A 288358-nucleotide genomic window follows, 5' to 3' on the forward strand; every position below is an offset into this window, starting at 1 on the left:
GGGCTTAATTTATTTTAAATACTTTAATGCTCATTAAGGTTAATGGAAAAGGTTAGCTGTGGAGTTGTAAAATAATACATTTTAGATACATTAAATATATTTAGATTTTTTTTTTTATTACATTGTTCATACCTTTCGTCATTTACGATTCAGAAATATTAATCGATTACCCACTGAAATATGACTTCTACATGTTTTCCTATCAGTGCTTATTATATGATACCCACACTGATTAATACATAGATACAGAATATGAGCATTTAAATTCTAATGCAGATACTATTTAGCTGTGCGGTATTGGTGTTTTATTAACAAGAATGCCATGTCTGTTTATTTGGATATATCTATTTAGCTATATCTAATTCACAAGAAAGTTTTCTGCTACTTTTTCACAAAAACTGCTATGCAGGAGATATTGTAATAGAATTTTAGTTATTTGAATAAAATGATTCAAATAAAATACGTTTGATGCAAAACCCTTCAGCATCAAAGTTGTTCTCATAGTCATTTTTATAGAATCTACGCAATTCGCACACACAAATCCATAGTATATATTTGTTGTGTCATTCTCAATGAATCTCTTTGAAATGCTGCAGTCTTGCAGAGACCTATTTTCAATTTTCATGCTGAAAACAGCATTTTCTTGTACAATAATTATAATTTTATGGCAAGACAGGAGGCTTCATATTTGCTTATCTTTCTTTACTGAAACTCCCAGCAGCAAAGAAACAGTTAACAGCAGTGTAAAAAAAGTTTAACCAATCAGAGTGCATCACAGCAATATAAACTGTCATCAGGCTCCTCCCAATTCCTCTTTCTTTGCTGCTTAGCCTCCCAGGTGAGTCTATTCTAATTATACTCCTATTTATGCTCGATCTTTATATATATATATATATATATATATATATATATATATATATATGAGTATATTGCTTTAATATTATATATATTTATTCATTTACTTATTCTAGTATTTTTTCTCAGCCTTTCTGTGCTTTTACACACTGCTTAGGTGACATGGGCTGACTCCCCAGTCAACCTATAAACACAATTGCCTCTCTTATTTTTTTCTACCATACTTGTAATTCTTATACTGTCTGTTTAACTGACACACTTTTCCCCGCAGCGCCCGGCATTTTGCCGGTCCGCTCCGCTCTGTTTTTTCCCTCACACACTTCGTGTGTTGCATTGCGTCTCCATAGAGACGTTTCCCGCCCTTTTCTTTCCGCGGCCATTTCTATTTACCTTTTCCCGGGCTTCCTCTCAGCGCCATCTTGCGGAAATTTTATGCGCGGCGGTTCACTCGCATTTCAGCTCCCACTGCAGAACGCGACCCAGCTGTTCGGTAAGTACTTTTATCCCTTAAAGCCCCAGACCTTTTTATTTTAAATCATTAAAGATACATACTCAAAATTTCCCTTTTTTCTTGACAGGTTTTTTCAACTTAAAAAATCCTTGCTTGATACTGAGGGTGACCCCCTCAAGCCTTTATTCAGAGGGTGACCCCCTCTAGCCTTCCTTCAAGGGTGACCCCCCTTTTTTTCTGCCTCTATACAGGGTAATCCCTATTTGATAACACAGGCACATACCTGTTATTTGATTTTGGACATTTCATTGTTCTTCTCTCTCTGGGTGAACCCCATTGATATATTGTGGATGAACCCCACTGTTACAAAAATTACTTTCTGTATAAGTCCACCGCCTCATTGTAATTAGTTTGTCTGCATACCAAAATTAAAAATAATAAAAATTTTAAAAATGTAAAAAAAAAATTTAAACTATATATATATATTGTATATAATATTATTTTCTTTTGTGGTGACCCCACTGTTATTGACATTATGTCTGATGTGCCAGAACCAGCAGTTTCTGCCAAACTTAAGGCTTGGCTATTCAATGCCATCACTGAATCTATTCCTAAAGCTTTAGCGGCTTTCAGCGAGCAGACAATACCAGCCCCTACGGCGACCATTACCCAACTCTCAGATTCCGAAGATTCTCACACTTCGGAACATGAAGGAGCCCCTCGCAAACGCCCTTGGAAGGGCGATAGCGCCACCGCCGGTAAAGGCAAAGCGCCCGCTAAACACCCTAAAGTACCCTATTCAAAACCCAAACATGATTTTGACGCATTTGAGGGTTCTACCTCTGACTTTAACCTCCAAGTATTAGACGAATACTACGCAGAACACTCTGATACTGAGGCTCCGCCTCATAAGACATTCCGAGACCTTTATCCATCCGATTCTGCAACTAATGAACCCCTCATACCTCTAGAGGAACTCCAATCGGAGTCTGACCCCATGGATACCTTATTTGACACCTCTGGACGCCCTCTATTTGACCCCAGGTGCATTAAGCACCCTAGATCGGCCGAATGGACACCCCCAGACCACATTGCCAAATATTGTAGAATGTGGCTCCGTCGGCCTTTAGAAAAAGAGGTGAGAGCCAAATTAAGGGCTGAATGCCCACGCCCCACCATCCCAGACAAGGTGGCCAATACACCAGAATTCGACCCCTTCCTTGTGACCTTTCTAACCAAGTCAGGGAAAGACCCCCGTAAAGGTCTAGAACAGGGTCTTAAAACTGCTCAAGACAAGTTGATGGATGTGGCGGGCCCGCGCATACAAATCTTCATTATTGCAGACGAGGCTTTATCAGGTGGCACATTTGACGCACATATGGTGCGAGAGTGGGCACAAAGGGCCTTATGCCTTTTAGGCAATGCCAATGTGGCAATATCAACAGAGCGGCGGAAAGCCGTCCTTTATAAAATTGATGCTAAACTTGCCGAACTAGGCACCAAAGAACTTGGTCCAGAGGCTCAAGGCATGTTATTTGGAGACAAGTTCATAAAAGAACTAAGTAAACACGTCTCTGTTTTTACAACACTGACAAAGGCACAATCCTCTATTCGCAAGGTATTTCGCTCTCAGCGTTTTTCCGGAAGAGCTGGTCGCTATAGAGGCCGAGCGACTGGCAGAGCCGCCTTCACAGGCTACAGGCCTCGACCTTCAGACACCTGGAACTCGGGCAATACCCGATTCCAACACAGACAATTTTTTCCCTCTCGCGGAGCAATCCGAGGACGTGGATCCGCTTCCCTACGCGGTCGCTCTGCTACAAGTAATGGACCTTCCTTATTCTCTTATTCCTATTGCAGGCCGGTTAACCCTTTTTTCCCAACAGTGGTCTCAACTAACTCAGGATCCTTGGATCCTTCAAACGGTGTCCGGGTTCCACCTGGATTTTTCAGTCGAACCAATTCAAAATTCCCTTCCTACCCCAATAAAAATGTCTTTGCTAGACGAGTCGACTCTACGGAGCGAACTCAACGATCTATGCACCAAAGGTGCGATCGAACGAGTTGTGGGCCCACAGGTCTTCGTAAGCAACATGTTTCTGGTAAAGAAAAAATCAGGGGGTCTACGACCAGTCATCAACCTGAAAGATCTGAACAATTTCATCGTATACCGTCACTTCAAAATGGAAGGGATCCATTTATTGAGAGACCTACTCTCCGAGGGAGATTGGTTCTCTCGCTTCGACCTAAAGGATGCATACCTCACGGTGCCGGTAACACCAGCACACCGCTGCCTCCTTCAGTTTCGTTGGGAACAGACACTATGGCAGTTCACCTGCCTCCCCTTCGGCCTATCTTCCGCACCCTGGTGCTTTACCAAACTAATGAAACCAGTGATGGCCTTACTGCGGTCCCAAGGAATCCGCTCCATAATCTATCTGGACGATATCCTTCTCATGGCACAGGACCAGGAAACCCTCCTCCATCATACAAACATGACCTCCGCCCTATTGCAGAATCTTGGCTTCATGATCAATCACCAGAAATCATCTCTAACACCGTCCCAGACGATACAATTCCTGGGATTCCAGATAGACTCCGTTCAAGCAGTCCTTCAACTTCCGGCACCCAGAATAAAATCCATAAAAAGAGACATTCGGAAGTTACTGATATCACCACACCTTCGCCTACGGGATCTAGCCCGCACCATCGGCTTGCTCTCCGCCTCAATACAGGCTATATTCCCTGCCCCACTGCACTACCGGGCACTGCAACGATTAAAGACCCAATACCTACACCAGTCGACGTCTTACGACCAACAGATCACACTCACAGACGAGGTCCGGCTCGAGCTCCATTGGTGGCTACAACATATGGATGCCTGGAATGGAAGAGCCATTTTCGGATCCCAACCAGACTTCATCCTGGAATCAGATGCAAGTTTGCTCGGATGGGGCGCAACCTGCTCGGAAACCTCTACAGGAGGACTCTGGTCCCACTCAGAACGCGCACTTCACATCAACTGCCTCGAACTGATTGCAGGCTCATTTGCAATCCGCAGCTTCGCCAAAGATGTCTACAACTGTTCAGTTGTGCTGAAGATGGACAACGTGTCCGCAGTCCGCTACGTGAATCATCTAGGAGGGTCCAAATCAAAGATGCTCTCAGATCTGACCAAGGAATTATATCAGTTCTGCCTAGACAGGAATATCTCCCTGCGAGCGGAATATCTCCCGGGAACAGACAACCTCGTCGCAGACTGGTTCTCCCGCCACTGGAGGGACTCCAGCGATTGGCAACTGAATCCACAAATATTTCAACATCTCCAGATTTGCCGGGGACCATTCAACCTGGACCTCTTTGCATCTCGCCTCAACAGGCAGACGGACGCTTTTTACAGCTGGTTACCGGACCCAGCGTGCCTTGCAGTCGATGCCTTCCTACAGAAGTGGCCGATGTCAGGGGCATATGCGTTCCCTCCATTCTCCATGATTCCACGCACGCTACAACTTCTCAGAACTCAAGGTGTCAAGATAACTCTAGTGACCCCGCTATGGCGGGCCCAACCATGGTACCCTTACCTACTGGAAATGTCAGTGGACTTTCCCCTGCTGCTACCCTGCACCCACGACCTCCTCAGAGACTCGATAGGCAACTTTCACCCATTGGCGATCCAAGACCATCTCCAACTAGTGGCTTGGACCATTTCAGGGGATCGTGGAATGTCTCAGGCCTTTCGACAACTGCTCAGGGACTCCTTTGGGACTCATGGGCCCCAGGAACCAGACGCTCTTACATCTCTGCATGGCGCCTATGGAGTTGCTGGTGCTTGGAAAGGAACCTTGATCCCTTTTCAACACCTATAATTAATATTATTAACTTCCTGTCGTCTCTATTCGACCAGGGTAAATCCTACCGGACCATTAACGTGTTTCGGTCTGCTATTTCTGCAGCGCACGTTCCTATAGAAGGCTCTTCGGTGGGCAAACACCCGTCTGTCTGCAGACTCTTGCGGGGCATCCGCATCGCTAGACCCCCGAATCCCAAATATAATCAATTCTGGGACGTTGCCGTCATGCTCACGTTCTTGGAAGCTTGGCCGGACAACGAAGCGCTTTCCCTACGCCAATTATCAGCCAAATTAGCTCTCCTCCTCTGCTTGGTCTCCTTCCGAAGAGTTTCCGACATCAGGGCTTTCGACTTTCACGCCCTCGATTTCACACCAGAGGGGGTACACTTTCACATCACTAGACGCACTAAGACCAACTCATCTACCGTGAGCTACCCTTACTTCTCGGAGAGACCACTCCTATGCGTAGCCCGGTGCATAAGACACTATATTGCTCGCACTACCCTTCTCAGAGCACCTACCGGGCCCCTCCTGGTATCCTATGTACGGCCTCACAAACCAGTTTCGTGCCCTACCATTGCACGCTGGATTAAATGGCTCCTAGCCCTGGCTGGCATTGATGCATCTTTCGGGGCTCACTCGGTTAGAGGCGCAGCCGCCTCTTCAGCACTCTTAGCTGGAGGTTCCTTAGCGGAAATTCTATCCTCCGCTGATTGGTCTAGAGAATCCACCTTCCGTGCCTTTTATTTTAGACACTCTCCTCACGTTTCTCTGTCCTTGCTATCTGTGCGTTAAAATAGCAAATATGAAGCCTCCTGTCTTGCCATAAAATTCGGGATTATTCTAGCTCCTAGTGACCGAATAATCTAAATTTTATTAAAGACAGGAGGCGAATATTTTCCCACCCTAGATTTCTTTTCCCACCCTTCTAGGTAAGTATCCTGTACTATCTCCAATTTCTAACTATGACTTACATCCTCTCTTTCGCTAACCTAGACCCATTAGGTCGTTATTATTATAACCCGTTTTTTCTATTATATTTAGTTCATTAAATTCTAGATGGTCATTTACTGTTATACCACTCAGTTATTACCATAGTTAGAGCTTGCACTAAATTGGAAGTCAGTTCACTGCATTTATTTGGTTTTTCTTTTGCCAAAGAGACCATACTTTCACGATGTTTCTCCTTCCTCCTAGTGTGAAGATCGCTTGCCTTCTGCCTTGACTCTACCTGCGGGTTGATCACTACCTTCATCCTTAAAGATACCTTCACCGTTACCTGTTCATCGTTTTAATGACTACTTTTACATGGTTGACTCTACGACTGATCGGCTACATCAAGAAAGAGGAATTGGGAGGAGCCTGATGACAGTTTATATTGCTGTGATGCACTCTGATTGGTTAAACTTTTTTTACACTGCTGTTAACTGTTTCTTTGCTGCTGGGAGTTTCAGTAAAGAAAGATAAGCAAATATTCGCCTCCTGTCTTTAATAAAATTTAGATTATTCGGTCACTAGGAGCTAGAATAATCCCGAATTCAAAAACACCTTTACACAAAAAATATGTATGCCAATAAGCAATGTGCCAGACTATAGATACCTCGTACCTTTTTCACTGTTTTCTTTTTTTCCCTTCGGTTTGTCAGCTTTGGGTACGATGATCATCTCTTTTCCTGTGTAAATCCTACAATGTCACTCCAAGCATGATATCCACCGGAGCTTAGTGTAGTTGTTAGAGAGTCTTTCCTTCAAAATATAACATATACAGTGGCATGGCCTGAGCTTCGATGTGATCAGACGTGCAGAGTAATAGCTCCCAGGCAACATGAGTGCTAACAGCATGTCCCACAGTGAATTTTACCAAAAGACAGCAAATTATCACACCGCGTGTACCGAGATGACATCAAAATCGGGGAAGAAATTGGAACCAAAAGCACCGGGACTTTGAGATTCATCTATCTCACCAACTGTGAGTAAGGCCCAAAATCTCATCCACGGACCTGCATCCCAGCCGCAAACTCAGAAATGAGATATGTTACATCCGTTTCTATGCTACACCCTGTACCAGTTACAGAACACTCTATTCGCAAAATGCTGGGAGAATTGCATTCTTTCTTAAGCCGGATTTTGATCAAATTGCTAAGGATATAAGGACTGATATTCAATAATTTGAACGAATGAAGTGAACGCACTTTTCACATAGAGGATAAAGCCAAAGAGCTTATTTAGGCGCACAACACATTAGCGGACACATATACCGCTATGGAACAATAATTACAGGCCTACGAGGAGAAGGTAGTGGACTACGAGGACTGGAATAGGAGGAACAATGTTTGGATCAGGGGGATCCCAAAGGAGATTAGTTCCACCGACTTACCTGCCTATGTCACACAACTCTTCCAGACCCTAATCCCAGAGGCTTCTGATGGAGATATACGGTTAGACCATGCACACAGTCTTCCAAAGCCAAGACTCTCCCCAGAGACGTGATAACGAAGGTGCGCTACTATACCACCAAAGACAACATTATGAAAAGATCTAGAATCTATGGATTACTAAGGGGATGCTATGCTAAAGCTTATCACTGACCTCTCCACTCACACGATGTTAAAACACAAAGCCTTAGATCTGATAACATTCTCAGAACAGAATGTGTCCCATATAAATGGGGCTTTCCCAGTACAACTACTCATGAAAAGAAATGGGTTTATAAGACCATCACCATACCTGAAGATGGGCACAAGCTTCTTCAGCTATGGAACATGAACAGAGACACATCCTGAACAGTCTCCAGGGCTCACCTCGCAAGATTTGGACAGACTGGCAGAAGGTTCTGGCCTCTAAGTGACTGTCCCTGGACTCTTACTACTCACTCTTGCTACATCATTTTGGCATTTCTGTATGTGATCAGGTACCTACCTTATGGCAGCTCACTTACTCTACTGTCTTACAATTTAACGAAGTTGTTGAATGAAAAAAAAAATAACTAATTCTTACAAAGCATAACTGGCTCTTAGTATTGTCTGGCAGGCAATTATGTTTAATCTCTGGATCACGGGAGGAAACATTTTTTTTCTGAGAGCTCCTCCTTTTCTGCATACGCCTATAATGTTTCTTCCATTGCTACATAGGCTTGGGATAATGGCCACATTGAATGGAAACTGTATATAGTTATTTTCTTTTTTGTTTATTATTTTTTTTTATTTCTCATGGTGCATAAAAAAGATACACAGAGGGACATGAAGAGGGAGAAAGACACACAGATGGGCCTGGGGGTGGAAATACAAAGGGGCTGGGGGTGAAAGAGACACATAGGGTCTGGAGAAGAGGAAAAAGAGACACAGAGGGGTTGAGGGGAGATAGGCACGCTGGTGATAAAAGAGAAACACACAAAGGAGCTGGTAAGAGTAAAATACGCAAAGGGGCAGGGAGAGAAGGAGACACACAAAGGGGCTGGGGGGAATAAGACACACAAAGGGGGTTGTAAGCGATACATAGGGGAGGTTTAAGACACAATGGAGAAAAATAGGGGATAAGATACACTAAAGGGGGTAAGACAATTAAAAAAAAAGGGATAAGAAACAAAAGGCAGGTTAAGAGGTACACAGGTGAAGATGCTTTTGGGTGGGGGGTAGGTCTTGAGTGAGTTCCCAAACTTTTTTCCCCAGGACTTGACCCCTGATTAAATATATGTATGCTCGCAAATGGGAAATGTTATTAAGATTTAATATATGAACAAGGCACAGAAATTACAATAAAAAAATAATAATTTTATGTAGCAATCAAGATACAGCTTGTTTAAAACAAATAATTCAAACAGAAAATACACTTAAGAGAAGCCTTCAACATTATCCAGTACAAAGAATGTGCTCATCCATTGCAAATCAGAAATAAGTACTGTTTACAAGAGAGAACTAGCAATTGCTTCCAAGATTCAAATAACCAAATTAAATTGGTTTGGCATTTTAAAACCCAATACGTGTTCCCATTTAGCATTCAAATAAAGCAGTCCTCCCACTCACTGTGATTTGTAATGCGTTTGCAGCCAGCCAGTTCTGATAAGTACTCTAAAGTAAAAAAAAAAAAAAAAAAAATAAGCATTACACTAACATGGTGTCAAAAAACATAACACACCAGATGACAGGATATTCCATTTAGCATTAAATGTAAGTCAACGAACTTTCATCCTGGCAGTGTAGCTGTTACATTACATTATTTTGAAGAAATAATTTCTTTCAGGCTCAAACTATGGCCCAACTATTTGATTTTTAATATTTTTTGATATTTAATTTTTAAAGTCTGACATTTTCTTTTAAAAATTAATAATATATCATATGTCATTACTAACTGATCGCTAACTGATCAGTGTTGGAACTTTATTCTAAACATGTTTGACTGTTTTTTTTTTTTTTTAAAGCTGAATGCAGATCTGGGAACTACTATATTAATAGCAAATCTACGGACAACAAAGAATACATACTAAACTTGTGCATGGCAAAAAAAATGTGATTCTTCCGAAAAAAAAAGAGTTTGGTTGATTGATTTTGTTCATATGTTGTGTTGGTTCAGACAAAATTGGTTCATGCAGATGATACGGGAAAACCTATAAGGATGAACCAAAAAGGCCCAACAATTGGTTAATCAATGTACTGCAAAATATAAATATGTAAAACTATGTTTATATTTATTTTCAATCCAAGGTCCTGCACACACTTCTCAGAAGTACTTGCCAAGGAGCAATCTCCAGCCTCGGGTACACAATGATCACAAAGGAGATCAAAAACAAATATTTATTGTGAGTACATTTACATTATATCAATGTTTCAGTCTATAAAAGACTTTCAACAGGATAACTGTTACTAACTACAAACCCCCTTAAATACCCAAAATATAAAAATCAGAGAAACACGATATTACCTGCCATTGTAAAAAAATCCCTCTCCCCCCCCCCCCCCCCTAACAGTTATCGTGGGGTACAAGCTTGAGGAATATATTCATGCACATTGATCAGAATACTCGGTTCTTGAACTATGGTTGGTACAGGTGCCTTGAATGCACTATGTGTAACCAAATGATGCCTAATAAATGTTTTTATCATATAGGCAGAGAATACAGAATACGACAATGGATCACCTGCACCACTGAGTACATTGTTTACAACATTGTGTGCCCATGTGGCTTACCAAACATCGGCAAGACTAAAAATAGCCTGAGGGAACGTTATATTAGATCTGACACAACGGACCTACAAGAGGCATATCCTCTTGCAATAAATTTCTATGAGAAGGGATATCAGCTGTCTACTCTGTAAATGTATTGACAATGAACATATCTTCAAATCCAGTAGGGAATTGGGACTAACTACAACATTTTGCATATTTACATTGGACACTGTGGCCTTAGAGGGCCTAAATGAATGTATTTATTAATTTTTGGCCTAAAAGATAATGTTTCTTCCTGGGACTGATACTTCAGCTATGCTTTGCTATGTATTTTGATTTTTTTTTTTTCATTTAGTATTTTTGTTGTACTGTTTGGATTAACATTATATATATACATTTTTTCGTGGTATAATTTCAGACCTGAACTGCTCAATATTGTGTGAACACCTCCCAGTTAGAGGATTTGCGTGTTTGCATCCACCGGGATTGGATTTATTAATCTATACCAAAGTCGTATACTTAATAGTTGTATTTCTACAGCATACTGATTTTTGTCACTTTTTATTATACACAAAACGGAAAAATAAGGTTTGATTGATGCTAATAGAGAGATGCACAAATTCCCAATGCAACTGATCACCTAATGTGGTATTACAATAAAATAATATAAAATATATGAAACAGAGTGGGAAGTGCTAAAGCGCAATAAACAATAAAATACTTAGATCTGAGATTCCAATGGGATACAAGAATAGCAGGTCTATATTGGAGACAAAAACAAGGATGCTCACATAGTGAAATATAGTTATGAGGTATATATTTGTAGCAAGCTCCTCTCAGAACTACTCACATTTACCAGAGCCACTTATAGCAGGCTCCGGCTGTGTAGACATATAAATGAAATGTATCCAGCTTGTACAGCTACCACACAGACCAAGTAAGGAATTTCCAGGATGCAGTGGATGGGAAGACAGAATACTTTATTTCTCAGAATAATTAAAAACACAACACGTTAGACTAAAACATTGCCATATTTCTAATTCGTGGTTATTCCACTTAACTTGTGCTCATAACAATTATTACATGCAATAAATCCATATTTTTAATTTAAAATACATTATATTTATCCATACAAATCATCCTCATTCACTTATATATATATAGCACCACTTCTTAACTATTTAACTTCTTACATCTTGATTACTGTGATAGACTTAACACACATTACAAAAACTAAATTCTGGGCATTTCTAAATACAACTTTCAGTTTTACACCAACATACTTTTTTAGATCATTATCCTGCTGTAAAATATTCCAGTTTTTTCAAGAATTTTTCTTAAATCGCCTGCATTGGTATTAAAATCAAAAATTATCAGAACTTCCTCATTTATTATTGGTTCTAATTTGGTCTTATAATTAAGAAGATCAGGTCTATCACAATTCCTGATTTTAGTGATGTCATTCATCAAAGCCTTTTAGTTTTATCCCTTATTGAAAAATTGATTACTTAACCCCTTAAGGACACATGACATGTGTGACATGTCATGATTCCCTTTTATTCCAGAAGTTTGGTCCTTAAGGGGTTAAAACTCTGGCTTGTTCATCAAAGTCTTTTATATCGGTACAATTTCTCCTAAGTCTTAAAAATTGTCCCTTAGGGATATTATCCAACCAAGGCTTAAAAGGGCAGCTGCTTTTATGGTTGTAGCTATTCACATCAACTTGTTTTAAAAAAAAAAAATGTTTTGATTTGCCCCTCTGATATAAAAATATTCCAAAAAAAATATTAAAATCCCAAAAAATTAATACTGGTCTCTTTTTATTATATTTATTTTTTAAGTACAGGCAAGTGCATGCCAAGCTATGGATTTCATGTGTCCACTATGTGGATTGCTTTTTCCTGAATGTACTTTGTTCCTTTTGAGAATCAGTATGCTACATTTTAGGTGTTATAACACATAGGTTGATAATAGCTGTTCAATGCTGATTAAATACGGCGTATACAATATATCTACACTTGGGTAAGGTATCCTATATTGTACTTAATTTTATGTTCACATGCCACTTCTCATTTGGTTGTAAAATATTTTTTATATGTTATATGGTGCACTACTTATATGGTGGTATACTCCCTTTGCCTGGTTCCTTGTGTATTCCAGGTATCCTTTAGTTTTCTCTAGTGAACCTTTTGCTACTTGGCATCAAAACTGTGGCCCGACAACTAATGATACAAACAAGCAATCTTGCAATTTTAGTAATATTGACAGTGGGAGACTCTCTCGGAAAATGGTATATCACTGCTCCTGGGTGATTGCTTTGGGCTGTACCTGGCTGATTACTTTGGGCTGATTGGTTGGAAACCGGTAATGTGATTTTTGTATCTTTGGTTTTTAAGGGTGTTTGTATTCACAATAAATATTTGAATATGGTTGAAAAGTCCAGTGAAAGCTGTCCTTCATGATCATTAGGGATGCCAATCCTCTGTCCATTACCGTTACTGGTCTGGCAATGTGCCCCTCCCATCACTCCCTCTTTTTACATCATCATCTAAGGTGGGCCCCTCTTTTATTATAGGCCTACCACATTGTCGGTTCCGGCACCCCACTACACGGCTTTATGCCCTGAACACAAAAAAAAAATTATATATATTACTGCTTTTTCTTTTATTCCCCTCTTCATTTCAATACTTGTGTGTCATTGTATTATGGATTTTTTTTTTACACTTTCTCGGGGCATTTACAAGAAAATAGACTTTTTTTTTGCAGATATTAGTTTAATGGCCCCCTTTATATTATTAGGGTGAGCAAGGGTAGGTAGAGTTAATGTATTTTAATGGGGTTAGATAGGGGATTGGAGACCCCCTTAGTCACCTAGGTAATCAATGGCAAAATGTGGGAGAGTGGACAATGAGATGTCCACCCCCTGGTCTATTGTAATTAGAGTGTAATTAGAGCCCAAAGGCAGAGATTGGGGAGCACAATCAGGCCAGCCCTTCAATATTATAGTTAGAGACCACACCTTTGGGTAGGGATTGGGGCAAGGACTTTTGGTCCCTCCAGTTGTATTATAATAGCGGTGTCATTGGGTGGGCTCTGAAGGGGACATTAGGTTACTTCGGTTTAGTAAGTAGCCACCATCCACTGACTGGTGGGTGGGGCAGGGTGGGATGTGAATATCTCCCCTGTTTTTAATAGTAGGGCACTCTTTTTCGTCCATCCGGATATAATCTGGTGTTTAGTGAAAAACCCTGTTTGATTTTGGACACCGCACTGTTGCTCGCCACGTTTTCAAGTCCCCCTCACCTCCAGCCTTCTTTTAGCATTGTTTCTCATATAGATGTGCACTTTACTGTCTGTCTACCAGCTTACATTACAGCCAACACATCCAAGTCTGCCATGTAGAAAAACAGAAAACTGAGAGAGAAACGTATTGCCATGGTTTTAATAGTGTCATGCTTATGAATACAAATTAACAGACTTCGCGGGTGAAGCCATTAATCATAATCAAATTTACAATTCATATTTAAATTATACAACATGTTTCATTTGAATATAAAATTAATTTCAATTACCACCTTAATTTAACTTGAACTGAAAAGACAAAGTAAATTAAAAGGCAAAACAAATTGCTTATATGAAAATGTATTTTCAAAATGTTCACAAAACCTTAACTATCTTCAGCTGGTGCAATTGTGTTATTTTAATGAAAATGAAATCATGGCCCAAACATGACCGATACGAGATGGACTCGCATTAAAGGTTCTACAATCTGAAGTAGTTTGAGCGCAGTTTTGCATGTCCTTTTAGTTTTTAGAAGCTGCAATGTCTGCATTGCATGGTTAAGTCCACCTCCGGTGGCTGTCAGTATGACAAGGACTAGAGACTCTTCCACAGCACTGACTCAATGCTTTCCTATGGGGAAGCTAGAATGTGCACACGGAACCCACTGTGCATGTGCATTAGGTCACCAGTGCTACTCTAGGAGCATTGGATTGGACTATCACAGAGGAGATCATGTCTTCTCCGTGAATTTGTGGGAGGTGGAAAGGTGAGTTGCTCTGATGGAGTCTCGAAGCTTTAAAAAGGTAAGTTAAGCTTTCATTTTTAAATGTGGTATTTAATGGGAAATGGGGGGAGCTATTTCTGACTAGGGACAGGGGCATTATAGCGTTAGGAATACAGATTTGCATTCCTAATGCTATAGTGTTCCTTTAACCCCTTAAGGACACATGACGTGTGTGACACGTCATGATTCCCTTTTATTCCAGAAGTTTGGTCCTTAAGGGGTTAAAGGTGACTTTTCTTGAGTGACCCAGAGACTAGAAAAATATAAGTTATGTTTAGATTTGAAAGCATTACTTTTTTTTTAAATAGCTCGTTATTTTAGAGTTTAAAAGCACAACTTGAAAATGCTGTATGTATTTTGCATAACAGTCACTTCAAATATGCTCTGTGTGGCTTTGAACTCTGCATTTTGGAAGTATAATCTCTTGATTGAGGCACTTTAAATGAGTTTTATCAAAACAATAGGTGCTACTCTGAGGCATAAAGCTAAATCACCATGGAAACCAATATAAGATCTTTCATCATTTAGATCCTGTACCCAGAGTGACACGTGTGTGTGTGCGTGCAGTGCGTGCGTGCGTGTGTGTGCTGTGCCTATTGCTGCTCTTGAAAATGTACGTGTTGTGAAGAGAAAAAAAATCTGACACTCGTAAAGTTATGACAAACTGCAACTATCATATATATTACTGTTTTAATTAATATCACTAAGATTCATGACACATATACCAGTTAAACATATGATAGCATTAGCTTGTAATTTCTCTCACTTTGTTGCTTTACTCTTAGAGATCTTATTCATTTTCTTGAATCAAAATAATATGGCAGTTACGCTCACACACCTTGCGAGTAGATTTCAATCTCTGAATAAGCCACGGGAGATCATTTCAACTTGCTGGGATATCAATCGATTTAATAGAGAAGTGCTTTCCATAGAGCCCAATTTTCTCATATTGTCAAAACACAGTACGCATTTACCTTTCACAGTCACACAGTTAAACGAGGTTAACAAAGATACAAGTTCATCAAGTTCAATCTGTGTGAGCAGTTCCATGCCCAATAATTGTCTAAGGAGATTGAATGGATGTGTGCTTGATTTTATATGGTTGTCAGAATGTTCAGAACCTAAAGAAATCACCAGAGTAAACCGTCAGGTAAACCCTCTAAAGAGACATCACTCTAATTTCTTCTCCACAAAAGGTAAATACTTAAGAGTGATGTTCAGCAGCAAATTCTCACTTAATCTGCACAGAGTAGTGTTCAACCTAAAAATACCAAGTAAACTATATCTCATACCTAAAAGTCATACAAAATATAGCAGCATTTTTCATTCCAGGCAAGAAGGCATACGAAAATATTTTGGCAAACTCAAGAAAGTTAAAGTATTCGGTAATCGAATCAAGTGACCTGCAAAATATGTACATAACTTAAGGTATACTGCAAAATATGTACATAACTTAAATTTATATATATATATATATATATATATATATATATATATATATATATATATATATATATACATATAGTAGTTTTGAAAAGCACTCCAAGGACTTCATATAGGTGAAAATAAACTTAGCTTTATTCAGCAACAACCACAGGTGATCGACGTTTCAGTCCTACAGCAGGACTTTCATCAGGATCCTGATGGAAGTCCTGCTGTAGGACTGAAACGTCGATCACCTGTGGTTGTTGCTGAATAAAGCTAAGTTTATTTTCACCTATATGAAGTCCTTGGAGTGCTTTTCAAAACTACTATATGTATTATTGATGCCGACAAGCACCGGGCCACATAACTGATTACACTGGAGTGCAAGCATTTGGACATTATATATATATATATATATATATATATATATATATATATATATATATATATATATATATATATATATATATAGATATGTATATATATATATATATATACATATATATATATATATATATATATATATTTATACTTCTACTCTAATTTTCTCTCTAGTAGTCACTTCTCATTTGATCAGTGAATAAAATCAACATTGAGTGACTGTCCCCTAGCTATCAATCATTTTTTCCCCATCACTTTTTCTCATTTTTTGCCTCCATGGGTGGAATCAGAATCACAAATCGAAACGGGCATGTTCCACATTGTACAGTTTCACTGTTTTATGATTTGGGTACATTGCTTACAGGAGTTTGGGAATTCGATCAGTCACCTGAATGGCCCAAATTCGGACAAGTTGCAGTTCGTACTGAAAGAAATCTGAGTACAAAATATGGATGTTACATATGTGGCATGTGTTCAATAGTTAAAGGGACACTATAGACACCCAGACCACTTCAGCTCATGGAACCCTGCAAAGCCAATTATTGCAGTTTTTAAGAAACTGCAATAATTGCCTTTCAGGGTTAATTCCACTTCTAGTGGCTATCTAACAGACAGCCACTAGAGGGAGTTCCAGGCTGTTAAACGACTATGCATAAGGGCATCCATGCGTCACCCAAAACCCTATAGGAAAGAATTGTATAATGCTTTAATATCATGAAGTCTTAATGCAAGAGCATTTGGTCTCACCCGCCGGCTGACGTCAGCAAAGGAGGAGCAAAGGCAGACCTAAGCTAGCACCAAGTGACTTTGATGCTGGACCCAGGAAAGTGACAGAAGGGTTTTTTAACCCCTTCAACACCACGGGGGAGGGGGCGCAAGATGGGGGGAGCTATAGTGTGCCAGGAAAGCAACTATAGTTTTCCTGGCACTATTGTTTCATATGAAACAAGTTCTAAGTAAATAGAAAAAAAGTATATGGGCTCTTTCATCGATTTAGCCCCTTAGTGACCAGACCATATTTCAATTTTCTTACCGTTAAGGACCAGGGCACTTTTTACATTTCTGTGGTGTTTGTGTTTAGCTGTAATTTTCCTCTTACTCATTTACTGTAACCACACAAATTATATACTGTTTTTCTCGCCATTAAATGGTCTTTCTAAAGATACCATTGTTTTTATCATATCATATAATTTACTATAAACAAAATTATAAAATATGCTGAAAAAAACAAAAACAAACAATTTCTAAGTTTGACCCCCAAAATCTGTTACGCATCTACAACTGCAAAAAAACACTCATGCTTAATAGTTTCTAAATTTTGTCCTGAGTTTAGCAATGCCCAAAGTTAACATGTTCTTAGCTTTTTCTTGCAAATTATAGGGCTATAAATACAAGTAGGACATTGCTGTTTCAAAATATATATATTTTTAAATGTATCAATAGTGACATTGTTGTAACACTGGTATCTGTCAGAAATCTCTGAATCACACCTCACATGTACTTATTTTTTTTAAAGTAGACAACCCAGGGTATTCAATATGGGGTATGTCCAGTCTTTTTTAGTAGTCACACACACTGGTCAAAGTTAGCATTTATATTTGTTTGTGTGTTAAAAATGCAAAAAACAATTATGAATGCTAACTTTGACCAGTGTTTGTGACTAAATGGCTACTAAAAAAGACTGAACATATTTTCAATACCTTGGGTTTTTTTCTTTTGCAAAAGGTATGCCATCATAATTCTCATTCCTGGGCTACCAAACGCTCTCAAAGGCAACATAACCGATCTGGCAAATTTCAATGTGAAAAAACGGAAAATCAAGCCTTATATTTGACCCTGTAACTTTCAAAAACACTATAAAACCTTTACATGTGGGGTACTGTTATAATCAGGAGACTTCGCTGAACACAAATACTAGTGTTTCTAAGTGTATTTTGATATACAGGTTTTTTAGTTACGTCCAATGGCCATGAGAGGATGAGCCCACCTGCCAACGTCAATATATATAGGGGTGTATATAAAAAATACCCTTTTCTGTCTCAGTAGAGATTTTTGCCAGAGGCTCAAGGAAGCAAGGTGAATGGTTAGAGTTAGGACCCACCTAGGGGGGTCTTCCTTGATGTTGGCAGGTGGGCTCATCCTCTCATGGCCATTGGAGGTAACTAAAAAAACTCTATTTGTTTAAAAATACATAGGGATTAAGGAGAGAGCGCAGGTAACGTGTTTTTCTTTGGTTTTTACTATATATTGGGGCTGATGTGTACTGTAGTAATTGCTGCCGCCCAGTGATGGGAGTGAGTGCAGGACTTATCTTTCTGTATTTTGAGATATATATATATATATATATATATATATATATATATATATATATATATCTCAAAATACAGTTAGAATAAAATTACATACATATATATAACATTTTTCTTTTTAATTATTTTTCTATTTTTTCTTTATTTTAAATTAATTATTGTTTATTTTTATAATAATATACATATATGCAATATATATAATTATATATATTACATATATATGTGTGTAATTTTACTCTAAGTGTATTTTTATATTAATATATGCAATAAACGTTTAACTCGCAAGTTGTAGTAAACTTGGAATTAATTATAACATCAATAACTTAAAATAATAACTTAAAAACTGAGTGTAAAGTCAGAGTCCACACTCCTTGCTTTCGGCAATTCAATAATATTTATTAACCCCTTAAGACCGGAGGGCGTACAATTACATCTTTTTTTAAGCGGCTCTAAACGCCGCCGGGCGTAATTGTACGCCCTCCGTTTTTTTTTTTACTTACCCGGTCGCCGGCGATCCCACGCCGGCAATCCCACGCCGACGATCGCGGTTGGGGGGACTCCCAGGGAGCCCCCCACGGCACCTCCGTCCTCTTCAGCCCACCCAGGCCATGTGAGAGTGAGGTCCTTGCGAGAACCTCACAATCACATGGCCGGGATAGCTGCCTGGTGCATTGCCAGCAGGGGGCCTGCCTGTAATGACAGGTAGTCCCTCTGCTGGCTGAAATCAAATAAAAATAAATTAAATAAGTGTAAAAAAAATATATATATACTTAGATCATATATATATGATCTAAGTATATATATATACACATATACATACACACACATACACTGTCTAGGTGTATTTTAATATTAATATATATATAATTACACGTAGACTGATACTGATTAAATATATATATAATTATTGTTATATATATATATTTATATATAATATAAAAAAAATATGTAAATACGTAAAAAAATAAAATAAAAAAATAATTAAAAATAAATTATTAAAAATATATAGATGTGTTTTATTTCGTTCTAACTGTATTGTGATATTAATATATATATATATTTATATCAAAATACACGTAGAACAAAATAGACATAAATATATACACATATCACTATATATATACCTATATATAAATAAAAATATTTTAAAAAAGATTATATATATATATATACGTATATATACACATATGTATATATATATATATATACAAAGTAGAATTGACAGCACTCCAAGGACTTCTTCTTAAAAAGTAACTTTTATTCTTCCAAGTAAAATATCAACGTTTCAGTCTAGCGATTCTAGACTTTCATCAGGACATATTCCACATTCACATAACTCTCTCTTATATACCCACTCTAAACAATCAATACACTCACCCCTCCTGTGTCTGGACCTCCCCTCCAAGCTTCTCGGTTCATTTTCGCGCCGAAAATGCCGGTCGCTTCCTGATGACGTCATCGTGCGTCATTACGCATGCGTCATGACGTCCGCGTTACTGCGCGTGTGTCATAGCTGGGGCCCTTCGTTTACACTTGGTTACCATGGGGACCAATCGCCAAAACGGCTGGAACTGTACTTTCCAACCCAAATTCAAAATACTGCCTTACTTTTAACACACCAATTTACAGTACTAACTGCATGCATATTAAAAACAACAATGCTACATTGCACTCATGACCGGAGGTTAAACAGTCCAAGACTACCGAGCTGATAACGGATTTACTTAAAGGGACAGTAACGGAGTACCCTGGGATACAAACAAGGAACCAACACAGGAACCAGGCGTCAGAAAGAGGTTTACCACGAGACGGGGCCAGAAGGGGAGAACCTTTTGGGGCAAGAGGGAAACCTCCACGGTCCCAACAATAAGACCAGTATTTAACATATCATCTAGACAACTTTTCCCGGATGAATTTAAGTTGCTGAGTATGGGATTGTCTTTTGTTCCAACTTCGGGTCCTAATCAGCTACAGTGGGAAACTGAACTTTTTAAATTTGGACGCACAATGCGGCTGAAGGACTTTTTCAAAAACCATCCGGCGATAGAAGCAGACAAAAATATGAAATTTAAACCTCCTAGTTCGTTTGATCCACTACCGAATCAGGCCACAATTAAAACATTCCTCCGATCAGTAGAAAAGGAAACTAAGATGATCTTCAAGACACAACGGAAGACACACTCCAACTGCACGACGAGAGACAGAGAGATAATCAGATCACTATCTAATGATGACAAAATAGTGATAAGGCCTGCTGATAAGGGTGGAGGCATAGTGGTGATGGACTATGTACAATACAGAGAGGAGATATTGCACCAACTATCAGATCAGCATACTTATGTACAAATTCCTAAAGACCCGACGGCACAACTGCAGAACCATCTTGAAAAAATACTGAAAAGAGGCTTGGAAGCCAACTTTTTGTCCAACGAACTCTATGAGTTTATGATACAACGGAATCCGAGAACCCCCGTTTTATACACCTTACCCAAGGTACATAAAAACATCGAGAAACCACCGGGAAGACCCATAGTGTCGGCGAAAAAAGGAATACTTGAACCGATCGCTCAATGGCTGGATTTCCAGATGAAAGAGACAGTTGTCAATTTACCTACATGCCTGAAGGACACGCCTACATTCTTAAAACGTATCTCGAGCATTGAGCTTCCTCTTGAACCCATCATGTTACTTACTTGTGACGTTAAAAGTCTATATACCGTTATTCCACATCAGGAAGGTATAACGGCAACAAGACTGGTACTGGCAGAATCAACATACTATCAAGGACCTCCTATTGAGTTTACAATAGAACTTCTTGAAGCAGTGTTAACTTGTAACTACTTCCGCTTCGAGCAAAATTGGTACCGCCAGCTTGCAGGGACATCGATGGGGGCGGCGATGGCCCCCATGTACGCAAATTGTTACATGTATAGGTTCGAAATGGAACATATAATGACACCATTCAAGTCCAAGATACTGATGTATGGGAGATACATCGATGACCTGTTTTTCATCATCAAGGGTGACCTAGAGACAGCTACAGAGATGGTGGCAACGATTAACAGGGCGAGTCCTAACATTGAGCTGACTATGACAGCTAGTCCCACGTCTGTGGACTTCCTTGATGTAAGAGTGAGTATTGGAGAGAACAACAAAATAGCATACACCTTATTCACCAAATCTACAGATCGGAATACACTCCTCCATGCCAGGAGTTTTCACCCTAACCCGCTAAAGGCATCATTGCCATATTCGCAATTTCTGAGGGTATATAGAAATAACTCTGATACAAATAGAGCTCAAGAGCAGATTAAGACGATGTGGAATAAGTTCCTGGAACGTGGTTATAAAGTGACGACCTTAAACAGTGCTCTGCAGAGATGCAACCAGACGGAGACCATACCTGATACTAAAAGCCAACGCTTGGTTTTTCCAACTGTTTACAATACAGCATCCCCGGCACTGAGGAGATCAGTGAATGCCAACTGGCGGGCAGTTAGAAATGATACCACACTTCCGAATATCTTCTCAGCCCCACCGATGATGAGCTATAGGAGGAATAAGAGCCTTAGGGATCTACTGGTTAGAACGGATCCCCGCCACTGCTATGAGACTAAAACAATGATCAGCAATGCGGGTTGTTATCGCTGCTTGGGATGTGTCACTTGCGGACACATGGTCCCCGGTCGATCGTTTTCACACCCTTTAACGGGGAGACAATACACCATCAGACATCGCCTTACATGTACCAGCGACTACGTTATCTACAAATTGACATGCCCATGTGGATTGGCCTATGTGGGCAAGACGGATCTGCCTTTGAGGGAACGTATCAGAAACCACCGCTCAAGTATCAGGGTAGCTTATCGGGACAATGGTTCCGAACTGCCCGTGGCTAAACATTTCTTGGAAGCTGGACATGCCCTCACGACATTGAAACTGATGGCAATTGACCAAATACCACCACCAATACGAGGAGGCGACAGGAAGAAAATGCTCCTGCAAAGAGAAATTTATTGGATCAGGACATTGGAAACAACCGCACCTAAAGGTCTTAATGAGAAATACTCACTAGCGGTCTTTCTCTAACTACCTTAGCGGTGTCCATACGCCTCTGGATTTTGATGGTTTTGCATTGACTCCTGATAGGGGGTTATCACACCCGTAGGCCCACCCTTGGGGACAGGCCGACGGACTGAATACCCTAATGATGGATGAGTAAAACATTTGCCGGGTAATTAATGTGGAGTGTCCCACTAGCTATCGATGAAGGACCCATGGACCATGCATGGTAAAGGTTGATGGTCTGGTTGGGGGATCTGAGAATGACACACAGGGGACCCACATAAGTATGTACTCTCAAATATGAATAGTTTCCCTCACGGGGATATGACATGTAGTAGGTATATGTCCGTGTAACGAAATTGAATTTGGAACACAAGGATTGATACTGGGTTAGAGAGAGAGGTTCTAGGAATCCCCGTCTAGACAGAAAGGCGCGTTGGGCCTATGGTTTCTGGTCATAGGACGATTCTAAGCAAATTTTATCTATTGAGTATTACTCTGGGGTCCGGATCCTTACCAAATGAGTAGCCTCATAGAGGCTGGTCCATAGGCTCCGTCTGACATATCCACGAGGATTGATGTTCAGGATATGGAAGGGAGATCCCTGTAGATTAATATAAGAAGCAACACTAGCTGGGTAATTGGGGGTAATTCTGAGTGTGACACCTGTAAATATGTAAATATATGTTATTCTTTGGCTGGAAAGGGGAACAGGACTTGCAACATAGATAGGTTGTTTTGATGGACCCCACAAAGGAGCAGGTTGGCCTGGAGCAACTGACTATGACAGCTCTGTTCATATGTGCTGTTTGCTTATGCTACGCTCAAATGCTGTTCAATATATGCTGTTCAAGAGATTCTGGTGAATAGACATAGGTTGTTACTGTCCCTTTAAGTAAATCCGTTATCAGCTCGGTAGTCTTGGACTGTTTAACCTCCGGTCATGAGTGCAATGTAGCATTGTTGTTTTTAATATGCATGCAGTTAGTACTGTAAATTTGGTGTGTTAAAAGTAAAGCAGTATTTTGAATTTGGGTTGGAAAGTACAGTTCCAGCCGTTTTGGCGATTGGTCCCCATGGTAACCAAGTGTAAACGAAGGGCCCCAGCTATGACACACGCGCAGTAACGCGGACGTCATGACGCATGCGTAATGACGCACGATGACGTCATCAGGAAGCGACCGGCATTTTCGGCGCGAAAATGAACCGAGAAGCTTGGAGGGGAGGTCCAGACACAGGAGGGGTGAGTGTATTGATTGTTTAGAGTGGGTATATAAGAGAGAGTTATGTGAATGTGGAATATGTCCTGATGAAAGTCTAGAATCGCTAGACTGAAACGTTGATATTTTACTTGGAAGAATAAAAGTTACTTTTTAAGAAGAAGTCCTTGGAGTGCTGTCAATTCTACTTTCTATAATTTTTGCCGATCAAGCACCGGGCATTCTATTGGAGCAAACAGTGAGTGCAGCACCTTTCGAATTTTTTTATATATATATACATATATTAATTCTACACATATATTTATGTAATATTTTTACATAATTAGGTATCCAAATTAATTACAATTAGCGGGACCTGCCTGACAACCCATGCCGAAAGTATAGAGAATTTAATTTGCTAGCACTATATTTAACCCTATAACTTTCCAAGACACCATAAACCCTGTACACGGGGGGTACTGTTTTACTCAGGAGACTTTGCTGAACACAAATATTAGTGTTTCAAAACAGTAAAATGTATTACAACGATGATATCGCCAGTAAAAGTGACGTTTTTTGCATTTTTCACGCACAAACAGCACTTACACGGACATTATTATTGCTGCAATACTTTTTACTGTTTTGAAACACAAATATTTGTGTTCAGCGAAGTCTCCCGAGTACAACAGTGCCCCTCATGTACAGGTTTTATGGTGTTTTCAAAAGTTACAGCGTCAAATATAAGGCTTATGTTTAATTTCTTCACATTAAAATTCGCCAGATTGCTTACGTTGCCTTTGTGACCCTATGGTCAGGGGCGTATTAGCCGCGAGGCAAACAAGGCATTTGCCTTGGGCGGCATTTTCCAGGGGGCGGCAAAAAACGCCGCCCCCAAATGCCCAGGGCAAATGCCTTGTTAGCCTTGCGGCTAACTGGGCTGCCGGTCGGGCTGCTGGGCTGGTTGCTGGGCGGGCGGCTGGCGAGGGAGCTCTTCCTCTGAGCTCTCTGCTCAGCTCCCTCGCGCGCCGCAGAGTGAGGCTGGGAGCCGGAAGATGACGTCATCTTCCGGCTCCCAGCCTCACTCTGCGGCGCGCGAGGGAGCTGAGCAGACAGCTCAGAGGAAGAGCTCCCTCGCCAGCCGCCCGCCCAGCAACCAGCCCAGCAGCCCGACCGGCAGCCCCACTAGACCCCAGGGAGGTAAAGAAACCCCCCCCAGCATTCCCAAAGGTAAGGAGGCTGGGGGGGGTAGATTAAATTAATTATATTATATATATATTATATATATATATATATATATATATATAATATATTATTATATATATATATTATATATATATATTATTATTATATATATATTATTATATATATTATATTATATTAATTATTTATTTATATATATTATTTATATATTATATTATATATATATTATATTATTATATATATATATATATTATATTATATATATATATATATATATTATATTATATATATATAATATTTATATTATATTATATATAATATATTATATTATATATATATATAATATTATATATATATATAATATTATATATATATATAATATTATATATTATATTATATATATATTATATTATATATATATAATATTATATATAATATTATATTATATATATATATATATATAATATTATATTATATATATATATTATATAATATATTATATATATATTTTATATATATATTATTATATATATTTTATATATATATATTTTATATATTTATTATATATATTATTATATATATATTATTTATATATTATATTATATATATTATTTATATATTATATTATATATATATTATTTATATATTATATTTTATATATTATATTATATATATATATTATATTATATATATATATTATATTAAATATATTATATTATATATATATTATATTAAATTATATATATATATTATATTAAATTATATATATATATATTATATATTATATTATATATATATATATATTATATTATATATCAGAGAGTGTATGTGTCTGACAGTGAGTGTGTGTCTGCTAGTGAGTGTGTGTCTGCTAGTGAGTGTGTGTCTGCTAGTGAGTGTGTGTGTGTGTGTGTCTGTTAGCTAGTGTATGCGTATCTGTCAGTGAATTTGTGTGTGTGTGTATTTAGAAGGCGGGACGGGGGGGGAAGGGTTGGGTGGGGGGGCGCGCGCGGGGGGGGGGGGGGCGCCTGAGTTTTGTCCTGCCTAGGGCAGCACAAAACCAGGATACACCACTGCCTATGGTAGCCCAAGAATGAAAATTACCCCTACGATGGCATACCATTTGCAATAGTAGACAACCCAAGGTATTGCAAATGGGGTATGTCCAGTCTTTTTTAGTAGCCACTTAGTCACAAACACTGGCCAAAATTGGCGTGTTTTGCATTTTTTACACACAAACAAATACTAACGCTAACTTTGGCCAGTGTTTGTAACCAAATGGCTACTAAAAAAGACTGGACATACCCCATTTGCAATACCTTGGGTTGTCTACTATTGCAAATGGTATGCCATTATGGGTGTAAATTTATTTCCTGGGCTACTATACAGTCTCAAAGGCAACGTAACCAATCTGGCGAATTTCAATTTCAAATGTAACATGCTATATTTGACCCTGTAACTTCCCAAAACACCATAAAACCTGTACATAGGAGGTACTGTTTTACACGTGAGACTTTGCTGAATACAAATATGTGTATTTTATTGCAGTAAAAGCAAACAGTATTATGACATTGACAGTTAAAATGTCATGTAGAACTAAAAAAATAAAGCAAATTCTTATTTTGTCCAATTTTTTTCATATTAAATTATGTTTCATAGCTAAATATTTTATATTAAATGAAAGCCCTGTTTCCCCTGAATAAAATTATATATAATAAGGGGGGTGCATTTAATATGAAAGATGTGAAAGATGTGAATTACGGTTGGACAGACATATAGCGCAAATGCCAGGTTTTGTTTACGTTTTGTTCTGTTCACAACTTGTACATTTGGCTCAGTCCTTAAGGGGTTAAGAGAGGCTAATCAAACAAATAAACAATACATATACATTTGTATATGTTGCTACTAAAACTAACCATTGACTGAATGGAAAGTAGGCTAAATTAACATAGTAAAACAGGCATAGACACGTGATACAGTTACCACTCCATTGATCGTCAGCTGAGAGTAAGAGAGATAGAGGGTGTGTATAGTGGGGAGAGGGGAGAGAGAGAGAGAAGGTGAAGAGAGGTAATTCAAAGAGACAGAAAATGTGCTATTCACAGGGCTTTAAACAGGTTAGCCCCTCCTTCTGCTGGACACACCTCCCTTAGTCAATCCCTTAGGATGTAACAGAACCAGAGTGCCTCCTGGGGGAAGGTGGATTGCATTGGAAGGGAATGGAGGAGGAGCTTATCAACAACCCAACTGATTTTGCCTGGTGAAAGGCCATGTGCTTCACAGAGGACTCCATTATTGCCTAAGGGTAGAATGGGGGCTTGAATCCCTGTATTAAAACACAATAACACTTCATTGGCATACAGCTTGGCTGCTAATCACATCCCCCACTCATTACAATATATGTATATATTAATAAAAAAAATACACTTAGTATGATGTTATATAGAAGATATATATATATACATATATGATATAATATATGTATATATATATATTTCATATATATAAATATAATATTATAATTTTTTTTATTTATTAACATTTTTTTTTTTTTTACAAATGCAGGGAGACTATGGACACCTATTGCAGCTATCAGAGCTATCACATGGTTCGCAGGGGTTTAATATGCTGAGGGTGGACAGTCTGGGCTGTCTGGAAACACAGATCGCCGGCGAGGGAACAGCGGTGATCGGGTAAGTAAGAAGGACTTTAAGGACGTACTAGGTACGTCCGCGGTCGCTAAGGAGCGTTTTTTTTGTCGGACGTACCTTAGTCCTCGGTGCTTAAAGGGTTAAAGCTTTACAACAGTTGCATTTAATTGTTGCCATAACTGGCTTAATGCATGACTAAAATATTGTAATAATAAAAAAAATAATATAATGATCTAGTGGTTTGTTGAGAAGTTTCATTCATGCCTATTAATGAAAGAAAATATTTTCAACTGCTTACCCCATAAATCACTACCTATTACCAGTTTATAGGATATGCATTGTAGTTCTATAAGACAAGAAATAATGATCAGGATTTAGTAAGTAATTCCAATCACATTTTAATTGCACCCTGCAAAAAACAAAGTTCAGAGGTATAGTTTTAACTTATTTAGCATTTTTCAAGTTTTATCTTCATAAAACATTAAAAACAAGGAAACAACAGTAGGCCACAGTGCCCCTTAGAGATTTACTTGCAATTTTATCCTGTTATGTTACAGCAATTCTTTGAAATGTACACATGAAAAACCATGCATCCAATAAACTAATACAAATCACTCATTACTATGAAATGTGGATTACAGCTAAAAGTCCCTTAAAATCCTTATGTAAATTTAGGTTTTATATATGAATAATAGGCAGCAATGACATTTTGAAATGCCCTGAATGTTAGCTATTATTCACTATACCTTCCAGAATTACATTATGCGGTTAAATGTTACAGATCTAGATCTATTAATATTAGGATTCGAATACCGTGAAGAATAAAAAGGATTAAGAAGGTATTAAGAATAAATGTCTGTGAAAACACTTTTTATAATGTTGAAAATCTTTATAATTCCACAAGTTTTTTTTTGACAATTTAATTTGCACTTGCCTTTAAACTGTGAATTAGCTTGCAATTTTGGTAGAAATTATTTTTAGTTGATTTATTTTTTGTAAAAAGAAAAGAGTAAAATGCAAAACATTATACTATAGCTTATAATAATTAAACTGTTATTAATTAGTTATTATTAAATTTTAATATTCTGTTATGTTGAAAGCAACTGAAAATAATTTTTCAAAGCAGGTTTTGTGAAATTGTATCGACATTATCAGAGTATTCACTAAAATGAGAATTCAAAGTGAATTTGAAGTGGATTTCATATTTAAGGTCAACATAGACAAACTGGAAGCTGAAAGCTGATGTGGAGAATTGAATGGTTTGATTATTTTACAGATCAGATTGTGCTTTTGCATGTTATATAACATGATTATTCTCTACAATTTAAATGTCAAAATTTCTAGCACTTAGTATTTTAAAAATATCTGTTTGTCTCCACCCTACCCAAAACGGGGAAGCCACCAACTACATGCCCCAATTTCCGCCCCATCTCCCTTTTGAATATTGATGTAAAACTACATGCCAAGATTCTAGCAAACAGGTTGGCGGGGAAAATCCCACGCATAATCCTTGCTGATCAATCCAGCTTTGTCCGGGGAAGACAGGGCTCGGACAACATACGTAAAGTGATGAATATTATCTCTCAAATGCAATTATCAACAATTGAGGGGCTTCTCTTAGCGCTGGATGCGGAGAATGCCTTCGACCGGCTCAATTGGCAATATATGCAACATGTTCTCAACAAATTTGATTTCCACCGGCCTTTAAAGCAGGAATCCTAGCCTAGTACAGCTCACCAACAACACAGGTGTCTAATGCAGGATTCTTGTCTAACCATTTCCATATTACCAATGGCTCATGGCAGGGATGCCCTCTCTCACCGCTATTGTACATTATATGCTTATAGCCATCCTGACATAGAAGGGGTACAATTGGGTAAGGAGGTCTTCAATCTCCCAATGTTCGCAGATGACATGCTGCTGACTATAAGTAATCCAGTTGGCTCCATACCTGCTCTCCATCAGCTGTTGAAAGAGTATGGAACAGTTTCCTACTACAAACTTATCTAGTCAAAAACACAAGCCCTACCAATCGGCCTACCGGCACAAGTGTTGCAGCAACTTGTGCACTTATACACATTCATTTGGAGGAAATCCAGCATCAATTAGCTAGGGGTCAAAATAGCTCCCTCACAAAGAGGAATCTTTAACTTGAACTACAAAACACTATCACACATGTGCTCTACCACAAGCTCAAAATGGAAAATGGTCAAGCTCTCCTCGCTCGGTAGGGTCAACACGGCAAAAATGGTACTACTGCCAAAACAACTATACACATTTAGGATGTTGCCCCTGCAGTTGCCTCCCCGCCTCAGCAAACATATTCAATGAGTTTTCAACCGGTTAATTTGGGATGCCCACTAACCCGGGTGTCACTAGCCCTTTTGCAGAATTACACATCCAAGGGTGAAGGGGGTTTTCTTGACATAATATACCACAAAGCTTCCCTAACAGAATCCGCAATTAGGATGCACACCCAGAAGGGCGAGTTGCAGTGGGTTGATATAGAAAACACCCAGGCTTTGGCACTTCACTCACTGACATCTTGTTGAGACCTAAACACCTTACACAAAAGTTGGTGTCACTGTTCCCTACTATGAATCTTTCCATACAACAATGTGACCAATTCAGGTCTAAACTAGGGAATAGTGACAAATTCCACTTAAGAGCCCCACTTACAGCTTTATCAGCACTATCTCCATGGTTCACGTCTCGCACATGGCCCCAGAAGGGTGTAAAATCAATAACAGACATGTGTAACCAGGGGAGAATAATCCCCTTCCCAGAATTACAAAGCAAATATAACTTACCAAACTCCTATATCTTCCAATATCTTCAGTTAAAAAGTGTTATTGCAACACACGTCCATTTGGGTAACAACACAAGCCCAATTCCGACTAAAACAGCCTCTAATATCCTTGATATGCGTTGGTGCACCTAGGAAACTGAAGGCCCTCTCAAAATGTTACCAGACCTTGACAGAAATGATAGCTAGTAAAGATTTTCCTTTTGCCAGTGGTCTTGGGAGCACCCTGGGTCTCAGCAATCAATGCTTTAAAATGGGTCACAAGGTGCTACTCCCATATAGAGGCAGACAGGAAAATTATATATCAGTGGTACCTCACACTGCAACGACTACACAAAATGTTTCCCCAAACCTCTGACCTATGTTGGTGATGTGGACAGAGTTACGGCATCATGACACATATATGGTAGTTGTGACCAACCATAATCCTATTATGGGAAACGGAGGCACAGATATTGACAGGTATTGGAATAACCGATTTGAGCACCACAGTATGTACTTGCCTACTATTGGGGCTATCTAAAAATGTATCCAGAGATTCCAAGCTGATAGGCTCCTAATAATCATGGCTGCCAGACACCTTATTGCTCTTCACTGGAACCAACACATTTGCCCCTTTAGACCACAGCTCATTGAAAATATACACCTGTTTTACACATATTGAATAATGGCTGCAGAGTCTTCTGTCTGATATGCCTCACTAAAGAAGGTGTGGCAACCTTGGGTTGCATACTACACCAAAGAATATACACACACTCTGCACTGATGCCGTAGATAAAGACTAGCTTTCCAATTGATTGCAAGGTATGGGGTTATGGGATCTTCTATCCGGGGATGGACCCTCCTACCACAGAATAGATACTCCCGATCAGATACAACATTTGATACCAGCAGCGCCCCCCTATCCCCCCTCACCCATTCCACCAACTATGGGCCTACCATGGTTGACTTCTCCTCCCACCCCCCTGCCCCCTCTTCCTTTCTAGATATTTTTCCTCCCACAGCAAACAAAGACAATAACCAATCACCATACAGTTTTACAGTAATACACGCCTTCCCTCTGCCTGGGAGATGTTGAGATAAGTTAAGGAATAAATCAATTATCTCCAGGCAGAGGGCACACAATTTTCCCAAAAGTTGGAACATCCCTTTCCCCACAAGGTATCCCCACAAATTACATATCCCTTGATAGCCCCTATCTGGGGGACAAACATATCCAAATTTCACCCAGATTGGTTCAGGGGTTCTTAAAAAGTATGGAAGTCATATTTTACCGACCACACACGAGGCTCCTGCCCAAAACAGTTCCATGATTTCAGCGTGTGCGGTCGGTCAATTCAGAAAAAGGTAAAAAACGAACCAACATCCGAATGGATCCTCCTGGCTCATAGGAGCGATTGCTCCCCTTGTCCGTATGTACAAAACTACCGAAAGGCGCTCTCCTGGCTGTTCGGTAACTAGAGGAAGCAGGCGTTCGGTAGTTTCAGCGGTGGTTCGTGAGGTTGAGTGTTCGATTTTAGTTCCAGACACTCGACGACCAAGTCCCGCTGACTCCCCTTGTGCGAACAAGATGGCCGACGTTTTCTATTCCACATGGCGTTCGGCTATATGAACAGCGGCTGCCCAGGGAGCACTTAATAGTCGGTTCTTTTGAAGTTAATGAGCCAGGAGGGTGGTCGGTGTTCGGTAGTTTCAAACTACCGAACCAATATTCAATATACATGCAGTAAATGGAGGAAAAAGCCCGAACAAAGAAGAAAATATTAAATAGAAGTCTATTTTCTTCACAGCATGTTTTTTGGAAATTTCAGACCCAGGAAGGAGACATAGTCGGTTCTTCAATTTAGGCTGAAGGCAGCCTGAAGGGATTGCATGGTTCGCTTGGTATGTCTATCCCCATGGCCTGTGTCTTTGTTGCATTCAATTTGTAATAAGAGACCTGGCCGTAGATAGTGAGTTCTTTGAGAAGGTTGGGCAGGGATATACGTGGTTGAGTCAATGTCAGTAGGACATTGTCCGCAAATAGATTTGTATTCGCGGTGTACATACGTTCGTTAGTGTGTGCAAGTCTCCAGACGTCACAGTAGTGATGTGTGTTGAACAATGTTTTGAGGTCTCGGTATTGTCTCTTAAATTGTTGGTAGCTGGCGCTGTGTCGTGATAGTGTAGTATCTAGCTTAGGATCTGATATCACATAAAAGTCCCCAATGATTACAGTGATACCTTGATGGATCGTGGACAGTTTGCCAACTATAGTGTGTAAAAATCTTTTTGTTTTGTGTTTGGGGCATATACATTTGCAATAGTGTACAGTACGTTATTCAGCAGTCCAGTGATTATCACATATCTGCCATTCTGGTCTGTTTCTTGGTGTTGTAAGGAGAAGGCTACATGTTTGCTAATTAAGATATAGGTTCCTTTAGACTTAGTGGGGGAGGTGGCGTGGTATTGGTAAGGATAGTCTGCTAGCCAACTGTGTACGTGGTCATTGGTCCTATAGTGTGTTTCCTGCAGACATACCACATCTGCTCCCAGGGATTTTAATTCTCTGCCCAATATGTGCCTCTTGACTGGAATATTCAGTCCTCTAACATTGTTAGCAAATTTTCATGGAGGGTCACACTGAGCATATTTATGATTGGAAGAACGCCATCGGTACTCTATGTCAATGGGGTACGCTCCTCCCACCTTTGGCAAGCAGAGCGTATGGACCCGTGTCTGTCCGGTCAGTAACCTTTGCTGGCTTTGTGTATCTGTGGTGTTGGCTGTCCAGTCACCCACATATGGTTGTATCCAATTTATTGTATCATGTGAGCCGCCCACTCGGTTCGGAACAACAGGGTAGGGAAAGGGGAGAACCTTAAAGTAGACTCCACGGCTGTCAAGGGACATTCGTCGTGGGTCCTGGGAAGGGGGAAACAGATCAAACTTGGTGAGAAAAAAGGTGAGTGTTGCCAAGTAAATGGCTAGACACTGTTATACAGCATCATAAGGGTAGAAGCGTATGGCTTCATCCTAGTTTGACCATCTTCTCTTTGACTAGCCTAATATATTAAGGTCTGGTGTCGTGGTCGGCCTTATCAAGTCGTTGAATAGACAGGGAAGTAGCGTGGGCTTAATGCACTGGGAGGTTACCCATAGCAAATTACACTGTGTGTGTCCTCTGTCTTTTAGGAAATCATATGCATCTGAACAGCGTCAAGCACTTATTTAGATGGGTACATACATGCAACAGCAGTTTACAAATACATAACTGTGTGCCTCCTGCTCCCCGGCCTGTCCCTCCCCTCGCTGTCTGCTCCCCCACTTGCCACCCAGCAGTACACTATGGGAGCAAGAGGGCAGCACCCTGTGAGACCCAGACCATTTGTGCGGATCCTGTATCTCACATGGGGAGGTGAACGTGTCAGGCTGACATTCCCGCAAGGCCTGAGGGCTGGGTTGCCATGCTTATCAATGGGAGAGGGCAGCCATTGAGACATTCGTAAACAGGAGCCACTTGCTGACCTGGGCAGTGACTCAGTGGCCAGGCATGAGGCCACAACGACTCTCCGCTCGCTCCCTGTCTGTTACCATTAAACAGTCTATATCTGTTGCATTATAACTTTTTTTAACATAAAAACTTAACTGTTAACTGATGAGAGATATGGTGAATAAACCTCCCATGCCCTTAAGGGTAAGGGGCAACTGGGGTGCCACTCTGTCTCCCGTATCAGGGTCCCTCACTGGCCAGAGTTGGTATGCCATATGCCAAGTGTGAAATTTAGGGTGACCAACGTGGCAACTGCCAGTCTGTACCAGAAAGTTTTCCTGGACTCATGTATATAGGGCTCACATGCAAGTAAGTCAATTAGTAGCTCTACAGCGTTAACTTAGCTATGATGGGGAGCCATAAGCCTAAGTGACTCATTTGTGTGTAAAGTGGGATGTGTGGTGTGAGACTTTGCACTTGCTGTTTGCAGGCATAGTGAGCACTGTAAAGTTTAGTATAGTCCATCACTGATGTATCTGAGCCTTCCTCCATTCCGGCTGGATTTTACGCAGTCCGTGCAGCTGCTCAGTAGGCTTTGGTAAGTCTATGCCCCAGTTCTTCAGTATACGGGTGCCATCTTCTGGAGACTGGATGACCATCACTTAACCTCCTCTGTTGATCAGTAGCTTGATAGGGTATCCCCATTTGTAGTTGACCTGAAGTTCCGTGATGTCCTTGAACATTCTTCTCCATTTTACTGTGGAGGCCGAGATGTCTGCAAACACAGCTATCCCCTTGTATGTTTTCCGGCAAAATATTCCGTGTCCTGCTGGCTTGCAGCACGCTCTCTTTAGCATGGTAGTAGTTCATACGTAAAAGGACATCCCGGGGGTGTCTGTTGGTAGGAACTGTGGTTTTGCCATCCTGTGGATACAGTCCAGGAGCAGTATGTTGTGGGGTAAGTCTGGAGCCAATGCTTTGAAAAGGCCATCTTGAGTGATCGACTCCGGTACTCACAGGAGGTTATTCCTTCGGGAGCGTTCCTCGAGGTCAGTGAGTTTGGCGTCTTTTGTCTCCATTCTTTCTATGATGTCCTCTACTTTGCTTGCAAGGTCGTTGTGAGCTGTGGCCATGTCGTCCATTTTGCTCTCGATGGTGGAGGTTCTTGTGCCAATTTCTTGTATTTCCTTGCAGAGGTCCCCCACCGTACTGTCAAGGTGTGCCAGTAGTTTGGCCGACATTGCATCAAGCATTTTGTGCATGACCCCCTCATGAGGCCCTGGTCCGCATGCGGAGCCCTGGAGCCTCGCTCGGTGTCGTCATCACCGCCATCTTGGCGTACCTTGTACTGTATCGGGTTTTTTGATTGCCCAGCTCTGGAGGCAAATAAATTTGTCCAGGTGTTCTGTAGCCCTCTTGCTTTTGGGCTGTGCCATAGCTGGCCGTGGAGCGTGTGATTTTGACCAAAATTACTCAGTTTAGGCCAAAGGGAAGCGGAGCAGTTAAAACATGCGACTGCTCAGGTCGGAGTCTAGGACACGCCACCTTACATATGCTTACTTTTGAATTGAAAACCAAGTAGCAACATTTAAGCCAAAAAAAAATAAAAAATCAGAAAAACAAATTTAATTGGACAATTTTTTTCAGTGCAGATAGTATGGTCTATGTTTCGTAATTCTATTTTCCATTTATTGCTAGTAAATCATCTCTCCAAATCTTCTAGTCTTACTGTGTATGATTGCCTGAGAAATTATTTTGCTTTCAGTAAATGATTCCATTTTAGTAACAGAATCTGAAGGAAGATATTTATTCTACAAGTTTAATATGCAAAATTACCTTTTTATTTTACATGCATGGGGAATGTATAGGTGCTCTGAGTGTCCCTTTCCGTGTTAACGTGATTTGAAGATGTCTAGGTCCTCAGTGTGCCCTTTAAATACCTTAGATATATTTCTATGGACCCTTCTGCATTCGTTCAATGGGTAATTGATGATTCTTGCTTTCAATATACACCTTAACATATGGAAAGAATTGCATCTCCTCAATTTTATATGCATTATTATTACACTAATGGCAGCTATGCTGTAAAAGCTTTTCATTAATAGCTGCGGACAGCAGACTAGCTCAGCTTGACATTATAAATCAGACCCTTCGAGACTAATGTTTTTGACTAAGCTAATTCTTAGACCATAGTTAATAACTATTTAGCTGAGCCTAGGAAGGATTCAGCAACTGATCTTCTATAATATTGGCAGAGTGAATACAAAAAGCTGCCAACACTTTTAAAGTTGGCAACACCCACTTGGCACCAAACTAGCTTCAGTAGGAACACTGAGAACTACAAATCATTTTTCTTTCCTGTGCAGGCTGTGATTAAATTTATTTATCTGTATCTTTAGCTCTTTGTAAATTACAGCCAACATTCCATTTAGCTGTAGATGAAAGGATAGGATTGAATTTTAAAATCCCTTGTTTTGAGTAGAGTTTTTTCATATCCCACATGAGACATCTGAGCTTGTGCGGGGTTCCTCTTCTTTACCTCTGACATATCTGGGGAAATCCAGCTTCTGAATATCTGTGGTCATCTGTGTTGTCAGTACTCTTTTTTTAACCTGTCTTAAAAGGGAGACTAACTACCCCCCTTGGTTTCTGAAAGCACTTAGTGATTATTTAATACATTCAGCAACTACATTCTACGTTGCAGTAGCTGATAGTAATTTTCAGCCATGAACATCCTGAGTTCCACCTAAGATGAGAAAAAACACATAAGATTACAATTGAGTTTTATAAAAAAATATAGAGCACATAACATTACATAACAGAATAGTGTAAACAAAACTGCATAAACCCTTCTCCTATTATTGGACTACAGTCACTTGACAAATTGTTTCATGTAGAGCAGAGAACACAAATCTTATAAGAAAATCAGTGTATCCCTAGGTATCTAAAGGTCTCAAAATGTCATACAGATAGCTCTTTACTCATGATTGGCCACCACAGAGTCCAGATCTTAACCCTATTGAGAATCTTTGGGATGTGCTGGAGAAGGCTATGCACAGTGGTCCGACTCTACCATCATCAATACAAGATCTTGGTAAAAAATGTATGCAACACTGGACGGAAATAAACCTTGTGACAATGCAGAAACTTATTGAAACAATGCCACAGCGAATGCGTGCCGTAATCAAAGCTAAAGGCATGGGGCCAAATCTTTTAAACTATGTTCTCCCTTTTTATCTTTGTACCAATCACTTTGATTGTTTTTCTTTGCTGTTTTAAACAGTAACCCTTCCTTACTCTTTGTCTGAGCTATTCAGCTGATTTTAATGAACAGCTCCTTCGTTAATGTAGCCACAGTTATTTACCTGATTGTAGTAACCAGCCCTGCTGCTAATCAGTGCAGCCTATTTAAGCAGCAAGTCCCAGTACCTCCTTGCCCTTGTGTGGTTTCCTAAAAGACTCCCTGTTTCCTGTAAATTCCTGGTTCCTGACTTCTGGCCTTGTTCCTGACTCCGCTGCTCTCTGTTCTCCTGATTCCGGTTCGTCTAACTACCCGCTTGGTGCCTTACTCCTGCTTGCCTCCTGGACTTTGGTTTATTTCATTTTTGCTATTTTTTTATAAAGGTCTTTTGCATCTACGTTCTGTCTTTGTCTGGTTTCTGGTCCCTAACAGATCGTCAGCATGTGCTCTATTTATTTTTGCAGCATGGCCCAAGGCTACAGGGCCACCCTCTATAAATTACCAACTACCCTTGGTATATTGCAGGAGCAGTGACAGGTACAGAAACTGTAAATTAGTGATGTGTTTCCCTGAGAGTCAGTCCAATTTGGGTGAGTTGCCAGTTTCCCTATATGTACTCCTATGGACAAAAGATGCAATTACTATACTAGCAAAGTGAGTGCCAACTTACCTGTAGATGCCTATTTAAAAATATGTTTAATAAGATGTTTTGATACCCTGCGTTTCTTGGTTTCTAATCTAATGTGGTTGGGGAACAAAGACACCTCATTTATAAATATCCTTACTGGTGGCAGCTTTTGATACTGGAGTTAAGTGTTTGTGATGTTGGTGGATTATTTATAATTATTTTTAGTTTAAAAGAGAAAAATAGTGATTATTTAACCATTTTTCCCTCAGAAGCAAGTCAATGACACACTTGGAGTAATGTGCTCTGTGACAGTATACTTTTTCTAATGAGGGCTCCATGTTTTATCTATATGCCTATATTCTTAGTCAAATTGTAAATTTATTTAGATTAGAAACCCCCTATCCTAATGTATCCATTATTCTATATTGCATAAATCATCAATAGCAATATGGTGTGGCACTCTAGGGATAAAAAATGGCAAAAGTCATCTGGTACACTGTGGTATGAAGGACTGCTCACTTCAAACAAATAGACAAAAGTAGAAAGTCCACATTTTGAAAAGGGTGGGAACTTCAAATTATTAATTAAGGATTTATTTAAACAATAAAACAAAAAAATTATACAATGTCTTGGCCTTAAGCAGGATACATGATACATGATTTTGGCTGGAGGCTCAAGCATTTTTTTTTGTATTCTTGTTTCCAATAAATCCTGTTTGTAGTACTCACCATGTTGAACCTTTGGACTTTCCCGTTTTTGTATAACAATTATAAATATTAGAATAATTCATTATTTTTTCGTTCTAGCTATTGAACAAATGTGTAATTTATTTTTAAGGTACTAATTACATCTTGCCTGTAACAACAGGTCCATCATGTCCTCTTCATTTTAAGATCTCCAGATAAAGCCTCCAGTTGAAGAGTCAATTGTTAGCACATGAAAATGGTCAATGGGAGATGTGAAGAGTAGGAAAAGAAGAAAATGGAGACATAGGAAAGGATCACAAATGGCAAAAAGTGGAGTTTTAAAAAGGACAAATAGCAGTGAAAAAATAAAAGAAGGGTAAAAAAACAAGGGCATGAGTTGGAAAAAACAGTGAGTGGGGGAAAAAATATTTTTTGCTGTGCATGCGGAGCCTGTGATAGGCTGAAAGTTCATAAAATCTCCTCAACACACTGCTGCTCTGGCTAATATTTCCTCAATAGCTAGAGCAGCACAGAGGGGGTGGACTGCTGGGAATCGTATTACGCATTACAACATTATAAATTGATTAACACTGAATGGAAGGATGGTTCCAGGGGACTCCAGATACTAAAACCAATTCAAAGAGATTAGGTAGTTATGGTACCTACAGTGCCCCTTAAATGTAAAACTGGAAAAAAATACCTAATACACACCACAGAGCTCCAGATCAGAACCACATTATGGCAAAGATCCCTGATTTGTTCTGTATTTAAATATCCTCAGATTTTGCATCAATGTAGCTGTACCCAAAGAACTGAAGTACACATGTAAAGCAGCACAACCACTATTGGAGTCCACTCCTATGAAACTATTTCTCATGAAGGAAATATTTTTGGAAAGGATGTCAACATAGGCTTCAAGCAGAAGGTGATGAACTGAGCACAGACTGACTTTAAACCAGTAGGAGGTAAAGATAAAGGTGGGAAATGACATTGAGGGTGAAAGAGGTAGAATCTAAACTGGTTTTAGAGTTATGATAAGAGATGTTCCGGAGCCATGGGAATAGGAATATTATATTAGTACAGATCCCGAATTTCTAATACCAGTCCTGCAGGTAACACTATTTTCTAACAAACTTTCTTACCATATTGCGCCATTACCAACTGTACCTATATTTAATAAAATTCAGCGTGACAGATCTGCAGAGGTTAATTAGTGTGTATATTTAACATGTAATATTTAGCATATTTATTTTCCAGACTTTTATTTGCCCAGACCATGTGAATGGAAGATAAAACTTATAGTATAGACGATAGTATAGCATTTGAAACCAGACAGAAAATACATTTACTCTATTAAAAAAATCATGACTATATTTTGTGATGAAAATAAAATATTTCTATTGTAACGAATTCTTCTTCTCTCGCTTTCTCTTATCAGTAGGAAGTGTACTGCTTTGTTATACAATGCTTCTGGCTAATCCTCCACACTTTAACAATCTCCTTATTCTAACCATCAGAGCATTGCTGAAGCCGGGGATTTAAGTCACTAAAAATAGACAAGGGATTACTTGAGTTGCAGGCTGCAGAAACATTTTTAAGACTTTCTTGTAAAAAAAAAATGGAATTTCAACAAATTGTTGACTTGAAACTTAGTACACTGCTACTGACATGATATCGCTGGTTTTTTTTTACTCTTTCTACAGCAAACAAATAAGACAAGTGATCCTAGAAAATCTCCCAGTAATTACAATAATAAAAGTAAAAAGAATAAATTAACATTTGTAAATATAATTTAAAATAAAGCATTTTTGTTAAATCTATTTTATCTAGATTTAGTATTCCTGACACTATAGTTCTAAAACCGCTGTTTAGGTTTTTTTCTGCGGAGCGCCGGTCTCATTGAGGCTGTCTCCACCCCGCTCCTTGGCTGAGATAATCAAATTTGATGATCTCAGACAATCTTATGCTTTCCAATAGGAAAGCATTGGGAGGCTATTGCGCATGCACGGCAAAACGCCACGCTGCGTCAATCAGCATCTCCTCATAGGGATACGTTGAAACAATGCATCTATGGGCAGCGTTCAGTGTCAGTACCACATCTAGTTGCCGTTCTAAGTTCTAATCTGCTACACACTTAAAGGGACACTATAGTCACCAAAACAAATTCAGCTTAATATAGTTGTTCTGGTGTCTATAGCATGTCCCTGCAGGCTTTTTGATGTAAACACTCTAAAAATTATACTTTATGGTATAAATCTATCCTTACTATATACTTTACTATATAATGTATATAATTTAGATTTATGCTGTTCCAGGATTGCATCTTCTATGAAAAGGCACTGGTATGTCGGATGAATGAATATTTGTATTTTTGAATTTTAAAGTACCTGTGGGAGTGAATGTGATTTTAACATAAGGCTGTCAGTTTGTCTGCTAATGCCTTCATTAGAATTACTCTTGACAAATATAACATCTTTTTATGCATCATGGGTGGGCTTTAAAAAGAGGAGAGAATTTTATGCTTTAAGAAGAGCAAGAGTTGAATGATATAATGAGATCATTATTGCCTCGCAGGACAATCCTCTCCGTACCAGACAAGTAAAGGTCAATGTCACTTTAATTTAGCTTCCTCTGTAAATCAAATGCATAAGTCATTATCAACATTTGCTGTAGGGGGAGCTCTGCTGCAACAATTACATTTACACGTACACTTAGAACAGTAAATTAGATATTATCTCTCTTGTAAAAAAAAAAATGAATTAGTTTTGCATTCTGGTGAAGCATGAACTCATGTTAAACAGTTGGTGCAATAAATGAACACTTTTTGGTTCTTTGAAATATCTATTTTATTGGGCACTATTTAAGAACTTTGAGAATGCTCTATTGGTGGAGCTTGTTGGCATAGTGTGTGTTATTATTATTTTATTGCTAAAGAGCTAACATATTCCAACTCTTAAACAATTATAATTGCAGTATTCGGACACTCGAGGTCCATGCAATAGTAAAATCATAAGACATCATAATAAACGAGGATACTGAAAATCCTAATTAGTTTATAAGTGTCTTTAGAACCCCAAGATGGCCGTAATACACACTTTGACACACACTTTTAGGAAATGATTGGCGTGTTAGGGTTGGAGTGAGGGTCAGTGTTAGGGTTAGGTTTGGTGTAAGATTAGGGTTGGTGTTAGGGTAGTGTAGGGGTAGCACTAAGACACGTATATTTTGAGACAGAGTTCCAGAAAGCAATTATTTCAGTAGCTGCTATTGATTCAACTGAGTTAAGATGGCAGCAAATGTCACTCATAGGAGGAACTCCTGCTACACTTGGGCAGACTGCAACATACGTGTCCAGTTCAGCCCAAAATTAGAACTAACTAAGGTGATACATGCAGTATTGGCCACATTCAATAAAGGGAATAATGGCCTAGCTGACATTATTAGCCATGCGGTTATTGGATTCTAAACTATAATACGCCTGTTGAACTTCTGACAGAACCTGATACAATAATGCCATTGAGGGCTTCTAGAAACATCACAATACACAACACCAAAGATCTATTTTATATTACATGATATGTTAAAGGAACACTATAGTCACCTAAATTACTTTAGCTAAATAAAGCAGTTTTAGTGTATAGATCATTCCCCTGCAATTTCACTGCTCAATTCACTGTCATTTAGGAGTTACATCACTTTGTTTTTGTTTATGCAGCCCTCCCCTGGCTATGATTGACAGAGACTGCATAAAAAAAAAAAACTGGTTTCACTTTCAAACAGATGTAATTTACCTTAAATAATTGTATCTCAATCTCTAAATTTAACATACATCACATACAGGAGGCTCTTGCAGGGTCTAGCAAGCTATTAACATAGCAGGGGATAAGAAAATCTTAATTAAACAGAACTTGCAATAAAGAAAGCCTAACTAGGGCTCTCTTTACAGGAAGTGTTTATGGAAGGCTGTGCAAGTCACATGCAGGGAGGTGTGACTAGGGTTCATAAACAAAGGGATTTAACTCCTAAATGGCAGAGGATTGACCAGTGAGGCTGCAGGGGCATGTTCTATACACCAAAACTGCTTCATTAAGCTAAAGTTGTTTAGATGACTATAGTGTCCCTTTAAGTAAATATAATGTAGTGCTAGTGAAAGGCTTAAGGTAGTGAAAGGGCTACCGGTTAGTATTAGAGTGCTGTTGGGGGTTAATGTTTACTGTAAGGGCATCACTAGGACATACATGAGATTAGTGAGAGTTACTGTCTCAGATGGCAGTTATTTCAACTGCTGTCATTAAATGGATGCAAGTACTGCTCAGGAGTATAACTCTAACTAAGCTCAGGCAGAGCAGGACATCAATGTATTTTGTTCTAATAAAAAAAAAAAACTATGTATAAAATCAACTTACTATTGCTGACTAAAACTTAATAAGTTTCCTTGTTTAAATAGTTTACTGTACAACTGAAATGTGAGTTTGCAAACAGTTAAACAAACAAACACAGAACTGAATTGTAAGGCATGTTCCCCGTGCATTAAATATACACAGCGTTATTTTCTAAAGAAATAATTCAAAGTGAATTAAAAATTCAGGGCAAAAAAAATAGAAAAATTGGAAACATTCTCTATGTCAGTTATCCTCCTTGGCTCCTTCGCTCTTAAATTTGAAATTTCCTTTGAATTTTCACCTTAGTGAATAACCTTGATAGTCTCCCCAGATGAGCATATCAGTCTGTTCAGAAATGTGTGGGCTGCACAGTGAAAAAAAGGTCTGGATTACCTGGTAAATTAAGGAAGACCCTAAGAATATGCAAATAAACCAAACAAAGGGCAAAATAATACATAGAAGGGTCAAAAGCTTAAACACTCCAATTGACTTAAAAAGCTTAACCCCTTAAGGACACATGACGTGTGTGACATGTCCGGATTCCCTTTTATTCCAGAAGTTTGGTCCTTAAGGGGTTAAACACTCCAATCGGGACACTCCAATTGACAAATAAATCAATATATCACTGTTTACTAGATATACCCCAAATCAAAACATGCTGCATGTAATTATGCATTGTTTCATTGGGATGTTATTGAAAAGCAACTTACAAAAGCTGAAAATCTCTTGTCTGCTGCCTTTGCAAGCCCTCACTATCTAACCCAGCCTTTCTGTGCCTGTCCAATCACAGACTTTCGCAGTGCAGCTCAATGAGACATCTTTGCAAGGCAGGTGATCTGGGGAATTGCTGCATCTTGAGTTTATCTCCAGTGAACTAAAGAACCAGGAAGTAACAGAATGGGTTGTGAAATGAGAAAAAGAGTGCACACTCTTCACCAGTGGCGTACACACAACCCATGGGGCAGCGGTGCGAAAACTGATCCGGGGCCCCCCCCTCCCCCCGCGCGAGCGCTTACTCTGCGCAGGCTGGGGCCGCAACACACGGCGGCGGGCACCTGGTCGCAGGGCTGCGACCCGTGCGACCGCGGTATGTATGCCAGTGCATGCATAAACACATACACTTAAAGGACCACTACAGACACCCAGATCACATCAGCTCAATGAAGTGGTCTGGGTGCCAGGTCTCTCTAGTTTTAACCCTGCAGCTGAAAACATAGCAGTTTCAGAGAAACTGCTATGTTTCACTGAGGGTTAATCCAGCCTCTAGTGGCTGTCTCGTTGACAGCCGCTAGAGGATTTTCTGCGATTCTCACTGTGAAAATCACAGTGAGAAGACGCTGAACGTCCATAGGAAAGCATTGAGTAATGCTTTCCTATGGGCGGTTTGAATGCGCGCGTGGCTCTTGCCACGCATGTGCATTCGGAGCTGAGAGGCGGATGGGGACGGAGAGATCCCCAGCGTTAAGGGAGTCCGGCGCTGGAGAAAGGTAAGTGCTTAAGGCACACACACACTCTCATGAACAGATGCACACATTTACTGACAGACACACACTCAGTGACAGACGCACACAAACATACTCAGTAACAGACACACACACTAACACACACACACTATAACACTAACACACACACTAACACACACACACACTAACACACACTCTAACACTAACACACACACACACTAACACACACTCTAACACTAACACACACACTCACTAACACACACACTCTAACACTAACACACACACTCACTAACACTAACACACTCACTAACACACACACTCTAACACTAACACACACACTAACACTAACACACACACTAACACACACACTAACACACACACTAACACACACACTCTAACACTAACACACACACTCACTAACACTAACACACACACTAACACACACACTCTAATACTAACACACACACTCACTAACACACACACTCACTAACACACACACTCACTAACACACACACTCACTAACACACACACTCACTAACACTAACACACACACTCACTAACACTAACACACTCACTAACACACACACACTCACTAACACACACACACTCACTAACACAAACACACACACACACTCATTAACACTAACACACTCACTAACACTAACACACTCACTAACACACACACTCACTAACACTAACACACTCAAACGTTTTTTTTTTTTTATTTAATCCCCCCAGCCTCCTTACCTGTGGGAGAGCTGGGGGGATTCCCTGGGGTCCAGTGTTGTTGCTCTGCTGTCACCCGGCTGGAGGGCGCGCGAGGGAGCACTGTCCCCTGGGTGCTCCCTCTTCAGCTCCCTCGCGCGCCGCATACTGATGCCGGAGCCGGAAGATGACGTCATCTTCCGGCTCCGGTTTCAGTGCGGTGCGCGAGGGAGCTGAAGAGGGAGCACCCAGGGGACAGTGCTCCCTCGCGCGCCCTCCAGCCGGGTGACAGCAGGGCCAGCCTCGGGGGGCCCGGAGGTGGCCGGCTCCTGGGCCCCCCAGCAGAAGAGGCTGGCCCTGTGGGTACATACCTGGGTCACAGGGCGGCCGGGCCCCCTGGTGGGCGGGGCCCGGTCGCAGCCGCGACCCCTGCAACCCTGGTATGTACGCCACTGCTCTTCACACAAATAAAAGTGCTTTAGTGGTCTGGAATGTCCTTTTAATTGGTTGCCCTTCTGCTACTCCTTTCTCAGGACTGCAACAATTTTTAACTCACATTACAAAAAAATTCTACTTATATAATTTTTCATATGCGGCTCATTCTGTCCACAAGGGGAGTCCAGTACTAGATGCCTGTTTGTTTTTTGTTTGTTTGCTTTATTGTTTGTTTTTTTGTAAAACTTTATCTAAGAAATTACAATACAGTGTAAAACATCCACTTCCACAATAGCCAGGATCAAGAGCATATCATTGGGTCTCCAAAATAAACTAAAAACACACTAAAAGAGTACTAAAAGCAGAACTTTAGGTGTTCTGAGTCCAGCATGAGATTCCATCTTTTAAGTGTGCGGGACAGAGTTGCCTGTTTATTGTGTGGTTTTTTTTTAGTGTTTTCTTTTTGTTGTTTTCTTTCTGTGCAATTTGTGACAATACTTTCAGAGTTTATTTTATTGTTTGCAATTTGTATTATTATTATTAGCAATATTATGTTTAAATATTATTTTAAAAACAAAGCTAGCTTAGATGTCTATTTTTTGGGTCAGAAATTGAAGCTAAGAAACTTGTCCATATATAATGATGGGCATTGGTGGGAGGTAGGGCATCATTTATATTTTTTATTTAGGGTGCAAAGCTATTAGACATAGCCTGACAGTTTAGATATTTTTAAAAAGGTGCAATCCTAAAACCAAAGCATTAGTAACTGTTAAAGGGCATTTTATCCAAGACTCCAAAACTCTGCAAAATATATCTAAATACCAGTACCATTCATTGTATAGGCCTCTGCTGATGCACACTTATTCTTATTCTTATGTCTCTGCCTGAGATGCCATGAGCAGACAAAATAATAAAAATAAAAAAATAGAATGCATGCAAAAAAAAAAATACATGCTACATTTTAATGTTTCAAAAACATGGTAACAAAACTATCTTGTGTAAGAATCCATTGTTGTTTTGTGTCACTTCAATAAAAAATTATTAGCAATTTAATAAAGTATATATGTTGTAAACTTTCTATAATTTTAACCATATTATTTTTAAAGTAAGACTGATGTTTTGTTATATGTTCTTGCATGACTAGTTATTCCGTACACGAATGTCTCCATGCTTACGAGTCCGCACATGACAGTGCAGGGTTTTGCCTTTCAAACTGTGATTCATTTCATTTTGTAGGCTTAATTGTTTCACTTCTATTTATTCTTTGAGAGAATTAACTGCTAGCAGGTGTATGCCAGTAATAGCTTAATCTAAAAAGGACAGGAAGTTTTTCCCATGCTACAGAGGGGACCACCACTTCCTACTGTAAATCCCTACAGCTGTCTTGTCCCTCTCTCTCATCACATGTTCATACTCTGTGCTTCTGTTTATTTCTTTAGTCAAATGACTCTTCTGGTAATGTGTCATAGTAGCTGATCTGTAAAGGATTGATCACCTTCAAACCATTCAACAAAACATACTTTAACGGAAGTGGTTAATCTGCTTTAATGCCAGAATTAGATATAAAATAAGGTTGCAAGTTAGCAATTCCTCCACTCCCCATTGATAACTTTGTAGTGAAACAGTTTGCCTATGACAGTATTATGCACTTAAAGAGACAGCAGGCAACTTTTTGTTTTTTTCTTTGCTGGGCTTCAATTTTTTTTTATATGTCCATGAATGTAAAGTGTTTATATCTGTATTATGTTTCAGGAATTGTTTTCTGTGTACATTATTAAAATCTATACATCTTCTCTGTAATTTTAAAATATCAAAACATTGTATTTGTTATTTACTTTGTACATAGTACATTATGATAAAATGAACACTATAGTGTCAGGAATACAAACATATTCCTGACATTGTAGTGCCTGTGTGGCTGTTTAGGTACCTGACACCCCCCATAGGTCGCTCTAATCACGGTGATTTTACGAACCTTTTTTCCCACGCCACGCCAGTCTCATTGCTGATGACCCTGCCTGGACCACCTCCGTGGCTGAGCTCATCAATTTTGATGATCTCAGCCACTGCCATGCTTTTCCTCTTAACAATGCATTGAATCAAGGCTAAGGCAAAGATTGCACACTTTCTTAGTGATACCAGTTCATACCAGCAGGGGTCAGCTGACAAACTCAGTCAACTACAGCTACCCATTTCTGCTCAGACTGATGTTTCTGCATTAGCCCAAGCAGCACAGAGTGGATGGGCTGCTAGGAACTCTTGTTTAGCATTAAACCTTGAAAATTAATGAACACTGAATGAGTGGACAGTATAGGGTGGCTTCACACACTATAACCACCTCAATTAAATACAGGTACTCCTCACTTACTATCCGGGTTCCGTTCCTATGACCCGGTCGTAGAACCAATTGGTCGGTAAGTGAGGAGTTAAGGGATTCCCTGCTCTGGTGCTCTTGTCTATGTTTGGGGGAATTTTCCCCGAACATAGATGAACACACCAGAGCAGGAAATCCCTCTATTCTATGCTCGGGCAAATTTCACCAAACATAGATTAGAGGGATTTCCTGCTCTATTGCGTTCGTCTATGTTTGGGGAAATGTCCCCGAACATAGACAAACGCAGCAGATCAGGGAATCCCTCTAATTCCTGTGATGGCTCACACTTACCACCCCGCGAGAGAGCTGGTCGTAAGTGCGAACCGTCGTAAAACAGGTAGGTCGCAAAACGAGGACCACCTGTAAAGCAATTACAGTGCCTAGAGTGTCCTTTTAACTGTTTTTATTGTATGCTGATACCCAGTTTTCCTTTTAATTTTAGTGTTTTCTCATGCTTAAACCTTTGACAAAATTATATGTGCAAACATAATATTCTTCAAAGTAAATATTGCAAAATCTCAGATAAGTAAAGCAAACAATATGACATACCTCATTGGAGTTATTTAGCAAACATTTTGAAGAACAAAGTTTTGTTAGCTGAGCCAGTAAATGAAAGATCACTGAGGCAAGAAGTAAGGGCTCATATGAATCTAGAACATCTTTATGTGCTACTCCCTAATCTGGTTAGAGCAGATTTAATCTGCTTTTGCATAATGCCAAATGCTCTAAAAGGATCACTGCATATCTCACATTTCACTTTTTTGTTATTTTTAAACCATATCATTAACACTTCCCTGTGTATTACAAGCATTTTAATTAAAATTCATAGTGGTGACCAGAATTTAAATTCCCTCACATCTCATCTTCTCTTACTCTACCTCTCACTAAAATTTCCAATCTCTCTCTCTGCCTCTCCTCTGGCATATTTCCATCGCCCTTCAAACATGCAACTGTAACCCCAATTCTAAAGAAGCCCAACCTTGACCCTAACTCCCCTTCAAACTACCGTCCTATCTCACTACTGCCTTTTGCGTCCATGATCCTTGAAAGAGTTGTGTATGCGAGATTGATAGACTTCCTCGAGTCCAACTCTCTGCTAGACCCGCTTCAGTCTGATTTCCACACTTAGCAATCTGTTGAAACGGCACTGACCAAAGTATCCAATGATCTACTCGCTGCAAAATCTCATGGTCATTACTCCATCCTAATTCTCCTTGCCCTTTCTGCGACATCAACAGCTTCTTCTCATCCTCCGCAATATCGGTCTACAAGATATTGCTCTATCCTGGTGCTTCTCCTACCTCTCCCAGTGCTCTTTCAGTATTTCTTTCTCTGGCTGTGCTTCTTCTCCCCAACTCCTCTCTGTTGGTGTTCCCCAAGGTCCAGTCATTGGTCCCCTACTGTTCTCTATCTATACTGCCTCCCTTGGTAAACTAATTCGCTCCTTTGGCTTCCAATATAATTTCTATGCAGATGAGACGCAAATCAATCTGTCCTCTCCTGATCTCTCCCGTCCCTCTTGACTAGTGTCTCTGACAGCATCTCTGCTATTTCTAACTGGATGGCTGCCCACTTCCTTAAAGGACCACTCTAGGCACCCAGACCACTTCAGCTTAATGAAGTGGTCTGGGTGCCAGGTCCAGCTAGGGTTAACCCATTTTTTTATAAACATAGCAGTTTCAGAGAAACTGCTATGTTTATAAATGGGTTAATCCAGCCCTCAAAGCCTCTAGTGGCTGTCTCATTGACAGCCGCTAGAGGCGCTTGCGTGATTCTCACTGTGAAAATCACAGTGAGAGCACGCAAGCGTCCATAGGAAAGCATTTATAATGCTTTCCTATGAGACCGGCTGAATGCGCGCGCAGCCGAATGGGAGGAGAGGAGGAGGATCGGAGGAGAAGATCTCCCCGCCCGGCGCTGGAGAAAGGTACGTTTTAACCCCTTTCCTCTCCCCAGAGCCCGGCGGGAGGGGATCCCTGAGGGTGGGGGCAGCCTCAGGGCACTCTAGTGCCAGGAAAACGAGTATGTTTTCCTGGCACTATAGTGGTCCTTTAAACTCAACTTGACCAAAACTAAAATTCTGGTATTTCCTCCCTCAAGTGTTGCTACTCCTGTGTCTGTCTCCCTCTAAGTCAATAGTGCTTCCATCAGTTCCACCACGCAGGCTCGCTGCCTAGGTGTTCTCTTTGACTCCCACCTCTCCTTCATGCCTCATGTTCAGTCTGTCGCCAAATCCTGCCACTTCCATCTCAAAAACATTGCACGGATCCGACCCTACTTAACGCCAGATGCGACTAAGGTGCTAGTCCATTTCACTGTCCTTTCTCACCTTGACTACTGTTATCTGCTTCTCAGTGGTCTTACGTGCTCCCAACTTGCGCCGTTACTGTCCATAATGAATGCGGCGGCGACTTCTTGAGGGCTGCACCGTTCCTGTGAAACTCACTTCCCTCCTCTGTTAGATGCTCACCCAGTCTCCACTCCTTCAAAAAATCATTAAAAACCCACTTCTGGGGGGCAGGGCCTGACTGCCAAGTTGGATGGCAGCACTTGGAGTGAGCTCCATAAACAACCACTAAAACACAGATCAAAACGGATATTATACTGGAATAAGCCTGAACCTACGAATGCAGAGACCAATCTGCACATCTTGGGGAGACATTTCGGTGTGTTGCAGAGACTGATTGGCGGTCTACACCCTAAAACCTCCTTGCGGCCTACCTGTGATACCGCCGGGGAAGCGGCTAATTTCCCCGCGGTCAGCACTGTTGGAGCACTTGGAGGCGGAGGGGATCTCCCCCCCCCTGACCCCTGCCAGTGAGGGATATCCCGGCACTCACTGTCTTCTACCTAGCGACAGAGGGGTAACCTGACAACGTGCGGCATACTGTGCAGCCGCAGACAAGATGGCGGACACCATGCAGGCCTCTACCACACGAGGTATACTGGAGCCACTAAAGGTCCGAATCGACAAGCTGTTTGCGGAATTCTGGAAGAGGCTTGAGAGCAGACTGAGCCTGCCTACAGAGAAACCGCGAACGGCAAACCCGCCACTCGACTCACCTCACCCTCACCTATGCTCACCAAGCCTGAACAGCCGGAAGGCCTATACTATACCCCACAAGCAGCGGAAGAGATGGGTGATACCCACGGCGCACAGGCCACTCAAGCAGAGGAGCAAAGACTACCAACATAAACGCAAGCCTGATGGAACTACCTGTCATCCCCCTAAAGGACACTACTGGGTCACAATGGGACCACGAGGTCACGGTACAGTGGAGCAAGCACTGGAACAGACCGCTGACAGGAGGAGCATCTCACCGCCACAAAGCAGCTGGACTCACAAAGGCAATACCTACCTCCTTGCGGCTCTCCTCACCGACAGCCTTGCCAGTCTTCACTCCCAGCGTACCTGTCCAGCCACCAGGGATGGCGTCGGCTGACCGATAAGGACTGTGTCGGGGACTAGTTCTGAACCAGACCACCCAAAGGCAAAAATATATACGCTTCTGTTTTATTTTCTCATGTAACCACTAGTCGTTCATCACAAATAATCAAAAGCTTTATGATAATCTAAGTTTCAACATACACGGTGCCTCTAACCTCACCTTTAAAGACAAGCAGTTTACATAGCCCACTGGGCACAATGTTTAATTTTATGTTTCATGCATCTCCTTTTTTTTTTTTTGTTTGTTTCCTTAACCCCTTAAGGACCAAACTTCTGGAATAAAAGGGAATCATGACGTGTCAGACATGTCGTGTGTCCTTAAGGGGTTAATAGATCACCATAAGCATAAACAGCTCATGTTACTCCTTGCATGGAAATAGACTGTTGACGATGTTTAGCAAGCTAGCAGCGACCCTTATATGTTTTCACCCTATGACACACTTTGTCTTAATCTTGTATTATACTTAAAAATTGTGCACAGTAATCTTTATACCATGTCACTATCTGATGTTAGAGGGTCATCTGCAGCTATTGTGGCGTAGTAGACCTGATTGTTCTTTTATCATGCACAAACAAAAATAAAGAATTAAAAAAAAACACTTCTTCATAAAAGCGTATCAATTAAACTGCTCCTGACTGATTCCTCATTTGCCACTGTCATTAGTCTAATACTATCCTTACCTGTTGTGTCATTTTACCCCACTCCCTCTAGCATGTAAGCTCATTGAGCAGGACCCTCAACCCCTCTGTTCCTGTGTGTCCAACTTGTCTGGTTACAACTACATGTTTTTTCGTCCACCCACTGTAAAGCTCTGCAGAATTTATTGGCGCTATATAAATAATAACATCATCATCATAATAATAATCTAAATGTTAAATATATGTTGTACCCTTGTGAGTTATTTTTTTTAAAAGTGTGGAATGAGGGCACATCAGCTCCTATTTTGGTGGTTTCCCACTCAACAGCAGATGTTGCATAGCTCAAACATAAGTCATAAATAGATTCAGGAGGTTGTAAAAATCTATTTGAAAATTGCTTAAACTGAAACCAACCCATACAAATGAAGAAATGTAAAAGGTTTACCAAACCCCATATCAAGTCTCAAAAACATTGTATCTAGTGATCTAGTGGGCTCTGGATCCACCCCTGCAAATTACCCCACAAATGTTTTGCCTGCTATCTGTAAAATAAACTGGGATATTTATGGAACACAGGATTTTGCAATGGCTACTCTGTCACAGGTTTAAATAGTAAGGAGAGATGCCCCCACCTGCCATATGGGGATGTTTTCAACCTCCCTCATAGTAATATGGAGTCTTATTGACTCCCATATGTTTTTTTTTTTATTTGTTTATTTATTTAGTTTTAAACTTTTTTAATAAAGGCCAGGAAGCCCTGGTCAGCCACCACATAATCCACCCTCACACTGTCCGCTGGCTGCAGGTTTGAAGCATTCGGGCCCAGATTTCAGATGTCCAGTGGCGCTTGGTCCAGCTGAAGTCCTTACCAAATTCAGGCCATTCAGTGCCTCAAATGCAGAATCCAAATATTGTCAAATGGTGTAAACACTGTCTGCATTTTGCAGCCAGATGGTTTTGTCGCATTTGGTACTGGGCCATTCGGACTTTAGTTGATAATCCTGATAGAATGTAACCGTAGGACATCAATAGCTATTGTGAAGTTAAAGGGCAACCTTTATTATACAAAATACATCCCAGAGGAACTTACAGTACTTCAGTTAAATCCAACATATGATTTCATATAGAAATATTATATATATTTAATTATTAATTATAATATTATTAAATTCCAGGTACTGTGCACAAGTTAATATATCATAAGAAACATTATTACTAATCATCCAAAAGTGATAGAGTATAATAAGTGTAACAAAATAGCATAATCACACATACACATAGTAAAACAAAAAAGATAATGAATGATAATGAAAACAGTAGCTTTGTATACTATACAAAACAATTATTGCAATATAGTTTTTATTTTGTATGGTGAAGATAGTTTTGAACTGCTATTTGCGTTCACACAGGGCCAGTACAACACTACATAGTTAATTATTCTTCTTACTTTATGATTTCATTTTAGCATAATGGATAATACCTAAACATAGATTAAAACATTTTATTTTTATAAATCATCAGGGGTCAAAATTTCCCCTCTCTTAGAGGATGAGGGTTAACTGAGCCAGTGTGTGAGCAGCTGTGTTGTAAAACACCCACGTCTGCACACAACTGGAGTCTGCACACAACTGGAAGCTGTCGGGTGTCAGGAAGCTAGCAGGAGCTTTGGAAGCTCTGGAACCAGAGTGGTTGGAAGAACTTTTTTAAACAGTGTAGCTGAGAGCAGTTGCGCTTGGTTGCACTGCATTAATGCACAATATCACTACACAGTGAGCCTTGAGGGAGCTGTGTTTAAAACTAGCCAAATACAGCTCCTTAAGACTCACATCAGCGTACACCAGGGATGAGGTTCCTCCACTCCACCAAACAATAAGTGGGAGACCTCATGAAACATTGAAGATTATAGATTGCATGGGTTCCAGTATGGGAGAGAGATGCACCCCTACAGTCCGTAATGAACACTGCTGCTAGACTAATTTTCCTCTCTAGTCGTTTCTCTCACACCTCACTCCTCTGCCAGTCCTTACATTGGCTTCCTGTATGCTATAGGAGTCAATTCAAGGTACTAACTCACATCTATAAAGCACTGAACAACTCTAGCCCCTCTTATATCTCCTCACAGATCCATAGGTATGTCCCTTCTCGGTCTCTCCGCTCTGCCCGTGACCACCTCCTGTTCGTTGTCCGCACCCGTATGGCCAACTCGCGCTTGCAGGACTTCTCGCGGGCGGCTCCCTTCCTATGGAATAGCCTGCCTAAAACCATCAGACTCTCCCCTAGTCTTGCATATTTTAAGATGTGCCTTAAAACCCATCTCTTTAGGAAAGCTTATGGCCTCCAAGACTAACCAATACCTCACATACCTGTCTCTTGCCCTCTCCTAAAGGGCAGATCACGTTATTTGATTGCAAATTCCTGTCCTAATGTGTTTTACACCCCACCTCCTATAGAATGTAAGCTCGATCGAGCAGGGTCCTCTTCAACCTATTGTTCCTGTAAGTTTATTTGTAATTGTCCTATTTATAGTTAAATCCCCTCTCATAATATTGTAAAGCAATAATAATAATAATGTTCAATAATAAATGGAAAGAAGGGGGCATGCCATGGAAGAAAAATAGAGGGTCATAGAGAAAAGAGGCATGGGTGAATAGACTAAAGGGTATAGGAAAGGGGGGGAACGGGGCAGATTAAGGGGCATCTCTACAAGAAGCATGGATAGGTAGACAAAATATAAAAAAGTGCTTCCCCTTATAACAGAACATATATAAAGTAGTAAGTAGAGAAAAGAGTATTTTTAAAAGGGAAACAGCTGGCATGGGAAGGGCGATGATGTGCATTTACACATTTGCATACATACCCCTACATTCACACATACCACGCATCTTACATTAACACACACATTCCACACAAACATACCCCTGCATTCACACATACATATAACCTTGCAACCACACCCACTGACACTGCACACAAATACACTTTTGCATTCTCACACACTCCACAAAACATACCTGTGTATTCACACACAGATACTCCACACATACACCCGTGTATTCACACACAGATACAACTCATATAAAACCTACAGATATAAACACACTTACACTTGTCACAAATATACCTGCATTCACAAATACGAAGATACTTCATAGTTTGCACATGCTAGATAGAAAATGCTGCCCGTGTGCATTTTGAGGTGAAAGAAAATTTTGGGCCTGGCTAGTATCTCATCATCTGAAATTTGAGACCTAGCATTATAATTTAAAAGCAACAGCAAATACACAGGTTTCTGTCACTAAATCTGTTTCTAAAATGCCTTAAAAAGGCCAAAACAGAAATGTCTTGGTACCCAGTCATGCATGGAATGAGATTAAAGTTAAGTTTACATTTAACAAGATAATCCTAGATGCTATTTAGATCCCACGGTAAATAAGCAGTCAGTATGTGACTTGGCACCATTGTCAGTGGTTGAGATTTTTATTCTTTAGAGTCACTGACACCAATATGTTAACCCACATTTCATTGTATGTAGCTAACACTAATTATAATAAATTCAGTAAATATATGCCGATCCTTTTGTTTCCTGTTGTTCTGACACAGCTTAGTGTCTTATCTGCACTCTCATTCAATCAGTAGTCAATGGAATAATCTCTCATCCCAAAGTTTGGTTCCCGAAGAGCAAAATGCCCTGTAGACTCAATCATGAAATTACTTTGTTACCAGCAAAGCTAACCCATGCAAGTTGAAGGCAAGGGAATGTATCCAGTGATGGATCAGGAGATGACCTTTTGGGTGGGGCAGTCGGACGTGTACATAAATGCTCTCATGAGTCTAGAGTAAACAAAAAAAAGGACATTTGCTGCACATATGTCATTAACCTAACTAGCTGTTTTAGTAATACTCTACCTTTGTGTGAGTTCTATAATTTCTATTAATCTCCTAATTGTTTTTCTCTTCCATTTTATTGTAAGCCCAGGTTTCCTTACGTGTTAATTAATGCTTAGCAATTAGTCATAGGCACAATGGGATTTGTGAAAGGCTGGACATTTAAATGAACTAGGTAATTACAATGTCCAATGTATTGACAAATCTTCAACCATATTGACAATTTTTATTACAGATTTCAAACTGGTAAAGGTAACTTTGTCAGAATTGATCACTAAATGCTAATTAAACTCACTACTAGATGTCTATGTCAATAGGATTTATTTCCTTTTCAAAGTGATACAGAAAGCAAAGTATTACTTACCATTATTTGTTTGCTATATTTTGTGCTAAATGTAAAATAATTAATGTTCTACTTTTAAGAAACTATGTTTTAATTACGCAGAGAACTGGGTTAGAAAACAATTATTGTTTTCAATAACCTGCTGTGACCCTGCCGTTGTTGTGTGTATATATAGGAATGTATATAGAAATATCCAAGATGTATGTTTATATATGTTAGAAAATACTTGTAGGTAACTGTGGGACAGAGAGGTCATTAGAGGCAATATGCCTTGTAAAGAAAAACTCAAAACAGAAACAAAATTGAATCTCTTAATAAGCCCTCCCTTGTCCCTCTCATGTCTATATAATAAATTAGAAACATTACACCTTTTATTTATTCCCCTTGGCTATGTTGTGTCTCAAGTAAAAATCCAATTGATTCCTTGCTTGTATACTTGCCTTTATGTATCACCTCTTTCACCATCTATTTATATATGTTGTGTTCTACACACTAAAAAATAATGGGACATCTTGCCATAACTTTCCTTATTACATTTAACTTTCAACCCATTTTTCCAATACTATATATACTATACTATATGTACTATAGACACTTCTAAAATACTATATGCAGTGTTTATATATAAATTATGAGGCAAAAAATTTGGTTCTTTGTTGAGCTCCTTTGCATACGCCTACCCAGAATCCCTTGCAGTAGTGAGAGCACTGTTAAAGTGAGATTTCTGTGGAAAAAGCAAGTCTTATGGCTTGACTGGTGTGTGTATTTGCGCTCAGCAATGTAATATATATATATATATATATATATATATATATATATTTTTTTTATTTTTTTTTTTTTTTTATTTTTTTTTTTTAGACATTCTGTTGGGTAATCTATGTTTTTTGGGTAATAATTTAATTTATTACAGCTCACTTCTCTTTTCAGTTACATTTGTTACATTTATAATAATAACAAAGTGTTTAACCAGGAAAAATACATTCAGATATTTTCTGGTTTCCAAGTATGTCCTGGGGGTGTTACTGTTGCCCATCATCCAGGGGATGTTACTATCCTGTGTGTCTTTTTATATATACCGTTTCAATATTCAAAAGTCCAAATTGCTATTTTATTATTCCCTATTTCCATGGCTCGGTAAGATCGTCGCTATGTCTAACTGATCAAGGAATTGTATTCCCCGAATGCATATGTCTAGATTGCTGATGTCAAGTTTTAAAACAAATAAATATTTATTTACAATATTTTATCTTTTTAGTGGACTTTGTTGCTATTCTGTAATGAATATTACATATGTTTAAAGGTTGTTTGTTATTTTTTTGTATGTTTTTCCATTACGTATGTTGACTCCCTAAATTTAGAAGCTAACGCTATTTTGTTTGCTATTTACATCTGCATTGTACCTTTATTTATTTATATACAGACGAAACACTATAAATAGGTCAGAGGCCCACAGGGTTGAGTTAGCTAGAGATTGGGATTTAAAATTAATTTGTTGTTCAAAGAATATTACTCAAAAAATATTTTGGTCAGAATGACAGTGCTCTGTAGTGTAGTGGCAAGTGACAAGTTAGAGCTCTCTACCACACAACGTGTAAGCTGTTTGCAGGAATCATATGTTCAGCATTTCATAAAAACATGCCGGTGTCTCTGAGACCCCAACGTGTAATAAGAGGGAGAAGACTGGCTCCTTAAATCCAAGAACTGATCTGTCAAATATTCTCATACATATACATACATTCTCATATGTATTTAAAAAAAAAATCACACCTTATAGACCCCATTTTGGAGTATTGAAAATGGCATACCCTATTCCTCCAATCTGTGTAAGGGTGTCAACTGTGTGTGAGAGGTCAACTGAATAGATGCTTAGAAAATGGCCACTACCATTTCCTCTACCTCAAGTGATGTAGGATAACACAATAACCAGGTAGGGCCCCTGCCCGTTGTATTTATGTATAATGGGGTGGAATATAATAGATTAATAGGGGTTAGCGGGGACTCAAGCTGGTGGTCATCAATACAGTTGTGAAGGTTTATGTGGACTTTTCTTAGAATTATTATAGCTGAAGAGAAAAGATCTTTACAAAGGAAGTATGAAATATTATTGTTTTACAGTTTATTATTGTATTATGATGTACTACCACCCCTCAAGAAGGTGTGATACATGACATTAGAGGTAGGATTTGAGAAAGGGTTGATTTTTTTAACTATCGACTTGGGAACCTAAATGGCGGCCATGTTGGCTTTGTGATGTTTTAATACCCTTTCAGTATCACAGAAGATCATTATTCTATGCAGCACATGTATAAATGTTGTTGGAGTATTTTCATGTTTGCATATAAACTGTAGGATTTATGTAATAAAATAGAAATTTTGCAAGTGTATTCTTAATGTCATTTGTAAATCAAAATTAATTTTGCTAGTTTTTTGCATCTTTAACAGTATTTAACTTTTGCACTCAAAACTGGAAATTGGGGTAGCTTTTGAGTGACATGTTTTTCTCATGACCCCAGACTAGTAAATCAAGGATTTTAGGACAGTGCTGGCTAAGCCTAGTGTCCAGAGGTCCAGTGCCACCCCATTCTTACCCCCTACCCCACCCCTCCCGATGGAATATGTGATGTGTAATATGCAAAATATCCTGCATGCATATATTATGAGACGATGGATAAAGGATCTGTAAAACATTGTATCTTTCAGTATGTTAGCAAATTAATAAATAAAAAAAGTGCATCTACATAAATCTACTTTTATTTTAGTTGTCTCTGGCAATCAATCTATGCTGTATAATGTTGTTTAGCCTGTTTTTTTCAATATGTTAAGTATGCTTCCTATGATCAGAAATGTTAACACTTCACTTTGTCCGACACCATGCAAGAGTTTTGGTATGTTTGTTTTTCATACATTGATTTTTTTTTTCTTTAGAATAATTTAAAACTAAAATAGACTACTTTACTGAATTCCAAATGTGCAGCAATAGAATTCAACTCATTAAGAAAGACTAAAGCAGTTTGGATCCGTTGTTATCAACACTCACAGGGTTAAACAGAAGTATGACACAAAATGCTGACAAGTGCAGTATTCTTCCCAAAACATTTTCTGTAATGTGAAACTAGTTAGTAAGTTATTTGTATTTCGTGACTGTGTCATTTTTTTCCATTAGCCAGCAAAAGAAGAATGGAAAATGTTGTTTTCAAAAGAAGATTAATGTTATAAAGTTCAACTAACGAGATTTTTCCACTACCTACATAATAAATGAAATGTAAAAAATCTAGGTCTAAAGTCATCAAGCAACCAGAAATATCTGAATCAAGAAAACTCTCGAAAGGTCAATCCTGTATATAGTGAAACATTAAAGGAGCTTTAGAACCACTATAGTCCACTGAAGTGGTTATGGTGCAAGCAGTGCCACCCTACTTTAAATAATCAAACCATTTTAGTGCCTGCTGCCACAGCCCATGCATCTGGTCTTTTCTTTTAGAAATATCTGGTTAGTGCTACAGAACATCCACAACAACATTCATTGGCTGAGAGAATCAGCTGAGTCAATCAGCTGTGTGTCCCATTGAAGGTGCATTCATTGTGGACATGGGTCATCTTGGACACTCTGACCAGTCTGCAGCTACGTAGTCCCATACACATTAAACTGTGATACACTGTGTGTTCTGACACCTTTCTATCGTGGCCAGTAATAATTTTTTCAGCAATTTGAACTACAGTAGCTCTTCTGTGTGATCACACCAGATAGTCTAGCCTTCGCTCTCCACATGCATCAGTGAGCCTTGGGCACCCATGACACTGATGCAGGTTCACCGGTTGCCCTTCCTTGCATTACTTTTGGTAGGTGCAGGGACGTTTTAGCCGCGAGGCAAACAAGGCATTTGCCTTGGGCGGCATTTTCCAGGGGCCCCCAAATGCCCAGGGCAAATGCCTTGTTAGCCTCGCGGCTAGAAAGTTGAGTTAGCTGCATTTATGTGAACAATAAAACATGTTCCACAATGTTAAAGTTTAATTCGTTAATATTGCTTCTATTTTATTGAAATTACAATGTTGATGTTAGTTATGTGTTTATGGATATTGCACTTCATTTTCAAATGAATACATTTAATTCCCAAATTAAACTCTATAATGACTGGAAGTTAACGGGGGGATCAAGAAGAATGTAATATATGTGTGAAGGGTTTGAACAGCCCTGGTCAGTGCTGATTATTTTTACAGACAAATACATATATGTTTACATACATACAGTACATTCAAACAGGCAAATAAATACATGAATATGTACATACAATAACTACAGTGAGTAGAAAACTAGTTATATCCTCAAACAGAGGGCGGCGATCACATTGGCTTATTCCCAAGACTTCCACTGGCCCCATAAGCTTTTACGACTGTTTCAGTTACATCTCGGTTGACCTCAAAGCCTTCATCTTCCAAGTGGGTCGAATGTTGCAGTTAAAAAATGTTCAGCACTTGGTGAAGCCAGACCTTTTGTTTGCTGTGTTCACATGAATAACTTATAGCATGGCATCATCAACAGCAGCAGTTCCACTGTTGACATGACAACATTATAGACTGAATCCCGATCTGCCCCCCCAGGATAAGATGGAATATTTGCTCGTTTTACATTTCACCAAGTCCAGCTCTTTAATTTTTTATTAGCTGAATAGAAATTTCCACTTCTTTAGTCAACACACCTGACAGTACCTTAGCAACTAACAGAATGGAGCAAGGAAATTCGTTTGCTTTGTTAAATTCGCTTGCGGAGATGCATGCAGAGTGTGGCAGTGTGGAGCCAAGGGATTGACTTCTTTGAGGTGAAGGAGAGTTTGTCTTAGAATCTCAAAAGAGGATTTTTTTATTTTTTTCATTATATTTTAAAAGCTATTCTTGCTGTTCACTGAGAGAGAGAGAATATATATATATTTAGCAACACTGTATAATGTATTGGCAAAATGCACAAACAATTGGTGACGATACAAGTTTGGGCATATTGGGAGGTAATGATAACAAGGTCGCGCTATTATCAATTTTCAGTCTGAATCTTAATACAAGTGATTATTTATTTAAGGATGAATGGTATTGCATTCTTTGATTGATTTAGTGCTACAAATTGGATTTAGAAGAAGTGCCTCCTCCCCGCCCCCCCCAAAAAATTATTTGCATATAATTGTGCACATGGTAAAGTAATAATGGGTGTTAGATTTCATTTACATCAAATGTATTCCTGTGTAGGATTATTGCAGGGTAACTGACCTGGACTGGAGCCGCAAATGGGGTTCTGAAAAGAACTGGAACAGATTTAGGCACCTTTGCAGTATTCAGAGAGAAATCACACCTCCAACTACATAATTTGTGATAGCATTACTTTAATGCACCATATTTGGAATTAAAGGAGCACCAAAGCATTTGAAACACATGTCTGTATTCCTAACATTTAGTGTTCCCGTGCCTATTTATTTAGCCCCCACCCCCAATTAAGTATCCAATACAAATATTTCCAAAAAAGCTTTATGCTTACCTTTTTCCAGCACCAAGGCTCTCTTGGAGCATTGGAGACCTTATGTGCATGCATGCATCTAAGTTTCCCCAAAGGAAAGCAATTTGTCAATCCTTTGCTATGGGGGCTGCAACATCACATAACCGATTTTTACTCAGTTGTTGCAGTGAATGCACCACTGGAGGTGTGTTTAATTCTTCAAGGCGAAACCTTGAAGGTTAAATTGACAAGACCACTGCACACAGGCTACTTCACTGAGCTGAAAAAGACTGGGTTACCATAGTGGTTTAATCCAAGCAAAATAAACCAAAAAAGGAAAAATATTAGAGTGAAAGAAAAAAGAAAAAAAAATAGAGTGAACCATCCGTGGGATAAAAGAGTATAAAAACAAATTACTCGCTTGCAGGTGACTGTGCTACTTTGGGTTGTTTGGTGCCGTTACTAGTATTTCACAAAACACAAACGCAGGATAACTGCACTCACAATATATTTTGAGTATATTTTAAAATCATTGAAAGATTTTATATTGTAATAAGATTCTTAGAACATGATGGGGTATACCATTCCAGATAGGACAATGTAATGGGTAGTGTTTTAGGAGGAGCTTAAGGCAATATATGTGGGAGGGGACACAAAATATATTATGTAAATAAAATATAATGCTATACCAATTTGCAATAGACTGTAAAGTACAGAAGCCTGGTTTTATATATGTGGGCATTATACCCCATGCAGGCATTTGTTTTCATTGTGGTGGCATTTTAGAGAAATCTGTATTCCTAAAATGCATCCAGGTCCCTTGCAATTACCCACACGATTTGTATTTGACAACTGTGTATATTTTTTATAACACATTTATTGTATAAGAGATACTTTGAAAAAATAATGCATTTATCCCCATGATATTTCTGGTAAGTAATAGTGGATAAATTAAACATTCATACAATTGTGCAAATCTATAGTCACATGAACAACTTTAGCTTAATGGAGCAGTTTTGGTGTATAGAACATGCCCTGCAGCCTCACTGCTCAATCCTCTGCCATTTAGGAGTTAAATCCCTTTGTTTATGAACCCTAGTCACACCTCCCTGCATGTGACTTGCACAGCCTTCCATAAACACTTCCTGTAAAGAGAGCCCTAGTTAGGCTTTCTTTATTGCAAGTTCTGTTTAATTAAGATTTTCTTATCCCCTGCTATGTTAATAGCTTGCTAGACCCTGCAAGACCCTCCTGTATGTGATTAAAGTTCAATTTAGAGATTGAGATACAATTATTTAAGGTAAATTACATCTGTTTGAAAGTGAAACCAGTTTTTTTTTTCATGCAGGCTCTGTCAATCATAGCCAGGGGAGGTGTGGCTAGGGCTGCATAAACAGAAACAAAGTTATTTAACTCCTAAATGACAGTGAATTGAGCAGTGAAATTGCAGGGGAATGATCTATACACTAAAACTGTTTTATTTAGCTAAAGTAATTTAGGTGACTATAGTGTTCCTTTAAATACTTTGAATACAAAATTACTGTTTTCCTCTAGTTAGTCGTCACATGTTTCAAACAAATACATGTCACACTTTTATAATTATTAGCATGGTGTAGTGAAATGCTTTACCTCTGTGCGTTCTGATGAGTGCCTCCCTCTCAATATTCTTTTTGGTATTAAAACAGTAGAATATTTAGGAACAAGAAATATAAAATTAATTCAATGCATTTCTAATGACACATTTGCAGGAAAACATTTGTACATACCGTATGTATTTTATGCAATGTAGCATATCAATGACAACTATTCAGGAAGGAAGTTGGCCAGCTAAAGGTCACCCTATCAATAGTCTACGTAACAATGTAACACTAAACACGAACTTTAGAAAAATATTCTAGTATGGACAGCATATTGACAATCCCAGCATTGCAAAGGTTGACTGACAATACAGTGTGCATAAAGTATTAACCAGTGATATAGAAGGAGAGAAAAAACAGAGCCTATTCAAGAGTAGAACTAAGGTTGTGCAACTCATACAGTATTTAGACTTGAGGTTGCCTGCAGAAATAGATGCCTTAAATAACTGTTGAACTGAGTGACATTGTCAGGGCTATTTACTAAAGTGAGAATTCAAAGTGAATTTAAATTTAAAGGAACACTGTAGTGTCAAGAAAACAAGCATGCATTCCTAAAAAATGAAAAAGAGAGCGCATATAAAAAGTAAACTCAACTGCGTCTTAGCTAGTCAACTATCTAACCTGGTTTTGGTGTCTATGTAGAAAGTGGCTAAGTGCAGAAAATGGTACCTAAGGTACACAATGAATATGAGCAGCTGGAACAAACAAAGAATTTTCCCAAATCCTATACATACAGTGCAAAAATTGTCGGCGCTTAGTGAATATTCCCCTTTAAAATTGGATAAGGGTATACAAATACAAATAAAACAATATCAATTATTGGAAAAATTTATATTGTTTTATTTTTATTTGTATACCCTTATACAATTTTAAAGGGGAATATTCACTAATCATGTATTCCTGACACTATAGTGCTAGTGTGGCTGTTTATGCGACTGGTTCTGTTCCGATTTCCCTAAAAAAAGGGGAATTTATTTTCCTTGACATGATCACTGCGCTGGTCTCGCTGTGGCTGGGCCTGCTTCCATGGCCGAGATCATCATGCTTAGTGATCTCAGCCAATCCACTGATGGGAAATCAATACATCTCTACGGGGAACCTTCAGTACCTCCACACAGAATTAAGTCCAAATAAAAGTAGAAAATAATAAAGGTTCTGAAGAGCTGTTACACAATAACAACATCTCAAATATATTTATAAATAAAGAGAAAAAATAAATGTTGCCCTTATTGTTGAGGTTCCAGTGGGGAATGGGAGTGCAGTAAATTCATAGTTTGCTGCTAACCCCAGAGCCATCCAAGTTAAATGCTCATTGACTTAAGTTGAAGATTTAAGCTAATTGCTTTGCATTTGTGTATTTACTCATCTCCACCCATTAGTAGTATTTGGTCAATAAACAAGTCATTTCTAAAGATGAAAACAATACAAAATAATAACAAATTAGTTGATTGTCAACTTTAAGTAATTATGGATTTGTTCTATACATTGTACTTGCAAAATCACCCTTCACATATATAACTGAAAAAATAGACTTACCTGGAACTTTCTCCTACCAAAAGATTGTATCTTAGAAAGAATGGAGAGACTGGCTTTGGAGTCAACAAACCCCCAAATGACTCATGAAGTGCCCTACACCTGCACTTCAGAAGTTGTGGAATACTTTAATTCGCTAGCAGATCTTGTAGCTATATTTTTACCCATTGTTTTCCGCTATATTTAAAGTCATTCGGCAACAGATTTGCCAGCACAAACTACAGGTGAAATGTCATTCCAAAGTGAAACAATATCACATGTTATATGTCAGAATCATTGCAAGAAGGAAGCTAGGGTTGATCACATGATAGAATTTCTTGTTCAAACAGAAAAGAACCTGAATTAAAGGTACCTCTGTTGAGATTAGAATCTAATTCTAATGTCTACTTCCTCCGACTAAAATAGTATACTTCAACTTCACTTTTTAGAGAGAGATAGAGAGCATGTAAATTACGCAATTGAATTAAGCTGAGAGCTGATATCATCTCTTTCTCTTCCATCCTTAACCCCTTAAGGACCAAACTTCTTGAATAAAAAGGAATCATGACATGTCACACATGGCATGTGTCCTTAAGTGGTTAAAGACAAAATATGATATAGCCCACTCTACCTCTATCTCTATCTTTATTTATATATGTACCTTTTTAATGTTAGGACACAGAGGAGAGATTTGGAGACAGAGACGCTGCTCCATCTTATAATGAAAGAGAGGCTGACATGTTGACATGTTCAGGAGGGTATGTTATTCTATTTTAATGATGTTGCAGGCATATAGTTTAATCTTATAAACTCTGCTATACATAATTGTTATGGATTTTATATGTTTATTTGTATATTTTTTTAATAAAATATCTAAAAAGACAAAACGTTATTGCTTCCAAGAGAATCCTTATTTTATATTGTATTCTCAATTATTTATATATTTTAAACAGAGGACCTCTTACTAACTATATAATATTATAGCTAAGATGGTATGGTTAGCCCTGCTAAGTTCTATGCTTTAAGACGTTAAAGTGGTAAATAAGGGAACCGGTTGCGGTTACAATACACAAACAAACGTACATATATATTTAATTTTTTATAGAGTAGCTGTATTATTCTGGTGATGCAGATGTAAAATTTAATTAGGCTAACTGAATTTTGAAACAACAAGATGTTGGAATATCCCCCCTTTGTGAAGTTGAAAGCATTTCTGAACACACGGACACCTGCAAGACTATATAAACAGAATAATAAAATCTGAACTAAGCAAAAGTAATATTAAACTCTATATATCACAGCATAAGATATATTAATAACTCTAAAAATAGTTTTTAATACCCGTTAGTTGATTCATTGTCAAGGTAGAAGGATATAATTTATTTGATGCCTTTGGACTGAAGAATGCCCTAGAGGTTTTTCAATATGTTTTCTTCATTTTTTTTTTTTTTTAAATGGATAATGATATATTCTCTTAAAATCCCAGCTAAAGAGTTTTTAGGAAAACAGGTTGAGATTGTTTGCAACATTAATTTTATATCCGGGTGCATTCCTGACCTTTCTGCTGACATCATCAAAAGTGGTGGTCTGAGTCAATCACAATGCTTCCCCATAGGATTGGCTGAGACTGTCAAGGAGGCAGATCAGGGGCACGTCAAACACAGCCCTAGCCAATCAGCATTTCCTCAAAGAAATCTCTATGAGGAAAGTTCAGTGTCTGTATGCAGAGGGTGGAGACATAGCAGTACTGCACATTGTGCAGCACTGCCCCAGGAAGCACTTCTAGCAGCTCTCTGAGAAGTGTCCAATTGAGTTATCCCTAGGCTGTAATGTAAGCACTGCATTTTCTCTGAAAATGCAGTGTTTACTGCAAAAAGCTTGAAGGGATTGATTCTACTCATCAGAACAAATACAATAAGCTGTAGTTGTTCTGGTGACTATACTGTCCCTTTAATTATTTTAAAAGTTTATAAACAAAATACTAAATCATTTTAAAAGCTTACCTAACAATATTAAATTGAGGCCTCAATTTACAATTTTACAATAAGATTTTCATATGATTGTATATTTTTGGAAAAACTTTTAAAATCATTTTTTCAAAGAATGAAAATATCAACAATGTATCACATATAAAAAAATACAAAACATATAAAAAATATATCAATGTATTAAAGGATAAAAGATTTAAATGTTAATCAATTAGCAGAAAACATAAACAAATATACACCTAGCTAAACATTAAATTAATAGGGATCGAGAACAGAGGGATTTTATTCTAAAAAGCAAAATGGTGGAGGTTCCCTAGGTGATTAAAGACATTTTCCAACAGAAGTGTTAGTAACAGAGATGATGATGGATACATTTACTCAAGCTAGGACTGTGAATGAACCCTTAGCTCTGTGAAATTGACAGTAGAATTCTAACAAATGTGACCAGAATGAAAAGTGTCTGTACACCCAGAGGGCAAATTATATAGCTGAAACCAACCGATTTGTCATGGGGAAACAGGAAAGAAATTCAGGAAGCTTCCACTTTATAAGCAGATTAATTGTGACAAAAATTAAATGATACGCCGTGAGCTTGGATGACTAATGGCTTTAAAATATCTATCTGTATTCATATAAGCAACATAAGATTAATGTTCTTAAATAATGAAAGAAGACTGAAGGTTAGCAAGTCTATAAACTGGAAACAAAGACCAGTAATGTAAAGGAAGATACACAAACGAACTGCAGTTGCCAAAGATATGTAACATAAAACATGACATATATACATAAACACTCAGGAACCCACCTCTAATAGAGTTATAAATTAAAGTGAATTTAAAGCTGCCTCTGAATTTTTATTTTTTTTAGTTTGGCTATTTTGACGTAGATGTAGACTTGAATACAAGATTTTACTATATGTAGGGATGCAAGGGGGAGTCAGGGGGGCAAGATGGTGTTTTTTTACACTATTGGGTCAGGAATGCATGTTTGTGTTCTTGACCCTATAGTGTTACTTTAAATATTAATTTTGTAATATTGTGATACGTTTTGAATGTTTGATTTTTTTTTTATATTTTTATATTTTAAAAGCCATAATTTCAAAGTTTATGCAAAAATATTAAATCATTTGAAAAGCTTTTTCCAACCATATTACATCAAGTTCTGTTTGCAATAATGGTAGCTTCATCAAAGCCTTCTAGTTGTATTATCAGAAGGTGTATAAATACACAATTAAAAAACAAAGACAAATATGGGGAAATGTTTACTACTCTATCCCCAAAATATATGCATACGTTTACTATAAGTTGCTGTAATTCATACAACCAATTATGTTTAGATAGATATCATTATATAATCAATGGCACTTCCAAATATTACACAATCAATAATTCATAAAGAACACTATGTGTTATTTTTGCTTTCTTTTGACTTTGTCCAGATAAGGCTATAGCCAAAAAAAAACCTCTAGAATAATGTTATTAAATATAATCATATCAGAATAGGCCAGTAAAAAAAGGTTTGTAAAATAGGCGCTCCACAGAAAATCCCAAACAAGTATAAAGTGTAATACATATTTCTAATGACATATATAACATAAACAGCCCGACGCGTTTTTCTGGCCACATGAGGTTCTTACTCACAGGGTTTTATGTCTACATGCATGGATTTTTTTTTGCACAAATAAATGTTTCTTGTTATTATTATTATGTAATTTCATGTAGTGAGACGTCAGTTGCTTGCAGATTAAAAGGGGTCAGTAAAATGTATGTACATTTTATGTAATTTTGAGGTGGCTAGCCCTATCATAATTATCACTAACATTATTAAATGAACAGCGGTTCTGTCTCCTATGTCTTTGGGGTGGGAGAAAGGAGGGAGAGCTAAACCTCACACTGAGTATCTTATTAATATTTTCAATTTGTTTATTCTTAGCCTATTAACTGTACCAGCAAGTGAACATTACAAAACAGTATGAGAATCCAAAATCTGCAAAGCGTGCTTGTGGTAAATCCGTAGGGGGAGAGAAAATAAGAACTGTTTACCTAACGAAGTGAAATGTTCGTATTGAGCTAGTCTCGGAGCCCTGTAATCAAGCTCAGTGTTCACAAAGCTTGGGTTATATAGAGCGCTCAACAAAAGATGGTAATTATCAGCTGCCACGCTCTGAACTGCTACTTTCCTTCAACGCTTGCTACGTTTGTCAGCTTATAATCTAAAAAAGCAAATTAGAAACCATTTTTAGGAATATTTGGAAGAAAACAAGGTTATTTAGGAATATACATGTAGTGAGCTTTTAATATATTATTCTGCTTTGGAATGGTAGACATTTTAATTGTTAAATGTGTTTACATCAATAATCAGTTTTAGTTGAATTATACCGAAGATAGATAGACAGACAGACATATGATAGAGAGATTCATGTATACCCACTTTTGCTAATGCAAAGCAAAATACAATGAAAGTTTATGTGTATCAGTTTATTTTGCAGTGATTTCTGCCACCAAGAGTTGATGGGTGCAGTCCAAAAGTGATGATTAGCTGGCAAACGATTTCTTCAGCCAGGCAAGAAAAAGTCCCCAGTTTTCACTTTATTTTATAGAGCAGTGGTCCTTAGCCTTTTTTGACAGGGACTCACAGGGATTAGGCTGCCAACTCATTCTTCAGCTCAGTGATGATGATCCTTCTTTTATTGTAACATAATTTAAAATAAACTAAGTTTCCAAACCACCTTGAACACTTGTAGTGTGCCAATGGTGTCACTTCTGCACTGGGGGAAGCAATGTTGCTACATAGTATTATTTTTTATTAGTTGTATGCAATATTATATGGTCTGATAAATCTACCAAAACTGATCCAAATATGGGTCCAGTATACTTGAAATCAGAATTCACTTCTAACTGTGGGGTTATGTGTGCTTCAAAAAAGCTTGCTCTATCAAACATATTATCATCTCTCTCTGTCACTCTCTCTCTGTGTCTCTCTTTCTCTCTCTCTCTCTGTCTCTCCCTCTCATCTTAACATAATGTGTTTTAATGCACAATTGTACTCCAGCTGACAGTTTTCATAGGTAAAGAAATAGCGACTAAACAGAACCCCTGCTCAGAGCATAACTCAACCAGCGTACATAGAACGTTAAAGTCTTCTAGCCAGCCGTCATCGATACACTTTAAACTTTAAATTGCATTGCTAGTTTTAACATATTCAAATGTTTACAATCCATAGAACAGAATGATAGGCTCTTGTTTGGTCACGTTCATGGCTGATGAAGTAATGTCTGTGGATTCACACAAAAGCAAGAAACTATAAATGTGAGTTTAGTTTATTATCTTTTATTATCTTATTATTTTTTTATATTGAAGTGCTCCCCCCCCCCTCCCCCCCTTAGAGTGCCACTTTAAGATAAAATGGTCAAATTATCAGAAAAGCAGACCGGAAAATGTTTCCAAATCAACTATTTTGATCTTAATTTCCAAATTGTGTATTGATTGAATACATAACAATCTGACGATCTTGTTTATAAATGCTTAAAGTTTCTAGCAGTCAACAATCATCAAAGGTCACGTGAGTGGCGCTCCAAATACTATCGTAAAATAATACTTTTTAGGAATCATCACAATGGTGAGAAATAATAAGAAGCAGGACGATAAATAACCTCTAAAGTGACCGTACCGGAAGGCATTCAGAAAACAACAAACAGTTTCACCTTCCCCCTAGGCTCAGCCGTGTTCTATGTCACGCTTAATTTTAGTCTTCTAATAATACAAAAGAGTTGTACTTTATCAAAACTTCACAGAAGGTAATATATGGCAGTAACTAATAAAGATAAAATTGCTTAGTTACTATTTAATTTAAACTTGTCAACAATGATCTGTAAAGTGATACAGAACATTTTTTTCTGATTCTGTAATGACACGATATAAAGACACTTGTATTTTTATTAATAATATCTTACACATACACAATGACGAATATATATTCAAATGGACAATATAGCAGGCATCTACAACAATACGGACATTAATAATGCATGCAAAGTTAGCGCAAGGAAACATGCCTGACAGGTTTTCTTTATATATATGATTATATTTGTTTCATTAAAAATTTAAATCCTTAAACACATGCAGTGGGTAGCCTAATGAAATAACAATGCTAGCAAAATACTACTTCATGTGCTTTGTAACTCCTTTGGTGCATTGTGCAGCTTACCTACCTAAACCTCTCTATAGAGGTGGAGGAGATGTTTTATATCAATTAATGATATCCCCTGTGACAGTTATAAGCTGAACGATCTAGGTTTACCCATTAGTCCCATACATGACAGATGGAGGAAAGCTTGAAAACAATTGAGAGGCTGATACACTTACTGTCATATGTAGAGGAAGTGTTGTATTGGGAGGAACAATGCTTCTCTTATTTTTCAAAATAGGGAGAAAATAAATTGGTATTCCAATAAGCATTCTGTGATGGTTTGATATAAAGCGACCCTATTCTATATTGGTGAGTATCTTGAGAAGAAAAACTGCCATGGAGGGTTTTTAGGTTGAAAACTTGCTAATTTGAATGATTTGGTGCAATAATGCACAATGTCACACTTATATAATTATTTTTATTTTTTATTTTTTTATTATTCATCTCAGAATGTTAGATAATTAACAAGGAAGTATACATTGCTCTGCCGATCAGCTGGTTAAAGGGACACTAAAGGCACTCAGACCACTTCATCTTATTGAAGTGGTCTGGGCGCAGTATCCCTATTGCACTTAGTGCTGCAATGTTAAACATTGCGGTTCCAGAAAAACTACAATGTTTACATTTTAGCAGTAAGTCTGCCTCCAGTGGCTGTCTCCTAGGAAGCCACAGGAGGTGTTTACTGCATCCAAACGGACCTTTGGTCCGGTATCTGATGCTGGACGTCCTCACGCTCTGCATGAGGTCATCCGGCGTCAGACTTTTCCCCATAGGAAAGCATTGATTCAATGCTTTACTATGGGAAGGTCTAATGCGCATGCGGCATTTGACAGTCACGGGACGGAGAAGGAGGCGGAGTCGTGACCCACCACAGAAAGACATCAACCCTGTGACCAGGTAAGTAAATAAAGGGAAGGGCCCAGGGGAGGGGGATGCACAGGGTGCTTTAGTGCCAGGAATACATCTTAAAATACATCTTATGCTGGGAGTTATCACAATTAGTTAAAATAAAAACATTAAATAATGTCTTTCATTCAGTATTGACAATTCTACAGCTTATTTTTCATTTTTCTGAACGCTCTAAAAATTAAAACGATTTTAGGTCCTTGAGACAAGAATAAATTGCGTATCGACTATATGTACAAATATAGTTCTACAGCATGACAATCTATTAAATGTAATCTCCAATTAATTACGAGGCAATGACCAGGGAATTGGAGCTATAGAGTAGCCTATCAGAATTCATATCTCTGATCTGTAGATGCAAACAATGCAGAAAATATTAGAGGCTTTACAATATCGCTACATACAATTTTTTACATGACAAACTCTTTATACTTCATGTATCATGTATATGCTTTTATATATATATATATATATATATACAGGGAGTGCAGAATTATTAGGCAAGTTGTATTTTTGAGGATTAATTTTATTATTGAACAACAACCATGTTCTCAATGAACCCAAAAAACTCATTAATATCAAAGCTGAATATTTTTGGAAGTAGTTTTTAGTTTGTTTTTAGTTATAGCTATTTTAGGGGGATATCTGTATGTGCAGGTGACTATTACTGTGCATAATTATTAGGCAACTTAACAAAAAACAAATATATACCCATTTCAATTATTTATTTTTACCAGTGAAACCAATATAACATCTCAACATTCACAAATATACATTTCTGACATTCAAAAACATAACAAAAACAAATCAGTGACCAATATAGCCACCTTTCTTTGCAAGGACACTCAAAAGCCTGCCATCCATGGATTCTGTCAGTGTTTTGATCTGTTCACCATCAACATTGCGTGCAGCAGCAACCACAGCCTCCCAGACACTGTTCAGAGAGGTGTACTGTTTTCCCTCCTTGTAAATCTCACATTTGATGATGGACCACAGGTTCTCAATGGGGTTCAGATCAGGTGAACAAGGAGGCCATGTCATTAGATTTTCTTCTTTTATACCCTTTCTTGCCAGCCACGCTGTGGAATACTTGGACGCATGTGATGGAGCATTGTCCTGCATGAAAATCATGTTTTTCTTGAAGGATGCAGACTTCTTCCTGTACCACTGCTTGAAGAAGGTGTCTTCCAGAAACTGGGAGTTGAGCTTGACTCCATCCTCAACCCGAAAAGGCCCCACAAGCTCATCTTTGATACCAGCCCAAACCAGTACTCCACCTCCACCTTGCTGGCGCCTGAGTCGGACTTGAGCTCTCTGCCCTTTACCAATCCATCCATCTGGCCCATCAAGACTCACTCTCATTTCATCAGTCCATAAAACCTTAGAAAAATCAGTCTTGAGATATTTCTTGGCCCAGTCTTGACGTTTCAGCTTGTGTGTCTTGTTCAGTGGTGGTCGTCTTTCAGCCTTTCTTACCTTGGCCATGTCTCTGAGTATTGCACACCTTGTGCTTTCGGGCACTCCAGTGATGTTGCAGCTCTGAAATATGGCCAAACTGGTGGCAAGTGGCATCTTGGCAGCTGCACGCTTGACTTTTCTCAGTTCATGGGCAGTTATTTTGCGCCTTGGTTTCTCCACACGCTCTTGCGACCCTGTTGACTATTTAAAATGAAACGCTTGATTGTTCGATGATCACGCTTCAGAAGCTTTGCAATTTTAAGAGTGCTGCATCCCTCTGCAAGATATCTCACTATTTTTAACTTTTCTGAGCCTGTCAAGTCCTTCTTTTGACCCATTTTGCCAAAGGAAAGGAGGTTGCCTAATAATTATGCACACCTGATATAGGGTGTTGATGTCATTAGACCACACCCCTTCTCATTACAGAGATGCACATCACCTAATATGCTTAATTGGTAGTAGGCTTTCGAGCCTATACAGCTTGGAGTAAGACAACATGCATAAAGAGGATGATGTGGTCAAAATACTAATTTGCCTAATAATTCTGCACGCAGTGTATATATATATATATTCAATATATATTAAAGCAGACAGATATCTTCTATAATACATAGTTTTTCTACATATACATATGTTTTGTAGCTATGAAAGATCTGCTTTTTCACATGTAAATGACAAATATGAGCAAAAATAATCACAAAGTACATCAGCAATCATCAGACTCAAATGAGAAGGACTCGGCCAGAAGAAAATGTAAGTAGGCATGTGTAAAATCTTATATCCTTTAGTAATATGAGGATATGTTTCACTTCCACCTACTCTAAAAAAAACTTGAAACGTATTAAACACTAAAACAATCAACAGGTCCATTATGTAATATATGCACTGTGTAACCATGCATTTTTTATTTTTCAGAAAAGTTCTCTTTTAATGATAGGGTGTACAGAGGCACAACTAACAGCATATTTTAACCACAGCAGTGAGCTACAAGGGTTATAGTGTGAGCATTGCATTGCAAAGGTAAATAGTCAAATCGCAAGTAAACGTTGTACTGAATTCAAGACAATGAGCATTTACAATCGTTTAAACGTGGAACCATTATTTATGTTTTGATATTTTTATTTTGAACTTGATAAAAAATCTACTGAGTTGAATGACTGCATGTAATTATTTTACATCAAATCAACAGTTTTGCAGGTATTTACCAGTCATTCAAGAAATATATGGTGCTAAAGGGACATTATAGGCACCACAAACACAGCAGCTTAATTACAATTCATGGGGGGAATTACACTTTTGCCTGTCAAGGGGGAACCCAGGCCAGTCACTGACCCCCGCCCCGTTGCAAAATCGCTATTTAGATTGTAAGCTCACGGGCCATCTAGCTAAGCTATTTGTATAAAAAAGCTTCAATGGCTAGATATTAGCTGACGGGCAGGGCCCTCTCTACCTATTGTATTTGTCTGTATATATTGTATGTTTTCCACTAATTGTACAGCGCTGCGGAATATGTTTGCACGTTATAAATACCAGTAATAAATAAATAAATGCATTGCCTTTCTGGGAATATATTAAATAACAGCTAAAGTTCTGTCCTGGTATGCAGAGAATGAGTCAAGGTGCTTCCGCCAGGTTACCATGACAAGGCTTTGACTCAACCAATGAGTGGTGGGACAGATGAGCGTCTGAGAACACACTCTGCCAAGGATGAGGCCAACAGCACCACGAGACCACCAGGGATCATATGCCCACTGCCCCCCCTTCCTCTTTTAATTTATGTTGTCCTACTGCACAACCACATACACAAAATCACACTCACATAACCTCACACAACTTAACAATTAATAACACTCATCCAATCCTCCCACACACAATAACACTCAGACAAGCCCACACACAATCACAATCTGCCAAACCACACACAAATTGCTCTCATCCAGCCACACAAATGCACTCAGTTAATACTACCCTCAAGCACACTCAACCAATGCCACCATCAGCCAACTCTACACTAATCACACTTACGCCACACACAGTCACACTCAGCCAACTCCATGCACAATCACACTCAGTCAACTCAAAACGTACACCTTTCCAATCAAACAACTTTAGACATACTACGCACACACAGCAATGCCCCACACATTCATACACAGCCACCACACACATCCCATTCAGGTGTATTGCTAGGAGGGCAGAAAACAGTGATGACAAGAGGGGCCTTTCTATGGGGTCCAGTGGTTATCAGATGCTTACACCCCTGGTCCTCATAGAATTTGTAAATTAGGCTAGGTCCACTTTTCAAGATAAGTGTGACGAACTGAAGAGAGTCTCTGTTGGCTCTCCAGTCATCTGATTCGAGAGGGGAGGAGAGCTCCACCATTCCAAGCAACCCTGGATCTCCTTATTACAGATGTCTTACATTTATACATTATATATATACATTTTATTTGTCCAATTTCTAGCAAGGGTATAGCTTAAAATATAATCATATATTTGCTTTTACGCCGAAAGGAGTATATAACTGGTAATAGAAAAGGGAACTATCAATTTTCCTATCCAACTATAAAAACTAAACTTTATAAAGATTTAGGTTCCATGAAGGTTTTCTATAATTCTGATCTGTAGAACAAGTAAATGAAAAATATATATATCCTGTTGAATCCCTGTAAAGGAAAAGTTCACATGCAGAATGTTCACCAAACATAAAGAGAATGCTAGGCATTGCCTTGTACATGGGGATTTAAATATACTCATTTTCACCTTGGCCAAATTAATTTTCCACACATAATATATTACACTTACGGCTGTATTATGAGACAAATCCACATGGTGATGCTGTTCATCCAATCCCTGGGACATAAACAACTCACCCAAGGAAACACCTGTAAAATTCAGGAAAGCAATTCAACATCTTTAAAAAAAAATTACCTTGGATACTACAGATTCTGTGAAATAGGACCTGGGGATCACCATGTATTTTAGAACAGCGTTAGCACTTATTAGTAGAAGATTGTACATTACATATATTATATATATAGTTACATATTATATGTAGTATCTATATATATTGGATGTTTAACAAAATATTTGTCTAGATTTTTGTGAGTTCTTACTCCTGCACAAAATCTGAAACTAAGGTCCAATTTTTAATCTGGGTTGAACATCATTCTGCTTGCAAGGCAACTTATTTGAAACAATTATCTCAAATTTTATTTTAAAAAAAAGTAACATGAAAGATGTGATATGCTTTTATATTGTTTTCAATTAAATAGCTTGTGCGCTGTAATAGTATTTAGTAATCTTTCTGCTCCATTCTAAGATTAGATTAAAGTATATATTGGGATGTTGTAGCTCCTCAATTAATGTATAACAGTTTTACATATAAGGAAGAGTGAAATTTTCTTACATGAAAAACTACCTAATACCTAAAATCCCTGTTTTTTTCTGAGGGGTTTGGTTTGGAAACATGCTGTAAGTTTTATTGCAAAACATACAAAAACGCCTAATTATTCCCAAAATAAAATATATACATTTCTATTTTTCAGTCACTTAGGGAGTCACTACATCCAACATTTTGTGGCGCGATTATAGATTAAAAAAAAATGGAAAATACAAATCAACCCACAACTAGAAACTAAGGTTGACTTTCAGTCTGTGCTGGGAAATACACCAATCACAAGGATTTTTATTGAGCAGTCTTTTCCTGGAGTCGCAAGCGTGCACGCACACCCATGCACTCAATCGCGAAGCATGACAGCCTATTGAGAATGTGCTTGTTAACAGACTGTGCCTGGCCACTTCCGCTAGCAAATTGCCTCAATTATAAAAGTGCTGATTTATAATGAAAATGGCACTTTTACACATTTTATATGTGTAAAGTTTAGGTAATATTATATATTATTCAATAACTCTAAGTCAAGAACAGAGGACATAGAGGGAAAAAAACGTATCCATATTGTGGGCATTGTTTAAAGATGTGATTATTGATTTAGATTTCAAAGTGTCTTAGATCATGGATAACAGAGCGTTTTGAAGAATTCCATTTCTCAATAAACTATTGGGAGAAGTGATGTACTTTGACACATAAATGTGCTCTCTCGTTTTAATGATATTGTCTGTATCGTTTGGCGTGTGTTGATCTAATTATTATACAGGACGGAAAATAATGAATTATTGATTGAAATGTACTTGCATGTCTAATCACATAACTGTACTACTTAATTCCAAAGGAAATAACATACAGACTTGGAATTATTTAAAGTCCTAGACTACTAAAATACACAACTATAAAAAATGAATAGTATTAGGACTACTCAAAGCAAATTTAGATATTTGCATGACCTACTTTTTTAGAGTCCTTACATTTAGATAATTTTTTTTTATATACAATAGTTTTATTGTTTTAATGGAAAGTTTGATGCTAAGCATTTAACAATGAACACAGATTATTTTATTCACTCTTTGGGAGTCTTAATTAAACAAATATAGTCATATTCCCCACAAAGCAAGGGTAGTAATGTTAGTGGGTCACTCCAAGATCACAAGAGGACAGTTCATAGAAAAATGGCTAAATACAGTTCTGAGCAAAAAGCTTCCGAGATCATCAAACTGTACGGTTACCTGCTACAGGTTTCTCAGTTTCTAATCTGTTCCTGGTCCGAAGTGACACCATCTTCTTCATTCCGAAGGCAGTGTTTCTGATGCACCCTTCTCTAAAATTGGTTTATTTTTATACTTGTAAGTATTGACATCAATATATGTCCACATAGAGCTGTTCGTCATTCTTGCGTTAATGTGCAGATACCTTTCAGTGACAAAAATATCGAGGCATGCTCCATTTACTGTTTCAGTCCAGAATGGTCTCTGATTGTCTGATTTAATTGGTGGTTTCTGCTTTCAGATACTCTTTGACCTTTGATAGTCTTCTTTTCATATTCTACCTTATATTGTGATTCTTTGTGCTTCTCTCAGACTACTTTTGAGTTTGTCTCTTTGCAATTTGCCTCTCTAGAGGTATCTATGTTAATCCCAACCACTCTAAGGATTGATGATATATATTGGTAATTGGTAATATATGTCTTTCCTGCATTACCTGACATGTTCTCTTACCTTTGGGGGTTTAATTATTTTGATTGCAACTCTGTGTGTGTGTTTGTGTGTGTGTATAATATTAATTTAATATTGGTTTCATATATATGTGTGTGTGTGTGTGTGTGTGTGTGTGTGTGTAAAAAACAGATACAATCTCTACTAATTTAACATTATATATATACATTGTCTGGCCAAAAAAAAGTTGCCACCTGGATTTAACTAAGCAAATAGGTAAGAGTCTCCAATTGCATAGTTACTGCTTGGGCGATTATCTTTCAGCTGGAACAAGCTATTTAACCCCAACTGATGCAATGAGTAGCTTCTCATTTCTTAAACAACCACGTCGAAAGACACATCCCGTGGTCGTGGAAAAGATGTTAGTCTGTTTAGAAGGGTCAAATCACTGGCATGCATCAAGCAGAGAAAACATCTAAGGAGATTGTAGAAACTACTAAAATTGGGTTAAGAACTTTCCAACGCATTATTAAAAACTGATGTCACAGGCATATTCCAAGATGACAATGCCAGGATTCATCGTGCTCAAATTGTGAAAGAGTGGTTCAGGGAGCATGAGACATCCTTTTCACACATGGATTGATCACCACAGAGTCCAGACCTTAACCCCATTGAAAGTCTTTGGGATGTGCTGGAGAAGGCTATGTGCCATGGTCCGACTCTCCCATCATCAATACAAGATCTTGGTGAGAAATTAATGCAACACTGGACGGAAATAAATCGTGTGACATTGCAGAAGCTTATCAAAACAATGCCACAACAAATGTGCACCGTAATCAAAGCTAAAGGTGGTCCAACAAAATATTAGAATGTGTGATCTTTTTTTTTTTTGGGTGGCGGCATTATTTTTGGGCCAGGCAGTGTATATATATATATAGAGAGAGAATGAGTGAGATGTAAAATAAAAGATGACATTGGTATTTTGTTAAACTTTTTTTTTATTGGACTAAAGAATTTTGGAATTAAAGCTTTCTCAAGTTTTAAATCTCCATTTCACTGGACTAATAAGTTACAATATATATATATATATATAAAGGGATGCCACATGGGACTTTTCCTTGTTAGCCACCATTGTTCTGGAGTTGATCTTTTGATTTGCTAGGACTTTGGAGACTGTTAAAATACCTGCAGCACAGAAAGACAGGAGCAGAAAGTAGACTATCTTTGGTTTGATGAAAGAAATAGAACTTGCAAAGACTGCTAGATAACACAATTAGTAATTACTAGACAGAATCGAATGATTAGGCATTAATGAAAAATTGGCAAATGTGGTAGGACTACAGTAATAATGTGGAAAGGGCATGACAGGACCAGGAATACAAGAGGAGCCGTGCCAAAAAGCAAAGCGATGATTCAGAAGCACTGGACCACAGTTAACAAGACGTCTACATGGTCAGCAGATTGCAATACATTCCAATACATCATACAATAGGAATAGATTATTCTTGACAGTTACAGAGCTTCTGATGCTAACAATATCTTACAGCACCAGGACAGAGTCTTAGCTGAAATGCATTTAGACAGAATTAAAAAAGTGATGTGTGATGCAAAAGTAACTTTTTTAAAGAAGTTACTTTGTTTATTTATAGCAGTAGCATCTGATATATACCACTGTATCTTTAAATGTTTTTCAACTTACCGTGTATATGCATGGTGCAAGGCAGGTATACACTGTGAATGTTAAAATAGAGGTCATTTTGAAGACACAAAGTATGCTGAGACTGTCACACAGTCACACAACTGGCACAACTGTAATACAAGGGATCCTATCCTCAAATGTACAGAGGGGGATTAGGAGGACCTATTAAGTCACAATGGGCCTCATCAACAGTTCTGCGTGTAGAGTTTTGTTTTTTTATTTTGATTTATTTTTCAACCTTGATGCTTAATGCTTTAGCATTTGACTAATACATTTAAAGTATCACATCTAAGGGATGAAGTCAAGCCAAAGAGCAAAGCAGACATGTGGTGCCTGGGCTCCTGAAATCTGGGCTGATTTTGGGCCATTTGCTATTGAGCGACTTTACCCAACATTAACTGTCTCAAAAGTTGGGGGAAAAGTCCTGTACACATCGACACCATATTCAAGGCAGCATGATGTTGGAGACCCGAGGTGCCCTGCTGCGGCCTATAAAGGAGGGAACAGGGGAGATGCGGACGATCTTGTTGTCACCCTTCATCCTGCATTCCATTCCAGCACACCGGAGGGACCTGCACCAAAGATGGTGGCATCCCTTTCACCGGCCGGACAAGGCGTCAGCTCACCTCAGGGGTCTCTCCCTAGCCCTACAGCAAGCATCCTGCTCAGACTTGATGCACTATTCCAGTCCTTCTGGGTGCGGATTCAAGCACATCACCGAGCCGATTTGCCACGGCACCTGGAGGTTCACAAGGCAGGTGTGCTGATGCGGAATAACAAGCTCCCGCAAAGGGATCCTGCCACTACCACGCCTCTCAACACTGCCGCTCACCTTCCTAGGCCGAGAGCCACACGAGGCACAGCCTTACAGCATCACCCACGTGTGCGTAGGATCACACTCTGCAGGTGGCCTACAACACGCAGAACTCCCGCATATCCTGGTCAAGGAAAGGTAAAGGTCCCCGAGAGGACCAAAGTTCGTGGAATCCAGATGCAGGCCCTCACAAAGGCCTGGGCCGGCAGAGCGCTGTGCTCTGATGTGAATGTGCCTACCACCACCAGAACCTACTTGACTGCATGGAATCCCTACAGGTCTCTCCCGTGGCTACTGCGAGCCTCCAGTCCCTACGCTTGCCTGCCCTATGCTTCTTGGTTTTGGGTATAAGTTGACTGTCTGCTCGTCTTCCAGGGCTGTTCCACCACACTCAATCTGGGACTTACCCGCATGCTGTTCTGGTTACTTGGTTCCACATAGCCCCTGTGGCCACTATAGGCTTGTCTAGCAGCGACTCTTCTATACCTGCTTTCTATGTTTGCTGTGCCTACAAGTTTTCATTTGTTTGCTACACATTTGTTTGGGGTGCAGCCACTATACACAGATGCATAGTCCAGTGGTTTTTAACTTAACTGTATAATTTACACATGTCCAGTTAACACTTGCTTAATCTTCTATGAGGTCTATTGTAGACATGGACATGCCTGACAGCGTGTATTCTATAATCATTGAGAAATGAATAAGGATGAATAAGGATTAACTAATTTTTGTCTTAGTTACTGCATCTGGCGGTTAGCATTTTACCTATTAGCATATCGTATACATATGTCCAGTCCAAGTAGCATTGTTGATCCTATTTGCTTAATCTACATAACTAAAAAATTAGACTGACACATACAGGGGTTTATTACTCTGTGCATTTATCTGTAAATTTGATCTACAATTAGTTGTCTTAACGCCGTTTATTTTTTCCGTATGTTATAACTTGCAGTATCAATAAAAAGCAGATGGACAACTGGAAGTCTCCCAAGGTGGATAACAGGTCCAAGATTCATTTTCAAATGATCATGCAATGTAGAATGGAAAGGGATATTACTAACTTTGCTCCAAAGAAAGGATACCACTATACCTATTGGGATAGATGGATAAAAAAAAAAAAGATTGACAAAAAAAAAATAAAGTATCACATCTAAAGCATTTGGAAATTCTTAACACCAGTAGAATGTTTTAAAGACTGAAATCGGTGCACTTGTCACTGTTTGCTGAAGAATGCATATATATCATTGATCAGAATCGTGTTTGGAAACAAATTATGCACAGTTTTAGTAACAAAAATAGTGCAAACAATTTTGATCAACTAATGTGTCAAGCATTAGTATGAGTTTCTTAGAATGATTATACAATGTAATGTCCGCAATACTTACTACCTTGCTATTATACTCCAACACGTGATTAGCACTGATGGCTGGGGACTCCATATGGGTTTGGTAATGCATTGAGCATAAAATACATCCAGACACCTCTATAATAATAACAATATCAATGTCTGCTTTTTTATTCTGTGTTATCATTTCATATATTTCATACGTGGAGGTGGGCCTTTTTATCATTAATGTATCACTGACTGGTTACAGTCTTATTTAGATGGTCACTCTAGACCCCTAAACAACTTTAGCTTGCTGAAAAGCTTTATGTGTGAAGAGTGTGTCCTTTTTTCAATTGCAAAAAGTGCAGATTTCAATACAAATTGACACTTTTATAAATCAATCTTGTTACACCCCCTTGACTTTTAAGCAGACAACAGATAATGTTACTTCCTGGTTTCGTTAGCTCAATGCAGCTGACCTCAAGAGGCAGCAATTGTCCAGAGCACCTGACTTACAAAGACTTCACATTGAGCTACATTGGGAAGTCTGTGATTGGACAGCCACGGAAAATCTGGGGGTTATAAGGGGAGAACTTGCAAAGGCAGCAGACAAGGGAACTGCAGGTTCTGCAAGCTTATTCTAGATATATCACCAATGAAAAAATACTTAATGAAATACATGCAAGTTTTCATTTGGGGCATAGTGATTTTTATTTATTTGGGCATTTGGGCAATGGAGTGTCCCTTTAAGCAAGTTATGGAAATAGAACAGTAGGGATGTTTGTATGCAGCACAGTATTGTGTACTTCTAGAATTAATCATGTCCTTAAACTTTTTTTTTTTAAGTTTTCAAAAACATATTATTTTATATTAATCGTTTAGCCTGTTCTTTAGAGCTCTGAGCATTTTCCATCCACTATTCCAGAGATGGAAATTGCAAACATGTGATTTTGATTCCTTACTTACATGTCTGTTGTACAAAGGCCTGTTGTGTATTGATTTGAAATTATTGTTTACAAAGACCCAGGTAATGTGTATGATTAAGTACAATAGCAGTTCTGTAAATTACTGACTAGAGTGATTAAAAATTCCTTGTATTTGCCCTAACTGGAGAACCCGGAAAAGCTGGAAAATAAGACTTAATGTTATAACAAGCAGTGCTGCATGGACTTAATGTTATATCACTTACAACTGGTACAATCGCAATCAAGAGTTTACATTGGAGTGCAACGTTAAAGCTGCTCCGGCATGCGCCCAACAGGAAGCAAGGATGCAACCCTGTTGCTCTAGAAAAACAGGAGGTTGAGGTTAAAATAATATATAAAGATATAGTGCTGCTAAAAGACTTTGATTCTGGGAGTATGTATCTATTTATATGTTATATGTTTGTTTAAAAGTGTGTGTGTGTGTATGTATGTGCATGTCTGTGTATGTTTCTATGTGTGTGCATGCGTGCATGTAGGCATGTGTGTTTGTTGGTCTGTGTTTGTGCGGGAGCATGTTTTGTGTGGTTTTGTAAAGGACCTTAAAATTCTGTTGGTATCTCTGCTTTTGGTTAATATTCAGTGTCAGAACTTTCACATCAGCAGTTATTGTGCAATATGGCGATGGTAGAATTAAATTCACAAGAATTTATTTAATGGAAAATATACCAACATTTAATTGAGTTGACATTTTTATTATCGCTTTCTATCAACTGAGAGTGTACTGCCAGAGAATATAAGAGAAATTAAAATAAATAAAATAACTCATGGAAGTATTCTGCAAAGTTTGAGTTTGGAGTCCCAATTTATATTGAGATAAAAATAATGTGCCATGTATGTTAAATTAATGTAAAATAGAGAGTAAGTGTATGCATATTTATACAAATTCAATTTATAATCAGGAATATGTTAATGGCAACCATGAAGAGCATAAATTGGAAAAAACACGAAAATGTTTTAACTAAACCACAAATCAAGATGCAGCTGTAATGGTGAGTCATATTAGGTTGGTTACCAATCAGAATGGTGTGTCCATTGAAAAAGACTTGGGTCAATTAGCATTTTGATATATGGTTTTCAATCCAATATAGAGCTGTTAAAAAAAAAAGTTGAAACGTCAGTGTGCAAATTACAGTTGCATCGGTCACAAAAACTGTGAAATTATTTCATGTTGACAGCATATCCACATGTGGGCAGAGTGTATCGACAAATAGAAACAGTGATGACAAGCTGAAGCTTACAGTCAGGGATATGCAAACACTTCCCAGAATAATGTTTAAATACCACAACAATTCAGCATTTTAAATTAACACACAATTGAATCAACCTTTCTGTGACCCGGTTTTATCATTAAATTGTTATCTTAATGTACATTGTGAGTATGAACACAAACTTCACAAAGCTTGAATTGATGGAAGGGCTTCCATCCAGTACCCCCTTCTATCTTAGAACATGGCAATACTGTGCATAACATGTTGTAAGGAGCACAAATCCTAGACCCATAAAATGGAAAGAAGAAATATGGTTTGATAGTTCATCTTTAACTCTACATTCTACAAATAAGCAACATTATCTTGTTAGCCAAAATAGCCCTTCGTGGTGGGGGATTTGCAATTATGAGGTGGATTAGTAATGATATGGGTAGACATGGGAATTATTAGGTCCTTGATTGTTCTGTTTGATTGTACGACAGTAAATGAAAATTGTACAGAGCCATATGCACTCTCTGGTGCAAAAACTTTTCAGACATGATGTTCCCAGATCCTCAAATCTAAATTTCCACCTACATAATGCCAATAATTTCATGTACACTGCGATAAAGTTATAGACCTTCCATGTCCTCAATAAACCCTAGATATAGTCCTCACTGAAATCTAAACAGCCACTTTGAAAAAAAAAAACTAAAATAATTGAAGCAATTTCCAATCGCACACAGTTCAGGACTTACATGTCAGCTTTCCGAGAAGAATTGAAGCTGTTCTGAAGCAAAATGATAACAATCTCTACTGATCGACAGGTATTTTTTTTTGTTACTTTGCAAATCCTCCGGATAATATAGCGCAAACAAAGTTTTAATTTTCAGCAATTACACGTAAACTGACTAACCATAAATTACATATAATATAAAGCTATACAACAGAATTGCTAGTGCATCTATGTGTCCGCTGCTGATTGGCAGGTAGGTCCCATCTCGGGAGGGATAGGCAGGGGTTCACGTTGGGCAATGCGGTCCCAGAAGGCTTGGCAGATAACTTCAAACCGGGCTTCAAAGGCCTCCCTCCAGCTCTGGTCTGTCTGGCTTGCTGGGCTGCGCTGTGATTGCGATGCGGTGGCCATCTTGAGGTGCCGCGTGGCTCACCAAGTTTTCCGCCAACGGCCTCTTGTCTTTAGATTTGCGTGTTTCAGGCGCCCTGCGTGGACCGGGATGTCCCCCACTGGTCCAGAGGGGGGGGGAGGGGTTAGGAGTTGGGAGGTTAGAGCGGTCTGTGAGCCTGTTCTCCAGCGAGGAGAGCGGCCGCCTCTCCCCATTTCGGTCCCAGGTAGGCCTCAGCAGACTTTCAGGGTTCCCGGTTTGTGACATGCATGAGTCGGGTGTCAAATAGTTTCCCCGGGTGTCCCCTCCTTGCTTGTTGTCTTCCAGGCAGTGGATGTGCTTGATTTTGGGGTGTTTTTCCCCCAGAAAGGCAATTTTGGTCAGGAGCTTGGTTTCTGCACGTCTGCACAGCCTGGAAGCTAGGCTCCACCCCCCCCCCCCCCCCAAACTTGTGTTTTCTATTTACAAATATGTCAATAAATGTATACAACATCAAATGTCAGCTAGCAAACCAACCCATCCCTAATAATTGAAAGTTTGGCCATAAGTTAAATTATCCCTGCACACTTTATAGGTTGTCCAGTCCTGATGCGAGGACACCTTCCAGGGAGAAAGGTTGACACAATGGAGCTTATCACCGTTCGTGTGAGGAATCACAAATCAAACCCAAAAGTGAAAATTTTAGGTAATAAAATCCAAACTGAGAAAAGTCTCAAACTCAACTTTTTTTAGCTCACCCATTTTGTCCTAAAATGCACAATTGACAGGACAATTCCTTGGTTTAGTAAATAATCCCAAATGTGAAGATAAAAAGGAATTTCTTTATACCACTATTATTTTCTATGTACTATTTATATATCAAATTATACCCATAATTAGTCAGAGGTATATTGTTTATTAAAGGAACACTCAAAGTACCATAACCACCACAGCCCTGTGACTTCCTACCTGAATTGTACCAGTCACTGCTTACAGGTGGAGAAAACAATTTTAAATTCCCGACAAGTCTAATTTAAGTGAATAACCCTACTAGTCATAAACGTAAGCCAGCAAAGCTGATTTGAAAGAAGGATGTATATATATTTTTCATCTTTTTACTTTGTTTCAAACATGGTGCCCTCCACTCACAGCAGCCACCTGCCTCCCTTTATGTATGGTAGGCAATATTTCACATAAATAACTTAGACCACACAATAAACACAGACACAGTTTATTTTATTTTTTTCAATGGGCTAGGCCGTGGTGTTTATTTAAAGCTTGAAAGGGGGCATACCACCATAACTTAATAACGGTAATATATTTACATAAACTTTTTCACTTTACTTCCAAAACTTTTAACTTTCACCGTCACTTAATTGCCAGTCAGTCATAGCTAACCTGACCGCCTTTTATATACTACCATTTAACACAAATCCTTCCTCAGAACTTGAACCTGAGGATGACTTTACCCCACCGCCTCAGCTGAGGTAGAACTACCCCAGCTGAGGCCCCCCACAGCCAAGGCCATTTCTATCATGTTTTGCAGATCCAGATTAAAAATATTTAGACTGATATTTGATAAATGAACCTGCATGTACTAAACAGGCCTTGTTCCTTCTGATCTAATTCTAAATGCCAGTATGAAAACCCGCCCAGCCATGGCGAAAATCTTGACATTGTCAAATTCAACTTTCTACGCACCCTTTCCAGCACTTTTAACTCTCGGTTCACTAACCATCGCCAGCGCTGAACCATCTCTGACCAAACTAGAATGGTGTAAGAAAATAACGTTCTCAATTCCAAACAAACATTTTTAACCTTATGTAATAACTGCATGGATTTAACAACACCTATATCATTACCCCCCATTAGTGATGTCGCAAACATAACATTTTCCGTTCGCGAGCAGCGAACGCGAACTTCCGCAAATGTTCGCGAACGGGCGAACCGGGCGAACCGCCATACACTTCAATGGGCAGGCAAATTTTTAAACCCACAGGGACTCTTTCTGGCCACAGTAGTGATGGAAAAGTTGTTTCAAGGGGACTAACACCTGGACTGTGGCATGCCGGAGGGGGTTCGATGGCAAAACTCACATGGAAAATTACATAGTTGATGCAGAGTCTGGTTTTAATCCATAAAGGGCATAAATCACCTAACATTCCTAAATTGTTTGGAATAACTTGCTTTAAAACATCAGGTATGATGTTGTATCGATCAGGTAGTGTAAGGGTTACGCCCGCTTCACAGTGACAGACCAAACTCCCCGTTTAACGCACCGCAAACAGTCCATTTGCACAACCGCAAACTCCCCATTTGCACAAGGTTGGATACCAAGCTAGCCATGTCCCGTTCCTTGTCCTCACTGATGTCATTGAAGGTCTCTTCCTCCACCCAGCCACATACAACACCAATGGTCCCCGAAAGGTGACAACCAGCCCCTTGGGACGCCTGCTGTGTTTGGTCTTCTACCTCCTCAAAGCCACCTTCCTCCTCTCACTCCTCTTCTTCAGACTCCTCTCTCTGCGTTGCCTCTCTCTGCGTTATTATAAGGTGTGTTAAGTAGTACTATTCCTATCAGTTTAATCCCTGTTACATCCCCTATCAGGGGACGTGTATATGGCATAAATTTTAGGAACCGGGAGATGGAAAATGATGCTTGGTTGGTCCTCCTACTTCAAATTTGGGGCACTGCGCGTGTAATCTAATTTGCCAACAGATAGGAGTGGTGTGTTAAGTAGTCCCCCTTATCAGGCCTTTTTTAGTCGAATGTTTTGGCCACTGTCAGTCCCTTCGGGATCCATCCCTCATTCTAGACTTTTTTGACCTAGGCAACTTCTCAGTGACAATACCTCCTGCTGCACTGAAAGTCCTTTCTGACAGGACACTTAAAGCGGGGCAGGCCAGAAGTTCTATCGCAAATTGGGATAGTTCAGGCCACAGGTCAAGCCTGCACACCCAGTAGTCAAGGGGTTCATCGCTCCTCAGAGTGTCGATATCTGCAGTTAAGGCAAGGTAGTATGCTACCTGTCTAACGAGTCGTTCTCTGAGGGTGGACCCCGAAGGGCTGTGGCGATGCGTAAGACTTAAAAAGCTCCGCATGTCCTCCATCAACAACACGTCTGTAAAGCGTCCTGTCCTTGCCGGCGTGGTCGTGGGAGGAGGAGGATTACTTTCACCTCTTCCCCAGTTAGATTCCCGTTGCTGTGACATCACCCTTATACGCTGTGTAAAGCATACTTTTTAATTGATTTTGGAACTGCTGCATCCTTTCCGACTTGCGGTAATTCGGTAACATTTCAGGCACTTTCTGCTTATACCGGGGGTCTAGTAGCGTGGACACCCAGTACAGGTCGTTCTCCTTCAGCCTTTTTATACGAGGGTCCCTCAACAGGCACGACAGCATGAGAGACCCCAGGATGCCTGTTGTGGTTGGTCTTCCTCCTCCTCAAAGCCACATTCCTCCTCTGACTCCTCTTCCTCACAATCCTCTTCCAGCATTGCAGCAGATCCAGCAAGCGATGCTGATAAGGCTGTTTCTGGTGGTGATGGTGACCACAACTCTTCCTCTTCACGCTCATCTACGGCCTGATCCAGCACTCTTCGCAGGGCATGCTCCAGGAAGAAAACAAATGGTATGATGTCGCTGATGGTGCCTTCGGTGCGACTGACTAGGTTTGTCACCTCCTCAAAAGGACGCATGAGCCTACAGGCATTGCGCATGAGCGTCCAGTAACGTGGCAAAAAAGTTCCCAGCTCCACAGAGGCTGTCCTAGCACCCTGGTCATACAAATACTCGTTAACAGCTTTTTCTTGTTGGAGCAGGTGGTCGAACATTAGGAGTGTTGAATTCCAACGTGTCGGGCTGTCGCAAATCAAGCGCCTCACTGGCATGTTTTTTCACCACTGGATATCTGAAAAGTGCGCCATGGCCGTGTAGGAACGCCTGAAATGGCCACACACCTTCCTGGCCTGCTTCAGGACGTCCTGTAAGCCTGGGTACTTATGCACAAAGCGTTGTATGATTAGATTACACACATGTGCCATGCACGGCCCATGTGTCAACTTGCCCAAATTCAATGCCGCCAACAAATTTCTTCCATTGTCACAAACCACTTTGCCGATCTCCAGTTGGTGCGGAGTCAGCCACTGATCCACCTGTGCGTTCAGGGCGGACAGGAGTGCTGGTCCGGTGTGACTCTCTTCTTTCAGGCAAGTCAACCCCAAGACGGCGTGACACTGCCGTATCTGGGATGTGGAATAGTACCTGGGGAGCAGGGGGGGTGCCGTTGATGTGGAGCAAGACGCAGCAGCAGAAGAGAACTCAGCCGAGGAGGTTATGGAAGAGGATGGAGTAGGAGGAGTAGAGGAGGTGGCAGCAGGCCTGCCTGCAAGTCGTGGCGGTGTCACCAACTCCTCTGCAGAGCCACGCATTCCATGCTTGGTATGGCACAGGTTTACCCAATGCGCAGTGTAGGTGATATACCTGCCCTGACCATGCTTTGCAGACCAGGTATCAGTGGTCAGATGCACCCTTGCCCCAACACTGTGTGCCAGACATGCCATTACTTCCTTTGGCACAATCGAGTACAGGTTGGGGATTGCCTTTTGTGCAAAGAAATTTCGGCCGGGTACCTTCCACTGCGGTGTCCCAATAGCTACAAATTTTTGGAATGCCTCAGACTCCACCAGCTTGTATGGTAAAAGCTGGCGGGCTAAGAGTTCAGACAAGCCAGCTGTCAGACGCTGGGCAAGGGGGTGACTTTGTGACATTGGCTTCTTACGCTCAAACATGTCCTCGACAGACACCTGACTGTGGGCAGATGAGCAGGAACTGCTCAATGCGAGAGACGGAGTGGCGGATGGTTGAGAGGGGGCAAGGAGGACAGCAGTGGTTGACGTGGCTGAAGATGCTGGACTAGGAGGAGGATGGCGGCTTTGAGTTTGTGTGCTGCTTGTACTCATGTGTTGATCCCATAGGCGTTTGTGATGTGCGATCATGTGCCTTCGGAAAGCAGTTGTACCTAGGTGGGTGTTGGACTTCCCACGACTCCGTTTCTTTTGGCACAGGTTGCAAATGGCATCGCTGTTGTCAGAGGCAGACACACAAAAAAAATGCCACACTGCTGAGCTCTGAAATGACGGCATTCTCGTGTTGGCAACAGCATGCTTTGATTGGCGTGCTGTCTGACTGTGCCGCTAGCTCCTTGCGACGACCTCCCCCTGCTTCCAACTTGTCTCCTCCTCCTCTCTGTCACCCCATCTGAACTTTCCCCCTGTTCTTCTTCTCTTCTAGCGGGCACCCACGTGACATCCACGGACACATCGTCATCATCAACCGCTTCACTTGTATCTGACAACTCAGCAAAGGAAGCAGCAGCGGGTACAACATCATCATCATCACACCGTACGTCCATGTGTGTAATGCTGCCTGACTGAGACATATCCCTGTTATCTACATCCTCTGGCAATAATGCTTGCGCATCACTCATTTCTACCAACTGATGTGTAAATAACTCCTCTGACATATCAAGTGAAGCGGGTGTGGTGCTAGTGTTGGTGGTGGCGGCAGGTGGGTGAGTGGTAACTTGAGAGGTGCCCGAAGCTAAGCTGGAGGAGGTTGGTGCGTCAAGGTTCCGAGCGGAAGCTGTAGAAGATTGGGTGTCCTGTGTTAGCCAGTCAACTATGTCCTCAGAACTTTTCGAGTTCAGGGTACGTGGCCTCTGAACACTGGGCATTATTCTAGGGCCAAAGGGAATCACACCACCACGACCACGACCACGACTGTCATTTTTTTTCGATTAGTGGTACTATGCGTGCAAGCTACTGTGACAACAGATATGAGTGGCACTGTGCACTGGCAGAAGTTGGCAGAGTAGACGCTGTAGGCTTGACACACACGCTTGCAGACAACTAACTGCTATTCAATCTATTACAGTCAAATTTCTAGTTTTTTTTTTTTAAATGTACACTACTGTTACACCAGATATGAGTTGCACTGGTGTGACACTGTGCCCTGGCAGGCCCTGAAACACACACGTGTGAAGGAAACTGACTGCTATTATTTCACAGTCAAATTTCTAGTTTTTTTTTATATGTACACTACTGTTACACCAGATATGAGTTGCACTGGTGTGACACTGTGCCCTGGCAGGCCCTGAAACGCACACGTGTGAAGGAAACTTACTGCTATTATTTCACAGTCAAAAAGTGTTTTTTTTTTTTTTAAATGTACACTACTGTTACACCAGATATGAGTTGCACTGGTGTGACACTCTGCCCTGGCAGGCCCTGAAACGCACACGTGTGAAGGAAACTGACTGCCATTATTTCACAGTCAAATTTCTAGGGTTTTTTTTTTAAATGTACACTACTGTTACACCAGATATGAGTTGCACTGGTGTGACACTGTGCCCTGGCAGGCCCTGAAACGCACACGCGTGAAGGAAACTGACTGCTATTATTTCACAGTCAAAAAAGTGTTGTTTTTTTAAATGTACTTTACTGTTACACCAGATATGAGTTGCACTGGTGTGACTCTGTGCCCTGACAGGCCCTGAAACGTACACGTGTGAAGGAAACTGACTGCTATTATTTCACAGTCAAATTTCTAGGTTTTTTTTTAAATGTACACTACTGTTACACCAGATATGAGTTGCACTGGTGTGACACTGTGCCCTGGCAGGCCCTGAAATGCACACGTGTGAAGGAAACTGACTGCTATTATTTCACAGTCAAATTTCTTGGTTTTTTTTAAATGTACACTACTGTTACACCAGATATGAGTTGCACTGGTGTGACACTGTGCCCTGGCAGGCCCTGAAACGCACACGTGTGAAGGAAACTGACTGCTATTATTTCACAGTCAAATTTCTATATTTTTTTTTTTAAATGTACACTACTGTTACACCAGATATGAGTTGCACTGGTGTGACACTGTGCCCTAGCAGGCCCTGAAACGCACACGTGTGAAGGAAACTGACTGCTATTATTTCACAGTCAAATTTCTAGTTTGTTTTTTTAAATGTACACTACTGTTACACCAGATATGAGTTGCACTGGTGTGACACTGTGCCCTGGCAGGCCCTTAAACGCACACGTGTGAAGGAAACTGACTGCTATTATATTACAGTCAAAAAAATGCAAGCTATTGTGACACCAGATATGAGTGGTGGCACTGGGCAAGTGGGCACAGTATACGCTGTGAGCCTGTCACACACGCTGGCAGTCAGGCAACTGCAATTAGATTACACAGGAAAAAAAAAAAGCAGACTGATGTTCTAGCCCTAAAAAGGGCTTTTTGGGCTGCTGTCCTTACAGCAGAGATCAGATGAGTCCTTCAGGACTATAGTGGACACTGAATACACTAGCCTAGCTATCAATTTCCCTATTAAAGCAGCAGCAGCACACTGTCCCTCCTCTCACTAAGAATGCAGCTTCAGAATGAATCTAAAATGGATGCTGTCCAGGAGGTGGGAGGGTCTGGGAGGGAGGGTCTGCTGCTGATTGGCTGGAATATGTCTGCTGACTGTGAGGTACAGGGTCAAAGTTTACTCAATGATGACGAATAGGGGGCGGACTGAACATCGCATATGTTCGCCGTCCGTGGCGAATGCGAACAAGCTATGTTCGCTAGGAACTATTCGCCAGCGAACCGTTCGGGACATCACTACCACCCATATGAACTATTAAAATATCTAGAGCAGGCCAAGTCAATGCGCACTCTAATGTGAGCTCCATTAACTGATGAATTCGCAGACCACCTACACATTTCCAAGATATTGCCACGTCATCACGATTGAATCCCAAATTCAGTCCGTATATCCTTGCTCCTGCTCTTTGAATGGCCCATTTTACAAAGGAATGACCTACAACCCAAACATTTGTTACGATACCCCAAAAAAATTATGAAAGAGTGAAACGAGTTAAAAACAAACATTACATCATGTAATTTCACACATACAACTTGAAACAGTTTGACTCCCACCTCCCAATCTTCTTAATTGCATCTGCTCCAAAACCTAATTTCGCCAGTTCAGTTGCTGCCCCAATTCTGAAGGAATGAGTAGTAAATTTGCATTTATAACCAAGCCTTTCGAAACATAACTGCAAAACCTTCTGGTATTGAAAACGTATTAGAGGAGAGTCTGAGATATGTACCAGCAGAGGACCATAAACCACAGGGCGGACAGCTAAATGAGCAAGCAATGTCTCCACTGGGCAAACTCTACCTTCCTTGATACTTGACAAATGAATCCATCAACCTTTACCCATCTGATCAGTTTCTGAAGATTGCAACCAAATATTTTCCTGTGAATCCCTTAGAATCACATTCCTAAACTGTAAGCCTGACTGAAGTCTGAATCTACCGAAAGAAACCAACTCACTGATCCTAAATGCTGCAAAAAAGCCTAAAGAAAAGGCTGCTGAAAACAAAATTACTTTGAATTGCGAATAACAAACCTTGTTGAAAACAAGCAAATCTCCTAACACTGAATAAGTTATGGGCCGCCTAACGTCAGCAACTCGAACCCCTTTAAAAGAACCTTTTAACAACTGTTTAATCACAAATTCATTTACTATTACTGGCTTACCTAAAAGCTGCAAAAAATATGTTACACCTGCTAAGCGTCTGGAGATGGCATTTTTTGATATACCATTGTTAATACATTGAACCAAAAAGAGAAGGCAGCTTCTATATTACCACCTACTGGATCAACTCGGATTAGTTCCTGGAATTTATACCATTCATTCCATGCTGACACATATGCACTCCACATGCCCTGTGGAAGTGCTTTCATGAGAAATTGCCTGGCTCTTCCCAGATTAATTGCCAAAGGCATTTTGGCAATTCCACTCTCTCTTCCTCTGCGTCCGGCACTAAACTCGTTAAACTCCTGAAAACGCTGAGCTGAAATCGAGAAAAAGCATCAGCTATTTTATTCTCAATACCCGGAGTATGCATAGCCTTCACCCAAATATTATGTTTTAAACATAACAATACTAGATTTCACAACAAATTAATAATAAAGCAACATTTAGAATGCATGGAATTAATGACCTGTACCACCGACTTATTGTCACAGTGGAACAAAATCCGTTTATTCTGCAGTTCCTCGCCCATACCAAAATTGCTGATACAATTGGTAACAGTTCCAGCAGAGTTAAATTCTTAGTTAACCCTTGTTCCACCCATTCATCTGGCCACGGGGCAAAGGCCCATTTTTTTGTTCCCGAATATGCCAAAATCAACTGACCCTGCAGCTTCCACAAATAATTCTAAAGCTTCATTATCCTGAAATTACGTTTGCAATTTTGAACAGCCATTGTATTTTTGTAGGAGTTGATCCCACAATTTCAAATCTTTGTTAATTTCAGCAGAAATCCTTGCGAAACAGTGAACCGATTTTTGTTTTACACAAGCCAAAGCCATTCACCTACAAAAATTTCTTCCTATAGGCATAATACGGCCTACAAATGCTAATAGGTCTAATAACGACTGAAACTGCTTCACTGTTACTTTTTTGCTTGCTAAAAAGAAACCAAATTTTTCTTTGAGCTTAGAAATCTTTTCTGCCGGCAGTTTACATTCAAAGGCAACAGAGTCAATTGTTATCCCTGAGAATTTAAGACACATCACTGGCTCCAGTGTCTTCTCCACTGCTAACAGAATACCAAACCATTCGGCTAAATTACAGAAAAACTCTAACAACATAACACATTCTGAACTGGAACAAGGACGAATGAACAAAAAATTATCCAGATAATGTACAATAGAATATAACCCGGTCTCAACATGAACAACCCATTCCAAGAATGAAGAGAAGGCTTCAAAATAAAAACAGGAAATGGAGCAACCCATTGGAAAACATTTATCAAAATAAAACTTGCCAGTGAATGAAAAACCCAGTGAATTGAAACCTTCTGGATGCAGAAGGGCTGACTCAATGTCCACTTTAGCCAGCAGTGCACCCGATCCAAATTCACGTACCCATCTGAGTGCATCATCAAAATGTGCACAAGACACTGAGCATGTATCCTTGTCAAATTCGTTGTTTAATGATGCACCAGAAGGGTAAGATAAATGGTGAATTAGCCTGAACGACCCTGGCCCTTTCTTAGGAATTAGCAAAAGGAGGGCAGTCAAAAGGACCCGCTATTCTACCCAAGTTTAACTCATTTTGCAATTTCCTGCTGACAGATTCAACATTCTGCAAGAACCGGAAAACATTGGAATCTTAAAACCTTCTGCAAAACCTTGAAGCAATAACTTAGCTCTCTCCCTGTTTGGGTACGCCTGAAGATAAGGACGCAGCCTTTCCAGCTGCACTGGCGTCCATGGTGTCCTGGCGTCCATGCTTTTTTAAACTGGACTTTCCCCTGACTGGATCCTGCTGCAATTCTTTTAAAGCAGCGAAAGGCTGAATGATTTCCGCCACAGTAGCACTCATGCTCATAACCTACATATATTGGGCCTTTTACAATACCCTTCATCAAATACCGAACATAGGCCTTTTTTCATCGTTCCTACTGTGCTAGAAGTGCTGACATTAGTCACTGGTTTAACCGACAATTTTTGAGGCAGCATCAGATTCAGCCAAAGACCAACATCCTTCATTCCCCATTTCAGAGAAGAGTGGACAGACAGTTTTTGTCTGAAAAGTTCATCATAGTTAAGCCACGCCAAAATTCTTAAAAGCCTCTAATATAATTTCTACATGTTGGAAAAGCCCACTACATAATTTTGGCTTCTTCTCTCTGAGAAAATACAAAATGCTTGCAGCCAGTTATTCAAATTACGCGGGATCAATCTACGCTTTTCCACATGCTTGACACTCTCTGCTCTGTGAAAATCTTTTGCTGAAGGCAAAAACGACAGCAAATCAACATATTCACCTTTTTATTTTACATATTCACCTTTTTATTTTACGGTGAACTATCACATGGCAGAGCTTCTTTCTTACAATATTTGTTAATAAATCCTTCTTTTTTAGAACTACTACTCCCACTACCCCAAGCCTGAACTGGACTTTTTTCTGCAAAAACCTTTACCAGTCCAGTCACCGCTGCTAACGTCTCACTAATCTTAACCAATTCAGCAGAGTTGCGTTCATACTCACCGCCTGAAGTACCAGTTCTGCCTTCCACCTCCATTCTTCTAGGACTGGCATGTTGTCCAGATGGCACTCACTCCCATCATCCGAACTTTCTTCAAACCTCGCCAGGATGTCTTCAGCCCGGCCCTCTACTCTACCCTAACCCACAACAGGTACCGGGGAGGAGGGCAGGCTTCTTTTACACCTTCTCTTCTTTCCAGGAGCTGTGTCTTTAACTTCTAGAGCCAATTTTTTCACCGGCGTGCATTCTCTTCCCCGGTTGTATCACGCATAAGCACGCTTCTTTCCTGCTGTGCACGTCATGCCGCTGGCCGGAACCTCCGTCAGACGTCAGTAACACTCTGCAGAGTAGGATGTTGCTTTCGGAGGCTCTCTGTCAACTTTGTAAGCCCCTGGCACCGAAATTAGGCAGTCTCTCAAGCAACCAATCCTCAGCCAGCTCTTGTTCCCAGCAACAGCTGTGTCACTAAATCTGCCCAGCTACTTCCCCCACTCTGCCCAACAACCTAACCAGGGGTCATGAACTCTCACTAAACTTTCCTTCACTGTACCAACAGGATATATACATATTGCCACCATACATATATGCCACAGTGCTTAATGCCTTTGGCATCTTTTTATTTAATCTAGAATAAATCAGTTATTCTCCGATATGCATCTTAGTATATGAACCATGGTTTTGGCTTCGTGTATATTGATCATTTTTTTTCTATGCAATTATAACTAACAGAAATTTGACTCTATTAAACAGCTGTTTTTATTTTTTCAGGTTAACATTATTTTATACATACAGAATAGCATTTTTTTTTATCATTGTGAATGATGGTTTGTTATAACAGAAGTACTCACTATATAAATAATGTAAAAAATGCGCGCCATAGGAAAATATATCAAGAAAGCTCGTTGCTCGGCATGAATTGATTTTTTTTTTATATACAGTATAATTATAGATAATGGCTTGAGGCTTATGAATTTCCATGTAAACACACCCTGCTAGACAACTGTTATCTTTTTCACGTATTATTAAACATGTAGATGAGAATGTAAACACTTTAAATGGCTTTATGTCTTTACTAAAATGTTCATATTCCCAGTGAATTATGTAAAGAAAATACTTTAATTTGATTATATTGTAGTTTCTGTTTTGTTTTTTGTTTTTTCCCTTTTTTTTTTCCTAGTTTGTTTCTAAACAAGAATTAATTTTATTTTTTTTTATTTTTTTTGCGGATAGGGATCAAATGAAGGGTGCACTTTTTAAATGTCATAATAATATGTGGGACTCCCTGATGTTTGCAGGTGTTTTAATTCTGCTCACCATAAAAATCTGCAGGACGTGTCATTAAAGCTCATTATACTTTGCTTGTAATTACATTTCCTAACGTTGTTAAGGGGTTAATTACCTTTTTTCCCTTGCAGCGCTGCAGTTCTTACTTCTGGCCTGCCTCCCTAGCTGAGGTCATCGAGACTGATGATCTCATTATCTAAGCCAACCCAATGCTACCCCATATGGAAGCATCTGTAAGCTAATGTGCATACATGCAAAACACTGTGCTGCACCAATCAGCATCTCCTCATAGTGATGTATTCATTCAACGCTGCTTAACTTTGAGACGCTGAATGTAGGTCTTGCAAAGACCTCTAGTGATTGTCTGAGTGCCAGCACCTAGAGGTGTTATTATGGAACAATGTAAATACTACCTTTCTGAAAAGCCAGTTTTAGTGATTCTAGTGACTAAAGTGTTCCTTTAAGATAAAGCTATAGAAGGAAGACAAAAATTAGGATGCCAATTAATGCTTGAATTAAACCTACTTATATTGCACTTTTTGTCGGATTCAAAGTGCTTAGTGCATGCACTCCAGTTTAACCAGATTGACAGATTTAAAGACAAAATTGGAATGAGAAACTAAGTCAGTGAAACACGTAGGTTGTACAAGGCTGACCAGCAAAAGATTATATATGGGAGAGAATGTAGAATAGAGAAAGCATATTTTATTTTTTATTTTTTTTAGCTTGTTTTTTTTATTTTATTTTATTTTTTGCAGGTAGGAAAAAGAGTGATACAACATGTCATAGGAAACAACTACAAATGATAGGCAAATATCATAACATGACTGAGTAATTGAGTCACATGACATAAAAGTTAGTTGAGCATTCTGACATGTAATACGGCAAATTAGAATCTGATTTGCGAGTCAGGTTAAATAAACAGAAATGTTAATTTTTACATTCAATGTAACCAATATAAAATAACAATAGCATAACAAGAAAGCGAAGCGTAGTTGATGCACTGTTACTGGTTTATGAATTAAGTGATTAGGTATGTTCCCCATTGAGCTGGTGTGGACAGGACCGACTGCTCTGTGTGGGCAAATCGTTATTCAAGTAAACGGGATTATTTTTCTGGACTGAGCGAGGAGTGGCGTGTGACTACATTTAGTATGGGCAGATAGTGAACAACATGGGCAGGGGAGGGTAAGGGAGGGGAGAAAGGGGGGGGGGAAGAAGAGGGAAGCAGTAAATGTATATGTGTCTATGCAGATAGTTCATCGGTGGTTAGAAAGTGAAGCCATGGCTTCCAGATTTTGGAAAAGGTTTGGAAGTTTTTCATTTGTGCAAAGGTTATTTCTTCCATTTGTCTGATTTCGTCTACTTTATTTATCCACTCTCTGATAGAGGGGGTCTGCTTGTTTTTCCAGTATTTAGGTATGAGCTGCGACGCAGCCATTATTAAGTAACTGAACAGTGATGTGTTATCTTTACCTATCCCTGGAGGGGGCAAGGAGAACAAGTAGTACTGCGGAGTGAGAGGAATAGAGGCACCGAGTATCGTTTGTGTCATGGTTTGTATTCTTTTCCAATAGGTTGCTATTTGGGGACACAGCCACCATATGTGGGCATGATGAGCTGGTTCATGGTTACATCTCCAACAAGTTTGTGAGTTTAGGCTAGAGAAAGCATATTTTTGTGTATTGTCTGTCGGCTTCCACTGCAGGTTAGCTACGCACAATAAGGAGACCTCGCTAGCAGGACCCTCCTTGTACTCTGTTGTATATTTTTGTGCATTCGCTGAGCTCTTATAGATCAGACCCAAATGTTTAATAGAATGACCGGTCTTTTTTTTGTTTAGAATGTTACAGTAAATGGTTTGATGTACCCCTCTATTTGAGCATTATTCTTCTGTTTTTTTTTTTTACTTGTAGCCACAGACACACACACACACACACACACATTCACACACATACACACACTATCACAAAACATATTTAAATACAGTTTTCTTTCAGACACCCTTCTGTTTATTACCTTTTAGATACACGAGGGTGACTTTCTTGGAAACTAATGGGGACCTGGGCTGTAATAGGGAAGATATGTATAAAGGCCATTAGGCCTGAATTTGTGGGAGGAGTAAGTCCCCTACTTAAACTCCCAGCCCCTACTCACCTCTGCCGTTCAGCTGATTGTCCCCATAGCAACCAGCACTTCCGGTCCAAGCTTCCCACCAGAACTGTTCCTGTTTCCAGCAGTCAGAAGTCCTGAACAATCCTCCGTCCGTTTGAGGTCCTTCCACTCGTTTTTTTCCTCCCGGTCGAGGTACCCGGCTTTCGGTCACGAGACCGGCACGTTCACGTAAGCTAGGCGAGGGAAATAGCATTCGGCTATTTCCCTCCGTTCGGGCCTAAAAACATAGAGGTAGGCTCCCTCTATCTTTTTTGTACGAATACACGCTCTTTTCAAACGTATTCAGCGTTCGCGCCAAACGGACGAACGCTCGGCACACTTAAACGCATCATTAACATTTTCACACAGAAACTACCGAATTCATATATAAAGTATAAGGCTCATATTATTCCTTGTATTCCCATATTGCCGTTCGGTCATTTAGCACCGACCTATTCGTACGGTTATAAAACGAACACCATGTACTAAGCCACATTCGGTTACATCCTATTAAAACATGCTAAAGATACGCACTAATTTCATTTACACGAATTCTACTATATAAACGTATATTTCTGTTCGGTCAGTTATTTGCTGATACCTACATGTCAGTTTATGGTTATACAAATTAGGTCTAACTACCAGCTTTTTCTTTCTACCTATTTTTGCAGGTTTAAAACATTTTTTATTACGTTTTAATCTCTATTACTATTATAACATACGGTTTCCATACACCTAAATTAACTAATAACTTATTCCTTCCAATATTATATATAAATTCACACGTCACCTATACAAATAATCCTTGTTCTAACATACACCAAACATATTCTAAACCCGACATACAGATATCAAGTCATTAAACACAATTGCTACAATACCCGTTACATCCACATCTGTACTATTCCTTTTTCATATAATCACGCTGTCACATGTTTTATCTTTACAGATTGCATCGGTTTCTCGCTTTCTGCGCTAAGTTGTTATTTCAAGGTCTTTTTATTACAGGAACAGCTATTGTATTTTATCACTGAGTCATCGAGGTCTAGGCCTCAAATTCTATTAAACTATTGGGATTTATTACATAACCATCACATCTGTCGGTAACTATGGGAAATTTCTTTGGTTAATCCTTAGCTCAAGGATTATTCTAGGCCTCCACCGGTTCTACACAGTTAACCAGTTACGCTTAACGTCATTTCCATTCGTCAAACCAAGGTATAGTTCACTTCTATTTTTTCTACATTTTCATACTAGACCTCATGCGGTCTCAACTTCATTACTACTTTCTCACAGGCTTACGCCAACGGTAAGTTAATTCGTTACTATTTTCTCTATCCAGACATACGGTCATACGGCCAGCAGGCTCAGAAAACACCAAAACCTGACCCGGTACTCAGCCATACCTTCAGGTACTTACGTCCTTACCCAAGTACGTCCCTTCGCCACCCCAAGGCCTCATTCAGCCTTCTCACAAAAAATCTTATTCGTCCCATTTACACACCAAAATTTCCAGATCCCTCAATGCAGGATCTCACGTTGCGCCCCTAACAACCAACTCCCAATACAAACCATACGACACCACGATACGCATAAATACATCAACATCTGTCTTAAATCCCCAGGATTCTTCCTCAAGGACAGCAACAGACAAGACTAACCACACTCATTACTACCAGAAGGTTCCAGTTACCAAGCTGCAACCAGTAAAGGTTAGTATCCACACACCACTCCAGTCTTCTCACTTTACCCTTAAGTATACAATCGAACTGGCTACAGGGTCTAGGCTAATGCCTTAGCTCACCCTATCAGTTAACCTGGTCCCGCGAGGCCTTCCACCCCCACCCCACCTCAACACGGAGGTACAGCCCCACGCACAAATCATAGTTATAAGCCTTGCACGCCCTACTACAGGGCTCTAGTCAGGGCCTCACCTGTCACGGCCACACGTTTTGATTTCTCTATACTGTCACCGAGAGGCCAACACCCCGTCTGTGGCCACTACGTCATAAGCCAAATCATAGGTAGAGCCTCTCACCGCCACTTGGCATTAGCAGGGCCTCACCTACCCAAACATTCAACAGATACGTTTTTCGCTTCGGCATTAGCATTTCAGTCCAGCTCTTCCATATACACCACCCCCCATACCCCTCCAACTTATCTTACTCCCCTTCTAATATATCTTTCACATAACCATTCCTTTTTAGAATGTCCCAAGAACCAATCCCCATCGAAGAATTGACAGAAGAAACTCCATTCACGCCAATCAGAACCGAGTCTCCAGGCGAATCACTCACTCTTTCAACCCTCACGTCCTTGAGAGCATGGACTATTCCCAAAATTACGGCCGAGCTTAGGCTCAGGGGAATCCCCTTTCCGGCCACAGCTAGAAAGGCAGAACTGTATAGGCTGCTTACCCACCAAGCCCCGAGCCTAGGCCAGGCACTAGCTCTCAAGGACAACCACCAAGCAACAGCACGGCCACCCAGGATACCCTGGCAGCTATCTTGGCCAACCTACAGACCCTCAATAGCAGGCTATCTAAGGTGGAGAGCGCCATCTCCTCCCCAGGTACTACCACGGAGGCCCCAGTCTCCACCACGGCTGTACCCGCTATACCAACATGCCCTCCTATACTCCCCCCTCCAACACCAGGCACAGCCATTACACCCTTTGAGTCACCAGCACACTCCGTCCCAGACTCTATCAGAAAAGATATATTAGATGGGAAGGAAGTGTGTCTGGTGTCTTTGCTCATAGCCTCTCAGGATATACTTGAGAACAAGGCATACAACTATGGTGACATCTCTGTAGTGCTCAAGATGAGGGATCCCAGGCTCAATACAAAATTGTCTATCCCCCAGTTCGTGATAGCTTTCGGGATATACCGCAATGTCATTTGCACGGTGTATCCCCACAGGAGAGAAGAGTTAGACCTCTATCTTCACAAGGTGGTGGATCTAAGCATCAAGTACGGGGGCTCCTCTTTCTACGACTATCACAAGTCAGTTTCAGCGAAGGCGGCGACCCATCTGAAGTAGTTCAATATAAGAATGAACTGGGGTCAGATGGACACAGAACTTTTCTGTCGCCACTTCGTTGGACTCAGGCTTGTGCCATATGTAATTCGACATCCCACATGGCGGACTCGTGTCCCGTCGAAGCAAATCCCACCACCTCCACTACCACCCCTCACTCCACTTTCACCCCTCACAACAAACCAGCGGGTGGTCTACGGGATAAGCTGGGTAGGCCCATCTCCTTTTTAGGTAAGGCGCAGGTGTGCAATAATTTCAACGCAGGCTCCTGCAGTTTCAGCGCCTGTAGATTATTGCACATCTGCTCCATATGTTTCAGGGCACATACCAAGACCATGTGTCCGGCCAGGTTGTCACCAAACAAATGACCGACATAAACATCAACAACCTGTTTTTTTATCTAAGGTCTCACCCTAGCAGGCACTTGGTGGAATATCTCACCACAGGGTTCACACAAGGGTTTCTCACGGGTATAGTAGCCATTCCCCCAGGTACACTAGAATGTCCTAATCTCCAGTCAGCACGTTTAGACCCAGTCTCCATAGAGACTCTCATTTCCTCTGAAATCACCAACGGTTTCATGATCCGGCCCTTCACCTCATCACCATTTTCCTCCTGGCGCACTAACCCCATTGGTATTGCAATTCACAAATATTCTAATAAAAATGTCTAATTATTGATTTATCGGCACCGCACTCCTCTTTTGTTCCAAGCATAAATGCACTCATTCCAGCAGACGAATTCTCACTTCAGTACCTAACCATTGACGATGCCATACAGTCCATCATATCCTCTGGTAATCGACCCTGGCTCAGCAAAACAGACATCACAAACGCGTTTAAATTACTACCCATGCACCCCTCACTCTGGCACTTACACGGTGTTAAATGGCGAGGGAAATATTACTTCTCAACACGACTCACTTTCGGTTCTCGAAGCAGCCCCAAACTGTTCGACATTTTCGCCGAGTCACTATGCTGGCTGCTTCTGAACGTCATCAGGTGTCACTACATTATTCACTACCTAGACGACTTTCTACTGATAGAGCCAGGGTCACCAACACCCACAGCAATCAGAAGTACTGCTGCACTATTTTCCACACTTGTAGTCCCTTTGTCCCCAGCTAAAACTATAGGCCCCACAACTAAATTGACCTTTCTGGGGATAGAGCTGGACTGTTTGCACCAGGAGAGAACTTCAGTCCCTTCCTGGATCCCTGAACTTCGCCATGCGCATTATCCCGCAGGGAAGGTCTTTCATATCCAGACCTCTTTGCCTGCTTCACGGAGTGCCAGACTCCGGCACAGTTTCTTTGGACCCCCATGTCAAGGCTGACTTAGCTATGTGGGGGAAGTTTTTGAAAGACTGGAATGGTATCTCCATGTTTATCCCCCCTCTCTCCACCTCTTTACCTATCATCCACACAGACGCAGCAGCCAACACCGGTTTTGCAGCCATTTTCGGGAACCACTGGTTTAGGGGCCACTGGCCCACTGAGACGGATGCCTTGCCAGGATTTCAGGGAGACCTCAGCACTATTCGAAATTTATCCCATTGTGGCGGCCGCACACACCTGGGGTCATCTCTGGTCTGGCAAGGCAGTAAAATGCTACTCAGATAACTCGGCGGCTTGCAAAATTGTTAACAAAGGGCATCATCCCTGACTCTGACCATCATGCGGCTGATTCGCAAGCTGACCTGGTTGGCAGCATCCGGTCAGTTTCACTTAGTATGTTTTCACATCCCGGGTATTCACAACACGGCCGCTGACGCTCTTTCTCGTTCTCAATTCCAGGCATTCTCTCAGGCACTCCCAACGGCTCAGCAACAGCCATCCAGGACACCACGGTTTCACAAACTAATCTTGGATTAAGCACACTCTTGCATCACGCTAGAACACTCACTCACCAAGCATTATCACCCAACACTGCTATCACTTACAATAGGGCACTTTTTTTTTTCTGTTCAAACCATGGTGACTTTTGCCTCTTTCTGCCACCTACACCTTAAACTTTCTCATAACACCATTAAACTTTACCTCGCCGGGGTTCAGCACCACAGCCTCACCAATTTTCCTAACAACACTCCTTTCTTGTCATCATACCCCATTAAAAAGGTTCTGAAAGGTATATCTAAGGTTTCACCTCCACTCACTATCACTAGATTACCTATAGATCTTCAGGTCACTTAGCAATCTCCTTGACACAGCCCCATTCGATAGCAACACAAATACGGTGATCAAATCTGCTATATATCTCGCTTTCTATGGTTTTCTCAGACCTAGAGAGTTCACCGTGGTTTGTCAAGGAGATATCACGCTAAGCCTTAAAACATCACACCTCACTAAGATAGAGGATCACTACCTACTTTCGATCCCTACAACTAAAACCAACCAGTCACTACACCCTACAATAATTCCTCTCTTCCCTACTGATAATGCCTGGTGTCCGGTAAAGGTACTAGACCACCTACGGTCAACTCTTCACGCACACTTACCAGACTCTCCGCTCTTAACACTACAAGGGCACCCGCTGACCACGGCATAATTGATGTTACATGTCAGAACTCTGTTATCTAAGCTCGGACACAACACAGCTGCATTCTCTGGGCACTCCTTCCGCATAGGAGCTGCCTCAGCAGCCTCTAGCACAAACACACCGGTCCACATCATCAAGAGACTGGGGCGATGGAAATCCTCCATATATAATGCATATATTCCACAACCGGAGAAAGAGCTTCGCCGAATTTATCTTTTGCCCTCTTTTATTTACAGGCCGACTTGTACGTTGGTTTCGGCACACCACAACCAATTTGGCTCACAGATACTATCCATTACGTATTAAAATTCCGAGCACAAGTAGAAAGGCCATTAGGCCTGAATTTGTGGGAGGAGTAAGTCCCCTACTTAAACTCCCAGCCCCTACTCACCTCTGCCGTTCAACTGATTGTCCCCACCCACCTACACCCTGTTATAATTAAATTCTCCTTGGTGGGCCCTCTTTTATTTACAGGCCCACTCGTACGTTGGTTTCGGCACACCACAACCAACTTGGCTCACAGATACTATCCATTACGTATAAAAATTCTGAGCACAAATATATATATATATATTTATATATATATATATATCTTCCCAACCTGACTACATTGCATGTAAGGGTCCTTATCTTAGGTTAATGGTTAATCTTAGGTTAATGGTTGTCAATGTCTGAAGTGATTTTAAGTAAATAATGCCAATAAACTAAACCATATTTGGACTCGGAGGGGACATTAGAGAGTATGAGGGAGAGAGAGAATTTGGCACGGATAATTTTCACCAGCAATTAAAGCGTGACTTTTATGAATAAAATTTAGTTTAAAAAAAATGCAAAAAGAGCAAAGAAACTCCAGCCTAAAAGGAATAAAGCCTTCTCCTCAACTTACCTGGTAAAATAAGATTAAACTTTAAATATTTAAGAATTTCTGTAATGCATAAGTATTTAAATCAACTTTTTTTATTTTGTCCATTGGTATTCTTCAGAGTAAAACACAATCTTACTTTAAAGTAGTCAATTTTAGGGAAAGGGAACAGAATCTGATGAAGAAAATATTCGATGCATACCTGGTCTGTGCAGGCAATGGGAAGTTCAGTACATAACTTGTGCAACCATCTTGTTCTGTAATATTTATTTTCCATATTTTCCATGTTAATGATCAACTGTTTGTCATTTTTATTCTGCATGTTTGCCTAGTTTTATGTGCACTCAACTCGTCTTTGAAAAACATGTTGGCTCTTACAGAATACAGCATCAATAAAACTAGCTTATCAGCCCTTCACAATGCTATTTAATAGTTTGACCTTTGAAATTGAAAATGTTAATAGAGGCTTAGAATTTTCCATTATAAAATGGAATATTCAAACACATTTACAGCCTAATTAAGAACAACTACTTAAGATGTAAATAACATACTGAACTTTATTATTATTATTATATGGATACTTTAACTTTGTCTTGTTTTAAAACGTGGCACAGTTAATATGATCTTAAATGTTATATTGCTTATTTGGTTTTCCATATTAAGTGGAAAAAAACATGATAAGATGTACCTATCAGTGTCATCAAATGCAAAATTGTCTAAATTAACATTGTAAATGTTTCTTTGTAAAAAAACAAACAAAAGCTGTTCTGTTTCAGGTCTGCTGACATTTCAAGTTACCTGCTTGGTTATAAGTCATACAAATGATCGAGATAGGGTGAGTTATAAATTATACAAAATATTACATAATCTAATCAGATACTCTGAAACCCCGAAAAACACTCTAATTAACCTGCAACAGAGCCCAGACATGTACAAGGGACTTGGTGTAAATTTGGACACATCAGCTGTGCCAATAATGGTTGCAACATTGGATGTGCCCTCCTAAATTCCCCAAATGCCACTGCACATGAAATATACACATAAAACACATAATTACACCTGCCAGGAACATAATATTGACCATATAAGATGTATGTATTACCTATTTAGATTTTATTTCATTTTTTGTGTATGTTGTCATCCCTTGTTTATTCAATCTGGTTTATTTAGTTTGATGTTGACTTATTATTTTCGTCTCTATAAAGAAAAGTTAAGTTTTATACCAACCTCACCTACCCACTAGGACAGATTTTTTCCTTTCTTATCTAACATTGACCATATGCACATCTTATAATACCTTAATAATTTTATCATACGCTGTTGCTTTAAGGAACATATGGCCCTTTGAAGTGGTAATTTTCTAAAAGGGATAAAAAAGGGAGATGTGAGGAGTCACGTGATAGAATATTCTATATGTAAGGGTGCAAGAAATAACTTATGTAAGCATCAGGCTCCATTATATCCTAGTGCAGGCATAGGGGACCTTCGGAACTCCAGATGTTTTGGACTACACCTCGCTTGATGCTTTGCAAACATTATGGCTGTAAGAGCATTATGGGGGATGTAGTCCACAACATCTGGAGTGCCGAAGGTTGCCTATCCCTGTCCTAGTGACTGCTTTGATGACAGCAAGTTTGTGTAAAATGCAAATCCTTCATTAAGGCAGGGCAGAAGGGACAGTTGACCAGGACCCATGAACTCACCGTGAAGAGGGGGAGCGAAAAGCAGCTCCCTGGTTTCCCATTGTCTCTGCTTTTATTTCTCCCCTGTTTTTATTAGCCAACTCCAAGATAAAGAGTGCATATCCAAAAACAAACTGACAAATAATTGAGGAGTTCTATGCACAAAAAGTTGCGGTGTGTCATTTGCCCTCCCATTGTGAATTTGAACTAATATCAGATATGTAGCTTGTAGCTGAGTCCACACAATGTATTTATTCCTCTATTGGCATTAAACTCACAGCAGCTGCAGCAGACAGGTAGGGAGACACATATCTATTAAAATAAGGCAGAGAGAGAGAGGAGAAGTGCTGACCAGAGTAAACATGTATTTCAAACACTATACTGCTCCTTCATCACACCAGTCTCGCTGCAGCTAGCCCCACCTCCATGAATGAGATCATCAATTTTGATGATCTTAGCCAATTGAATGCTTTCCCATAGAAAAGCATTGGGAAGCTATCCCTATTGCACCACAAAACACCAATTGAACCAATCAGCATCTTCTCATAGAGATGCATTGAAACAATGCATCTCTTTCGAGAGCGTTCAGCGTCTTCATGCAGAGCATGAACATGCTGAACATAGGTGTTGCATACGGTGCCGCACTGAACTAGGAAAGAACCTCTAGTAGCAGTCTGAGTGACTGCACTTAGAGGTGTTACTAGACAGCAGTGTAAACTCTGTCTTTTCTCTGAAAAGGCAGTATTTACAATGCTAAGACAGGCTCTAGGCACCAATTCCATTACATTAAGCTGTAGCGTTTCTGGTGACTATAGTGTTCCTTTAAATTAGGGAAGAAGCCTACGATAGTGTGATGGAAGTTAGAAAAATAGGAATGACGTTCTGAGAGGGTGGCATGCTCTAATGAAGGAATGAAAGTCTATTGAGAGAGATGACTGATAAAGAGATAAAATGCCGGTACTGATGATGAAGTGCATGGAGGGAGAGAAGGAACTATGGTGTGGTGATGAAGCAGCGAGATTAAAAAAGTGGATATTGGCTATGGGATGCTGAAAAAAGGGATCGGAGAAAGCAGATACTGAGATATATTATAGGGGTGCATCTATAGAAAAATTATGCAGCTGATGGTGGAGAATGCTATTTACCAAGACGAAGTGATGTGGTGTAACTGCAAGGATACTGTAACTGAAGTTAGTGTTGTGATGGTACAGGGGAAGTGGGACTGTAGATATGCCGAAAATTGAGAGAAAGCCATATTGGAGACCTCTAGTGATTGTGATTGGTTGTGATTGGTTGTGATTGGTTGTGATTGTTCGGGCCTAGAAGCAGAGATTTGAGCAGGGTATCAATAACATTAGAGATGGTCCTGTTGAAATGTTTCTCCATCAACGATACTCTAAGTAACTGTCTCCATCTTTAAACATGTTATCCACAAGTCTCACTGAAGCCTGAAGTAAGTGTACCTGCAATATAGACTGATTACTTTTACTAGTTTACTATACATTTACTATACATTTTTATAACACATTTTGGTGGCATAAATTATAGCATATTACATCTACTATCACCTCTAATTTATTATATAAAGAATGATCTAAAAGTATTATTATTTTTAAAACTCACTAATATTCCGCAGGGCTGCACAATGGTTGAACAAACAAACAATTGAAAAAGACAAGTTGGACACACAGGAACAAAAGGCTGGGAGGGCGCTGCTCAAATGAGCTCACAGTCTAAATCGGCTTGGATTATAATAATAATTATAGACATTATAAGATTAAAAATGCAGCTGCGCAAGAAGAGAATTTCTCTTTGAAGAAATAATCATTGAAAATCTGTGTAAATGGCCCAAATATTCCATCTTTTTCAAGTATTTTCTAGCTTTAAAATATCGTTATCTTTTCAGCTTGCAAGATTAAAGAGATTTATAACCTCAGACCTCATTGAATTGGAGTCCTCTGGCACTGTCCGTCCATTCTGTGTTAAGCTATATTCTAGTAGTTTAACACTAAATAAGGGCCCTTGGCCACCCACAGCCCAGTCTCTACTGGAAGTACGGCTACGGCAACATTTTCACACTTCCTTCTAGTCATAACAAATCACACCATGAATGGGTGCTTTGATAGACTAAAAGCGGTCACCTGACACTTTTAGCCAATCACAGCCACCTATTGCTGCCCAGGCTAATGCTGCCTCATGTATTCACTTATATTATTATTCACTTACATTTATTCACCTATATTGTTTGTTGCATGTTATAATGTTTTTTACATTTTTATACACATTTTTCCTACTTACTTCTTATCTTTGCTTTATTTATTCCTTTTCTATTTACCTTTTCAGAGTTTTTTTCTCATTTACACAGGCACTAATATATATTCTTTCATATTTAATAACACAGATTTATTTTCTTTATTGTTCTGGTCTTTTTTATATTTTTTATTTTTTTTGGTTTACTCTTTTATTTTCTTTGTTGATGGGTTAATATTCCTGTATATAGACTGCTCGGTGGTGATTAGTTTTGCTTGTCATATTTTCACACTCTCTTTTTCTGTGGTTGGTTTATACCTATTCTATAATGTTCAAGGTGCGTCCTCTTGGTATGGTTATAATTTCACACATTCCCTGACATACTATTTTTCATTATTCATAGAGTCGCTATGGCAACATCATGAGATCTTCGATGGAGCGTCCCGATGCCTGATGCTTCAGAGCACTGATCAAAGCGTCGGCGTATGGGACGGAGGCTGGCTTGCTTCACGGGCAGGTGCGAAGTGCACAAATACCGGGGTTTTTTATTTTCATTTTGTTTGGCATCTTGATAAAAATCTGTCAGGGTCAAAATGTTGATTCATGCTAGTCCGGATCTTGAGTAAGACCCTCAAGGGTCGAAACGTTGATCAGGATGCTGTATTTTGCTGTATTTTGATGGATTCAATTAAACTATTTCACTGATTAGAAATCCTCTGCGTGCACCCCATTTGCTGTGGATTTTGTATGCGGGTTGGCACATAGGTATTTAATATACACATTTTGTTGAAGAGGTGAGTGCCATGTTAAATGTTACTATATATATTCTGCTATCAAAAGAAAAAATATAGTTCTGGCAACCTTTCCAATATTATCTCCAATTTACATATAGGATAAAGGCTATAAATACAGATTTATCTATATATATATATATATATATATATATATAGTCATGCAATATCCACACAACTGCTCAAAAGTGCTGCGCTTCAATGCATCCAATCTCATCCTGTAAAATTTTTGTCATAACTAAAAATTCTGAATTTTTTACACGACTGCCATTTTAAAGAGCGTCAAAACAGTTTATTTTAAACTTATGACGGGTGCTCTACTTAATTAGTGAGGGATAGTTAGGCTGCAGCAATTATTTAATCGATATTATATTTAGATGCCTTATACCTTTTTTTCTGATTTTCATTTCTGTTCATCTTTTTTTTTCCAATATCTGAAACACAATGCTTATAGCTTGACATTTATTACATTTTCTTTAAATTAAATACAGAGCCTTAATTTTCATTAACCTTTAAGAAATGAAAAATAAACCTATATTTGTTATCATAATAATAATATCTTTGACATATAGGATAATTTCAATGGGGCCATATACTCATCCATTAAATCTTTATTATTTTATCTTATGATTCTGCTGACATATCATGTAACAAAGACTTTGATAATTAAAACTAAAGACATTTGAAGGCCTACTAACATTTTTCTCATATAAGGCCATGTTAACATTTTATCACAATAAACAAAACATGACTGCTGTCTAGATGACTGTACCACCCCCCGGTGCCCCCCTTTCCCAATGACACACAGAGACCGTATAAAGTTGGGTAAGGGCATCGGCCACAGCTTTATTTAATTTTTCCATGCCAGCAACATAAATACTGTCAGCTGTTGGGGTGATTGCCCAACAGACAGGTCTATCCCCACAAACCATGAGTCCATGAGCAGCCTGCCTCCGCCATCAGCTCCCAACAGGCTGCGACTCCCCAAGCCTCCTCGGCAACTCCATCAGTTCTGCCTGCGCTGGCCAGGACTCCCGCGTGCTGTGACAAAACAAGAAAAGACAACCAACAACAAGCACCAGAAACAAAACCCACATTCCTTCAATAACCAAATGTCCTAAGGGAGGGAGGGCGGGAAAGTCAGGATCCCTGCACTTCCAAGAGCTGACTGGTAAGTCCCCTCCCCTCACTGTCCTTATAACTGTCTTCCATCTTAGCAACTATGTATCCATATATCCCCCTCCCCTCTCCTCTTCCTTTAAGACTCCTTATCCTAGCCGCAGTCATGTCCCCCCTTCCTTGTCAGTCCAGGGAGGTGTCTTGACTGCTGTCTAGATGACTGTACCACCCCCCGGTGCCCCCCTTTCCCAATGACACACAGAGACCGTATAAAGTTGGGTAAGGGCATCGGCCACAGCTTTATTTAATTTTTCCATGCCAGCAACATAAATACTGTCAGCTGTTGGGGTGATTGCCCAACAGACAGGTCTATCCCCACAAACCATGAGTCCATGAGCAGCCTGCCTCCGCCATCAGCTCCCAACAGGCTGCGACTCCCCAAGCCTCCTCGGCAACTCCATCAGTTCTGCCTGCGCTGGCCAGGACTCCCGCCACCGCGATGACGGCTTCCCCTCACGCCTCCTGCCGTCATCGCGCCCTCCTGCTGACAGCGCAGCCTCAATCCCACTCTGCAAACCCGTGTTCAGGATGTCCAACCCTATCTCATTTAAGTGGACCCCATCCCTCCTCATTAAGTTCTGGTTCTCTCCTTCCAGCTCCACGTGACGGACGACCACCCCACCTAGCCGCCGGACAAATTTCCCCACTGCAATATTCAGCTTGCGCCGGCTCTTCTCCAAACCGCGCGAGTGCGGCAGCGCGCGCCAGCACGGCCTGGAAACCACCTCCGACCAAACCAAGGTCATGTCCGGAAACAACGCCATGCACCTCGCCAAGTCGTGCCGAATCGCGTGGAGAAGGTCCACCGTCCTGGATACCCCCAAGTCGTTCCCGCCCGCATGGACCACCACCACCACCGGCCCTGACACAAACTTACGGAGCTCCACGAACTCAGGATATACTTGCTGCCATCGGAGGCCCCTAATGCCCTTCCACCTGACTCGGGCCAAGTCCACTGAGAACCCCAAATTTCGTCCGTAGGCCCGGTCTTCAGCTCGCCTTGCTGCCCAGTACACATAGGAATGCCCTAGTATCCACACGTACCGGGGCCGCCCACCTACAACGAGAAGAGGGTTACAGCATATGAGGTCGGACATAAGACTTAAAACGCCCCGACTCCCATCTTCCAATGCGCTGAATGCCCGCAGCCGAGTAACCCAAAACACTTGCCTGGGTAGCCGCCCCAATCCGAAAGGAATGGGCCGAAAACCCTTGACTTTCCATACCACCCGCGGCCAATGCTCTCTTCAGCATTGCCGAAAACTGATAGCGTGTTAGAGGAGACCCATCCGCGTGAGCCAACAAAGGGCCTCCCCGCTCCGGGCGCACCTCCAGAAAATCGTGAAAAGCCCCGACAGGACAGACTACATCCCTCGTGGCCCCTAAACGAGCCCAGGCACCCCGGGCCGCCTGGTCCGTCTTAGAGCGCCGCACAAAAATGTCAACGGAGGAAGTAGACCACCGCACATCCGACAATGCCAAAGGCGAGGCCTTCCCCTTGCTCGGGGCTACCAACTCGCCGATGCGAAAGGCTCCAAAAAAGCAGACCGAGAAGGCTACGCGAAACAACTTCGATACATAATCCGAGCCACAGACCCGCGGCAAGACTAAAAGAATCCGCCGCAACATCTCCACCGAAATCGGCCGACGACGATCCGGGCGACGCCGCAGTCGCCACCCCTTCACCACCCTCTGGATCCCAAATTCCTTCGTAACATCCTGCCAGCCCATAAATCGAAACAAGAAAGACAGGGCAGCCAGCGCCTTCTCCGCTACTGCGCAAGACCTACCTCTCCTGACCAAGTCATCCAGCAACACAAGAGTCGCCTCCGTACGTCCCGTTTCCGTGGATACATCCCCGTCCCGTGCTGCCGACAGCCACTGTTTCCACACTGCCCGGTATGCCTTCCAGGAAGCCTCCGCCAAGGAGTCCGATACCAAGCCCATCAGGCCTCGAAATCGAGCTTCCATAAGGAGTCCGGACACTGCAGACCGGTCCGCCGCGCCTCCGGCGCTGCCTCGCGAAACCGCTCCCACTGCAAGCGAGACAATGCATCAGCCACCACATTTTGCACACCCGGGACATGTTGCGCCCGCACCCAAACATTAAACTGAAGACTAAGGAGCACGAGGTGACGGAGAAGAGCCAAAACTGGTGGGGACGAGGAGGACGATCGGGCAATCACATGAACCACACTCATGTTGTCCGTGTGAAAGACCACCGTGTGATTTCTCAGCTCCTCACCCCACAGTTCCAGCGCGACCACTATCGGAAACAGTTCCAAAAAGGTCAAATTCCTTCGAAATGGGGTAGACTGCCATTCCTCCGGCCACTCCCCCGCGCACCACTGACCCCGAAAATACGCTCCAAAGCCAACGGACCCCGAGGCATCGGTAAAAAGATCCAATGCAGCATTGGTGGTGGCCTCCCTCAACCAGCAAGAGTGCCCGTTGTAACGTCGGAGGAAGGAGCTCCACACTGCCAGATCCGCCCGCAGGCGCCTCGTGATCCGGATGTAATGGAAAGGTTCCCTCACCCCCACCGTGGCCAAGGACAATCTACGACAAAATGCCCGACCCATCGGTAACACCCGACATGCAAAAACCAAGTGCCCCAAAAGGCCCTGCATCTGTCGCAACTGAACCTTCTTGGAACCTTTGACCAAGTCCACCAGCCAAAGCAACCCCTCCAACTTCTCTTCCGGAAGCCGGAAAACCATACTCTCGGTATCAATTTCGATACCCAAGAATGAAAGGACCAACACCGGGCCAACCGTTTTTTGTTCGGACACAGGAGCTCCGAACTCTGACGCCACCCGCCGGAATGCCTGAAGCAACGCTGTACAATCCTGGGAACCCGACGGACCAACAAACAAAAAATCATCCAGGTAATGTGTCAACGAACACAAACCCGCAACTCTGGACGTGACCCACTCCAAAAAAGAAGAAAACAGTTTGAAATGATAACAAGAGATAGCGCAGCCCATGGGCATACACATATCATAATAGAAGCAACCGTTAGCGAAACACCCCAACAAGTGAAAGCAATCCGGATGAACCGGCAACAAACGAAAGGCCGATTCAATGTCCGATTTTGCTAATAACGCCCCCCGACCGGCCCGCCGCAGGAGGAGCAATGCCGAGTCGAAGGACGCATAACGTACCCTGCACGCATCCCTGTCGATGTCATCATTGACCGACGCCCCCGAAGGGTACGAGAGATGGTGAATCAATCGAAAAGCTCCCGGATCCTTTTTGGGTACCAGACCCAGCGGAGACACCCTCAGGTTGTGGAATGGGGGGGAATCAAAGGGGCCGGCCATGCGGCCCCATTGAATCTCCGCCTCCAACTTTTCTTGTAACAAGCCCTCTTTTCCCCGCGTGGACCGAAGATTGTCCGCGAACTGGCCCTCGTCCGACAGCACAAAGGGAATCCAGAAACCCGTTGTGAAACCGTCGAACAAAAGGCTAGCAACGTCCCTCTTAGGATACTGGACGAGCCATGGACGCATCTTTTCCACGCTCACTGGAGTCCTCTCTGCGAGGAACGTCGTCCCTACCAGAGCCCTTGGAGGCAGATGGTCTGCCCTTCTTGAAACAACGGAGAGCCGGGTGGGCTCCCCCACAGTGGGCACACTCGTGCCGGAATCTGCAGGAGCTAAACCACTTGCAGTGGCTCTCGTTGAAGAGCCAACAGACTCCCTTCCTCTGACCTGCCGACGTACCCGTGGGGACGCCGGCTGCCCCCGAAAAGGGAGAGGGTCTACACGGGGTCATAAGTAGCAGCCACAGGCTGCCGTCCTGCACCCCAAAACCCATACCCGGGCACGCCGCCATCTTCTGGCGGAATTGCTGGTCGTATTTGAACCAGCATTGCCCTCCATAAACCTTGTAGGCGCCCCAAATTAAGTCCAAATAACCAAATAAAGACGGGGCCCTCTCAGGGAAACGGCACACTAGCACGCTGGCAAAGATATTAAATCCTTGCAGCCAATTACCGAACGTACGCGGGATAGCCTTACCCTTTTCTCCCTCCAATTGTTCGCCACGTCGCGGTCTGTCCACGGACTCCTTGTCTGGCGGAACGAGAGAAAGGAGATCCACATACTCACCACGAATAATCTTCTCTTGCACCTCCGCTGGCACATGTAAACCTAGGGGAGCCAGTTCACACCCTGGGAGAAAGGAACCAACCCCAACCCCATGACCCCTCAAACTATCCGCACTACCTGGACCCTGAGCCCCTAGACCAGTACCCCTGGCTTGCCCCTCCACTAACATCCTCAGCAGGCGCAACACCTCGCTATCCTGACCTGAACCCCCTGTAGCACCCCAGGCGCCTGCGCATGCTGACTCACCAAATGAGGGGAGGCGCAGGGGCCGTCCTCCATCGCCTTCTCGCTCCTCCTCAGACTCCTCCTCCTCACCGGAATCCCCCTGGAGCCTCCCAGCTCCCAGAGGGGCTGCAGCCGACACGGCCTCCCGACCGCCGGCATCCTGGCAGTACTGCAACCTTGGGGCTGCCGCCTGCTCCGCGGCACCCCATGAACCGGCCGGTCCTGGGGACTCCCATCTCCTTGGGGCTGCTGTCCGGCTCACAGCACCCCTATTGCTGCCTTCTTCCGCCGGCGCTTGTGGTCTCCGGGCGCCCGGCATCCTATTTCCGGCGCGGGCACCCACTTCCGGGTTTTGCCCGTCGCCGGCTGCTGTCGTCATATCCGGCGCGCCGGCCGTGCGCGACCGGCGTCGTGACGTCACTTCCGGCCGCGCCGGAAGAGAAGGTGGAGGGCTCCTGGATCTTCCCGCCGAATCGCCATCTTGGAAATGGCTGCCGGACGCAGCCGCAGCCCTCACCTGGGACCGGATCGCTCGGGGGGACGACACCAGGCTCGGCTCCACGTTCCCAGCCACTCCAGCTCGCCGGCTTCTTCGGCCTTCACGACCTCCTCTCACCGGGCTGGGAGACAGTCGCGACGGCGGCCTTGAACGCCTGGCCCGCCGCCCACCTTCCACTGGTCGTGCCTCTTCACCGGGGACGCCATCCATGCCGGCCAACACCTCTGCTAACGAGCCTGCACCATGTGCAGCCCGGTAAGCCTGCAACAGGGCCACCAACGATTCCTGGGAAACGTCCATCACTCTCGAAATTCAGGAACAGGTAAGTATAAAATTCAGAAGAATAATATCTATATATTTATTTATTTATTTATTTATTTTTTTTAAAGGGGTCAGCAAAGAAAGACAGATGAAAATCTGAAAATCTGAAAGTCAGGATCCCTGCACTTCCAAGAGCTGACTGGTAAGTCCCCTCCCCTCACTGTCCTTATAACTGTCTTCCATCTTAGCAACTATGTATCCATATATCCCCCTCCCCTCTCCTCTTCCTTTAAGACTCCTTATCCTAGCCACAGTCATGTCCCCCCTTCCTTGTCAGTCCAGGGAGGTGTCTAGAGATCCCTTCTTAGAAAATATTCTAACTACCCTGCATTTTTGGCAACTAGTTCAAGTCAACTTGTGGACTTTACAAAACCTTAGTCCCCCTGCCACCTTTGATTTCCTCTCTGGCACAATTGAGGCCTGGGACAGCTGATGGAGCTCTGAGTTCTATGCTGGGCTGGGTATGTTTTTGTTTGTTTTGTGCATATATTTCGCCATTGTCTATACGCACGGTGATCATTCATAGAGCCAGTACGCTTAAACTTTGACCACAAAGAATCCCGAAACTGGTACATTTGGATGAGGTCAGCTGTGTATGTTTTTCAAATGGCCATGGAACAGCTGATGGAGCTCTGAGTTCTATGCTGGGCTGGGTATGTTTAAAAATCAGACTGTTTCAAATGGCCATGGAACAGCTGACGGAGCTCTGAGTTCTATGCTGGGCTGGGTATGTTTTTGTTTGTTTTGTGCATATATTTCGCCATTGTCTATACGCACAGTGTTCCATGGCCTGTTTCAAATGGCCATGGAACAGCTGATGGAGCTCTGAGTTCTATGCTGGGCTGGGTATGTTTAAAAATCAGACTGTGGGAGAGAGATGTATATTAGGGTCAGATGGGCTAAGAGATTGGGGGGGGTACATAGATGGACATTTGTGTTTTACACCCCACCTCCTATAGAATGTAAGCTCGATTGAGCAGGGTCTTCTTCTACCTATTGTTCCTGTAAGTTTATTTGTAAATGTCCTATTTATAGTTAAATCCCCTCTCATAATATTGTAAAGCGCTACGGAATCTGTTGGCGCTATATAAATGGCAATAATAATAAAATAATAATAACTCCCATTGGTGTCTCTTCTATTTGTTCAAGGGCTCAGTAGATTAGAGAACTCCCATTGATGTCTCTAATCTACTGAAATATCTGATAGATCTCAGTTCTTAGCACTAAAGATATAAAACTTTATACCAATTTTGGACTAAAACACTTCAGAGGAGAACTTACCTCTGTGTAAAGTAAATATTTTTTACATCAGAGCAAATTGAGTTATATCTGTTTTAGGCAAATACAGGTGTGAAAGTAGACATTTTAATAATATAGAAAGAAAACAATTTAAAAATGTATAAAACATATATAATAACATGTAAAAATAAAAATTATGTATTTAACTTCTTGGATGCATGTGTTAAATAATTTTATAAAACAAAAGGAATGTAAAAATATACAAAATATATAATAATAATATATAAAAACATAAATGATATATTTAGCTAATAGTGACTGAAAACCCAGGTTATTTAATTTAATCTATAAATTTATAAAAAAAAAATTATATTGCACAAAAATATAATTTTAATTTGTAGCTAATAGTGTTTGAAAGCTTATGTTAACTAATTATATAAAACATCAATTTTTGCTGGGTCTTCTGTGCTTATTTTAGGCATATCAGAGGGGTTAATCGAAGTTCCAGAAAGTATATTTTGCTACATAATCAGCTTTAACATCATATATTTTGCAGATGAAATGGTATAAATCAATACAGATATAGTAACTTAATCAGTTCACCATATACACTATATCGATTTTCAACCTTGCTGGATCACAGTAATCTTAATGTACTTTATTTAAAATAGTAGTTTTTGTTTAAGGTTCTGCTTGCTTTTTCCATCTGATTGTCTTTATTTTATTTGTATCTTAGTGAACTTAAGTGTTTTCGCTTGGTTTATTTTAATTTTAATCCTCATATCCATTTTGCTGATGTTTTCCTAGAGTTCCCCTAACTTTTTACTCTTCTATCTTTTTTTTCTCCAAATGCAACTACTTCATAAGAAACTCCTTTAAAAACAAGGAATTTATAATAATAATAATAATTAGCAATTTTTAAATCGCTTTTCAAAGAGTAACTCTGTTTTGTCAAGGTTCACTTTAAGCCAACTAGCATTCATCCATTCTATGAGGTCTGCTAAGCAACTGTTGATGCGGTATGTTGGGTCTGTGGTATCTGGAGCAAAGGAGAAGTAGAGTTGTGTGTCATCAGTGTAACAATGATACCTTAGGCCATGTCGCCTAATGATTTCCCCCAGTGGTAGCAAGTAAATTGCGAATAGCATGGGAGACAAGATGGATCCTTGTGGAACTCCGCAGGTCACTTCTGTTGGTGCCAATGAGCTTTATCCTGATGTTACTCTCTGTGATCTACCAGCAAGGAAAAAATTAAACCAGTTTAGGACTGTGCCACCTAGACCACAGATGTGCTGCAAGTGCTCTATTAAAATCCTATGGTCAATGGTGTCCAATGCAGCTGAGAGATCCAAGAGGATTATGATGGAGTAATCACCATTGTCTCTCGCCATAAGGAGATCAGGAGACCATAAGGAGATAAGGAGACCAAACTTTGCTTTCCTTGTTTAAGCCTACGTTTTATTACTTTCTATGCTGTAGGATGATATGGGTGTCCATATATAAAGATTCATGCTTAGGTGAAACTTATCTCTTATTGCCTGGGGCTCATCTAATAAGGAATGATAGCTGTGACGATATGACCCTGGCACTAAAGGTGTACCACTTCAGGTCTCCTATCGCCCATGGGTTTCTTTGTTGAACCTGCACTGCTCAGTGGCGTACATACCGGGGTCGCAGGGGTCGCGGCTGCAACCGGGCCCGGACCACCAGGGGGCCCGGCCGCCCTGCGACCCAGGTATGTATGTCACTGGGCCAGCCTCTTCTCCTGGGGGGCCCAGGAGCCGGCCACCTCAGGGCCCCCCGAGGCTGGCCCTGCTGTCACCCGGCTGGCCGGTCCTGCGGGCGCGCGAGGGAGCACTGTCTCCTGGGTGCTTCCTCTTCAGCTCCCTCGCGCACCGCACTGATACCGGAGCCGGAAGATGACGTGTTAGTGTGTGAGTGTGTGTTAGAGTGTGTGTTAGAGTGTGAGTGTGTGTTAGAGTGTGTGTTAGAGTGTGTGTTTGAGTGTGTGTTTGAGTGTGTGTTAGAGTGTGTTTGAGTGTGTTTGAGTGTGTTTGAGTGTGTGTTAGTCTTAGAGTGTGTGTGTGTGTGAGTGTATGTTAATGTGTGTGTGTGTGAGTGTGTGTTAGTGTATGTGTGTGTGTGTGTTAGAGTGTGTGCTAGTGTGTGTGTCTGTTACTGAGTATGTTTGTGTGCATCTGTTAGTGAGTGTGTATGTATGTCTGTCGCTGAGTGTGTGTCTGTCAGTAAATGTGTGCGTCTGTTCATGAGTGTGTGTGTCTTAAGCACTTACCTTTCTCCAGCGCCGGACTCCCTTGGCGCTGGGAATCTCTCCGCCCCGATCTGCCTCTCAGCTCCGAATGCGCATGCGTGGCAAGAGCCACGCGCGCATTCAAACCGCCCATAGGAAAGCATTACTCAATGCTTTCCTATGGACGTTCAGCGTCTTCTCACTGTGATTTTCACAGTGAGAATCGCAGAAAATCCTCTAGCGGCTGTCAATGAGACAGCCACTAGAGATTGGATCACCCTCAGTGAAACATAGCAGTTTCTCTGAAACTCCTATGTTTTCAGCTGCAGGGTTAAAACTAGAGACCTGGCACCCAGACCACTTCATTGAACTGATGTGATCTGGGTGTCTGTAGTGGTCCTTTAAGTGTATGTGTTTATGCATGCACAGGCGTACATACCGCGGTCACACAGGTCGCAGCCCTGCGACCCGGTGCCCGCCGCCATGTGTTGCGGCCCCAGCCCGCGCAGAGGAAGCGCGCGCACGGGGGGCCCACGGATCAGTTTTCGCACCGGGGCCCCATGGGTTGTGTGTACGCCACTGGCACTGCTAATTGTTCAACTAAGCCCCTAGGTTACGTTTGCTTGGTAGCGGACTCACTGGCAACCTAGAATATACTGTGATTGTATGTTCTGGCTGTTACAGAGTATACTAATTAACTTGTTCCACTGGCGATACACTTCAAGGAATATTCTTATTTAATGGATCAGCACAACTTACACTTGCATGAATTCAAAGACCTCAGAAAGAGACAAGACAATATGTTTCTTGCTGGCAACTTGTTGAATCACTTTATTCTAGAGCTCCCAGCTTTTCTTAAAGACCAAAACTCACAAATGAAATATATTTACAATTATTTACCCCAATAGGAATACGAACAACAGATAGAAGGACATAAATTGTGCTTTAATTGTCAATACCCATGTGGTATGGGAGACCTGAGACCTGACTGAGGGATGTGAATTAGGTTGAGCTAATTATCCCCAGGGGTCCTTTGTTCTTATCACACGACACAATAACCTTGGGCATTCCATCAGAAAGGCTAGTTCTTCCCCCTTGTGTTAATAAACAATTTAAACAAAGGTTATGTATTCATCACCAGAATAAGTGTCTGTAAAACACATGTTGAATTTGCACTAATTATCTGGATCTTTCTTAGGGCATACAATGCAGCTTAGAATGTAACTAATATACCAAAATAACACATATTATATAGGCCATTTTGTCCCAATAGCTCCCAGAGAATTCAGTTTCATGGTTCCCTCTAAGTATGTGCGATTGTGAAAGACTTGACAGAATTGGGTGCATTTTATATGTCCACAATTAGATTTACTTCCCAGGATCAAAAGTTCCTGAATATTTTTTTCTATGTTTACAGCAAGCTCCAAAAAAGCCACCAGCTGTTTATTGTAAGCATAAATATTAATCTGAGTATATATAACATTATACATGTTTTGATCATTTTATTCCTAAATCTGATTATAAGATACATTGATAGCATAATAAAAATAACCCTTGCCTTGCTTTCCTTTCCAAACAAGGAGGGTTCTAGGTTCTGAAATATATCGGAGACAAATTCCTTGAAAAATGTTATAAAGGTGTCGCAAAATTGCTGCATTTATTAGAGAGCAATATCATTGCAACATATAAATTAGAGTGGGCACCTACTGATTACTCAGTTTTATGTTAAAAAGTACACATTTATTATTTGCTAAATCATAATAATTATTAATTCTGAAGAACGATTGCAGGCAGAAATCTAATTAGGGGACAAACTCTTATTAGATAAGGTTGTGTCTTGGGGCACATCTATGACATTTGTAACAAAGTGAAGAAAAATGGACTTTGGCTGAATATGTTGTTGTAAATATTTTTCCGGGGGACATGGAGCCTAAAAGGATACAACAACCACAACGATCATTTCTGCTTTTGGAAGTGGCCATGGTGGTAGATGTCTGTATGTGGTTGAAACGCTGCACGTACAGAGTTATTTTCACTTTTGTGCTGTGGGCTAGTTACACCCCCTGCACTCTGTTCCTGGCTGTTTAATATCATTATGTGCAAAAAATTAGGTCTGGATCAGTACCTGCAATTTGAAGCTTCAGGATCCCCTCCCTCCCTTTCTGTGCTCCCGCCACCCTCAATTTTCAAAAGTTAATCCCTTTTTTCAGAATTAAAGGCCTCCCTCTGCCTTCCTCTCCTCCCATATTCCCTTTACAGTCCAGAGCAAGCACATGCACTTTGAGCCAAGGAAACGGTCCAATCAATTGTTTCACTATGAGAAGCATTTGATTGGACCACGGATGATGCAGAATTATTGGTCCTGCTATTTTTTCTTTCACTTTGTATATATACATGAAAAGAATAATAGCTGGGACACTCTAGGTGTTTTTTTTTTTTTATTATAACTTTATTCCATCAAAAGTCAGTGTTACTTAACTTTGGAAACATTGTCCTGAGAAAATGTTTATGAACTGAAATATTGACTTTCAGATAGCTAGATGGATGATAGATAGATAGATAGATAGATAGATAGATATTCACAGATTGCACAAATTGCACAATACATATCTCAAGTAGGATCTTGAGAAAAATCCTACTTGGACACATTACTGATGACAAATCACGTCTCCACAAATCTCTAAGACATAATTTTTCTGATTTCCTGCATTTTTGAATTTGAATAAATCTGTGGAGAGTTTAATCTTGACTTGTTTAGTACTTAGTTATATTCTAACAGAAAGACTTCTACAGAACCAGCACCCATGCTGACGAGACCCATAGGGTGGAAACTCTATAGTCCGTGTTTGGTTTCTGATCCCTGGGTCTTTGTTCTTTTGAATCACAACCCATGCGTTCTTTTAAAAAGCTGTGTTTCATAATGTGCTCTATTGCTTAGCGTGCTACAGAAATGCAAAATGAAATCTGAAAAATAATGCCTGCCTACGCATATTGACACGTCAAGCTGAGAACTCTAGGAGAGTTGTGGAAACATGATTTCTTGGTAATTACTGTGCCAATAAGTGGAGTTTTTCCCAAGGAACTGTGTGAGTACAACAGTGATTATTAAATTGCTGTAAATCCGAGGGGAGTTTTCATTGCGTTCTTTAGATTTATGCATGGCAGAATATGTGATGCTTCCGAATCATTTCAGAAAAAAAAATGTGATTGGACAAATTAAATTTAGTCCCAAATTTGGGCTGGGAATTACGATTCGGATGAACCAAAAGGGCACAAAAATGCTCCTATCGTTGTATCGCAAAATATACCCATTATGTATATATAAAAATATTTATTGAAGCTAGTTACGATTTAAATTGGTCAACTCAATTCCAACAGAATATAATGAGATTTTACCATTCAAGTTCAATTCACATTCTGTCATTTGTTTTTTTAGCATTTGTTTACTTTTGAACATTCAGTCTGGCTGATCTTGGATTTATTTATTCATTAATTATTTTGTTTTACTTATTTGATTCTATGACTATCCTCTAACCATCAATTTACTTTTTGTGGGTGCCCGAGGGAAACGCAGACTCACAAAACAAATTAAAAGGCTCGTCCATTGCCTATGTCATTTGTTTCATGATTTGGTCATATGGTGATTGAGACAGACAGAACTCAAATTACTTCTGCCAAACTGAGAAACAAAATGCACAAGTCTGGTGTGCATGAATGTATTTAAATGAGACTTCTACTAACAGAAAGTATTAAAGAGCCATGAGAAAACCATTGAGATGACATTGAAATAAGGTTTATAGTTTATTATTACAAAAAAATAACATAAAGTAACTTGTTTTTTTCTTTCAGTTAAAATAATCTCTTTTGCTGCGATTATTTGTTCGGAAAATATATTTTAGAAAGATAAGCTTTTATCTGTCAATCAGACAGCCACTAGAGACACTTCCTGCTTGTTAGGCGACTTTTGGTCACCTAAGTGATGCTGGACGTCCTCACACACTGCATTGGTAGAATGCATTGCAGAAATGCTTTCCTACGGGGAGGGCCTAATGAGCTCAAAGCACATGGGCATTAGCAACTCCCAGTGGGTGATGTCGGAGGAGGTGGAGCACTGACAAAGCACCCAGGGAGATCGGCGCTAGAATTGGGTAAGTGCAATAAGAGTTTATAACCGTTACAGTGCAGGAGGGGAGCGCAAGGGAGGGGGTGCTCAAGGGAGCACTATAGTATCCCTTTAATATATTAAATCTAGCAGTATTATGCTTAGTTAAGGTGAGTGTAATGTTATTACCAGTCCTTGTGCCTTTAATAGAGGATTTAACTCCCCAATCTCAGATGATGGCCAACATAAGTGTTTGTTTAAAAGTGTTAATTTCTTTTAAAACAAATCTAAGCAAAACTAACACAATACAGCTGGTTGGTCATAAAGGGGTTAAAGAAGATGTACTGCAAATAGACTTCACATTGCACAACAGATCAGAAGTAATATATTAAAAATGAAGAGCTCATATTTCTACTGGTAGAACATTCACGTTGAAAGGCCCTTAGAGATGGAAGAAAAGGATTAGTCTCCTTGATTGTTGCAAGGATTTGTTAACCTGTATTAAATACTGCAGTTTAAAAAATGATTGGAATTTTTCAAGATTCTCATGAACAAATAACATCCTTTACAGAGAAGAAAAACTAATTCTTGGAATAACTTGAGACACTATTGAAAGCATTTTAAAAATAAGCCTATGGCAATCAAGACTATTTCAAACAATCTTTTGTGCATGTATAAACGAAGCAAACAATGATCCCTTAAATAATACTTCTATTTTCTGGCTGAATACTGCTGACCGTCACTCAATGTGTTACTCAATCTCATGTACAACATATTCCGGTTTTCTTTTCCAGCTTTTGAACGTGTAGAATGTCCTTGATACAACATGTATTTTTATATTGCACAAATTGCACAAATAAATATACTATTTAAAAATAATAAGAGTTTTGTCAGATACTTGTTTGCCAAATGTGTATTTTTTTCTGCCTGAAAACCTTTAAAGGGATATTGCATTTTATTTGGATATTAAAGCATTAATTAAACTTACCTTGCTTCATATGCATGCTATAAATAGTTTTGTTTTTGGAAAACATTCTATTACTATACCAGCAAAAGTTTGCTCCACTTTTAGCTCCTGCTGGCAATAGGGAATGGGCTTCTAAAGGCAATTACATATTCTACTATATTACCATACTCCGTAGTCAATGCAATATTGTTCACATGAAAACATCATGTTATAGGCACATGACATCATCACACACAGTGCTACACCCTTATGTTTGCATGGGGAGAGCACAGATTAGCTAAAGATTCTTGAGGATAATTTTTTCTTAGATTTATTTCTTTTCTTAAAGGACCACTATAGGCACCCAGACCTGGCGCTGGAGAAAGGTGAGTGGAACCCTGAGGGTGGGGGCACCCTCAGGGCACTATAGTGCCAGGAAAATGAGTTTGTTTTCCTGGCACTATAGTGGTCCTTTAAATTCATTTTTTTCAGTTTATTATATGTATCAAGAATTTTACCAATAACAAATCATTTTCAGCCTGTAATATCCCTTTAATAAAGTACAACATGAATATTTGAGCGTATTTGTATAATAGTTGGTCTATTTTCTTGATAATCTTTCACAGTGTATAACTTTCTTAGAATATTTTGACAACAAACATAATTTGGGCATAACACAATTTGGTTTTGACTTCACTACAACTCACTTGTGAAAAACATAGACACATAAAAATTACAAGTAATATTCGAGAACTATATGTATGTCAGCCATCGTGCATTAAACTAGTTCATAGAGATCGAGATAAACATTACAAGGACATTTTCAATGTCACAAATTTTAACGTCTCTATGAATATTGCCACAGTGCAGTTCAAGCCACTGTTAAAAAGTTCCAACAGTAGAATCCACTCACTGGTCTCTCTTAATTTCAAAATAGCTGCCTTTATTGCTTATGGCAGTTTACATCTGGAAAAGTCAACATTTCATTCCTATCAAAATATGATAAAGTTGGATATTTAAATAAACCTGGTAAAGCACGTTAGAAGGAGGTGTGTATTAACAAAATGGAGGCTGCAACAACCACCCAATGACGACAAAGAATTCAAACAAATAAACAGGTCATTATGATGGAAAACCCAAAGTGTTTGCTGCTGCTTTTATGAAGAGAAAAATATACATGTAGAATAAAAAAATATAGTATCACCACAGTGAGCAGCCCACATTGAGTGTTTCAATAGGAAGCTCAAAGTTGAAGCCAAGCAGAAATAGATACTGTAGCAAATCATCTGAAACCTATGCAGCAAATAGCTATATATGAAATAATATTCAATATATGACTATTTATTGAGTAGTTGCACAATTGGTAAACGAAAAGCTATTCTGTCTGGTCCAATTACATACAAGAGCTACTGTAGCTCAAATTGCTGAAAAACCTAATGCTGGCCATGCTAAAAGGTGTCAGAACATGCAGTGCATCACTGTTTGATGTGTATGCTGTAGAAGGCCCTGTCCACCACCGACAGCGCCTTCAATGTGGAAGTAAGCTTTGGAACTGGACCATAGAGCAATGGAAGCCGCTTGCCTTGTCTGATGAATCACGGTTTCTTTTAGATCAGGTGGTTGGCCTGGTGTATGTGCGTAGTATATCTGGAAAGAAAAAGGCAGGCCAGCAGAAGTAGTGTTTTGCTCTGGATAGTGTTCTGCTTGGAAACCTTGGGTCCTGGCATTCATGTGGATGGTACTTTAGCAAGAACCATTTACCTAGAGATTGTTGCAAGTCATTGTTGCACCTCTTCATGACAATGCTGTTCCCTGATGGCAGTGGCCTCTAACAGCAGGATAATACACCCTGTCACACTGCAAAACAATTTCTTCAGGAATGGTTCGAGGAACATGACAAAGAGTTCAAAGTGTTTCCAAATTCCCCAGATCTCAATCCAATTGAGCTTCTGTGGGATGTGCTTGAGCAACAAATTCGATCCATGGAGGCCCCACCTTGCTACTTGCAGGACTTGAAAGGATCTGCTGGGTGCCAGATTGCACAGGACGTGATATTAGGCAGGTGGTTTTAATGTTGTATCTGATCAGTATATATATATATATATACCAGTACTTTTTGTATAGATTTTTTTTAAAAACCATGAAAAGTTAAGAGCTCATAAATGTATAATATTTATCTTTGTTTTAGATGAGTAGTTATTGCTTTGTCCATCTTACACACACACACACACACACACAGACACACACACATCAGGGTTTTCACTAGTAACAATAATTGTGAATACTTGGGCCAAAATAGACAAACTTTTAAAACTCTTACGTTAACTATGCTTCTAGTTCGGGTTCTCTGGCCTTAAATTCTCCTTGCAGTCAACTGTTAGAGAACATGGAGAAGATCCCAATGTAATCAAGTAAAAAGCATTAGCTAAATTGTCCTCGTATTAAAGCTTTTTTTTTTTGTAGCATTTAAAGCATAGACCTCTGCCAGAAACAGATCTCTGCTGCTCCTTTTGATCTTTAATATACAGATACATTAAAAGAGCATACGCCAAGCATTCTAAGTGTACATCTTTATACCTAATTGCTACTGGTTACATTAAATTATAAGGTAAATGAACTACAGCTATAGCTTGTCATTTCTGCATTTTGATATTTGCTGGGAAGTTCAAGATGAGTTACCGCATGGCTGGAGATGTATAATTTATCAAAATTGCATTTGCAAAGATGTGAATATATTCTGTCCCAAAATATAAAATCCGGAGAAAGTTTAAACATATGCAATATTTATTTTCTTATCTCTAAATCAACTCTATTTTAAGAACACAAAATGCATTATGTATGATGCTGCTCATAAAATTATAATGATTGATCTACAGTATTTGTGTAATTTAAATGTATTAAAGCCTTCGTTTTACTGGAGATATAATTAAAAATAATTATTGCAATTATTAATATAGAAGGAGTTGTAAGCATTGCCATTTTGTGTCTTCTTTGTATTTTTTGACAGTGTAAGAGATGTAATAAAAACCCAACATAAAAACTATCCGTATGACATTACATTTGACATTAACATGAAATTAAAGCTCTCTCTTCATTTTTTCCTGTCACATACAATGACTGAAGAAGTGGAATCCCAGAATAAAAAATAACGATTTCAGAGCAAAGTGCCTGCAAACTACTACCTTGTGTCTTGGAATAGATAAGTAAATTCAGTTATCTATATCTGACTGCCTACCTTGTCTTTCAGGATTACAATGTTTAAGATTCCATAGCGCCCAAGGCAGGTTACCAGTTTTCCCCCAGTGAGGCATAGCTGATATCTCCCTAGGCACCGTGAGCAAGGGGTCCACGTCTGGATTATCTGCCCGTTCTCAGTATTCTCTTGCGACCCATTTTTTCTCTCCACAAGTTTAAGGGATAATCCAGACGTGGACCCCTTGCTCACGGTGCCTAGGGAGATATCAGCTATGGCTCACTGATGATGCCTTACAAGGCTGAAACGATCGTCTGGGGTTGCTGTGTCTCTCGTGCAGAGGGAACTTGCTGGCATTTCGGATCTGGACTGCCCGTATGGGTGGGACCAGTCTGATATGTTTCAGAGAAGTTCTCTCTGTAATGGCACAAGATGAGCAAAAAACAGCTTGAGAACTGAGCGGTGACCGACCGAAGGGCAGGCTATTTCAGTTGCTGCCCGTTCTCAGTATTCTCTTGCGACCCATTTTTTCTCTCCACAAGTTTAAGGGATAATCCAGACGTGGACCCCTTGCTCATGGTGCCTAGGGAGATATCAGCTATGCCTCACTGATGATGCCTTACAAGGCTGAAACGATCGTCTGGGGTTGCTGTGTCTCTCGTGCAGAGGGAACTTGCTGGCATTTCGGATCTGGACTGCCCGTATGGGTGGGACCAGTCTGATATGTTTCAGAGAAGTTCTCTCTGTAATGGCACAAGATGAGCAAAAAACAGCTTGAGAACTGAGCGGTGACCGACCGAAGGGCAGGCTATTTCAGTTGCTGCCCGTTCTCAGTATTCTCTTGCGACCCATTTTTTCTCTCCACAAGTTTAAGGGATAATCCAGACGTGGACCCCTTGCTCACGGTGCCTAGGGAGATATCAGCTATGCCTCACTGATGATGCCTTACAAGGCTGAAACGATCGTCTGGGGTTGCTGTGTCTCTCGTGCAGAGGGAACTTGCTGGCATTTCGGATCTGGACTGCCCGTATGGGTGGGACCAGTCTGATATGTTTCAGAGAAGTTCTCTCTGTAATGGCACAAGATGAGCAAAAAACAGCTTGAGAACTGAGCGGTGACCGACCGAAGGGCAGGCTATTTCAGTTGCTGCCCGTTCTCAGTATTCTCTTGCGACCCATTTTTTCTCTACACTCCCAGACACTTACACACACTCACAGACACCAACACACACATACACTCACAGACACACAAATACACATACATACACTCACTCCCAGACACATACACACACACACACACACACTCACAGACACATACACACACTCCCAGACACACACACTCCCAGACACACACACTCCCAGACACATACACACACTCACATACACACACACTCCCAGACACATACACACACACACACACACACATACATACACTCACAGACACACACACTCCCAGACACATACACACACACACTCCCAGACACATACACATACATTCACTCACAGACACACACACTCCCAGACACACTCACTCACAGACACATGCACTCACAGACACACACACTCACTCCCAGACACACACACACACACTCCCAGACACATACACACACACACACACACACACACACACACACACACATACATACACTCACAGACACACACATACACTCACAGACACACACACTCACACTCCCAGACACATACACACACTCACAGACACACACACTCCCAGACACACTCACTCACAGACACATACACACATACACTCCCAGACACACACATATACACAAGAATTATTGCATTTTTTTTAATTAAAAATGTACACCCAGCCTCCCTACCTGGAGAGCTGGCGTGGACCTGTCCCTGGGGTCCAGTGGGGCTTCAGTGCGGCCGGCTCTTGTCTTGCTGTCAGACGCGGCGAAGGAGCTGTGTTCTCTCTGCTCCCTCTCGCCACGCGGGCTGTCTACTGATGCCGGGAGCCGGAAATGACTTCATATTCCGGCTCCCAGCATCAGCAAATGGTGTGCGGCGAGAGGGCCGCGTCTGACAACAAGACAAGAGCCGGCCGGGGGGGGGGGGGGTCCTTCAGGTGGCCATTAGGCCACCTCTTGGGCCTCCCATGACAGGGGGAACACAGGGGCATTTGGGGGCGGCATTTTTTGCCGCCCCCTGAGTGCCTGCAGGACCACAAACGGGAACGGCGTTCCTGCTCTAAAAAAAGTGCAGGAACGCCGTTCCCACTCGTTCCTGCAGGACTCGAGCCCTGCACTGCCCCCATACACACAATTACCCCCCATATACACACTGCCCCATACACACATACTACCACGATACACACACAATAACCCCCATACACACACATACACACTGCCCCCACATACACACACAATACCCACACACAAACCAAAATGTCCCCTCCATACACACTGCCCCCCATACACACACACTGCCCCACCACACACACACTACCCCCATACACACACATTACCCCCCACACAACCCCCCAAACACTGTACCCCTCACACACACTGTACCCCTCATGCACAAACTGCCCCACATACACATGCACTGCACCCCTCACACACACACACACACACACACAAACTACATCCTTCACAAACACAATGCACCCCTGTACACAGACTGCATCCCTCACACACACACATATGCACACTGCACCCCTGTACACACACACACTGTTCTGAAACAGTATGACTACTTACCCTGGGAGGGCACTACGGCACAACTGGCACCATAACCACTACAACGTAATGTAGTGGTTATTGTGCCTGGATTGTTTCTTTAAATAATCTACCAGTGTCACTCCCAAGATTAGGGTCTCAGTGTATGTCGCACAGCTCTACATATATACAACCTAGAAAATTGTTTTGACTTGGGGTGCTTTGGAAAAATATTGAAATATTAAGGGCGCCTTGAACCTAAAATGTTTGGGAACCACTGTAATAGATTGAGTGACAGGTGGTCCTCTTGCTCCATTGTCACTGTGTTACTCCCCAAGCATGCCCAGCATGTTAGCATCAGCTTGGGGGATTGCCATGCTTAGGAAAGTGAGCCCTAAGCAGTGCTAATTACTCCACTGTCACATACAGCTAAATCCCATTTGCAATCACAGTTAATCAGCCACATTTCTGGAATTCTAAACTGTCCTTAAAGGAACACTATAGCATTAGTAACACAAACCTGTATTTCTAGCACTATATAGCACATGTCCCTAGTTATATAGCTACCTCTCATCCTTTGCAATAAATGATAATAAATTAAATGTTTAATTATCTTTTTCCAGCTCCAAGACTCCCTCTGTGTTGATCACCTCTCCATCTCCCGTGAAATCTTAGGGAGGTATAGCCTCCTCCAGCAATGGTCCAACCAAGTTCAAAAGCATTGGGGATCTGAAGCACATGTACATCCAAGCTTCCACATAGAGAAGTACTGTCTGTGTTCAACACTTTCCTATGAGTTTTACTTGATCAGTGCCGCAAAGGCGCCTCTATAGTGTCTGTCAGGAAGATAGCCTCTACAGGTGGATTTAACCCTGCAATATAAACAATGCAGTTTCTAAAAAAAAAAAAACTAAAAAAAACCTGCAGTGCTTTACATTGCAGAGTTAAGAGGGCAGGGTCACTGCACCCAGATCACTTCATTGAGACTTAGTGTCCCTTTAAATTTAGGAACACATTTTATGCCTGACTGTCTATCTCTGCAAAAAAAAATGGCTGTAGATCACATGAAGTCCATTAGAGCAGCCTGAAAGCATATTTTTTTTTTTTAGTATGTTAAAAACCCTTCCTCTCACCTCTCCTCTAACTTGCTGCTAGAATAAGGGCTATGATAGTTGACCAATGAAGGTTGCAGTAAGACTTGGAGAAAGGGTAGCTCCATTTACAGTCAGTTTACAGGCGAAAGAAAACTGAAAAAAAAATCTGTGCAGGATTAAAAGTGGCCCTGGGGGGAAGGTATTGAAGGTACGTAAAGCTTTACATGCACAATTGTGCCTAGTTTAGAACAAGATGCTCAAATGTGATGCGCTGGGATGTTTTGGCTTTTTTTTTTTTTTTTTTTTTTTTTTAAAGAATGCATGCAATGCAGGACTATTATGGCAAATTTCACATATCCCATGATATCTTGTGGATGGCTAATCAAGACACACGAGTGCCCAGGGAATTATGGGAAAATAATGCTTCCTGCTGCACTTTTCTTGCTATTTGAGTATGGTAACAGGGGAGAACGCTTACAAAAAAAGCAGCAGATGATATTTGTTTCTACTTCTGCAACACTTCTGACTACGAAAATCAATGAAAATTGAAAATGATGACAATTCCTCTTTAAAATATTGTATAAAATGGTAGAAGAATAAATATTACCGCTAAGTGTATGTAAATGTAATAGATACATTGTTACTGTATAGGATACGTTACAGAAAGACAACATAGAAAGCACAATCTAATACAAATAATTGACACAAAAAGTTTTTTCAGTAGATTATAGGCATTGTTGCTTTATCTCTCCACATACCTGTTTAGTTGCCTTTAAGTTTACATAAAAAGTTATCTATTGAAATGCACAATGTGTGCAAAGCAATTAATCTCCCCATTGTACACTGACTTAACTAAACTCCTCGTTTACATAGCAAACGCCTGTTCTTTCTGAGCTACTGTGTCTCACTTTATATTGCCAGTTTTAACCCTTCAAAATATTCCCCATCATATTAATTTCTTTGCTAGGGGTTCTATCACTAAGCAGTGAATTGTGGTAAATAAAAAAAAAAAACATTTGCTAATTTTACTGTAGGTCATAATACCTGAGTAATAATTACTCACATTCCCCACTCACCCCCAGCATGGCTTCTTTAGCTGTAAATTAGTATGTTTCCGCTTATTACAGCACTGTTTAAACAATAAACACCCCTGTATTAATGAGACTGCTTGCTATATTGGATGTTATGTACATTTCCTCTCAATGTGGGTTTATGGATAGATTAGCTGACTATTAAATGACTTAAGTCCATTTGTTTTGTTCATTTTGACTAATCCAGTTGTGTCGCAATGCACTTTTAAATACACACATTTTTATTATTCATTGGCAATATTGACTGCTCTATTATCAGTCTTTACAGAACAGCTTTACCTGGCTATTGTGTACATTCCAGTTTGTGCATACCAAGCTTTTGCAACATGTGCGTGATGTATGCGTTCAGACAGAAAGACAAAGAGACAGAACAGACAGATAGACAGAGATAGAGAGAAAGAGATAGAAAGGGAGGCAGACAGACTGGTGAATACACAGGCGGAGTGACAGAGAGACTGACAGATTTCTTTTAAAGGAATTGAATCTACGTTGATGAAAATATCTCACTTCGTATGAAAACGGTAACAATGGACCTCTTTAAAATGGCATCAATAAGAAAAAGTTGAGCTTGGAGTTATTTAAGAGAAAGGAGGTAGGGGTAAGGTTAGATGAGGTTAGAAAGTGTGTAGACCTAGAAGTGTAGAGGATTAGGATGCTTAGGTTTGGGGGTTTAGGTGTGGCTACCTTAATATACTTACTTCAATGGTCTACAAAGCTGCTGCACTAGGTACGCTCATCATAAACAGCCCATTTGTTTGGCCAATAACGTTTATGCTTTCAGCTGAAACCTTGACAGATAATTTTATGACACCTGAAAAATACAATGTAGCAGCAGGATGCCTCAATGACCCTTGACTTATCTTGAGAAATAGAATTTTGGCATCTGGAAAACAGGATATGCCAACAGGATGAACTTTCTATGTAGTTGAATTATGTGTATCCCACTTTCTTAAAAGTATCATCCATATGTAAAACTGCAGGAAGCACCTCGAGTGGTTGTCTGATTTTTTTAATACGCTGGACATCCTCATGCAAAGCTAAAGGACGTCCAGCGTTATTTCATGGAGTCAAGCACTGTGAAACTGAAGGAAGCTCCTCTACTGGTTGCCTGGTATACAGTCACTAGAGGCAGTCTTAACCCTGCAATGCAAACATTGCAGTTTCTCTAAAACCAGAGCAGGGAATCCCTTATATCCATGTTTGGGGAAATATGCCCGAAAATAGATTAGAGGGATTCCCTGCTCTGGTGCGTTCGTTTATGTTCGGGGAAATATCCCCGTAGATAAACAAGCACACCAGAGCAGGGAATCCCTTAACTCCTCACTTACCGACCGATTCGCTCTATGACCAGCTCATAGAAACGGAACCCAGTCGGTAAGTGAGGAGAACCTGCACATTGCAGGGTTAAAGGAACAGGAACACTGCACCCAGACCACTACAATGATGAAGTAGTCTGGGTGCCTATAGTGTCCCTTTATGCTATGACCCCATGCAATGTCTACTATCACCCCTTCTGAAACCCTTTCATACCGTACACTGCTGCGGAATCTGCTTGGTGCTTTATAAAAAAAAAATTGTAATATTAATTATTAAAACAGCAATAAAGATATGTTTCTAAGATTACGAATGCTTTGGAAAGAAAACATTTCCAATACTTTCACAATTAAATAAATCATACACATAACTAAAAATATAAAATGTTAATAGTGTAATCTTGATTCAAGTGTAAAACCTGTTTTTCCATAAAGATAATTACACGATCGAGTCAGTTCACTGCATTACACTTAGAATTATTGGTAGTTACAATTTTTTTTCCCTACGTTACAGCATTTTTGTTCAGTTCTTGTGCTTGTAGCAGGGAATGATGTAACTTCTCTTACAAAGTATGCCTCCTCTCTCCTCCAGGCTGATAACATATCTGCAAGTTTCAATAATGTATGCCTGCACTGTCTCCACTGCTGATATCTTATCGTTTTCGACTGTGTAATTATTTCTTCAAGTTTGACAGCATTTCCTAAAACATCAGAGCACTGTGTTCTAAATGCGTGATTAGCCGTTTAAAAACTTGACCAAAGTATTGACACAACTGTTGAACAACCACTCATTCTAAAGAACAGGAATGTTTTTAAAAACAAAAATAAAAATAGCAATTTTCAAAAGGAGCGAGCAGTCTTCTTTTTTTATGCCTCTTTATAATGCCATCTTTATTTAAAGTAGCATTTAGCTGCAGATTGTTGTCTCAAAGGCTAAAAATAAAAAAATAAAGAGTTTTAACTAAAATGTAAAAGTCAAATTGGTGTCCATACATTACTTTGATTCTTTGGTACTCAAAAAGTTATAATTTTTAATATCATTTTTATCATCAAGGCCATTTTAACGCTAGAAACACATCTTCAAACAAATGCATTCACCATAGATCTAATTTATTATAAACGCTATATATCTCTCTGTGTCCATCATTTTGCATTTCCCTTTTAAAGCATAGAGTTACAGTAACATATAATAACTTGTCCAAAAATGTCATTGAGGATATGATTAATTAGCATCCTTAATATTAACACAGCATTGGCTTTTTTTGTGTTTTAGTATTTGTAGGTTGTTGTTTTTTTTTTTTTTGTTTGTTTTTTGCTCATTTCAACGTTTAGCTCACTGGCAAATCCCAGCAAGGTAAATTCAAAGGTGAAAGAGAGAAGAATCAACTAGTCAGCATTAATTCTACTTTTTCTACAGTTACTGCAGTTATATTGGGCAAGAGACACTGGCGTGAATTTCAATGGCGTGCAGAATATTAAAAGCTGTATACTTTATAATCAGCTGCAAGAATGAGTCAGAAGTCTATCTCAGCCAAGGAATATTGCAATAAAGAGCACATGCTGTCATCAATGGATATCCAGCTCAAACTGTTATGCAGGTCAAAAAGAAGGGGCCAAACCTTTAAGAATCACTCAAAAAGTTCAACTGAGCAGCCATTTTATTTCTCTGTTGCACTACAATATGCATATTAAACATGACTTATAGGGATACTAATAGGGATACTAAAGTGCCAGGAATTCTTGGCACTTTCGCTCCCTATGATCCCTCCCACCTTCCTGACGACCCTGCTGCCATGGTAAATAAAGGGTTAAAAGCCCTTTATTTTCTTACCTGATCCCAGCATCTTACCTGTCCCTCGGCACTGAGTTGTGGCTTTGCTTCCTCCTTCGTCCCTCGACGAGCGGGTGCTAATGTGCATGCGCAGACACTGCCACACGCTCATTAGGTCTCTCTATAGGAAAGAATTGAATAAGTGCTTTCCTATGGGGAAATAGCTGTTGCTGGATGTCTTCATGCAGAGCGTGAGGATGTCCAGCGTCAGTTACCGGACCAATGGTCCGTTTGGATCCAGGAAGCGCCTCCAGTGGCTCTCTGGTAGACATCCACTGGAGGCAGATTTACTGCTGCAATGTAAACATTGCAGATTCTCTAGTACTGCAATGTTTTACACTGCAGCACTAAGTGCAATAAGGACACTTCAATGAGCTGAAGTGGTCTGAGTACCTATTGTGCCCCTTTAATGTCACTTTACAGAAAGCACCATTTTATCTGTATATCAGACTACCAAATTTGTAGCAAATAGAAATGAGAAGTTCATATAATCTTAATTTTTTTTAACATCCATTTGTCTTTTTTTTAGCATAATATATCACTACTAACTAGGAAATCACTGTATATGTTGTCCTGTCACTTACTCATTCCAGTACACACAGCAACCTTTAAAGGTCAAACTTCAAGTCCGTATTCTAGCATATATACTAAAAAGGTAAATGTGTGTACATTTTTGGATGTAATTTTCATTTTCCATTGCATTTCAATGAAAAATAAAAGTTAAAAAGACGGAAGGGGTTAATAGTCATTAAAGCTATTTTTGCACCTTTTTTTTTGCATCATTATCCCATTTGTGAAGATCATTAGAGCTTGTTTTTCCTCTTAAAAAATGTATGAAAAGAGGTGTCCACACAACTTGCAAGGTTCTTTCCTTTAAGAGGAGCTAATTACTCAAACTGAATTGCGGTTCCATTCTTCTTTATTCTAACGGTCTATACAGCATGCATTTAGCGTGTAGAAGTACAGAAAAAGGACATTATTTAACAAGGGCTTATTAGCAATGTTGAGAGCAAAAAACGGGGTGCAAGAGAATACTGAGAACGGGCAGCAGCTGAAATAGCCTGCCCTTCGGTGGGACCCCACTCAGATCTCAAACTGGTTTTAGCTCATCTTGTGCCATTACAGAGAGAACATCTCTGAAACATATCAGACTGGTCCCACCCATACGGGCAGCAAGTTCCCTCTGCACGAGAGACACAGCAACCCCAGACGATCATTTCAGCCTTGTTAGGTATCATCAGTGAGGCATAGCTGATATTTCTCTAGGCATCGTGAGCAAGGGGTCCATGTCTGGATTACCCTTTACATTTGTGGAGAGCAAAAAACGGGGCACAAGAGAATACTGAGAACGGGCAGCAGCTGTGATTCAGACGTGGACCCCTTGCTCACGGTGCCTAGAGAGATATCAGCTATGCCTCACTGATGATGCCTAACAAGGCTGAAACGATTGTCTGGGGTTGCTGTATCTCTCGTGCAGAGGGAACTTGCTGACATTTCGGATCTGGACTGCCCGTATGGGTGGGACCAGTCTGAAATGCTTCAGAGATGTTCTCTCTGTCATGGCACAAGATGAGCTAAAACCAGCTTGAGAACTGAGCGGGGACCCACCGAAGGGCAGGCTATTTCAGCTGCTGCCTGTTCTCAGTATTCTCTTGCGCCCAGTTTTTTGCTCTCTTATTAGCAATGTTGTTGCGACTTTTTACTGGCCAGCAGCTATTCACTAAAATGCTACTGTTGCAGTTGCTACTATCAGCAGTAGCAACAAGGAATCCCCAACTGCTGCTGCCCCTAAGTAGCAGTTGACAACTCACATTCTCTATGGTAGCATCTAAGACAAAAGTGGTAAGTGGTGTCCCTCGGGGTTCTGCTTTGGGACCGCTTCTATTTAACATATTTAAAAATGATCTTGCAATAGGCATTGAAAGACATATTTTAGTGTTTGCAGATGACACAAAACTTTGTAAAGTAATAAAATGTGAACAGGATATTGGTTTGCAGCAGAGGGATTTAGATAGATTGGGGAATTGGGCACTAAAATGGCAGACTAAATTTAATGTAGAGAAATGCAAAGTTATGCACTTCGGGGTCAAGAATGCACAATCAACTTACACCATAAATGGTAATGAATTAGGGATAACCACACACGAGAAGAGTTTGGGAATTGTTATAGACAACAAATTAGACAACAATATGCAATGTCAATCTGCAGTTGCTAAGGCCAGTAAGTTTTTTTTTTCATGTATAAATAGGGGCATACATTCTAAGGATGAAAATGTAATTTTACCTCTTGATAAATCACTGTTAAGACCACACCTTGAATATGCTGTGCAATTTTTGGCACCTGTTCTAAAGAAGGATATCATGGCACTAGAAAAAGTGCAGAGTCAAGCTCCAAAATTGATCAAAGGAATGGAGAACTTTAGTTACGAAGAAAGGTTAAAGAAGTGTAATCTCTTTAGGCGCCAGTACGAACCATTATCTGGAAATCTATTCATAAACAGGGCTATACATAGGACACGAGGTAACGCATTTAGACTGGAAGAAAGGAGATTTAATCTAAGGCCAAGTAAAGTTTTTTGACATTAATATCTATAAGGATATGAAATTCTATGCCTGAATAGGTGGTTTTGTCAGAGTATATACAGATGTTTAAATGGCAATTGGATAAATACTTCCAAAAACAATACTTCCAAAAACGGACAGGGATATAATTTCTAATTAGTGGGGTAATAGCTGCTTGATCCAAGGAGACATCTGGCTGCCATTTTGGGATCAAGAAGAAATTGTTTCCTAGTTTGTTGCAAAATTGGAAGCGTTTCAGACTGGGTTTTTTGCCTTCTTTTGGATCAATAGCAAAGACTGGAAGGAAGGCTGAACTTGATGGACACAAGTCTCTTTTCAGCTATGTAACTATGTAACCTCCTTAGTAACTACTTTCCAGCTGGTTTCGAACCTTATCACTGTTGTTTAAAGGTACTGTATCATGGACACACCTCACTCTCTTCTCCAGCTCTGACATATCCTCACAGAGGTGGGTGTTCTTCTGAAACTCTCATCTTCAGTCTGCCTGTGATCTTCAAGTAGTCTTCTTTGATTTGCCTTTCTTCATTACCAGCCAATGCTGTGTTATAATAATTGGGGTAGCTGACCCAAGCAGGGCAAACCTCCAGTCTGATGGCGATATGCTGGTTTCATTGCCAGCATGGTGATGACTGAACAGAGTCCATATACTCCCTAGACAGAGCTAGCAGCATTAATTAGGGAATTTCACTAGCAACCATAGTGCATGCATTGAGGTTTCATTACATGGAGAAAATGACCTCCCGTGAGAGGTCTATTCTACTCTCCCTTATAAGTCAATTCTTCAGCATAGAGACTACCCTGAAGAATTGATTGACAAGCGTGAGAAAGACCTAATTTTAAATAGGTGTTTCTCCCAGTCTAAACATATGATAGAAAATCAGCTTGCACAATGTATAGATATAATGCAATGCTCTTTAAAAATAGCATAAGCTGTACCTGGCATGACAGGAACCCTTTTACTGTTGCTGCTAACCCTAACCTTTTGCTCTGTGCAAAGAACTTAACTCCCGGTACATCTTACATGAAAATGTGTTAGTTATATGGCAATACATTAAAACCATAAAGGACATATCAAAGCGTATTAAACTATAATAAACTGGGGTAAAATTTAAGGTCAAAATATGAATTAAAAAAAATGTATATTATTTTTATAAATAAAGTATAAAGTAAATATGTCACTCAAATAATTCAAATAGCAAAAACATACCTCAAATGTTACATAGATACGTATCTAGTATAGGGCCTTCTGGTTAGACAGGGGCCCCGCAACCATGAATTTGCTTGGCCTTGTTAACCATTCTTATGTGAAGAATGAAGGGGGTAGGTGCCCAAATTGGTAACCTGACTAGGGTCCTGTGAGATCCTAATCTTTCTCTGAAAAGGTCTTGCTAATTTCAGGCCAAAACAGTTACATTTAACACTTTTTTTTATTTAAAATATGTTTCTCAGCCTAAAATTTGAAATTACCTTCTTACTTAACCACAAGGCTCGTTTTCATAAATAATTATGGGAAATATAGACATATTTTAATCTGGTAAAACAAACATGATAAGTAAAAAAAAATGTATTTACTATTGGAACTGACATAATTAAATTATATTTAACTGTGATATATATAGAATATTTCACATTTTCTACAAAGACAACTATAATAATAACAAATAGAAGCCACTATCACTGGTATGGAGTTCAGTTCTCATCCAAAAATGCATATACCCACAATGTTACTCATTAAACTAGGAGCTGAAGGGAATTAGAGAATTAAAAATTTTAGGCAAAAAGGGTCAGGCTGGGAAATAAGATGAAGTGGAGATTTTCTTTTTGCAGGTTATTTATTTAAGAATAATAAGAAACATGTTTTCAATATTCATTTGTCCAGTTTTGGTTATTGTGTTTCCTCGGTATTCTCATTGTTTTGTTCTTAGCAAACAGCAGTGGATTCAAACATGGAAATCCACTACTTCAAAGATTGACATGCAATCAGGGATGTACTTGTTAACACCACTGTTGTAAAGATTGGCCAGATCAGTATTGATAATCTTTCTGTTAAATGGAATTAGTTTGTCATTTTTGTTTCTATAAATCTGCTCAACAACAAGGTGTTTAGTGTACAGAACTTTCACATATATTTTGGTTTTAGTTTGTTAGTCCATATACTGTAACTCTAGAGTGGGATTGTCAAACTTCAATCTGTATATGTTGATGGACCACAATAAACAATTTTTAAGCACAAGATAGCTAGATAACTATGAGATAACTATGAGAGTTTTGTCCAATAACATCTGGTGGGTCGGAGATTGACAATTCTTTTCTAGAGTTTCAAAATCCTTAGAGGTTAGTTGATAATGAAATCTTGGAACCACCACATCTTTCATTAACAACCATCATAACATTGTGAAGGTCAATTTGATCACCTTTGACCTAGTCTTTATGAGTCGTACATTGAGTAAATATTATTTACTCTTTTACTTACACCCCCAGCTGGCACAGAGTTTTATTAATGTAAATAATTTGTAACAATATACCATAAAGAGTTATTTTATACTTTCTACATATTGTGGATTTGTCTTTTTGCTTTTCAGTTTGCTCAACAATTCTTTTATTTCCTTTGAAACCAAATAAATGTCTTCAAACTAGTATCGGCTTTTTGTTGGATATTTTGAGCCCACTGCCTGAACAAATTACTCCAAGACCACTTTCCTCCATCCTGCATATTGGAAACCTAGGAGTAAATATTATTTTTGGCTTTTCAAATCACGTGTTCTCTCCAGGCTTGCTTTTCTTTGTCTATAACTGAGGTATGGAAAATGATGATGGAAATTACTAGACAATCTCTTTCTTAAAATTGTCAAATTTTGAGATCGGAATTATTACAATTAAGCTTACAATATCTTGATTGGATTGAAAAATAAACTGTTGGTATTGTTTTGGACAGAATATTTTAGTACCGCTGACACCTTAAATCACTAGCTCAGAAACAATTTTGTAAATAATGATTCCACAGATCAAATAATGTATTTTATTGAGTTAGAAAAAAAAACCAAACACATCATTAATAAAGACAAATCGTAAAAAAAATCAAAACACCAAAAAGCACGAAAAACTACAAATGAATAAGCCTATATTAGGTCCAAGGAATCATACCACAAATGTATCCTACTGTGAAATGATGTCAAGCAGCTGTTGCCTAATGTAAATTGTAATAGAACAAAACTGTGCGTCTTTGTATTCAATTTTACTCTATTTACAGCTGTTTTCGTTTGTTTGCCTTCAGGGCAAAGATGTTCACAACATGTATCGTGACAAATATCACAAACATTTGTTTGAAATATGATTTAGCAGCAAAAATATTATGTTGCCATTGAACTGATGATGTGCAGACAGACATATATAGAATGAGCCTTTAGATAGGGTCTTAATAGTTTGTTCATAAAACACTGATAGGGCTATTTACCAAACATTGAAATGGGGTGAATTAAGAACAGCGTAATAACCTAAGGAAAATCTAGCCAAGATGGAAAAAATAACCAAGCCTATCACCAAAGCAAACCTTGTGGATCGGTGCAGCAGCCAGGAGAAGAACAGAGGACAAACAACCAGAAGAACAACTTTGGGGTTAAAATTATTAAAAAACTGTTTAAGTCCATAAGTTAAGAGAGTCCAGATACTCCAGCGTCCATTTAGAACTTCATGGACATGACATTACTTTGGGGGTGGAGTGGCCCTTTATTTTCTTATATGCTTAGATAAATGCTTATTGAAAACAGGAATGTACAGAACAATCCCAACAATCCCAAAGATTTGCATACAATTCCTTTATATACACAGAATCAACCCTAAGAACGCATTTGCATTTAGATTTTCTCAGTCCATATTTAGCCATTTGTTTCTGTGTAATTTTCTAAAATCATGTATGGTAGTATGGTAGATATCCATTTAAAATAATAATAAAATATATATATATACATATAATTTTTTTAGGTTATTCTTTTTTTTTTTGCTAGCTAATAAATTTGCAAACTTGAAAGAGTTTTACTTGTTAGTTGATCTGTTTAGTATTTTTTTTTATATCTGAAGTGAAACAATAACATAAATTGAAAAGACTCATATCCTCAATGTTTTAAGTGTCTGAGTAGTACGAGTATGCTGCCCATGTACATTATACCTAGATATTATGTCCCCTAAATATTTAGGGCTGTTATAAGACCCCATGTCTTTGGTTACATTTAGGCAGAGGAATTCAGAGTTAAGATGAAGAGTTTCTAAATGAGTCTAGTACAGAAAAAGTGTCATTGTCTATGCTTATACCTATGTCTAATTTGTATCTAAAATCACATTCTTCATTCACATGGACTGGGTAAGAGGCAGAGTTTTTGGACCTGATAACTTACATCAACAGATGGATTTAGTGATATCAGGATACCCAAATGCCAGTGTATTCATGTTCAGTCATGGGTTATTGCTTCCCTATGCAACCTGTTGCATCTTTTTTAGCTGTACATTATGACAGAAAAACAGAACTGTAGCCACAAGAAGAAATGATGATTAAAACAGAAAAACAACGCAGAGTACAGACTCCCATCTGTTCACTTGTAATACATACAAATTAATTCACATGTACTGTGAAACGTGTACAATTTTGCAGATTCATTGTATTGCACAGTTAACAATATTTCTAAACCCGCTTCTTTCCTAAATCATTGTATCCTAGTTTTTTTTAGCTGTTTTGAAATGCAGAACGAAATCTCCTGCACAAAATACTATGGAAACATTTAAGGTGAGCTACGGAGTTTCTCTAAGCTTTTGTCCATTCTCAGAGCTCTCATATTCTCTGTTTTTGTTGCAATGCAATAAATGGGATAGAAAGAATCATGGTTATTGTCAGGGCCGGCCTTAGGCCTTTAGGCGCCCTGTGCAAAACATCTTTGCAGCGCCCCCTCCCCCTATCATCCATGTATCGTGTGTGTATAGAAGTGTAGTGATAGTATAGGGGATTTATTAAATTAATAATGCTTTAAAAATAAATATTCATTACACGCACATACACACACAGAGTTACAGGCAGAAAGTCACATGCACACACACACACACACACACACACAGTTACAGGCAGACAATTGCAAACACACACAGGTACAGATGAACAGTCACGTACATACAGCCACATATACAGTGTCACACATACACCGTTACATGCAGACACCCACACACACACAGGCAGACAGCCACAGACACAGACAGCCACACACACACAGGCAAACTGCCTCACACACAGACAGGCAGAGAGCTACACACACAGGCAGACAGCCATATACACATACACACACAGGCAGACAGCCACCCAGATGCACACAGACAGACAGTCACACGCACACACACACAGGCAGACAGTCACACAAACACACACACACACAGACACAGGCAGACAGTCACACACATACACAAACACAGAGGCAGACAGTCACACACACACAGGCAGACAGTCACACACACGCAGACAGTCACACACACACACACAGACACAGGCAGTCTCACACACACACACACACAGACACAGGTAGACAGTCACACACACGCGCATGCTAAGCCCCGCCCCCATCGCAATGTTTTGGTTTTGGTTTTTTACCCCTGGGTGGAGAATAATGTGTGAGCTGTGTCGGCCGCAGGGCGCCCCCTGCTCCATGGCGCCCTGTGCGTCCGCACAGCTCGCACACCCCTAAGGCCGACCCTGGTTATTGTAGTTGAGGAACATCTAAGAGACCAGATTTTGAGATGTGCTGTGATTGGCCACATTATATTCTTGCTGGATTTGTATTGGCTTATAAAATCATCACGTCTACAAAGTATATAAAATCATCAAGTCAACAAAGTTTTGGTTTCAAAATATTCAAAAGTGGTGGGGAGATTTACACTTGGTAGGAAAGATGGAGATTCAAAAGTAGAGAAAAGGTAAGTAGGGACACAGTTACTTGAGAGATTTAACAAAGTCACAACTGAGGGACAGAGAAAAGAAGCATAGGGTGAGATGGTAGATAAAGAGAATAATGAAACAAAGAAGTCCAAAAAGGACCTCATGCTACCAATTATCTCACATCGTTGAATGTTAATATGCTTTACAGTCCATGTCAATGGGTCATGGTTCATTGAAGTACATCTGGTCGATTGGGACACTGTTCAGTTTTCAATATGTTTTATATTTGTTTTGTTTTGTTTTTTACCAACTGAATCTCATCATTGCTTATTGAAATTTTGCTCATTGATGTTGCACTAACTTTTTGATTACATTTATGTATGTTTATTTCCTGTCATAGTTCAAACGCATCTAGATGATAACAAAAAAAGAAGAATGCTTTAAGAATCATACATACATAGAATAAATACATATTCTGCATTCACCGAATTTCACACACTTACACTCTACGCAGATATATCCCACATACACACACATTAGTACTCCATACCAATATTTCAGTGCATTCACACCTCACCCCATTTCTGCTCTATTATGCTGCAATATACAATTATACTTCTCTACTTTAATTAAAGATAACTTAATATACTCTCTGATCATCGATGCATTAACCTCTTTAGAGATTGGGCACGCATTAGACCTCTCGATAAGAAAGCACTGAAACAATGATTTCCTATAGGGAAAACTCTGACGCTGGATGTCTTCATGCAGAACATGAGGACGTTCAGCGTCAGTTACTGGCCTGTTTGGTCTGTTTGGTCTGTTTGGATGCAGGAAGCACCTCCAGTGGCTGTATGGAAGACAGCCACTGGAGGCAGTCTTAGTGCTGCAATGTAAACATTGCAGCACTAAGGACAATAGGGACACTGCACCCAGACCACTTCAATGAACTGAAGTGGTCTGGGTGCCTATAGTGTCCCTTTAATATCTTCAAGTTAGTGCCTTCCCATAAGAATGAGTGACAGTGTTAAGGGTGGTAAAGATGTGAGATGGACCAGTTAGTCCTTTCTCTCTCCCAATCGGTGTTTCATACATGCCATAGTTTTATTAGTAAACATTAAATAACAAGAACGACAAAAACATTTCCACTTAAAAAAAACACAAAATCATGCATTTGCTAGCACAAAACAAACATTTATACAATATAAAGTAAAGCAGCTGGGATAATTTAGCTGTATTTCCCAGAATAAGGTTAAACATATTTCAAAAGGTCTTCTAGCTTTTATATACAATTGTTACTTGTATTATTTGTTAATATTCGTGTGTAGTTTGTCAGTTTATACAACCCCATATACTTATTTATTTGTTCTAATCTGCTCGTAATGGGTCTTTTCATGGATCACATGTAAAGTAGATGTAACTTTGGCTAATAACTGAAGCAGCTGCTGCTTTGGTGGCCATTATCTTTATCCAGAACAAAAACAGAAATTAAGGGATGAACATGCACTGTGACTCACAGTCAGCCTGCTGCTGCGAATGCTGATGCCAAAGGTTTATATTCTTCATTGCACTACTATGAAAAAAAAAATTCAGTATTTTCAATGCATTCCTGAATTAGCATTATTATATTACGGTGATACAATCAAAAATGTTAAATTAAAGAATCCATGTTATTTAATGCAACCAGTATTCTGTAAAAAAAAAAAACAATATTTCATGGGGGAAACTAATAGATAGATTGACAGACAGACAGAAGTATGTACAGAGAAATGCAGAAAGGTTTATTTCTGATTATTTTGCTCTAAAAAAGCAGAGCTGAACATATTTTATACGTTAGATGTACGTCTCATGTACCACCGAATGCATACTTTAACACAAGGTTCAGCTATTTTAGTGTACAATGAACCCACTCGGAAGGCATCAAATTGTTAGTGATGCTCTTACACTTCCTAGACCAGTCCATACACCATTTAGATATAGCAATGCACAGGTTTATCATACAATTAAACAACTTACAATAGTAGCATGATCACTTATTAAGGTCTTCTCTACTGAATTTGGAACTAATCGCATATTTGGGTATATTTTGTCTCTCTTGTGAAATATTAAAAAGTTTGCTTGCAAGATGTTTTTTGTAGATTAAATTGAAAACTGTCACTTGGTTAATGGTACCGCACACTAGATAAAGATGTGCTTTTATCAGTGGTGTTCCTAGGGATCGGCTTTATGAGGCTAAAGCTTCAGATGTAGTCCCAGGTGTCAAAATCATATATATAGTTATTTATTTATTAATATTATTATTTAACAGCACATAGCTTCTGGACCAGGGGAGGGGATATGTTGGTGCAACCTTTTCCATTCAAAGTCACATAATTACGGAAAGCTACAGAGTACTGTATTGGAAAGAAAACCAAAAGAGACCCAGAGGAGCCATCGATTTGAAGCAAATGAGAAGTGATCTTCCAGCCTGAAGTATTTTTTTTTGGTATCTGGTACCAACACATTAGCAGCAAGTCTTTCAAGTTGTGAGGTGGGGCCTCCAGGGATCAAATATCTTGCTCAAGCACATCCCAGAGATGCTCAATAGGATTGAGATCTGGAGAATTTGGAAGCCAATGCTACATCTTGAACTCTTTGTCATGTTCCTCAAACCATTCCTGCACAGTGTTTGCAGTGTGTCAGGGTGTATTATGCTGGTGAAAAAGGACACTGCCATCAGGGAACACCATTGCCATGAAGGGGTGTACATGGTCTGCAACAATTTCTAGGTAGGTGGTACATGTCAAAGTAACTTCCACATGAATGCTAGGACCCATAGTTTCCCATCAGAACATTGCCCAGCAAGCCTTCTTCCCATAGTGCATCCTGCTGCAATCTCTATCCCAGGTAAACAACACACACTGGGCACCCACTTGATCTAAAAGGAAATGTGATTCATCAGACCAAGCAACCATATATATATATATATATATATATACATGCCACCATTGTTCAGCCTGCCACCCATGGGTGTTATAAAATAGGTAATAGTGGGAGATGGGGTCTACAGGATAAATATATGGGGGACCAGTGAGGCTACCACACCAACAAATCAGAAACCTCTAACTGAAATTATTATTTTTTTATTATTATCATTATTATTAGTACTAGTAGTATATTAAAAACACATACACAACTTTAAAATAAAAGGAAACATATAGATGATAACCATGAATGGGAAGATCCTAAATACCCAGGTGACATAAACTCAGAAACAAGGCAAAGAGAAGAAAACACATCTACTCAGTACGCAGTAGGAGGTTGCCAAAAACATCCCCAATTTTTTTTTAATGTGTAAATCAGTCATTCATAAAAAGTGTACGATAACATACATAGACATGGAATTTTTAAGCTTTGACACATTTTAATTTGGACAATTGTTTCATTTTGCCTATTTTGGCAGGAAAATTCAAATTTCTTTCTCAGTTCTCCAGAATGTGCAACTTAGTATGAAGTTGTATAGTGTCTTGGTATATAAAGTGGAAAACATGGATTCTAATGCTAATCAAATCAGTCAGGTTTAGATCAGAGTAATCTTCATGGTATGTAGCAGAGGCAATCTGCTTCTTATTTGTACAAGTGAATGGAATACTGGCAGACTAATTCATGGATACTGCTACGACATTCAAGATCCACCTGCCTAGTCAGTGTACTCCATTTAGACAGGGGCTTTTCATTCTATTTTATTGTTAATGCAGTTCATTTGAATTTGCATTGATAACTGTTATGTGTATAATATGATATACACCGCTGCACTATTTATGCATATATTATATACTGATATTGCACCACAGGTAAAGAAACACACAAATAGTAAGCTTAAGTGCAATAATACAGTATGAAATCGACCACCACCCGCAGTATAACACAAAGTATATTTTTACAACAATCCATGTATTGTGAGTGTGTATATTATTATTTTAAACGTATGCTTCGGGATCTTCTAATTACCTTTATAATATAAAAGGAGCACATTTTAATTTCTGCATTGAGCATGCAAAAATAAATGTTACGGTTTTATATGTCACTCACATGATTTAGAGTATAATCTGCTCTGGTACTACCTGCAGTAATAGATAACATACAGTATCCAGCATGAAATGCAAAGCCTAGAGGTGGTCGCAGTTCTTATTGGAGGTTTTTATACTACTTTCCAGTGTATATAAGTTCTTCATAAACACTGTAACAGGTTTAGGGTTTCCTTTGGTCTATCGTTATGATCTCTAGATACTTGTAATACATTTCTCCAAATACAGTCAGCTCCTTCACTTGGCATGATGGGAAATCATCGAGATTTATCTTGGTCATTCTTGGTTATATATGTACAATTCACACTATATTTGCCTAATCATGCACAATACGGTTTATTTCAAAACTTAACTAATGTTACATCTGCTGCAATTTACCATTTTAATTGGGGTTACTTTCTTCTCATTTCTTACATTTTTGGTCATGTAAGAAACTTTCAACTGTCTTTTAGTGCCATGGCTTTGTATGGAAAAAGAGAGTTTTATTAATGGGTTATATAATGCTTAATCCAACTGCTAAACAATTTTATTCATAATTAAAAGGCTTTTAACAGAGTCTGGTCTGTGTCAGAAGATCCAAATATTGATGTTCAAACACATCTAATGCATTTATACACTCAACTAAAAGTATGTTTTATAAATGGGATTCAAACAAACATTCAAATGGGATTTTATGTACATAGGCCAAACAGAAGTATATCAAATGTACCATGGCATCAATCTAAAGAGAATTTATAACTCTGGAAATCATCATTTCAAACCACATTCTACCATGATTAGACAATGGAATAGTTGCATGCATACAGTTTGGGGTGTATATAACCTTTGCTCCCCATGCTTCCCAATGGCTAATCTTTGGTAATATTTATAGTAATCAAAACAAAAATAACGTCTGTATCCAAAGTACTATTTCTGAAAAATCAAATGTAGGTACTTACGAACTAACTAGTTTCCTTCGTGATTATTTTGATGTCTTTTTCCTTCACTAATGTTCCACCATATGTTTCAGCAATATATATATATGAAAATTAAACATAAATATTAAAATAAATGCAATGTTGATGTAAATGCTTATGTAAGCCTTTTGCATGTGGCTAAATGTACAATTCTAAATGTCTTGTGATCATAGATTTACTCAGATCCACTATACTGTACTCAAATATTGCAGGTAAGAATTATTTTCTGTTGTGGTAAAAACAGGTGTCCAGTCTTAAAAAAAAGTACAATGTCAAAATTTGTATCCTAGGGTGTTTTATCAATGCGTAATTTCTGAATCCTGACAATGGCTCTTGAGCTCTCTTCAGTGTTTCCAGGGAGAGAGTTCAGAGAGTTCAAAGTACAGACTGGACCAGTCCTTTTAATTCTGGTGCCCCTAGACAAACTATGACCTTGCACACTCATTTTCTTCATAAGTCCCTTCTCTGTATATTGTCACCCTTAGTGTGCATGAAGGTAGATATAAATAAAATAAATATCCTAAAACATGAAGCTCAGCTTTTTGTGTATTTAAGAATTTGTGCAATACTGCGGAGATAGAAAATAATATTACGGAAAAAGGGAAAAATGTTTTATGCATAAAATCCTACAAATCTGAATATTTGTCTACTAGACCCCCATTATTGATTCTGTTCTACAGGAATGAGGCCCTTATCTCCATTCACAGTGTTGTGGATGGACTGGTTTGTATTAGTTTAGAGTTAATAGTTAAATACAAAAATACGAACAATAAAAATCTATTTAAACCACTTTAGACATATCAACATATGTGGAAACACATCATTATGATTACTTCTAGTTCACTGGAGACTGGGGCTGTTTATTTTATTATATAATAATATTTGTACATATTTTATAAATATTGCTTTATTTTTTTACTGTCCAGCAGTGTTATTCGCTAAAGTGTGATTTCATGGGAATTCAAAGTAAATTTCAAAATGAATTTCAAACGTTGATCAAAATACACAAACTGAAAAATAAAATAATAATCATCTATGTTTTAGGTTTACTTCTTTTGGTCTAAAATTTGACATTGACTGTGAATTCTTAATCATTTAATACTTTAGCGAATAACTCCATAAATTATGATTTTATTGCATACCATGTTCAGTTTATGCACAGTATATTTACCTGATGACATAAAATATTCCTGACACCCTGTGCAATAAATATTTCAACAAGACGACAATGATTGGCGGCATATGCCAAGAAGTGGCAGTGTAATACAAGACCAATATATAGATTATGTGAGTTTATTATGCAATAGTGATTCACTTATTTGTATCTGGATTAGTTTCACTATTTAATTAAAGTATATTTGGTAGCATGATTTTAAAGTCAGCTCATAGGCTAAGCCAGATCAGACCTCTAGAAACGTAATGTTTCCAAGGGAAAAGACAGTGTCATTTAAAGATGCTTTGCCACTCTCTGTTGCGGAGTCTACCATCCTGAGTATTTCAAGTCATTATTTTTTAATGTGTATGGAAGTACCTTCACAATGAGTCATCATTTAAAGGAACACTATGGTGTCAGGAACACAAACATGTATTCCTGACACTATAGTGGTAAAATGACTAATTAGGTCCCCAGCTTGCCTCTCTTGACTTTAAAAGGTGATTTTACTCATCTTTTTTTCCTTGTTCCGCTGTGGAGATCTACAATTTGACGACCTCAACCAATCCTATGCTCGAAGGCAGGTGTGCATGCAGGCAAAATACTGCACTGTGCCTATGCCTGAAAGTGCTCACTTGATACTCTCATTTAATGAATTAATGACAGGATGAACATCTGGCTTCTGAGATTTGTCCTCTTACCAGGGAACAGTACCATGGTACTTCTCGCATCACCCTACTAGAGTGAACTTTAGTGGTTATGATGCTCAGAGTTGTCCTTTAAATTCACACTAATCTTTAAATTCAGATGATTGGTTCCTTTCTAAGCTTAGTTCATTGTACCTCTTTTGTTGTAAGTGGTATTTGCTTGCTACATTGGTTTAAGTATCTTGACTGTTGCATCAGCTAAACTCAGCTAAACATTTTTTGTCTCTCTAAGTACCACTGACCTCATCACGTTCCTTTCATGCTTTTTTTGTTACCTGTTCAGAACATTGTCTTGCTTCTCTTCATTTTACTATCTGTTATCCTGACCTCAGATTGGTCTAGATATTCTATTGTATGCTGCTCATACAGATGAATGTCTCTGCTTCATTCCAGTATCTATTTCTTATTTTTTTGTTGGCTAGTCGGTTCCCTTGTTCGTTTTTCAATGCTTTCACTGGCATATTGGACAACCCAGTGACCTGCTTATACCGCTTTCTTTATTTTTATCCAATTTTTAAACAATACAGTGTGCATTCGTTCTCTGATTGCTACGTATCACAAATTGGTTTTCCCTCAGCCTGTGCAAAATGCATGAAAACTCAGCAACCCTAGGTTTCACACCAAATGAACCTGTGGTTGCAGTCTCTATTGAATCATAAATTCTGCTAGAGAAAGCTTGGAGAAAATTGCACCAGTGTCAAAAGAGTATTTGGAAATTCCGTCTTCTCAAAGGCAGCCCAAGTTGTCCAGGATTTAGTTCAGTTTTTGTCTAGACAAAATTTAGTGATTAAATCCAGAAATTAAAGGAAAACAATGAGCTGAGAACAGATGTCAAGTGTCACTTATAATAATTAGTTTTGAGCTAGCATTCACAGTTTTTACTGTCCTTGATAGAACATGTCATTCTCCATTAGAGCTGCACAAAATGCCCTGCACATTAAAACACAACACAATCATTGGTTGGGGGTGACTTTGGTCAAGCCATGGAACAATGTACATCTCTTATTAAAAAGACATGCATGGTGTTCCAAATAATATGCACAGATATTGCAATTTTTAGAGTTGGAAATTGGATTTGGATTGTCAAAGGGCAGCTCAACAAAACCATGAATATATCGGACACTTGTGGTTAGAGTCGACTCAATACATGTACATACATTAAATATGAAATTAATACATACAAAATTAGTCACCTTTGAAGTCACTGTCTGCATTGCAAGGCTTTGCAGCTTCAACTGTGAGCTCAAACCAGGAGCTCAAACTTCCCCAAACCAGGAAGTAACGCTTAGTTAACTTCTCATAGCAGTATTGAGATTATCCCGTAAGCAGTGCTTCGCAAGGATAGTGAAGGTTTCTGGGAGTTGTAGTACAATTGCCAGCCTCCGTCAGCCAAACTACAATTCCCAAATAATCATGGCATTATTTACAGGAATATATTTTAAACAAACAGAAAGCCTGCAGGGAGAGAACTTATAGAGCAAAATATTTTTTTACAAAATCATAGCGAAAAAAGATTATTATAAAAGCCACTTAGCATAATTAACTGTAAACTACCCTGCACTTTCCATTTTAAGTGATTGGAATCTTCCTGTGCTACAAACAACTAACTGTTACTAATTGGTTCTTATTTTTAAAGCTACTTTTAAGTACAGGACCTGCAATCACTATGGGACTAGGTAAGAGTTAAAAAAAAAATCTGTTTGTTTGCATTTATTTAAATCTCCTACATCAAGAGCCCATGGCAAAAAAAAAACCCTCAAATTTTATCAACTCAGGCACAAAATGCACCAAACAAACCCACTATTTTACTACTCAGATTTGGAATGTGAACCCTATAATCACCCTGCCAATGTGCAGCTATCTCCCATAGCTGATTTAGAGCTACATTTAGAAATTTTGTTGAAAATCTGTAATTGTATGTAAATGCTTTGTCCTTAAGGTTCCTAGAAATTCTCACTATGTCTGCCAGTATTCTAGAACTCTAAAAGTCCAAAAGCGATGAAGACTGAATTCATTTTTTTCAACTTACACAATATTGCATATTTCAATTTTGCACCAGAACATAGGACTTGATTTAATATTTTTGGACAAGCTTTTTAAATGATTTAATAAGTTTGGAGAAACTTTTATAAATGTTTAATATTTTGAAAGAAAAAAAAAATATATATATATATATATATATATATATATTTAAATATTTAGTTATTTTTTTATATATTGATATTTTTTTATATATGATATATTTTTTACATTTGCATATTTAGAAACTACATTTTTTAAATGTATAATCTTTATTGGTACATGTACAGACTCAAAGGTTACAAAACAGTGCAATAGTATTGCAACAATACATGAAGAGAAATCAATTTTATACATATCAGTACATCTGTGGACAGCCATCCAGTTATAACACAACATAGAGACACTGCTGTAAGTTTACTGCATTGCTGTTGCCATGGAACTGCAATACATATATATTCTGTGGTGTTCTCTCTTGTGTGCTAACCTCATCCTATGCCAGCAGAGAGAAGACAACCAACGATAAAGAAGAGAATAGAATGTTGGCGGGGGGGGGGGGGGGGAGGTGAGAGGATGGGAAGATGGTGGATCCCGGGGCACTCTCCTGGTGATGGCTATGCACCTATCTCAGGTACTGTAATGCTCTTCCCATATATTCCAAAAGTTGTGAACCTTCTATATGGGCCCTCAGTTTTTATGTATCATCCCCTCATGGCGTTTTGTTGCTCACTGAGGTGACTGGCGGGCTCTCGACAGATTTACAATATTTCACAATGTTATTTTTGACAGCCATAAGAACATGTAGTACTATTGTTCATTGTGCCTGTGACAGTGTGTCCTGCAACTTGTCCAGAATATATACATGGGGCTGGAGGGATATTGGCGACTTCAGCAATTTCTGCAGAATATCTTGAATTTTTGACCAACATGACTGCCATTTCTGACAGCTCAAGAAAACGTGTAGCAGGGCACCCTCTTCCTCCTGACATTTCCAACAGACACCAGTTGCCATGGGATATATACAGTGAAATCTTTTGGGGGAGAAAAAAATAATAATTTTAAAAGTTTATCCAAGAATATTAAATCATTTAAAAAGCTAATCCAAAACTCACTTTGAATTTAATTTTACAGAATAACCAAGGGGCATTGCTAGATTCCAGAAACACCTGGGTCAAAGGAAAATTGATGACGCTTACATTAAAAGAGAGGTGGAGGTATGTCATGACATATCTACCCATGAACAGCACGCTACCGATGCTCTCCAGGATCTCAATGAAAGCATAGTTATAAACAGGGCCGGATTAACATAGGGGCTGATGGAGCTGCAGCTCCAGGCCCAGGCCCAGGCCCATGGAATAGGGCCTGGACCTGCCTAGCCGGTGCCAGTATTGCAGTAATAAACAGAGTATAAACAGAGATTATTCTGCAATACCAGCGCCGGCCAGTAGGGGTCGCTGTTTGTGTGGAGAGAGGTAGGGATAAGAAGTTACAGCATCTCTCTCCCTGCCTCTCTCTACTCACTGATCTGCGGGGGAGGAGCTCTGCACAGAGAGGCCAGACAGCAGCTCCGAGCCTGTGAGACATGGGGACGGTGAGAGACTTGGGGACGCTGAGACATTGGGACACTGGGAGACATAGGGACACTGGGGAACATGGGGACCCTGAGACACTAGGGACACAGTGGCCCCATGTCTCCCAATGGCCCATAGTCTCTCAGTGTCCCCATGTCTCCCAGCCAGTGTCCCTAGTGTCTCAATGTCTCCCAGTGTTCCTGGTGTCTCCCAGTGTCCCTGGTGTCTGTGTCCCTAGTCTCCCAGAGTCCCCTAGTCTCCCAGAGTCCCCGTGTCCCCATGTCTCTCCCAGTGTCTCAGTGTCCCTGTGTCTCACAGTGTCCCAATGTCTCTAAGTGTTCCTTTGTGTCCTAGTGACATTGGGACACTGGGAGACATGGGGGCACAGATTCTAAGGGACACTGGGGGACATGGGGATACAAACACTAGGGGACACTGGGCACCATGGGGACACAGGTAGACATGGGGACACTGAGCAACTTTGAGACCTGGGAGACATGGTGCACTCCCAGTGTCCCTATGTCTCCCAGCCAGTGTCTCTAGCATCTCAGTATCCCCATGTCTCCCAGTGTCCCTGGTGTCTCTCAATGTCCGTAGTGTGCCAGTGTCTCAGTGTTTCCTAGTCTCCCAAAGTCCCCTAGTCTCCCTGTGTCTCAGTGTCCCAATGTCTCCTAGTGTCTCAGTGCCCCCTAGTATAAAAGAAAATATCTCAGCCAATCACTGTAATAGATTTAAGCAGGTTTATTGGACACGCAACGTTTTGACCTGTACCCAGGTCTTTATCAAGTCTCCAGTGTCCCCTATATATCACAGTGTCCCCTATGTATCACATTGTCTCAGTGCCCCATGTCTCCCAGTGTCCCCTCATGTCTCAGTCACCCAGTGTCTCCATGTCTCCCAGTGTCCCCAGGTCTCCCAGTGTCCCAATGTCTCTCAATATCCCCTAGTTTCCTAGTGATATGGGGACACTGGGATACATGGGGACACAGACACCATATAGGCTGGGAGACACAGAAATGCCCCCTTTTTGTGTATGTTTGTCCCTTTCGGCAGTTCTGGTTATGTGATTTGTGTCAGTGGCCCACCCTTTTACCCCATCCATAGACTTCCTGCTTTACTGGACACTGCTAGGGGGTATGGGTATACTTGAAAGTGTGAGATTAGCATAGGGTATGTGTTTTCTCATAGCTGCATCCTATGAGTTTCCCTCCAGCACCATCTCTATCAGATACATGACGCTTAGGAGGTAGGACTGTTTTAGTGTTTTTGGTCAATAAGATTTTGTAATTAGGCCCATCATAATTGTCAGCACCAGGCCCACTGGGCTCTTAATCTGGCCCTGGTTATAAACAAGCATATACTGCACAGACAGGTATTTAATGTGATCCCACAATGCTGATTAAGCAGCAAAGTTATGTTTTCCGGTAGTCTATTTTAATGATCACCTGGGTGCAAAAACCTTATCACTACATAGCCTGGCAGAGCACTATATTAATGTTCTTTCTTTTTATTTTATTTTATTTCTGTTATAGGTGACTTGCATTAAAAAGTACCTGCCTGATCCAAAATGTAGAAAAAGAAATAAAAAAAAACACCAGCTGCAGAGATCAGGGGCTAACGAGACCCACATCCTAAGTCTCAGCCTCACAAGCCAACCTCTCCCTCCAGCAATGCCTATAGAATAAACCCAATTGAATGTGTGGTTCATGGTCAAAAGCATGGGTTGGAACTACGGAAAGCTCTAAAATGAATTTGATGCTGTCTTTCAAAAATGCTTAAATTACCACTACAGAGTCAGGAATACAAATGTGTATTCCTGACCTTATAGTGTTAAAAACAAGTTTTAGACATCCGACACACCCATGACCCCCTTAAAAAGAAATAAAACTCAGTCTCTCATAGGAAAGCATTGGGAGGCTAATTCACAGCATGGCAAAATATGCTCAGCAGGGGGGGTTACTGTGCATGCCCAACAGGAAGCAGGAAAGTTGTCAAATCATTTGTAATTGGTTTAACTACTTGCTCGGCCAGAACACTAATGGTAATCCAGCAACGACACAATCTCCTTAATCCACCTTTAATCAATCGAGATGATCTCTAGTCCAATCAGATGATTCTCATAGTAAAAAATTGAGGACCCATGGTACACGCAAGGCAATTTCTGCACTCTGACACTCAAATGCTTTTCATAGGGAAGCAATCACTCCAATGATTCTCTGTGAGAAGCATTAGCTACATTTGGTGTCATCATGCTAAATATAACACCAAACGTGAAGTTCTTTAAAAATCGAAGGTTTTAGGAAGTAAGTGATTCAGGGGGCTGTCTGTGTTACAGCACTTGAGGCCTATTCTCAGCCAAATTTCAACAGTGCCAATTTTGGAAATGTTTTACATTGCCAGAAAAAAAAGAAACCTAAACCACTGCTTTAAGATACAGTAGTTTTGGTTCTTAGAGTGTCCATTTAAACAGCATATGTTTTCTTCCCTTACAGTGGATTGTTTAATTTTTTTTATTTATTTACTCACACTATGCATGAGTTGGTTTTGAAACATGAAACAAAAAAAAATGAACTGTTGGCAAAATGCTATATTTTTGTTGCGGTTTAGCATATATTATGATGTGCTAGACATCCCAGCTGCTCATCCTTACACTGTAACAGAAATAAAGCTGACAGGATAGTAGCACACCTGAGGTGTTTGCGTGAGGAGATATTTATACAGAAGACTCAACAGTCAGAAATGTAATGTGAAATACTGTGATATGATAATTATCATTAGAATCATTCATTTATGAAATGCAAATCTATTCCAGTTTGGAATATTGCGTTACAAACATATTGATGACAAGGAAACCGTACACGAAAACACAAACCAAGCTTTGAAGACCCCTATTTTGTATTTAACCCTTTGTGAGGATAAACATGATGTACATACAGTTGGGATCCATGGGTTAAACAGGTAAAGTGCAAAAGAAGATTTATTGAAGATAGGAACACACAAACATATAAATAATAAACATGTTTTTTTATGTTCCTCTCTTCAATAAATCTTTCTCTTGCACCTTACCTGTTGAGCCAGTGGATTCTATACTTTAAAACTAATACATGGAGGTTGAGGGCTGGGTAGTTTACCTAATTTACCTGTCAGAGCACTCTGACTCTTTATAAGCCTTCCCCCGCCCTGCAGAGCTTAGTCTGCACGGAGCCCTCCATAGGTGAAGATGGATTTTTTTTTTGCGCTCTTTTTTTTTTTTTTTTTTTTTACAGGTACTTAGTTAAAGGTCCCCCCCTCATTAGTTTTTATGGTGAGGGGGGTAGGTAGGGGGATAATTTGTATTGGGGGGAGGGGGTGACTAGGGGTTTGGGGACCGCTAGTCACCTTGGGGGGACATTTTTTTTAGGGCCCCCATCCGCCGCTCAGGGGTGGGGGCCAGGGGGGAGGACCTTAGGTCCCCCCCCTTATTAGTATTTAGGGCCCCCACCCACCGCTCAGGGGTGGGGGCCAGGTGGGAGGACATTAGGTCCCCCCTTATTATTATTTAGGGCCCCCATTCGCCGCTCAGGGGTGGGGGCCATGGGGGAGGACCTTAGGTCCCCCCCTTATTATTATTTAGGGCCCCCACCCACCTCTCAGGGGTGGGGGCCAGGTGGGAGGACATTAGGTCCCCCCCTTATTATTATTTAGGGCCCCCATTCGCCGCTCAGGGGTGGGGGCCAGGGGGGAGGACCTTAGGTCCCCCCCTTATTTTACTGTAGGGCCCCCACCCACCGCTCAGGGGTGGGGACCGGGGAGGAGGACATAAGGTGTCCCCCCTTATTAGTATTTAGGGCCCCCACCCACTGCTCAGGGGTGGGGGCCAGGGGGGAGGACATTAGGTCCCCCCTTATTTTACTGTAGGGCCCCACCCACCGCTCAGGGGTGGGGGCCAGGGGGGAGGACATTAGGTCCCCCCCTTATTATAAATTAGGGCCCCCACCCACCGCTCAGGGGTGGGGGCCAGGGAGGAGGACATTAGGTCCCCCCCTTATTCTCATTTAGGGCCCCCACCTGCCACTCAGGGGTGGGGGCCAGGGGGAGGACAATAGGTCCCCCCATCATTTTACGTTAGGACCCCCACCCGCCGCTCAGGGGTGGGGGCGGGGGGGTACTTTTTTTTTTTAAAACAGTGAGCAGTCACTGGCTGCACACTGTTTAATAGACATGCCCCTACTCGCAGTATAGCGAGTAGGGGCAAAATGCACTAATACTAAGTAATTTTTACTTAGTATTAGTAAATTTGGCTGAAAGACCAATTTAGGTCTTTCAGCCTTTTGGTAGATAACTCCCTAATACCGTGAGAATTAGGTAGTTATCTACCAAGCGGCTGCAAGAGAAGTCCCGAGGTGCCGAAGTCCCGAAATTCCGAAATGCCAAAGTTCAGAAATTCCAAAGTATCGAAGTGCCGAAGTTGGCGAATTTCCGAAGTGCCGAAGTTCCGAAGTGCTGAAGTGCCGAAGTTCCAAAGTTGCTGAATTTCCGAAGTGCCGAAGTTCCGAAGTGCTGAAGGTCCGAAGTCTTGAAATGCCGAATTGCCGAAGTCCCGAATTGCGGAAATCCCGAATTTCGGAATGCCGAACCGAACCAACATTTTTTCCCATGCACATGCCTATTTAGAGTGTTTCCCAATAAAGAAAACACTGGGATTTGTTAACATTTAATTATCCAGTTTACATGCTTACATCCTTATATCCTGGAAATGTGGAAAATGTATCTTATTTGTTGATGTTTACAGCTGTTTTTCTAAAAGATTTCAACTCCGGTACATACTTACACAAGTTGTGCAGTGCAATGAGCAAAACCCCTTGTTTGCTTTGTTAACATCACTGAATCTGAGGATACGGAACTTGTTCTGTCTATCGTCATCAAAGACATGAATTACTAGTACACTGAACAAGTGAAATTTAACTTTCTGTTGCCAACAAGCTTAAAAAATGTAAAATACACACAAATAATGCTGGCAATAGTTTGCGCTGGGAATAGTCATCTATTCACACATTTTTAAACATGTTTTAGGTCAAATGACATATTACAAATAAAAACCTATATAATTTGCATATAAGTCTAGTCCTACATACAGGAGCAGTCCGGAGCTGAAAAGATAGATGGGTGTCCTTTACAAGCTCTGGCAACTGTTTATAGGGGATCTATCACTTCTCTGGGATTTATACCATTGTATAAAACATTGAAAGTCATGTATAACATGTGTTAACCTGTTTTATGAGATGTTTTGTTTTCCTTTAGATTTATATTGAAGATTTAGGAAATAACACGTTGTATTTCTTCTGTGTATACTTTCTCTATCCTGGCTGCCAGGACAGAACTTAGAATAATGATTGACAGGCAGTTAAGATGGAGGCGCCCAGTTGCAGAAAAAAAGGCGTGGATATGTGCATTTTTTTTTTTTTTTTACACCTCACAAATACATTTTTGTATAACGTAGAGATAAGTGAACACAATATTAACAATCCTTGGAGGAGACAATTCCTCTTTATGTCCCTCACGTCAATGAGGAACGTTTAAAGCAACTGTTTTTGGAATTTGATTTTGTCTTTCACGTGCCTTAAAAAACAAACTAGTACAACTGTTTGGATCTCTTATAGGGCTCATCACTGAGATAAAGCTAATAACCCTAGATATATAGTAAGAACTGGGTCAACATCTATATTATTATTATTATTATTATTATTATTATTATTATTATTGCCATTTATATAGCGCCAACAGATTCCTTAGCGCTTTACAATATTATAAGAGGGGGGGTTTAACTATAAATAGGACAATTGCAAATAAACTTATGGGAACAATAGGTTGAAGAGGACCCTGCTCAATCGAGCTTACATTCTATAGGAGGTGGGGTGTAAAGCACATTAGGACAGGAATTTACAATCAAATAAGGTGGGCTGCCCTTTAGGAGAGGGCAAGAGACAGGTATGTGAGGTAGGGGTTAGTCTTGGAGGCCATAAACTTTCCTAAAGAGATGGATATTAAGGCACTTCTTAAAAGATGCAAGACTAGGGGAGAGTGTGATGGTGGTAGGCAGGCTATTCCATAGGAAGGGAGCCGCCCACGAGAAGTCCTGCAACCGCGAGTTGGCCGTACGTGTGCGGACAACAGACAGGAGGTGGTCACGGGCAGAGCGGAGAGACCGTGAAGGGACATACCTATGGATCTGTGAGGAGATATAAGAGGGGCTAGAGTTGTTCAGTGCTTTATAGGTGTGAGTTAGTACCTTGAATTGACTCCTGTAGCATACAGGAAGCCAATGTAAGAACTGGCAGAGGGGTGAGGTGTGAGAGAAATGACTAGCAGACTGTAGGGGTGCAGTACGGCTTTTGGGAAGACCAATCAGGAGAGGGTTTCAATAATCCATGTGGGAAATTACTAGAGCATGGACAAGCTCCTTGGTAGTATCTGGTGCAAGAAAGGGGCGGATGCGGGCTATGTTTTTAAGATGGAATCTACAGGATTTGGCAACATGTTGGATGTGAGGCTCAAAGGTGAGACCAGAGTCAAGTATGATGCCAAGACAGCGCGCTTGCAAGGATGGACTGCTGTTGGTACCACAAACTTGAAGGGAGAGCGAAAGAGGAGGATCAGTATTAGGAGGAGGAAAGACAAGGAGCTCAGTTTTCGAGAGATTGAGTTTCAGAAAGCGGGAGGACATCCAGTCAGAGATGGAAGAAAGGCAAGCAGTGACACGTTGCAGGACGGCAGGGGAGAGGTCCGGGGAGGAGAGATATAGCTGGGTGTCATCAGCGTACAGGTGGTAGTGGAATCCAAAAGAGGTAATAAGTTTGCCAAGAGAGGCAGTATAAAGAGAAAATAGAAGGGGACCAAGGACAGAGCCGTGGGGGACTCCAACTGAGACAGGACGAGGGGAGGATGTATCATTAGAAAAAGAGACACTGAATGAGCGTTGGGAGAGATAAGAGGAAAACCACGAGAGGACAGAGTCACAGAGACCAAACGATTGAAGAGTTTGAAGAAGGAGAGCATGATCAACGGTGTCAAAGGCCGCTGAGAGATCAAGAAGAATTAGTATGGAGTAGTGGCCTTTGGATTTAGCTGCGATTAGGTCGTTAGTAACTTTGATAAGGGCAGTCTCTGTAGAGTGGAGAGGGCGGAAGCCAGATTGAAGGGGGTCAAGGAGAGAGTTGGAATTGAGGAAATGAGACACACGGGTAAAGACAAGTCTTTCCAGAAGGAAAAAGGGAGCAGGGATACGGGACGGTAGTTAGAGGGGGTGGACGGGTCGAGGGATGTTTTTTTTAGTATAGGTACTACAGTGGCATGTTTAAGGACAGCAGGGATGATGCCAGAAGAGTGAGAGCAGTTGAAGATGTTTGTTAAAGAAGGCACGAGACAAGTGGAGAGAGATCTGATAAGGTGAGATGGGACAGGTTTGAGTGGACAATGGTGGGGCGAGTGGAGCAAAGAAGAGCAGCCACCTCTTGGTCAATAGCTGGAGAGAATGTCTGAAGGGTAGGAAAGGCATGATCTATGTGTGGTTGAGAAACAGAAACGCAAGGAGGGGAGAATTCTTTCCTTAGTTGTTCAATCTTGTCAGTGAAGTAACATGCAAAGTTATCAGCAGTAAGGTTAGTTTGGGGGGTGGCTACAGCAGGGTGAAGAAGAGAATTAAAGGTGTCAAAGAGACGCCTGGGGTTGCGGGAACATGAACTAATGAGAGAGGAAAAGTAGGACTGTTTGGCAAGGGCAAGGGCTGCACTGTATGAACACAATATGAATCTATAATGGAGAAAGTCTGACTGGGTGCGAGACTTCCTCCAGGAGCGTTCAGCACAACGGGAGCATCTTTGCAGGTAGCACGTTGATTTAGTATGCCATGGTTGGGGGTGGGTCCTCCTCGAGGTGCTTGTTTGGAGTGGCGCTGCCGCGTTCAAGGCAGATGTAAGAGTAGAGTTATATGTAGAGATGGCCAGTGAAGGACAGGAGAGGGAAGGGATGGACAGCAGTCGTGAATCAATGTCAGCTCACAACTGCTGGAGATCAAGAGAATTAAGGTCCCTCCTGAGTTGAGGGACCTTGCAGAGATGATACCTCTGCTCAGAAGATTCTGCAGGACTTGATTGCTTGGGAGTGCTGGGTGTTAATCCCTTTTTAAAGGGGCTCAGTCTGAAATATAAGGTCTGAGGTTAGAAAAAAAAATGAAATAAAACACTCTTAATAGATCACTCTTTATATGCAGGCCAAGGGTAGGCCACCTTTGGCAGTCCAGATATCGTGGACTATGTCTTACAGCCATAATGCTGTTAGATATTGTGGACTATGTCTTTGCCAGCATTAATGCTGTAAGACGTAGTCCACGATATCTGTACTGCTGAAAGGGGCCTATCCTTAGCCTATATCAAAAGAGTGATCTAGATGTTGATCCAGTCCAAAACATCTAGAGTGCCTAAACTTACCTACCCCTAATATAGGCAGACTGAAAGAAGATGCATCAGGAGTTCAAACAAGACAAATAGCGTGCCCTCGAGTAAATACCCGTTTAGAAGATTTGTTGTAAACACGATACCAGTTTACAGACGAGAAGAAGAAAAAATGGTGCAATAAAACAGGAAAAGGTTATAAAGATTGAAACTGTAAATGGAGCAACAGCTTTTACTGATGTCATTTTTTATGTTCCGTCTCGTACACTTGTAGGCAATGTAATATTTCATTTGAATATAAAGTAGCACAATTATCCTTTCTTGAATATGTCAGGATAATTTTCTTTAGAATAAAATCTGTTTCTTTATAAGAGTCAACAGGACAACAATCAAGCTCTTAAGAATCTGCCTTAATCTTTATGTGGAAGAATTTGTAATTCGTTCCATGTTTATACAGCGTGGGAGAGAGAAGGAAGACATAAGGGAATTGTAGCAAATTCATGTGCTGAAGATAAGAGCAATATCATCCTTACTAAATCAAGTAAGGCAAACACATAAAGGCTTGCACGTGACCAATTTATAATAGAATGTAACAGTTGATGAGGTTATTGTGCAATTTCAGTATGTTATCCCAAGGGTTTAAAACAAAAGCCTAAGTAATCCCTAATGTGGAAAAACTATACTATTAACAATAATTCTTTCAGAAACAATATTGTGTAATCAGTGACGGGAGGTTACTCATCAAATTCTATTTTCATTTTTAAATAGTTAATGTGACGGTAGTCACCATCACTGGGAGCAGAAGGACACTCTACAATGGTTCCTAAATGGCCCCTATGTCTCAGTCACCCTGTGCCCACTATAGGTGCAGGGTGTTTATAATGTGTGTGTATACTGTTAAATGTTTTGCCTGCTGTCCTGTACTTATGAGGATTGCTACCAACTAGGTGGATTTGGTTATGGAGCATGTGCAGTGCCCTCTGTTGGTAGCAGCAGCAATATGCACTACCTTAATAGCAAGGTTAGTTAATTTGCATATTTAGGTAGATTTGCATATTGCTAATTCTGCCGGCAGGAGAGATATTTTGTGCTGGTTATTGTCTTCCCCATCCCTTTATAAATATGTTACTATGCTACTATAAATTCCTCTATATTTTGTGACATGTATTGTTATTTAAATTTTATTATGTTTGTCACAGCAATGTATATGTCATGATCATATGGGCTAGTCCCAAGTAAAATAAAGATTTGTGTGTTAGTTCTATTTACACTTTAAACTTGAAAGGGAAAGCTATTTATTAAATATTCCTTCATGATTCCCTTTTATTTTAGAAGTTGTGTCCTTAAGGGGTTAAAGAAGGATTAGCCAATGACTTGCTGTTCAAATACTATCACATCTCATATTAAGCTTTGAGTGGAAAGAACCTGTACATCTAATAGGAGGCTGGGAAAAAGCTACTTTAAATATAGGCATCTTAGTTACTCAAACATGTATGCTTGGGACATGCAGAATACTCATAAGTTGAGAATGGAGGGTTAGCAACACTTTTTCGTAAGAGCTGTTTGACGAGAAGTACAAAATTCACTCATACGGGCAGCATTTTTGTTCTGTTGGAGCCGAACATTACCTGGCTGGGACAAGCAGGATCTGTGCCCCAGGCTCTGTGTTTTTGGAGGTCTTTCTGTGAATGTTTTCATTCCCTACCACCACCACAAATATTAACGGATTGGAAGAGAACATGTATGTAGTTAGCATGTGGGCTCTACACATGATTCTTTCCCACAAGCACAGGGCTTGACACATTCACACAGGTAGGATTATTCACTAAAGTGAGAATTGTTGGGAAAAATACGAACAGGAAAAAATCCAAAAATTCAACTATGCTCCCAGTTCAGCTACTTTGGCCTTAATATTGAAATTCACTTTGAGTTCCGAATATTATCTGCCTTCTATCCTTTCTCGTGCAACCATAACAGTGAAAGAGGTAAGCTGTAATGTGCTGGAACAAAAACAGAGAATATGAGAAAATTTGAGAAACCTCAGTAGCTTGCTCCTCAGTTAGTCCCCTCTCTGGTCTCAAAAATGTTTTTGCCCATTACAAAGAGAACCTATACCATTTGCATATCAGGCTAATCCCCAGAGGCGGCTCTAGACTTTATGAGGCCTTAGGCGAAACGCAAACATGAGGCCCAACTAACAAAAAAGTGTCACATATACACATTGATGCGCTGTCTACCTGTGTATGTGCCTGAGAGTGTGTCTGACAGAGAGTATCCTTGTGTGTCTGAATGTATGTCTCTGTGAGCATGTTTGCGTTTTTGTCTGAGACCCTATGTGTATGGGGTAGCTGCTTGAAGTGTGTTGTGTGTATAGGGGGGGGGGGGTGATGGTGAGAGGGAGAAGGGGTGCGATGGTGAGAGGGAGAGGGGGTGAGAGGGAGCGGGGGTGCGATGGTGAGAGGGAGCGGGGGTGCGATGGTGAGAGGGAGCGGGGGGTGATGGTAATGTGAGAGGGAGGGGGGTGATGGTAATGTGAGAGGGGGTAATGTGAGAGTGAGGGGGGGTAATGTGAGAGTGAGGGGGGTAAAGTGAGAGTGAGGGGGGTAAAGTGAGAGTGAGGGGGGTAAAGTGAGAGTGAGAGGGGGTAAAGTGAGAGTGAGAGGGGGTAAAGTGAGAGTGAGAGGGGGTAATGTGAGAGGGGGTAATGTGAGAGTGAGAGGTGGTAATGTGAGAGGGGGTGATGTGAGAAGGAGGGGGTGATGGTGAGTGGGGTGAGGCTGAGGGTGGTGACGGAGGGTTATGCTGAGGGTGGTGGGGGGTGATGCTGAGGGTGGTGATGCTGAGGGTGGCGGGGGGGTGATGCTGAGGGTGGCGGGGGGCTGATGCTGAGGGTGGCGGGGGGGTGATGCTGAGGGTGGCGGGGGGGTGATGCTGAGGGTGGCGGGGGGGTGATGCTGAGGGTGGCGGGGGGTGATGCTGAGGGTGGCGGGGGGGGTGATGCTGAGGGTGGCGGGGGGAGTGATGCTGAGGGTGGTGGGGGTGGTGAGGCTCAGGGTGGTGAGGGGTGATGGTAGGAGGGGTGAGGCTGAGGGTGGTGGGGGGTGATGGTGAGGGTGGTGGTGATGCTGAGGGTGGTGAGGGGTGATGAGGGTGGTGGGGGTTGAGGCTGAGGGTGGTGGGGGGTGAGGCTGAGGGTGGTGGGTGATGGTGAGTGAGGCTGAGGGTGGTGGGGGTGATGGTGAGTGAGGCTGAGGGTGGTGGGGGGTGATGGTGAGGGTGGGGGGGTGAGGCTGAGGGTGGTGGGGGGTGAGGCTGAGGGTGGTGGGGGGTGAGGCTGAGGGTGGGGGGTGAGGCTGAGGGTGGCGGGGGGGTGATGCTGAGGGTGGCGGGGGGGTGATGCTGAGGGTGGCGGGGGGGTGATGCTGAGGGTGGCGGGGGGGGTGATGCTGAGGGTGGCGGGGGGTGATGCTGAGGGTGGCGGGGGGGGTGATGCTGAGGGTGGCGGGGGGGGTGATGCTGAGGGTGGCGGGGGGGTGATGCTGAGGGTGGCGGGGGGAGTGATGCTGAGGGTGGTGGGGGGTGATGGTGAGGGTAGGAGGGGTGAGGCTGAGGGTGGTGGGGGGTGATGGTGAGGGTAGGAGGGGTGAGGCTGAGGGTGGTGGGGGGTGAGGGTGGTGGGGGTGGTGATGCTGAGGGTGGTGAGGGGTGATGAGGCTGTGGGTGGTGGGGGGTGAGGCTGAGGGTGGTGGGGGGTGAGGCTGAGGGTGGTGGGGGGTGAGGCTGAGGGTGGGGGGTGATGGTGAGTGAGGCTGAGGGTGGTGGGGGTGATGGTGAGGCTGGTGGGGGGTGATGGTGAGTGAGGCTGAGGGTGGTGATGGTGAGGGGGGGTGAGGCTGAGGGTGGTGGAGGCTGAGGGTGGTGGGGGGTGATGGTGAGGGTGGGGGGTGAGGCTGAGGGTGGTGGGGGGTGAGGCTGAGGGTGGTGGGGGGTGAGGCTGAGGGTGGTGGGTGAGGCTGAGGGTGGTGGGGGTGATGGTGAGGGTAATGGGGGGTGAGGGTGAGGGTGGTGGGGGTGAGGCTGAGGGTGGTGGGGGGTGAGGCTGAGGGTGGTGGGGGTGAGGCTGAGGGTGGGGGGGTGAGGCTGAGGGTGGGGGGGTGATGGTGAGTGAGGCTGAGGGTGGTGGGGGTGATGGTGAGGCTGGTGGGGGGTGATGGTGAGTGAGGCTGAGGGTGGTGATGGTGAGGGGGGGTGAGGCTGAGGGTGGTGGAGGCTGAGGGTGGTGGGGGGTGATGGTGAGGGTGGGGGGGTGAGGCTGAGGGTGGTGAGGCTGAGGGTGGTGGGGGTGAGGCTGAGGGTGGTGGGGGGTGAGGCTGAGGGTGGTGGGTGAGGCTGAGGGTGGTGGGGGTGATGGTGGTGGGGGGTGAGGGTGAGGGTGGTGGGGGGTGAGGGTGAGTGTGGTAGGAGAGGCTGAGGGTGGTGGGGGGTGAGGCTGAGGGTGGGGGTGATGGTGAGTGAGGCTGAGGGTGGTGGGGGTGATGGTGAGGCTGGTGGGGGGTGATGGTGAGTGAGGCTGAGGGTGGTGATGGTGAGGGGGGGTGAGGCTGAGGGTGGTGGGGGGTGATGGTGAGGGTGGGGGGGTGAGGCTGAGGGTGGTGGGGCTGAGGGTGGTGGGTGAGGCTGAGGGTGGTGGGGGTGATGGTAAGGGGGGGGTGAGGCTGAGGGTGGTGGGGGGTGATGGTGAGTGAGGCTGAGGGTGGTGGGGGTGAGGGTGGGGGCTGAGGCTGAGGGTGGGGGGGTGAGGCTGAGGGTGGGGGGGTGATGGTGAGGGTAGGGGGGGTGAGGCTGAGGGTGGTGGGGGGTGATGGTGGTGAGGCTGGTGGGGGGTGATGGTGAGTGAGTCTGAGGGTGATGGGGTGGTGAAGCTGTGGGGGGTACGGCTGGGGGTGGTGATGGTGGTGGGGGGTGATGGGGAGGGAGAGCCTACCTTTCCCTGGTGGTCCAGTGGGCTCCCTGGTGGTCCGGTGGCCATTACTTCCGGTCTGCAGCTCCGCAGAGCTGCAGACCGTGTAATCTCGCGAGATTTCAGGGCGTTGCCGTGGTAACCCGCGGCAACGCTCTGATTGGCCAATTCTCGCGAGTCACATGGTCTGCAGCTCTGCGCACTGCGGAGCTGCAGACCAGTGTCTGCGGTGGCCGGCCTGGCAGCCAGGAGGGGCCTTGCACCCGGCGGCATACCGGGCAAGCCGCCGGGCCCCCTCCTGGTGTCAGGTCCTCGGTCACTGACCGAGGACCTGACACACTCTGCCCACAGGCGGTTTAGGCGGCCGCGAGGCCCCAGCCAGCGCGAGGCCTTAGGCGGCCGCCTAAACCGCCTAATTAGAGAGCCGCCTCTGCTAATCCCGTCCACCAAGGCAGTCGTGATCCAAAATGATGGCATGTTCTCTCTGTACAAGAGATACACTAACCCGGGACAATTGTTTTGGCCTTCTTTGAGCCTCATCAGTGAGGTGTAGCTGTTACCACGTGTCCACGTCTGGCTGTAAGCTGAAATGTAAAATGCTAAGTAAGGGTACATTTTGCATACTAAATTTGTTTGAAATAACCAAGCATGTGTTAATGGTATATACATGATGCTGGGGTATTAAATATTTATTTTTCAGACATTCTTAATTTTCGGTTTTGATTTTCGTACAGACATGTAGAAAAGAAAGTACAGTACAGTGAAAAAGTGATATTCAATAAACACATTTTGGTATTATATACATGTAAAAGTAGGCAGCAAACGTGCAGCTTATTGTGCCGATTAACACAAGGTACCGTATATAAAATGCAAACAAACTGTAGCAAGAATAAGTCAAATGTGTCGGTTAGCGTTACGGTCACAATTCAGTTTGAATAATATAATATTTTTTTCAAACAATTACTGAGTTAAACTTTAATAGGTTAGAAAAAAGCTATTTTGAAAGAGAGATGTATTATAAAGTTTTTTCAGACATCTATATAATGTGCCAGCTACTAATGCCACTTTAAGAGAACCAAGATGACTTAAAAATTCAGACAATGCTTGTCTGTGGGAGAATATAACATCTTGCTCATTAATCTTTCAAAGGAACAGGTGGCTGCCCTTTCTGCCAATAATGCCACTGAAAGGAGCACTTCTTTTTGCACGGGATTACTCAGTAAAAATATATTATTTGAGCCAAAAATCTAAATTGGAGTTGCTTAAACTCTTCTTAATTATGCGCACTAAAAAAAAACAACAAAAAAACTTTTCAAACATGATCAAAATGCATCAATTTCCTTATAACAGAAGAATTGGTTAAAGGGACAATATAAGCGCCAAAACAACTTGAGCTTAATGAAGCAGCTTTGGTGTATAGATCAGTCTCGCTGCTCTAGTCTCTGCTATTCAAGAGTTAAATCGTTTTTTTTATGCAGCCTTAGTCACACCTCCCTTACTCATGACCTACAGAGTCTAACTGCACATTTCCTTTAAAGAGAACTCTAAAGTTTAAATGTCCTTTATTGCACTGACTGTTTAATTTACCATTTCATATCTCTTATTATGTTAATAGCCTGCTAGAGCCCACACACGCTTTATGTGCGATTAACGTTCCATTGACAGAGTACAAAATGTAAAATCAAGGCTGTGTGTAGGTTGTGCGAGTCGACGGCCAGGAGAGGTGTGACTAGTGCTGCCTAAACAGAAACAAAAGAGATTAAATTCCAAAATGACCGATAATTGAGCAGTGATACCGCAGCGCGTGATCTATACACTAAAACTGCTTCATTGAGCTAAAGTTGTTTTGGTGCTTAGAATATCCCTTTAATTACTGTAGTATGAACATCAAGCCATTTAATCAGAAATGGTAAATTTACCTACTATTTTTGAAATAGTTTTTTATTACCCAACCTAATGGTACTCATTTTATCATCAATTTAAGTACATAAAACTGAGATTGACTTTCTAGGAATATAGACTACCATAAATATATTGCAATTAGTGCACTAACTACTAAACTCCCTCATGGACAATCTCTAAATGTTGTATTATTGCTGAACACCCTGGCATACTTTCACATCCGATGTGCCAAAACATGCTATTCTCAAGTTAGACAAAATGAATAAAGCACATGCAGATTTATAGTAAACTTCAAAATCGCCATTTAATAACAAAGTAACCCAATGTTGAGAACCATGTTTAATTTTCTAGTTTTAGTGGATAATCAACAGGAAAATATCTACTAATTCCATATTTAACATTTTTACAGTTTCCCATTTTTTTTTTTTTTATATAATTTTTATTGTCGTTATAATTAGTTTCTTTCTTTACATACAAAAACAAAAACATTCATTGTGCTTGGTTACATACTACTTAGTCTTCGAGGTTTAGTCACAAAAAAGTACAATAAATACATATACATACATACATATACATACATTACAACACATATACATTACATCACCTTGCATGCCGAAAAGAGAGCAGGGGAGATCTGCTGGTTCATCACATAGTCTCAGAGTCACACCAGGGTCCTTTGCCGGTTATCAGCCCCTATGTTTAACAAGTGTGACCTGGGTATCACTCAGGGACAAACCTAATTACCGCTATCATTTTGTAGTTTTTCTCTCCAAAAAGTGCTATAATCTTTGGCTTTCAAGTCTTTGCCATGAAACTTATCTAGTTGGGATTCCATCCCCAGTTGGAACTTTACTTGAGATAGAAGTTTATCTACAGAGAAGGGAAGTGAGTTTTTCCAATTCCTAGCTATTATAATTTTTACAGCTATCATAAAATGAATGTAGACAGTAGAATCTTTCTGAGATAGAGAATCAATATTTAAGTGTAGAATAGCATTTTCTGGACATTTGGGTATAGGCTTAAAGATCAATTTTTCAATAATAACAAAAGTTTCCTGCCAAAAGTTTCTTACATTCTCACAGTCCCACCAAATATGTAAGTAAGAGCCCACTTGTCGGTTACATCTCCAACATAGGGGTGAGGTCGAGCTATACATATTAGCTAATCTGGTGGGGACAAAATACCATCTGTTTATTACTTTATATAGTGTTTCCAATAAATTTAAGCAATGAATATTTTTGGCTGTTTTAGATATAATCGTACACCAATCTTCCCTTTTAATTCTTATTTTTAGTTCTTTCTCCCATTTTTGAACTGAGGTAATAACAGGAGGTGCATCAAGTTTTAGAATAGCTTTCATTGCTAAAGCAGAGACTCTATTAACTCTTTTGTTGTTTAAAAATAGACATATCATCTTAGCCCCAGCTTGTAAATTATGTTCAATTCTTTGATTTAAAAAATGTTTTAATCTCAAGTATGTAAATAGTTCTTTATTTGGGAGCTTGAATTCCTGCTTCAATTGTGGGAAAGGTTTAATTTTATCATTTACAAACAACTGATCTGTCTGGACAATACCACTCATAACCCAGCACTTTAAATTCAGATCTGTTACATAATATGGAATTAATTCAATTTTAAGAGTTATGGGAATTTTGATTTCCAAATTGCATTTCCTTTTTATAATATGCCAAATTTCTAATATTGAGTCTATACATGTATTTAATTTTCTTATAGATCGAACTTTTGGATCAACAGAGCTATACCATAACAAAGAACTTAGATCTTGGACCTGGCAGATCTCTCTTTCTAAATTATACCAACCCTCATTCTTAACACATTCCAGCTGGGTTCGGTATACATGAAAAAACCCGTTTGCCAGATATATATCATTAATGGTTGGGAAGCCCAGGCCTCCTTCTTTGATTTTTTGTGCCAAAAGTAACTTGTTTAGTCTGGGTCTCTTATTTTTCCATATAAAATTAGTGACCGAATTCTGCACCAGTTCAAGCCATGGTCTAGGTATCTTTATGGGAAGCATTCGAAACATATATGCCCATTTAGGGAAAAGATATGCCTTTATTAAGTTCATTCTACCCCACCAAGAAATTTCTATTTTTTTCCATCTATTTAGGGCTTTTGTCATGTCTCTAAAATTACTCAAGAAATTAATCTGCATTAAATCTATAAGATCTCTTGTCAAAAGTATCCCTAAATATGGGATATTATTTTTAGCCCATTTGAAGTTGTATAAATCTTGTAGGTGGTTCCTGGTGGCTATATTTAAATTAATATCTAATATAATAGTTTTGTCTTCGTTTAGTTTATAGTTTGAAATTTCGCTATACTCCTTTGCTATCTCCATAAAGGTCCTGATAGAATTAATAGGATCGGTCAAGGTCAAAATTAGGTCATCCGCATAGAGTTTCAGTTTCCATTCTCTTTGTTTTATGGTTATCCCACTTATATGTTTATTGGATCTTATTTTATTGGCCAAAATTTCCATAGTGATTATATAAAGAATGGGGGATAGTGGGCAGCCTTGTCTCGTTCCATTATACAAATTGAACCAGTCCGCGCAGATATTAGAGCCCACTGTCCTCGCAGAAGGACCACTATATAGGGACATTATGGCTCGGTGTATCCAACCTTGGATTCCAAATTTTTCCAAGGTTTTACTCATAAAAACCCATTCCACTCTATCAAACGCTTTCTCAGCGTCCACCGTTATTATAGCAAGATTTTTGCCTGTTCTATTAGCCAGGTCTATAATGTCAATAATACATCTTGTGTTATCAGAAGAGACTCTATTTGGTACAAAGCCTATTTGGTCTGGATCTATTATATCAGGTAGTATGGTTTTCATCCTATTTGCTAATATTGTGGCAAAGATCTTAACGTCAGTATTTATGAGGGAAATAGGTCTGTAGTTGTCCACCAGAGTTGGATCTTTATTCTGCTTCAATATTGGTGTTATATTAGCTCTTAGCATTTCTTTGGGGAATTGCCCTGTTTCTACTATATTGTTAAATAAAAATGCTAAAGGTTGTTTGAGAAGATCACAAAAAGACTTATAGAATATATTAGAAAATCCATCAGGACCTGGGGTTTTGTTGTTCATCAATTTTCTAATGGCCTCCTCAACCTCTTGGGACGTAATCTGAACGTTAAGAGATGTTCTTTGAGAATCTGATATTATTGGAAGATCCATGTCCTCTAGGTATTTGTCTATGTCTTTTTCTTTTGTTGAGAGAGAATATAAGTTACCATAATATGTATTAAAGCATTGCCCTATGGACGTAGGGGTAATATGAATCTTATCGTTCATATTTATCTTAGTTATTTTACTTGATACCCTTTTGTCTCTAAGTTTCTTAGTTAATAGTTTATCAGCTCTATTCCCTGTGCTATATTCTTTAAGCTTTAGCTTTGCCAGGATTTTTGCATTCTTTTCTATATTAATTTGATTGATTTGGTCTTTAATCACCTTGATCCCCTCTGATTTAAGTCTAGAGGGATTCGTCTTGTTTTTTTTCACTTGTTCAGCCAAATTATTGTAGAGAGGAATTAAATCCATACTTTTGTTTCTATTTAGATGTGCTTCTAAACTTATTAAATTACCCCTCATTGTAGCTTTAAAAGAGCACCAGTTGTTAGCATGTGAGGTATCATTAGGCCTATTAGTTTCAAAAAAGCATTCCATCTGTGTTCTAAGCAAGTCTAGATTTAATTTGTTATAAAGTAAATGATCTTTTAATCTCCATGTAGCTTTATTGGTTTTATTCCACTGGTCTCTCATTGTCCAGATATTAATGCTGTGATCGGACCAGGTATTATCCCTAATTTCAATCTTCTCTAGATTTTCTAAGGCTATTGCATTACCCCATACCATATCGATCCGCGAATATGAATAGTGTACTCTAGAAAAAAAAGTATAATCTTGTCTCTCTGGAAAAGTAGATCTCCATAGATCAAAATAATCAAATTCATTCATTACTCTATTTAACGATTTGGCCATTCTTGTTACGGAACCATTCACTTTTAAATCCTTAGCTAGCTTCTTATCCAAGCTTGGGTCCAAAACGCAATTAAAGTCTCCTGCGATAATACACACCCCAGTTTTTATAGAATCAACTTGTTCTAATATATCTCTTAGTGTAGTAACTGGAAGGGCATTAGGCAGGTATATATTGACTAACGTATATTTAATTTCGTTTAGCTTACAGACAAGAATCAAAAATCTAGCTTCGATGTCAACATATTGATAAATTAATTCGAATTTCACGGAGCTTGCCACTATTATGGCCACCCCCCTTTTCTTCCTGTCGTTAAGGGAAGCTTGGAATACATATGGAAATTTAGTCCCTCCCCATTTTACCTTGTCTATCAGCCTCCAGTGTGTCTCTTGTAAGAACCCTACCTCTATGTTTTGATTCTTAAAAAAGTCATATACCAGAGTTTTTTTCACTCGTAAGTTTAAGCCCTGAGTGTTTACTGAAATCATTTTAACCATATTCTTTACCAGAATCTCCCAGTGCTCTCATCGGCATGCTTACATACTTCTCAACATTTACCCTAACAATAATTATACAGTCATACTCTTCTGTTCTGGTAATGAACCAGAAAAAACAGATTGGCCTCGCAACCCGCCCAAGAACCTTGGTGGGTGGAGCCATTCTCTCGAAAGTGGGTTAGAGACGAAAAAACCCTCCTAACGGTATTAGTGTCTCAACATGGACACATGGCCGGGGTGAGGAACCCTGGCCTGAGGGGAAAAACTACTTCCCCTTTTCTCCCTCTCCCTTATATTCTCTGAAAAACCATGTATTTTGACGTTAGAGAGAAGAGAGAGGGAGGGGAGAGGGAGACGGAGAGAAGAGAGGAAAAAAAAAAAAAAAAAAAAAAAAAAAAACCATCTATGTATATTAATCCCTATAATTATGAGTTGTGCTTGTATCTACTGTTACACATAATAGTTTAAGAATCCTTCACTATCCTATACCATCAAAAAGTATTAATCCCTGTTCTTTCTTTTCAAATCGTGAGTTGTGCTTGTATCTATTGTTACACATAATATTTTAGAAAATCCTTCCTTATCCTATATTTCTTAATACCCCCCAAAAAAAAAACAACAACAAAAAAAAAAACAAAAAAAAAAAAAACATATATATTAATCCCTTATCTTTCTTGTCCGAATTGTGAGCTATACTTGTGTCTACTAATACACAAAATGTTACAAAGATCCTTCCTTATCCTGTGTTTATTAACCCCGTCATAAGTTTATTACGATGGATCCCCTTCTCCCCCCTCCTACCCTCCTCTTAGCTTACTATTACCAGTCAAGTGATGCTATAGGCATTGAGTGATACAAACAAGTGTCTATGTAGAAGAGAAATCAGGGAAAAAAAAAAAAAAACATATATATATTAATCTCTATTCTTTCTCTTTTAAATTTTAAGTTATGGATTTATCTACTGTTACACATAATATTTTAAGAGTCCTTCCTTGTCCTATACCAAAAAAATATTAATCCCTATTCTTTCAAATTGTGAATTATACTTGTGCCTATTGTTACCCATAATATTTTAGGGATCCATCCTTAACTTATATTCAATACCAAAAAAAAAAATATATATATATTAATCCCGGTGCTTTCATTTTCCGATTGTGAGTTATTCCAGTCTCTACTACTACACCTAATGTTTCAGAAATCCTTCCTTATTCTATGTGTCTTAATATCATCGAAAATATTTACATACATAATTCCCCAATCCCGCCCCTCCCCCCAACCCTCCTCTTGGCCTTTCTATTACCAATCAAGTAATACTATAGGCTTTAGATGGTACAGGAGTCTATGAAGGAGAAGAAAGAAAAAAAAAAAAAAAAAAAGGGAAAAAGTCCTTGTTTTATTATGGGCTTCTTTCCAAACCTCTTCATGGGTTAGTTATGGGTATTTCAAGTATATTTAGTTGTTCCATCCAGACCTTCAGTGCTTCTTTTGAGGCAAAATTAACAATTTTTCCATTCCAAGACACTCTTAATAGAGAGGGAAATCCCCATCTGTAGCCTATGTTCTTCTGTCTTAAAATAGGCAGCAATTCTTGGAAGCTTTTCCTCCACATTCTTGTTGAGTATGATAAGTCTTGGAATATCGATAAATTCTTGAATTTGTCTTCTAATATAGGATTATTCCTCATCGCCATCATAACTTTTTCTTTTGTTTGGTGTGAATGAAATTTAACCAATACATCTCTTATAAATGTCTCCGGAGCATTATGGGGTCTAGGTAGTCGATGTCGGCGATCCATTAAATAATCGTGTGAAATTCCGCCTGGAATTAAATTTTGAAAAAATTCCATCAGGAAGTTGTCCAAATTCTCATTGGAGATTTCTTCTGGGATGTGTCGGATTCTAATATTTGATCTTCTGGATCTGTCTTCCATGTCGCTAACTTTAGCTTCCAATGTTCCTATTTTATTTTTCATCATAATAATCTCTTCTTGACAGAGTTTATATTTGTTGTCTAACTTAGTAAAGTTATCCTCCATAGTTACTAATTTAGCTTGTATCGTTTTAAATTCTTGTTTTAGTTCTTTCGTATTTGCGGCCATATCATCAGCTAATGTTCTGGAGAATTTTTCCAAGTTTTTGGTGAGAATATCTTCCGTCATAGTGGTAGACGTTTGTGTCTCTTTAATTAGACTAAAATTCATTTCTGCATTTTCATCTGTATTTTCTTGTGTAATTTTTGTCTTATGTTGAGATGGGGAAAAGTACCCTGATAGTCTTTTGTCAGGTGGTAAGTCTCTTTTATCTTTTTTCCTCCGCTCTTCCTGAGCTTTTTTAGAAGCCATGCTGGAGAGAGAAAAAAAAAAACCTTTGCTTTCTTCTTAATCTTCTCCTTCTGATTCCTTGATTTCTTTTTCCTTGATTTCTGTTTTCTGTAACTGTGAATCTTCCTTTGGAACAGAATCAATCCTTATTGTATAGAGTAAACCATGCATATATTGTTCTCTGGGATTCCTCAAGGCTTTCTCTAAATCATGATCTTAGGGCCTCAGTTCATATATTGCTTTCTTTGGACTGTATCCTTGTCAACCCCATTAAAGTTCTTTGGATTATGTTGTCTTCTGCCCCTTTAACTAATCCGTCCACCCATCCGCTGTGTCTGGGCTTTCTCCGGGCGTTATCTAAATTGTACCCTATCTGCCCCTTTAACGTTTTCAATTATTTCGCGATTTCCGCCGTTTATTGTTTTCTGGGGAGTCTAGGGAGTCTCTGAATGCCCACACATCCCTCCATTAATCTCCTCTGCACTCGCAGGGTCTTCACAATCCTAGTATCTCCCTTTCTTGCCCTTTTCCCCTTCTGTCTCCTTCCTCCACCTTCCTCCCGTCTCTCTCCTCTCCCCCTCTGGTCTCCCTCCTCTTCCTTCTGTTCTCCAGCCCCACGTTCAATTTTTCTTTAGTACATAAATTATATAAATTGTCTTTGCTGTTGTTCCTACCTTCGCCCCCGGAGTCAAGCTCTGAACCCAGACCTCGTCCAGCCCCTCTTCACTGCTTTGGCTTCGCGCCAAAAATCTCCCGCTTTTCAATATCTGGCCGACCTTCCGAGCGGTCCAAGACACCCGGAGGGGAAAAAAGGTAAGGAGTCTGCTTGTGTTGCGGAATAGGGTGGACGTGGAGTAGATGGTGGACGTGGAGTAGATGGTGGGTATGCTGGAGGGCAGAGAGCAGGGAGTATGGAGTAGGGAGAAGGCTGCTTCCGCCGTGGCTGCTACTGCTTCAGACGCTTCCGAAGCTCCCCTCGGTCAGGCATTCCGACCCCGCCTCCTGACGTCAACGTGTTACGTCATACGTCTCCGCACCTCTCAACATTTTTACAGTTTCAACACCCTATGCCGAGCTGAATTTGTCAGCTTGCCCACTTTCCTTCATGCATCTGATATGGTATTATCTGATAAAGTCCCGGAAACATGCATCTTTAGTGCTGAGAAGGCTCACACAATGCTTTAAAAGGCTGTAGGTCATCGGAGAAAATAATTCACAGGCATCACAAGAGCATTTCAACAGAAAAAAGGACAGTTTAAAGTGTAGCTTCTAGCAACAAAATATAGAACATATGCCAATGTATTGAATAGGACACAGATTTATTTTTTAATGTGAACTGGAAATTTTTAGAGAATAAACTTGGGAATTACAAATTTCAGAACACCAAAAATAAAAATCCAACTCGATCATTGCGTGCTGTTTTCTTATAATTTTTGCAATGTCCTTATCAATTTATTCACAATGAAATCCAATTATTTACCTAAATACCTTTCCATTATAGAGACATAAAGGGAGAATTATATACTTGAGTTCATCTTTTGATGTGCTTACAATAGAAGGTTCAGGTTGGGGTAAGATAACATAATAATTTAAAAAGCCATTATAAATACAGTTGGGGGGGCCCCAGAATACCAATATTCTGTAAGACAAGTGGCTCCTCTGCATTTTATAAACAAGCTTTGATATGAGGTTAGTGCGGTGCATGCATTTGGTATTCAACCTACTAGGGGATGGCACTATTTTTAGAATTGCATTGCTCCTTCACCCCACCTGTAGTAAAATGGACTGTAAATGTGTTAGGGGGAGCCAGTGGACACTATTTCCATTTTATTTGTAAACAACCCATTGCTTAAAGGGACACTATAGTCACCAGAACAACTACAGCTTAATATAGTTGTTCTGATGTCTATAGCCTGTCCCTGCAGGCTATTTGTTGTATACACTGCCTTTTCAGAGAAAAGACAGTGTTAACATTACAGCATAGGAACAGCTCTAGTGATCACTCCTGAGACAGCCACCAGAGGTGCTTACTGAGTGTGGTTTAGCGTCTCCACACTCTTTATGGAGATGCTGAACTTTCTCCACAGAGATGCAAAGATTGGCCAGGTGGTGTTTGGCTCAGCCACTGCTCCACCTCCTTGGCTGAGATCATCAGAATTGCCTGTCTCAACCAATCAAATGTTTTCTTTTTTGATGATGTCAGCCAGGGAGGTGAATTGGGGGCGGAGTCTGCACTGGCAGGCTGGAATAAAGGTAAGATGTGACCATATTTATGTAGGGCAAGGGGATGCTAGGGGGCTATATAGCTATATAGTGATTTTAACTCGATAGGGTAAGGAATACATGTTTGTTTTCCTGACCCTACCATGTTCCATTAACTAAATAAAATTTGGAGACTGGTGCCTGAACTGGCAAAGTATGATTTGGAAATTAGTTTTTCTTTCCTTCCTTGACTTAAAAATCATTATTGTAACTCCCACTATGCTCATAAAACAATAAATAGACAAAGTGAGAGATGTAATCTAAGTCGATAAAGTGCCATATATCCCTAACACTTAATATACAGTGGACTCCAAAATAGTCAACATGCTCCTCCTGTAAAATTATCATGACACATAACGGGAATTGCTGTCCATGTAGACTGAGCATGAGAGGCCACGGCATATAGTCTTTATATAGACAATTCTCTCTGAGCTCATCCAGCAATGAAGAACACCGTGAACGTTGAAGTCTGGAGGTCCATGCTAATAAGCAAAATGAAGATACTCTCTTTTCCTTCCTATTCTTTTTGCATTGCACCTCCCCACTATTTCCTTTCCCCCTGCCTCAATTTCAACAGCTTCCTCAGTATAAGTTAGATTCCATATGGATTTTTCTTGGGAAAACAAAATATTCAAAGCTATATTTATCATGTTGGTTGTTGATCCAAAAAGATATGTATTTGCTATTATGGAGTCAACAAGGATTTTACCCCTTTTTGTGGAGTAATTGGCCTTCTTTTGGAACAAAAGGTTTATTGGTTGAATTTGATGAACTTTTTAAAATCTAGATTACTCAGATAACTCTCTCTCTCTCTCTCTTTATATATATATAACCACAATATAGGCTTGGCACTCCAGCCCATGTAGCGAACAAAAAAATATAACAAATGCCTTGGTGCTGTAAACCACATTGTAGATATAAAGTCCCCAAGGAAAAGGTTTGCACTCTCAGGTCTTCATATATATATATATATATAAAACCAAGAGGGCTGCACTCACCTGAACATGCATACATTATAGGGTGCTGCTGGGGCCAAAATATACAAAATCCAGAATCCAGCACACTCGCTTATTCACTAAACAAAGATCTTAGAGATTGTAATAGTTTTCTTTAAAAACACCTCACCTAGGCAAAAAATAATAGGGGTTTAGTTACATTATATGATCATACATTGCATAAGCCTGCCACTCTTGGAAGGTCCTACACTAGCAACCTAATGCTAGCTCTTAGTGCAGCCATCTTGGTTTCTTTTATATATTTGGGAAAACTATTACAATCTCTAAGATTTGAAATCATTGTTTAGTGAATAAGCGAGTGCGCTTGATTATGTATTATATATATATATATATATATATATATATATATATATGTTGATGGGGAGATAGAGATTCGTGTTATATAGAATTTATCTAATAAGCGTACTGTTTTTATATGAATATAAACTAATTTATAGTAGTGCATATTTATGTGTGCATAGATCTATTTACCAATGGAAACATTATGCATTCTTGACAAGCCATTTTTTTGGTGTGGTTAGAAGTAATATGCATCTCTGTCACCTATCTGAAAATAGATTAATGGTAAGAAATTGGACGGGAGTGGAAAGTGACACCACAAAATACTTGTCTTAATAACCTAGCAACAAGCATACAATCTCTCCTTATTAACAACATCTCCTTTGTAACTATGACCACGATTAAACCTACAAATACCACATACGTGTTTCTTTCCAGTGCTTCACATACAGGCCTACAGCACGCGAAGGGTTAATTGCAGCACCGTCCCTCACAGGATGTTAATACCACAGATTTTTCTTCTCAGATATCTTTGATACATGATGGTTACATGAAGAAGAGGTGTTAAAAAATGTATTAAGAGAAGGGAGATCAAAGACTTTATCTTAGTGTTGCCTTGAATTATGAATTTTAATGGGGTTTTTAATAATTAAGACAAAATGTCATTCATGCTCACACAACACTACTCAGCTATATCTATTAAAGTAAAGATATAAAAAAACACTTAAAAATGGACAGTATTTGATACCTTTAATCCTGGTGTTATATGAGAGGATCTGTAACCCCATAATAAAATGGGCCATAGTTTGTCATTTATATCTGTGTTGTATAGACGTGCACAAATGCAAGATTTATTACCTTTATATATTGGTAAATCCCTATAATTAGACTGATTAACTCCCAGGGACTAATATAGAGATCTGTGTTGCTACATTATGTTACATCCAGAGGAGGGCTGGTTACATTTGGCCTTGGGGGCATCTACAAACAAATAGCACAGTTTGAGACCAACCAAACCAGATTAAAGGAACACTGTAGGGTCAGGAACACAAACAGGGCCTGACTGGGGATGCAAAGCAGCCCTAGAAAAAAAATCTATGCCACCCCCATAAGTCATTGTGCAATGTATTGTGTGTAATATATATATATAAACCACAAAGGTCCTTGCACGCAGACTGACCCAAATATTTAAGTGCCGGGTGTACAATAAGCCATAGCCAAAAATATTAAATAGTAAGTGACGGCTTGCACTCACGGTCTTTTGGAGCTAAAAAAAATATTCCTTTATTAGAAGTTATTTATGGAATAACTTCTAATAAAGGAATACTTTTTATGTCCAAACCACTGTGACTGCAAGCCGTCCCTTACTATATTATATAGATATATAGACATGTGTGTTTATATATTATGCAATTATCTGGGGTAGCAAGACATAGCCTTACATATTATTGGTTAATATATATATTTATTTTTCTAATATAAACTATTGGTTCTTTCAGAGTAAAACATTTAGTTATACAGTAAACATACTCACATGCAGACACAAACAATCTCACTGATATACATAAGCTCATTGACATAAAAATACAAGCTCACAGATGCACACAAATAGGCTTACTGACAGACAATTTCACTGACACACACAGACAAGCTTATTGGTACACACACACAAATGTAGTACAGACAAACTCTGACACGCACAAGCTTACTACAGACAAGCTCTCTGTCACACACACACATGCTCACTGACACACACACACATGCACCCTACAGTCAAGCTAACACACACATGATCACTACAGGCAAGCTCACACTCACATGCTCATTACAGAAAAGCTCACTGATATTCATATGCTTCCAACAGACAAGCTCACTGACACACTCAAGCTCACTACAGACAAGCTCACTAACACACAAATGATCTATACAGATAAGCTCCTTGACACAGATACATGCTCACTACAGACAGGTTTGCTGACACACACATGCTCCATACAGAAAAGCTCACTGACACACACATGCTCCCAGGGGAGGGCTGGCAGCCTTAGGCCTAGGGGGCAAATCCAGTCAAGTGGCCCATTGCACCACCGAATCAGCTCACCATCCATGCCCACCTTTTCCTGGTTTTATAACGGATATTGATCTTATTCTAATCAGTAGCTCTTTGCCATACCCAATCTGCAGTGCCATTACGCAGTGGCAATCTGACCTTTCTGAAACTCAGTTTCAAAAGCTGGTTCCTGCTTGGGGACCTAAAGATCTAGGATAGGTTTTAACCCATTAAGTTGATAGAGCGCCCCGGGGGCCTACTGGCACCATAACAACTTCATTTAGATTAAATTGTTATGGTAAACAGTGTTCCTTTAAAAATAACCAATATGTCTACATCTCACATAATCAAGTAAATACATTGATAGTTTTTTATTTTACCTGGGATGAGAGGGTCCAAAGTCTGCCTGTCAGGTACCAAAGCTTCAGCCCAGGGTCCAGGATGAAGTGGAGGGATAACTTGTCCACTTTGTCCTTCCTGCTCCAATCTCCTTTTCTTTGCCTTCTTCTGAAACTGTCTTCTCCCCTATGACTCCTTCTGCTATTCCCTCATCTCCTTTTGCTCTCCTTCTGCTTTTCTCTCCTTTCCTTTTGCTCTCATTCTGCTTTCCCCTCTTTTCCTTTTGCTCTCCTTGAGCTTTCCCCACTTACCAGTTGCTTTCCCCTATTTTCCTTTTGCTCTCCTGCTTTCCATTTCTTTCCTTTTGCTCTCCTTCTGTTTTCCCCTCCTTTCCTTTTGCTCTCCTTCTGCTTTCCTCTTCTTTCCTTTTGCTCTATATCTGCTTTCCCCTCCTTTCCTTTTTTCTCTCTTCTGCTCTCCTCTCCTTTTGCTTTGCTCTGCTCTTCTTTCCTTCTCCTCTTCTTTTGCTCTGCTCTACTCTCCTCTTGCTCTCCTTCTGCTTTCCCCTCCTTTCTTTTTGCATTATATCTGCTTTCCCCTCCTTCTCTCTTTTTCTCTTTGTCTCCTTCTTCTGGGCACCGTAGGCGGGGAATGCAGGGAGGTATTGCATTGCGACGTAATGTTATCGGTGTCACAGCGTGCTCCGCAATTGCCAGAAGGTTTAGCGTGCAGGAGGAGGGGACTGCAGCATGGATGGAACCTCTGGGGGGGTTCCATCTTGTACATCTTGTATTAGTAGCACCGCGGCAGCTGCATGGAAGGCTTAAATTATATTTTCATACTGGGAAAGACTGCCGGCAGTAAGTTAATATCGGTGAAGCATTGCAGCTCTCTGATTACACGGTTTAGGTGGCCACAAGGCCCCTTTTAATGTGAGGCCTTAGGAGACTGCCTAAATCACATAATTAGAACCACACACAAGCACACTGACACACACACATGCTAACTACTGATAAGCTCACTGACACACACATGCTCACTACACACAAGCACACTGACACATACACATGCTCTCTACAGACAAGCTCATTGACACACACATGCTCTTTACACACAAGTACACTGGCGCACACATGCTCACTACCGAGAAGCTCACTAACACACACACACATACTCCTTACAGACAAGCTCACTGTCACACACATGCTCACCACAGACAAGCTCACTGACACACACATGCTCACACATGCTCACACAAGCTCACTGACACATATATGCTCCCTACAGAAAAGCTCACTGACACACACACATGCCTCAAACAGACAAGCTCACTGACACACACATGCTCACTGACATGCACATACAAACTCTCTCACTGGCAGGCACACACACATGCTTACTCTATAGCAGGCACACACACACACGCTCACTCACTAGCAGACACAAACACACAAGCTCACTCACTAGCAGGCACACACACACAAGCTCACTCACTAGCAGACACACATAATCTCACTCACTAGCAGGCACCCACACACAATCTCACTCACTAGCAGGCACACACACACACACACAAGCTCACTCACAAGCAGACACACGGACACAATCACTGTTATGTTATAGCTGAAGCTTACCTGGCACTGGTAGGTGAAGTTGCCATTTTGTGGCTTCTTCTTTCTAGTGAGGTCAGCAACTTACGTGGGGCGGTCTTATGTGCGGGAGGCGGAGCTATATTCAGGAGGTGGGGCTTACATACGGAGCGGGGCACTGACAGATCTCCCTCCGTCTGACAGGAGCCTGCGACCGCACCAGCCCACAGCTCCTCCCTCTTTACTTCCCTTGTACTGTGCCAGCCTTTGTCAGTCCGAGGGGAGTAAAGAGGGAGAAAATACTGAAATGGCATGAGCCTGATGATTTGGGCTCTCTACCCGGCCCCCAGGTGCGGCGGCCCATCAGGAAATTTCCCGGTATCCCGGTGGGCCAGTCCAGCCCTGAACACATACATGCATTTCTGACCCTATAATGTTAAAAACACTATCTAGTAAAATATTACCTTTATTTGGTCGGCTGCGGTTTTATCTGCCCCTGAACTGCCTGCTTGGCTGACATCATCAGAAGTGTTGATCTTAGCCAATTGAAATGCTTTCACATAGGATTGGCTGATATTGTCAAACAGGCAGATTCTGCTGCTGCTTTCTCTGCCTCTGAACTGCCTGCTTGGCTGTCATCATCAGAAGTGTTGATCTGAGTCAATCACAATAATTTCACATAGGATTGGCTGATATTGTCAAAAAGCAGATCAGGGGCAGAGCCAACACAAGCCAAACACAGCCCTGGCCAATCAGCATCACCTCATAGAGATGCATTGAATCAATTCATCTTTATGAGGAAAGTTCAGTGTCTCCTCGCAAAGGGTGGAGACACTGAATGTCAGTGCTGTGCACACTGTGCAGCACTGCCCCAAGAAGCATCTCTAGAAGCCATCTGAAGGAGTGGCCAGTGAAGGTATCCCTAGGCTTTAATGTAAACTCTGCATTTTCTCTGAAAAGGCAGTGTTTACTGCAAAACGACTGCAGGGATTTATTATACTTATCAGAACAAATACAATAAGCTTTAGTTATTCTGGTGACTAAAGTGTCCCTTTAATGTTAATTTTATATTAAAAGGTTGTATCCTAATACTACTGCAAGAACTGGAATAGAGTTTATAACAGTAAAATAATACACTTACATAATAGAATCTAGTATTGTGCGGTGAGGTTACAGCCTATATATTCTCTATACCAGTGGCTCAATGGCCAATTGCCCCCCTGCCCTCCTGACCCCTGCATTGATTGCCTTCCCATGCTTACAGAACACATCAGATCTGGCCAGACATCACCGAACATCTGTCTAACCATGCCCAAGACTACTTTATGTCACTGTTTAAAACTGGTCAGCATGTCCCCTGGGGACCCCTACATTTTCAGCCTGTTGTATTTGATGTTCTACCTCACCAAGCTGTGTCACCTTCCTGTCTTTAATAACCAAGTACAGTGTAAAATTGAAAAGTCATAGTATATGATGTCATAGTATGGAGCTATACAATTAAGGCACTAATGTTTGGCAATTACGTTTTTCAGTCTACAAGGTCTTGTTCCAGTAGTTGTTCTGCAAAGGCAAATACAATATGCAATGCTATATCATACATGTTGGTTTTAGTAAGGGATCTGTATTTATAACAGGTGGACATTATATCAACATATATTTGTCTGCCCAATATAAGCTCTAAAAGGAACCGACTAAAGGGGTAACCTAAAAATCAAACCCAATGTATAATTTAAGACAAAATATCTCCTATATTTTATTATACCACGTTTCCTATAATTTTAGATGGTTTGGCCATATATTTGTGTCAAGAGGCCAAGAAAACTTGTTTCATTTCTCCCAAGTGACAAGAATAAACATTGCTGCTGTGAGAGCATGTACTTTGCCAGGTCTAGTTAGAGAAGAATGATAATAGACCACACAACAACACTGCATCACTGTTGCCAAAAGCATACTTATCATTCTGTGTAACACAAATGGTTCAATTTGTTATTTTTTTTTTTTTAAATAAAGCCTTAACATATCCTTGTGAGGTTTCCACAATAGTAACAAACAAGACCTATACAGGCTGATACGTCTGCATGCTTCTGTTTCTGCCATCCTTCCTTTCTTTGTGCTGTCGTAACACTTTCCATCTCTGAAATGGGGTTTCCCCTAATGCTTTCTTCTTATGGTGACTCACAGCTTATTTTTATCTTAAGAAAACAGCAAAGAGGTATGTTCTTTGAAATAAAATTACTTGAGTAAAGATAGACAGACAAACAGATACTAACTAGGTGTGTGTTCACTAAATTGTGAATTATGGCGGATTGGTAACTCTCTTACAAAATTAAGGCTAAAATAGTAGAGCTGTAAAAAATATTAGATTATTTTTTCCCATTTTAGCTTTTTTACTCTCGGCTTAGTCATTCTATTATAAAGTATTCTAAAACAAAGTCATTTACACAAGACTGGTCTCAAAAAGATAACTCAAAAGGCCTGGAGCATTATCTTTTCTGTTGCAGCACTTGGAGGAGCGATGGATGTGCAGACTGGAGGATCTTCAACTTCATCCAGAACTATTCCAACACTGCCTTTGGCAAATAGCAATTTTCTAAGACTTCCCAAACATTCTAATCTGGTTGAGGTCTGGGCTTTTGCTTGGCCATGCTAAGACATTCAGGTTCATATTTTATGTAAGTGAAAGTATAGAGGTGTCCTCACCCTGCATTCATTTTCACATGGATTCAGCATCCTCAGTTGCCGATGTTAAACTTCAGACTTCATAACTTTTGTCATGGGACAAAAAAGAAGAACTACGTATAAAAATGTCTGCTTCAGAGATTCTGAATAGTTAAAAATAAAGATGCTGTATTCCATTCCAGAGTAGTCTTGTATATGTGTTTTAGGATGGCTATACTGCTTGGAGGTGAACCTCTGCCCTGTCCAGTGTCCAGCAGAATGAAGCAGGTTTCCCTTAGAATTTTCTTGTATATCTCTACATCTATTTTAGCCTGATTTCTAACCATTTTCCCAGTCCCTGTCAATTAAAAATTCTCCACAACATACTTCCATGCTTCGCCATGGGAATGTTTTCAGAGTGATGAACAGTATTGAATTTGCATCGTACACAGAATTTCGCTCCAAAACGTTTACCCATGTTCCACTTCTTTTCCACGTCTTTACTGTGCCTCCTACTCCTCCTACTTTGTGTCTTTACTTTGGCTTTTGGCAAGCTCCAACTGGGGTTTGATATTGTTTTTCAGCAATGGCCTTTTTTCAACAAGTGCCTGTGAATTCTATTATTGTAGAACATTTCTGTTCAATATGTCCAAAAAATGGTCACCTGTGAATATCAGTAACCATTGGCTTCTTGGTTTCTCTATACCTGGTTAATTCATTTAAACTGTGGGGTATATTCTTAAAAAGTATTTATAGTGGATTTAAAAGGGCTCCTGTTCAACGTTTCTATTTCATTTTTATTTTATTTTTAAATAATACAACCCTGACAGGTTCTTCTCCAAAACTTTAACCAAGACTTGCTTTCACAGCTCTTTGCTCTACATGATGATGTTTATTTAGCTTGTTCTCTGACAAATTGGTATCTTCCAGAAACAGGGGTATTTACTTTGAGATTATGTGACACTTTAATTGCATAGTTGAACTCCATTCAAGTAATTATGTGACTTCTAAAGACAATAGGCTGCATAATAACGTATTTATAGGTTTCACGGAAACAGGAGACAATACTTATAAAATCAGTATTGCCTATTGATTAATCAATTTTTGTATCACAATAAAATATTTTGCACCTCGAAAGTGTTAGGTATGCTGTGTAAATCAAATGGTAAAACAAAATCCATGCTAAAAATCCATTTTAATTCCAAGTTGGAACACTGTAAAATGTTGAGACATCCAAGGGGAATTAAATCATGAGCTGGGGATGGCTTTTGAGCTAAACAATCTTATTACAAATGCAATTTGAAAAGCCATCTCTAGCACAGAACTCCTGCAATTAAGGATGAGTTAACTTTGTACAATGTAAGTTAATGAAGTGAGATAGATTTTTCAGTTCTTAATAACTCACATACATTTGACTTTTAGTGAATAAAGAGCACTGCAGAGCGTTTGTTGGGTGTATCAATGCTACTGTAAATACTGGGAATTAAAATTTGAAATTAAGAGGTTTACCAGGCCATAATGAGGGCATGTTTAACATTGATGGATCGGAGACAGAAAAATGTCTGGTATTCATAGCAGATTTAATAGTATTACAGCTGTATAATTTACTGTTTAATAAAAAAAAAATGTAAATAAAAAAACATTTTGTATTTTAAATACAAACACACCCCTGCATTCAAATACAAACATTACATAGAAACATAGAAACATAGAATGTGACGACAGATAAGAACCATTCGGCCCATCTAGTCTGCCCAGTTTTCTAAATACTTTCATTAGTCCCTGGCCTTATCTTATAGTTAGGATAGCCTTATGCCTATCCCACGCATGCTTAAACTCCTTTACTGTGTTAACCTCTACCACTTCAGCTGGAAGGCTATTCCATGCATCCACTACCCTCTCAGTAAAGTAATACTTCCTGATATTATTTTTAAACCTTTGTCCCTCTAATTTAAGATTATGTCCTCTTGTTGTGGTAGTTTTTCTTCTTTTAAATATAGTCTCCTCCTTTACTGTGTTGATTCCCTTTATGTATTTAAATGTTTCTATCATATCCCCCCTGTCTCGTCTTTCCTCCATGCTATACATGTTAAGATCCTTTAACCTTTCCTGGTAAGTTTTATCCTGCAATCCATGAACCAGTTTAGTAGCCCTTCTTTGAACTCTCTCTAAGGTATCAATATCCTTCTGAAGATAGGGTCTCCAGTACTGTGTACAGTACTCCAAGTGAGGTCTCACCAGTGTTCTGTACAATGGCATGAGCACTTCCCTCTTTCTACTGCTAATACCTCTCCCTATACAACCAAGCATTCTGCTAGCATTTCCTGCTGCTCTATTACATTGTCTGCCTACCTTTAAGTCATCAGAAATAATCACCCCTAAATCCCTTTCCTCAGATGTTGAGGTTAGGACTCTATCAAATATTCTGTACTCTGCCCTTGGGTTTTTACGTCCAAGATGCATTATCTTGCACTTATCCACATTAAATGTCAGTTGCCACAACTCTGACCATTTTTCTAGTTTACCTAAATCATTTTCCATTTGGCTTATCCCTCCTGGAACATCAACCCTGTTACATATCTTAGTATCATCCGCAAAAAGACACACCTTACCATCAAGACCTGTATTAAAACGCTACGATTACATACAAACACCCCTTCATTCAAACACCAATACTACACACAAAAGTATAGCTGCATTTAATAGCCAACACTACACCCAAACACACCCCAGCAATCAAACTCAAACACTGCATACAAACACACCCGTATTAAAAAGCTAAAGTTATATACAAAACGCCCACTTATTCAAACACCAATACTACACACAAAAGCACATCTTCAATTAAAAGTCAACACTACATACAAACACACCACTGCATTCCAATGGCAACAGTACATACAAATACACCCCTACGTGCACACATATACTCTGTTCAAAAACATGCTAGCACACAAACACTGATCACAAATGCAAGAATGGGCAAATGGTAGATCTTCAGCTGGCATAGCATCTTGTAAGTTGGGCGACAGATGAGGATCTTGCTTTTTGCCACTCTAAGGAGGCAGCCCAAAAAAAATGCTTGCACCAAGGCCATCTCTACATTAGATCCACCACTGCCTACATCCCAGTCTTTCTTTTTAAACATTCTAAATAAAAAAAATAAAAAAAATAATAATACAAAAGTCACATCATACCTGACACACATAAAAACTATTATATTGCTACTTAAAAGGTTTCCGCTGTATAGTGCACTATTTAAGCATGTACAAAACCGCATTTCTTGTTATATGCTCTATGAATTTTTGGGTAATGGATTATTTGTCCTTTGTGTATCTGCCTTACCGACTGCAGCTTTTATTATGACTGTATTTACCCATTCATGGATAATCTACTTTTCACCTTTTGTCTGGCCACTCTAAGGACCAGCAATGTACCTTTTTGTTCCTTTCTCTTTTTCTTCAATCCATTGTTAGGGTTTGGCCTTGTAAGATAGCTCATACACAGTTTGTGATCATGAAAAATAAATATGCATTAGCATTAATGGCAGATTTTCTTCTTTGGCAGATCTCGGGTAATTCTAGGTTTCGCTGAAAAAGAAAGAATTCATATTATATCACTAGGAAACCCAGCACTACTCAGAGTTGAGAATCTTTATTAGTATTAGATTTAAAACAATGTTTTCTTAAACTCTTTATCTACTTAATGATTATAAAAATGTTCTAAATAGACTTCTATACTATCGTGTCCCTTTAAACATCTTGAAGGTCTCAATCAATTCTTCTGGAAAGTAAATGCTTGCATTTGTACATTGATTGAGGTTGTCAGGTGAAGACATGTAAACAAAGGAAATAATAAAAGATACACTAGCTATATAATAATAAAGACATATAAAGATAAAAAAAAATTCCATGTTCATATAAACGCCAATAATTTCCACAATTCTACTAACCTGCCAGACTTTCACCTTTGTGCTGGAAAAATGTAATAAAAGGTATAGTTTACTACTTAATGCACTTAAATTTTTTTTTTAGTCGAAAATATATGTATCAGCTGTTTTTATTTAGTAGGTCAAGGGACCCTGATCTGCAATGAACTTACTGAGTACGTGATAAAGATTAGAATCTTCGTGAAACTGTTGATCGTAGCCTGGAGGACATGGGGTGCATTTGCCTGATGCTTATTATAATTATTATTATTATTATTTGTATTTTTTATGTATATGTAGGGCTCTGCCATAGTCTTATTTGTGTAAGATAATTATTGTTATTATTGTAATGATCCCATGATCTAGTTTAGCTTACCAATTAAGTAAAAAAAAAAAAAAATGTAATTCCAATTTTGAATTAACGTGCACTTGTTCTAAATTATATGCATTGAATATTTTAAAAGAAACGATTGTGTCCTGACTTAAAAATACAATTATATTTCTTTCTTATCTTTCATCAGTTGACTGGTAAGCGGAAATTAAATTCTTTACTGACATACTAGAATTAAACCCCTAATGCTTTGTTGTTAATGTCCATTAGACTAGAACATGTGCAATAGTTCTGGCATTAGAAATTCCATTCATTGTATGAAACTGTCTAAGGCTCTGTGCAAGTTTGATTTTAGGAGTCTTACCAAGTTTGGTTAAAAATATGAGCACAATCTACAAGTGTTTAATTATCACATTCACTTACCTTCAATACTGAACTAAGTAAAAAATGATTAACACTCTCTTATGCCATAATATTAAAACAAACGTGACATTTACATTGCACAGTGCACAAAGGATTTCCCTCTCGAGACTTCCAAAGCCTACAAACATACGTTCGCATGTTGTTAAGTACATTACTTTTTTACCATTTTTTGTAAATAGCACACACACATAGTAAAAGTCTAAGTAAGGTAAGAGAGGTAATATTTTTTTGCATTGGCTAATAATGTATGTGCAGTGCATTATTATAATTCAAGAGCTGTTTTGGAAATGTTAAAAGAGTTTAATTGTAAAATGTTTTATATTGTTAATGCTTTTGCAAAAGAAATCTATATATCTCAAATTTTTATGCATGTTTATAAAGATCTCAGTTATAGTTGACACTGGCCTTGACCTATATTCACATTAAAAATACATTTTATATACAACAGACTGGAACATCAATGGGGTCTTCTATGCCCCCCACGTATGATATGATTATACGTTAAACCTGTAATAACATAGTTAAATTGTAATCTAGGTTGAAAAAAGACCCAAGTCCATTCAGTTCAACCTTTAAACATATTGTAACAAGTTTAAAGAAATACAGTGCTACACAGCAAAATCTCACCGTAGTAGGGTCATAAAGCAATAAACTCATGAAAATGTAAATGTTGCAAAGAAAAAAAAAATCTAAGAATGGAATTAGTGCACATGGAAATTGTAAGTACTCAATAGCAGGTATAATGGCTCATAGCAATACTATATAGCCAGTTACCACATATGGCCATATTATGCTAAGCCCACCACTACGTCACAGTACCCAAATATAGGTGGGTCCCACACTAATGTTAACATGGGAGATTAACGTGCTTACTGCGATACTCTTGCTTAAACTGCTTCCAGATACTATACTCAGTTTACGCTTTCCTGTGGTCACCTCCAGAGCTGCACCTATAGTTAAGGAGTGGGATGCTTAACCCAAAAGGAATCTCTGCACTTTGCCAAATATTACCTAATTTCACAGTGTACATCAAAAATGTAGTTTGTGTTTTCTCGTATGTTTAACTAACTCCAAACCTGGATCTCTTGATGCAATTAGCAAATGCATTCAAACATAGAGAGTAAATATATATATGTACAATTTAACATATAAACATATAGTAGATCCCAGAGGGGAAAAATAATCATTATGTTTTATATTTCATAAGAGTGTAATATTTGTTAAAAATAAATTTGCATTGATTTTAAGAAACGTTGAACAGCATAACAAATTGCCAAAAAGGTATTAATGTCGTTCTTGACATGTTTTCTGTGTCTCTTTTTAATTTAGTTTAATTAAATTAAACTTTTTTTTTTATGTTGCTTTTTGGCAGGAATTTTTTTGTTTATATATTTTCTGTCATGCCCACTATATAAAACTATTTAAATAGAGAATAAATATGTCACAATAAGTGTCAAAGAAATGTAAAAGGATTAGGTCTGTTTGCCTGTTTTACTGCTGTATCTAAACTATGTGGCATTGAGATTTCCCACTGCTGTTGGAGGTTTTGTTTCCTTAAAATTGACTTCACATTATGCATTAAAAGGATGAGCACAGCATCACTAAGATTCTCTCATTTAAACTCATGCAATGTGATCTGTCTTGCCTTACAGCTAGACATAAAATCACTATAACTGCCTGTTGGGCTGAATATGAGTTATAAAAAACAGATACTGTATGCATATTGCTAAGATAAAATTGAAAACAATTTTTGCAAAGAATTACCTATTGTACGGTTGCATAGTACGTTTACTTTACTCTGTAAACCTTGGATTAGAGGACAATTATTATAAGCAAGGCACTTAATCATAGTCATTCTGAGTTTAATTCCATTTATGGGCAAGTTCTTTTTTTGTAAATCAAAACTTAAAATTGTTTTTTTAAAGTATGTGATGCATACAGTAGCTAGCACATAAACATAGCATAAACAGCACTTTATTCGAATTTATTAAGAGAAACCTAAAAATATTTAACTATGCACATCTTTGACTCGGTATACATTCCACCTGAAATAAAATAAAAAATATTGTGCAATAACAGTGTGACGAACTGTGACGAACTGAACCTCGTCACAGGTTTTTGGAGGGGCCTGCTGGCCAGCCTTTTGCCTCTGGACTATGGGCCCTGCAAATTACCTTGCCCAATGCACTTTAAAAGGCTCTGTTCATGTGAAGTATGTACTTTTGTACTCCAGACAGAGAGAACGACCGTTAGCACTAATTCTCTGGAACTGTTTTGGGCATGGGACCATGTGCACGGTGGGTCACAAATAAGACTTCCAGGAAATTCCTGAACTCAAACTGATCTGGGTGATTTTTGGATATGTTGGTCACCCAGATCAGGGCTATCCATGGATGTAACTGTGGGGTTTTATGTATTTGTGGGGTACTTTTGGGGTGTTTTAAAAAAGTATGTTTTTTCTGTGCTTGGAGATAATTCGATTAGATTAGCACAGTTCCTGATTCAATTATCTCCAAGGCAGAGAGGAGGGATAGTGTGTTTGTATATGGTAGTGTCATGCATTTAACCATTGTTGTTGGTTTAGGTCTGTAACTTGGTGCTGCAGTTCCCCACAAGGTCCAGGTAGGAGTGCCCCTTGCATGGGGACTTGCATATAAGGCCAGTGGTGGTTGCCATTAAACAAAATGCTTTACCCCTTCATGAAGTCTTGGCTCATGTTTGGGGGATTGGAGAACTACATACACTCTGGGGATTGCTATATCACAATACTCCCCTGAGTATAATCACTAGCTCTTCTAAGAGCTGTTCCTGCTACGCTCTCTGGACTAGGAGAGGTTTACCCACTGGAAGCTGCATCCTGGTCTTGGGTCTAGGGTGGGTGGAGGACGGCGAGACCCCAACCAAGCTGTGCTGGTTCGTTGGGTTTACAGTGGTTATGGTGTTCCAGTACAGTGCTTATGGTGCTCGCAAGTACTAGAAGCAGCATTGATGGAGGTACCCAGGCGGTCCATCACAAACATTTTAGAGATTGCATGGTATAATTAGTCTTGCAATAATACCGTTAATGTATGAAATTTTTATATAGAAGAAAATAGCGGCCAGTGGATATTTAAATGAAACCTAGTGGCATTTCTTAAAATGCAGCTTAATAAATAGGCAATCAGCATATAGAAATAATGTACTGTATGTATGTAAGTATATGTAAATATATGTAAACATAATGCACACATGCAGTAAGTACAGCTACACTGCCGAGTATTACAGAGTTCTATTACAGCCTGCAACAATCTCTCTCTTTCTCCTTGCTACTCCCTGATCAATGGCAAACAAAAGGCTTGACCTAAATAAAGGTGCTATAGAGTATAGGAAACAAAACAGGACGGTGGGCATTTAAGTTTTTTTCCCTAGAGATACAGTGCATCGATTTCTCTACTCTGAAATAAAATAATTAATTGCAACATGTATATAGAATATGACAGACATGATGATTTAGGCCAAAACAGACAACATGAAAAATATCAACAACTTGGCTGAATTGGGGCTTTTGAATTAATTGCCGCTACATTTAACTGCTTAGCTGCCAAATGACTATTTAGTAATTAAAAATAAAATAAGCCCCATCGGAGACTCCAAAGTGTGGAACCCCCAAACCACACTCTATCCTCGAACTGAGTTTAATCCCCTCTCGCCCCTTAACTTTTAGTTTCGGTTCCTTGTGCTGCAACAAGGAAACATGACCTTACGTTCAAACTTGTTTACATTTGTTTTGGTTTGTTTAAATGTCTAGAAACTCGACAGAACAGAATCGCATACGAGAAAATAATGTTGCATTATCAGATAACTACTCTACCTGTATATACCTCTATGTATCACAATGTATTGTTGCACTGTTTGCACTTTGGCTTTTGCGTAAAAAATAAAATACCTTTTGTACAACATACGTGTACTTGTAACTTCTGTCAACCGGAAAAAATTAAGAATAAAAAAAAAAAAATAAGCTGTATACTTCCATAAAGATTGATCACCTAAGTCTCAAGAGTCTTGTACATTAGTGAAAATGATCTGATATTTTATTGAACAATAATCTCTGTGACATAAGTGGTAAAAACACCTCTAGAATTCCTTGATTCATACCGTCTTGATATCTAATATTACTATAGAAAAAATACACAGAGTTTAATGATTCATCCCTATAGTTCATATACAATGTTTTCTATGGCTATTTACTAAAATAAAAATTGTCAGGAATCAAAGTGGATTCAAACCGAGTTTCAAATTCAAGGACAACATTTTTAAAATTCTAATTTTAGCTCAACAAACAAATTCTCCAAGTCAGCTACCTTTCCAACTAATTTGGCCTTACATATAAAATTCACTGTGAATTTTCTTTTATATTCCAGACAACCAGGGTTTCAGTACAAGATAATTCAGGGTTTAAGGAATAAACTCAGCAGTGTTACAATATCACATATAAACATTACACATTACGCATTACGCAGCGACATTGATATGCCATTGGGGGAACGAGGTTAGATTTTGTTGGAGAGTTGTTTTTTCTGAACTAATTTCCCATTATGATCAGCTGATTGGTAGGCCTCTAAGCTTTATGGTAAATTGAATTATTGGGAAATATATTTTACAAATATACACAGTGTTATGGTTTATCTATAATAGGAACTAGATTTCCTTTAATGTCTGTGGACTATACATCCGGTAATTCTCATGGTACGTATTAAAGGAGGAGGAGTCAATTTAACCATAAATCTTGCAAGCAACAATCACTGACCCTTGTCTCACCCCCGATGTCAAGGACTCTTGGCCGGCTCCAGCAATAATTGAGATATGTGTTTTAATTGCAGAATGGTATTGATGGGTATTGTTTTAATCAAAAGAGCAAAATGGGGCTTTGTTTGTCTGGGACAAAGAGAAAACTAGTATTTGGAATATGAATTTGAAATCTTATACAGTCAGTGTGTAAGACATGTTAAAACAATTGTGTACAAAACTAATTAATTGGTTTAATAATTAAAGTGGATCTCTCAATTTTTTTGTCCTTTATACCCAAAGGAAAGCGAGAAGGGGGCAAAAGCGTAAATATAAATTTTTTAGAAAATATTTAAATGTGTAGGAAAGCAGGACACAAAAAACACAGTGTCCCCATATACCACATACACTCTATACACCACACATACATACTGCTTCCACACGCACACAGCCTCTGCACGCACAACATACACAGCCTCCACACATACAGACACACACGCAGCTGTTCTACACATTTGTAGCCTCCCCACAAACCATGCCCATCCCACACACACACACAACATACACAGTGTCTCTATTAGGGATGCACCAAATTTTTCGGCTGAAAATGGACCTATCCCGTTTCAGTCGAAAACAGGTCAAATTTGCCGAAATTAAAAAAATATATATATATTTTTTTATATATTTTGTATTTTTGCTGGGCATAGTTTAACAGACATGCTTGCATTAACAATTCAGATGCTTATATATCACAATGAAAGATAGTAATGATAACATGAAGAGTCAAGAATACTGCACTTGGGACGAGGGGGAGAACACTATGGGACGGGAAGGGGGAAGAACGCTATGGGACGGGGGAAAGGGGAAGAACACTATGGGACGGAGGAGGGGGGAAGAACACTATGGGACAGAGGAGGGGGAAAAACACTATGGGACAGAGGAGTGGGGAAGAACACTATGGGACGGGGGAGAAAAGAACACTATGGGACAGGGGAGGGGGAGAGAAAAGAACACTATGGGACAGGGGAGGGGGAGAGAGAAGAACACTATGGGACAGGGGAGGGGGAGAGAAAAGAACACTATGGGACAGGGGAGGGGGAAGAACACTATGGGACAGGGGGGACACTATGGGGCAGGGGAGTGGAGAAAGAACACTATGGGACAAGGGGGACACTATGGGAGGGGAGGGGGAAATAACACTATGGGACAAGGGAGGGGGAGAAAAGAACACTATGGGACTGGGGAGGGGAACACTATGGGACTGGGGAGGAGAGGGGGAAGAATGCTAAAAAAGAGGTAGGAGAGAGGAACACTAGAGGGGAGAGAGAGGAACATTAAGCAAGGGGGACACTTAAAGAGAATGGAGAATGGAAGTTTTTCATATTAGATTAAATACATTCATTGAAAAGTCTAATATTAATAAACTTATAGGAAAAAAAAAACTTTTTTTTCTAATCATTTGGGGGGAAAAGTCATTTTCAGTTTTCAGCCAAGGGCATCCTGAATTTTCGGTTTCGGTCCAGAATTTTCATTTTGGTGCGTCCCTAGTCTCTATAAACATAACACCACATAAAGGTATATATTTCATCACACTTGCAGACCCCACCCAAGTCAGTTAGCTAGTATGAAAAATACTAACAGAGATGGTGAAGAGGCTGACAGAAACAGAAAAACAAAGCAAGAAAGAGACTAAATGTCAACAGGAAAAAGAAGGACAAACTCTTGCATGGCCCGGCTCAAGATTAGCATTAAACTTCAAATACCAGTAGGAACTGTTAGCTTGTCAACAAGTGCCAAGGGGATATAGGTAATACAACTAAATATATGGATCCACACTACATTCGTGACTATTCATATCTTATGACTGATTTCACATCTTATAGCTAAACAAGAATTCATGATCCTTATCACCTTCAGAAGCTAACAATAGTGACAATATTGACAACAATGACAATAAACAGAGAAAGAAAAAGGGATGAAATTGAATGACACTAAAGAAGGCAGTAGGTTGAATGTGCTGATATACGCATACTTTTGAAAATCAAAATAATACTACAGTATACAACCAATACCAGTCCATACACTGTTACAAAAAAATATGCTGACAAACACAGTAGTTTTGACATCCCTTGTCTTCATGAGGTTTAAAGAGCTGTACTTTAGTCATTTTAAACTTGGTTGTTATTAATTGTACAAGGTACACTCAAGTATTAGGACTACAAGCATGTATTCCTAATGTTACAGTGTTATAGTAGGTAGTTAGATATATGGGCCCACCTAGAAGAAAGATAATTAAGTAACCTATTTATCTTTATTACCTTAACCCCTTAAGGACACATGACATGTGTGACATGTCATGATTCCCTTTTATTCCAGAAGTTTGGTCCTTAAGGGGTTAAGCCTCATCTACAGCATGCCTCCTGATTCTTGTAGGACAGTCCCGATTAATCAAACTAAATTGCATTGTATAAAGAAGTTAATAGAAATATAGATCCATTTGTTCCAATAGATGAGATCTACTTGGATTATGCTAAGCACTTGATACAGTTCCACACAGTATACTAGTAAAACTGAAATTAGTTGGTCTAGATGAAAAATTGTGTTCTTGGATAGAACACTGACTTAAGGGTAGAGTGCAGAGAGTATTGTAAATGGATTGTTTTCAAATTGGACAAAGGTGGTAAATGGAGTGCCTCAGGGTTCTGTCCTGGGTCCACTTAATCTATTTATAAATGATCTTGAAGTGGGCACTGAAAGTCATTTCCTGGTGTTTGCAGATAAAACAAAACTAGGTAAGAAAATACAGTTTGAACATTACACTTTTCTATAGAGGGATTTGGACAAAACAGGGAACTAGATAGAAAAGTGGCAGATGAAATTCAAAGCAGATAAATGCAAAGCAATGTATTTTGGAATAAGGAATCCACAAGCCACTTATATATTACATTTGGTAGAGTTATGGATAACAGTGAATGAAGAGGACTTGGGAATAATTATAGATAATAAACTGGGCAATAGTATGCAATGCCTGTCTGCTGTTGCAAAAGTTAGTAAGGTGCTTCGATTTAAAAAAAAAAAACGGGTTTGATTCACCTGATCCAAATATAATTTTGCCTCTTTAAAAATCAATGGTAAGACCCCACCTTGAATATGTGGTGCAATCTTGGGCACCAGTTTTAAAGATAACTATTGCAGAACTAGAAAAAGTGCAGAGACGAGCTTCAAAACTAGTAAGGGGGATGGAAAACATTAGTTATTAGTAAAAGCTAGAAAAAATGTAATTTTTATTTTTTTTTTATAAAAAAGGCACATCAGAGGGGATATGATAGCACTAAACAAATATATACAGGGTCAGTACAAAATGCTACGTGCTAACATGTTCATTAGAAAGAATATACAACAGATAAGAGGTCACCACTTGAGACTGCAAGAAAGGCGTTTTCGCATACAGCAGAGGAAAGAGTTCGTAACAGTAAGAACAATTAAAATGCGGAATTATTTGCTTAAAGGGGTTGTATTATCAGATTCTATATAATCTTATTTAAAAAGACTGCCTATTTATTGTAGCATATTATTCACGGATATAATTGTTATGTATGTAAACTGGTTGTTGATCCAAGGAAAAATCTGATTGCCATTTTAGAGTCAGGATGGATTTTTTCCTTTTGTGGCAAAATTGGAAATGACTACAATTATTTTTGGAGGGGGAGGGAGGGGGGGGGGGGTTGTTGCTTTCTTTTTTTATCAACAGCATAGATGAATGGACTTCACGGTTGAACTTGATGAACTTTAGCCTTTTTTTAACCTAGACAGCTATGTAACTTTGTATACAATACATTAAGCTGTAATAATGCTGGTGCTTAGAGTATCCCTTAAAGATGATGGGGTTTTTTTTGTTTGTTTTTTTCTTGAATCAGTACATAGCAAATAAGGTAAGTTTTTCTCAACTTAGCTAAGTTACTTTAAATCAAATAGTGCTATTCCTACTCATTTGTCTTGCTAATTAAATTTTCAATCATCTTTTCTCTGTTACTGGGATAAAATTCTATTTAAGGAAATTATATATGCCATTTTTCTCCATTCCACTGTGTTTGCATTCATTTATATTAATGTATCAAAGTTAACTGGTATAGATATTCATTGTCATTGATGAATGGGAGCAGGAAGTCTCTATACAGAATACAGGCCGAATCGAACATCAGAGATTGGAAGGTACTGATCAGTTAGCTATAATATGCCTGAGAATTACGATTTGATAAAGCATAAGTCAGGAAACATTTGGACACTGACACAAGTTTTGGTATTTTGACTATTTACCAAAATATATTCAAGTTAAGGTTAAATAATGAATATAGGCTCACAGTGCGCTCGGCTTCTCGGCTTTAATTTTAGGGTATTCCCATCCAAATTGGAGGAAGGGTTAGGAAGTAAAGCTTGTTAATATGTAGCCCCTCTTTTTTTCAAGGGACCACAAGTAATTGGACAAATGACTCAAAAGCTGTTTCATGGACACGTGTGGGCTTGTCCATTCTTCCTTTATCAATTATGCAGGTAAAAGGTCTGGAGTTGTTTGCAGGTGTGGTATTCAGAAGCTGTTGCTGTGAACTCACAATATGCAGTCAAAGGAACTTTGAATGCTAGTTAAACAGGCCATCCTCGAGGTGAAAAAAAATTATAAAATCCACCAGAGAGATAGCATGAACATTAGGAATGGCAAAAACAACAGTTTGGTACCTTTCGAGAAAAAAGAATGCACTGCTGAGATCTGCAACACAGAAAGAACTGAACATCCTCAGGAAAAAAAGCAGTGGTGGATGATCCTATGATCCTTTCCGTGGTATAGAAAAAACCCTTAACAACATCCAGTCAAGTCAAGAATACTCTCCAGGAGGTAGGCATATCATTATCCAAGTCTATCATAAGGACTTCATGAGTGCAAATAGAGAGGGTTCAACACAAGGGCAAACCATTCATAAGCCTCAGGAATAGAAAGGGCAGATAAGAAAAAAAATATCTAAAACAGACAGCCCAGTTCTGGAACAGCATTCTTTGGACAGTTGTAGCTAAGATCAACCTGTACTAGAATGATGGGAAGAAAAAAGTATGGAGAATGCTTGGAACGGCTCAGGATCCAAAGCAAAACACATCATCTGTAAAACACGGTAGAGGCAGTGTGATGACATGGTCATGCATAGCTTCCAATGGAACTAGGTCACTAGTGTTTGTTGATAATGTGACAGAAGAGAGAGCCAGCCGGATTAATTCTGAAGTGTATAGGAATATATTGTTTGCTATGATTCAGTCAAATTCAGCAAAGTTGATTGGAAGGTGCCTCACTTTACAGATGGACAATGATCCAAAACATATTGCAAAAGCAAACTAGATGTTTTTTAAAGCAAAAAGTGGAATATTGCAATGGCAAAGTCAAGCTCCTGATCTTAACCTGATTTCAACAGGCATTTCACTTGCTGAAGACAAAACGTAAGGCAGAAAGACCCACACACAAACAACAACTAAAAACAGCCCCAGTAAAGGCCTGGCAAACCTCACAAAGGAGGAACCCCAGAGTTTGGTGATGACAATCTGTTCCTGACTCCAAGCAGTCACTGCCTGCAAAGGATTCTTGACAAAGTATTAAAAATTAACATTTTATTTATGATTGTGTTAATTTGTCCAATTACATTTGTGCCTCTGAAATAAGGTTACATATATTGCGTGAAAATGGTTGCAATTCCTAAACATTTCACACAATATTTTTGTTCAACTCCTTCAATTAAAAAGCCCAAATTATGAAAATTATGTCAGTGTCCAGATATTTCCGGACCTGACTGTATGCATATATTTTTCAATCATAGGAGATATGGCTAATTTTTAGTTTTGCACATTTCACTTCAAGGTTGTCCAGTCTTAATAGCCACAAACGGTATATCTACATGTAGTTATTCAGCTGCTGTTGGACATCTCCCATGATCCCATGTCAGCCTTTGTCTGAGAATATGCCTGCTTCATAATATGCGAGTTGTAGTCCATCAATGTCCTAGAATGTATTTTTTTGCTGTTCGAATTTATAGCTCGGAAGCCAATTGCGTTCAAGCTTAACACAGAAAAACCAGCTACGTCAGATGACTACTTAATGGTCTAAGGTCGCACATGAGAGATGAAAGATATAGATTGATGCATTACCCGTGATAGTGCCCTTTGAGTTTCAATACACTCGATATGTCACATTCTTTATTTTTTTATTTTTAAGAAATATTAGCCAATTTATTATAATACCTTTGCCTACGCCTGAAGCACTTTTTCCCCTTCAATTCTGAAGCAGCAATGTGCAATAATGTCAAGGATGATTATTTGCTTTTTAATAAAACATTGGTATAGTAATTTATCTTATGGGTCTCTATGTCATCCCAGTTTCCAAGCATTTGAAAATGTAGATGTATTATTTAAAAACAGTTCTTCTTCTAAGTCTGTTTAAAATACTTATCAGGGAAAAATATGAAGTCGCTACAAGAACAATCTAGCTTCTTCTGATGTCTCAAAGGATAAGAAAATATGAAGTAATGAGTGGAATGTTCAACCTTTTCGTATGCTGGACGTTTGCAGCCAAGAACCGTAAAGCTAGTTTTATTAATTGCATTAATATTTTATTAAACGAATGATCACACACTGTGCAGAATGGGATTGGGTGGTGTCCTATCTATATTCTTTAATTAACAGCAGATAGTGTCCCTTTTTTTCCGTTACATTGTTTTTATGCATTGACCGTGTCATAGAGTGGATTTGAAAGGTATATGGCACACGCCTAATGTGCTAACTTTACAGGCGTCTTGGTTTCCTTGTCAATTCGCCCCATTAATTTGCAGCTGTGCAGGTGAATAAGGAATGGGTGGCAAGATGAGAGTTTAAACTCATTATATTCAGTAGCTGCTAAGGTATTTCTGTTACAATCCTCATTAATCATTTGCAAGTTCATTAATTAATTACATAAGACAGAAAATTACGTACTTAAAGAACCTGTGCTCATTTTATCCAGAGTGGAATGGTCTTCAAGAGGATCATTAAAGCATTAGACACTTTTTTTATATATATACATATATATGAGGCATTCACCTACCTTAAGTCGTCACAGAAGAGTCTGCACTGTTCTTTAAAATGTAGCTATTACTTATGATTAGTGATGTCCCGAACAGTTCGTCGGGAACACGCGCGATGTTCGGTCCGCCCCCTATTCGTCATGGAGGTGGGAGGGTCTGGGAGGGAGGGTCTGCTGCTGATTGGCTGGAATGTGTCTGCTGACTGTGAGGTACAGGGTCAAAGTTTACTCAATGATGACGAATAGGGGGCGGACCAAACATCGCGCGTGTTCGCAATCGCGAACACGATATGTTCGCCAGCGAACGGTTTCCGGCGAACTGTTCGGGACATCACTACTTATGACTTAATTCTTCACTGGTCACTTGGCAAGATCCATCATTGCTAAATACATCCTCGGAGTGGAAAAAAAATGTTTTTATGTTTTTGTATTGTTTTATTTTTTTACATTTTCTTATAATTTTTTTGTTGAATAAAGTGTTTATTAAACAAAGACATCATTCATTTCCTACTGCAGAAAATTAGTAACTGGGAATATTCTCACATTTATAAATATAGCTACATAAATCCTTGGAAAAAAAATTATCTGTATAATTATATTTTTACCAATTTGAAAAATGTATTTCAATAAAAAGCTATATAAATTTATGGACTAAAAGGACTTCTTTTAGATGAGATGATATGTAGACAAATGTAGAGAGACTTTAGAAAAATGGATGGATGGATGAATAGACAGACAGACAGACAGACAGACAGACAGACAGACAGATAGATATATAGATAGATAGATAGATAGATAGATAGATAGATAGATAGATAGATAGAAAGACATTATGGAAAGCAAATGAGTCTTGTCGGATGGATAGACAGATAGGCGGGTAGACAGACAGACAGACAGACAGACAGACAGTCAGATAGATAGATAGAAAGACATTATGGAAAGCAAATGAGTCTTGTCTACACTCTGGGATCTGAAATAAACAAGGAATCCTCAAAAATGTAGACTTTAAGCCTATTTGGGATGTGCCCTTTTCATCTGCTGTTACAGTATCAATCATGTTTTGTTACAATTAAATGTTTACATGGTTTCCCTTTTGTACAGCACTGTGGAATATGTTGGCGCTATATAAATAATTGTACATGTATTATCCATTTAAAAGATGATCTAAATAAGCCTAGAATGAATTTGGAGTTTTTTTAAACATGAGCTTAAATTTTTTTTTCAACTTTAGAAAATGTATGTGATCTAGTGAATGTCATTTAAAAAGCCTAGGGAAAACAGGTAACAAATGAAGTTGTAAAAAATCACAAAGCAATTTCTCACCTTTCCTGAAAACTCATTGCAAAAGATGGACACATGACAAATCACTGCACAATTGCAAAGTATTATAATGAGCACACCATAGGTTGAAAATATATTTACAAGATGAATTAACAGCTGCTATGATTAATGAAAGTCTCAATACCTTTATATACTTTGATTAATTTACAGAACTGAAATGTTCCCTGGGAAAAACTCATTTGCAGTTGTCAATTATTTTACTAAAGTGTTTCCAACATGACTTAATTTGGTAAAAGATATAAGACAAATAGAATGAAGAAACTGGATGTTTTTAGGGTAAAAAAAAGTAAAACATGTCTGTGACTTTCAGTCATTTATTGAATCAGTATTATTTCTACAATGATGACATTGCTTTCACAATTAACATATTATTAAAAATGTCTTATGCATACTGATTTTGAGCCTTGAATATTAATAGTTACCTTATGGATATCTCCAACATCACCAATATGAAAACGTTGATGGCTTTGTACTGTTTTATGAAATAATAGCTTGAATTTCTGTTTGTGCTGGCGGATATAATGGGCACCTAAAGAAACATATGATGGTTATTCAATAAAGTGTGAATTGTTGAGAGTGTAAATTAAATTCAAAAAGAATGTAAACATTTAGGTACATTTTAAGTCTAGACTGCCATATTTTAAATAAACACAGATGGCTGTGTAGGCGAGAAGTGGACTACTACACTTTAAAATCCGATCGGCTAAACGGGCCACTTTCCAGAGTACTACTACCAGATACCCGGAAGCTATAGCCCACCCAATATACATGCTGAAATGGTAGCAGACGCCTGGGTTAAGGTATTCACCTAGATCGTGTTTCCCCAAGAAATACTATCTGACCAAGGAACCCAGCTTACAGCCACTCTGACCCAACAAATGTGGCAAAGTTGGTGAGTACAGCCTATTTTCAGCTCCCCATATCACCCTCAAACCAATGGATTATGTGAGTGCTTCAACGGTACCCTTAAGCAGATGCTTAAGACTTTCGCCGTCAACCACAAGGACTGGGTAGTACCTCAAGTACCTCAAGAATCCACTGGGTTCTCACCCTTCGAATTGTTGTATGCTAGGGAACCCCCATTGTGCCATATGTTCTGGGACTCCGGGGCTGGCTGCAGGCTCTCATAGGTCTAGCTGCAGGCTCTCAGGAACACGGGAGAAAAAGGAACCCCCATTGTGCCATATGTTCTGGAAATCCGAGGCTGGCTCTCACTGAATCTGTTCGGGAGAACTTGCGAATGGCCCAGGGGAAACAGAAGAGATGGTATGAATGGCCCAGGGGAAACAGAAGAGATGGTGCTCAAACCTACTAAACAAGACAAACTGCAAGCAGCTTGGCAGGGACCCTAGCGGGTGTTGGAGCACATGAGCGATACCACTCGCATAGTGGCCCAGTGTAAGGACGAGAGAATCAGAAAAGTGTTCCACATCAATATGCTAAGTTATATCTAGACAGGCCTGAGGAAGTAGCCGCCGTATGCATGCCCATCTCAGAGATTGTGAGAACCTTACCATACCTGACTTCCTCGGTGGCTCGCAAGGATCCACTGAACAATTCAATCTGGAACCTGAACTAAAACCTGAAAAAAGGGAACAAGTTATCTGACTGCTAAGGGATCGTCAAAGTGTGTTTTTCGCCCGTACCTGGATACACTACCCTGGCGGCCCACCAAGTAGAGACCCCAGGACAGACTCCCTTATGGCAGCCTTACCGCATCCCTGAGACAGTACGAGAAAGTATGTTGAAAGAGATCAGGGAGATGTTAGCCCTGAGGGTAATTGAAACCTTGCAGAGCCCCTGGGCCTTTCCAGTAGTATTAGTTCCCAAACAGAATGGTACGACCTATTTCTCTATTGACTACAGGAAAAATTAACAATAGAATAGTTACGGATGCCTACCCCACATCCAGGGTAGGCGTATTGCTGGATAGGATGGCTGGAGGAAACTACCTCAACACTATTGATCTGCAAGGAATACTGGCAGATCCCTTTGGACTCGGAGGCCAAGTAGAGCAAGATCAGGGACTATTGGAGCCTCCATGACTGCGGGTCGAAGATGCAGGCTTCACCAAGGGCCTGGGGCTGGAGGGATGCATCCCCTCACTCCCACCACTTTGCTACCCCCATCGAATGCCTGGCAAGAACTATACAAAACCTACGCATGGGAATTGGATGAATGATGACAAGCACCACCATGCTGTTCCCCACTGGGAACCGCGAGTCACACTACCTCCCGTGGATACCAGCTCACCGTTGTGGGACTCTCTTCATCCAGTCTGAAGGAGTAGCTAACTGTTTAAACTAGTTTTTACTCACTCTGACCTAAAGTTACTCCTAATGTTTAATTAACCTGATGCTACAATTGCTGTACACATAGAGAAGCCTTTCACACGACTTTATCTCACCTCTTAGCCTGCACATTCCTTTAGTCCACATGATTTCACCAACACTAGGCTTACTAGGCTCACTCTAATCTACACTGTTGGAATATTCCTAATCCCTATTTTAACGTTCTAGATCTTCTTCAAGATCAGCTAACTACCTGATCAACCTAGAGGTACCTGGCCAGCATGTTATACCTTACACATACATAGCAAACATCCCTAAGGAGATGTATCAGCACAGTTCAGCTTGTTAATGTGATTCAATAAATACCAAAAATGTGCAAACTCAACGCAGGCCATACCTATGTTAAACTCTGTTTATGATGACCGCGCTTGTGAATGCTGTTGTGGCAATACAAGCACTGTTGTACTTACCTGTACAACAAAAAAAATATATATATATATACCGTATATATATACTGTATATATACTGATTTAAGATTAACCGTTACATAAAATCACCAAGTTTAGAGAATATGTGGGCTTGTCAAAAGTACCATATTGCTTCCCATATTATGGTTTCCGTAAATCAAATGCAGATTTTTCTGTTCACTATTTTACACCTTGTAATATTAGTCTAATATTAGATTGCTTACCTGCAGTAACTTAACTACTGGGATAAGCAAGATAGAGAGCACAGAATGCCGGATCTGGATGCTAAGTACATTTGAAATATGCGCTTTGAAGGTAACGGCAAGTGGCTGCATTTTACTCACACATCTTGTCTGTGAGAGGCAATTTTATTTTTGTTTTTATAAATATTCTTTTATCAACCACTAAATATTACATACCGTATATACTCGAGTATAAGCCGACTCGAATATAAGCCGAGGCCCCTAATTTTACCCCAAAAAACTGGGAAAACGTATTGACTCGAGTATAAGACTAGGGTGGGAAATGCAGCAGCTACTGGTAAATTTCTAAATAAAATTAGATCCTAAAAAAATTATATTAATTGAATATTTATTTACAGTGTGGGTGTGTATGAATGCAGTGTGTGTATGAATGCAGTGTGTGTATGAATGCAGTGTGCGTATGAGTGCAGTGCGTGTATGAGTGCAGTGCGTGTATGAGTGCAGTGCGTGAGTGTATGAGTGCAGTGCGTGAGTGTATGAGTGCAGTGTGTGTGTATGAGTGCAGTGTGTGTGTGTGTATGAGTGCAGTGTGTGTGTGTATGAGTGCAGTGTGTGTGCGCGTATATATTAATTGAATATTTATTTCCAGTGTGTGTGTATGAGTGCAGTGTGTATGAGTGCAGTGTGTGTGTATGAGTGCAGTGTGTGTGTGAGTGCAGTGTGTGTGTGTGAGTGCAGTGTGTGTGTGTGAGTGCAGTATGTGCGTGTGAGTGCAGTGTGTGCGTGTGAGTGCAGTGTGAATGTGTGATGCAGTGTGTGTTTGTGTATGTGTTGGTGGGGGTGGGCATTTGATATATTATTAATTATTATTATTTTTTATTTTTTTATATTATTTTTTTTTTATTATCTTTTTTTTTTCGTCCCCCCTCCCTGCTTGCTAGCTGGCCAGGGAGGGGGGCTCCTTACCTGGTGGTCCAGTGTCATTGGTAGTTCAGTGGGGGGAGAGGGGTGCTGGCAGAGCTGTACTTACCTTTCCTGCAGCTCCTGTCAGCTCTCTCCTCCTCCGCGCGGTCTGTGCAGCTCCCTCTGTCAGCTCCCAGTGTAAGTCTCGCGAGAGCCGTGGCTCTCGCGAGACTTACACTGGGAGCTGACCGAGGTGCTGAACGGACGGCGCGGAGGAGGAGAGAGCTGACAGGAGCTGCAGGAAAGGTAAGTACAGCTCTGCCAGCACCCCTCTCCCCCCCAGTCTGTATTATGGCAATGCAAATTGCCATAATACAGACTCTGACTCGAGTATAAGCCGAGTTGGGGTTTTTCAGCACAAAAAATGTGCTGAAAAACTCGGCTTATACTCGAGTATATACGGTAATTGAATGGGTGCATTTGTAGGAGGTTGGTGACCACCTATTAGAGTCAAGATTATTATATACACTAGAGCTGGTATATAAGCATATAACTACCCAATATTATTTATTTATTCTTTATTTGCAAAAATCATCTGCACCAGGGGCAGATTGAGAGGGCAGTTCGGACATGGGCCGAGGGCCAGAGGCTCCTGTGGTCCCGTCTGCTGTTAAGAGGCAATACACCAGTTGGGAATTTTACAGAACTCGAGAACCAGGTATTCAGCATTAAGGGGCCATGAGACCTCAAATCCCTAACACCCTTCCCTGTTCCTCCGCCACTTCTCCTACCCTGTCTCTGCAGCGTGGGTGAGCTAATAAAGTCACACTGACTGCCAACCAGCATCTGTAAAATATCTGATCTTCGGCTGGCAGCTCAGCCTGTGTGGAGGGGGCAAGAAATGAAGTATGTCATGTCCCTAGTCATGTCCCCAGCAGAGGAGCAGTGTGAACGGGGGGACAGAAGTATGTCCTGCCTCTCTATCCCTCACAGAGCAGCCAGGAGAGGAGCAGTATGAAGTGGCGGGGCCGGAAATATGTCATGTCCCCGCCTCTCTATCCCTCACATAGCAGGCAGCCAGCTGAGGAGCAGTATGAAGGGGTGGGGCCGAAGTATGTCATGTCCCCGCCTCTCTATCCCTCACATAGCAGGCATCCAGCTGAGGAGCAGTATGAAGGGGTGGGGCCGAAGTATGACATTTCCCCGCATCTCCAGGGATGTCTTAGTGCATGGGCACCCCTCCCCCCCCTCCCCCCATAGGCTTGCCAACATTTCAATATATTATTCCAGGAGATTTATTCAGAAACTTTAAATCCTCTTTATTAAAATGTTTAATTGGACAAATCACCTCAATATCAGCTGTTGGGGGCGGGGCCGGACCGCCGAGCTGGACGGTCGCAGGACAGACCAGCTCCGGCGAAACTTCAACTTATGTAAGCAAAAATGCTATATTGGCTGAATATACTGACCGGCAGCGGCGGCCCTCGATGGGCACAGAGCCCGGGACCCAGGGAGAGGCTAGCTCGCAGAGTTGTAGTCCCCTGGGAGGGGAATATTTGAGGCTGAACTTGAGGCCTACTCCAGCGGTGAGCGGGGCGGACGGCCGCTGCCCAGCTATCCCACCGAATGGTACCCGGCCGGGGACCTGGACCCTCGAGGAACCGGCTCCGTCCCCCCCCCCTGGACCGGGGGGGTGATCCCGGTCCTCACACTGAAACCCTGCCACCCGGACAGCCATGAAGGAGACGGAGGCCTTCCAATACCGCCGGATCTTAAAATGGCGGCGAACACGCACCTAACTAATAGATCTGGGCGGGAGAGACTCACCCCACATTCACCGCAACCGTTATAGCCCCATAGCGCTGCAGGATCTACCACTCATGGACTGCAACTGCACATTCACAACAGGGCGCCCTACTGGGACACTTACCACATGGAACCCTCCTCTGAATCTCAGCTCCGGTAAGGAGAGGGACCCACAACCGGCGGCGGGGAACAGGGCATCACGCATTAAGCCTGCTACCACCATACCGGCAGATCATGTCAGCCCTCACTCTGCATCATATCACCCCTTGGAAATCCCGGGGTCCAAACCCAGAACATCGGATGCCACACAGCACCCCGCGCAGCGACGACTAGCCGGTCCACAGCAACCGCAAAGCGAGCAAAACAGACCACAAGGAGTCCTAACCGAATCCACAGAAGGCAAGATTTCTCGGACACTAAGGGACCGTTTAAGCATGACCCGAATAGCCTTTACCCTCCCTAGTGTAAATATAATACTATGATGTCTGCCTTACAGTAATGTGTGTATGTCTGTATTGTCTATATTCCTGTATAACCAACAGCGGCAAGGGGTTAACTGATCTACTGCATCCATTCACGAGTGGCTACAGGGGAGTAAGAGGTGAAATTACTTAGATGATACCTAACTACATTGTTCATACTTAAGCATGTACTCATCTAACCTAAGCATACTACCTGCCTGCAACCATATGATTCTAACATTAAGCTACCGTCCTATATACTTCCTTATTGTCTCGTAGAATCTCAATTTGAACAACATTTACTCAGCATGACTATACATATGTATTGCTAACTTAGTATATAGCTTGTTTAACCTATCTCATCACACATATGTTTTATTCTGAATACGCATAGTTACCTTAGCATAATACGTAAATAATCTATGCCATGCCTAACTATCTTGATTTAAACCTGTTCATAGACATAAAAAAATAGTGCATTGTCCTAACATAACCTAATGCCTTCCATGTTATCCCTCATTGTTTTGACCTAAGCACACGGATTGCCTTTGGGGTACCGAGTGCCTGCATGTTATCACCATATGCACTGCAAAAATAAAGAATAAAAAAAAAAAAAAAAAAAATATCAGCTGTTTTTTGTACATGCGATATTGCTGTTGCAAATACTTATCTTGACCTTGACGAAAACAACATACACGTAATAATTGTCCATAAGCAAGAAAAAATCAACACACACAATTTTTTGAAGCCATAATAAAGTTCTAATATTTTTAACAGTCCATGTCAGTTGCCTCCCCCTGCAATATACTAAAAGTAAATAATTAAAGAAATGGAATGGGCTACCAATAAATATAAGCTACCAATAAATATATTGAAACTCGCCTCACTGTATAAATACAACCCACCATTCAAACACACTGCCTCACTGTATAAATACAACCCACCATTCAAACACACAGCCTCACTGTATAAATACAACCCACCATTCAAACACACTGCCTCACTGTATAAATACAACCCACCATTCAAACACACTGCCTCACTGTATAAATACAACCCACCATTCAAACACACAGCCTCACTGTATAAATACAACCCACCATTCAAACACACTGCCTCACTGTATAAATACAACCCACCATTCAAACACACTGCCTCACTGTATAAATACAACCCACCATTCAAACACACTGCCACACTATATAAAAACACCCTCACATTCAAACATACTGCCTCACTGTATAAATACAACCCACCATTCAAACACACTGCCTCACTGTATAAATACAACCCACCATTCAAACACACTGCCACACTATATAAAAACACCCTCACATTCAAACACACTGCCTCATTGTGTAAATACAACCCACCATTAAAACACACTGCCTCACTGCATAAATACACCCACATTCAAACACACTGCCTCACTGTATAAATACAACCCACCATTCAAACACACTGCCTCACTGTATAAATACAACCCACCATTCAAACACACTGCCTCACTGTATAAATACAACCCACCATTCAAACACACTGCCACACTATAAAAAAACACCCTCACATTCAAACACACTGCCTCATTGTGTAAATACAACCCACCATTAAAACACACTGCCTCACTGTATAATTACACCGCATTACTCAAACACACTGCCTCACTGTATAATTACACCTCATTACTCAAACACACAGCCTCACTGTGTAAATACAACCCACCATTAAAACACACAGCCCCACTGTGTAAATAAAACCCACCATTAAAACACACAGCCTCACTGTATAAATACACCCTACAATTCAAACACAATGCCCAACTGTATACATACACCCTCACAGTCAAACACCCTCCCTCAATGCAAAAATTCAGCCTCACATTCAAACACACAGCTTTACTGCATATATCCACCAGAAAAAAAATAGTTACAGGCCTGGGTTAGCATAATTCCCAATACAAACAATATATGAATCAATAAGAGGTATAATGGTGCTGCTACCCTTCATGCCGTTGATCCACGAGTAGCTATACTAAATATATTGCAATAAAGCAAAAAAGAGGGAAGTGCTACAATCAATATGTGCAACAAGTGCTGCCAAAATGTAGATAGTGTAGCGCTTATTATAAATATGCAGTAAAGAATGGTAATTACCTAAAAGGTGGATGGTAGTCTACACCCAAAATACAGACTTATGCGTGTAATAGGTCAAATAGGATCGGGTTCTGTAACAATGTAAAAGATATCCACATTTGACCTATTACACGCATAAGTCTGTATTTTGGGTGTAGACTACCATCCACCTTTTAGGTAATTACCATTCTTTACTGCATATTTATAATAAGCGCTACACTATCTATATTTTTTTCATCATTCTTACTGTATCATATGGGAAGTTACTTTATCTAGTGTTTAGCAGCTGATCCTCATATCTCCATTGTATATACACTTTGTTAATATTTGTCACATATACAAGCGCTGGTACCTATTTTCCTTTTTTGCTGCCAAAATGTATTTGAAGGAACAAGGCTTACAAGCAAATGTTTTCATAGCCCTTTGTCAATGCATCTTGTCCTTATATATACATGAGACACTCGTAAATATATAGAGAGACAAACAGTGAAGATCCACTCCCAATCCCTCCCCCTGGTTAAGCAGGTAAAAGACCGTACCAACTATCACCCCATGGTCTCAATGAGAAGCTTAACTGGCACTGGTTTCTCTAGATACTCCAGAATGCACTTCTTTTTGTAATACAATATTTTCTCTAATACCTACATGAGAAAGTGGTAGCACCCTTTCCAAGATCTCTTAATTGGGAGCTGTGCGATAGGCGTATTGGATTTAATGTACCGAATGGCCGCTTTTTGTTGTGAGATACGGTCTTCATAGGCATTAATGGTTTTGCCGACATAACCTAAGCCACACGGACACTTAAGGAGATAGACTACAAAGTTTGGCAGACGTGAAGAACCCTTTCAGTTTGATTTGTTGACTTGTCACCCCCATAGTGATTATAGGACAGGCATGGGTATGTACCATGAACTTGTTTAAAAAGAAACAGCTGTTTTTGGTTGGTCAAGAGATCAGCTTTCATGACCATGTTACGTATGGTCTGTTCTCTTTTGTGGTCAATCTGTCTATCAAACTGTAAAATATGTAAATTGCTGCAAATTATTGAATCTATGGAGAAAGGACAGAAAAGGTACTTGCAAATGGGATTCTAATGAACTTGGGTGTCTATGTAATGGTGAGCAAATCGTCTCATTGTAGGGATTTCACTCTTTGGCGACCCTCTGTAATGTACTCTTGTCATATCCTTTCTAGTCGAACTTCTGTGTCATTTGTGCAATTCGAATGTCAATTAGTGATTCATCATGGCCTATTTTTCGCACCCTTACAAGCTGGCTGGAACAGATGGAATCAATTTGCGTGGGTGAAAACAACATGAATTAAGTAAACTATTTGAGTCAGTTGGCTTCATGAACAGGTAAGTGCTAAGGTGGTCTCTAGATTTGTCTACTGTAACAGCAAGAAAGTTAATTATGTCCATGCTAATGTACATTTTGTGTCTGAGTGGCACTGGTTCAGATGTACTAATGAACTATGTAGTTCCATCTGTGTGCCCCTCCAGATAATAAAACAGTCATCAAGATAGCTGAACCACAGGAACCACAGGAAGCCATGTGCTATAAAAGTGTAAAACTGTAAATAGATCTATCCTCAAATCCATCATAAATAAATTTGTGTAGGAACCATAATAATTTGTTAATAAAATATTGACAGATATTGAAATTAACTCTTTTTGAGGATGATTTCCAACAGCGGCACGACAAAAGTGCACAAATTAGCGTCTGGAATGACTACAGACAACTTTTTTTGAACAACGCATAAGCCATCTCTGCAAGGAATTCAAGTGCATAGATTAGAGACGTCCAGAGTCACTAAGAGGTCAGGCTATTGAATAGGTAGATCTTTGATTTTAATCAGAAAGTCTTTGGTGTCCTGCATATAGGATTTCCCTGATGTAACAAGGAGTCATAAAAATTCCAGAGGGCCTCCAGAGACTGAAATCCCTACAACTAGACAGACGATCTGTCCGAGTCCAATAGATTCCCATTTGTAGCTATCTTTTATGTCCTTTCTCCCCAGATTCAAAAAATAATTTGCATAAGTTGGTATCTTACAGAACAGATTGGACACCTTTTTAGAAATCCATACCTATTTGTTTACAAAAGAGGACAGACCATAAGTAACGTGGTTGTGAAAGCTGTCCTCTTAACCAATCAAAAACAGCTGTTTCTTTCCAAACCAGTTCATGGTACATACTCATGCCTGTACTGTAATCACTGTGGGATGCTATTAAAGGTGACACATGCACACACCCTAGGACAGATCAAATTGAAAGGATTCTTCACATGTAGGATGGACTTTGTAGTCTCCTAAAGTGTTCGTGCGGCTTATGTTATGTCGGCAAAACAATTAATGCCTATAAAGACTGTATCTCACAACACAAAACGGCCATTCAAAACATTAAATCGGATACACCTGTCACACATCACTTCAGAGAGATGCAACGCAATGTCTTCCAATTGAGGTACCAGATCTTGGAAAGGGTGCCACCACTTCCTCGTGGGGGCAATAGAGAAAACATTTTATAACAATAAAAAGTGCGCTAGATGTTCCGACTGGATGCTGTGTCACCCCATGGTCCCAATGAGAAGCTTAAATGCCACTGGTTTCTCTATATACTTCGGAATGTACCCACTGGATGGTAATTCTGTTATGTGATTCTTTTTGTTTAGATTTATTCTGCTTTTGCCTAATTGCACATTAAAAACACCCCCTTATATTCAGGCACTGTATAATACAAAACTTAACATTCACACAAAGCCACTGTACACTGTACACCAACGTTTATAAATGGCAAAAAAAATTACAGACACATAATTCACTTCAAGTTCATTACGTGTTTGGACTGTTCCTTTAACACTGATGTAAATCCATGGATGGATCATATGTAATGACCTTGAGGGGGGCAGAGTCTAATTTTGCCCAGGAGCCCAAAATACTGTCAGTCTGTCCCTGATCTGCACTATATGTTCTTTAATGTTCTCTTTTCATGTACATACTGTGAAATATGGAGAGCGTCTTGTGAAAGAAATCACAATACAAATAAGTATTATTTTAAAATAGTTTATTCCTTCCACAAATATTTATAAATTGCGCTCCACCTTAATATCATTATTTATTTCTACTGTTCTGAAACTACTTAGCAAGTGAGACAACAACAAACCTTAACATTTAAGCAAAATGTATACAGTGTAAATGTGGCCCTGGAATGATGTTCTTTTAAGTTTCCAAGCTGTCACTTTAACAGAACTTCATTTATTTCTTTATTAATCTACATCTGCCTGTCTACATAAATCTTAATCCATTAAATCACTGGAACCTTATCAATGCTTGTCCAAGCTCGGTCTTACCCACCATGCCTATATGGAGAGTGAAGGAAGACCCCAACTGGTAACTTGCATACGATTTTTCTATCTATATGTATATGTCTCTACCTCTCTAGCTATGTATCTGTCCATCAATAATTTATCTTATAAACGCATCTGTCAGTATAAATGTGTGCATATCTGGTTTTATATGTCTATAGCCTCCTGAATATATTATTTTTAAGTTGTTTTATCATTTGCTCTCTTATCCCTTATGTTCCCTCTCGGGTTCACTTACCCAGGTAAATTTAAGAAATATATGGTAGAGTTTACAGGTGTTGTTTGCTTCTCTGGGGATCACATATTTTATATTTGTACTATTGTACAATTATGATTGAAACCTAACAGTAATCCTTTTAACGTGATTTAGCAAAATGTAATACGTTATCAATGATAAAGGAATAAACTTAAAAATCAAACTGCAAATATAAACCTGAATTACCAAGATGTATTAAGGTAGAGAGATATTCTCAAACTCTCCGAGATAATATTTTGGACTGACGTGTGAACTTTATTGGACTGTATTAGGCAGCAGAACATTCATGAGACCTTATGATGACTGCAAACTAAACGTGACAGTAAATTTAAATAAGAACTGCAAGACTGCAAGAAATACAACAACATAGAATTGGTTAGGGCTGAGTAGAGGGCAAGATTGAATACCAGACTATACAGAACAGTCATAAACAATATGAAATCATGCACTGTATGGACATTTGTATTTGACAGGGCTGGAAAAATAACTATGTATGCATAGCAAAGGCACACCAAATCAGACATAAACCACATGCCACAATGTTAAATACCATGTGAGCAGAACCATCACCTGCTGGTGCAAAAATAACATTCACTAAATGTCTTACGTGTGTCATTGCCTTTCTGTTATTATTGATAAGCAAACTAGTCTGGAACTCTCTTGGGTCATAGAATGCATAGATGATTGAACTGTGCTGGACAAGGCTAGGCTGGACTGACCTTATACTGGAGTCAACAAAAGATGGATACGATCAAACTCAACTAAATGGGGAAGTAATTGTACTAGTGGATGAGTCTGAACTTACAGGGAAATCCATCACAGGCTGCTGCTTGGAACAAATAAGCATGAAATTAAATCTACACCACAAACCAGAAAAGTCAGAGATCTAGGGCATGTAGAGAAGATGATCCTTCACAATAAACTGCAGAGTTCAATCAATGGATTCTAGACTAGTGCATGGATGGAAAATTTGGTTAATTTGAATAATTATTGCAGAAAATTGAAAACTATTCAGCTCAGCCAAGTGATACCAATACAATACAATAAAGGCTACAAATAAATAATCAAGCGAGAGCAAGACATAATGTCTTCCCAGTGTCTCTATGGTGGACACTCTATGCAAATAAGAAAGGACTGCAGGTTAGGGTTATTAAATAACATGAATATGGGACCTTGTGTGCCCCACAACCCCAACCCATGAGGAGCAGGTGTGTGCTCTAATTATAATAGCATGGGTACCTACTATCCCCCCGGGCTCCACCCATGGGCAGTGGGTGGGGGCTATTAAATAAATAACTATTAATCCAAGAGTGTCTTAATGTTCTCCCATCCCCTACCTATGGCCCACTGTGGTGGGACAACGTTATGTCCACACCTCGTTAATAGTATATTATTAGCATCCCATACTCACGGGAGGCTTTAAATATATTATAAAAAGGGTGTGGACATACTATTGACCCCTTGTGTGACTAGAGCAGTGTTTCCCAACCCAGTCCTCGAGGCACACCTACCAGTCCAGGATTTAAGGATTACCCAGTTTTGTCTAAGGTGTTTTTTCTTTTTTTTCTAAAAACACCTTAGACAAAACTGGGTAATCCTTAAATCCTGGACTGGTAGGTGTGCCTTGAGGACTGGGTTGGGAAACACTGGACTAGAGGTCTCTATATTCATAGCCCTCCTCCAATAAAAACATCTCCCTACCACTCTCACCCTAATAATAGTGAGGGGTGCCAAAAAAACTAAGTTCATGTTAAGAAAAAAATATCCTAACCATCAGATGTCTTCTTTTCTCTTTTTAGTAGCCCTAAAAAGGAAAATAGAAATTCATTAAAGTCTACTATTAAAATAAAAAAAAGAACCGAATTACACATAGAAAGGAGGAAAAATTCAAAATACAATGCTTAAACATAGGTCCAAGTTGGCCTATCAAGCGTTCTGCATGAAGTGAGCTTTTATAGCGAGGAAAGCCCCGATAATAGCGTTGCCATGCTGCACAATTTCAGAGTGCGCTGATTGGATCGGAATGCTTTGACAGGCAAGTTAGTTTGCAAATTGTAATTAGTTCATTTGTGAAATTCAGATGAATTTGACTTTGTCCAAAACCGAATGTCCAAGTGTCACATCATGCCTTGTTCTGCGGATCAGTCTGGTGATGGCTTCTGGTATCCAGTACTCTTTTTACAATTCTTGTTTAGTTTTTCTTGTTTTTTCTGGTTTTCTATTCTATGTCTGGTTTTCTTTATGCTGGGTTTTTCTGGGTTCATTCCTGTAATCCGTCCCTGGAATTCCCAGTGTCCAGGTTTCCTTTAAATGTTTGTTTTATGTTGCCACACCCGTTTGTTTTCCATTTTCCTTTTTTTTATTTATTCAGTCTGGACCTGCATCAGTGTTTCAAGTCTCTGTCCTTTCTTTCAGGTAAGTGCTATTGTGGTTTAGTATGGTTCTTTTAGCGAACATTAGGCAGTGTAGGACCTGCCGAATATGGGGTACATTGGCGTTGTGGCAGGCTTATGCAATGTATGATCATATAATGTAACTAAATCCCAAAACTTTTCATATATAGTGCTTAGTTATGTCTCCTCTTGTTTTACCTATTATATCTTGTCTTGTTTTATTTTGTAATCCTAGTCCATGTACAGTCCTGTCCTGTCCTGTCCTGCCCCTGTTTAGTTAATGTTCCCTTATGTATTGTGTACATGTTCTGGGTTTAGCTTCCTATCCTTCTCTGGTTCTGGGTTCTACTAGTTCTGTCTTGTTTTCATGTTTGGTGCCTGTTCTAGTCTTGCCTTGTTTCTAGAACTGGACACATCTCAGCAATTATCTGCTCTGGCTTCCACTAAGCTGCAACAGGGTCTTGGTTTGTGGCTGCACAAACGCTGGTGCTCAACACCAGGGGGCATGCGGTTACCCTGCACCAGACCCTGTTAGTCTATTACCACGCCGAGACTCCCAACAACATCAGGCACTCATGGGTCCCGGTCTCCGTACCGCCACCCGTGACACCAAGTCTAATGGATACCATACACCAGAGGTGGCAATGGGTCCAATGGCTTGGCAGAGATATTAAGTCAAGTCCATGACTGCCTGGGATCTTGGGAGTGGCCAAATAGTAACAGTATTTCTCAGACTTATTTAAGTTTCATTTCTGAGATCAGCATGCATAGAATGATAGAATTGAATTATCTTCCTGGTTAGATAGTCTAAATGAACATTAGTACCAATATTGTCCCCTGGAGAGCATTTGCTGGAGTGTTACTGGCTAGGGGAAATGCTAGAAGAGATGGTATAAAAAATAGAACACAAATCCCAAGACCCCGTATAACCAATAGGGATTTTGGACTGGCTCCAACATCTTCCCTCACCGTATGGGATGAGTTTTGGCCTATCCAAACAAATCAAGCACATTGTTTCCTAATATAAATCTACATTTGAGAAAGAGGAAAAATTTGCATCAGCTATTAGCTGACACCCAAATGGGATTTTATAAACCCTTTCTGCTATTGCGCTTGAATTTTGTAAACCTATTTTTTTTACTAAGTTATCAATGTTTTATATCAGTCATATTGCTTGCTACGAGTCCATAGCTATGTGCCTAAGAAGACATAACCAGGACTATTCACTGCAGTCAGAATTCAACGTGAATTTCAAATGTAAGGGCAGCTGAACGGGAAGCATAGCCGACTTAAAGAAATGTTTCCAGTTTAGCAATGTTTACCTTAAATTTGAAATTCACTTTGAATTCTTACTTCAGTACATACTCCTGTAATTTTTAGTAAAGGCAGAATGAGCAGCACATTTAGCATAAGGTTTTTTTTAAAAATCATCTGAAATTCTCATTGTTAGCAAATAGTCAAACTGAAGACAAATTTGATCACATTAAATATTGATTATATTTAATTAAATTGAAATGTAATGTCTATACAATATCCTCAGATAACTAATACTGCATGGAATTTTAAATTAGCTCTACATATAAATATTTAAGCATATAGATAAAAATAATATGGAGTGGTCGTGTCGGCTCCTCCTTAAAATTTGGCTTAATTCTTCTTGAAAAATAGAACAATTCCAATCATAATAAATGTAGTAAATTTGATAAAAATCCAAGCATCTCATTTGTTTCAAATTGCCCTAAATAGTTTGGCTGAATCTGTTGCCTGTGGATCGTTTGTCTAAATTACAACACTGAAGGTATTTATATGAAATCCAACATTTCTTTTATCAGCACCTACGGATTAAGATTCGTTTGTGCTTTTTTTTTTTTTTTCGTTTTTCTTTCTTTCTTTCGTTTTTTGTTTTTTTTTCATTGCAGTTTCAAATCTTTTTACACTGTTTTAGTTCTTGTCTCTCACACTTCTCTGTATTTTAAAATGGATCAAAGGCATGATCTTCGGATTACACTTTCAAGCTACCCTTTTTCTTCATTTTAAAAGTGTCTTGTTTATAATTAGCTGTCTTGTTAAAGTGCTTGGTTAGTATAAATCATTTTCTTTACTGCATAACCTAAAAGTGTCACAGGAATTTCACTCCTACAGAATTCATTAAAAATAGAATTCTGCTTGTGTGCTTGGGGATTTTAGTATTTGCATAGGCTTCATCAAAACTGCAATAGAACAGGTGACACAAATACAAAAACATAAAAAATAAAATAAAATAAGTCAGATACAGTGCAAAATAAAATAAACATCATAACTTTTACTTTCAATGTAATGTGAGATTACTGCCATTATCAAATATTTTAAACTGGGCCACAACAGGGATGGGGAATTGGAGATTTTTTTTTTCCAACTCATCCATTTGGGTCTTAGTTTTGCATATGAGCTTTTAAATTGTCAAAAATATGTACCACTAAGTTGAAACAAATAACTGTGAAAAATAACTCCATGCACAAATGAATAATATTGGTAAACTCATTTTGAAAATACCCCCAGAGTCTAACTAGGAATAGATTACTGTAAGGGCCAATTTTACATCCACCCCTGCAAGAAGCCCCAAGATGCCTCCAAGTGCTCAACGAGTACTATAAGCACTCCATCAGCACTGTAGACCCGTAGCTGCCGTAGCTTGGATGGGGTCTCACTGTCCTCCACCTACCCCGGACCCAAGACCAGGATCCAGCTTCCAGTGGGTAGACCTTGAAGCTGAACTGTTTAATGGCAGCCACAACTGTTCTTATATGCAAGATCCCATGCAAGGGGTTTTCCATAACATATTCCAGGGGCATTCTCCACTGGATCTGAGAGGGGACTGTGAAAAAGTACACACTGTAATCACATTGGCTCTCCGGTCCAGGGCACTCCCATACAAAACAGGATAATCCCTCCCCTGTGCCTGAGAGATAATTGAGTCACGAACTGTGCTAAACTCAATTATCCCCAGGCACAGAAAACATATATTTTACAATAACCCGAAAGTACCCCTTAAAACACATGGAAGCCCCACAAAAGTCATATCCCCTGATAGCCCCGATCTGGGGGACTAACATTTCCAAGAACCACTGAGATCGGTTCAGGGGTTTCCGGATTTCCATGGAAGTCATAATTTTGACCGACTGTGCACATGGTCCTATGCCCAATACAGTTCCAGGGAATTAGGGGCAACGGTCGTTCTCTCTTTCTGGTGTACAAAAGTACATAAATCACATAAGTTTTCAAAGGGCCCATAGTCTTTTGGCAGGAGGCTGGCAAACAGTATACTACTGTATAATTTTGTTGTTGCAGCTACATGTAATTATTAATAATCTGGCTGATAGTATTCTGGTTGGCAAATATTGTAATTTTATCAGACAAATGGCAGATCTGCTCAACCATTCCCCCCCTCTACCTCCTACACCCCAAAAATTTGCTTAATTGAAAACAAATCAAGATAACAAACCTCTGTATACATCTTACCAGACCTCCAAGAACATATAGATTGCACGGGCAGCAACAAAACACGTAAAGCTGTTCAGGACCCCCCTAAAGCCTGCACCGCCATTTTCCAGGGCCTGGAAGAGTCCAGCATGGAATCCGAACTGAGCAAGGAGTGTGTGAGAGGGTCTAGGCTCCTCTCACCAAACGAGACCTTCAGAAACTGCTCCAGGATGCCATGGCAGACATCAAACACCAAATGGCCACAGAACTGGAATGGCAAATATTTTTTCAAGATCTCTCCCCAATCACGCTCAATAAATGCAGAAATATGAGACCACTCACTATGGTTCTTACCCAATTGGGACCATGGGGACACCTGTTTAAACTGATTGTCCAAAGAGACATGACCCATATCATTACAAATGTATCCAGAATGGAGGTCTTTGCTACAACATTGGGCATTTCCCTCCTTACTACTCCAAATACTAAACCCTGAACCACCATGAGAGCAGCTATCAACTCCTTTATAGGATAAGTCCAGTGGCTTAGACCACACACCAGGAAGAATTTGTCCTGATGTCCACTCAAATTTGTGTTCTTACTACTTATACACTAAACAAGTTGACCCTATGATATACATTTCTATGCCCACAACATCACATATAATTATTCAAATACTGTACACTTACTATTTTCCCCACTTGCTGGGAATTCCACAGCATGTCCCTTCCTGGATATCATTGATGGGTGTGAAATATGGGGAGGTAGGTACCAGAACAGACGATATATTGTTTATTATCCTATGATAGGTTGCTTAGGTGTTCACTGTTTGTGTTCATACAGCTACCCTGGAAACATATAGGAATTCAGAACGTAATTACACTTTTCACATAGTCAGGATGAACAGGGGAAATCCGGCTCCCGGAAACCTGTACTGTAGGTAACAAGCGACCAAACATTTTCAGGAGTGCTACCTAGCAAACTCTCAAACAGCTACAAATAATATTGCCCCCTCACCACAGAGACCCACTCTCAATAACAAGCAACCATAGATTACGCATCCCCAGAGAGAAAGGGGATATACATAATTTGGCTAATTGATAATCAATAAGATTATCTGAAGCATCATCAACTAACCTTTTATTGTTTATTTTTGGTATAAATATTACATAATTAAACTCCAATGTAAATTAAATACTGCAATATAGTGTGTACGTTCGTAAAGACAAATACCTTCTTCTATGTTATTCATAGCTGTATAAATGCATGTAGTGTATGTTTTTTCTTTGAAAATACAAACAAGATAAAATAATATTTAAAAGAAAATGAATTAATAAATATATTGCCCAGCGTTTTCTCTAATCTAGTGACTATCGCTGCCTAAAAAGAAATAGCAAGTGCCTATCCGCACATTAACCCTTGAAGTGCCAGGTTAATAGTCTCGCCCTCTCTGGCTCCACACATTCTCCAAACCACGGATACATAAAAACAAATGATCATATTATCCAACATGATAAAACTATTGTAGCTTTTCCCATTTCTAGCTACAGGTGAACAGTATGTAATTAGGCTTAACACAGTTAGCCCTAACTCAGCTTTTGAAGTTTGTATACGCTACAGTATAAATCCAAAAGAAACCTATAGTTTTTTTTATAGTTTTATCACTGTGTAAGGGTTAGAAATATAGATCTAGTTAATCCTATTTCTAAAAAAAGCTCTTTCCACTCCATTACGTACCAATAGTTCCAGTGTAAAACTGTGTCTAGTGATTTTCTCACAACCTTATCTCAGTGCAAGTCCTAAGATATAAAGTCTAAAGTTAATCCTTTCTCTAAATAAACAAGTTCCAAGACTGTTTGATGAACAGGAACTTCCAACACATAAGTAAAATTTAGTTACTTCGCATTGCTAGTAACATACTACTAATTAGTTAATAATAGTATGAACGTTATTAAAGTTATTTAATTTTATGAATTAAATTAATTTACTTAAGTGTGCCGCTTGTTTTATTTTCTTATACTTTGGCTGAACCAGTTACCAATGCAATATTTTTAATATTTGGTGATTTACTAAACCTGACTTGGCTATTTTACATAAACTAAATTACATTTTCTTGCTAGCAAGTGTAATTGCATATCCAGCTCAGCTGACAATTTCAATCTGATTTTCACAGTTGTGTTCAATAATGAGCATTCTAAAACCATTTAAATATACACTATGGTAAAAAAAAAAAATGGTAAAAAAATAGCAACAATAATATCAATAGCATATGTTTAAAGATTGTGGTATATAAGAATTTCATAACACAGTATGAACAGATAAGGATTTTAGGAATGTCAGGACACGACTACCAAAAGCGGGGCTGGCCAATTTTTCCCATGCCACAAACAAACAATGGTTTTGTGCTGCAGCATCACACTGCCATTCTCCTGCTGGTGGAACAGAGAGGGTAAAATTCATGTGTAATGAGCTATTGGTGACATACTACAGAAAAGAGAAAGCAGACGGAACAGTCCTAGGTTAGAATTCCGTGACTAGAATTGTACAGGTTGTTGTGCAACTATTTAGTGAAAGATACGCAACCTTCAGCACTCTGGATGTTGTTGACTATCTCATGGGGGGTTAAATTAATTTAGAATGATCTACAGTTGCAAGAAAAAGTATGTGAACCCTTTGGAATAATATGGATTTCTGCACAAATTGGTCATAAAATGTGATCTGATCATCATATAAGTCACAACAATAGACAATCACAGTCTGCTTAAACTAATAACACACAAAGAATGAAATGTTGCCATGTTTTTATTGAACACACCATGTAAAAATTCACAGTGCAGGTGGACGGGTTTATAATGAAATTGTAGGGTAACATTAAGCTCATTTTAATGGTGTATTGATTATTAAGCATAGCAAAGCCAAATAACTATGAGAACGGTATTTCAGATCCATGAATCCACCGGCAAGGGAGGAGATGGCCACAGAAAAATCCACAGAAGGCCACTTAGTCAAGTATAAAAATTCCTATTTTATTGACAATACTTTAGTTAAAATTGTTACCCATGAACAGTGGGGTATTCTGGTTTTGTGCTGCCCTAGAGACACGACAAAACTCAGGCACTCTTCCCCCCCCCCCCCTTCTAAATTTCACTTCTTGTAAAAAAAACAACACACTCTTTGCCAGACAGACAAACTCCTTCACTGATGCATACACTGACATACATTCACCGACAGACACACACATCCATCGACCGACACACTAGCTGAAACACACATTCAGGGGCAGGCTGGGCCGGGGGGGCAAGGAGGCAATTGCCCCCCAGGCCGCCCTAAATTCTTTTAAGACCGACCGCTGCAGGGCCGGCCCTTTAAATGCTGCAGCCACCTGTAAGGGGAGTAAGAAGAGGGGGAGGGGGGAGTAAGAAGGAGGGGAGATTAGAAGAAGAGTGGGGAGTATGAAGAAGAAGGGGGGAGTATGAAGAAGAAGGGGGGAGTATGAAGAAGAAGGGGGGAGTATGAAGAAGAAGGGGGGAGTATGAAGAAGAAGGGGGGAGTATGAAGAAGAAGGGGGGAGTATGAAGAAGAAGGGGGGAGTATGAAGAAGAAGGGGGGAGTATGAAGAAGAAGGGGGGAGTATGAAGAAGAAGGGGGGAGTATGAAGAAGAAGGGGGGAGTATGAAGAAGAGGGAGTATGAAGAAGAGGGAGTAAGAAGAAGAAGAGGGAGTAAGAAGAAGAAGAGGGAGTAAGAAGAAGAAGAGGGAGTAAGAAGAAGAAGAGGGAGTAAGAAGAAGAAGGGGGTAAGAAGAAGAAGGGGTAAGAAGAAGGGGGGTAAGAAGAAGGGGGGTAAGAAGAAGGGGGGTAAGAAGAAGAAGGGGGGGTAAGAAGAAAAGGGGGGTAAGAAGAAAAGGGGGGTAAGAAGAAAAGGGGGGGTAAGAAGGAGGGGTAAGAAGAAGTGGGAGTAAGAAGAAGGGAGGAGTAAGAAGAAGAAGAAGGGAGGAGTAAGAAGAAGGGAGGAGTAAGAAGAAGAAGGGAGGAGTAAGAAGAAGAAGGGAGGAGTAAGAAGAAGAAGAAGGGAGGAGTAAGAAGAAGAAGAAGGGAGGGGGTAAGAAGAAGGGGGGAGCAATAAGAAGAAGGGGGAGCAATAAGAAGGGGGGAGTAAGAAGAACACGGGGTGTGAGGAGAACACGTGTAGGGGGGATGAGAAGAGCAAAGGGAGGGTGGGTGAGTCTGAGAAGAGACCGCTAGGGGAGGGTGGGGGAGAGGAGAGACCACTAAGGGGCAGGGGAGAGCTCTAAGGGACAGAAGGGACAGCTCTATAGTACAGGGGCAAGACAGGGAGCTCTTTCACACTACGTGCACACACACACAATGCATCCCTATACATACACAGAAACACACAATGCATCCCTATACATACACAGAAACACACAATGCATCCCTATACATACACAGAAACACAATGCATCCCTATACATACACAGAAACACAATGCATCCCTATACATACACAGAAACACACAATGCATCCATTACACACACACACACACACACATAATGCATCCATTACACACACACACACAATGCATCCATTACACACACACACACACACAATGCAACCCTTACACACACACACACACACACAATGCAACCCTTACACACAAAGCCCACCACTGAAACCCCCAGCGCTTCCCACACTACCTGCCAGGGGTCTTCTTCCAGGAGACTCTGTGCCTAGGAGTTCAGGCGCGGGATAAAGGGACAGTCCTTTTGTCTCCCGTGCACAGAAAAGCCCACCCACAGGAAAAGAGCTGGTCTCTTTGTCCCTGCAGGCACTGAAAAGCCCACCAAACTCGCCAGTGCCCCAGAAGTGTCCACATCAACCTCAGGGACCCTCACAACAGCCCCTGTCGTGAACTGCCTCCATTCACGCGGTTGATGTGTGGATACGAATGCTCCCCCTACAAATGCTCCTGCCTATACAAAATGGCGGCCACCCAGGGTACCACTCATTGATTACTTCTCTTGCAGTTTCACTCTTATGTTGCATGTGCGAATGTTCTAATTAATTGGTGTGAACATTCTAAGGGGGCACTGGTGGCCCTCGTTCTGGGAAACGAACGAGACAGGAAACAATCCACGAACGCTCCCCCTGGCTGGTGTTCATCTGTATGAATGGCAGCCAGAGGAGCGTTCACTAATTGCTTCCCTTGTGGTTTGCGGTTTGACACTATGTGGCGAGGTGTGAAAGTTCTAAACTAGCATTTTAAATGGTGGGTATTGGGGGGGTTCCCGTTCGGGAGACAAATTAATTCCCTACTTGGGAGCACTCCCAAATTGGGAGCTGGCAGAAGATACGAAAAGGTGGGGAAATACATATAATACCAGACAGGCAATTCACAAACAGGCAGCGGTCCCGCCACACTCACTAGCAGAGACACACACACTCTCACTAACAGACACACACTGACACTCACTAACAGACAAACTCTCACTAACAGACACACACTCTCACTATTAAACACACATTAACACTCACTAACAGACATGCTCTCACTAACAGAGACACACACGCTCACTATCAGACACATACTAACATTCACTAACAGACACACACTAACATTCTCACTAACAGACACACTAACAAAAACACACACTAACACACTCACTTTTTTTATTTGCTTACATCTTTGTGGTATTTTGGTAGATTCTTCCCTGGGGTCCAGTGGGGCTGGCAGAGCAATGTAGGTGGTCTGGCGGGCGGTCGGAAATGCAGGGGCGCAGTTCAGGCTGGTGCGCGCCTTCCTTGCACGCCTCTTAGTGATGCCAGAGTGATGTCATATTCCGGCTCCGGCATCACTTCAGTGTGTGCGAGGGAGCTGAGCAGGGAAGAGCTCAGGTGTCACATCATGCCATGTTCTGCGGAGATGTCTGGCTTTGGCTTCTGGTATCCAGTACTCTTTTTATATTTCTTGTTTAGTTTTTCTGTTTTTTTCTGGTTTTCTATTCTATGTCTGGTTTTCTTTATGCTGGGTTTTTCTGGGTTCATTCCTGTAATCCGTCCCTGGAATTCCCAGTGTCCAGGTTTCCTTTAAATGTTTGTTTTATGTTGCCACACCTGTTTGTTTTCCATTTTCCTTTTGTTTCAGTCTGGAACTGCAGCAGTGTTTCAAGTATCTGCCCTTTCTTGCAGGTAAGTGCTATTGTGGTTTAGTATGGTTCTTTTAGCAAACATTAGGCAGTGTAGGACCTGCCGAATATGAGGTACATTGGCGTTGTGGCAGGCTTATGCAATGTATGATTATATAATGTAACTAAATACCCAAACTTTTCATATATAGTGCTCAGTTATGTCTCCTCTTGTTTTGCCTATTATATCTTGTCTTGTTTTATTTTGTAATCCCAGCCCATGTACAGTCCTGTCCTGTCCTGTCCTGCCCCTGTTTAGTTAATGTTCCCGTATGTATTGTGTACATGTTCTGGGTTTAGCTTCCTATCCTTCTCTGGTTCTGGGTTCTACTAGTTCTGTCTTGTTTTCATGTTTGGTGCCTGTTCTAGTCTTGCCTTGTTTCTATACTGGATACATTCTTGCTGCAGAGCCTCCCTATTCAGCTCCTGGGAGGTCTGCTTACTTCATATCTTCTAGTTCCTGGGATTCGCTGTAGATGTATCAGGGATCTGGTATGTGGCCGCACAAACGCTGGTGCTCAACACCAGGGGGCGTGTGGTTACCTTGCACCAGGCCCTGATAATCCACTTCCACGCTGAAGCCTCCGCTCATTTCTCATCACGCACTCAGGGGTCCCGGTCTCCGTACCGCCACCCCGTGACATCAGGGGATAGTGTTCCCTTGCCGCCCGCAACATCAGCGAATCCCAGCCTCTGTGGGGCCCTGAGGTGGCCAGCCAGCCAGCTCCTGGGTCCCCTAGGACAAGAGGCTGACATGGCATCTGCCGGGGCATTTGGGGGGCGGCTTTTTTGCCATCCCCTTGTATGTCCGCCCAAGGCAAATGCCTTGTCAGCCTCATGGTAGATACACCGCTGCCCGTGATCTATATATAAGTGCAGTAAAACGCATGAAATTAATTAGGCAACTTGTCATTTCTTCTTGGCTCTTGACTTCATGTGCTGCTGTACCTTGTATTTTTTTTACTTTTTTACTTTAGAAAGCAGAGTTTTGTGGGTTTTTGTCTAGTGCTTCTGTTCCCATTGCATTTGTACAAGAGGCAGTCTAAGCCACCTCTATAGTAATCCATACAAATAGTTTACAGCACAACCTTGAAGACTGTCAATTGTGGAGTGAGCGGTGGCAGAACAATGTCATGTTGACGAGACATTGATATCAACTGATGCTCCACTAACATAGCTTATACTTTTGTGAGGCTATTTGCTTTTCTTTCTTCATCTTCAGCATTGAGATTAATCTCAGCACCTGCAATAGAAAATAAATGTCAGTAGTAGACCAAGGTCACAGTAAACAAGCTCTAAAACATGTTGTTCTATTCTATTCCCTGAAATTATATAATGTGTTGGATATTACACAACATGAAAGCAATCTATTTGTACATGAAGTGATTGTTTTCACTATTGAAGTGAGCTAAAGTTAGCCAGCAGCTAAAGTTGGACAACTTTTTCTGTCTGTCTGTCTGCCCACCTGTCTGTCTGTCTGTCTGCCCACCTGTCTGTCTGCCCACCTGTCTGTCTGCCCACCTGTCTGTCTGTCTGCCCACCTGTCTGTCTGTCTGCTCACCTGTCTGTCTGTCTGCCCACCTGTCTGTCTGTCTGTCTGCCCACCTGTCTATATAATCTACTTATTTATTGAACAGAGCAAATCATATTTTCTAAAATCAAACATGCCACTTGATTGAAGTCACAGCTTTCTAAGAAAAGTTTCACATTCCTCTCATATATTTTGGGAATCTTTCCTGAGGCCAATTACTCTAAGTACACACCATTGTTAACTTATCACTCCTGTACTAATTTTGTTTTTGTAGCCCAAACCTGTACAGCCCAGTAAGTCCTGGTTTTTCACTGTGATCTGGTGTATGCTGGTGTGTGTTTCTTAGCAGTTAGATAATTCTGTGACTTGGGCATTTTTAAGTAGAAAGGTACAGTGTGCTAAATTGAATTGATTTGTGTCTGAGCCAGAGGTTAAAAGGCTCTTCTGTGAATCAATATCAGTATAACAGGTAGAGAGCAAAACTCCCAGTCGAAATAAACTTAACTTAATTCATTTACTATCTGATTAAAATGTACATATAAGAAAGCCTGTTACTCCTGTACTGTACTGTGCTACAAGAAAACATTTTTTTTTACAAGAATGTTAACCAGATGGTAGAAAGTTAAAGTGCTAAAGATTGTGCCGATGCCTTAGAAAAATTACAATAATAGGCAAAATTCTGAGAAACATTAGATACTTAATAATTAAACAGTTAAACATTTTCATCAACCAAGTCATGACTCTGCCAGTTTCTCTCGCTCATTATGATTGTCCTTGTTTTAATTAGATGTTCAAAGTATGATGTTATCTGGTAGGTAAAGCTGTCTATCAAAGATAATGATAATTATTATTTATAGATAGTATAATTCCCTGCTGATTTAACTCCTGCTTTTACGCCGATAGAAGGATGTAAATGTCAGTGCTGTAGTAATATATTAAGGAATCTATGCAGTCATGTGACAATGCCTGGCAAATTAGAATTGTCTTGAGGTATATATTATCATTTGTTGTTCTTCGAGATTCAGGAGCACATGGTCCTATATTTTTGAGAATCCAAAAGCGCTTACCTTTCCTTTAATTATTTTTAGAATTATTTTGGAAATTTTAGATTTACAACTATAGAATGTTTATGTAGCATATTATGAATATATTTAATGAAATGTTCTCTTATTGAGATATATGCATATGTGAAATGCTTATACAGACACTGTAAGCAATTGTAACTGTCTCATCTCATTCAAGTGGTTATAGTATCTAGAGTCCCCTGGTGCCATCCTTCCATTTAGATTGAAACCATTTTCAATATTTTAATGCCCTATGTGCTGTTTGGACAAATAAGGAAGAATTAGCCTGAGCAACAATGGCGCCTGTGATCAACTAAGAGTATTAGCTGACCGCTTTCAATCTATCACAGCGCCTATTGCTGGTATAAATCGGTATGGCTAGAAAGATGTGTTTCAATGGGGATACTAAGAAAACCAGGATGGATAGATTCCCTTTAGCAGTAGGTTGGGGACAACCCAGTCCTCAAGTACCCCCTAACAGTCCAGGAGTTAGGGATTACCCGGTTGTGTCTAATGTGTTTTTAGAAAAAGAAAAAAAAAACACTTTAGACACAACAGGGTAATCCCTAAATCCTGGTCTGGTAGTGGGTAGTGGGTACTTGAGGACTGGGTTGGGAACCCCTGCTCTAAAGTAAATTTAGGACCACAAATAAAAAATATCAAATCCCACCAAGCTTCCAGATATTAAGCCCTTCCATGGGATATTCAAAGAAGGCATGGTTCATATTAGTAAAAATACTATGGGAAGAAACTGTAGAAAAATGGCTGTATTAAAAAAGGTTCTACTATTATAAACATTGTGTAGGGCCCACTAGACCATATTTGGTTTTGTAGGGATAAAACAAGGTTAGAGTGTGATTAAAACTTGTTAAGATTTAATTAATAAAAAATATAATGTAATGAAATATTTGGTTCTACAGATACAGCCATCAATACAAGTAATCCAGTTCCCTGGTCAACTCTCGACAGTTACCTGTTTAGCGAAAAACCCAGTTTATATAACAAATAAGTCACTGTCAAATATTATCTGTAACATGTGTTTGGTATATTTGATATTTATTGTATACCTATATCCAGTATAGATGTGATTGTCTTTTTGGGAGGGACTCTGCAGCATTACTGGTGCTCCCGTGCAATGCAAAATAAGCACTTTCTGATTTGTGGATGATTTCATACAGATATCTTTTTAGTTATCTTATCAACACATGTCCTTCTATAACATATTTTTACTTTTAGAACATTGCAGTATATATTGCTAGCCATTATTAAAGTTCACCACAAAGATTTGATTATTAGAAGTGTTTACATTTGAAGTTTTATATTTAACTGCTGGAGAACAGATGTCCACCACAAACGCTAATGAACAACGCATGCGTGCCTTTTTGGCCTAGTGGGAAGCATAGCTATGCTTATTGTTGGATTTGTAACTAATTACAATGAAACGCAGTATCTCCACGGTCTGGTTTATTAGTCTCCCGCAGTTACAATGTTCTCTGGCCAATGTTTTATGCACTCTATTTAATTATTTAAACATTTGTAAATGTTAAACAAGGCATTAATGTTCTTCACTGTAGTTGACTTAAATAACTTCACCATTTGCAAATCATATGCTTCGGATGATGTTTGTGAGAGTTTCCTGATGTTCCCGCCGTGTCTGCAACATGTACAGCTGCATTTAACATTGTTTTGACTTCTTGCCTAAAATGACATTTTCGAGTTGATCTCGGGTCTGCAGAACATCTAATTCCTAAATGAAATGCTGAAAGATACGTGCAAAACAGTATCTGGACAAACTTATATACAAGCAAGAGTTTGACACATATTTAGTTCAAACATAGTCCTGAGGTTGACAAATCTCTTACATCCTTAAAGTCCTCAGAATCTTTGGGGCTTTAGTTGATCTCTGAGGACCAACTGACAGTGATGGAAGCTACTGTTTAAGTACACTGTGGTCACCAGAAGCTGTGATGAACCATGAAAATATTTAACTCCTGGTAATAGACAACAAGAGAATAAATCACTTTTACAGATGTATACTAGACAGGATAACGCCACAGGAGTCAGAGAACAGAGGGATCCTGCAAATGCATCAAATGTAGTTGATATCTAAGACATTTTCAGAACCAAAACTTGCAGTTGCATGGCCCTGGAAAAAATAACATTTTCTGGCACCTTTGTCTCCCCCTGCCATATCACAGATCCTTGTCTGTTGCCTACTATTTCCTTCTGCAGTGGCCCTGTGTTTGCAGTCCAAGATGTGTTCATTTCTCAGGTACATGCATTTCTTTTTCATTGGTGAAGTGACACTGAGAGTCCATCTTTCGTAGGTCTGGTCTGAGTCACACCACAGCACAGAGAGAAGAGTGTGCCCCTGAGTAATTCATTCACCTCACTCAGCAACCACTAGACCACCACCAACATAACACAAATCCAATCATAAAAAAATGTAATTTTTTAAACACTGCACAGAACTCTAGGAAGTTGCCCTCCTCAGCCCTGCCTTACTGCCCTCCTCAACCCTGCCTAACTACCCTGGGTATCGTTCCTTTCATCTCTATAATTTGTAATGCCTAGATACTGCTTACAGATCTCAAATTCATGAGATCTAAACAACATGTTAGAGTACCTTCCAAAAGCATCTGCTTAAGTAGTTAAGGACAATTAGAAAAAGCAGAAGAATTAACAAAATTAGGCAAGAATATGACAGTGAAACCTTAAAGGGTAACCTTAAAAGTGGTGTTGAGGGTACTCTATGGGTTCTACAGGTATATAAAAAAATGTTTTTATATTTAACAAGACATTTACGGTAGACATCTCTTTGAAAGGCCTGCACCACATGATCAAAAGCTAATTTTAGATTTGACTGGCAGTATAAAAGAATCCCATAGCTAGCGCTAATAATTCCAAGGTGCTAAAACCACTCAATGACTTTGATCATCGCATGGCTTTTAAGCAGCGGCATAAACAGAAAGATGAATTAATAGACATGGTAGAAAAATATTTCCAGTGTCAAGAAACGAAAGCAAAATACAAAGTACATATTTCTCAATCCAGCAAATAATTGCCATGCTTAGCTAGTTATGGAAACATACGACATCTTTTACATTTTCGTTCATACAATACATTTGCATGTACATGCATTTAATAAAGTCTAAATTATACGTTCAATATAGAATTGCTAAAAGCTTAATTTAGGATAGCATTAAATGCATATATAAACTAAATGCATGTATAACCAAGGAAGGAATGGTAGGGATCACACACGAAAGAAAGATGGAACAAAGAAAGATGGAAAAATAAAAGATAATGAGAAAGATTCCTATTATCTATTTGTACCTGTACTTGCAATGGCAACTTAACAAAATACCTCTTAGCAGAAGAAACAAAGTCCATCCTAATGGGGAGGAAAACATTATCTAGAACGCAAGAATAAAGCACCACATACACTCAATCTCAAACTAGATGCCACATCTTGGGAGCTAGATGGAAAAATATTTAAAGAACAAATTGGAGCTATGCTAACATCACAAATGTAATCAATAAGAAACTATTGAGTTACCAAGAACCACAGAAAGCTTCTGATAATCTGATTCTGAGGTGTAACGTGATGTGACATGACACTATCAAACTATGTCAAAGTGTTGCCACCAAAAATATATATTATGGGTCACTTCATCTAATCTCTGCATTTTTACAACTGTATCAGCAATTAGTGTTTCCAGAGAAGGCAACTGATATCCTGCATGTCTCTGTGTTAAGACTAGAGATTATGTGGATACGTAATAACCTTTTGATTGTCAGTGATGATAATATCATTGAAAGTGAGTACCTGTCAAGACAACAGAATCCAATAAAGTGTATGATAATATTTGTTATATAATGGAGAATGCGTAACGAGATGAGATTTAAGTCATTAAAGAATTCAACACTGAAATACAAACGATTATTAAAAATACAAAAGATATAACCAGTTGTAGCATTAGGGGATCATTTGATCTCTTTTTCCATACATTAGAAGTGTAAACCCCTCATTATCATTGCTAATTATGTCCCCATGTGTTGTAAAGTAGAAGAATCATCACTGGAGTCAAATGAGAAAGACAGCTCATTGGATGTGTTTCCTATATACACTTTGAAGAGTGAATGATGCCTTACTAGTAAAGCAGTCATACAGGAAAGGTCTGAATGTTTGAAGTAGCACAGCTACATTCTATTCTAATCAGACTCCTACAAGGAAGTATATGGTTAACTAATTGTTTGTCAACCTGTATTTGTTATTTTTTTATTATTATTTGTATTATATACAAGGGTCAAATATATTCTGATTTGGAGTACATGGCACGGAGCACAGTATAGACATGAAATTTGGCTTCTGTCCTCGTCCTATGTATTTCAGCAGCTGAAGGAGACTGAGATTAACAGGACAATAAATTCCAACCAAAACACTTTTTTTAAATTCCAACCAAAACACTTTACATTACTTGATTCTGAAACAGGGCTGTGCTTTACTAAAATACAGAGGTGTACTTTACAATGGTGACAATTTTGCAGTTTTTTTTTTTTTTTTAATACATTACAGGTTGAAGGTTACAGCCAAGCACATCAATGATGCTAACAGATGACAGCTGTGTCAGTAACCACCTAAGGACCACATGACAATCTATACCGTCATGCAGAGCAGAAATTTAATTAGCGTTGACGTCATAGACTGGCATGCAAGAAAAGTACCAGCAGGGCTAAAATCCCTGCTAATACCAAGGAGTCCTGGGTATCACTTGATACCTGAGGGTCCCCTATGTGAGCCAGGGTCACAATTAATGGCCCCGGATTCATAGATAAGCTATGTGCAGTTCTCAAAGTGAACACTGCACATAGCCCCTAAAATCTATTAAAATACGTCTGTTCACAATCGCGGTCATTTTAACTATCGATTAGGGAATTGTTTATGGGTTGGGTTAGGAGTAGAATAATGGGTTGAATTATGGGATGAATTAGGGTTTGGACTAAGGGTTGGATTAGGGACAAGATTAGGGATAGGATTAGGGGCAAAGGTATAGACGTGTGGTATCATTGTATTTGAGAACAGTAGCAGAATACAAATGTGGAGTGTTTACAGTAGTAGAACACATGGTCTGTGAATTTCCCCAAAAATAAAACACATGTATGTAAAAAAATAATTAAAATGAATATTTTGACCAAGCTTTGCAATAAAATAGTAAATGAAAAGTGTCAAAATGCTGTTAGTTAAATAACATAGGGGATGTACTTTCTACAATAATGTACTTTTGTATAGCAGTTTTGGATTACCGTATATACTCGAGTATAAGCGGAGTTTTTCACCACATTTTTTGTGCTGAAAACCCCCAACTCGGCTTATACTCGAGTCACTGTCTGTTTTATGGCAATTTACATTGCCATAATACAGACTGGGGGCTGGCAGCGAGCGCTTACCTCTCCTGCAGCTCCCTTCTCCTCCGCGCCGGTCCGTTCAGCACCTCTGTCAGCTCCCAGTGTAACTCTCGCGAGAGCCGCGGGGTCATAGTGCGGCTCTTGCGAGACTTACGGTGTGAGCTGACAGAGGAGCTGCACGGACCGGCGCGGAGGAGAAGGGAGCTGACAGGAGCTGCAGGAGAGGTAAGTGCTCTCTGCCAGCCTCCCTCCCTCCCCCCACTGAACTGCCAATGCCACTGGACCACCAGGGAAGGAGAGCCCCCCTCCCTGCCATGTATCAAGCAGGGAGGGGGACAAAAAAAATAATAATAATAAAATAAAATATTAAAAATAATAACATTAAAAAATAAATAAAATAAAAAATAATAATAAAAAAATTAATATAACAAAAAAAATTACAATTATTATAATTAAAAAATAATAATAAAAATGCCCACCCCCCACCAAGGTTCTGCATCACACTCTGCATCACACACACACTGCATTCACACACACACTGCACTCATATAAACACACTGCATTCACATAAACACTGCACTCATATACAGACTGCACTCATACACGCACACACACTGAATTCATACACACACTGAATTCATACACACACTGAATTCATACACATACACACACTGCACTCATACACATACACACACTGAACAAAAAGGAGGAACGGAAGCCTTAAGCGAGCACTCAATGGTAAGGGGATAACCCTCAAAGAACTACCAGGGTAGTAAGGAACAAAACAGAAAGAGATGAGTGCCCTAAATCGTTAATACATAACTTTTAATAATATGTTAAAAAGTGGCGAACCCACCAACATAAATAAATACCAATAGAAACCTGTTATAGTTCCGGTAAGAGACAATGTCCCAAACGATAATGTGTCCTAAATATAGTGATCTCGACAGAAATGTCTATAACAGATATTCCAGCATGAGGGGGGTTAAACCCAATCCTGTTGACCCCCACCACGTCAGAAATACAAACTGCTTTCTAAATAGGATAATAAGAGAGGACCTGTACAGAGGTAACCAGTGTCCACACGGATATGCAGCTGAATAGCTATGTGCAAAAAAGCAGTAATTTTGCACGTAAAACATGAAACACTGAGACCTCTTGGGTATAAAGTGTCAGGTAATTCACTTCACCATATATTATAGGCATATACAGGTAATGAGCAATACACATAGGTAATGGGTGTAGGCTGATGAGCTGCGGGCGAAACGCGCGCGTCAGGGGCTTCTCGACGATCCAGCTGCATTACCACTTCTCTCCTATCATGGCACCAGTGGTATCATGGGTCTCGAGCTGACTTCAACTCTCACTAGGAAGAACTAGGATGAGCGGCTACGGTCTCACTGCCATGTTCCAGCAGTGTATACCTTTCCATTATTAACTATCATGTTGGCCGGTTTTCATCTTGTCCCTCCATGCTGAGTTAAGTCTTTTACTGACCTATTTACGTAGTATGGATTTAGGGTACACTTTTGATTGTGGTACCCGTGCATATATGTACTAGGCTATATAGGGCATCTTACGAGACATATGGGTGTATACTTTATCAGCATTTATGTTATACCATGCATTAGGGCTGTATTATATATTGGGTGTTTCAGTGATCTTTATTCAGGAGATCCCAAACCCCCAGGATCGCCCATACACCTACACCCATTACCTATGTGTATTGCTCATTACCTGTATATGCCTATAATATATGGTGAAGTGAATTACCTGACACCTTATACCCAAGAGGTCTCAGTGTTTCATGTTTTACGTGCAAAATTACTGCTTTTTTGCACATAGCTATTTATGAGAGGACACTGAAAACTTTAGAACAGGACCTCTCTATAGATTCAGGTTTGATCGAATCAGTGTATAGATTTAGGGTTGATTGACTCAGTGTATTATTTCATTACCACTTACGGTCTTTGAGATTTATATATCGAGGCTTCCCTTAAACGTTGGTATGCCTGCAGATATGGGGGAGCTCACCCATATCTGATGATTGTGACAACTATCTCCCTTTCAGCATTCAGCTGCATATCCGTGTGGACACTGGTTACCTCTGTACAGGTCCTCTCTTATTATCCTATTTAGAAAGCAGTTTGTATTTCTGACATGGTGGGGGTCTACAGGATTGGGTTTAACCCCCCTCACGCTGGAATATCTGTTATAGACATTTCTGTCGAGATCACTATATTTAGGACACATTATCGTTTGGGACATTGTCTCTTACCGGAACTATAACATACACACACTGCACTCATACACATACACTCACTGCACTCATACACATACACACACTGCATTCATTATATACACACACTGTAAATAAAAATTCAATTAATATTCAATAAATATTTTTTTAGGATCTAATTTTATTTAGAAATTTAACAGTAGCTGCTGCATTACCCACCCTAGTCTTATACTCGAGTCAATTCGTTTTCCCAGATTTTTGGGGTAAAATTACGGGCCTCGGCTTATATTCGGGTCGGCTTATACTCGAGTATACACGGTATGTGATTTCTGGAAAAGTATTAATCTCAACATGCCAAATTTTGCAAAGTTTTAGCTTTAAACCGTAATTCACTCCTTGCAAAATGCGTTTTTATAACTCCTAAAAATTAATTAAAATCCTAGACACATTGAGCCTTTTAACAATCAGGACGAATAAGTGAATCTATTTACAGTTTTCCTTAGTCACACTAGTTGTGTAGATATTATTAATAGAAAACTGAGAAATGTAGTTTTTTTTTTATTTTAATATTTGATTCATATTTTTATTATTGTGTTTTGTATACATATAGGGTATTACTGAAAGGTCATACTTCCCCTTTAAAATGATATACAATACGTATGGGTGCATTTAAACAGAAAAGAGGAGTAGTAGAATGAAAGCATCGAACAGCCGTGGTCCTTAAGGGGTTAAACCAGGCTTCCCCAAACTCCGTCCCTCCAGATGTTACTGAACTACAACTCCCATGATTCTATGAATGCAATGGATAGGCTGAGAATCATGGGAGTTGTAGTTCAGCAACATCTGGAGGGCCGCAGTTTGGGGAAGCCTGGGTTAAACTATTATGTTCCATATGGACATTGTAGTTTGTGTGTGTTTCTTTAAGGAACCTCAAAACATACATTCCATGTGTTGTACTTGAATAATTGTTATGTGATCAATTTTGCAATGTTGTATTGTAATTACAAGGCTTATTTGTCCTTAATAAGTCTAATTGATTAACACAGAATTTTTAGTTAATGTTGTTTGCACACATCATCAAGTTCGGGAAGATGTTTGTAGTGTTCGTTCTGATATATAAACAGACAGAATTAAAGGAATATGAACACTTTATTATGAGCTTTTAACATAAGGTATTGTACACTTTTTCACCAATCCGACAATGGTAAATGTGTTGTCAAAAAGTATAGTAACATCGGAATCGTGATTGCTTTAACATCATTAACAGTTTATCTACAGCCATTAACATGGTATATAAATATCAGATATGGGTTTTAATTATCTGCAATATTTGATATTTACGATTTAATTTAAAATGATTCACATTTTATATTCAGAACATTATTTTAAAAAATAATCACATTGTCAGCAATGAGCACATTTATCAAAAACACGTAAAGAAAGCATGAGACATACAAAATATATCATAAAATTGGAGTAATCTTTTAACTGGTCATAGGCTGTACTTGATATTTGTTAAATAATTGCATGTGCAGCAGTTAGCTGTCAAGCTTATCCTTACGTAGCACTTCAGAAACCGTTTGACACATTCTTTGTCCTTTAACACACAAACAGACACAACAGACAACCACATAAAATCAGCATAGTGTGTTAATTTGCTGTGTGGGGGTATCAGATACATAGTATCAATCAGGGCCGGCCTTAGGGGTGTGCGAGCTGTGCGGCCGCACAGGGCGCCATGGAGCAGGGGGCGCCCTGCGGCTGCATAGCTCACACGGCATGTCTGTTAGCCGCAATGCTAACAAGGCATTTGCCTTGGGCGGCACTTTCCAGGGGGCGGCAAAAAAAGCCGCCCCCAAATGCCCAAGGCAAATGTCTTGTTAGCCTTGCGGCTAACAGACCTGCTGGGCTGCTGCTGGGCGGTCGGGCGGCGCTGGCGGGCGGCCGGCGAGGGAGCACTTCCTCTGAGCTGTTTGCTCAGCTCCCTCGCGCGCCGCACAGTGAGGCTGGGAGGCGGAGCCAGAATATGACGTCATATTCCGGCTCCCAGCCTCACTCTGAGGCACGCGAGGGAGCTGAGCAAACAGCTCAGAGGAAGTGCTCCCTCGCCGGCCGCCTGCCAGCGCCGCCCGACCGCCCAGCAGCCACTGGACCACCAGGGAGGAAGAGACCCCCCCCCCAGCATTCCCAAAGGTAAGGAGGCTGGGGGGGTGTCTAAATAAATTTAAAAAAATGTGTTAATGTGGGTGAGTGTGTGTGTCTGTTAGTGTGTGTGTATGTTAGTGTGTGTCTGTGTATGTTAGTGTGTGTGTATGTTAGTGTGTGTCGGTGTATGTTAGTGTATGTGTGTGTATGTTAGTGTGTGTCTGTGTATGTTAGTGTGTGTCTGTGTATGTTAGTGTGTGTCTGTGAGTGTGTTTGTCTGTTAGTGAGTGTGTGTGTCTGACTGTGTGTGTGTGGCTGTCTGCCTGTGTGTGTGTGACTATTTGCCTATGTTTGTGTGTGTGTGTGTGAGACTGTCTGCGCGTGTGTGTGACTGTCTGCGCGCGTGTGTGTGTGACTGTTTGCGCGTGTGTGTGTGTGCATGTCTGCCAGTGTGTGTGTGTGACTGTCTGCCAGTGTGTGTGTGACTGTCTGCCAGTGTGTGTGTGTGTGTGTCTGTCTGTGTGTGTGTGGCTGTCTGACAGTGTGTGTTTGACTGTTTGTCTGTGTGTGTTTGACTGTTTGTCTGTGTGTGTTTGACTGTTTGTCTGTGTGTGTTTGACTGTGTGTGTGTGTGTGTGTGGCTGTTTGCCTCTGTGTGTTTGGCTGTCTGCCTGTGTGTTTGTGTGTGGCTGTGTGTGTGGCTGTCTGCCTGTGTGTGTGTGTGTTTGTGTGTGACTGCCTATGTGTGACTGTCTGGGCAGACTAGATGGGCCGAATGGTTCTTATCTGCCGTCACATTCTATGTCTGTGTGTGTTTGTGTGTGGTTGTCTGTGTATGACTGCCTGAGTGTGTTTGTGTGTGTGTATGGCTGTCTGCCTGCCTGTGTGTGTGTGTGTGACAGGGTGTGTGGGAAGGGGTAAGGAGTGGGGGGGGGGGCGCTGTGAAGATTTTTTGCACAGGGCGCCCAAATGCCTAAGGCCGGCCCTGGTATCAATATCAATAATAATTACATTTATGTCACCTAATGCGAGAACATGTAGTAGACTGTATAAATATTTTTCTCATGTGAGAACCTGCTATGGGCTATTTTGTAACGATTAATGGCATCCATGGTAACAGTAAAATATAGAAAAATCTAAAGTGGGTGATTACTTTTTCAAGACATTGTAAATGCACAAATTTGTGAATGCAAGGTAAATTGTAGAAAAAAAACTAGCCCAGGTAGTCATAACTACTCTTAGAAAATGACATAACAATCAAAGGTTCACTCTGCAAGTCTGGGATTTTTCAACCATGAAATGACTTTTCTCCGATGCTCTATTCTTACAAGGAGCAAAAATTAAAAATTGATGTTCTATGCTTCCATGGTGTTCATTTGTGTGTATGCGTGTTGGGAGGGGGCTGCGAAAGCTGCAAAAGCAAGGTTTTATCTTAAATTTTTATTAAAAAGAATATTTGAGGGTTAGGAGTTCTATACTATAAGCTTAAGTATGATTCATGCTGTCTTTCTTTTCAAAGGGAAAAAAAAATATTGTGTCTGCGTAGAAGATCTGAGCAGCGTCATTAAATGTTTCCCTGGGCTTCGACAATCTTTTTTAATGATGTTGCCATGGTATCACTGCTGAAGATTGCTGGCAGAATGATATGCCTTGGCAGTGTAAGGAAAGTCAAACATGGACACTGTGAGTTTTCGAAATAGAATCATTGAAATTACATTGGCATTTCAACAGGAAGCAGAACATTCGGTTGGTGGGAGGATTTCAAGAAGCACAATTTATGACAAGGAAAAGTGTATATATAATCAAGTCAAGAAATAGATAAAGATGCAGCAAATAATCTATCTCTGGAAAATATTGAACAATATAGTAAAAGAACATTTAGTAAGATTTTTTCATTAACATTCTTAACCTCTTCTCATTATAGTCTGCAATATTGTCCTAATTTTCCATCTCTTTACATTAAGCATTACATCTCTTTCATCAAAGGACTTTTATCAAATTTGTACTTTTAGTTTAAAAGAAAATGCAACACATTTAATGTATTATTATTTACATTTCAAATGATGTGCAATTATTGATTATTTCAAAATGTCGCTTTTACCGAGCTGAGCAGTCATGTTGGGTCAGATTCTACTTTTATCTGAACTGCTGCTCAACTTAACTTACCCGCTGCTGTAGGTACAGAGCAATCTGATCAGCAAGCAAGTTACGCCGAGTAGAAGTTGGGCAGACCCAACATGACTTCCCAGCTTTGTGAAAAAGTGACATTTACCTCGCAAAATCTACATCATTAAAGAAAACCATGACATTTTATTAAATGTAATGAAAATAAGGAAGTGACAGCTGTCCTTTATATACAGGGCTCAAAATGTTAAGTATTCTAGACACACCTAAAAGATACTGGACGCTGCAAACCTGGAGAGTGCATGGCAAACTTGCCATGGGAGAATTGCTACTTGTCAGGGTTGAATTCTCACTCACCAATGGCTACTACTTTAGGAGATGAACAAAGAGCAATTTACAACTCTGGAATCGTTTACCTGACTGTACCAGAATAAAAAATCAAGGAACACAAACATGTATTCCTGAACCTGTAGTTTGAAAACCATAATCTGGCCCAGATTGCCACCCTAAATATAGTAAAATCTTACTTTTATTTAAGTCTGCAGCTGCTGGCTCTGCCCCTGATCTACCTACTTGGCAGATATCATCAGAAGTAGTGTTCTGAGCCAATCACAATGCCCTCACATAGGATTGGCTGAGACTGTCAAGGAGGCAGATCAGAGGCAGAGCCAGCCTTGGCCAATCGGCATCTTCTCATAGAGATGCATTGAATCAAGAGGAAGCACTTTTAGTAGCCATATGAGGAGTGGCCAGTGGAGTTGTCACTAGGCTGTAATGTAAACACTGCATTTTCTCTGAAGGGAATGATTATCCTCACTAGAGTATTATATACAAATTCTAATTAAAAGGTTACACAGGCGATGTTTTTAGACAGAAAAAGAAAAGCAAAACTAATAATTCACTTTTAGTTCACAATTAGAATGAATATGCATTTAAAATAATGTTATCAGAATTGAGAACGGCAGGTGCCTGCCGTCAAGATGTTGTGCATTAAAACATCCCTGATCAGCCAGACATGAATTATATTTTTTATATTCAGAAAAAGAATGAATGCGCTTGTCAGAATGCTTTCTGTTATAATTAAAGATACATGAGATGACATTATTGGAAGGATTATAGGATGAAAATGTGATGTCTATTAAGGAAAGCCAAATTATATTAATTATAACATGTCAAGTAAGTATTTTGTGGATGTGATCCTTATCCAAAATCTAGTAAATAATGGAATCTTTATTTTATGACTGCAATACGCAGTATATACAGTATTTTGATATTCCTTTAAAGGGTATTAAAGGGAAACTCACTTCTCTGGAATTTACAATATTGACTAAAGCATTGAAAATCATTCCTAAATTATATTTTTCATGAGATGCTCCCGGTTCGGTTAAATTTGTATTAAAGAGTTAGCAAATGACATGATAATCCAGTTTAGTCAAGGCATAGCCAGGGCAAACATTGCAGAAAAGGAATACAAATAGAAACACTGTTTAATTCCTCTTCTTCTGATTATGGCTTTTATATCCTGACTGCCAGTACAAGGTTTGTAACAATGATTGACAGGGATCTGGAGGCACCCAGTTTAAGCATTATGAGTTGTGGAATTCTGCCTTAAATTATTTTTTTTTTTTTATTTCACAACTCACAAATGCATATTTGTCAAATATGGAGATAAGTGAACATATTATTAAAAATCGTGTGAAGTTACAGTTCCCCTTTTAACCCCTTAAGGACCGGGGACGTACCTCATACGTCCGCAGTAAATTTGCGCAATGGAAGCGATCGTGATCGCTTCCAGACGCTCTAAGGGTATTACACGATGCCTCAATATCGATATGATGCCCGGCAGTGTAGGCAAGAGCATTGGAAGCCTTCAGGCAGGCTTCCGATGCTCTGCCTGTACTGAGTGCCTCAAGGGGTTGAGGCACTCAGGAAATGTAAAAATAAATAATAAAAAAATTATTTATTAAATTAAAAAAATGAACCCTTACCCTCCCTCCCCCTTCCTCCCCATGTACTTACCGATCGCAGACCTCCCCCCGCCAGTGATCAGTCTTCTTCTGAGGGGGACTGTCTGGGCTCAGCCCAGACAGTCCCCCCTCTGCAATTTAGGACCCCCAGGAGCAGGGGCGTATTAGCCGCGAGGCAAACAAGGCATTTGCCTTGGGCGGCATTTTCCAGGGGGCGGCAAAAAAAGCCGCCCCCAAATGCCCAAGGCAAATGTCTTGTTAGCCTTGTGGGCTGCTGGGCTGGGCGGGCGGCGCTGGTGGGCGGCAGGCTGGCGAGGGAGCACTTCCTCTGAGCTGTCTGCTCAGCTCCCTCGCGCGCCGCAGAGTGAGGCTGGGAGCCGGAATATGACGTCATATTCCGGCTCCGCCTCCCAGCCTCACTGTGCGGCGCGCAAGGGAGCTGAGCAGACAGCTCAGAGGAAGTGCCCACTCGCCAGCCTGCCGCCCGCCCTGCAACCAGCCCAGCAGCCACTGGACCACCAGGGAGGAAGATAGCCCCCCCCCCCCCCCAGCATTTCCAAAGGTAAGGAGGCTGGGGGGTTACATTTAAAAAACAAATATGTGTTAAAAATGTGAGTGTGTGTGTATGTCTGTTAGTGTGTGTGTGTGTCTAGTGTGTGTGTGTGTCTAGTGTGTGTGTGTGTCTGTTAGTGTGTGTGTCTGTTAGTGTGTGTGTCTGTTAGTGTGTGTGTCTGTTAGTGTGTGTGTCTGTTAGAGTGTGTCTGTTAGAGTGTGTCTGTTAGAGTGTGTCTGTTAGTGTGTGTCTGTTAGTGTGTGTGTGTGTGTGTGTTAGTGTGTGTGTGTGTGTGTGTGTGTGTGTGTGTGTTAGTGTGTGTGTGTCTGTTAGTGTGTGTGTGTCTGTTAGTGTGTGTGTGTGTGTCTGTTAGTGTGTGTGTGTGTGTTTGTTAGCGAGTGTGTGTCTGTTAGCTGGTGTGTTTTTCTGTTAGCTAGTGTGTTTTTCTGTTAGCTAGTGTGTTTTTCTGTTAGCTAGTGTATGCGTATCTCAGAGAATGTGTGTGTGTGTATTTAGAAGGTCGGGGGAAGGGTTGGGTGGGGGTGGCGCGGGCAGGAGGGGGGCGCCTGAGTTTTGTCCTGCCTAGGGCAGCACAAAACCAGGATACACCACTGCCCAGGAGCTCTAAAAGAGCGGTCACGTGGCCACAATAGGTGTCTTCAGTGCTACCAGCAGGGGGAATGCCTGAATTGACAGGCAGTCCCCCTGCTTGTGAAAAAGTAAAAAAAAAAAAGGTTTTTAAAAAAGTTTTAAAAAAATTAAAATAAAGTTAATAAATTAACAAACATATATATATATATAATGTGTGTGTGTGTGTGTGTATATATATATAATGTCATACTAAGTGTATTTTTTATTAATATATACATATATTAATATAAAAATACACTTAGAGTAAAATTATACATATATATATATATATATATACACACAGTCAGGTCCATAAATATTGGGACATCGACACAATTCTAATATTTCTGGCTCTATACACCACCACAATGGATTTGAAATGAAGATGTGCTTTAACTGCAGACTTTCAGCTTTAATTTGAGGGTATTTACATCCAAATCAGGTGAACGGTGTAGGAATTACAACAGTTTGTATATGTGCCTCCCACTTTTCAAGGGACCAAAAGTAATGGGACAATTGGCTGCTCAGCTGTTCCATGGCCAGGTGTGTGTTGTTCCCTTATTATCCCATTTACAAGGAGCAGATAAAAGGTCCAGAGTTAATTTCAAGTGAGCTATTTGCATTTGGAATCTGTTGCTGTCAACTCTCAATATGAGATCCAAAGAGCTGTCACTATCAGTGAAGCAAGCCATCATTAGGCTGAAAAAGCAAAACAAACCCATCAGAGAGATAGCAAAAACATTAGGTGTGGCCAAATCCACTGTTTGGAACATCCTTAAAAAGAAAGAATGCACCGGTGAGCTACGCAACACCAAAAGACCCGGAAGACCACGGAAAACAACTGTGGTGGACGACCGAAAATGTATTTCCCTGGTGAAGAAAACACCCTTCACAACAGTTGGCCAGATCTAGAACACTCTCCAGGAGGTAGGTGTATGTGTGTCAAAGTCAACAATCAAGAGAAGACTTGAGGGTTCACCACAAGATGTAAACCATTGGTGAGCCTCAAAAACAGGAAGGCCAGATTAGAGTTTGCCAAACAACATCTAAAAAAGCCTTCACAGTTCTAGAACAACATCCTATGGACAGATGAGATCAAGATCAACTTGTACCAGAGTGATGGGAAGAGAAGAGTATGGAGAAGGAAAGGAACTGCTCATGATCCAAAGTATACCACCTTATCAGTGAAGCATGGTGATGGTAGTGTCATGGTGTGGGCATGTATGGCTGCCAATGGAACTGGTTCTCTTGTAATTATTGATGATGCGACTGCTGACAAAAGCAGCAGGATGAAGTGTTCTGAAGTGTTTTGGGCAATATTATCTGCTCATATTCAGCCAAATGCTTCAGAACTCATTGGACGGTGCTTCACAGTGCAGATGACCCGAAGCATACTGCAAAAGCAACCAAAGAGTTTTTTAAGGGAAAGAAGTGGAATGTTATGCAATGGCCAAGTCAATCACCTGACCTTAATCCGATTAAGCATGCATTTCACTTGATGAAGACAAAACTGAAGGGAAAATGCCCCAAGAACAAGCAGAAACTGAAGACAGACAAAAGAAATTAGCTTACTATATGATACACTAGAAAGACACACCCCCAAAAAGTGTACCTCACACACACTATATAAAATATGCACAAAAGCGTGTATAAAACCCCAAGGGTGATATACACAGGTAGAGGGTGGTACAAAACAATACAACCTGTTTATGGCTGATCGTGAACGTGGAATCTATTGAATAGCAAAAATACAAAATATGGTGAAGTAAATAAGGCAAAGATAAATTTTGCACGTGGTAGAGAACTTACAAAAGAGAGATGGTAATCACGCCTGTCACCCTGTCAGGGGTATTGTCCAAATGAAGGATCAGATGTATATGATAGAGACTGGATAGCAGTGGAAGCAGGTGTCTGTCTCGTAGTATATGGAGAGGAGAAGTTCCAGATTCAATCGCTTATACGGCAATATCACTTTTGCTCAGGAATAAAAGAAAATAGAAATAGTGCAGATTGTATAAAATTTACAAAATTTATTACAAAGATTGCACTTACAGAAAATCAGTGGTAAAACAGCATGTCTCCATAATGAAGTTTTGGTCTGGTCTCCAGATGGTGATAGAAAGAGATCCAAAATTGGAGATGCACAAAAACAATAAAATAAAATAAAATAGAATGGACTATAATAACAGTGCTGGTTATTAGCATAAAATGTCCAGAGTGTAGTATCCAACGCGTTTCGTCACTATAGTGACTTCCTCAGGGATGTAGATATGCTGTAATCTTCATGGTTTATATACCATATCAGTTTTCAAATTTCGCGGGGAAAAATTCTCCGGTCACATGTTACTTCCTTGTAACCGGAGTATTTAATATATAACTTCCTATATATATTTGGGAGTCTAGCCAACTCCTTGGTTCTGCACCCCTCCCTGTTACAGGTGCCTCATCTCAGGTCCCTATTTAGCCTTGTACTGCAGAGAGCCTCAGATGGAATTTTTTCCCAAGTAAGTGGTTAATCTCATAAGAGCAGACATTAGACTGTGAGAGTAGGACCTGCCAAAGATGGGGTACATTGACGTTGTGGCAGGCTTATGCAATGTATGATCATATAATGTAACTAAATCCCCATTTTTTTGCCTAGATTAGGTGTTTTTAAAAAAAACTTTTACAGACTAATAAAGTCTGTCGACATTGAAGTTGCTGTTTAGTAGATAGGAGAGTGCGCTGGATCTTGTGTATTTATTGTATAATATGGCCCCCAGCAGCACCCCATTTAAGCATGTTTAGGTGAGTGCAACCATCCCCCCATGTTTCCTATATATATATATATATATAATAAATTGGGGGAAAAAACGCTAACTTTGGCCAGTGTTTGACTAAGTGGCTACTACAAAAGACTGGACGTACCCCATTTTGAATACCCTGGGTTGTCTACATTTGAAAATGGTTTGCCATGATGGGGTTATTTCAGATTCCTGGCCTACCATGTGGTCTCAAAAGGCAACACAGACCCAGCAAACCAATCTGGAGAACTAAATTGGGCAAGCCCTATATTGACCCTGTAACTTTCCAAAACACCAAAACACTTGTACATGGGGGGTATTGTTATATTTGAGTGTTTAAAAAAGTAGAACCTATCCTGACGATAAAATCACCAGTAAAAGTGCAGTTTTTGTGTAAAAAAATGCAAAAGATAAATAAAAACAGTAACTTTGGCCAGCGTTTGTGACGAAGTGGCTACTGCAAAAGACTGAAAAAAAAATGGTTTGGAAATAGAAAAGTGCTACTTGTACTTATAGCCCTATAACTTTCCAAAAAAGAACATGTTAACATTGGGTATTTCTAACCTCAGGACAAAATTTTAAAACTATTTAGCACGGGTGTTTTTTGGCGGTTGTGGATGCGTAACAGATTTTGGGGGTCAAAGTTAGAAAAAGTGGGTTTTTTTACATTTTGTTATCATATTTTATAATGTATTTTATAGTACATTATATGATATGATGAAAATAATGGTATCTTTAGAAAGACCATTTAATGGTGAGAAAAATGGTGTATAATATGTGTGGGTACAATAAATAAGTAAGAGGAAAATTACAGCTAAACAAACACAGCAGAAATGTAAAAAAAAGCCTTAGTTCTTCACGGTAAGAAAATGTAAAAACGGTATGGTCACTAAGGGGTTAATGAGTGCATCATGTTTGGGATAACATACAGATAATGAATGGCTAACATGTTAAGTGAAACATCAAACAGCAAGTGGATGTGCTTCAAATAATCGCTTGCACTAATGTAACAGTCTTTACAAAGACAATTTAACAATTATGAGCACTCAGATTACTTATAATTATGCACAATTATGTGTCAAAAACGTGGCACATACAGGGTTATTCACTAATGTGAGAATTGCTCGGAATTTAAAGTGAATTTCTAAATTTAGGGCAATGCTTAATTCTGTTTTCAGATTTGCTATTTCTACATTAAATTTGAAATTCTCTCTTTTTCTATTTCATTTTGAGTTCCCAACTATTCTGAATTTACAGGATTATATACTGAAGTCTGAAATCCATGTACCAAATGGGTCAAAACCACCTGGCTGCATAAGGCAACACTTGCACTGCAAAAGCCAGACATTGTTCATGGAATTCAACAACGTCCAGATTTTGAAACTTACACCCCAAACAGTCCTGAATTCGGACCATATTTCAGCTGGACTGAACAACTGCCAGGTGGCTGAAATTCAGACCAAATGCTGCAAATACAGACCGAGAGGTTTCAAATTAAAGGGAAACTCCAGTGCCAGGACAATCCGTTTTCCTGGCACTGCAGGTTCCCTCTCCCTCCCACCCCCCAATCCCCAGTTGCTAAAGGGGTGAAAACCCCTTCAGTGACTTACCTGAGGCAGCGACGATGTCCCTCGTTGCTGCTTCCTCCTCCCCCGCCGCTCCTCCTACTGATTCTGTCGGCCGTAGGGCGAGACTGATCTCGCCCACCGGCCGAGAAGACCTAATGCGCATGCGCGGCAATGCCGCGCATGCGCATTAAGTCTCCCCGTAGGAAGGCATTGAAAATGATTTTTGATGCTTTCCTATGGGGATTTGAGCGACGCTGGAGGTCCTCATACAGCGGGAGGTCGTCCAGCGACGCTCTAGCACAGATAATCTGTGCTATGCCCCCGGAAGTGCCCTCTAGTGGCTGTCTAGTAGACAGCCACTAGAGGTGGAGTTAACCTTGCAAGGTAATTATTGCAGTTTATAAAAAACTGCAATAATTACACTTGCAGGGTTAAGAGTAGTGGGAGTTGGCACCCAGACCACTCCAATGGGCAGAAGTGGTCTGGGTGCCTGGAATGTCCCTTTAACCATGGGTAAGGTAAATAAGCATAACCCCCCTTTCAGACAATTAGTCTGGCTAACATTGCTGGGGGCACTATATCCCCGCAAGTTCTGGCAACTAGGAAGTTGCTAGTTTTTGAACATTTAGTGCACATGACCATGGAAGGTGGGTGCATAGGAAGATTTAAAACATAATTTACTCCACACCAGTGCCTTTTTTATAATTGATCAATGAGTCAGATCTAGGCCTGTGCACGTCTCCAGCCTCAGCATCTGGCTGGAACCTCAGCTGAAGTTCTTGACAGACAAGAAGACTAGTTTGGAAGGTCCCTCAAGGGTCTGCTACTTACTCTTCACACTATCGGTTGTCAGTCCCGGAAGCAAGCTGCATGGACAAGGAGCAACACTAGAGACATTGGTATGCTTCTCCAGTGCCCTACAAGCCCTAGCCACATGGCAATGCCTCATCCTCTGGCCTCTTTTTAATCCAAAGAGGACAGCAGCAAAGACACAGCCCTACCTCGTTTCATTGGAGGTTACAGCGGGATGCACCTCCTACGAAAAGAGACGTACATAAGCTACTTATTACTATATTAGTTTATTTGAAGCTATTTGAACTGCTTAAGTTTTACATAGTCATATGGTGGTTAAGACTAGGAGTCAGGGTTGAGCGGCCTACTATGTGCTTGTTTAAATCCACAGTTAGTGAATTAGCTGTTTCTGCATTTTTAATTGAAAGACCTTCTGAGTTTTATGTAAGGGGGTGATTGAGGGAGCACAAAGATATGCATGTGTACAACAATGTGTGTTACACATTTACAGATTAGTATTTAGAAATATATAAGAGATATAATGGAGAATGTGTCTGAGTGTTCATTTTTAAAGCAGATACCATGTATGTTGAAACTCCCTAAGCTCGTATGTATTTGTGGTCTCAATTGACAGCATATATACTATTATTCTATAGGTACAGTAACTTTTCTTGTTCATGTTGCCCATGACCTCAGACTTACATAGATATGGTGCACCCAATAATGAATTGTGCTGTAATAAGTGTGTAAATCAAAGAACAGTAGTTAAATATTGGAATCTGCATTAAGTGGCTTATTTGGCTTTACAACAAACATAAGGAACTGCACTCAATCCCTTTAATCTGAGCCAGGGTGCAACCAAACCAGGACCAAGCACCAGGTTCCAATGGCAATAACATATAGTATAAAGATGGTTCAGGCACTCCAAGGTTCAGAAATTGCAAATTTATCAGAACCCAAAGCATATTATATGCTATTGCCATGTTGCACCCTGGGTCAGATTAAAGGGATTGAGTGCAGTTCCTTATGTTTGTTCAAAAAGGATTTAATTTAAGCACCATTGGAATTACTCAAGAAAGGTATATTTATATCTGATTGGCATTATGGAACCTGATGTTCAACCCAGCACATGCATATTTTGTTATACGGATGAGGAAGCAAGGCGAATGTTATCTGCAGCTGAAGGTAACTTTGAATTTTTGAGCACCCCAAGCTCTGAAGCCGTAAGTAAAGATTTGGAAAAAGCTCTCAATAAAAATGTGAGTTACAAATTAGATAGTGTTGCCATAGCCGAATATTATAAGACCAAGCGTATTCCCAGGGATATGCTGATGCATGCTCAACCAACCTTGTTTAAAGAAAATGAGGAAAATTGTTCAAAACTTGAGGCTAGTTTTAATAAATGTTTAATGGACTGGATGCTATTAAATTTGGAATTTCTACAGAGTGCAATAGGCAAAACTAAAAATAAGGTTGTGCAATTAGAGGCTGAATTAGAAAAAAGCCTTCAAGGAGAGAAATTATCGTTAAGAAACAAGATGGATTCAAATGTTGATCATTTAAAGAAAATAATTGAAGAAAGGAAAAGAGGGAAGTTTCGAAGAGAACTATTGAATTACGAGAATCGGAATGTATAAAAATGGCATGACTAACAATTTTTATTGTCCTCCCTTTCAGAGACAATTTAAAAACAGAACTTTCCAGAAAAATAAGAAAAGAACTACAGCTGGCACTTCTTCCACTTCATCCTGAGGAAACCAGTCACAAAATAGCTTAGTTTCAGAAGAAGTAGAAGGTGTCGTCACGAGAGGAAAAACGTTACCACAGCAATGTGGAAGAACAAGGTTCCACAGACGCGAAAGAAAACACAATAATCGATTTTATCTTCAAGGGAACTGTCAGAAGAGGAACATTCTGTCTTGGAAAAAGGTTTGACATTTTGTCCAGTTTAAACTTCCAAACCCCTAGATATAGATATTGATCTGTGTAGATTCTTTTATAAATATGATTGAAAGTTTTCTTTTATAAATCTATTTTTTTTTATCACCAATGTGATAGAATCTGATAACACACTCTTAAAACTAGGTGACACAAAGTTGAAAAACAAGTAAGTTAAATCCACCAAATATAAATCATGCGACAGAGACATATGTTAAATTGGTCAAAAAAGTCATAGATACTCTATTCCAACACAGCCACCCAAAAACCTGATATAGACAACCCCGAAATGTATCTAGAAACCAGATGAAAGCCTTCAAGAAAATCACGATTTGGTTGTGAAAACAGCAGATAAGGGGGGTGCCATTGTGGTAATGTATTCCAGACCCTATAGTGTTAACCATCTAGCCCCCCTGGGCCCCTCATGCCTTCATAAATATAGCAAAATCTTACCATGTTCAAGCCAGAAGCTGTAGAACTGCATGTTGTTTGCCTAAAAAAAACAAGCTGTCTGCTGACATCATCAGAAGTGGTAGCCTGATCCAATCACAATACTTCCCCATAGGATTGGCTGAGACTGATAAAGAGGCAGAGCCAGCACAATTCAAACACAGCCCTGGTCAATCGGCATCACCTCATACAGATTAATTGAATCAATGAATCTCTATGAGAAAAGTTCAGTGTCTGCATTTAGAGGGAGGAGATACTGAATGTTTGGATGCATTTTAGGCAGCCATGACCCAGGAAGGTTCTCTAACAGCCATCTGAGGAGTGGCCATTGGAGTTATCACTAGGCTGTAATGTAAACACTGCATTTTCTCTGATAAGACAATGTTTACAGCAAAAAGCCTGAAGGTAATGATTCTACTCACCAGAACAAATTTAGTAAGCTGTAGTTGTTCTGGTGACTATAGTGTCCCTTTAAGGAAATAGAGAGGTAACTTAATGATAATGAAACATACAGGAAAGTACAAACGGACCCTACATTGGAGCTGAAAAACAATATTGACATAAATCTGAAAGAAGCATTAGAGAATAGGATGATTGATAAAGATCTATATAGATGCCTTACACTTACTTCTCCTATAGTACCTGTTCTATATCTATTTCCAAACATACACAAATCTTTAATGGATCACACAGGTAGGCCTATAGTGGCTGGCATTGACCCTCTATTATCACCGTTAGCAAGATTTCTGGACCAGCTTCTCAGACCATACTTATCTGAGATTAAATCATATGTCAGAGACACCACAGAAGTATTGCAAAAATTTGAGGAAATAGAAAATGTGCAGAATATATTTTGGTTACGTTCGATGTAAATAGTCTATTTACCTCTACTCCTCAAGAAGGAGGTATTACAGCCATGGGTATGGCACTCGAAAGACTAGGCTTTGAAGATCCTTCACTGTCTTTTATACTACAACTTCTAACGTTTGTAATGACTGAAAATTATTTTCTGTTCAAGGGTGAATTCTTTATTTAAATGAGGGTGACTTCGATGGGTTCCAATGTGGCTCCAACATGTGCCGGTATATACATGGCCCAATTGGAAGAAAATATAATTTACAAAACTGAGCTATTTCAGAGATTTGCCCTTAAATGGTGGAAATAAATTAATGATGTGCTGGCATTGTGGTGTGGTCCATTGGAATCCCTTAGAGTTTTTTTGTTTCTTGAATGGCTGTTCTGAGACAATTAAGTTCCCTATGACCGCGGATTTTGATTCTATTACGTTTCTGGATATCCTCATCTCCAAAATCAATGGGAAATTGGAGACCAGCATATATAGAAAGCCGCTGGATAGAAATATGATTTTACATTATAGCAGTTTTCATCCTCCCTCTATTTTTAAAGCTTTACCTAAAAGCCAATACATGAGTCAAGAGACTGATTTCTCGCACGGAACTAGCGGATCAACATTTAGAAGAGATGACTGAAAGTTTTAAGGAAAGAGATTATCCCTCAATTGTGTTAGATTCTGGGAAAACTCTAAGTAGACAGAATTTATTTACATCAAAACCTCAACGGGATATTAGTAATAGGGTAAAAGTTATCTTTCGCTTCGGCACTTTATCCCCTGACATAAAGAAAATTTTAGACAAATATTGGAATGTTTTATCGGAGTGTCATCCAGATATTGAAGAATTTAGAAATAAGCCAATGTCTGTCTATAAACGGGCCCCATCATTACGTGATAAGTTGGTGAGGACAGAGTTACCCATGTCACCATACAAGGATCACATAAGAAAAGTAATTTCCCTTGTTACAATTGCATTTGTTGCAACTCTATGATTGAAGGCTAATTTTTTTTATCATCCACATAGTGGAAAAAGATATTCTATCAGACAGTTTGTGACATGTACAACCAGATTTGTTATATACATTCTTAAATGTCCATGTGGGTAATTGTATGTTGGTCAAACCCCTCAAAAAATTAAGAACAGATTCTCAAAACACAAATCAATGACAAGGGTCTTTTAGAATTACCTATACCATCGCACTTTAAAGAAACCCGATCCAATGTTGATCCCGAGCTCATTGACACATGCGCACAATTGGTCTAAAGTTAATTTGCGCGTGCGCATGCGGGAACAACATATCTGAGCATGCGCACTACTCCATTATACTGCGCATGTGCATATGCGATGACTAAAAATTTGCGCATAAGCGCTACTGCGTTGTATTGCGCATGTGCGGACGTATGCGTGGACCCCTGTATATATCTTATGAACATTAAAACTTGGACAATGGCTTTTGAATGCCACGCCTGTACGGATGGGTCAATATTGGCGGTCTCAATCTCTTTTTAAACAATTCTAACGATTAATTATTATTTTATCATCTTTTTTTATTTGAAATGTGCCCTTGACAATCTTCCATTAGTTTTGCGTTTTCTGCAACAGCTGTCACTGCCTTTTTTAATTACACAATTGTTAATTATTGTTTGATTGTATGAATTGCTGTGCCTATAAATTTGCTCTGATATATGTATTTGATAGCTTAACAAAGATCGCAAGGTCGAAACGTAAGCTTTGGGTTCTAATAGACTTGTCATTTCTGAACCTTGGAGTGCCTGAACCATCTTTGTACTTTATGCTAAATAGCTTGAAGCATGATTAAGTGTAGATAACAAGGCCTTAAGCAATGCAGAGTTTGATACAACTGTATTTAGAATCACCAGAGGCATTCACTGCCTTAAAGGGCTGACTGATTTGAAGTGGTCATGGTGCCTCAAGTCTGTATGTGTAGTGTTTCACTATGAAGCTCTTATCTAACTAATTACCTAGTTCCTGTAACATTCTTTAATGGTCTGTGCACTGTGGCGTGTGATGCAATTTATGCCAAACAGTCATGAAGGATCTCTGGCAAAGCATTTAATACAGCTTATGAGACCCACACTCACCCTGTCAAATGCACACCACACACACAGTCACCTTGTCACACTCAGCCCACACACAGTCACCTTGTCACACTCAGCCCACACACACAGTCACCTTGTCACATTCAGCCCCCACAATCACTCTCTCATACTCACCCCATGCACACGCAGTCACACTCACCCTGCCATACTCAGTCTCCCACATTCACCCTGTCACAGTCGCCTTACCAGACTCACCCTCAACACAGGCACCGCCCCACCGATAGTGACAGTGTGTATATATGTGTGAAAGTGTGTGTAAAATTGTGTGTGTATATGTATATCTATACACACACAAAATATGTTATACACACACTTACACATGAAATATATTGTTACACTTGCTCTTTCCATTCTGTATGCAAAGATGCAGAAAATCAGTTTGAAACTATTGTTACCCTGATTCTCAGCATCCTTCGCTCTTTTGCTTAAAAAAGTAATAACTGTGCACATAGTTTCTCATGCATGATTAGACTTGATCATGTGAAACTAGAATGGATGGATTAGTGGGTGGGTGAAAGGTGGGTAAGAGGCAGAATGTGAAGGCTGAAGAAACTCCCCTAGCTTAGAGTTTATAAGAGAGCTAGAGGCAAATGTCCAGTGACTGTACTACACAGGGCCGGACTGGCCCACCGGGATACCAGGAAATTTCCCGGTGGGCCGCGGCACCTGGGGGCTGCAGAGGTATGTGCCACCGGATGGCCGGTCCGGTGGCACACTGAGGGGGCCGGCCGCTTTCCACGCTGGAGCTGCCGCAGCCTCGCCGGTCCGGCGGCACTTCTAATGCTGGGGACGGAAGGAGGAGGAGGGAGGAGCATGTCTCTGTACCATGCTCCCTCGCGGTTCCTGTGCTGTGAATTGTGGGAACCGCGAGGGAGCATGGTACAGAGACATGCTCCTCCCTCCTCCTCCTTCCGTCCCCAGCATTAGAAGTGCCGCCGGACCGGCGAGGCTGCGGCAGCTCCAGCGTGGAAAGCGGCCGGCCCCCTGACTCCTCTCAGGTAAATGGGGGGGGGGGAGGGGAGAGAGAGACACAAGAGAGAAAGAAAGAGACACAAGAGAGAGACACAAGAGAGAAAGAGAGAGACACGAGAGAGACACAAGAGAGAAAGAGAGAGACACAAGAGAGAAAGAGAGAGACACAAGAGAGAAAGAGAGAGACACAAGAGAGAAAGAGAGAGACACAAGAGAGAAAGAGAGAGGCACAAGAGAGAAAGAGAGAGACACAAGAGAGAAAGAGAGAGACACAAGAGAGAGACACAAGAGAGAGACACAAGAGAGAGACACAAGAGAGAAAGAGAGAGACACGAGAGAGAGACACAAGAGACACAAGAGAGAGAAACAAGAGAGAGACACAAGAGAGACACGAGAGAGAAAGAGAGAGACACGAGAGAGAAAGAGAGACACAAGAGAGAGACACAAGAGAGAAAGAGAGAGACACAAGAAAGAGACACAAGAGAGAAAGAGAGAGACACAAGAGAGAGACACAAGAGAGAAAGAGAGAGACACAAGAGAGAGACACAAGAGAGAAAGAGAGAGACACAAGAGAGAGACACAAGAGACACAAGAGAGAGACACAAGAGAGAGACACAAGAGACACAAGAGAGAGACACAAGAGAGAAAGAGAGAGACACAAGAGAGAGACACAAGAGAGAGACACAAGAGAGAAAGAGAGAGACACAAGAGAGAGACACAAGAGACACAAGAGAGAGACACAAGAGAGAGACACAAGAGAGAGACACAAGAGACACAAGAGAGAGACACAAGAGAGAAAGAGAGAGACACAAGAGAGAGACACAAGAGAGAAAGAGAGAGACACAAGAGAGAGACACAAGAGAGAAAGAGAGAGACACAAGAGAGAGACACAAGAGAGAGACACAAGAGAGAAAGAGAGAGACACAAGAGAGAGACACAAGAGACACAAGAGAGAGACACAAGAGACACAAGAGAGAGACACAAGAGAGAAAGAGAGAGACACAAGAGAGAGACACAAGAGAGAAAGAGAGAGACACAAGAGAGAGACACAAGAGAGAAAGAGAGAGACACAAGAGAGAGACACAAGAGACACAAGAGAGAGACACAAGAGAGAGACACAAGAGACACAAGAGAGAGACACAAGAGACACAAGAGAGAGACACAAGAGAGAAAGAGAGAGACACAAGAGAGAAAGAGAGAGACACAAGAGAGAAAGAGAGAGACACAAGAGAGAGACACAAGAGAGAAAGAGAGAGACACAAGAGAGAGACACAAGAGACACAAGAGAGAGAGACACAAGAGAGAAAGAGAGAGACACAAGGGAGAGACACAAGAGAGAAAGAGAGAGACACAAGAGAGAAAGAGAGAGACACAAGAGAGAGACACAAGAGACACAAGAGAGAGACACAAGAGAGAGACACAAGAGACACAAGAGAGAGACACAAGAGAGAGAGAGAGACACAAGAGAGAAAGAGAGAGACACAAGAGAGAAAGAGAGAGACACAAGAGAGAAAGAGAGAGACACAAGAGAGAAAGACAAGAGAAAGAGAGAGGCAGAAGAGAGAGAGAGGCAGAAGAGAGAGAGAGAGGCAGAAGAGAGAGAGGCAGAAGAGAGAGAGGCAGAAGAGAGAAAGACACAAGATAGAAAGACACAAGATGAAGAGAGAGACAGAAGAGAGAGACACGAGAGAGAAAGAGACACAAGAGAGAAAGAAAGAGAGAGAAAGAGAGAGACACAAGAGAGAAAGAAAGAGAGAGAAAGAGACACAAGAGAGAAAGAGAGAGACACACAAGAGAAAGAGAGAGACACAAGAGAGAGAGAGAAAGAGACACAAGAGAGAGAAAGAGAGAGACACGAGAGCGAGAAAGAGACACAAGAGAGAGAGATATATATAAATAATTATGCCTTTAATATTTACACAAATATTCATGTACATTTATATATGCATAATACACAGAGATATGTCATTGATATGTACTATATGTAATAAGCAGATTTTGGCCCAGTCTTGTTGCTAGGTGCATACTCCAGCACAATAACATATTTAAAGTGAAGAGTGCACCCACAGGACTTCAAAATAAACAAGATAACGTAATTTTTTACAGTTGTGCCCTACATACATTCACCATTTTAGTCCCATTACCAAGCTTTCCATAATATGTCATGGTAGTTGGAATGAAACATTGATTACATGCAAAGGCACGTCTGCTTAAAACAAATCTGCACTTTTTTAAAGCTTATATGTGCTTTTTTTCCACGTTGGAGTAATAATTTTTAATTTTGTTATATTTTCTAACTCTGTATCTGCACACTATGCTGGCGCAACGCATTATGGGGCTGGTAAATATTTTTTTTCCAGGGCTGCTTTTAATTCCCAGTCCGGCCCTGGTACTACATGGACAAACCTGAACACTTCCTACCATTTTCTCCTCTTTGCTGCTTTTATTTAGCCCTGTACATTTTGAGCCCTGCAGGCATCTGTTACAATTCAACTCTGTAAGATAAATGAACTAAAGAGTTTTTCCTTATTTCCTTGTTAAATATGACACTTATTTTTATTTTTACACATGGGAGCAATCTAAATGAGTTGACAGTTATGTTCTTCGAAAATATTAAACTTTTAATAGCTTGTCAAGTTCTATGGTGTGATTCACCAATCATGTTAAACTAATGCTTTTAAAATGGAATTAAATAGTTCCTCTAAGTCAATCATCTATTTTGTGATGGGCAGGTTGAAATGTAACCTGTTGACCTCCTCGCAGCTGATTCTGTAATTCTTGTGGTCAGCCCAGCTACATTTTGTTGAAGACTACTCCCATTTTTACTATTCCTGGCATTATAAGCTCATTTCAAACATATAGTTCATTAATAAATTAATAACTTTAAAAATGTCAAGAAAGCACCACACCTGAGAATTCAGTATTGTGACAAAAGTAACTTCGACACTGTTTTTTTGAGGGGCCTGTTTGCGAGCCTCCTACCCTGTGACTGTGGCCCCTACAATAGACCTGGCTAAAATACTTTAAAAGGCTCTGTTCATGTGAAGTATGTACTTTTGTACTCCAGACAGAGAGACTGGCCGTTAGCACTAATTCTCTGGAACTGTTTTTGGCATGGGATCATGTGCATGGTCAGTCAAAAATAAGACTTCCAGGAAATTCCTGAACCCCTGTACTGATCTGTGTGATTTTTGGATATGTTGGTCACCCAGATCAGGGCTATCCGGAAATGTGGTGTGGTGTTTTATGTATTTTTAAGGGTACTTTTGGGGTGTTTTTAAAAAGTGTGTTTTTTCTGTGCTTGGAGATAATTGGATTAGAATAAGTATAGTTACTGATCCTATTATCTCCCAAGCAGAGGGGAGGGATTGTGTGCTATGTGTGGGAGTGCCTTACACTGTAAATGTGTTATTATTGGTTTGTGTCCCTGTCCCCAACAAGGTCCATGTGGGCGTACACCTTGCTTGGGGACTTGCATAAAAGGCCAGTGTGGCTCCCATTAAAGAGAGATTCGATTACCCCTTCATGAAGTCTTAGCTCATGTTTGGGGGATCAGAGAACTACATTCACTCTGGGGATTGCTATAATCATGATACTCCCCTGAGTATAATTATAAGAGCTGTTCCTGCTACGCTCTCTGGACTAGGAGAGGTCTACCCTCTGGAACCTGAATCCTGGTCTTGGGTCCAGAGTGGGTGGAGGACGGCGAGATCCCTAAGCAAGCTGCGGCGGTTTGTGGGAGTCTACGGTGGTTATAGTGTTCCAGTACAGTGCTTATGGTGCTCGCAAGTACTAGCAAGCAGCGATTGACGGAGGTACCCGGTCGGGGTGCCAAGCGGTCCGTCACAAGTATCATCTAGTTCCATGATGCATAAGTTTGGCGCCCCACGTGTTTTGTAAAATACACTTTGAAAGATGCTAAGTCAAGCGGACACCATCACTGATTGAACTAGTGTAAACCTATTCCACAGTGTGTCTATAAAAATCTGCCTTTTTAATATGAGTCTGTCTTTTAACCTATCTCCATCCTTGGATTGGTATACAAACCACAAGGATTCAACTGTAAAAAATACAAAAATAGCTTCAGTCAAAGCATTTTTCCCTTTACTAATCAAAATTCACTCTATCCACGAATTTTCTATCTTTTACACACATTGCTCCACGGAAGAAACATGTGCTTTATTTTCATATCACTAACTTATTTTGGTTCTTCATCACTTACTTAAGATACATGTATAGTTTATACACACCACAATAACTACTTTAAATCAAGATAGCAAATTGTAAGATGACTAAATATAACAGTATGTTACAAGCAAGAACATAATGAATGGGAAAGCGATTAATTCATTTTTTCCATACTGAATAGCTTGTCAAAGTAATGTAGCTTCTGATACATTATCTCATAAAAGACGTGACTGCATGTGAAACTTTATCAGGAATGCCTGTAAAGCTCTGAGGATCAATGCCAATTTGAGAGGAACTGAAATTGATGTGAATTTTCCTACAGTGTAAGATGAGTAAGCAAGTGTAAAAGCAGCTTCATATATTGCAGTCTAATTTATACATAATGCATATATTCATCATCTTCCATATGGTAATTCGATTGTATCCTTTGCAACAATAGGTGTTATTTATACACTGGCTTGATTGTCAGTAACTAGTGAACATATTCTTAAACGTCATCAGGCTTGGGGGTTTTCAGCAGTGTGGGCTGAATCTCATTAACACAGTCAAGAGTCAGGAGTCAAAATCAAGTTTTCTGCAATTTCAATAAACACTATTGTGAATCACTGACAAATAGATTTTTGAGAAGCAAAATGTTAATTATCCACGCATCTAACCAGAGCGTAATAAGCCAGTTTTCATCATAATACTAAGTGCCTTTAACCTATTTATTGCCAAGTCCTTTTAATTAAAAAATATATATTATAATGTGTATTTGAAATTTGTGATGTGTAGCAAACGTGCACCTAACATCAGGAGGGACAAAATATAATAAAATATTATCAAATACCCAGTTAATGGGCATCTATGAGGGTCTTGATAACATTATGAGGGCATACAGCTTCCTATGACTTCTGACAGAATCATAAAGGACCACTATAGGCACCCAGACCACTTAAGCTCAATTAAGCCAGGTGCCAGGTCCCCATAGGTTTTAACCCTGCAGCTGAAACTGCTATGTTTACACTGCAGGGTAATCCAGCCTCTAGTGGCTGTCTCCCTGACAGCCGCTGGAGGCCGCTTCCGCAATTTACACTGAGTAAATCACACATCACGCAGTCCAGCATCAAAAAAGATCCTCGTAGGAAAGGATTGAGTAATGCTTTCCTATGGGCGGGTTTAAATGCGCTCGCGCCTCTGCCGGCACATGACATTCGGCTCCATTCAGAAGCTGACGTCGATGGAGGAGGAGATGTCACTAGTGCCGAGGAAGCCCGGCACTGGATTAAGGTAAGCAAATAAATGGTTAATTGACTATTTATTCACAGCAGAACGGGGCCCAAGTCACCTAAACGGTGACTAAGGCTCTATAGCGTTAGGAATACATGTTTGTATTCCTAACGCTATAGTGTTCCTGTGAAACTATGTCTGCGTGTGCATTTGTACCATACAGGACACTGCAGGACATAGTTTCAGCCTGCATTAAATTCCTGTAGTGTACTCAGAGACCACTCTCTCAATGTGAGAATACAACCCTGAGGTAGGGACTACAAGGGCAGATGTACTGAGAGGTAGGAAGAGAGCTCCAGTTACAGTGCTTTGGTGGACATTCATGGGGACATGACAGAGCCCTAGCAAAAAAAAAAAAAACATGTATTTCTCAATATAGTAAAAACACAGTGTTGGAGCAACGGGGAAAGTGTGTCATAGGCTAATTATTATTATTTTTGCTGATTTTGGATTGAAAATATATATATTTTCCTGTTTAGTTGTATATGATGCATTATACAATGCATATCAATATAGTCAATCACGACTGAAATTTTCATACCTACTCTTTAAAGCAAGACTATAAAAACTGTTGAGTTATCCATAACCCATTAGCTAACATTATTCATGGGTTATGCTATTCATATATTTCTTTTAATTATCTTCCATTTTTACTTTTTGAACAGAAGAGGAAGAATATATAATTCAAATAATTTTCACCCCCATGTAGCTGTGTGTCTGGGTATGTTCCGCACTATAAAAAGAATACTTGAGTACTAATGCACTCCTATGGGATTGAATTTAGCTAAGATGTTGTTCTTGAGATAAATATGTTGCTGAGGTGTTTTTACTTAGCTCCACTGTACTACTCACTCCCGTAAGTGCTTCAATAGCATTTACTGGATTGCAGGGACACCGTAGGCACTGTAACTGCTTCAACGCATTGAAGTTGCTACAGTGTCTAGAGTGCCTTGGAGTCATCCTTGCATGCAATGTTAAACAGTTTTTAATGTTGTAATGCTTTACATGAGTTCCCAGTAGCTTATTCGTCCTGTACTGCTTGGGCTAATAAGAAGCATTTGCCTGAGCAACAATAGGCAGCTGTGATTGACTAAGAGTGTCAGCTGACCATGTTCAGCCCATTACTGTGTCCAATCAGGTAATAATTGGTATTGCTAGAAGGAAGTGCGAAATCTATGCCTTAGTCACACCACCAGTGTGGGTGGGCTATGGGAAGCAAGGGATTAAACTGCTCGACAATGGTCTGACATTAAATGGAGGGACAGTGCCAGAGGACTCCAGACCATAATCAATTAAATTATGTGTAATGGTTATAATTCCTACAGCATCCCTTCATTCTCCCAGAAGTCCTTCCCACAAATATCCATAATCCTCCCCATTTTCCAACATGGATGTAAATGACAACATTGGTACTGAATGTGTATAGTTGGAATTGTGTATGGTAACACACAAAATGTAAGAGCTACAAAAAGGGGAAAGGCTCTCCTAACCTATGTGGGACATTTTCAGCAGTGTTGGTGTCCAGGTGGCCAATTTGTTTGTTTATTTGGTACATACACTACATTTGTTTGTTTATTTGGTATGTACACTAAAAGATGATTATCTCGAGGTTTTTGTCAAAGTAAGTCAATGTGCCTGTTATAATATTAGGGGTTATCAGCGTCACTGAGTAGAATAGCCATAGCATTTGTGTAAGATACCCAGATTACCTCCCAGACTCCTCTTAGTGAACAAATCAAAAGAGAGTCATTAAAAGCAATACAGGTACAGCAAAGATGAATCAAGAGCTTAAAATCAAACATTAAATGTACTGGACAATTTATGTTTTAAAGTTTCAGAGCATTATAAGTGTCTCCATTATTTTAAACTTTCCTGAGAACCATAGTACGGCTCGAGGAATGTTCCTATGTCTTTGTTCTCATCTGTACAATTGCTTTAATTCGTGAACTTCTGTGATGTAAATTAACAAATTAAATTAAAAGTAATTTAGCAACTCTTTTCTTGTATTTGACTATACATTCAAAAGCCTATGCTTATTATATGTATATGTTTTTTTTTAATATACATGTCATATTTCCTTGATAATCTTTATGTGGTGGTGTAGTTTTCTTGCATGACTGCACTTCTGTAAAAGAGGAATTAAAACAGAGCCGTGTTCTGTACTATGTGTTTACAGTAAACCACTTTTAACATCAGCCTAACCCTGATCAACAGATAAGTTCTAAAACTGATTTCGCATTCAAAACAAAAAACACAGTGTAGACAAAAAGTGATAAAAAAAACACTGCTTAAAAAAAAGGTAAGGTAAAAATGGAATGAAGAAGGGATACTCACTAAAAGTGCAAAAAAACCTATTATTGTTTAAAAGTATAGTAACAGTCATGGAAGTCATTTTAAAAAAAAATGTTACTAATCAAATTATTTAAAAACACAGCCAGGGTGATTCAGAAGAATCTCGACACCAGGGGATTTACAAGCTACTTTGTATATGTGCTATTTTTATACAGAGAGACCTTATGTGGCATCTTAAAAATGCCCCCAAGGATTATGTTAGTGGACAGACTCTTAAGTACCAGTCACATGATTGATTACTAATTAACAAGAAACCAGTTCTCTCAGAAAGAGCTTGTGTTGTGAGATATCTAAAAACTTATTTGGTTAGGTTTTTTTTTTTTTTTTGTAGACTTTTCACATTTTTCCATTCGTGGACTTTTTACGTTTGGAACACAACTCCAAAAATACAATGAGGCTCTTCATGAAGTGGTCACTCATCGGAAAACCGAGAATGATCCATAAATAGAGTAGCTTGTTGAATTTTATCCAGCATGGAAAATAATTCTGGTTTGCAATGGAAAATTGCAAAATATACTCACTGCTCACAAAAAAAAAAAAAGAAAGAAAATATAGTCCTGTGTGCAGAATCTTGCATAGTTTAAAATCTAAAATAAGCTGGTTCCCTTGGCATGGATAAAATGCATAATTTGTTCTATTGCGTTTAAAACAAGAAATTACCATTCCTAAAATAGTTTGTTTACAATAAATTTGCAGTTATTATAACTATATAGCATGTGCCTGTGACTGTGCCTTTTAGATTGCCACATACTGTTCCATCATGTGAATTTTTATTAAAAGGCTGGGTAAAGACTCTAATTTTGTCCTTCATGGGATCTCCTGCAAATAACGTACCATTTTATTGCAGGAACAAACACAAAATGAGCCCTTGTAAGAAAAACACTGAACAACTTTCTTTTTTACAAAAGTATCTTCTCGTTATGATTTTTATTAAAAGTCAATAAAGAACACTTCTGCCGCACTGTAGGTTTTTTTCATTGAGATTGAGACGTGTGTTAGCATTCCATTTAATCTTCATTCCCTAAAAAACAATTGGAAAAATCACAGGGATCCATTGCATCTCACAAGAACCAATAGTACGCTGACAGGATAAAAGTAAGGGGGATAGGGCGACAGTGCAAAGGTTACATACTCTAGATCCTCAAATGTTGTAGAACTCCCATGATGCTTTGCATGCCTTTTGATGTCAAAGCATCATGGAAGCTGTAGTTGTAAAACATCTGGGGATCTACCTTTTGTGCACCCTTGACCTATAGCTTATACTGGATGGAGCAGAGGTGCCATCGCTGACTTCAAATCCCATTCAGACCATTGTACTTGTAAGGGAAATGATATATGTCCACCTGCCTCAAATATTCACAGATTGTTAACTTATTTGAGCTTGTAAATATCCCCTTATATAATTGGGAATACAATACACTAACCCTTAATCTAATAAAATTAATTACACTCTAACTGAATACACTGCCCTCCCCCAATTGAATATACTGTCCCCTCCCCCGATTTAATACACTGCCCCTCCCTCCCTCAAATTAATACACTGACACCCCCGCCCCCAATTTAATACACTGGACCCCTCCCTCCACCAAACTAATACATTGTTCACCCCACCCCCCAATTTAATACACTAGGCCCCCTTCCACCCAAAAATTAATACACTGCCCCCCCCCTCCCCAATTGAACACACTACACAGGAAGGTTTCCCAAGCTCCCCTTCCTCTACCTTAAGATGAGCCATCCGACCTCCAGTTCCAGATCTGCTCTTCTCTGTTCAAGCAGGCCTGGCACTCCTCTGGCACTGCGAGCAGGAGGGAAGGGGGAGTGGCTGTCCTGCTCTGCAGACAGTCAGCAACTCTGCGCTCGGCCGTGAAAGGGAAGACAAGAATCAGACAGAAAATATATTTTCTGTCTTGCAGCTGGACATAGCCACAACACAAAGTGGCCCCAGGGCAGACGGGCCACAAATATAGTTTGTGGGCCGCAAGTTTGACATGCTTGCCCTACAATATTTCAGTAAAGATTGTATTAGGTAAATCTTAAAAGCAATATGTATGTGAAATTGTTGGTATATTATATATTAATGGTTTTGGTGTCACTATGCATGTTATGTTTCAAATGAAAGTCATGCTATTTTGTTTAAGAAAATAACTTACTAGTTAAGAGGTTAACTTAATTAGATTCATTATCTCTGTTCATCTCCTGCTCTCTCTAGATATAATATAGTTTATGTGCATTGCAAGTTAACACGTAAACATAGGTCTGTGTCAGATCTTTCCAATATGCTGTCGGCTGTTATCATTTTACCAACAGTTATGTATTCAATGTATTCCTTCAGCTATCTGTGCAAGTATAAAAATTACTTTTTCCCACTGTGAATCATATCAGAGAACTGGTCATAAAACCTTGGAGTTTCACACTAACAGTATTGTATTATTGCAGGGTGAAAGGTAAAATTGATAATCAATACAAATCACAGTTCCTGATTGGCTTTGGAAATACACAGCTTTGCAGTAGAAACTGCCCATGGATATTTAATATCAACTTTTTATTTTAATCGTGGATAACAATGGGGGAAGATTGAAAGATAGGGTATGCACATCTCTATCAAGATTATATTATAGTAATTACAGCAGAGTTATTTAGCGTAAGAATTGTTTAAGGGATAATTATTTTTTTATGTCATGATACAGGATATCCAGAAAGCAGATGTAAACAACACCTGGAATTAATACATTTCACTAAACCAACATATTGTTGGGAAATACAAAGTAACAAGATTACAAAAGAAAATTCCATATATAAAGATGGCAGAAGGGGAGACTGACAGGCAAGATGTATTTTGTAAACTTTGGCGCTATCTCAATGGCCTTCTGGGACTGTCAGTAAATTGTATCCAATCCAGATGGGGTGGGTTATGTTGGGCCAAGCCAACATCAATAATCCATAAGTGTTAAATCAGCATTGCCATGAGCGATAACTTTTGCAAACATATTGTTGGGTGTCTCATGATTGACATCCAGTGATGGCACAGCACGTGCTTTGATCAGCATGTACCAGGCACTCTGCTATCCACCATCATGGCCTTTTGGCAAATTGTACCCATCATGGTTGCATGGTTCCATTTCAATCAGACGCCTTGAAGCTGCCACTGGGTGCTTTTGACAAAGTGCCTCACTAGTGAGAGGTCCGGCAATTGCTAGGTCTCCCTGCGACCAGTGAGACCAGTGATTTAAATACAGTTTAAACAGTCACTGTAACCTGCATCTTGACAATCACCACTTGAATAAAATGTTGATAGATCTACACATTATCGTGATATACAGGGGACAGCACTGTCTCGGAGGAGTTAATGCAGTAAATAGATAAATAAGATATGCAAAAACAAAAATTTTAAAATAATAATAAATAAATAAATAAATGAGATACACATTTCCTGAAAATCCCCATGATTTGCAGTTTCATTTAGTTTTCTCTCCTTGAACTTAGGCATATCTCATACCCTCATGCTTTTCAATAACTTCTCAGCAGGGAGTTATAAGAACTGCAAAACACTGGCTAGAAACTACGAATGGAACTGCTGTTCAAGCGAATATCAGAATCACAGAGACACCAATGGACAAGTACTTGGATGGGCAGAGGACAGCAGTGTTCAGAATTTTGGATTAGTGCAGAATTCTGCAATTATAAGTAACCGACGAAGGGAGAAAGGGGTGCTCCTTGCACCATTACATGTGTAAGGACCATACATTGTTGTGGTGCACAAAGTGCTCCGTTACCAAAGGTTTAGAATTATAAATATTTGCTGAATGCAAGAATTCTGAGAACAAAAACAGGGTAAACAAAGTCCAAAATTACGTTAACTGATTGTGCTATTTAAGTATTGATTCAGAGCAAAAAAAATGCTAATTGCATGATTTTGCTATTACATGACGAAAAGTCATGATTTTATTAAAGACACGGAGGCGAGTATTGCATATCCCTTTCTTTACTGTTGACAAATAGCAGCAAAGGAAACAAACAGAATGAAAAAAGAATGAACATGTGATAACATAGGCCCCTCCCCCTCAGGTCCCAGTATAACAGGCAGCACTTCCCTTCCATTTCCCTCTTTCTGCAGATGCGACCAAAGAACAATGTCAATAACTAGAGTAATGTGAGAATAAAGTTCCAAGGTAATAGCATAAAACCGAAGAAGGCATAACATCAAAAACTGGGAAGTGTGACCGTAGAATCCATAGGACCGATGGAGGACAGCGGGAGGAGACCAATAAACCGGACCATTGTTAGACGTCTTGCCGGATTAAGCTGTGGAGATATAAAGGACAGGAGCCAACAGGTTAAAGTCGATACTTGCAACAAGTTACAAGGTTACACCAGTGAGAACAAAGACCCCTGCATGTGCAGTCCCACAAGACAATTAACGTTAACATTTCCATTAATATTGAAAACAACAAGGTCTGAGGACGGCCCCACTTACCTTCTCAAACTATACTATGCGGTGTATCGTGGTATGAGTAATTAGGGTGGGGAGATACATACTTACCATCGTGTAAGAAGAACAAAAGGGTGGGGCAATACTCGCCTCCGTGTCTTTAATAAAATCATGACTTTTCGTCATGTAATAGCAAAATCATGCAATTTTATAACAAGACACGGAGGCTCATATTGCAAGTTTAAAGCTGATCCATTATCACAGTGAATGTGTGTGGGGCCGGCCGAAAGTAGAATTCTCGGAAGGTAGATTCCCTAGACCAATCAGCTGTTCTCATAATGTCTTCTAGGCGGGCGCCCGCTGACATCATAGAAGAGGCTGATGCCCCTCGTACTGAATGGGCGCCAAACACTGTAGTGTCAATGCCCGCTTGGGTTAGCAGCCATTTCACCCAGCGTGACAAGGTAGTGCTGGAAACTGGGTGAAAAGGAGGACGGAAAGATAAGAACAACTGATGAGAGGCAGTAGAGCGGTGTGGTTCGGTGCGAGATTCATATTCACGAAGGCAGGTCACTGGGCATAGCGAAGGAGAGGCAGGGAAACTAGGGTAGGATACCGCTTTGATGGAAGTCTTAGTGCGCCTGCTGATGTTAAAAGTTACCCCGTCCGGGGTGTATGACTTGGCATCGACGTCCAGTGCACTAACATCCGAGACTCTCTTACATGAGATGAGACAGAGCAAGCACACCAATTTGGCAGACAGCTGTTTGAGGGAGAGTCCAGCGTTAGCGGGCCAGGAGGAGAGGAAAGCCAATACAACGGAAACATCCCAGGTCGTGGAGTAGCGGGGCCTGGGCGGCCTTGAAAATCTAGAACCCTTGACGAGTCGGCACACAAGAGGGTGTTGTCCCGCGGGGCGGCCCTCGAAACCTTGGTGAATAGCCGAGATAGCGGAACGGTAAAGGTTAATAGTCCTGTAAGCCTTACCGGCTTCGAAGAGGGACGTCAGGAACTGCAGGATCGTAGTTACAGGGGCCGAAACGGGATCCTCGTTCCGAGCCATGCACCAGCTAGCCCAAGCTCGCCAAGCTGACCCATATGCCCGTCTAGTGCCGGGAGCCCATGCTGCTGCCAATAAGTGTCTAGTTGCGTCCGAAACTCCTGGGATTTCCCAGGGTCCCCGGAGATTCGCCAAGCTAGAAGTGGGAGGGAGCCCTCTAGCCGGAGGGGATGATAGCGCCCCGTCGGGTCTTGCAGCAGGTCGTGGTGCCCCGGCAGGAGTCGAGGGTAGTCCAACGTCATCTCGAGTATTTGGGGAAACCAAGACTGCGTTTCCCAGAATGGGGTTACCATGACTAGCTCCGCCCGGTGTTTGCGGGCTTGCAGGAGTGAGCGAGGGATCATGGAAAATGGGGGAAAGGCATAGAGGAGGCCTCCCTGCCAATCTTGCAGGAAGGCATCCACTGCCTCCGCCATTGGATCCGGCCTCCAGCTGAAGAAGCGAGGGAGTTGGGCATTGAGCCGGGAGGCGAAAAGGTCTATGGTAAATGGTCCCCAAAGAGATGAAATATTGGAGAACACCTTCCTGGCTAATCTCCAGTCGCTGGTGTCTGAAAGATAACGTGAACCCCAGTCCGCCTGGACGTTGTGCAGACCAGGTAAGTACTCCGCGTAGACCATCAGGTTCCGTTCCAGGCAGAATTCCCAAAAATCTTTCGCCAACCTGGCCAAGACCGCCGACTGTGTACCACCCAGGTGGTTGACATATCTCACCGCCGAAACATTGTCCATGCGGAGCCGTATACATGATAGGGCACGGTCCTTGGCGAAGCTGCGGATGGCGAAGGAGCCTGCCAGAAGCTCCAGGGCATTGATATGTAGTCGGGCTTCGGACTCCGACCACCGGCCCCCAGTTGAGATTCCCTCGCAGTGGGCTCCCCAACCGTGTAGACTCGCGTCCGAGTCGATCGTGAATTCCGGCATTGAGCCGAAGATGGCTTTGCCATTCCATGCAGACAGGTTGAGAATCCACCATCGCAACTCGTCTTTTGTCTCATTGTCCAGAGAGACCAGGTCTGCGTAGGATGCCCCGGCTCTTAGGTGAGCGATCTTTAGGCGCTGTAGCGCTCGGTAGTGGAGTGGGCCTGGGAACACGGCCTGGATTGAAGAGGCCAGTAGGCCTATGAGGCGTGCCAATTGGCGTAAGGTGAGTTGGGGTCGGATAAGGGCCCTGCGCAATTCTTTGCGGATGGATCGAATCTTGGATATCGGGAGACTCAGTGTTGCAGCCCCCGAATCCACTTGGAATCCTAGGAATTCCAAGCGGGTGGCGGGGGTCAGGCATGACTTTTCCCAGTTGATTATGAAACCTAAGCGTGACAGGAGGTTTATGGCTAGTCGGAGATGTGTGAGGAGGGTGGAACGCTCCTGAGCCATGAGGAGAATGTCGTCTAGGTAGACGATTAGTCGAACTCCTCGACTGCGTAGCCAGGCCATAACGGGCCGTAGAAGCTTTGTGAAGCACCACGGGGCAGAGGATAGGCCAAAGGGCAGACAGGTGAACCGCCATGTTTCGTGTCGCCAGTAAAAGCGTAGGAGGTCCCGAGAGGCCTCCGCTATTGGCACTGTCAGGTACGCGTCTTTTAGGTCTAGTTTCGCTAGCCAGTCTCCGTGAAGGAGGAGATCCCTTAGCAGGTGAATACCCTCCATCTTGAAATGGCGGTACCTGACTACGGCATTGAGGGGGCGCAAATTTATGACTGGTCTCTATTGGCCGCCTTTCTTTTCCACTAGGAATATATTGCTTATTACGCCCGCAGGGTTGGGGGGTGCTAGTTCGATAGCCCCTTTGGACCGGAGGGTTGAAAGTTCTTCGTCGATCCGACCGCGATCCTGGAGGGAAAAGCGGATCGGTCGAGGAGGGGGAATGTGTGTAGGGCGGCAGGTGAGTTCTATATTGAAGCCCCGAATAGTGGCCAGTACCCAGGGATCTGAAGTGATTTGTGACCAGGCTGGGAAAAAATGTTGGAGTCTGCCCCCTATGTAACCCGGAGAAGAAATGTGTGGTATAAGGCAACTCACCGTATGGTCGTCTTGAGTTTGGGTTACCCCGAAGGCCTCTGGATCGCCATTGACGTCCGCGGGATGGAAAAAACGTGGGGCGGGAGGTCTCCTGGTACTGGTTATAGTGCTGAAAGGAGCCTCTTCCCGTGCCACGGGATTAGGGATAGTTGCGGCCGGACAGACGGCTCCTGATTCTGCCGGCCCTGGTAGAGACCCGCCCCTGGAATACTCGCCTCATGGAGGCCTGGGCCTTGTCTAGAGCCGTGAATGCTCCCACAAAACGCCCTAAATCTTTAATGAAGGAATCTCCGAAGAGGAGTCCTTGGGCGTCTTTGCCCGCCTCCGTAAGGGCGAGGTTGGCCAGTTTGGGCTCAATTTTGAATAATATGGCTTTACGCCTTTCAATAGATAGGGAGGTATTTACGCTCCCAGCAATACAAATTGCTCTCTGGACCCAACCTCTAAGGTCTTCAGGGTCGACCATGCGGTTCTCCGCTCTGGCGTCTTCCGCCAAGTCAAATAGTTTGGCCAAAGGCCCGAATATGTCCAGGTGCTTGTCCTGGCAGGACTTCAAAGCGGACTCTAGTCCTTTACGGGGATTCCAGCCCAGTTTAGTGAGGAACTGAGTCATTTTAGGATCAACCTCTGGGGTGTCACACACCTTGTTGGGCACCAGAGGCCTAGGACACTCCGCCCTCAATTTGTTGCGGGCCGCCTTGCTTAAGGGTTTTCTGACCCAATTTTCCAGGTATGTGGCAACATGGTCGGCCGGGAGCCACTCCGCCGACCTCGGATGATGAAGGTCATCCGGGTCGAAGAGTGGGACCCCCGAAGGATCCACGAGGGATGGCCGCGCAGCCGCGGGGTTCCTGGTCCCTGTCTCGCCTCCGGGCATCTCTGCCTGAGCAGAGGAAAGGAGGTCAAGAGCGCCATCGGCGGAATCCGCATCAGAGTCGGTATCTGACTCGTTCATAGCCTCCTCATTTGACCCGATTTCTGAGTCGGTGTCGCTCTCAATCTGTGCTCTAGCACATTTCCATAGCCGCGCCCGTTCTGCCTGGCGCGGAAAGGCTCTTTTGCGTGGATGGGACACGCTTTCTGGGGCGACCGAAGGTGCGCCAGTCATGGTGTTTCTGGAGGCAGAGGAGTGTTTGGACTTACGGGCAGCCTTTTTGAAGTCCCCTTTAGACACCTCTCCCTGGGGTGTCAAGGTGCCCGATAGTTGCTCGTCTGAAGGACGGGGCAAGAGGGCTTGTGAAATGGTGTGGGAGAGGGTGGAGGACATAGACCCCATAGCAGCCATAATGGCGTCTGTTACTGAGCGCTGTAGCGCTAGAAACTGTGGTCCACCTGGTTGGGTATCCCCCTCCGCCATAGAAGGCGAAATATCTGAGGTGACAGGGGCCTCAGTTCTGATTACTGGGGAATCCGACTCCCCAGAGTGAGCGGACCCAGTAGATAGTCTGGGTTTAGGCATGATGGTGATAGGAAATAAAGGACGTATGGGTTAGTCACCCAAACAAACTAAGCAAGGAAAAAAACGCTCTCACCAGGGCCCAGACCAGCGACACACTAAGAGGCAGGGGACAGGATGTCAGAAAATGGCCGCCGGGAATCTCGTGGGATTCGCGGCACCCGCGAGATACGCGGTAAAACTATGAAACAAGAAGGAGTGCGCAGAAAGGCGCTCGAGCAGAAGAAACAGACAAGATTACATAAGCAGGGGAGGTCTGGACCCTGAGGCTAGTGTATAAAGAGACAAATACTAACCTTAGAAATAAAAGACTAAATCAATACAAGTTAAATAAGAGAAAATTATCAATGAACAGTATATAAGAGAAATATGAGGAGAAAATATGGCATGTACTTATCTTTGTGTCAGAGCAGCAAAGAAAGAGGGAAATGGAAGGGAAGTGCTGCCTGTTATACTGGGACCTGAGGGGGAGGGGCCTATGTTATCACATGTTCATTCTTTTTTCATTCTGTTTGTTTCCTTTGCTGCTATTTGTCAACAGTAAAGAAAGGGATATGCAATATGAGCCTCCGTGTCTTGTTATAAAATCATAATTAGTTGAACTCAAACTGTTTTTTTGAAAGCTGCATACATGGTATTATTATACGTGAACAAAAATAAAAATAAAAACCTAGGAAACAGTGGTACAAATAATGTAACTATGTTAAGAATAGAGATGTCCCGAACAGTTCACCGGGAACCGCTCGCCGGCGAACATAAAAAGTTCGCGAACATGTTCGCCACAAACACGCGCGATGTGTCGGTCCACCCCCTATTACGTCATCATTGAGTAAACTTTGACCCGGTACCTCACAGTCACCTGACACATTCTGGGAGGGAGGGTCTGCTGCTGATTGGCTGGAATGTGTCTGCTGACTGTGAGGTACCGGGTCAAAGTTTACTCAATGATGGCGTAATAGGGGGCGGACGACACATCGCGCATGGTTGTGGCGAACACATTTGCAAACTTTTTATGTTCGCCAGCGAACTGTTCCCGGCGAACTGTTCGGGACATCTCTAGTTAAGAATTTAAAAATGCAGAAACTGGAACTAAGAATATTTTTTAAAACAACAATTGACAGGGAGCAAGTATAGAGATACTCAGCTTCAGACTAGAGGTAAATAATTTTATTTTAGGTTAATTTTATTTTTGAGAACTCGCAAAACCACATATGCTGAATACAGGGATACAAAAACACAATATAAAAATATGGAGAAGTGACAACTCCTCTTTAAGAGATTAAAGAAAATCCAGAAAGAATTGACTTTGAACCCCTTTGAACAAATAATAATATTATCTGGGTACAGGCAGACGTTATCACTGACATGCATCAATTCTTTGTAGAGATAGCACATTTCTGTTGGTAGGGATGAGCTAGCATGAAACCTTCACCTGCATGGGACTGGAGATAAATCTGAGTAACAAACTGTAATTCAATGGAAAACTGAGATAAAAATATGTTGACAAGATAGCTTGCGGAAATATAGAATTCATGTAGAACATCGGCTCATACCTGCAATATTTCCCCTGAACCATGTATCACAGAGACTCTGGGATTTTTCTTGAATGCACTTGCACTGGAGTTGTCTCCATGAATAATTTAAGCCCCTGATTTACCAGATTGTTAATTTTATGTAAGATAACTATATCCTAGATTTAGGTTATAGATAAAAAAAAATAAAAAAAATAAGACTGTAATAAAAGACGGAAATACAACTTCAAGTATCCCAATGCTATTTATTAGTAGCAGAGAATATTTAACAGGTATTTTGTTTTAAAGGCACCAGTTTGTGGATTGGGTTAAAAAATTATGTCCTGAAACCACATGATTACAGAACTAGATTCATGTTTCTTTACTGAGGAGAAATAGCAAGTTTTATGGCAAAAGCATGAACATTAAATTGCCAGAAGAGTGAATGTGTATGAAAACATATTGTACAAATGAAAGTGGCAGATACGTATGAAACAACTACAGAGTACAATAAATACATTATTTATTAGAAGCTTCTACAATTTAAATCCAATATGTCCTGAAAAGATAGAGACATCAAACAAGAAGATAAGGCACTACATGGCCTTTGGGATTTGTATAAAAGGTTCTTAATCAGCCTGATGCCACAAAAACGAACTTGAAGTCAAAGCCCAATTGGTTAATTAATATTAAAACTGTTCTGCAAACATTCATGATGCATGCTACAAGATTCTTGTTTCTCTGCGTAGACTACAGCTCGACTGCAAGAATATAACATTCTAATGGATTATGTTGAACTCGTTGTCTTAAGACATGAAGAAAGTGAAAAACATACCACTAGAAGAGTCAAAAACCAAATAATTTTCTGAAAGGTATTTCAAAGGGCAGTGAAAGAGAAATCAGTAAGGAAATCCATTAGATTACGAGGATTTTTAGTAGAATAATACATTTATCATATATACACACACACTAATGTGCTCTCTGGATTACAAAACAGTCTCATAGCTCTGTTGCAATTTTCAAACAAGGAGAGCACTCAAGGGTGATGTTAAAAAAGTAGAAAATGTGGGGGCATGGTCTGGTTGCTCGCGGTAATGGACGTGTGAGAAGCCAGCTCCGACGAGGGTAAAAGAGAAAACCACAAGTACACCAGCATACCCTGCAAGAAAAGTGACAAAGATGACCTGGGAGATACCTACCACAATTATGTCCCAGCGTACAGCCAAGAAAGCGTAAATCTGCCCAGCAGAGCTGCAAATAAAAACCATAAATCCGCCCCGAGTGCGACCTCAAAATGGCGCCGATGGACCAAACTCGCCTGCAGCTTGCTCCGACCGGAGTGACAGCACCTCCATATCTTTGGAACACACAATCCCAGCCTCAGAAAGAGCAATGCAAAGGATGATGCATGAACTACTGCAAACTTTACCATCAGAATTCTCTAAACTTGCCAGATATATGCGCACAGATATTAAAGCCATATGTGAACGCACTACTCAGCTAGAAGACAAAACAGAGGAAATAAACTCGGCCCACAACAACCTTGCTGCAGCATATGAAACATTTGAATCAAGATTAAATGTCCTCACAGCAAAAGTGGCAGATCATGAGGACCGCGACAACATCCGCCTGCGCGGAATCCCAGAAGAAATCAAGACCGCTGACCTCCAGGAATATGCCACAAATTTGTTCAAAGCCATATGCCCAGTCCTCAAAGATGGAGAACTGCACCTAGACCAAATACATCGACTACCACGCCCCATATTTATAGCAGCAACCACTCCAAGAGATGTGCTGGCCCTGGTCCACTACTTCACAACAAAGGAAAAGATTATGAGAACAGCAAGAAATCCAGATGCAATACCGAGAGACTTTACCCAGACTACCCAGATGCAATACCGAGAGACTTTACCCAGTACTGGAATACAATTATTCATGGATCTATCCGAACAATGCAAGCAAAATGTAAAGAATTCAAGCCCATCATTAAGGCCTTGCGAGACGCAGGACTTCCATACAAGTAGGGGTTATCCTACCTCAGGAGAAATAGAGTGGAACATCAAATCCGCACAGAGCAAGAAGGAGTCCATCTCCTAAAAGATTGGAACCTTAGCATCCCCACCCAAGACAGAGATCCTGAAGCTGAGACCCGCCGTAAATCACCAACAAAGGTGTCTAAGGACTGGATTACCGTCTCCGGCTATAAATGAAGGACAATCTAATGGACAGCCCAGTACTGGAATATCGCAATCTTTGAGTCCATCAACTGATGATACGTGAGCATACCTCACTACATACTTGCAGTTAGCACATATGAGTAAAGTTTTACTATAAGTTGTTATTGTTTCTTCACAATATGTTTGTTATAATATGATTTAAAACGCATCGGCTAGGTTATGTTATAACTATAAGGGTATTGGTTAGGCACACAAACAAAATGGCCACATGAACCCGCAAACTGGCCTTCTTACATGCCACAGAAGCGAAGCAGCAGGGTAATTCGCACACCCTAATACCCTCCCCCCACTTGGGCTCGATAAGGCCGTTAAAATACTATCTAACGACAGACACTTTAGATCTGTGCGTCCCAATGTACATAGTTGCCTCCGGGCATCTGACCCACCTAAACTCTTCCCTTGGTTCCCAACACCCCCCAAGATAGCTAAATGGTAATCCAGACAACTACATCTACCAACCACTAAAAAAAAGCTAACCACAACAATTCTCTATATAAGTTCCACAGCTTTACAACAAGGAATGGCAAATTATTATGTTGTGTTTATATATAAAACCTAATTAAAATACATTTTTATGGACTCTTTACAACTAGTAAAGATAAAACCTGAGACACATTCCCGGGTGGCCTACCTCCTATCCACTGACAAACGCCATCGTGGAAGAATTTGCACGTTACTACAGTACACTATATAACCTCAAAGAGGCCAACGATACACATGTACCAACCCCCACCCAGATCCAAGACTTCCTAGCAAACATCAATCTGCCTAAACTCAGGGAGACAAAAATAGAAAAAATCACCAACAAAATAACAGAAACCGAAGTGGCCAATGTAATAACTAAACTGCCTTTACATAAGCCCCCGGGGCCTGACGGCTTCACAATGTTGTACTACCAGACGTTCTCAGAAGCAGTGACACCAAACTTGACACAACTTATCAACCACTGCTTCTCCACAGGTAACATGCCAAAGGATATGCTACAAGCACACATATCCACACTACCGAAACCAGGAAAACCCGCTGATATGTGCCAAAACTTTAGACCCATCTCCCTACTGAATTGTGATACAAAGATATACGCCAAAATACTGCCATAGTCCATAATGACCAATCAGGTTTTACCAAGAGACAAGGGTCAGATAATACCAGAAAAATGCTTAATGTCTTGGTTCATATTGAGTCCCACCAAATGGAAGGTCTTCTCTTAGCGCTGGACGCGGAGAAGACCTTCGACAGACTAAATTGGCAATTCATGGAACAGGTGCTACTTAAATTTGGGTTTCCAACGGCTTTCATTAAGGGGGTCATGGCCCTGTATACGCAGCCCTCAGCCACAAATCACAAATGCAGGCTTTGTATCGAGGCCATTCTCTATCATAAATGGTATGCGACAGGGCTGCCCACCCTCACCCTTATTATTTGTACTCTCCTTCGAACCTCTAGCACACATAATCAGACACCACGCAGACATCAAGGGAATACAGATAGGCGTCACCGACTTCAAATTAGCTATGTTCGCGGACAATATTTTCATAACCTTATCAAACCCAGAAAAATCAGTACCATATTTTCTAGAAGTCCTCAACGAATACAGCAAAATTTCATACTATAAACTTAACCAAACAAAAACCCAAGCGCTCCCAATCAGACTAAAGACAACAACAGTCCAATCACTAAAAAATAAATACACCTTTGACTGGAGAAATGCCCACATAACGTATCTGGGGGTGAAAATAGCAACCACAATCAGAGGTATTCGCACATACAACCTCTCTCCACTCCCACAACTCTGTAAACAATTATTGCACAAATGGAAAGATGTATTATTAACATGGCTTGGGAGGATCAACACAGTGAAAATGGTGATCCTTCCCAAGCTCTTAGAATGCTCCCTCTCCCCTTGTCCACCTCACTAGGCAAACAAATCCAAAACTTTATATCCACCTATATATGGGAAAACAAGAAACCCCCCCTCCCAGGTACACTTCTCCAAACACCAGTAAATAGGGGAGGGACAGGTCTACCTAATATAATGCATTGTCACAAAGTTGCAATACTAGGAACAGCAATCAAGCCACACGCTCCTAAACTGACATTACAATGGGTAGACATGGAAAACGAATACAACTTAAACAGCTCAGTAGTAGATTACATGTGGACGCCTAAACACCTCAGAGACAAAAATACCATGCTATTTCCCACGTCCAAGTTCACGGTCCAGGTATGGGACCACCTCCACAAACGGCACACAAATAACACTCTCAATGTTCTCACAATGGGCGCCCATAACTACACTGAACTCCATATCGCCGTGGTTATCTCTACACAAATGGATATAACTGGGTATCACCCGCATTAATGATATCTGTACACAGGGGACTATAATGCCTTTTCCTGAACTGCAACTTAAATACACCTTACCATCAAACTTTATATTTCCATATCTCCAACTCAAAAGTACTATTGCAGAAATGGTACAAACACCAACACAGCACACACCTAAACGTAATCCTGACATTGTTGCAAAATACAATAGATGCCAGAGAGCACCAGTTAAAGCTAAGGCTTTATCCCTAGGATACGCCACCATAAGGCATTATCCACCACCACCAGAATTCCCTTTTAAAACCTAATGGAACAAGAAAGGTCAACTGGCTATCACAGATGAACAATGGTTAAAATCGCTTGGGGCATTAAAAGGCGTCACATCATGCTATACGCACGTACAGGTGCATAAAAAACTAGGGTACCAATGGTACCTCACCCCAGACAAATTAAGTAAGATATACCCGACATCCCCAAACACTTGCTGGAGATGTAGCAAAGCTAAAGGCACCTTGAGCCATATATGGTGGGAATGCCCAGTCATCACCCCACAATGGACAGAAGTCCAGCGGCTTTGCAATTCAATGGGAATTGTACAAGGGGCACTCACACCTGAAATCAGCCTTTTCCTATTAATACCAACCCAAACCCCTCTACAAGATAAACAACTACTAATACTGGTGGTATTAGCGACACGCAATCTCATAGCATGTCACTAGAAACAAAAGGACTGCCCAGCACCAACATTGTTGTATCGCAAAATACAACAATACCTTAAATACGAGATGCTAACCACAACTACACACAAACATAGGGACATCACTCATAATAACTGGCAATGATGGTGCAACCACACAACACGAACCAAACATCCACTATAGCCTCATCTGTACAAATGGAGAGCTTTGCACACAGCAAAGAACTAAACACCTGTACGCAATGTCTAAGATGGAGATAGGAGAAGTGCAAAGATGTATAAAACCGTGAAGATGTCAAACTACAAAAACTCCAACATGTTTGTAAATAATGGAATAACAATGTAGCTGTCTAATGAACCGTATGATCTATGCATACCTTTTTGTACCCCAACCCTTCTTTCCTTCTGTACCCCCACTTGGTTAACATGAAAACTCTTTATTCAGGTAGCGTACAAAGTTTTGGGAAGACATTGATAAATGTTTGTGTACTGGTCTGAACCATACTTGAATAAAGAATGTTCTACTTTGTGACAACACCCTTGAGTGCTCTCCGTCTTTTGGACTATGTATATATAAAATCATGTGTTAGACTACAACTATTAATATATGAGACATGGTGTTCTCTTATCAATGCTTCTTTAATCAAATAAAAAATAATCATGTCTCAAATACAATAAAAAATTTAATGAGCAGAGACATCCTTCTATTCCTTTAGAATGATTCTTTTTGGATCTCAGCAAAATACAGTGCTATTCAGGTTAAGTGATGTGTAGTTATCAGTAGATTTTTTTTTTTACTGTTACTTAGTCATTTGAAACCAAATTTACAATATATTGATCAGTTCAGCATTCGGATAACTTATCTAACAAACCAAGACTTTCCTCTGATATGGGTTATTTAAAGGACCACTATAGGCACCCAGATCACTTCAGCTCAAGTGAAGTTTTACCCTGCAGCTGGAACTGCTATGTTTACACTGCAGGGTTAATCCAGCCTCTAGTGGCTGTCTCACTGACAGCCACTAGAGGCGCTTCCGAGATTTACACTGAGTAAATTGCACTTATTTGACACTTGACGTCCTCACGTAGTGCAGCATCAAAAAAGATCCCCATAGAAAAGCAATGAGTAATGCTTTCCTATGGGCGGGTTTGAATGCGCACGCACCTCTGGCCGAGCATGAGCATTCGGGCTCCTCTCAGGAGCTGACGTCGGCAGGGTAGGAGAGGTCACCAGCGCCAAGGCAGCCCGGCGCTGGATTAAGGTAAGTGGCTGAAGTGTGAATGAGACACATACAAACACACACATTTTTTCACAAATTGCTATTTTTATTTTTATTTAAATCTACCCAGTCTCCCTACCTTTGGGAGAGCTGAGTGGATCTTTCCCTGGCATCCAGTGTGTCTCCTCTCAATCTTCCTGCAGTTTCTCTCTGCTCTCCTGCGCTATCTGAAGCGATGCCAGGGCCGGAGTGACGTCATGTCACTAAACAGCATGCAAGGGAGCAGAGAGGAGCTGCAGGAAGGTTACTGCTCCCTCACACTCCACCTCCAAGCTCCCCACGACGGCCGGCTTTCATATTTCCTGCGTGGCTTAGCAAAGGGCTGACAAATGGCAGGCGTCAGGGCGAAATGTCTAGTCGCCATAGCAACCTGGCGCCTAAAATTTGTCGAGCCCTGTGTATGCGTATATCTCTCTATATATATATACATATACATATATAGATATACGCACACATACATATATACTCATTTTATAACTGCCCCCCCTACTTTTATCCCTGGCCCTTTATGTGCCCCCCCAAGAATGAATCCTGGAGACGCCACTGTTTATATCTGGCCCGCTTGCCATTTTTATTTATTTATTTTCAGCAGTTTGTAGACCGTTCACAACTCGCTTCTTTTTGTATTGAAGAAGTACCTCTTGCTTTCTTCTGGGTACAGGTTCATTTCAGCATGTTCTGTGCCTTTAACTTATTACTTCCATGTTCTAAAATAATCCGAGCGTGACGATGCAACATAACGAGTGCATTCAGCTGTGCTGGAGACAGAAATTAGATGAAGAGAGAGAGATTCGATGAAAAAGAAAAGCAAACTGCCACTGAGAACCGGAGTGTCAATCGTAGACGTGTGAAGGAATACACAGATAAACATATAGATATATATATATTTCATGCCCATATCCATTTCAGCACAACAATGGGGAGCTTCTCTCTATCGTTAATGAGAAGAGAACCTAATTAAAAGAAAGGTATAAATCCCTCCTTCTACCCCTCCCACCCTCAGTCTTTTTGTTCCTGTCCTATCCCTATAGGACAGATATAGTCATTTCTATTGCTATTTTTTTCTTTTTGGCTTACCAAAGGGATTTTAATATTTAGTATAAGGCCCTGCGCAAAGGTGTCCCCCTAAAGATGCTCATCTAGTGACCAATGAAATACTTGCAATGACCCGAGGGGTGGAAAGTGTTGTATGTCACACTCTATATTCTGCAGTGACCCAATGGGAAGCAGGTTTTAAAAGGCTCATTTATCCCCCTCCTACCCTGAGATATTTACTATGTATGTATTAATTTATTTATACACTGTTATATAATTCCTATGTGGCAGTACTGTTTTAGTTCATTCGTTTTTTCCTGCTTCAGAGGCCTTATGTGGTCAGCCTTTGGTCATTTGGACCTGAAGGCAGTCACTAAATATTTTCTTTTCATTCTTTTGGGGAGTTTTAGATGTTTCCCTGGTGGACAGGGCTTGTTTGTGGCAATCACTGCAACCATATCTCAGAGGATTTATTCTTCTTTGACAAGTTAATACCAAATATATTATACCTCATTCAAATAAGTATTTTAGTTCTGTAGGCAGCAGGCAGTACCTTGGATATTCAACCTAAGTTTACAAAATAAAAGAGGCCAAATATCAAACTCTGTCATCGGTGGCATAAGGCTTGCCCAGTTTTCCACTCAAAGACTCATTATCACAAAGTAGTACTGAAGCCAACAAGGAGTTGTCTTAATATTTATTTGACTGCATGCAAATTGCATGTTACTATATTAATGGTTGGAATATAGCATAATTGGATAACCTATTTTCTTTAGACAGAAACATCATCAAACCTTGAAACTCCAAAATACATGATAGTTAGCCCTTCTAAGTTTGATAGGTTGTATTGTATACCTGTGGGACTGCATGCTTCCTACTAAGTTAGATACTATGGGGAATACTGTTTAAAAATGATTTATGTGAAGAACATCTGAGGTGATAGAGCCATTTTACAAAGGAAACAGGCCTATAAGACTATTGCACAGATCGAAACAAACTATAGATTGGGTTCTGAAAAGCCCTGCAATACCTTCATATCTTGTCTAGTGCCAATTCATACAAGGATTGTGACTTTGACATAATGCGGGACTTGGGAAGTAGAGAAAAGAGTAGACACAATTAAACAAGAGACCCTTGAAAATGCTATGTTAATTAAATGCACATTTGCCTGTGTTCGTTGTTTATCCCTTTAGGACAACCTCCTCACCTGTCTTTTTTACTTTATTTATTTTCTTTGATTGTAATTGAAATATGTAAACACGACCTATGTTTATTGCAGTTACATGTGAAAAATTTACTTTGTGTTTTCAATGCCTTTATAAATAAAGAATTAAAATTAAATCTGAATAGTATGACGAATGCACTGCATTCGTAGATACTATTTTCCAGAATAAAGCTGTAGCTAAACAACATGATGCCTATTTGCCTTTAAACTGACCCTCTGTTGAAATTTACAAGTTACATTTAGGCAACAAAATGATAACTTGTTGCTATAGCTTAGCTAGAAAAAAAATTGAAATCAGTAATATTTGGTAAAATTTGCAATTTGATTTTTAATTCACTACAGTGTTCAGTAAATAAAACCTATAATATTTGTGATAAAAAAAATTGAAAGACTTCTTACCGTTCTTAATAAACAGGTGTTTTTGCAATTAAACAGCGTCTTAAATTTTAAAAAAGTATCCTACGCTGCTACCTCATTAATAACTGTCAGGGCTGTGAACTAAACTGTAAAATGTTGTGAATTGACCAGGAAGTTTTAAAGCTTAGGCCAAAACAGCTCAGTTGTAAAAATAGCAGAACAAGAAAAAGTTCTCATTTATTTTTTATCTAAGATTTTTTACAATAAATCACAGTTTACTGTATAACCTTGTGTGTAATAAAAATAGAAAACTCCCACTTACAATGTTGTGTCTTTTTTCTATGCTGTAAGAAACAATAGAAACAAATGTAACTACTGCACATAACCCAGGCGACTGCTATCATTTTGTGCGTTTCACCTTGAAAATATACTTTATCCCCTACCAGTCACCCTGGTGATTTATAACCTCGTGCTTTTCACATTATTTAAGCTTCTATAATGATTGGTTGAACCCTTATGTCTATTTTAATACATGAATATATCCGTAGGGAGAGCACTAATATGTCTATTTTTGTAAGAAATGTAGATGGAACTAGAGATAGAGATAGAGATATTTCCTAAGTTTATGTATTTAAAGGGACACTGTAGGCACGCAGACCACTTCAGCTTATTGTGTCCCATCACCGTTAACCCTGAGCATGTAATTATTGCAGTTTTTATAAATTGCAATAATTACCTGCTAAGGTTAAATCCACCGGAGTTACCTGCTAAGGTTAACTCTACCAGACAGTCACTAGAGGGATTTTCGAGTCTTTAGGCAACTTTTGGTCGCCGAAATGACGCTGGACGTCCTCACGGTATGCATGAGGACTTCCAGCGTCACCGTAATCCCCATAGGAAAGCAATGAATAATGCTAGGGATAATAGTAGAGAAGGCAAATCCGAGCCAGCGCCAAGGGATATCGGCGCTGGAGGCAGGTATGTGACAGAAAGGGTTACTAACCACTTCTGCACAATGGGGGGTGACAGAGGGGGAAGCTATGGTGCCAGGAAAACAGGTTTCTTTTCCTGGCACTATAGTCTCCCTTTAAACATTACTTTCTATACATTTAGGTGTTATGCAAGTACCATATTGAGATAATGCAGAAAACATAACACACAGTTGCCCTGAAATGTATTGAAAATATTCATGAAAATCGATAAAACCTTAGATTTGCCTTCTACATCAAGCAGAATGAGATTAGTTGCAAGGAAGGGATGTGGGTCAATGGATAACACATAATAGAGCATACAGTTATAATAGAGCATACAGTGACGTTGAAGCACAAGCTCATATTGTGTAAGAAAAATCTCCATGAAAATCTTGCCACTCCTTCTGCCATCTCTAAAGATAGTTGATAAGATTAAAGAGGGATGGATCCACCAAGGAAGAATGCCTGGCAGTA

Source organism: Pelobates fuscus, chromosome 3 (genome assembly GCF_036172605.1).
Source record: "Pelobates fuscus isolate aPelFus1 chromosome 3, aPelFus1.pri, whole genome shotgun sequence".
Taxonomy (NCBI): domain Eukaryota; kingdom Metazoa; phylum Chordata; class Amphibia; order Anura; family Pelobatidae; genus Pelobates; species Pelobates fuscus.